The following is a 276,620-nucleotide window of genomic DNA, read 5'->3' on the forward strand; positions in this document are numbered from 1 at the left end:
TCATTTAGTTTAATGTTAGCCACTGGTTTGCTGTATATGGCTTTTAACTATGTTTAGGTATGGGCCTTGATTCCTATTCTTTCCAGGACTTTTTTATCAAGAAGGGTGTTGAATTTTTTCAAATGTTTTCAGCATCTAATGAAATGATCATGTGGTTTTGTTCTTTCAGTTTGTTTATATAATGGATCACGTTGATGGTTTTCCGTATATTAAACCATCCCTGCATGCCTGGGATGAAGCCTACTTGATCATGGTGGATGATTGTTTTGATGTGCTCTTTGATTCGGTTTGCCAGAATTTTGTTGAGTATTTTTGCGTCGATGTTCATAAGGGAAATTGGTCTGAAGTTCTCTTTCTTTGTTGGGTCTTTGTGTGGTTTAGGTATAAGAGTAATTGTGGCTTCATAGAAGGAGTTCGGTAGTGCTCCATCTGTTTCAATTTTGTGGAATAGTTTGGATAATATTGGTACGAGGTCTTCTATGAAGGTCTGATAGAATTCTGCACTAAACCCGTCTGGACCTGGGCTCTTTTTGGTTGGGAGACCTTTAATGACTTCTTCATTTCCTTAGGAGTTATGGGGTTGTTTAACTGGTTTATCTGTTCCTGATTTAACTTCGGGTACTTGGTATCTGTCTAGGAAATTGTCCATTTCCTGCAGATTTTCAAGTTTTGTTGAATATAGGCTTTTATAGTAAGATCTGATGATTTTTGAATTTCCTCTGAATCTGTAGTTATGTCTCCCTTTTCATTTCTGATTTTGTTAATTTGGACACACTCTCTGTGTCCTCTCGTTAGTCTGGCTAAGGGTTTATCTATCTTGTTGATTTTCTCAAAGAACCAACTTTTGGTTCTGTTGATTCTTTCTATGGTCCTTTTTGTTTCTACTTGGTTGATTTCAGCCTGAGTTTGATTATTTCCTGCCTTCTACTCCTCCTGGGTGTATTTGTTTTTTTGTTCTAGAGCTTTTTTAGGTGTGCTGTCAAGTTGCTGACATATGCTCTTTCCTGTTTCTTTCTGCAGGCACTCAGCGCTATGAGTTTTCCTCTTAGCACAGCTTTCATCGTGTCCCATAAGTTTGGGTATGTTGTATCTTCATTTTCATTAAATTCTAAAAAGTTTTTAATTTCTTTCTTTATTTCTTCCTTGACCAGGTTATCATTGAGTAGAGCATTGTTCAATTTCCACGATATGTGGGCATTCTTCCCTTATTGTTATTGAAGACCAGCTTTAGGTCCGGGTGGTCCGATAGCACGATGGGATTATTTCTATCTTTCTGTACCTGTTGAGGCCTGTTTTTGACCAATTATATGGTCAATTTTGGAGAAAGTACCATGAGGAGCTGAGAAGAAGGTATATCCTTTTGCATTAGGGTAGAACGCTCTATAAATATCCGTAAGTCCATTTGGCTCATGACTTCTCTTAGTCTGTCTACGCCTCTGTTTAATTTCTGTTTCATGATCTGTCCATTGATGAGAGGGGTGTTGAAATCTCCTACTATTATTGTGTGAGGTAATGTGTTTTTGAGCTTTAGTAAGGTTTTTTTACGTATGTAGGTGCCCTTGTATTTGGGGCATAGATATGTAGGATTGAGAATTCATCTTGCTGGATTTTTCCTTTGATAAATATAAAGTGTCCTTCCTTATCTTTTTTGATGACTTTTAGTTGAAAATTGATTTTATTTGATATTAGAATGGCTATTCCAGCTTGCTTCTTCCCACCATTTGCCTGAAAGTTGTTTTCCAGCCTTTCACTTGAGGTAGTGTCTGTCTTTTGTCTCTGAGGTGTGTTTCTGTAGGCAGAGAATGCAGGGTCCTCATGTGATCCAGTTTGTTAATCTATGTCTTTTTATTGGGAGTTGAGGCCATTGATGTTGAGAGATATTAAGGAATAGTGATTATTGCTTCCTGTTATATTCATATTTGGATGTGTTATGTTTGTGTGCTTTTCTTCTCTTTGTTTTGTTGCCAAAACGATTAGTTTCTTGCCTCTTCTTGGGTATAGCTTGCCTCCTTATGTTGGGCTTTACCATTTATTATCCTTTGTAGTGCTGGATTTGTAGAAAGATATTGTGTAAATTTGGTTTTGTCATGGAATATCTTGGTTTCTCCATCTATGTTAATTGAGAGTTTTGCAGATACAGTAGCCTGGGCTGGCATTTGTGTTCTCTTAGGTCTGTATGACATCAGTCCAGGATCTTCTGGCTTTCATAGTTTTGGCTAAAAAGTCTGGTGATTCTGATAGGTCTGCCTTTATATGTTACTTGACCTTTTTCCCTTACTGCTTTTAATATTCTTTCTTTATTTTGTGCGTTAGTGTTTTGACTATTATGTGACGGAGGTGTTTCTTTTCTGGTCCAATCTATTTGAGTTCTGTAGGCTTTTGTATGCCTATGGGTATCTCTTTTTTTAGGTTAGGGAAGTTTTCTTCTATGATTTTGTTGAAGATATTTACTGGTCCTTTGAGCTGGGAGTCTTCACTCTCTTCTATACCTATTATCCTTAGGTTTGATCTTCTCATTGAGTCCTGGATTTCCTGTATGTTTTGGACCAGTAGCTTTTTTCCGCTTTTTACATTATCTTTGACAGTTGAGTCAATGATTTCTATGGAATCTTCTGCCCTGAGATTCTCTCTTCCATCTCTTTGTATTCTGTTGGTAAAGCTTGTATCTACAGCTCCTTGTCTCTTCTTTTGGTTTTCTATATCCAGGGTTGTTTCCATGTGTTCTTTCTTGATTGCTTCTATTTCCATTTTTAATTCCTTCCACTGTTTGATTGTGTTTTCCTTTAATTCTTTCAGGGCTTTTTGTGTCTCCTCTCTATGGGCTTCTACTTGTTTATTTATGTTTTCCTGGAATTCTTTCATGCATTTTTGCGATTCCTATCTGTAGGCTTCTACTTGTTCTCTAAGGGAGTTCATCATGTCTTTCTTGAAGTTCTCCAGCATCATGATCAAATATGATTTTGAATCTAGATCTTGCTTTTCTGGTGTGTTTGGATATTCCATGTTTGTTTTGATGGGGAGAATTGGGCTCGATGGTGCCATGTAGTCTTGGTTTCTGTTGCTTGGGTTCCTGCGCTTGCCTCTCTCGCCATCAAATTATCTCTAGTGTTACTTTGTTCTGCTATTTCTGACAGTGGCTAAACTGTCCTATAGGCCTGTGTCAGGAGTGCTGTAGACCTGTTTTCTCTCTTTCAGTCAGTTATGGGGACAGAGTGTTCTGCTTTTCGGGCGTGTAGTTTTTTCTTTTTCACAGGTCTTCAGCTGTTCCTGTGGACCTGTGCCTTGAGTTCACCAGGCAGGTCACTTGCAGCAGAAAAGTTGGTCTTACCTGTGGCCCCAGGCTCAAGTTCGCTCAAGGGGTTCTGCCCACGGGCTCTCCGAGGTGGCAGCGACCAGGAAGATCTGGCGCAGCCTCTTCCAGGAGCCTCCGTGCACCAGGGTTCCAGATGGCCTCCGTGTTTTCCTCTGGAATCAGTAATGTGTGCAGAGAGCAGTCTCTTCTGGTTTCGCAGGCGTGTCTGCTGCCTCTCTGAAGGTTTAGCTCTCCTCCCATCGGATTTGGGGTGCAGAGAACTGTTTATCCGGGTCTGTTTCCTTCAGGTTCCGGTGTCTCAGGCAGGGTCCTGTCGCTCCTGGGCCCTCCCCCCACAGGAACCCAGAGGCCTTTGTACAGTTTCCTCTTGGGTCAGGGATGTGGGCAGGGGTGGGCAGTGTTGGTGGTCTCTTCCGCTCTGCAGCCTCAGGAGTGCCCACCTGACCAGGCAGGTGCGTATCTCTCCCACGGGTTCTGGGGCAGAGAGAGCTGCGGGCGGGATCCGCGGTGTGGGACTTCCGGTAAACACAGGACGTGCCTGGTCCTAGAGGGATTCTGCCTCTGTTGTCCCGGATTCCACCAGGCAAGTCACTTGCAGCAGATAAGTTAGTCTTACCTGTGGCCCCGAGGCTCGAGTTTCATGGGTTCTGCCCATCGGCTCCCAGTGGCAGCGACCAGGAAGATCTGCGCCGCCTCTTCCGGGAGCCTCCGTGCACCAGGGTTCCAGATGTCCTCCGGTGTTGTCCTCGGGAAACGGCATTGTGGCGAGACTGGAGTTTAGTCTTGTGCCCCTCCCATCTCTGCCTCTCTGAAGGTTTAGCTCTCCCCTCCCACGGGATTTGGGTGCAGAGAACTGTTACCGGTCTGTTTCCTTCAGGATCCGGCGGTGTGTCAGGCAGGGCGCCTGAATCACCTGAGCCTTCTTTCAAAGCAGAAGAGAGGATACGTAATATTGGCGTGAGGGGAGTGGAGACGTGTACTCGTCCGAACTGTTGGTGGTCTCTTCTGCTCTGCAGCCTCAGGAGTGCCCACCTGACCAAGCAGTGAGGTATCTCTCCCACGGGTTCTGGGAGCAGAGAGCTGCTGCGGGCCGGGATCCGCGGGTGTGGGACTTCCCCCCAACAGAGGTTCTGATTGTATTTGATTAAGAAGTTGCTCAGATGTCGAGACTTTTGAAAACTTCAGTGTAAGGCTGGGGTGATGGCCGAGTGGGTAAGTGGCCAAGAAAATGGGATCTGAATTCAAATCCCCAGAACCCACATAAAGCCAGGCATAGTTGTATGCATGTATAATCCCAGTGTCCCCATGGTGATAGAAATGGGGAGTGGACATCTGGGTGACTGTAATGTGCTGGCAGGATTGAGTAACAAACTTGCCCTGATTTGGTTATAGATTTGACACTGGCAATGCCATGATTTCATCTTAAGATAGCATTAGTAGTTCAAGAACTAAGGGAACTTTACTTGGACACAAGGGCATTACTTGTGTCCAAGAACTGACCATGTAGCTATATTTTCTTCTTAGGCTTTCAGAGTTGTTTGTCACCATTCAATCTCTACTTATAAAGGAGCCAAGATGTCTTTCTTACTTTCAGCTCTGCCAATTTAGATAATTCTTTCTGCCTGTAATTTTTGGCTTCTTTCTGTGTCTATACTGAAAGCCAAAAGACAAAGAAACCCATACTCCAAAGTGAGGTGCTGGGGTTTGTGGGTAAATCTTACAACACCAACTTGCCAATTCCAGTGACTCAACTATGAAGGACCCCTGCCCAAATCTCCTCAGAATCAGTTCTTCCTAATGCTCACTATCATCTACTCGTGGGTGATAGTTGGATCGCTTGATGAAAATGATCATTCTTTCTGAATCGGGCTCAGACTGTATTTTTCAGCTTTGGATGTAAATTGCTGGGGTGTTGTTTCTTTGCTTGCTTCCATTCTCTCTCTGCTTTGAGCATAGTAGTCTCTCAGCAGATTCAGGATATTCCATAGAACGTAAGATCTTATGTTTTTAAACAATGATCTTTTTAAGGAAAAGATTGAAGCCAATAGGTATGGGAGACCTAGATTCAAGGTACATTTAAAAGAACTTGGATAAACCTCTTTAAAAATAGACAGCTTTCTTTTAGGGACTAGAGATGGATCAGTAGTTAAAAGCACACACTCCTCTTGTAGATCATCTGAGTTCTCTTCCCAGCACCCTCACTTAGGTGCCTCATAAGTATTCTGTAACTCCAGATGCTGCCTTCTGGCCTCTAAGGGCACCTGCACTCACGTGCACATAGACCCTCTATAACCCCCTAATAAAAAATTAAAAAATAAATTATTTATCCTTATTTCATGTACATTGTTTCTTTGCTTGCAAATATGTCTATCTGAGAGTTTCAGATCCCTTGAAACTGGAGTTACAGACAGTTCTGAGCTACCATGTGGGTGCAGGGAATTGAACCCTGGTCCTCTGGACAAGCAGCCAGTGTTCACAATTGCTGAGCCATCTCACCAGCTTGAATGTTATCCCTATAACGTTTATTTAATTTAATGGGACGACACAGGTCATAGCACACAGGTATAAATCAGAGGACAACTTACTGGAGTCGGTTCCCTCCTTCCACCATGTAGGGATCCATGGGGATCAAACTCAAGTTGCCAGGTCTGGAGGCAAGTGCCTTTCCTTTGCTTCTTGAGATATCTTGCAGGCCCTGGATGCACTTCTTTAAGTGACTGTAAGAATTTGCAGTGAAGGTTAGAACTTATTGGATCAAAGCCTTCTTGTCTTCAGGGAAAAGTGAATTCTACACATCAGGTGGGATCTTTGTTTTGCTGTCTTATTGCTTTGTTGGTTTTTGTTTGTTCTGTTTTTATGGGTTTATATTTTTGTTTCATATGCATGTTTATGGGCCTGTATGTATGCCTGTATGTATGTATGTACATGACATGTGTGTAGGCCCGCTGAAGCTAGAAGAGGGTGTCAGATCTCTTGGAACTGGAGTTACAAGTAGTTATGAACCTAATATGGGTGCTGGGCGCAGAACCTCAGTCCTCTGCAAAAGCAGCAAGTTCTCTTAACTGCTGAGTCATCTCTTCAGTCCTCTGTTTGAGACAAGGTCATGAGTTACCCAGGTTAACCTTGAACTAGCTATGTAGCCATGGATGACCTTGGACTTCGGGTCTTCTCCCTTTCACCAAGTGCTGCAATTATATGCCTGCACGACCACGAGTTTACACAGCACTGGGAACGAATCCAGGCTCTGCAGCTCACACATTCTACGCAAGGACCAACTGAGCCGCATTGCCAGACCCTCATACTAGGTTTTCGAAAGTGTCCATTTTGTAGAGTTTGGAAATAGCTCTGCATCAGGGTTTTACTCCCAGAGACAGAGGCACTACTGTAACCCTCTCTCTGAAAAGGTTCTTGCCACAAAGTGCCCCACTTCCTTCACAAACTTACTCATCTTGCTCGTCAGCAACAAACTGAAAAGCATCTCCCCAACTCAGCAACTTAAGGTGCCTCTGTCACTTTGATTTATTCAAATGATTTGAAATGTCAAGCTATTGAAGATTGTAGGTAGGGGACTGTGGGCAGTGTCACCCACTGCACTGAAAAGCCAACGGATTTCAGTTCTCTGAACGGATGCCGGAGAAGGGAAGAGCGAACCTGTGGGATCTCTTCCTGCCATGTTTCTCAGTGGCATGATCCAGGGTCACTTGGACACACTCACAAGAGAGCCAGAGCTTCTGACAGTTTAAATGACACTATCTTAGAATAAAGGAGTCACGAAGGAGAGACTTTGCATCAACTGTGATTTCTTAGAGAGTCTTAGTAATTGTTAAATTCTTTATGAAGTAAAACTTTTGATCCCAGCCATAGCATGGCCTTACTAGATTGGCAATGGTCCCAGAAAACTGCTGATGTTAGTGAAGTCAAGGACTTTCTGTGAGGCTTCATTAGACTCTAAGGATAGTGTCATATTGTGCTGGGCACAGAGGTAGGAAGCATTCATTAACTATTGCTACTATTACTGAAAGGTCACTTCTAGAGAGTTCTATGAGTAGCCCTTGGGATTTGGCTTTAAATATAATCTTCCTGGTATTTTCTCTTTTGAGAGTAGGCTTGTCACTTCAGAGTAGTTAGTCTCATTATAAGAAACATTGGTATGGGGGCGGTGGCAGTGGTGCATAGTGTTTAAAGCCCCTTTGGCTGGTATTCAGGGTATTCTAATAGTTTCCAAAGCTTAGAAAAGACTTCTCTTGCTGCATGGCATTAGGTGGCATCAATATCAGGTCTGGCCAGGACTACTGGTGCAGACAGACTTGTAATCTCAGCTACTCAGGAGACAGAGGCAGAAGAATTCAAGTTCAAGATCTACCCAGGCTGAAGAGTGAGTCCAAGGGAACTTAGTAAGATCCTGCTTTTAAAAAACATGCTAAAAAGAGATCGGGGTGGTCTAGTTCACTGGAGAGTGCTTGTCTGGCATTCACAAAACTATTGGCTCTATACTCAACACTGCAATAAATAAATATATAGATTAAATAATCCTATCTATAATACCTTGCCTTGTTTTTTTTTCCAGAAAGAAAGCTGAAGACAACTCCATGGAAAGCTCATATTTGAAGAGGACCATATTAGCTCAACATGGAGGGAGTTGGTAGTAAAATGCTGTACATGTGTAATGGTGTTCTCACCTCAATCCTAGGTGAGGGTGATACAGCTTCCTCTATTGGATTTGCCAAGTGGTTCCTTTAGTTAAACAGTCTACTAAGTTTCTCCCCTCCCACCCCCCTCAACTCTTCAGAGTAAAGACAAAAGAATTGCTATGCCTGGATGCCTCCAGTGAACACCAGTAATGCCTCATCTGCTGGAAATGCAGTGAGAAACAAGCTGGTCCAGACTCAGTTCTCAAGCTCCCAGCATAGTCAGGGAGACAGACAGCAACATGCTGAAGCTAACTCCTTCTGACTTTTGAGAGCTTCAGAGATGAATAGAAACCTTATAGACCAGCTGTAAAATACACAATTAAAAGCAAGGAGTTATATAGCCAGCTCCATTAACTGCGGGTTCTACATTAAAAAAATGTTCTTCCAAATATACCTGTCTACATGAATTTCGCTTATCATTATTTCCTAAATAATGCAGTATTAACAGCTATCCACATACCATTTACATTATGTTGGGCATTCCAAGTAATCTGAGGCCTAGAGACAAATGGAGAATTACAATTGGAGAATTAAAGTAAATAGGATGATTTGTATGTTACAATATTTTATATAAAAAAATTTGAGCATCTTCATGTTTTGACATCCAGGGCAGTAGTTAGGACTACATGCACTGGATACTGGAGAATGACTACATAAACTTACAGCTGAACACAATACACTCAAAACAGAGGTCACAGATACTCAACCCAGGCACTGCTTACATTAACCGCATTTTCTCACCTTTGCCTTTGAAGTTGTTTGTATCTTTTGGACCAGGAGCATGGAATTTGTATATGAGACAATGGAGGGGTTCAGTCCATAGTAGGAGAGCATGTAACAGTGTTTTGAGAATTCTTAGGAACTGTGGGGACAGCTCAGTTAGGAAAGTGAAAGCATCCAAACCTGACTTCAGATCCCCAGCACCCACGTAACAGTCAAGGGCAGATATACATATCCCCTGTGCTGGGGCATGGTGGAGTGCTGTGGAAGCATGGTGGAGTGCTGTGGGAGCTGAGACAAACATATCCCTGAGGCTCAACGCCCAACCTGTCTGGCTGAATCAGTGAACTCCAAGGTCAGTGAGAGACATCACCTCAAAAAATAAGAGACTCTTGTCAACCTCTGGTCTCTACATGGTCATGCACAGGTATGTATGTATGTATGTATGTATGTATGTATGTATGTATGTATGTATGTATGTACATGTGCATGTGTGCCCACCCCCCCCCGACACACATAACCACAAAGCTTACATAGAATGTTGGTTGCTGGTTGGTTGGTTGGTTTGCTATTAGAAGTTATTTAGGGGCAATAAATCTGGTGATAAATATATAAATACATAAATATATAAATATATAAAAGGAAGTACAGAATGAAGTCCTCCTGGACCTTTGTAAGGATCCAGGAGCAAACTGTGCACTGTGCTGATGGCAGTACAGGAGGGTTTTCCAGAGGAGGTGTTGGGGTATCTTAGGATGATCTTAAAAAACAAACTAGAGAGCTAGGGTAAAGAATCAATTGTACAATATTTGTCTAGAATGCACAAATTCCATTTCTATGGTGAGTTTAAGACTTACTTGGGATATATGAAAATATAGGAAACCTTGTTGGAGATGGGGTGTGGGAAGAGGAGGAGGAGGAGGAAGAGGAGGGGGAGAAATGGGAGGGAGAAGCAACAAGAATTCTTCTTGGAAACAGGTTAAAAAGTAGAATCTTCTTACATATTAAAACATATCACCTACAGATTCAACATAAAAGAGTAATCGGTATTTTCAAGGTTAACTTTGTCCATGCGGTGGCCCTGTAATTGAGCCCTTTGGAAGCTGAAGCAAGATGGCCAAGAGTTTGAGGCAACCTGGGGACATGCAGTGAGTTCTAGGACAGCTTGGATTACAGGGTGAGACTCCATCTCAAAAATAAATAAGCAAGCAAGTAAATAAAGAAAGAAAATAATATTCTCAAGGCATTCCTCATTTTGTGAGTTTATATAATCCTAGAAGAGTATTGAGTGCATGTGCTCAATTCTGTACTAAATGAGACCAAGACTTTAATTTAGGGTCTAATAAATACATCATCTATTCAAAAGTCTGGTATTTGCTAAACCATTGGATTTAATGGACAAGGTATAAACCACATTGTTCTCTTCTCACTCAAAAACATATTTTTCAAGAAACATTGGCCATGAAAGAAGGATAGAATGCATTGGGTATCTGGGTGAAGAGCAGGGACCTTCAATAGTTCAAGGGTCCCATTTGCCAAGAATCTACGAAACAAAGTAGTATCACTTTGATAATAGCAGTAGGGGAAAATACCTACTTTCTCTTTGCATTTAACACCTTTTTGGAAAAAAGAACAAAACTTAAAGGTCATGTTAGCAACCTAAAAATGAAACTAGAATGAAGGGAAGGGAAGAGGGAGTGGCATGCTAGCTCATTAATCCAAACCTGGGGAGAAGTACCAGTGACTTTTCTAAGTTCCCAAGGCAGAAATCCAGGCCTTTAGTGTTATACGGACTCATTCCATTTGCAAGTAAACTCTTCAGAGGGGAAATTCCTGGACTGATCGCCAGTCCAGAACTAGCTTGCAAGACCCTTTACTGGAGACAGTGCACATAATTTGGATACAAGACACAGAAAAACTCAAGCTGGAACTGAACTGGAAGCTTCTTCCCTGTTCACTAACATTCATAGCGCCAGGCGATTCTATGCAAGACAATGGAGGAGAAAAGCCAACAGTGATGTAGCCCAGCCTTTGGTCTCTCATGCTATAATTCTGACTTGTCAGTTAAGGTAGACCTGAGAGTGCAATATTGGTATGGTTGTTTTTGGAGGCAATTGGTTGCTTCCTGATTGGATTTGAGGCCTGCTCCATGAGAGGAACCTTGTCAAAACTCTACAGTTAAGGAGGTCACAGTCTCCATGAGAGAATCCACTACCTAAGTTTTTCTAAATGGACATGTTTAATTGCCTTCTAAGGAATTATTCTCATACACATTGACTGATGCAATTCTTCAGCCTTGGTCAGCAAAGCCCCCTTTGGCACAAGTTACAGTCGAAGCAGAGATACCTAACTCATAAAAGTGCTGAGAATAATGGATTGCTGAGTGCTTGCCCTATTTCACCCACGCTAAGGTCCAGGGGGCATAATGCAAGGGGGAGTGGAAAGACTGTAAGACCCATATATATGATAGGGAAGAAAGAGTACTATCAAACACTGTCTACTGGGCTATGGCGTTGCTGTTGCAATCATAAATGGGAAGGAATTGTGACTATCTTCAAAAGACCTTCACACAAAAGGAGATACTTGGGGGAGGGAGGGTGACTAGTCAGGAAAAAGAGGTCAGTAGGTGTTGGAATAGAATAAGAGAAGGTAATGGGACAACAACATGTACTATACAAGCAAGAGGCAAAAGGGAAAGAAATAATGAAAAGGAAATGAAAAAGAAAGAAGGAAGGAAAGAAAGAGGAAGGAAGGAAAAAAGGAAGGAAAAGAAAAGAGGACAGGAAGGAATCTGGACTGAGCTTTTCTGAGACTTTGACTTTTCATTGAATTCTTTATATTCATGCTTGCAAAGAACAGAACCCCACTGAGTGAATTGAGATGAAGTGAGAATTACTTATATTCCCTTAATATCCTCTGCATGTCAGTTTTGAGCTAGGAGTCTGCTGGACAATGACAAAGAACTGTCTCCATTAGCAGGACAGTGGTGGTGCACACCTTTAATCCCAGGACTACAGAGGCAGAGGCAGGTGGCCCTTGGTGAGTTGAAGTCTAGGTTGCCTGGTCTACAGAGCAAGTTCCACAACAGCCAAGGTTACACAGAGAAACTGAGAAACCCTATCTCGAAAGACAAGATAAAAGTGGGTGGGTGCTGGAGAGACAGCTTAGTGGTTAAGAGCACCTGCTGCTCTTCCAGAAGACCAGGGTTGAATTCCCAGCACCCACATTGCAGCTCAGACCCGTCTGTAACTCCAGTTCAGAGCTTCTGATACTCTCACACAGACACACGCAGGCAAAACACCAATGAATATGAAATAAAAATGAATTGTATATTAAAAAGAAAGCCTCTGTTCTCATGGTGTGTGCCATCTAGCAGGAAAAAAATCAAATCACTGATCTAAGAAGCATTCAACTTGCTTAATTCTGTGAGCTTTGTGCTCTGAATGCTGAAGATTCTCCAGAGCCTTGCCTTGATTGTGCAGAAAGAAAGGCCAGATAAGACTTCCCTGGAAAAGAGAGAAAGTTCCCGAAGGTGACTTGCTGCAACCAGTAGACACAGCAGCTTGGCAGGACCTGATTTTTGCCTTGCTTGCCTGCGAGCACTCCCAGGGTAGCTGCTGGATACAGGAAGGTGCCTCTTTCCTTTTCACACCCACTGCTCTCCTCTGAGCTTAGGGCTCCAGCTCTGTGAGCACAGTTGTCTGGCCTCAGGAAGTAAACTGACCAAAGATTTGTGCAAAACTCAGCAGTTTCCATTTTGCAAACGTTGTTCTGAGGGAGTTGCTGATCACAGCCCTTCCCCCTTTAAAGTTCACTTTGAACTCTGCCTTTGACTGAACCCAAGCATCATCACGGAACTCAGTCAAAACCACAATGTGGACCCTGAATAAGTAAAGATGTATTTGAAACTTGAGGATTCTCTCAAAGGCTTTTGAAATGGAGCAGTCAGAAAGGACCAACATCACTTGCATTTACAATGAGTGAGGTCTTCAGGCATGTGCTCTAGAACTGGGTGGGAAAATGCTGCTCTTACTACTAGCAACAGTTAATAGACTCCACAGAGTTACTACATACTAGGAGGTAGCCTACTAAGCCTTCGTTTTATCTCATTGCCTCACTCTAGTAGCCTTGGGGTGTAGGTGCTATACAAAACCCACTTTACATGTGAGAAAATGAGGCTTATTCAAATTCTGTTGATACTGAATATTCACAGGGATGAAATGTCTATCCAATCTTGCCACATGTGAATATTTGTGTCACTGACCCCTCCCACAGTCAAGGTCAGTTGCAACATTACTACAAAACTTTCTTGTGTCCCTTTTAGAGTAACACCTAGCCCCTTTCCCCTGTTGCTGGCCACCACAATTCCCTGCCATCTATAGGTTTGCCATTCTGAGAGTGTTATGTCAATACACTCATATAAAATGCATCCTCTTGAGACTGCCTTTTTCTTCCCAACATAATTCCCTTGGGATACATGTCCATTGCTGCAAATAGCAATAGTTTCACCTCTTTATATTTGTTGAGCATTATCCCATGGTATGGCGATAACTCTCTTTAACCATCTAGCCTCTGAACACCACAGATGGTTTCCAGTTTGGGAATGTTACAACTGAAAGTGTTTTGAACATTTGTGTACATGTCCTTATATGCAAACTTATGAGCATCATTTTTGGAATGTGCCTTTATTATTGTTTTAGTCACTACGGGATCTGCTGTGCCTTCCTTATTCTATTGCTAACACTAATGATTTGTACCTTCGTTCTTTTTACCTTTACATTATCTGCTAGAGACTAGCCAATTGTATCAATCATTGTCAGAGCCAACATTTTGTTTGATGTTTGTTCTGTTCTCCATTTTTAATGTCGTTAGTTTGTGCTCTTGTATTATCTCCTTCCTTATGCTTTTACTTATTTTTTTTTTTTGAAACAGGAGCTCATGTGGTCCAGGGTGTTCTCCAACTCCCTACAAATCAAAGCTGGCTTTGAATTCCTGATCGTCCTTCCTCCACCTCCTGAGTGCTAGGTTGCAGATGCGCACCACAACACAGAGCTCTGTTTTCTTTCCAGTCTCTTAAGGTGTGAGCTTCGATTATTGATCTGCAGTTTTCCTCTTTCTCTGGTGTAAGCAATTATTACTATACATTTCTGTCTTGGCACTGCTAGCATGGACTCCTGTGTACTTCTGTGTACTCTTTCCATTTTTCACTCAGTCCATATTTTTAAATTTCTCTAGAAACTGCCTCTTTAACTTATAGCTTATTAGTTGCTCTGTTTGATTTCCAAGTGTTTGGAGATGACTTTGTTGCTATATTGCTGTTGATTCCTACTTCGGTTTCATCTTGGTCAAATAATACACCCAACATGATGCTCATTTTTTACTACTCATTAAGGCTTATCTTAGGATTCAGGCTATGCTTACCTTGGTGGGTGATCCCTGAGCATTTAAAAAAATTTGCATTCTTTTGTGCTTTAGCAAAAGGATTTATATGTGTCAATTAGATCTTGCTGGTTGAATGTATTTTCTTTTTTTTTTTTTTTTTTTTTTTTTTTGAGCTGGGGACTGAACTCAGGGCCTTGCCTTCCTAGGCAAGCCGCTCTACCACTGAGCTAAATCTAACCCCTTATGCTTATCTTTTTTTTTTTTGGTTCTTTTTTTCGGAGCTGGGGACCGAACCCAGGGCCTTGCGCTTCCTAGGCAAGTGCTCTACCACTGAGCTAAATCCCCAACCCCACACCAAGTTTTCTTTCTTTCTTTTTTTTATTTATTTATTTATTTATTTATTTATTTATTTATTTATTTATTTTATTTACTTATTAAGTATGCTATAGCTGTCTTCAGACACACCAGAAGAGGGCATCAGATGCCATTACAGATGGTTGTGAGCCTCCATCTGGTTGCTGGGATTTGAACTCAGGACCTCTGGAAGAGCAATCAGTGCTCCTAACCACCGAGCCATCTCTCCAGCCTGGTTGAATGTATTGATATCTTCATTTTAGTAATATTTTTTAACTTACTAATTTTCAATTAATTACTAAGAATAGAGTGATGAAAAGAACCTCTATTGTTTTGGATTTGTTTATTTCTTCTCTCAGCACTGTAGACCGTGCTTGTAGAATGCTGAGACACTAATGGAGTTTGTTCAGTAGCTCACCTAACCCTTTCCTGGCCCTGCAGCGTTCATCTTTGGTAAATTCCTTTGCTCCAAAACCTATTTTACTTGTCCTTAATAGTGTTGCTTCTGTTTCCTTTCTGTTCAGTTTGCATTATGTATTTTCCCATACTTTCAAACTATTCTGTGAGTTTGAAGAATATTGATTATGGCGGTAACAATACTTCAAAACCTACTTTACCAAGTCTTCATGATTGAAGCCTTCCATTTAACACTCATTTTATGTTTATCCCATACTTCTTATTGCTTCTTTTTTTCTTTTACTTTTATAGGTTACCTGAATTGATTTTTTAATTTCATTTTACTTATGTGTAATGATTTTGACTACATTATTTTGTATAGGTTCCTTAGTTGGTGTTATAATAATAAATATAATACCCATGTGTTCGAGATTCTTCCCCACTTTTTCTTCTATTAGTTTGAGTGTATCTGGTTTGACGTGGAGGTCCTTGATCCACTTGGACTTAAGCTTTGTACAGGGTGATAAGCATGGATTGATCTGCATTCTTCTACCTGCTGACCTCCAGTTGAACCAGCACCATTTCCTGAAAATGCTATCTTTTTTCCATTGGATGGTTTTGGCTCCTTAGTCAAAAATCAAGTGACCACAGGTGTGTGGGTTCATTTCTGGGTCTTCAATTCTATTCCACTGGTCTGTCTGTCTGTCTCTGTATCAATACCATGCAGTTTTTATCACGATTGCTCTGTAATACTGCTTGAGTTCAGGGATAGTGATTCCCCCGGAATACCTTTTATTGTTGAGGATAGTTTTAGCAATCCTGGGTTTTTTGTTATTCCAGATGAATTTGGAAATTGTTCTGTCTAACTCTCTGAAGAATTGGATTGGCAGTGGACGTGATTGTTGGGGGGAGGGTGGTAAAGTGGGGAGGAAGGGGAGGGGTAAGGGTTAGGGGGATGTTGGCCCGGAAACCGGGAAAGGGAATAACAATTGAAATGTAAATAAGAAATACCCAAGTTAATAAAGATTAAAAAAGAAAAACAATAAATATAATAGTAATAACACACATAAATCATCAAAGTATTGAGTATTAGTATTGACATTTTATAACTCTGATTGAGGGATGACTCCCGATTTCTTTTTTGTCACTTTACCATTCACATATTTAAATTTTTCATGGTACTTTATAATCACTGTGCCCCATACCAGCGGAGTCCTAAGACTCAACCTCAGTGTATAATTATAGAAAGTCACAAAATGAGAGTCTACTGTATTTGTTTCTGTTTTTCCTTACTGAAGTTTTATGCTTTCTTCTGTAAAATTGCTTTTGTCTTCAGAGAACTTCCTTCAGTCATTATGTCAGGGTTAGTTTGCTAGTAACACTGTTACTAATTGTCCTTCTTCTGAGGATTTACCTTTTTTATTCCCAAAGGATACCTTTGATGGATAAGAAAGTTACTTTGATGGATAAGAAAGCTACTTTTCTTGTTGCTGTGACAAAATCCCAGGTGAAGCAGCTTGCAGAAGGAAGCACTTGAGGGAATACAGTTCATCAAGGCTGGAAGACAGGACAATGCACGCAACTTTAGCTGTGGTGATGGAAGCAGGAGACGGCTGGTCATGTTGTATCCAGAGTCAAAAAGCATGGAAAGATGAGTGCTTGCACTCTTCACCCACCCCATTGTCCCATCAAATTTATGTTCTTTTTTAAAAAAACTCACCGTATCCACCCAGTATTGCAATGATATACACAGGTGTAGGACCATCAAGGAAAATATGCCTAGCTTCTCAGGGCTGTATTTGTGAAGAAAATGAACTACCCCTCCCCCAACATTTACCAATACCTTCTCAACTAGAAGTAGAATTTTCAGGAGCTGCTTCATGTTGAGTTTTTTTTTTCTGTTTTGATCTTGTGCAGGTCATTTACATACACTTACAGATGCCGTGAGTTCATGACTACAATGGCCCTCTCATGTCTAGCAAATATTGTTCCACTGAAAAGGTCCACCAGCAGCAGCTTCTACAATTTTCCTGCCTACTCTTGACAATAACTCCTGAACCCTAAAGGGAGAAGCATGAGAGATGCAATGTTTAAGATGAGTATTCGACAGTCTCTTAGTCTCTGTAGTTGACCACTTGTGGCTTTCTGTATTGTCACCTTTGCAAGAAGAAGAGGCTTTGATGTGGGTTGCACTAATTGGTGGTTATAAAACAGAGTTTAAATAGAGATATGTTATAAAATAAGGACAATGCCTTTCCCAGACACCATGGGCAATCAAATAAAAATCTCAGCACCAGGTATGGATTTTCTCTCTTTGAGTCAGTGGGGTCCCAAGCATTATAAGATCTTGCCACTGTTCTTGGTTACCCTCTGGAATTTGATGGTGTGATTTTGTTAATGAAAGCACCACATGCTTGAGTCATAGGATGCAGAGAAACTAAGCTGGTACCAACCTGGACATTTCATCCCTACTGGCTAGAATAATACTATATGGCTTTTTATTTCTCATTTTAATAAAATTATTCTTCTTAGCACTATAAACAACCTGATGAGTAGATATTTTGGCAGGGTAGTTGTTGAATGTCATCTCAAAGGAATGTGACATTTGAGTTGAGGTGAAAATGTAGCTAATACAGAGATACAATGAGAATCCAGCTACACAAGAAGGTGAGAGAAGCCTTTGGAGATGGATCAGCAGGTAAAAGTACTTGCTGCAGAAGCCAGAGGACCTGAGTTCAAGTCATGGAACCCACATAGAAAACTGGACGCAGTTACCCAGAAGCATGTGAGTCAGCTAATCTGGACTGTGCTACCTAGAAGTAGAAACAAGAAAGACAGCACTGCAACAAGGTGGAAGGAGAGAACCAACTCCCAAAAGTTGTCCCCAGACCTCCACAAGTATGGCATGGTAAGCACAATGTGCAGGGTAAGATTCATTAGAATGAGTATATACTGATGGCCTTCATACAATAGCATGATTTGAAGGCACACCTCTTATAGACTCTGTGAGGGTGCTTCCAGAGTGATTTAACTGAGAAGGGAAGACCTTCCCTGAATTCGGGTGATACTACCTCATGTGGTAGAATTAAAAGGGAAGAAAGGGAAAGGTAAGCTAAGTACCAACCTTCATCTATGTTTTCTGCCTCGGAATTCAATAGTACACACTGTTTCCCACTCCCAAGATTTTCTCACCATGATCTCCTATACCCTCCAATTATTTATGAAACATTTAATAAATCTTTTCTTCCTTACGTTGCTTTTGTAGACTTTTTTTTGTAACAACAAAAATGTATTGAACACAGCAGTTGCTCTTGTGATAGACTTTGAAGTCTGTAATTTGTGATGACTCTCCACCATTTGACAGCAAATGGCTATCCTCATCCCTTTTCTCCTCTTGACACACCAGGCTCAGCCCCAGCAGAGTTCTTTCTTCTCCTGAGATGCATCATGCTCATTCCCACTTCTGAGCCTTTGCACATGGATAGTCTCCCCTCTCATAATCCATTTCCTACCCCATCAACCCTGAGGTACGCCTTACATACTATTCACTGTTAGAGCTATTTTTTTGGGTTACTCATTTCAGATTACTCATTTTAAATTAGGTCACCACTAGATCTTCTGTAAACCCTTTTCCCTCCACCCCCGAGCATGGGCCATGCATTTTTGTGCCTGTTCCATCACCCTTCTCCTTCACTGAAGTGTAAGTGCTATGTGGACAGTTTCCAAGTTCCTTTCTTCATTACTTGTAGTCATTGGCTTTGGTTGCCATAACCATGAACTACAGAAGAGATGGTTAGAATAACAATAATATATTGCTTTACAGCTCTGAAGTCCAAAAGTCTACCTGGTACCTGTTCAATGTGCCAACAGTAAGTCCATCCCATTAATCTTCCCTCATCTCTAGGAGTTACCTGGCATTCTTGGGGATGTGTTGGTTTGTAGATGCCTAACCTTACTCAATGCCTTAGTGTTTTCAAGGAATGCTCTTTGCATCTGCTCCTTTTACTTTTATTTCTCTTTCTTAAAAGTTGTTTTTTTCTGCATATGTGTGGATCTGAGTGTGTGGGTACACAAGTACGTTTAAAGTAAGTTTATGCCTGCACATGCAGACCAAAGAACCACCTCAGGAACAATGGCCACCTACATCCTCTGAAGCAGAGTCTTTCATTGGCCCTTTAGAGACAGAGACAGGAGGATTGCTGTGATGTTGAAGGCATTCTGGCCTACACAGTGGGACCCTGTCTTAAAACAGAACAAATATCTCAAGTTCAGGAATAATCTTCTGATTCAAACTACGCAAACACTTTTTAGTGAGCTGAAGGGCGACCGGTCTCTCTAAACAGTACATGGCCGCACATGCTGGCTGATGATCTGCAAAGATACAGACGGAAGGAGGCTCAGACGCACCCAACCCCAAAACGTCTATATGTAAGGATCTCTGACCCCATAGCAACCTAACCTCCTTCTTTGCTTCTTACTGGGTTTTGGCATCTGTGCTGGAGGATGTTCTACCCTTGAACCCCATTCTGACTAGGACAGTGTTAGAAAAGGTACTTTCCAGAAGTTTACCATCCCAGGCAGACTCACAGCATCTGCCTTTGTCTTCTCAGCATTTCTGGCCTTCCCTCTGAACCCTGACTAATACTTGATAAATGTATTTCATCCTTTGATGAAAATGCCATGGCATGTATGTTAATTATCAAGTACTGGTATGAATAATTAAAATGGGATGAGTTTGTATTGCCTTGTCCTTGAATAACTTACATAAAATGAATGTTTCTTGCCAAACCACAGGCATATCTGAATTAGAGAAAAGAGATTGATAAAGTATATTTGGTTCCTTGGTCCTTCAGAGTCAACATAAAAAATATACGCTTTTCCAGAGTCTTTTGTTGTTACTAGGGCCTGTGCTCGGTTGGTCGGCTGGCTTCCATCAAAGATGATGAAGCCCTCTGTGCAGTGGCTTTCATCTAATGTTCTGTGTATTAAGAGAAACGCTCGCCTGGGAAATGGTCTTTCATCTTCTCCAAGCATGTTTTTAAATAGTGATTGCTATGTCTTTATGGAGCTCCGTTTCCTTGGATACCATGATTGGTAGATACTTGGGCACCTGATGCAAGCTGAGTCAATCAAAATTCTTCTGGGGACATTTGATACTCTGTATTAAAAAGTAGAAAGTTCTCTGTTGAAATAGCTCTTGGTAGCAGCAGTAGAGAAATGGCCAGCTGCTAGGAACCCAGTCCTGTGCAAAACATCCAAGAGAATCAAACAAGCATAGGAGGCAGGGGTAGGGGGAGTGGGAGGGAAGGAAGGCAACAGGAGGGAAAGGGTATGAGATGGAATGTGAGAGAAAATCCTGCCATTTGAATGTTTTGCTCTGATTGTCCTCACCCTTCTCGTGGTTAGCTTATATATCCACAAGTAGACACTACTTAGACATTCCTTATTTACCTGCTTTTTCTCCTACTGTCTGAAAACAGCAACAAAAACAAATATTTAAGAATTAACTTTTGAAAAGCACTTCAAGATTTTCATTGCAATTCAGGAAACCTTCTTATTACTTGGATGGATGGAGGATGTTTTCTTGAGACATTTTGCTTTATTCTGTTTTTGAATCAGGGTCTCATGGGACCCAGGCTGGGCTTGAGTTCACTATGTACCTAAGCCTAGCCTAGAACCCTTGATCTACTTGCCTCTTTATCCCGAGTTCTGAGATTATAGACTTGCACTATCAGTTCTAGCTATTTATTGGTTATTAGAGCAAGAGGATAGATGGTCTTCAGGAGTTACTCCTCCCCTTACTAATGTACTAGGTACTCCATTGTTAGGTACCTCAAGATTGGATTTAACTAATATTTTATCATTGAAAGCTAACTGCTAATATACTTCTCAATGAAAAAAAGGTCAAAATATTATAATGATTTCAATCATGTATTTGAAAGTTAGAGTCAAGTCAAATTTTTGTGCTGTGTTAACATACTTTAAAACTAGTTTTAAATTAAGTTTATGACTTCAAAAGAGACCATGATAGAGGACAGGTCCTAAGGAAGCCATGAGAATACATGTGACATGCAGGTAGCAAGATGGGGACCAGATGAAGGGAGGGACAGAGAAAAGGCAGAGGGGAGGAAGATCAATAAATATAACAACGCAGAGCCTGGAATTATGAAAAATGCACAATCAAATGCATTTCTTTATGTGCAAGATTTCTCTTTTTCTTGTGTATGAGCAAGTTTGTAAGTGTGGCATATGTCCATGCATGTGTGTGTACACTTTTCATACATGGAGGCCAGAAGAGGAAGTAGGTGTCCTCCATTCCCACTCTTGGCTTTTATAACTTTGAGGCAGGGGCTCTTACTGAATTTGGACTTTATGGTCTCCCACACACACACCATGAAGCTGGCAGCCAACTACCATTATCCATCCTCCTGTCTCAGCTTGTCTCAGTGAATGGGACTCAGCTTTCCTGAGTGCTAGTATGTGAACTCTTGTCCATCTCTGAGAAGCAAGAACTCTTAGCTGATCAATCATGTCTCCAGCTGCAAGCCCCCTCCTAGAAAAATAAAGCATTTTAAAGTCTACCCATACTTTTAAGTTTAAAATGATGGCACTAGAATTATGGAGGAAAGAGAGACTACCACTCACTGTCTGCCATGACAAGATCTCATTTAAGTCCCATAATTCCTGAACCATCCCCGTTCTGCAGAGCATTAAAGAACCTTAGAGAGGTGAGACAACTTTTCAGGCAGCATCTGGAAATGTAGTGATTCAAATCTGGAACTGAAAAACTCCAAACTCCATATTTACTCCAAATGTAGCCTTTGCACTGCAATCAACCAATGTTCCTGGGAGTCTCAGTTAGCTATTTTGTGTCATGGATCATCTGGCTTGATTTGGACTTCAAGTAATGAAGTACCAGGCTGCTCCCAGTTTAGCAATGCATGCATTTTCTTGTGTGTAAAATGTTTAGAGTAGGTAATTCTAGGGAAGAGATTTTGGCTCAAGCCCCAGTCCTGCCTTCCCAGTCTGCTAATAAGGAAATTAATATGCAAAGGACTGGATAAACAATCCACACATTTCTAGGTGCCTGCTCATGGGTGTTCTCACCTCCACATTTTCCTTGGTAGCATAGTCTTGACTATCTCCAGCCACTGCTGTTGGTAGTCCCCACTAAGCATAGTGTCACTGGTCCTCTCACGGTATTTCTAAGTGGTTTCGTGACTTCTTTAGGGCCACAAGTTCCCTCTAGGGGAAGTTACTGTAGATGGAAGGGTTTGTAACTGGGCTGGTTTTTACCTTTCTCCTTTAGTAATGTGAACTATGGGTATAGCAGAATATCTAGGAGTCAGTTTATTACTACATTCCTACTTCAGTACCTTTGTACTTTCCCCCTTCAGGACTACCTTTCATTTTCACAGAACCACGTGTCAAAGAGATTAACCTTTCTCCAACATATATTCTTGATGTCTTTGTTAAAAATAATTTGGGTAAAAATACACAAATTAATGGCTATATTTTATGTTTTATTTCATTGGTTTATGTGTCTGTTTTATGCCAGTAACATGCCATTTTGATTATGCCAGTAACAGTTTTGAAGTTATGGATTGTGATGGTTTTTACTTTGGTTATTACTGCCTTGGCCACTCTTTTTTTTTAATGGTTCAGTATGAACTCTGTGGTTGTTTATTTTAGTTACTAAAAGATTCTCCTTGGTATTTTAATTAGTACTTCTTAAATCAGCATATCACTTGGAATAATATGAACATTTAAATAATATTAATTAGGCCAATTCACGGGATGCCATTCCAATTCTGGGTTGTGATTCTCTCAGTGGTGTATTATAATTTTCAATGCAGATATCCTTTACTTCCTTTACTACACTTACTGCTAGGCACTTTTTGAAGGTATTATAAATGAGATGACCCTTAAATTTGCTTTTCATCCAGCTAGTTATTTGCACATTTTATCCAATAGAGGTCACTCTATGCCAAGAGGGTTACTTAGAGGGTAGGTATTGAGTACCATAGTTTGAAGAAGTAGTTCTATGTTCTATAGCATAAGGGGGCAACTATAATCTATAAATCAATTAAGCATGTCAAATAACTAAGGGAAAAGGCTTTGAGGCTTTTTGACATGCACAAGTGAAAATATTTGAGAAGTGAAGACTGCTAATTACACTGATTTAATCCTTACCTATTTTATACAAGCATTAAATTTAAATACCTTGCCTGCCTGACAAATAATTACAAGGGGTATATGTCTATTTAAAATAAATTTTAAAACAAAAATGTAGTCTGTGCATGAGCCACCTTTTGTAGGTAAGAGTGTCTACCAGTCCTCAGCCTTTAAAATATAGATTACAGATGGTGGGGGCTCATAAGTACTGAGTCTTTCTTGGCAAACTTCCCCACCACCTTCCCTCCCCCCAAATATGGTTATAACATTGGATCTGAATTCATACGGACCTATGAAGTGGCCTTGTCTCATGCTACTTATAGAAAGAAATAAGATTCAATGAAAAAAAAATCACCTGATGAAGGATAATACAAAGTGATTTTCTGTTTGACTTATAAAGGGAATTATTTTGCTCTCAAATCTACAACTGTCAGAAAATTTCCTGCCATGTTTTTTTATTGGATATTTTTATTTACATTTCAAATGTTATCCCCTTTCCTGGTTTCCCATCCATAAATCCCCTATCCCATCCCCTTCCCCATTGTTCTATGAGGGTGTTCCCCCACCCAACACCCACCCCTTCTGGCTTCCCCGAACAGACATTCCACTACATTGGGGGATTCAACCTTTGCAGGACCAAGGGCTTATCCTCTCATTGGTGCCCAACAAGGCCATCCTCTGCTACATATGCAGCTGGAGCCATGGGTCAGTCCATGTGTACTCTTTGGGTGGTGGTTTAGTCCCTAGGAGCTCTGGTTCGTTGGTATTGTGTTCTTCTTATGGGGCTGCAAATCCCTTTAGTTCCTTCAATCCTTTCTCTAACTCCTCCAATGGGAACTCCGTTCTCAGTGTTCAATGGTTGGCTACTAACATTCACTTCTGTATTTGTCATGCTCTGGCAGAGCCACTCAGGTTCCTATCAGCATGTACTTCTTGGCATCAGCAATATTGTCTTAAGAAGGACTGAAGCATCCATACTTCAGTCGTCCTTCTTCTTGAGCTTCATGTGGTCTGTGGATTGTAGCTTGGGTAATCAGAGCTTTTGGGCTAATATCCACTTATCAATGAGGAATACCATGTGTGTTTTTTCTTGTGATTGGGCTGCCTCACTCCAGGATGATTTTTCCAGTTCCATCCATTTGCCTATGAATTTCCTTGAAGTCATTGTTTTTATAGCTGAGTAGTACTCCATTGTGTGTAGATGTACCACATTTTCTGTATCCATTCCTCTGTTGAAGGCATCTAGGTTCTTTCCAGCTTCTGCTATTATAAATAAGGCTGCTGTGAACATAGAGGAGCGTGTGTCTTTGTTGTATGTTGGAGCACCTTTTGGGTGTGTTCCCAGGAGTGATATAGCTGTGTCCTCAAGTAGTACTATATTTTTTTCACAGATTCCCAAAAGGCACAAACTATCTTTACTGCCAATCAGTAAGTGGATTATTTCAAAGTTTTCCTCCTTCCTTCTAAATACTTTTTGAATCAGGCAGGGAAGTCTTGAGCACCTGACCCTTCTATGAAAATAGTAACTCCAGTTAGCTCCCTCAAGAATCATGAGGCAAGGAGGGAGGAATTATCTTGTGAGCCCAATCAATACTATTGACAGTCAGTCTAGAACACTTCATCTTAATTCAGGTCATGGAAAGGAAAAGCAAAGGCACCCAAATTATTAGGACTAATTGCTTCCTCTCTGGCCTTGATTTTGTCTTTTATTAAGTTTACATTCTCAGAAAGTAATTGTGTTCTTTCTATGTGACAGTTATTGACATCAACAGTTATTACAATAATAGCAATGACTTAGGCCCTAATGGGATGTCTATTATTGTTTTGCTAAATAGTCGTGTTATTAAACAGCCTTCTAAATACTCATGATTAAACCCAGAGATAGGATGCTCTTAATTTTAGTCAGAGGCTTCTTTTTGCAATGAGTAATGAATCATAACTCTTCAAAGTTAATGAGAATAAGTAACTGTGAGTACTCAACTCAAAATAAGACACCTAGATCAATGTCATCCCACACAACCAGTGCAAAGAACATCTGGGAGGGAGGGGCAGAAAGAATGGAAGAACCGAAGGATGGAAAGGAGCCCTGTGAAATGGTGTTCTCCAGATATGACTGAGATGTTGTACTCAAGAATTCACCGCAGTTGTGATCACCGGTACAAGATCAAGTCAGTCAACATTCCATGCCCCACCCGTAGCTATTGGCAGTTGTTGGCCATTGGGAAAAGGAGAGTCAGTTTTCTTTAGGGATGTGGCCTCTGGAAGATTACCCATGCTTTTGTGGCTATCTCACACCCATTAATTGGATTCAGTAGTTTGTTTTTGTTTTTTTCAAGAGACTGAGGAAGGTTAAATAATTTTTCAAACAGCTGGGTTTTGTGATTGCGTTGTTTGGTTGCTGTGACTGGAGCCTTCAGCTTCTTCAATGCTGCTTTATAAGCCAGTGGCTATTACTTCCTACTACTCCGTTTCTCAGCCCAGGGATCATGCAGCCAATCCTAGATATGTTCAAAAGCAGACGTCTTTGACTTCACAACCTTTGTAGCTCTCGTGAAATTAGCTGGATGAAAACTTATGACATATCCTGGATCTGAAATGTCAAAAAAAGCCTTGTCTTTATAGCTTTCAGAAAGCTCTTTTAGAACAGTGTCATCCTCGTGCTTGAAATAAAGATGATGAGAACAAAAGAACTATTTTAAAGCATGTGCTTGTTCTTAAAGAAGATACTCTATTACTGGTCCTTCTCATAAACTGGTTCCTCTCCTTATATGCTGGGAGACACTATTCATTCCATTGCGGTTGCCTTCTGGAAAATGGGTGAGGTGCCACAGGAGCAGCAGGACTCAAAGACAGCTGCATTACCAAAGCCCACCCCACCATGAATGGATGACAACGGAGGGTTAGCTGGAAGCCTGTAGTACAGTGCACAGCCTTCAGACAGCTCAGTGTGTCGGAGAGTATTTTTCCTAGGTGGCTCCCTTGGTTTCAGCTTCTTCCAGGCAGCTCTGCTGGTCTTTGGTTCTTCTAGGTAGTTCAGCTGCCCCCTGCTTCTTCCAGCAAGTGGGGCTTGGTGAATGATCTCTTTGCAGCTTGGCTTGCTTGAGAGTGACTCTTGGCAGTCTTTATTGATGTGCAACTTTCAAAGGAGGATCCTGGTGAAACTGCTCCACTTCAGGGACTTACTGAAGCTAGTCTGAGTTGTTTACTTCTTGCCTTACAGTGCTCTACTTCCGTGAAAGATAGAGTGTTTCACCTCCCAGTAGAACATCCTATACATTATGTGTGTTCCCCTCCAAGATGGACGGTTTTAGCCTCAGAGGAAATTACTATATTTATATTCTTTAAAGTTTGGTCTTCATGTTTTGGAGGCAGGTTTAAGCATTAGTTCTCTTATACCTTCTCTAAAATGTAATAAAGTGGAAGAAAATGCAACAGTAGACAATAGCCTTTCCTGAAGCCTGCAATCATGCTTTACTTTTTAGAAGAGTCACATTGTAAAATATTGAGGGCTGAGTCAATCCCGACAGAATGACTTCAAGAGCACACTGCGGTCCTAGCTACATAGAGACTTCTGTTTATTCTGACAGATGTACCAGGAAAATGTTCGCTCTATTGACGTTGCTCTACTTGTTTGTATTGTGTACATATCAAGATCTCATCATCATGAGACTATCATCCTCTACTTGAATGCCTTGAAAGAAGAGTTTCCATAAAATCATCAACAGAAACCCCAAAAGAAAATGGCTTAATGGAGGTCCTTAATGGAGAATGAATGTTTGAGCATAGAAGTATCACGAAATGGCTAATAGGGTAACTACAAGAATGGCATCAAGATAGTGTTGAAGTGCCTTAGTCCTATGACATGAATATCCAACCAGGTCTCATCTTATGCATTTGTTTCAATGAAGTCTGTCTTTGTCAAACTACCACAAACTGCATTACTCAAAACAATAGAGATTTTTTCTTTTATGGATTTGAAAATATGAACTCTGAAATCAAGGTATCAGTATGGTTCAATTATTTGGAGTCATTCACATACATCGCATACACACACACACACATACACACATACATGCACACACACACACACGAGGGGAGGGGAGGGAGAGAGAGAGAGAGAGAGAGAGAGAGAGAGAGAGAGAGAGAGAGAGAATAGATTTTTTAATAGCTATCATTGGTTTCAATTTACAGTCTACTTAAACCTAAAATGTCTTTATCTCAATTTTATCTACAAATACCCTATTCCCAAATACAATTATGTTCTGAGGTCCTAGGAGTACAAGCACCTTAAATTAGATAGAGAAGAATTATGACACTGTACAAAACAGATGCTAGCATTTCCTAGTATTTTCCATATTTAACATGTTTTTCTTCATTTCTTTCACAACAACAACAACAAACAACAAACAACAACAACAACAACAACAACAACAACAACAACAGAGACTTTTCACTTTGGGAATCCTGGAAAGAAGACTGAAGAGCATGGAAGTGAGCACTGAAATCCTTTACTTAGGTACTGCTGCAGAAATACAACCAAACCAAACCAAAGCTCAGTGCCTGGCTCCCACTGTCCGTGGGATCGTATCATCCTCCTTCATCAAGAGTTCTTTCATGTGTTTGCTGTATCCAAACATCCTTTCACCTGTGTCTGCTTCAGCAAAGCAGTCTTTCATGCATTTGCTTTGGCAAGACATCATTTTACCTGTGTGCCCCAAGCAAAACATCATTTGACTTAACTAACTTTCCAAAGAACTACAAGTTTCCACTTCAGTATTCTCTCTCTGTTCTGAGCAATGATGCAGTCTGCATTTTTGTAATAATGTGCAAGTGGGATAAAGTGAAAAAAAGGCATCTAGTGGAAATAAAAGATGAGTCCCCAGGCCTTACTCACATTGAGCTCCAATGTCTCACACCTCAAATGCCAGCATTCTTTCGGGCCATAGTGAGGGGAGTCAGTGAGGGCTGGTGTGGCTCTGCCCCTTTAATTTAACTGGACACAAGCATGTGCTTTTATTGCACAGGTAATCTTGGGCAATATTTTTCTCTCATTTTTCTAGATTCAGACTACATAGCTTCACACGAATCCATTTCATACAGTATGTGTGACATGGGAATGTCTGTCAATAGAGACCTGGAGAAGGAAGCTAGATGGTGTCCTTCCCCGAATTTCTACACAGCAATAGCAAGCATGAGTTAGACATGGATGTGTTCATGTGGAACGATCTCAGACTTTCTTGGCTTGGGTGAGTTGGGTTGGGTTTTTGGAGACAGGGTCTTACTATGTGGTCCTGGCCAGGTTGGCTCTCACTATGTAGATAGAGTAGGGTAGCCTGGAATTCACAGAGCTTCGTGTTTCTTCCTCCCAAATGCTGAGATTAAAGGTGTGCACCACCATGCCTGGCAAGGCACGGTTCCATTTTATATCTCTGCATGCTTGAGGTGGGTTTTTGTTGTTGTTGTTGTTGTTGTTGTTGTTGTTGCTGTTATTGTTTTAGCTGCTATTTATCTTTTCTTCAGTGACCTGGTGTTCTTTGTTTTGTTTTTATTGGATATTTTTATTTACATTTCAAATGTTATTCCCTTTCCAAGTTTCACAGATATAAGCCCCTTATCCTCTCCCTGTCCCCTTTTTCTACAAGGGTGTTCCCCTCCCCATCCACCTCCCTTTCCCGTCCCCCCCCAACATTCCCCTACACTGGGGGTCCAGCCTTGGCAGGACCAAGGGCTTCTCCTTCCATTGGTGTCCAACAAGGCTATTCACTGCTACATATGCAGCTGGAGCCATGGGTCAGTTCATGTATAGTCTTTGGGTAGTGGTTTAGTCCCTGGGAGCTCTCATTGGTTGGCATTGTTGTTCTTATGGGGTTGCAAGTCCCTTCAAGCTCTTCCAGTCCTTTCTCTGATTCCTTCAACGGGGGTCCCATTCTCAGTTCAGTGGTTTGCTGCTAGCATTCGCCTATGATTTGACATGCTCTGGCTGTGCCTCTCAGTTGACATCTATAATCAGTTCCTGCAGTGACCTGGTTTTATTTTTGTAAATTTGAAAGACATTTTAAAAACCAGGTATGGTGATACACATTATCTGTAATCTCAGTACTTGGGAGGCTGAGGCAGGACCATGAGTTCAAAGTCACCCTAAATTGCATGGGAGACTGTCACAATACATCAAAAGATATTCCAAATGCATATTGGTAATACTATGCAAGTAGAAAAAAAGGGGGGAAATTAAGTGGCTTACAAAACTTAAAGAAGTACCCCAGATAATCATGATGCAGGTGGTGCAACAAAGCCAGTTGTTTAATTTTATTTACGTTTCACTTAAAATTTAAAATTTGTAACATTTTTCCAGGCATAGTAGTGACTACCTTTAATCCCAGCCCTTGAAAGGCAAAGGCAGGATGATCTCTGAGAGTCTGAGGCAAGCCTGTTGCTCAGAATGAGTTCCAGGGACAATCTGAACTACAGAGTGATACGCTGTCTCCCCCCCAAAAAAAGAAATGACTTTGATACAATTATTCTATTTCTATGCATATCTCCCTTCTCTTTGCAGTAAATTCTGAAGTCCTTGAGAGTAACTTACAGAAATCTTAGCATCAGTCACATCTAACTACCTCATTCTGTATTACTTACCAAGGATATTTCCTGGCCATAGATTAAAGTCATTATCACTGCCAAGAAATTTAACATTGATGTAATAATTTAATAGTGAGAGTTCACATTTGCCAATATATCTCACAACACATTTTAAAAATCAAATTTTAAGGGGTTGGGGATTTAGCTCAGTGGTAGAGTGCTTGCTTAGCAAGTGCAGGGCCCTGGGTTCAGTCCTCAGCTCCAAAATAAATAAATAAATAAATAAATAAATAAATAAATAAATAAAAATCAAATTTTAGATAACATACAAAATACTGAGTTTAATGATGGCATTTACAAACACACATTGCAGTTCGCAGTCCTGTTCTTTTTTTCTTATAAAATGATGACTCTCCACTGCACTCCACTCCTGGCCCTTTAAGAACAATATTTTGGGAAGAACTGCTCTATGGCTGGATTTCTTGCTGTGCTTCCCCCTCCTTCTAGATTTTTTTGTCTTTTCCCGATGTTCACGGTGTCTCAGAGTTTCTACCATGATTCTCTCATGAACCCACTGCATCAAGGTTTCTCAGATATTCCCTATCAAGTTCACCAAGGGCATCCATCTTGCTCCAGTGCCCACCTCAGTTCCAAGTCCAATAGTCCATTTTTGAACATCCCCTTACTATTTGAGCCACCAGCAGCATTTGATACAGTGGACCCTTCTTTTCCAAGCCAATATCTCCTCCAAGTGTTTTTCCTATGTCATTGATCAAGATTTCGCATCCTTGACTGACTCCTCCTCAAAGAAGTGGCCTGGGCTGACACGTCCACATTCCATCTCTATTGCTTCTCTGCTTCTATTTGACTGTGCAACCTGTTCTTACCACAGCAGCCAGGGAGGTCCTTCAAAACATTCAGTTAGACCACGCCCCTCCTCTCCTCCATTCTGTGACTGCTATTGCTGGGTCTTTCCTCCATTGTTTCAATTATCATTACACCCAGAGGAGTTGTGTCTTCTTGCCCTTCAGTCTTATGCATACCCATGCTTTTGGAAGTACTTGATTCCCACGTGTGAGCAGCTGTGAGACCAAACAATGAGGCTGAGAACACAGGAGTATACTAAGTGAGGATTGTTTAGGGTCTACATACAGCGCCATGCTGTGGGTAACAGCAAGACAGGAGGTAACCCACCCTCCATGGATGGTCAGAAAGTATATAATATATTCCCTATATCAACTCCAATAAACTCCTCTATGAACTCTTCTGGTTTTCCCTGTCTACTCAGTCTACTTCAGTACTATAAGGTTCCTGATGGGTTTCAAGTTATGTTTCTACCAAAGGCCTTTGCAGTTGCCCTAGAGAGCAACATTAATTATTCCCTCACCTTTTGGGAATAATTAATGTGACTCTTTAGGGGTCTACTACAATGGCAACATCTCTTCTTTTAATCTATAAAATAGCAATCCTCTTTCTACTTTGCCAGCACTCCCCAGCTCTCTCTTATCATGTTGTATGTCTGTCCATTGTTGTCATCGTCGTTGTCGTCGTCATCATCATCATCATCATCATCATCATCATCATCGTCATCGTCATCATCATCATGCTATAAATTTCGGAGTCCTCTGTATTTTAAAATTTCTCTCCCCTTGCACTATGTTGTAAACTCAGAAAAGGAAGGAATGGTGTTTTGTTCATAGCTGTACCCCCACTAGCTGGCCAGAGGTTCCCCCACAAATGAGTGAATGACTGAAGAAGGGACCCCTATGTACTTATGCAAACAAGGATATTTATAAGGATATCCAGTAAACTTGCCACGGTGGGTACCACAGGAAGTTGAGATTTCAGGAAGAGCAGCACATTGATGTTTGATTTGATGGGCTTTTTGACTGCTTTCCTTTAAAAAAAAATCTATGCACATGTGTGCACGTGTGTGCATGTGAGCATACATATTTGTGTGCATATGGGTGCCAATGAAAAGATGTACGGAAGCCAGGGAACAACCTCAGTGTTACCCTCAGGAATGACATCATTTGAGATGGAGCCTCTTACTGACTCATTAATTGAGGGTGACTGGCTAGCATGCCTCCCTGACACTTGGACTTAGTTAGTGTGTGTTGGTCCCAGCGATTGAACACACACTCTCATGCTTGTGAAACAATGACTTTACCAACTGAGCTGTCTCTTCTGCCCATGCATTTTTATCTTATTTTTGTAAAGACAGAGTCTCAACCTCTCTGAATACCTGAGACTGGCCTGAACTCCTGACCTCATGCCTCCACCTTCCAAGTGTTGGGATTATGGAATGCACCACAATGTTTGATTCATTGTTTATGCTTTATAGCAAGACAGGTTACCTTTATAACTATAAAATAAAAACCAACAGAAGCATTTTGAAACAAAAGAGTTTGAAAAAGACCAAAAGATTAGGAAAGCATTTTGGGCAGCAGGTGGCAGGATTGTTTCAATGGTCTACTTCTCTCTGCCAGATTGGTGTTCATCAAGAGCCCACGGGCATGCTGGCCTGGCATGGATAGAAGGTCAGGAACACTAACACGAATCTGTTAAATAGGAAGAGCTCCAATTAACAGTACTATGTGACCAGCAGCTACTGATGGGTTCCTGGGTGTAGTATTACCATGGGTTTTTTAAGGTACTATGGTGAGTTATGGTGTGTGTGTGTGTGTGTGTGTGTGTGTGTGTGTGTGTGTGTGTGTGTGTGTGATATTCTCCATAGAGAGCACAGAGAACTGATGAGATGCAAGAAAAAATGTGTACAACTGTAATCTCAATACTGGGGATGCTGAAATAAGAGGGTTAAATAATCAATGTCAGACTGAGCTATACATAAATTTAAGTTTAACCTGAGTATGTAGTAAGACCCTGTCTCAAAATCCGAACCAAACCAAAAGTTATAATTTCATAAAGCTTTTCTATGTCTTTATTGAAGTATATTTGATTCACAAACATTTGTATTGATTTCATGTTTAAGTTTGGACAGATGATATCATATATCATGATATCACCACTACATCTAAATGGATGTCAAGTGCAGATCCCACAGGTAGGAGCCCACCAGTTGGCTAGATTATAGAGTTTATATTGCATTGCTTGCTCAAAAGAGTGTCAATTTGGGGATAGCATTATTACATACTCACATTTCCCATTGTCAGTGGGCTGCCAGGGTACCTTGATTTAGGACACTAACCATTGTCCAGGTATCCACCGAGACATATGAGAGCAATGTATTTGATGCCTTACAAGTTTCATGGCTCCAGTCTTCACATCTCTATAGATACATATATGAAGAAGAAAATTCTAGAAGTACAATTTTACAATACCCTATCCTTCCACCAAGCTTTTATTGTAACTTCCCTACAGCTGTTAACACGAGAGACATGTTGAAGCAGAATGACTTTGTTCTATGATGGTTTTGAAAGATGCAGTTCTAAGAATGAGCTTATTGACAGTTAAGCCCCACTATCCCTTACACTACTTTGTCATAAGAATCTACTGCCTATCCTGCCCAAGACTGGGATTTCTCTTCAAGTTTCTCCCCCTTGCCAACCCATTCCCTCTACATCAATATAGAGACACATACACATATGCCCATACCAGTTTGAATATACATCTGTCTCAGGGCAGGAAGCTCTCATAAAGCCTTTGCTACTTTGTACTTTACCTTGTCAGATACCAGCCACAATCTCCTTCCACCACCCCATGCTGAAAGATTGCCCCAGTGCTAAAGAGTCAATGCTCAACATCCTACTAAACATCTGCCATCCCAACTCTCCTCCACCACTCCACTCTAAACGCTCAACTTAGTATCTTTCGTACACATTCCTCCATTGGGGCCTCTTGGAATGCAAGAAACAAAGACCCAATAAAACTGGTTTGGTAAAAATATGTTAGAGCATCATGGAGATACAGACTACTGTAAGGAGATGAAGATCTCACCCTGTGGCATTTCTAAGCACCCAGAACAATACAGTTACCATTCCTGGCTCACTTGCTGGCTCTCCAGATGCCCAGATCTTTCCCTCCACCTCAGTTTCTTTCTGTATATCTATTTTACTATTTTCTTACTTATTAGATACCTTGGAACTTTTGCCCTTATTTACGTGGTCTCTAATATAACTTGATGCAAGCATGCCTTTTCATTTCAGGCAGATCTGGTGAATCTGAGGGTTCAGACTCATTTCCAATACCATACTCTCGGGAGAGAAACCTGATCATTTAAGATCACGATTTATTTTAAAACCAGGCTTCAAGAATTCTACATAGGGCATTAATCTACTTAAAGAAGGGGACATGATTGCACCCAATGCCTGTTAATTCTCCTGTCATCAGAAAGCACAGAGGAGGGGTTGGTATCCTAGAGACTTTTAGGGGCCCGAAGGCAATGGCAGGCAAATGATCAGCATCTCTAGAACACTAAGCCTGGAAGCTGGTCTGGTAACAACTCTTGCCCATCATCTGAGAAGCTTCTTTTTGCAACAAAGAATGGATAATAGTTTCATAACTGGCCAAAGAACAGATACTAGAGTGCACAGCTCCTCCCTGTCAAGACTCGGAGAACATCACAGAACCAGTAACAAAAAAACTGTATGAGCTAGAGGTTGGAAGGATTACTACATAATAGTGTCTTCTGCACATGACAGGATCCTTGCACACATGAACCCGCAATAGCTGTGTTTGCTTACACAAGACAGGGACAAGGTGAAGCCAGTCAACATTCCAGCATAAATAGGAAAGGGGCTCAAGAGGCCCCATCCATAGCTGAGGGGCAGCTGGCAGTTGATTGATACTGGGAGAGGGATAATGAGGTTTTTATGACTTGGGGGAGAGTTGTCATCAGGTACATTGGTCTAACTTCAGGGGGCAGCCCAACACCCATGGATGTATGGGTAGCACTAATTGTATTTAATAGTTTTCTTTTAAAGGGAAAAGATGTTTGGAGGAGGATGTGGGGGATATTCTGAGAGGAGGTATATTTAAGTGTGCTTAATATTTTATGAAATTACCACAGAGGAAAATAAGTTTGAGAAAACATTAACACCCATGCTTTATGCCAAAGGATCTATTTTACCTAAAAAGCCATGGTCATCCTACAAGGTTTCTGTAACCTGTCTTCAGGGCTTTGAGAATTTATCAGCAGGTCTTAAATCCAATCCCACCAGCCCACTGAAAACTGTCCTGGCTCCTGCTCACTACTCACCATAGGTGTTATTCAGTCCCTTTACTGAAATGATACATGGTATGTCCATACAATGGAATACCATTCACCCATAAAAAAGAATGCAGGACTGATTAGCTATTGTGGCATAGATGGGCCTTGCAACATTGTTAGAAAGCAACACAGCCAGATGCAACATCCTACATGTTATATGATTCTTCTCATATGAAAATTAAAGCTACAGAAATCTAGAGGCACAAGATTAGTTGTTTGTTTGGAAGATTTAGAGCAGGGTGACAGGAAAAGGGTCTATGGTTTCAAGAACATGTTGTAGAATTAATGATGGTGATGGTTGCACACATTTGTAACTACACCAAGATTCATGTCTTTAAAGATTTCAGTGAGACAGAACAGAAAGTAGCACATATTCCCCCTTGTCTAGCTGCATTTAATAATCAGTTGCACCGTCCTCTGAGCCTCATTTCCCCCGTCCTGGATTCCAGTGGTTATTCTTTTATTATCTACTTCTAGGAAATCAACATTTTAAGCTTACATCTAAAAGTAGTAGTAAACAAAAAAGGTCATGAATTTAAAGGAAAAATGGGAGGGGTATATGGGAGGGTTTGAAGGGAAAGGAGAAATGTCATTGTTGTATTATAATATCAAAAATATGAATGAAAAGGCGAAAATATAGACAGCATTTATCTTTCTGTGTCTGGCTTATTTTCTACAAAATATCCGTTAGCTCCATCTTTGTTGCCACATATAGCAAGATGCTTTTCTTCTCTAAGGCTCAATGATATTTCACTGTGTATATGTCCCACATGTTCTTTATCTGTTCATGCACTGATGGACCCCAGTGCTGATCCCATGTCTTGGCTATGATGAATGTGGGAAAGCCCTGTGTTTATGTTTACGTTTTCATTTTTGCTTTTTAGTTTCAATATAGGATTTTACTCTGTAGCCCGTGATGGCCTCTAATTCACACCAATCTTCATACCTCAGTCTCTTGACTCCTAGGATGAGAGGCATGAGACACCATGCCTAGCTTTGTGTTAGAAAAATCAGATATTACGGTGCATACCTATAAGGTAACACTGGGGAGGCTCTGGCAGGATGATCATGAGTTTGAGGCCAGCTTGTGCCACAACACGAAAACTTGTCTCAAAAATCCAAAGCCAAGTTTTTTTTATTGGATATATTTTTTATTGGATATATTTTATGTACATTTCAAATGCTATCCCCTTTCCCAGTTTCCTGTCCATAAACCCCCTATCCCAACCTCCCTTCCCCTTCTTCTATAAGGGTGTTCCCCCATCCAACCACCCATCCCTTCCTACCTCCCCGCCCTGACATTCTCCTACACTGGGGGGTCCAGCCTTGGCAGGATCAAGGGCTTCTCCTCCCATTGGTGCCCAACAAGGCCATCCTCTGCTACACATGCAGCTGGAGCCGTAGGTACTCGTTGTACTCTTTGGATGATAGTTTAGTTCCTGGGAGCTCTGGTTGTTCTTATGGGGTTGCAAACCCCTTCAGCTCCTTCAATCCTTTCTCTAAGTCCTCCAACAGGGACCCTGTTCTCAGTTCAATGGTTTGCTGCTGGCATTCAGATTTTGTATTTGTCACACTCTGGCTGAGACTCTCAGGAGACAGCTATATCAGGCTCCTGTCAGCATGCACTTCTTGGCATCAGCAATGTTGTCTGGGTTTGGTGGCTGTATATATATGGGCTGGATCCCCAAGTGGGGCAGGCTCCGAATGGCCTTTCCTTCAGTCTCTGCTCCAAACTTTGTCTCCATATCTCCTCCTATGAATATTTTTGTCGTCCCCCACCCCCTCGCCTTTTATGAAAGACTGAAGCATATGCACCTTAGTCTTCTTCTTAAGCTTCACGTGGTCTGTGGATTGTATCTTGGGTAATCTGAGCTTTTTGGGTGAATATCCACTTATCAGTGAGTGCATACCATGTGTGACTTTTTTTGTGACTGGGTTACCTGACTCAGGATATTTTCTAGTCCATCCATTTGCCTAAGAATTTCATGAAGTCATAGCTAAGTAGTACTCCATTGTGTAAATGTACCACATTTTCCTTTGTTGAAGGGCACCTGGGTTCTTTCCAGCTTCAAATAAGGCTGCTATGAACATAGTGGAGCACGTGTCCTTGTTATATGTTGGGGCATCTTTTGGGTATATGTCCAGAAGAGGTAGAGCTACTATGTCCAATTTTCTGAGGAACCTCCAGACTGATTTCCAGAGTGATTGTACCATCTTGTAATCCCACTACCAATGGAGGAGTGTTCCTCTTTCTCCACATCCTTGCCAGCATCTGCTGACACCTGATTTTTTGATTAGCCATTCTGACTGGTGTGAGGTGGAATCTCAGGGTTGTTTTGATTTGCATTTCCTTGATGACTAAGGATGTTGAACATTTCTTTAGGTGCTTCTCAGCCATTTAGTACTCCTCAGCTGAGAATTCTTTGTTTAGCTCTGTACCCCATTTTTAAAATAAGGTTATTTGATTCTCTGGAGTCTAACTTCTTGAGTTCTTTGTATATATTGAATATTAGTTCGCTATTGGATGTAGGATTGGTGAAGATCCTTTCCCAATCTGTTGGTTGCCATTTTGTCTTAATGTTGGTGTCCTTTGCCTTGATTATTAAATAATTTAAAAATCATAATCTATTGCTAGCATACCAACAGAAGCCCACAAGTAGCCCATCCAAATAATCCAAACCAAAAATGCTTTTCACAATTTGTTGTTAACTAAATGACTAAAATATGCTTTCCGTGCTGACTTTATCTTTATTACAGATTTTTCAAGGATACTGAAATAAGTTGAATATATAAAACATCATATACGCTTTAAATATATGTAATGAAAGCTAAAAATCCTGAATTGGGAAAGTATCTTCACAAAGTATTGTTTTCTAAAGTGAAATCATTTAAATTGACACTAAAAATCACGAAACAGAATAAGATAAGGGAATGTATATTTAAATTTTATATAAAGTATTATAAAACATCTAATCATGAGAACATCCTAGTGTTCTTTGTAAACCTTTCTCATAATACTTAACATTAGGCCTACTGCCCCATGACACCCATGACACCCATTCCAAGTTTAGTATCGTTTACTTATTGCTTTGCTTTTTCTTGCCTGGTGCTATGAAACTCCTGTGTCACAAGGCTCCGTATAGAAAACAGGACATGAACTGCACAATTTACATACTTATGAAGGCATAGGTCATGAATAATGTTGTATACTATAACTATTTCTCGTTACCATCTAGAAATGAGGCTGGCTGGCTGGTCCTAATTTTGGACTACATAGTAGGAGATCAGAGATGAGCAGCAGCCAGAGACACAATTGCACAATGCGCATCTGACTGAGGAGTGTGAGGGAGGAGCAAAACATCTTTCCCTGGTATTTTTGAAAGATCCTTGGAGTGGTGAGAAATCTTAGGTTGGACCATGGATTATGAAATTATCAGACCACTAATATAGGCCAACACTCAAAGAATTAGATCAATATCTTATCCACCCTCTTTTAAAAGTAAGCTTGCCACATTTTATCACTTGGAAAATATCAGAATATATCATTATAATTTTGTTCCTATTCAAGTAAGGGAAAACCAAAAACTACCAACCAGCCAAAAAACAAACAAACAAACAAACAAACAAACAAAAAACAAAAAACAAAAAAAAAAACAAAAAAAGACCAAAAAACAAATCCTCCAGTTCAGGAGAATAGAATCTCTGGCCAGGTTAAGGACCTAACATTCCATTGGCCAAGGGACCATCCCTAGGAAGTTAGGCTCACCTTAAACCATGCTAAAGAGATAGGCAGAATAATAGTCCTTTAGTGGGACATGGCATTTTTCCTTCCCAGAATTCCTATCCCTAGCACAGAAGCCCACTGAGCCACAACCATTAAGTCTGCCACAAGTCTGCCTGCTTTTCTGAAGAAAAGTGTAACTTCTTTTCATCTTACTTTTCTAAGTGAGTTTTCCTCAATATTGGGTTTTCCAGTGTTCGGGGTTTCCCTACTTTCCCTGAAACCTTCCTCCCCTCCACTTAGCTGCTTGTCAGCCATGTGTCTGACCCCGTGACAGCTTAAGTGGCTTTTTCCCCTTTTTCTCCTCCAACTCCCTTTTCCAGGTAGCTGCTGATTTCTACAGCTTGCCAACCCTGGGAATTTTCTTCCAAATGCTAGTAATTTGATGAGACTAAGATACTCAAGAGGTGACCCCAGTTTCCCCTGTCAATCCGATGATGATAACACCAGATAACACATATTCAGTTCGGATGGTTTGGGGTGAAGTATTCTAACAAAAGGCTAAGATATTAAAGGCAACACTCAGAGGAAGGGCTTTGGGACATGATCCGACCACAAGAGTCAGCCCTAACCAATATATTAAGCCTATATGATATTATGTTATTTTGTAGAGATTGTGATGGTTAATTTTGATCACCAACTTTATTGACATAAGACATGTATAGAGCTAGGCAGACAAGCTGCCCTAGCAGGCAACTAAAGGTACTTGGCTCCAAACTTAAAAATCTGAGTTCTATTCCAGGACTCCCACCTACTCCTACAAATTGTCTTCTGACCCCAAAGATGCAATGCGGCCTGCATGTGCCTGTCCACTTAATACACAAATGTAATAAAAAGATCATTTACAGGGAACATCTTTGGGCATATCTGTGAAGGCACTTACAGAGAAGACAGAGGAGAAAAGGCCCGCCATGATGTCAGTGGGACCCCTTCCCAGGCTTAGTGTTTCAAAAGGAGAAAGTAGGAAGTTGGCTGAGTGCTCAAGTTCCCCACTGTCTGCTTCCTGGTCACATCACAGACCTAGCTGTGTCTGCTTGCTATGCCATCTCTGCCAATCCTTTATAAGATAAAATAAACCCTTCTACCTAAGACAGCTTTTGGTCAGAGTGATTCAAAATTAATCAAGATGAGGGGATGAAAAGTTGGAAGATGGATGTGAGAGCAAATAGAGTTCCAGGGAAATGTCCTAGAGAAATATACCTTGTGGCCAGCCTCATCTTACCTCTTTTTGCCTCCTGTTTGGCCACAAGGTGAGTCACTCCACTTGATTATATGCTCTTGAAGCCATAGCGTCCTGTTTCATCTCAGACATAAAAGCAATAGAGTCAGACAACCATATCACTTAACATTTTTATTTAGATTTATGTATCACATTTTGTATTTGTGTTTTTCTTGCATGTACATATGTACAACAAATGCATACCTGGTAATCTTGGGAGTGCAAAAGAGGGCACTTAGGACTGCAGTCACAGATGTGGGTGCTGGGAATTGAACCCAGATCCTCTGCAGAAGCAGCTCTCTTGCCTCCTATGTCAATTTTTTCTTGTCATGGCTACAAAATGTTATGAAATATACCCAACTTAATATGTGCTAGGTGCTAGCCATATATAGTGGTGCATGCCTTTGATTCCAGCACTCCGAATGCAGAGGCAGGTGGATCTCTGTGATTTTGAGGACAGCCTGATCTACACAGTGAGTTCCAGGATAGTCAGAGCTGAGACTCTGTCTTGAAAGAAAAACAAAGAACAATACTGCTATCACAGCTCAAGCTCCGGGGGAACTGACACCCTTTTCTGGCCTCTGAGGGCACGTGTAATCATGGGCACATATGCCCGCACACAGCACATATACACATAATTAAAACTTTTGAAGTATGTGTAAGGCACAAATTGCGTGTGTGTGTGTGTGTGTGTGTGTGTGTGTGTGTGTGTGTGTGTGTGTGTGGTTACACAAATCTTCTGCAGTGCTGGAATGCCAGGCATGCCACTGCACCTAGAGTTTTATGTGGACACTGGGGATGCAGACTGAAGTTCTTTTTGCTTACACGGCAAGCACTTTACCAATTGAGTCATGCCCCCAGTCCCAGGCTATGCTGAGTAGTTTATCTAAATTCATGCTTCTATAACCTAGGTGTTAGGTAAAATCCTCTTACTGAGCATTTGAAGAAACCAAGACACAGAAAAGGTAATCTCTCTCTCTCTCTCTCTCTCTCTCTCTCTCTCTCTCTCTCTCTCTCTCTCTCTCTCACACACACACACACACACACACACACACACTCACACACCTCATATACACATACTCTTTCTTGCACGCACACCACACATCACACATACACTCCTTTGCACATTCTCTCTCTCTCTCTCTCTCTCTCACACACACACACACACACACACACTGTCTCTGTGTTAAATAGCACAAGTGAGTAAAGTCTAAAGGACGCCTACAGTTAAGTTCCAGCTCTCCCACCCTGCATTAGGGTACTGTGAGAGATCGCATAGTGTGGTGACAAATGCCTCTCACTATTTCATTTGAGTCCTAGCTATTCTACTAGAATCTGAGAACTCCTGGGGAGTTTTCCAGCCCTTCACATTGTCAGTTGCCTATAACGTGGGGATGATTCTGGTCTATCCTGCCTCCCAGACCTGCTGGGAGGATAAGAAGAGCTAATCCCCATAAAGTTCCTTGAACACAGTACATGCTCAGATGATGGAGACTGATTTCATCTTTCATCCTTTCAACTTCCTGGACTGCTCAAATGAAAGGGCTTTCTTTCCCTTTGTGCACAGTAAAAAGGGGCAGTCCAACACAAAGACTACTGTTGGAAACATGGCAGCCATAACTCATCAGACTTCACAGACTTCTCTATGCCTCAGCATATATTTACAGAGGAGCACAAGATGGCCAGTAAGTACTGTCGTAGATGATTCTACTGTACTTCATTGAAAACATGGGCTATTGCCTCACTGAAACCCAGGAAAGAATCCCTCTAAGTTCTCATCATTGAAAGCTTAGGTTGGGCTGGTAAAAAAGCACCAAGTACTCAAGCGAAGAAAAAAACACGAATAAATCGGAAAATGATGAAGCGATTCCTGTTTAAAGCAGACAAGAGATTTTGGGGATGGGTCTCTAGCAGTTAGGCAAATCCCCTTATCTCAATATAAGATTGTTTGCGGTCTACATCTACGGACACAAAGACAGTCTTTTAGTTTCCTCTTGATGAAGGCCAGGGACGCAGCTCAGGTAGTAGAGTACTTGCCTGGCATACGTGGAACCCTGAATTCCATCCCTACCAGCAAAATTTAAACCAGGTGTGTGCTACACTCCTGCAATCCCAGCACTCATGATATACAGGCAGGAGGGTCGAAAGTTCAAAGTCATCCTAAGCTACATATAATAGAATCGGAGGCCAGCCTAGAGTCTATGAGCATCTAATCTAAAAAAAATCCTTTTGCTATATCACTGTCATAGAAATGAGTATTAAAAGAATTTTAACAGAGAAGGTTGGCATAGAAAGAGAAAATATTGCCAGATGACCTAAATGACAGAAGGTATCTGTGGAAGAGCATGGACTACAAGTAAACCTGCATTGTTAGTAAGTTTTCTTCTATTGAAGTGCTGCTCCTCCTTGCTAATGCTGTGACCATCTAATGCAGTTCCTCATGTTGTAGTGACCCCTACCCACAGCATTATTTCTTGCTACTATAACTGCAATTTTGCATAGGAGATATAATCTTATATGCAGGATATCTGATATGTGACCCCTGTGAAAGGGTCATTTGATGCCCCCAAAGGGGTAACAACCCACAGGTTGAGAATCACAGTGGTTCTGTTGGCTGACATCTTGATGTTTACGTGCAGACTGTGGCAGAAATACAAGTTTAGGAGCTAGCTTCCTGAGAGCATTTTTTCCACTCCATTATACTACAAATGTTAGCTCCTGTTGCCACTTTGACCTGTTCCTGAAGGAATGGGAATGGCCCACTGCTCACAAGGCCCCTTTCAGCTCACACAGAGCACACACATAGTTATCATATACTGTCCCCGGCATCATGACTCTTAGTAAGAGCGCATCGCTCTGTGTGGCTAGGAGGTACAAGCCAGCCAGTTCATTGCTCTTCTGTGAGTCTCAGGAAGGAATTCTTGTTCTACGCAATAACAAACCTCTGGTTTCTTGTCTTAGTATTTAGTCTTATTTTTTGCTTTGGCTCCAAGTTTCTAAAAATAAAATCAGTCATTTCTTTTCGAAAAATAAAAATAAAATAGGGTACCTGTAGGCCTATCTCTTGTGCCTACAAGTCATACTTTCCAGAAAAATACTATGGTGCTTATTTGGGCTTCAGATCTTCATAGTCCTGATTCTCTGAGGAAAGAGCAGGTATGAAGAAACACTTGGGGGAAATGTGTGGGTGTGTAACAAATAATTATAAGCCAGCTGGTAGGTGTTTAATGAATTATAAGTCACCGCCTCCAATCTTTTCTGGAAATGGTTGGGAAGATGATACGTAGTACATTAAGCCATATATGGTGTGGCTGAGGCAGAGTACAGACAAACACACAAGAGCAGAAGGAAGCATTAAGAGCTACAGAAGCACATTCCTTAGAAACAGGCAAAAGCAGGCTACTATGATGGTTAAGAGATGCTCTTGGACTCTATACTCATCAGAGAAGTGCCTTTGTGTCTCTGATGATGGTAGTTAATAGACTCATAACTGGTCCAAGTGCAGAGGACAAGTGACAGTGGAGTGCACAGCCATAAGTGGGTCATCTATGTCATACCCTTTTCCCTGCAAGGCTAGTGACATTGCTGAAGACGGGGCTGAGAGATTGTAACAGAAAGCATAACTGCAAAATAGTGTCTTCTGGTCACCACAGGACCTTTGCACTTGCGAGTGCATAACAATTATGGTTGCCTGCACAAAACCAAACCAGTCAACATTCTAACTTGAAGGGGAAGGGAATTCTAAGTCCTGACTCATGATGAGCTATTGACATTTGATGTATGCTGGAGAAAGGAGTCTCAGGTTTCTCTAAGAGTCTGACCCCAATGATTGACCAAACTCCAGTGATTACATGAAAAGCAATAAACAGACTTAATAGGTTTTTTCAAAGAGGACATAGATTAGGGAAGGGAATGTGGACATGTGGGAATTCAAGAGTGTATGAAGAAGAGAGTATGATTAAAATATAGCATATACCTGTACGCAATTCTTAAAGAATTAATTTAAAATGTGTATGCATGCATGTGTGTATATGTATATGTGTATGAGTGTGTGTGTGTGTGTGTGTGTGTGTGTGTGTATGTATGTACAAGCTTGGAAAACGGTCTCTCTAGATCCTGTCCTCACCATCTATAGTAAGTCAAGTAACATAAGTATCCTTGGGACTCAGTTTCCTAATCTCTATAATGGGAATAATAATAATAATAATTTGATAGTTACCTTAAAGAGGTGTTGTGAGATTGAATGTATTCTTAGAAAGTGACCAAAACAGTGTTAAGGTACATGCAACACGCTATATATTGTTGTTAGATTCTAAATGTTTCCAGAATGTTAATCACAGCTTAGTGACAAAACAAAGGAAAGGTAGATAAGAGGAGACCGTCTGTGAGTAAAATTTCCCAGTTCAAGTCATTGACGACTACCTACAAACTCTATTGTTGAGTGATTTTTTGTTCTTGTTCTTCTACACACCCACATTTTGAGGGCAGGGGAGAGTAGTGCATGTTTCCGCATGGAAATTAAAGATTGAGATTGCTTATTTCGGGAAAGCACAAATAAACAACATGGAGGTACAAAGGGGACCGTCCCCACCTACTTCCTAGGCAGCTTCATAGGAAGCTGGCCTTGGCCCTTTGAGTAGTGTGGGGGGTCATCTGGGTCCCAGTCTGTCACACACCTACTCTTTTCTATTCCACCATGTAAGAAAGAACCAAGTCACCATTCTTTGGTTACCGATCACTTTGATGCGTGTAGCTCTTCATTTCCTAGTAACCGTTTCCTTCCGCATTACTAAGCCCTGCCAACCAAAGGCTCTGAGCTCTTCCATTCTGACTCAGAACAAGAGGCGCACAGCGTGGAAGGGCTCCGAGGCCATGAATCAGAGCTTTTCCAGTGTTTGTTGCTAGGAAGGGAAGAATGCAGGTATGGCAACTGTGATTATAAGATCTCTGGCTTTGGAAACCTCTCACACAGATTTCTAGTCACTCGTCATCTCCAGACTGTCCCTGAGGGGGTAAAGCACCTTGAGGAGAAGGCGGAAATGATGACAGAGAGGTGGCCAAGAGATCCACATCTACTTCACATCCTCACTTACCCACTGAGACCTTTGGCCTACATTAGGCTACATCCTTTTCGATAGGATGAGAACGATTTGACACAGAATTCACACTCAGGCACGGACATCGTAGAATGACCGCTTTCACTCAGATTTTAAATTTAAGGGAATCTCAGCTTGCGATGTTTCTAGAGGTGGAGCCCAAGCATGCTGACCTCTAGTCCCCAAGTCCCATGGTGAGATGAGTTGTTTTAAATGAGCTTTGCCTTCTTTCTTCTTTCGCTCCTAATTTATTTATTCGCTTTACAGCCTGATAGCAGCTCCCCCTCCTTCCAGTCCCACCCTTACACCCTACACCCATTACCCCATTTCTTTTCTCTCAGAGGAGAGCACCACCATGGGTACCAATCCACTCTGGGACATCACATCCCAGCAGGACTGAGTGCATCCTCTCCCACTGAAGCCAGACAAGACAGCCCATAGATGGGAAAGGGATCCAATAGCAGGCAACAGTCAGAGACAGCCCCCACCCTCATTGTTAGGGGACCCGTGTGAAGACCAAGCTGCTCATCTGCAACATCTGTGTAGGGGGCCTGGGTCCAGCCCATGCATGCTCTTTGGTTGATGGATTCAGTCTTTGTGAGCCCCCATAGAACTAGATTAGTTGTCTCTGTAGGTCGTCTTGTGGTGTCCTTGATCCTTCCAACTCCCTCAGTCATTCCCTCTACTCTTCCACAAGACTCTCTGAGCTCCAAATAATGTTTGGCTGTGGCTCTGCATCTGTTTCCATCAGCTGTTAGGTGGAACCTCTCAGAAGACAGTTAACAGAGTATCATTAATAGTGCCAGGAGTTGGCTCTCCCATGGGATGGGTCTCAAGTGAGCCATTCATTGGTTGGGTCTCAGTCCCTGCTCCATCTTTATCCCTGAACTTCTTGTAGACAGGACAAATTTTGGGTGGAAGGTTTTGTGGGTAGGTTAGTGTCCCCCTCCTTCCACTGGAAGTTCTGCCTGGCTACAGGAGTTGGCCTTTTCAGAATCCATGTCCTCTGCTGGCAGAAGTCTTAGCTAGAAACAACCCCATAGACTCTGGGGAGCCTCTCCAATCTTAGACATGCCCTCTACTGATTTCCATTCTCTCTCCTAACCTTTGCTCCAATTCCTGATCCCCACCCCTAATCCCATCCTTCTCCCTCTCCCACCCATCCCTTCCCTCCATCTACTTCCGGCATCTATTTCCCCCTTCTGAGTGAAATCCAAGCATCCTCCCTTGGGCCCTGCTTGCTGCTTAGCATCTTTGGGTCTGTGGATTGTAGCCTGTTTTCCTGTACTTGATGGCCAATGCCCGCTTATAAATGAGTACGTACCATGCATGTCTTTCTGGGTCTGGGTAATTGTGTCAGCTAAACCATCTTCCGATCCTGGTCATTTTTCAAATCAATTACCCCACTTCATTTTCTTCAGAATCCTTATTATTATTTGAAGTTATCTCTTGAATTTATCCATGTGATCGCCATTCTCCATTTTATCAAAAGTACAATGTGCACAAGGGTAGAGACTTTAGTTTGTTCACTAGAACAGTGTCTGGTACATAATAAGTGCTCATTAACGATATGGGAATGTATGGAAAGATACTTTTAAAGCAAGTTCTCCTGAAACTAAAGCAATCACACCTGAATACACACCCCTCACCACAGTTGCCTTTGACAATCCAGACCTCATTTTTGTTGCACAGGTCAAACAAGACTACCCTTCATTCTCCCTGTATGCAAAATAGGATGAAATGAGAGGGACCCAGAGTTATTCTGTCACAGTCACTCAGCAGACTGAGTGAGAATTAAGTTAGACAATAAGACAATGAGAGGCCAGAGTACAGCTCCCGCATCTGAAGGCACTGGATTGATGGCGGAAGAGAACTCAATTCTCACGTAATAGAAATGTCGAAATGGAGTTTAAAAGATGAAGATAACACGACAACCCCACAGCTCTGAAAGTTCAAAGGTTTCCACTTTGTTAGATGTACATCTTCTAATGATCCCCCACTCCCCTTGCCTTTGCCTACGAAAAGCCTCACTACAGCAGTAAGACATGTGGGTGGCAAGTATTATTAGGTCTGTGTGCAGGTGGAGAAAGTGAGGCACAGCCACAGCGGCGCAAACTGAATCAACAATCTGCCTTAGGACATACTGCAGTTGGCTGCCACCCATTCCGTGCCTACTTTGCACAAGAGCAGTGATATTTTTTCATGCAACTGCAATTGAGCAAAGCCAAGACGACTAGAATCCCTGAGAGGCTCCAGTGCTTAAGAGTGGTGGGTCCCCTTTATAAAGTGAAAGGGATCTCTTGATGGTGTTTATGATCACTCCCCGGGGGCCAAGACCTATGCTTTTCCTGCATTTCCTTACTGGGTCTCCATTACCCTTGAGGTAGCAAATACCTTAAAACCCTACTGACATGTGAAGAAATTAAAGTCCACTGATGTCTTCATGTCCATGAAGCCATTTGGGCATGAATTTCTTACCTCTGTCTGATTCTGTGTTTGCAGAGGCAAGCAGGCCACCAGGGATGCTGCAGCATTCGGTGGGGCATTGGGATGCTACTATGCCACAAAGAGAGTGAAGTTTATTTAGCTAGATACTTGTTGGTGTCCTCAAGAACGTTAATAGGCTACATTTGCCATAAATGTGGGATGAGTACACAGTGGTGCACATACGGAAGCCATGGAATCTTCAAGAAAAGGTGACCACACGCTTGGAGTCTTCTCTTGTGAAGTACCATTGCAAGAGGATTTCTGTCAACATCTCCTTTTCGTGCAGTCTCACGTGTATAGGCTAGCCCTTGGAGATAAGCTTCTCCAGAAGAGTCGTTTCCCTTAAAGGCTCTAGACAACAGTTTTGCTCACCTTCACTATCCTTCCTTCATGTGCCCTGACAGAGAAGTAATCAGTAGCAGTGATGGTACACATATGTCAGGTTGGGGCTCTAATCACCACTCTGCAACCTGTTAGCAATATAAACTTGGCCAAGATAATTCACACATGGGTAACTCCATTTCTTCATCTCGAGTGTAGACTGAGTAAGATGCTACTTGCATGGCAGTTACAACAGAACTTAGCAGACAATAAACATTACAGGAGGCATTGTGCTACTTCAAGTAAGGAATGATCTTGCCCTAGAGGCCTGTCCATGCATAGGCCATCAGCTAGACTAAGCAAAAGCTGAATATCTGGGGCCAGCCTGACAGATTAGAACTTCAGTGCAGCGAGTATTTCTCCACCCTCTTCTCTCTCTCTCTCTCTCTCTCTCTCTCTCTCTCTCTCTCTCTCTCTCTCTCTCTTTCTCTCTCTGTCTCTCTCTCTGTGTCTCTGTGTGTCTCTCTCTCTGTCTCTCTCTCTCTCTCTCTCTCTCTCTCTCTCTCTCTCTCTCTCTCTCTCTCTGGAATAGCTAGACTGTGGCCCACCAGAAGCCACATTCTGTGACCACCAAAACCTAGAGTTGCCCACCTTTGCCTTCTAGAAAGTCTGGGTGACTCAGCACTCACTTTCTAATTCCCCAAAAGTACTCTGAGGAGATGCTAACCTGCACTGCTGAAGTTGCCAGTCTTTTACCGTGGTCCCTTCTTCCCTCCGCATGCCTAACTTGTAAAGATGCTGCCATCAATTGTTAGCATGTGGCCACTGAGATTCTGATTGAGCAAAGGCTGTTCAAACAAGCAAAATTCCCATTCTAAACCAAATCACCGAGACTTAAAATAGCCTCCTAATCTCTGTTAGTGAAATGTCGAACCCATTCAAGAAAATACCACCACCACATTTGGCTTTTTCCATTCCCCTTGCAGTCTTTCCTCTTTTTAGCAGACTACCTTGTAGCTATGGTCCCCATTTTTTTTTTGAAGAAAGCCACAGCAAAGCACATTTCACTTAAGGAGTACCCAAATAAGAACCCTGTAATGTCTCTGCTTTATATTCTCAGCGGGGAAAGGTTTGATGAGGAATACCTTCTTATTCTCTTCAAGATTATATACTGCTTTTTCCCCCTTCACAGTTAAGAACCATGGGAACCTTTATATTACAAAGTTCAAGAAAATAAAAAAATCATAATTATCCTTTCTTCTTGATTCAGAAGAGCATATTTATAAGTAAAATGGAATGTTAATTCATGCATGTAGATAATTTTCACAACTTCATCTATTCTTATGAAATCTTGGATATAGTCCAAATAAAAATATGTGGCTCGTTATTTTACTATGGGGTCCAAGAATTTTTCTCTCTAGCATCTGAATTCCTTTACAAACTTTTCTCTTCACTAAGACGATGTTAATCTTATGTTTATTCCTAGTCTCCTGCCCTCTTGCCTCTACCTTCAATTACTCATCTCGGAAGTAAAGACAACATGTGATGGGTTGAATTGTGTTTTCCAACAACTCGTGCGTTGAATTCCTTACTCCAAGTACTTCTGAGTATGGTGCTGTTTGAGAATAGGGTTGCTGCATAGATAATTAGTTAAAAGAGTGTACTAAGATAGAGTGGAGTCTTTATCCAAAATGTTGATTACTTTTATAAAAGGGAAAATGGGCAGAAACCCAAACATATAGAACACCATGTTAACACAATGCCTGGGAATTGTGATTATAAGTCAGTAAACAAAGAACACCAACAATCGCCAACAAACCAGCAGAGGAACGGTACATACCCCTCAGCTGCATCTTTAAAAGGAATCAATCAGACCAGCATCTGAAGCTTTGAGTTCTCACCTCTTACAGTCGTATCACAATATATTTCTATTGTTTGAAATACTTGTCTGTCGTTAACAAACTAATAAACTATTTATATGGTCACTTAATTGATTATGTAAGGTGATCCAGTATCCAGATTTATAATGTTCTGTGTAGGTAAAGGAACTCAGACACCTAGGAAAAGTTCTGAACAAGACCACTCAATTTCAGGGCCCTAGGGGCCATATGTCAAATGGCCAGTTGGTAGAGCCAACAGTAATGACTATTTATGCTCATAGCACTACTCTGAAATGAGAACATCTGCAGTTCAGTCAGTTTATGAGTAACAATGAAATTAAGGGGGCTATATATGTTTTGTGGGATACTCCACCCATCCTAGCATAATTGAGTCACTCTGAAACTTGTGGTGAACAAACGTTCTGGCCCCATTTAACAGAAGCCTGACTTGACCATTGGCTTACACTCAGAGAACCCAAGGAAAATAACTCATTCTAGGACCTACACAGAGAGGGAAAGTCTCAGGGCTGAGAAACCAAGCCTTCAGAAGGTTACCATTACTGTCCTTAAGCAAATGCTATAACCTCCCCAGATGCCTTTTAAAGACTGTATAAAGTTAATGAGTTTTATCCTTGTCTGGGATCTAATCCCATATTCACTGGGTCAGAATCTCTACTGTTGTGTTCTTGGAATCTGCATTGTAACATGCTCTAAGAACACCATCAAGTTAACATTTCATGAATCTGTGTTCTATTGTCCCATTTCCAGTATTCTCGCCATCTATTTACACATAATAGCACTTTCACTTCTGACTTCTTACCATTTGTTGCTTGATTTCTAGTTATATAAAGCCGTACTTCTACTTCCAGCAAAAGATGATCCACAGCAAGGAGAAAAATCAAAAACAAGTGTTAGATGGGGAATAATTTTGAAACTGCCAGATTAACAAATTCTTGATATTGCCTGGCTTTTGATTTTCCAGAACTTGTTTGTCCTTCCTGAGCATGATCTGTAGGTAGTCACACTAAAAATTTCCTTGAACTGGTTCCTTTGACAAAATATGGGAGGGGTATAAGCTTTTGGGTCTTTAATTCCTCACAAGAATCACATATTAGTTAGCTTTGCATATCAGTTTATGGCCTTACCTGCTAAAGTTATTTCCTTGGGTTTGCAAACAGGAGTCTGAGAAGAGTCCTAGTGCTAACTGAAGTTTCTTGGTAATGTCACAACATTTCCAACCACAAACTTAGTCTCCATTTGAGTCAGGTCAATTAGAGGAAGTCTAATGGCTGTGTGGACAAGGTACTGATGTATTTACTGAGGATGCAAGGTAGGTCAGTAAAATTGGAACATGTCCTTGTGGAATTTGCATCATTTAGCAGGGAAATGCCCAGAAACCATTCTTACAGGAGACTATAAGAGTGTGCAAGATCCCCTCACAAATGGTAGGGAATGACATTGCAGACTTCACTGATCTCTTCTATACCACATTTTTTCACAATCTTTTTACAGTTCAAAATGTAAATTTTGATTTTCAGAGGATACGCCAATGCCCACATTCTAGTACCTGAGTTGATACCTTAGTATAAGACACATATTTCAAACAATCCAAGATATTATTGGACAAAGTCAATAATACACTTACAAAGATATGTTCTTGATTGCAGTATAAAAGCATACTGCTGCGTTCGCTAGGAAAACTAAGAAAAATAAATGTCATATATGGGACTTGGAGATGACTTCGTGATATCAAGAGTCACCATTCCCATTTATTCACATTATGAGCTTCTGTGCTTCTGTGTGACATCTTTAGTATCTCACCTCTTATGAGACCTTTTAAACCTGAGGAGCAGAGATCAGATCCTTGGAAAGCACAGAAACACTGCTTGGGTATGGTGGTTATTTATAACCTCAGGAATCAGGAGACAAAAACAGGAGGTCCCTGGATTAAGATGGGCTAGCAAGACTAGCCACTTAGCATGTTTTGAGTTCAATTGAGAGACTATGCCTCAATGAATAAGGTAGAGCGCTATTGAGAATGAGCTTCCAAGGTCAACCTTGGACCTCCCTATGCTCACACACATTTGTGCCCTCTCACATATCTGAACACATACATGTATATATCACACACATATACATAAACACACACCATACACACATACATGTGTAAAACACATTTTTTTCTTTTCTTTTTTTCGGAGCTGGGGATCGAACCCAGGGCCTTGCGCTTGCTAGGCAAGCACTCTACCACTGAGCTAAATCCCCAACCCCCGTAAAACACATTTTTTTTTCTTTTTTTTTTTTCGGAGCTGGGGACCGAACCCAGGGCCTTGTGCTTGCTAGGCAAGTGATCTACCGCTGAGCTAAATTCCCAACCCCGTAAAACACATTTTTAAACAAACAAAAACTCCAAAGCAAGTGTTGATTTTAGAGTTGATAGCTGCTTGAAGGTTAGGACAAAAATTAGCAGAGAGCTAAAAGTTATCAAATGATGTTCAATGGACCTTTACACTTGAGAACATATCAGTGCTGTGGTTTTCTTTTGTGGTCTTTAATAATTCTGAAGACTTCCTGGTACAAGGACACGCCTTCCTCCCGGAGTGTGGTGTACTAATGAGGATCCTGGGTAATAAAAGCTCATGGTGCATTGATTTGGGAAGGTGATGCCTATGCAAAGTAACCGATGGAAGTTCTAGGTTTCAGAAGCCCTAAGCATTTATTGGACTCTAGTTATATCCCATTCTGAAATCCTAGATCCCCTAGGTGAGAATCTCTCATGTTGGAAGATTGTGTTTCTCACCTTAGTATTTGGTGCCCTCCAAGGCACTAGAATCTTTTCATTTGGTTACCATGGGGGTGAGGTGTTAACCCACCAGAGTACACTCTCCAGCAAACCAACCAACAAGATTAAAGGGGTGCGAGGGAGAGTTCCACAATACTACCCCCACATCAAGGCCGCTGAGGTAGCACTTCAGTTAGTAGTTCATGGGTTCCAATACAAAATCTGAGTTTGAAGGTGACAGACTCAAATCGCTGAACGCTCACTCGATTGCGCCGATACAGACTCCATTACTTATGATCTGTTCAGGCACACCTCAACGTGATCCTGCTTGTGGATTCTGGCCTAACTCAAGGATTATAACCATCTTTGTTGGAGTTCTGTCTCAGGCCCAACACTCGTTACAGGAGAAATGTGGACTCATCACAGTTCTGTATCTCCTGCTCTAGAAAGAGCCTTCCTGGTGTGAAGGTTAAAAGCACAAACACGGGAAGCAGACACATATGGATTTTCCCCTCTGTGTTACATATGAGTTTGACCAGGAAATGGGACTCTTCACAGTTATAAGTTGTTGGAGGTACAATGACATACATCTTAGGTCATAAGCATAGACTGGGAATAGCCTGAGTACTGGATCTCTGTGAGTCCTATACTGTTTCCTTACCACTTCTAATCCACACTGGGAAGTACTGTGGTATTTTACACCAGAGGTCAAAAACAAAAGAGTGCAAAAAGAGTAAGATGAGGCAATGAATAGAGAAAGATAATGAATTACATTGCAGGGTGTGGCTCCAAAACCATCCACAGGACTCGAGCGTTTTTTCCAGAAGTAGTAAATTCCATCTGAGTGAGCAACCATGTGTTAAATGTCTTAACCTAATGCAAAGAAATAGGAAAAAACCCACAAGGTTACAATGATGTAATATCACTAAAAAAGAATATTCCTTGACACAGGGACATTGTTCAGTGGATAGTGCTTGCCATGCTAACCTGGTAACTTGAAGTCAATGGTAGGAAGAGGAAATTGACCCCAAAAGGTGGTCCTCTGACTCTCACATGTGTGCCATGGCATGTGTACACTTGCATTCACACATACACACACACATACATACATACATACATACATATATACATACATACAATGCACACATATACTATACACACATAAAATAATAAATTAAAACTTAAAATGAAAGTATGGAGCAATATTTTTCATTCCTAGTATGATCCTTACTAGGAAAACCTATAAATAAAGCAGAATACAGATATTATCTAAGTTTGTAATTACAAGTAGGAAAATCTAATATGAAGCAGAAAATGTAATGTGACAAAGAGCTGTGTTTTCAATTTTTCTGAGCTATTATATTCCCTTTCTCTTTCTTTGTTTGGCCATGGCATTAACTTCTTTCTAGCCATTTTCACAATTTTATGTAAAAGAATGGTTTCTGTGTGTGGTTATTGTAAAATTAAGGTTGAAAGCATGAGTTGATTTTTCCTCTAGTCTAACCCAATCTTCCAGAAACTGAGATTCTCCATGGGGTGAGCAATTTGTCATCTTAAAACGGTTGCCTGGGAGAAGGGCTTACCCAGTCCTGGCCTCTCGGTGACTATGCCCAGAGAGACTCTGAGTCACTCCCACAACAAGAACCACCAGCCTCGGTCCTTTTCTCCCTTTCAGTGAAGAGTCAGTGCAGCCCATTCTCCTGTGAGAGCTGAGCACCAAGGACAAGGGCAAGGACCTGCCTTCAGTCCTTCAGAGTGTGCTGGGTTGAATGATGGTGCCTGTATTTCCTGGGCAAAGAATGACAGGCAGCTAAAATCTTCTGCTTGGATGTCTCCTGCTCCCCAGATGACACCAACTGCGTTGTCAGGTTCACAAGGATGTTTTTATGGGGCCTTGCAGTTCACTGAAAAAAAAATCTCTCAAAGGTACTATTTGTTGAAAAATGAGGAAAAAAATGTATAGAGCCCCAGCAACAGCTTAGTACCGCCTTCTGCTTTGGCAATTCATAAGCTATTTATGGACACAAGAGACAGTGAGGTGTTGGAGCCTGGTGCTACAGAATTAAGTGCTTCGTGAATGCAAGAGAATTCCTTGGCTACCTTTCTGCAAAGGTCTCTGCTGCTGTGGAGTTTTGGTTCCCTTTTCTTTTGCCTATCAGGGTTAATATTGGAGGGTTCTAGAAAGTGCTTCTAAAAAACAAACCTGTGCTACTACTGATCGAGTTACCTGCAAAAACCCAGAAGCAAATAGAGGAATTCAAAGACAAGCCTAGTGTGAGGAGAAAGGAGTAATGTATACTGACAATGCATCTAAAGATGCCACAGTGAAACCCATTATTTAATACTTTATTATTTTATATGCCAGCCTAAAACATCAATGTTAAACAGGGTAACGCAGTATCTACACATATTCTGGCTTTGGTCTTGGTGATCTATGTATATATGTATTTATTTATTTACTTATTTATTATTTATATCTTGAGAGAGAGAGGGAGCAAGCAAGCCAACTAGTGAGTCTAGGAGGAAATACTCCAAAATGTTATCAGTGTTTATCTGCATTGTGGTCCGTTTGCTTCCTTCTCTATGTTTTTCTTCATTTTAAAGCTTCCCACAAAGAATGCTTATCATTTTTTGCATCAGAAAAGCAGAGCCCCAACAAGCATTGGTGAAGCACTCTCGAATGTAGAACTTTTCTCTGAAAATACTTGTATAACTTTAAGGACGATTTGAGAGAAAACCTCTGGCTAATTGCAAATGAGTTTGTAACTGAAGTTTGACCCCTTTGAGGTGAATATTTTTCCACTGAGACTTGGGAAGGCAGCCTCACTTTGCCCCCACATTTGCTGTAACCTGACAGATCACCTAAAACTGGAGTAATCAAGGACTTGATGCCTTTGGGATGTTCTTTGAGATATGAAGTATTAAAAGCTAGTGGGAGTCTCTGTGCAGCTCTGTCATAGGCCGGACAACCACCCACGAGTTACAGGAGAAATCTGAACTCATTGCAGCTCTATACCTCCTACTTATGTAGAAAGAGCCTTCACAGTATGAAGGTTAAAAACACAGAAAGCAGACACATGTGGGATTTTTCTCTGTTACATATGAACTTCACCAAGTAACTCCACTCTTCCTAGCTCTCACGTTGTTGCTGGAGCTGCTATGACATATAGCTTCTTAGGTCACATGCTGGACTGGGAATAGCATGAGTACTGGACCCATGTGAGTCCCGTACTGATTCCTTACCACCTCTCATCCACACTGGGAGATACTGTGGTATTTTGCCAGAGGCCAAACAGGAAAGAATGTAAAAACAGTAAGATGAGGCATTGGGTAGAGACAGAGAATCAATAGCATTGCAGGGTATGGCTCTAAAATCATCCACGAGAAATACAGATTTCCTATATATAAGGAAGATTCAAGTTGTGTGGTAGTTGTGTGGTTGCCAAAAGAGTTTAAATAAAGTAGGGAGCACATGGGGCTTCCTGGAGGAGGTATAGCTGAGGAGGTTCTAAATGGTGGGAAGCATTGCAGATAAGAACAAATCAAGGCATGATGGGAAGGGATAAGAATGCTGGGCTGTGGGCTGAGGACTGGAAGGATTGCTGAGAAGGTAAAGTGCTTGTTGTGAAACCCCCAGGATCTGTCCTCAGATCCCAGTCGATCACATAAAAGTCCCACATAGGTATACTTTGTAACCCCATGCTGAGGTAACAGAGAGGTGAGGAAGGGCTGAGGTAGCCAAGGATCTGTGAGCTTGCTGGATAGCCAGTCTAGCTGAAAAAGCTCTGCTCCATACTTGACAAATGAGTGAAGAAAACACCCAACATTAAATTCTTGCCCCCACACACACAAGCGCACAGGTATATTCTCTCTCTCTCTGTCTCTCTCTCTCTCTCTGTCTCTCTCTCTCTCTCTCTCTCTCTCTCTTCCTCTCCCTCCCCTCCCCCTCCCTCTCCCTCTCCGCTCCCCCCCCCTCACACACACACACACACACACACACACACACACACACAGACAAAGACAGAAACAGGGAGAGTTGGCCTGTTGAACTAAATTTTATCTTGTTTTCAGAGTGTTTTGTGGGTGGAACACAAGAATAACAAAGACTCCTCGATGGTCCAAACTCCTTCATTTTAGGTCTAATAAATAGAGATGCTGAAAGAGAGGTCTGTATCATTAGACATTTGGCCAAGAATGCACACAGACCCTCACCCTAGCCTTCAGATCTCCTTCCCTAGAAGTGTGTCACTAGGCTGGGAAAATTTGAGGAACAGAGATCTTGCTGCAATGAGAACTGAATGGCGAATGGGAAGGAAATGAGATGAACCTGATAAGGGGGACATGGTTTCTTTTGGGGTTGATAAAAATGTTCTGGAATTAGGCGACAACCATTATTGCACAATTATACATATGACAAGGATTATTGAAGTCTATACTTTAAGTGAGTGGTATGGAAATTATATGTCAATATAGGTGCCACAAAAATACTGACTGAATCCATTCTGAGTCATGTCTCAGAACAGGGGTGTGGGCACTAGAAGGAGAATGGAGCTAATGAATGCTGGATAGAATGATATTTGTAAAAGAATACATAACTACTCCAGCATTTCAAACATTCAAGCCAAAAACCAAACTAAAGCAAGACAAAAACAAAACACAGAAGAACTAACACCACCACCTTCGAAGTGAGGTATTCTATTCATCTTCTGAAGTCCTTACATTCAGCCTTAGATGCCGTTTCTTCAGCCCTCCACTTCCCTCACCCAGGATGCCCTTGATCTCTACATAAACAGTCGAGATCACATGGTGCCCAGGTGTTCGGTTCTGAGTATTTGCAAGGAGCTGGGGATGGGTGTGTGGAGACCCTGTGGTGAGAGATTGCCCGAATCAACAGAGGTGCCAGGCAACTCCTCAATTGCCCTTGGTAATGTGATAAGCACCACAGAGGGCTTTCAGACTAGATTCTCACCAAAGCATAAGTTTTATGACTTCTCAGGAAATTCCAAAGACTCTCTCACTTTTTTTTAGCATAAGGTAAGTTCTATGAATCAAAATAGACATATGCAAAGTGATTTTCTTCCTTAAAAATAAAATAAGTTTTTAAAAATTCATGCATCACTCCCTCCCCTTCATCTCTAACTCCTCCCAGGTCCTCCTCCAAAATTCATGATCTCTTCACTTGTGATTGTTACATGAATATACCTGTGTGTATGTATGTATGTTTGTGTGTGCATGCATGCGTGTGTGTGTGTGTGTGTGTGTGTGTGTGTGTGTGTATACACACCCATGAATATATATTCCGTTGAGTCCATTTCGGTTTGTTCACATGAGCACAGGTGCAGGGATGATCAATTAGGATTGGACAATCTCTTTGGAAATTTGTCCCTGAAGGACACTGATTTGCCCTCTCTCAGTGGCCATTGACCATCTGCAGCTGCAGCTCTCCATCTTGTCGACATTGACATGACAACTGGTGTTGTCAGTATATTGGCTTTACTGAGGCAACTGTACTGTTGTGAGCTCATGGGGGCCTTTCTGAAGTAGGTAATGGCGGAACCCCGGGAATCTGAGAGGAGAAACGGAAGCTACAAATGTGGAGGTGAGAGGGAGAGAGAAAGAAGAGGGAGGAGGAATAAATACACTGATGGTGTTTGAAAAAACATACAGGATCTTGTTATTTTGTTTACCTAGAATTACATATAGCATATATACACATATATGTATACTCATTCTTTTACTTTTATTCATTTCTTTATTATCTATTTATCAAGGGAGTAAGATTAATGACATAGATGTTATAGTAAGAACAACTCTAAAATAGACACTAAGATTCCTGCACAAGCACATCCATGTTCATGCATTACATAGCTCTGTCTTGTTGCCTACCTATAGGAAGTAACTAGTAATAGGATAATACTCTCATGATTAAGTTATATTGTAAAGCAAATGTGAAAAAAGTTACAGGTGTAATTAAGGTGCAAAATAGCTTTAAATTATTCAAAAGACAGTCAACCTATTTGGGTCAAACGCAATCGCAAAGGGTAACTCTAAGAGAAAAACTGAGACAAATGCTAAAGGAGTTGCATGGAGATCCATAGTGGGGACATTTGAAGTAATAATAGCTAGCACAATGAATCATGCTGTTTTCTAGAACTATTCTCAGAGCCTTGGTTAGACCTCACCATGAGTTGCTTCTGGAAAGTGCCTTCTTGCTGGACTCTGCTGATTTCTGAGGTGCTTGAGGGAACAGAGGTTTGGTCTGTTACTATACATTGTAATGCTAAGTGGGGCCCCAGGAACTGGTTGCCCCAGAGATAAGAGAGTCTGCATGTAGATTCAAGTGACCTTACCACCAAGTTATTTCTGATTGGTGAATAAAGATGCTCACAGCCTGTAGCTGGGAAGATTTGAGATAGATAGATGGGGCTCGATGTTCCTGGCTTTGGGGTTGAAAGAGAGCAGAGGTGTGGGGAGACTAGAGTAAAGAGAGATGAAAGTGTTAGGAGTCAAGAAAGGATGGCCTTAGGGTTAGCCAATTGGAGTTAAGAGCAGATAAAACATAGTGAAAAATAACTTGGGGTTATCGATAGGAAAGTAGATTTAATAGCATAGTGTGTAAATACCTGCCCAGCTCTAGTGCTGATTAAGGTTTATTGTAAATAAAAGTTGTGTGCCTTTTATGATCTGGGAAATGAATGATCAAAGGCAGGGTAGAAGCCCAGGACTGAGATTAAATATTTTCTACAACAATGGGGCACCCCATCAGTCTCTCCATTTCTTATATTACTACAGTCCCATTAAGGTAGGCCTCTACCTCATGGCTTCATGGAACTTTAACTATCCCTCAAATATTCCACCTCCAAATACCATGATGAAAGGCCAAGCCTCTCAATACCTCACAATGAAGATTGTCAACCAGAGTTATGGGCACATCGTTAAAACCGTGGAAGCTAGCAGAAGTTTTTTTCTAACTGGAGTCAAATTACTACATGGCTTTACAGTCCTATTTTTCCATCAAGGTAATCTGAGGAAACTCCTGAAGTGATTCTAGTGTGAAAATAGGGCCAGGAACCATTAAATTATCACAGTGAATGAACCCAATTAGTATAATGACACACTAAGAGGATCCAGGAATTAGCATGAGGTGGGCCCAATGTCTTACTCATCAGGAAGTATGTTACTAGGTTGATGGGACCACATATGAATAAACAAGCCATAGCAGTGGTGAAATTACTCTATGTCCACTGGTAAAATGGAAAGAAAATGGGAAATCAATGAAACGACAGTCTATCACCTCTCTTAATGTGCTCAGCAGTGTTAGTGAATGGTACATGGGTGAGAAAATAAAGTGGAAGAAGGAAAGGGAGTTGTGTGCCAGCACTTCCCACATAGTATGATTGAATTTGCATAGTTTGAATCCTAGTAATGTGATTAAACAGAGACTAAACCCAACATAGGAGAGGAAATGCTTTACTTCACCTTACAACTCCCAGTCACACTCCATCACTGAGGCAAGTCAGGACAGGAACTCAAGGCAGGAATCTGGATGCAGAGGACATGGCGGAACATTGTTTCCTGGCTTGTCCCCCATTACATTCTCAGCTTGCTTTCTTATACCCAGGACCACCTGCCTAAAGGTGGCATCCCACAGTGGACTGTACCGTCTTGTGTAGATCATTAGTTTTAAAAACTGGCCCCACAGACTTGCCTGTAGGCCAGTCTGAGGGAAGTATTTTCTCAATTGAGGCTCCCTCTTCCAAGATGACCCTAGTTTGTCTTAAGATGAAAAAACAAACAAATGAACAAGGAACAAAAATCCACCAACCAGCACACCTTACAATACCGAGATTGGTTTAGGAATGATGAACATCATATGTGTTCTGAAAGCATCATTGGAAATTGGTGTTCACTGTTAAGCTTTGTCAGCTTTTATCACAATAACGCCTTTTCTTTACTCTGTTAGTTAAATGAATTAGATTAATAGATTTTTAAATACTAAACAATTCTGGAATGATTTGAATGGTCTATCTTTCTGTAGGTGTAGGTGTAACTTTAATTTTTTTAATTTTATTTTTAGTAATGGTTCTTAAACACTTTAACCTCTTTTACAGCCCGCTACCCACAAGAAGTAATGAGAAAAAGATTCAGGGAAAGTGGAGCTATTTAGAAAGGTTCTTTGGAGAGTATCCGGTCTGTGTTGTCTGGAAATCAGCAATTCAGTTCACAGGTCAACAGCAGCCGCTTGATCCAGTCACAAACACTTCATGGATACGCCAGTAGTCCAGTTTGGTAGAGTCTGGATAGCAAGCAAGAATCAGCAGTGAAGCAAAGATTAGTGATTATTAAAGATGCAAAACCAATGCATTGTATAGCTAGCTCTATAAGCAAGCCTAGCTCGGTTCATCACTGTCCATCAAATTCTCTTTTTACTCCCTCCAAACACTATGTGTCTTCCACAGGTCTTGTTTCAGCACATGTGTCTGTCTCAGCTCACATCACTTTGCCAATCAGTCTGTGTCCAGGGAAGGAGCAAGAAACTGTAGCACACCACTAGAAGCTTTTTGGCCTGTTTCTCTGTATGGAGTCCCAAAAAATGGAGCTCAACTATGTGTAAGGTGGACTGATACATCTGTATCTTCAGGGAAGAATCCTTCACCACATGTCCTTTCATATGCTTGCTTTAGCACACCATTCTTTCCCCAGTGTCTGCTTCAGGTAAACGTTCCTTCACAAATCTGCCTCAGTCTGTCTGCCTTAGACTTTCACCTGTGTCTGCTTCAGGAAAACACTTCTTCATATTGCCTCAGCAAGACACCATTCAACACAATTGACTCTCCAAAGAACCCCTAAGTTTTTGCTTCATGTAGGAACATTCTATATTGTCAGATTCATAGTATTAATATTTTGCAATGTGATTTCCAATATATAATTATGTACGAGACTGACTGGGAGCTTCATTTTTATACCTGTTGATAGATTTTTGATATGTTATCCTTGCTTGGGAGGGGGAGGTGAGGAACAGAGGAATGGAGGGAAAGAAAGAGAGAACAGAAAAAAAAGAAAGAGGGAACAAAGAAGACAGTTGGAAGGCAGAGGCAGTCAGATCTCTGAGTTTGAGGGCAACCTGGTCTACAGAGTGAGTTCCAGGACAGATAAAGTTACACGGAGAAACTCTGTCTCAAAATGAGAGAGAGGAGAGAGAGGGGGAGAGAGAGAGAGAGGGAGAGAGAGAGAGAAAGAGAGAGAGAGAGAGAGAGAGAGAGAAGAAAATGAGATCTGAGAAAGAAAAACTAGAACAATTTCTCTTCTCCTCCCCCTCCCACCCTCCTCCTCCTCCTGCCCCCTTTGTCTGTTCTTGAACATTTAGAAAAGTATCAATGTTACCTGTTCCTTGAGAGTATGAAAGAATTCATGGCATGGTTATAAGAGACTATAATTGAGCCAGCTTTGACCAAGAATATCATATATCTACATCGATTTATATGTATACATGAAATTTGAAAGAATAAATGAAATGAGTTTAGGAAAACCAGTGTGAACCAGCATGCCCAGATATTTTGCATCCTTTATGCAAATGATAACATTCTTTCTGAGACATTGTATATGAGGTTTCTGTTTTGCACATAGGTATCCTGGTGTGACAGCTTATTTGCTCATTCATTAGAGTTTATTCTTTAAAGCTAAGTTACTTTCCAGAGAAATTAGACAGATACAATAGACAATTTCTGTATATTGCTTCTTTGCAGCCAAAAAGGAAATAACTTATTCATGAAATTCCTTGAGCCTGATGCTGTTCAGGGGACCTGGGTACTTAAGAATAATCCTAATGTAGTCCATGGAGCCTAAAGTAGCCCAAGAAATGCAGTGAAGAGCACTACTTTCATAATGCATATGTTGTACATTGAGTACATTTTCCTTCAAATCCTCCTAACCTCCCATTTTCATCCCTCACTCCCTTCTGATGTGCCTTTTTGTCCTCTAGACAGCATTACCTCTGCTTTCATGTTGCATATATGCCATGCTGTGCATCTAAATAACATTTTTATTCAGCTATATATGATCCAGGAACTACAACCAAGGGAGACATGGAGTTCTCTTTCTGGGGTTGGCTTAATTCGATTAGTGTGTTTACTTTTACTTGCATCCACTTTCCTGCAAATGGCCTAACTTCGTTCCTTGGTTCTTTCCTTAGCTAACTCATTTACTAGTGATAACCACAGTTGTCAAGGGATTTTCCCTTCCTTGCTGAAGCTTTGCTGCAACAGGTGAACAGCACAGACTGACCTGGAGAAAGGGCATCCTCATGTACTCATCTGCACATTTCTCCAGGAGCACCCAAAATATCAAATGCAAAAGGGAGCAGGTAGAACAGTTGGGGCTCAAATGCCTTCATAGGAAGAGAAGGACACAGGAGGATTGTGGACAATAGCTAGCTTTAAAAGGAATGACGTGTCCCATGTGAAGACTATAGTTTGTAAATAATCCTCTTTGGAAATGATTTGAACCAAAGAACAGACAATACAAAGTCTATCTAAACGTGGTGACTTTCTCCAGTCATTCATGCATTGAATTCAATGTGCTCTGGTGAATAAAATTTCAAAGGGGAGATTGGAAGGCAGTCACGTTCAGCCCCATTGGATCTCTTCTCTGAGAGGGTAATTAAATGTCAAGAAAACCCCCTTTCCATGCATCTGAGGGAAGGTAGAGAGAGGGAAGGTCAGGGGCATCTTGGTTGTAAAGCAGCATCTTCGCTATGAGTCAAAGAATCACGTGTCTGTGTGTGTCTGCAGCAAAGCACTCATTTCTATCTTCCCTCAATCTTCATTGCTTCTGAATCAGCACTGACTTCTTCTAGGACCATATCTTCATGCCTGGGACACCCAGGTGCAGTATCAGTACAGCTAGGTGCCCGGTATAGAGTCAGAGTTTTTTCAGGCAACTTTAGTGTTCAAAAAGTTCTGGACTACCTGAAATAGGCCTTTTTATTTCCTCTACTTTCTTCTTTCCTTGCTTTCCTACCCACATGCTAGGCTAGAGGTAGTATTTGAAGTGAGCAGGTAGGGGAGAGAGTGGAAACCTTATTGGGCATTAGATTTTCCCTCTTTGCCCCCCTCCTACCCAAAAAGGCCTACTGTTCTTCCGGGGCCATGGTTTGAGCCTGCTGCTCTAGAATGTTCCACGGTGCAACTATTTCTTTCCTGCAGAGGTCATGAAACATAGATTTCGTCTTTCCGGTCTTGCTCAAAGAGGTTCGTTTCAGTGAAATACCAATCCAGAAGCTACTTTGAAAAGTGTCATATGCTGTCTTCAGCCTTCGTTAAGGGATAACTTGTGCAAAAGCCACAAATGCTCCTCTTTACAAAACCTCTACTGTGGTTTGGCACATCACTGCTAACGAGTGCAGTCTTTCCTCTTTCTTACAGGAGTAAGAGAAAGTATTAGCACTAAGTCAGCTCTGTTCACATTTCCGGTTTCAGAAGCACTAACTCTGAAAATGCAGCACATAGCACTGTTCCCCAGCTCTCTGAGAGACATGCCCAAATTCCACACCACTGGAAAAATTCTTACGTACCCTAAACTGAAAAAAAAAAAAACGTAGACATTCTACTCTCAAATGAGAGCAGATTTTTAGACAGGCGTTTTGCTTAAGAAGCTAGTGGCCAAGGTTTATAAACCAAGATGTTTGGAAGCTGTGGGAGAAGCATTTGTGTGAATTCTAGGTTAGCTTGGATCACCATAGTAAGATGCTATCTCAGAAAGGTGAAGTGAAAGAAGGAGGAGCAAGCGGAGAGGGAGCTTATGGCAGAAGCTCTAAAAGACAGCGTGCATTAATTTGTAGGGATAGGCACTGGGTTGACATTCTAGATTGGCATTTTGAGTTGGTTTATGTCTTCTTTTAATTGGGTCGAATTCTCACTCTGTATCATGCAATGGCCTCAAATTTACTATTCTCTTGCCTCAGTCTCCCAGGTGCTGTGATATCAAGTATGTACCACCACATCTGGCCCGGATTCATGTTTTGTACCTAATGATTCTATAACAGAGCACCATATTTCTAGGGAAGATGCTTCTAATGGGATTAATTTCTTTCATTTCCCCCTTCTCAATCTGTTCCTCATCTACACAATGGAGTACTACTCAGCTATTAAAAACAGTGACTTCATGAAATTCATAGGCAAATGGATGGAACTAGAAAATATCCTGAGTGAGGTAACCCAATCACAAAAAACCACTCATGGTATGCACTCACTGATAAGTGGATATTAGCCCAAAAGCTCAGATTACCCAAGAAACAATCCACAAACCACATGAAGCTCAAGAAGGAAGACCAAAGTGCAGATACCTCAGTCCTCCTTTAAAGGGGGAACAAAAATATTCAGAAGAGGGGATATGGAGCAGAAACTGAAGAAATGGGCATTCAGAGACTGCCCCACCTGGGGATCCAGCCCATATACATAGAGCCACCAAACCCAGACAATGTTGCTGATGCCAAGAAGTGCATGCTGACAGAAGCCTGATATAGTTGTCTCCTGAGAGGCTCAGCCAGAGCATGACAAATACAGGGGCAAATGCTCACAGCCAGGCATTGGAGGAGTTAGAGAAAGGATTGAAGGAGCTGAAGGGGCTTGCAACCCCATAAGTTCAACAATACCAACCAACCAGAGCTCCCAGGGACTAAACCACCATCCAAAGAGTACACATGGACAGACCCATAGCTCCAGCTGCATATGTAGCAGAGGATGGCCTTGTTGGGCACCAATGGGAGGAGAAGCCTTGATCCTTCCAAGTCTGACACCCCAGTGTAGGGGAATGTCAGGGTGGGGATGGGGGAAGGAGTGGGTAGTTGGGTGGGGGAACAACTCACTGAAGAAGGGAGAGGGGGATGGGATAGGGGGTTTATGGACTGGAAACTGGGAAAGGGGATAACATTTGAAATGTAAATAAAAATATCCAATAAAAAAAGAGTTTAACCCCCTTCCCCCCCCAAATAAGAGCTCATTGAGGCATAGGGGCAGTGGGGGGATACAGGCAGAAAAATTGTAAGTTCAACTCCAGTCTAGTCTACAAAACCATACTGGGACATAGAGTGAGACGTTGTCTCAATCAAAACAAACAAACAAACAAATGAAAGAATACAACAACAAAAAACTTGAAACTGCTCCTTTCCTGCAGTACTGTAAAAGCTGCAGACAGACCTCTACAAGAAGGTCACCTTTCCTCAAATTATGTCAAAAGAAATGGAGATGCCCCAGGAACTGAGGTACAGATCTCGTGTAGATAGGATCCTTGCTATGGAATTTCCTGCCTGATACCCTTCCTTCTTTCCTTCCTTCTTTCCTTCCTTCTTTCCTTCCTTCTTTCCTTCCTTCTTTCCTTCCTTCCTTCCTTCCTTTCTTCCTTTCTTTCTCTCTCTTTCCTCTTTCTCTCTCCTCCTCTCCTTTCTTCTCTGTCTCTGTTTCTCTCCCTTTCCTTCTCTTATAAAGGCCGTACAGGATCCCAGCCGATAAGATAAGATGAGATCTGTGGCTTTTAAAAAATAAAGTTCCTCTGTCGCTCACTGTGAATAAACCTCATTCTGTCCACCACCTCCTGCTTCCTGAGTCTAAGACTTTGGGGAAGCAGCATGAACCGTTCATTTCTGTGAAATATACTAACTAGTGCAATGAGCCAAGAAATCTGGTAGCAGCAGTAAGCAATGGCAGAAAAGCAGAAAAACACTGTGAAGCCTCCTCTCATCTCAGGGATTCCCGCAGGTCATGGAAGACATCCTTTGCCAAAAGAGGTATGGCCTTACCTGAATTCAAAAATGTGAGCTCTCCTGAAATCTTTGACTCTTACAAAGAATCTCTAAGACTTGGTACCTTTTAAAGGCAACTTTGTTAAAATTGGTTGAGCCTTTTTACCCTCTTCAAACTTCCCTTCCCTGGTAGTTTTCCAAGAGGATTTACACTTGAATGGGACCTAGAGGCCAGGCCACAGCAGGGAGGACAATCTTTGGGGAGATTGCCTTTGGCTGAGAACTAGGGGAGGGCAAGCTTAGTATAAATTGTGGGCAAGTACAGATCTGACCTTCAGCCTGCAGCCCTCTATCTTCTACTTCCTGTTTGTTTCCCATTTAAAGCTTCCCAACTATTTCACCAGTCTTTCCTTCTGACTCTTTTCTTTGTTCACTCTTTCTGTTCCTAAACTATTCTAACCAGCTACACTCCTCCACCTGGTGTCTTCATCTCTATCATTGTTTCATTGACCCTGAAAGAAATTGCTGCATGAGTGACAGAGATCACACATCCACACAGAGCCTTCCTTCTCAGACCTATATTACACTGGGAGGTGCTGTGTTTGGACAGGAAACTTTTCCCATGCCACTCAATGCACATCATGCATTGTCAACATATGTAAGCCTCTTTGCAGGTTATATGAAAGGGTAGACAGGAGAATGAACCAAACTATCTCTTGTCTGGGGCAAAGGTCAGGGCATGAAAGGACAGACATTGGAAAGAGCACCAGCAGGACCCCCTCAGCAACCCTGCCCATCTTCTGCAGAATGCCACAGCCTGGTGAGAAGAAAACCAGGAGAAGCTTGCTTTCATTGCAGTATGATTATAGATTGATTCAAAGCACAATGTGCTGATCTTACTATATTCCAGGACTACTCTAAGTAATGAAGAAAAGCCCGTGAAGGGGAAGGACCAAAAGTGCTGCTTTTACATAGCTTACGTCTTCGATTAGTGGTTCTTAACCTTCCTAAATGTGGAGACCCTTTTAATACAGTTCCTCACATTGAGGTAACCCCCAAGCATAACATTAAACGGTAATTTTCTACTGTTATGAATCATAAATATCTGTTTTCTGATGGTCTTAGACAACCCACTTCCCTTCCCTCCCACCTCTCTATCTCCTCTCCTCTCTCTCTCTCTCTCTTTCTCTCTCTCTCTCTCTCTTTCTCGCACACACACACAGAGAGACAGAGAGACAGAGAGAGACAGAGAGACAGAGAGACAGAGAGAGACAGAGACAGAATGTCTAAATTGTCTTCTCTATTGCTTCTTCAAGTGCAAATTTGTCTCTTTAATAAGGATAACAGCCATTGAATTAAGCTCCCTCCCCTAGTAATCTTAATTTAATTAGTAACCTCTTCCAGGACTATTTCTCAATAAGATCACATAAACAGGTCCCGTATGGATTTGAATGTTGATGGGCACATTCAAACTTACAAAAGTGTCACTCCCACTACTTACTGAATGGGCTTCCATATAGTTGGTTACCCCATCTCAAGAAATAGCACTGTAGGCACTAGCAACCTAGTAACTATAAAGGTCATAGGAATGTTCTGCTCTCCTCAGACAGAAAATAACTTGATCTCCAAACCAGTGCCATTAAGTTGACTGAGTGTACTCAGGTGGGAACCCTTGAACACTGACACCCATATGGCACTGTGGATTGTCGGGCAGCGCAGCTGAGAGAAGTTCTTAAGTCCATTCATTCACAAAAGAACACCCATGACTCTACAGCTCTGAAAACACTTTGGCTTGTGGACCAAAAAAATGGCAGGGATAATTTCTAACTACCACTTGTAGATACTTCAGAGATACTCCCATGTTTTTACAAAAGTGGATCTATGGAAACGCCCTATTTTTGTCATGGTATTTTCAATATCCTGACCACCTCTAAGCTAGTAAAAATACTTCGTTGGCGTAATACATCTACTGGGTAACCCTACATCTTTTAATATAACACTTCCACGCACCTTCCCCCCTGCTGTAGCTTACACTGAGAGATTATCTGTCATGCTAACTTTACTATTTATTTGAATGCCTCCACCTCCTTTGCACCATTAACACCTCCTACCCAACTAGAAAAAAATGTTTCCTGTCTCCAATATTTCCTTAATCATCTAAAGACATGACTAGATGTCCTTTGCTTAGACAGCTGAGTCAGAAGCACGGACTGGCTAGCTCTGGTGGGTAGTAATGAAGTAGCACAGGCGGGAAGTGCTGAGAGAGATGGGCACACAGTGCAAGCAGTGGGTGGGAGCCTGCTGCCACAGTGAAGCCCTGATCCTTGAGAAAAAGAGCAAGAGGATGGAATCCAAGAGACTCAACTCAGGCTAGTCTCAGCCATGCGACTCCTTTGCTACCTGACTTGGTAAGTCGCTCCTTTTCTCTGAACCTCAGTTGTTCCCTTTTAGAAAGAAAATAAAGGGTTTGCCCTAGAAGATACTGGTGGTAGATCCTAATCGGGATCCCACAGGGAAGACAGGTTCCTCTGAGGACATCTTGAGGCTGAGTTGAGAGCAGAGAACACATTTCAGAAGCAATGCCCTCACCAGAAGTTGTCAGGAAGGGGCTACATAACTCAGAAAGGTCAGAGCTGAAGACAACCTTGTAAGTGATAGCAGAAACAGAGAGGAGAAGAGGGAGGGGAGGGATCTCTAACAAGTTAAACCAAGAGGATTAGGAGTAGGTAATAGAAACTCAGGGCAGGCAGGGAAAAGCTATGCAGAAAGACGTCTAGATATAGAAGCTATGCAATAGCCTAAGGGAGTTTTGGAGCCCGAAAGGAAGATGCATGAGGCAGCCTGAGCCTGATGCATATGGTAGATTTAAAAATTAAAAGGTGAGGACCCCAAGGCAAAGCTTTTGTCCCAAGAATACTGGACCATGTGGAGATAGAGCTCCTGACATTCAGTCTCTGGGTCCTTCCACATGCTACCCCTACCCGTGGCCCATTTTTTCACTGCATTCTTTTCTAGCCCAGAAAATTTCCTAGACTCTCTGATGTTACTTCTTTCAGGAAACCTTCCTTGACCCTCTCAAGTCTTCTTCCCCTCCTATCATAGGTAAGCCTGAGCCCATGCACCTTTATGAGTGTTTCGTTTCTGTTTCTAAGCACACCTCCGCCAGTATTTCTCCGCACTGTGGTTGATATTTTCTTTGCTTTTCTATCTTCATAGCTAGCAGTCCTTTCTTCCTTCACTTTGGATCTCCAGATCTCAAAGACTTGACAACAAAATATCTGTCATCATTAGCTTCCCTGGGTAGTCTTTCCATAGGAAACATCAATGGAGGAAACTTTTAAAATTATAGAGAAAGATGCTATGGCAGCAGTGTCTGTGTCAGATACACTAGCAGCAGATGTTAAAGCCCTAGAGAAAGAAGGTATAATGACTTCCAAAAGCTTTGTTATGGCTATACATTTTTTTCTAGGTTTCCTTTGGAGGAAGATATTCTTGTATAGAAGAGGATAAGAATATAGAATTGTATATAGAATTTTACCTATAAGACATGACTCTACCCCCGTTGAAGGAATCAGAGAAAGGACTGGAAGAGCTTGAAGGGGCTCAAGAACCCATATGAACAACAATGACAAGCAACCAGAGTATCCAGGGACTAAGCCATTATCCAAAGACTATACATGGACTGACCCTGGGCTCCAACCTCATAGGTAGCAATGAATAGCCTAGTAAGAGCACCAGTGGAAGGGAAGCCCTTGGTCCTGCCAAGACTGAACCCCCAGTGAACTAGACTGTTGGGGGGGAGGGCGGGGGGGAGGATGGGGAGGAACACTCATAAGAAGGGAGGGGAGGGCTAGGGGGATGTTGGCCTGAAAACCGGAAAGGGAATAACATTCAAATGTAAATAAGAAATACTCAAGTTAATAAAAAAAAAAAAAAGACATGCCTCTGAGGGCTTTTTCCTCATAAAGCCAGAGAAAGAGAAGTCACATTCTCCCCTAGATATAAGCCACTGACTACTCCAAGGACACCCTCTCTTCCTGACACTATCTTCAGGCTTTCCAAAAGGGACAGAAAGAGAACATTTATGAACATAAACAATGCCTTGCACACATCAGAGCCTTATATAATCTTCTCGTTTAGGACTAAGGCGGGGCTAGAGATACGGCTCAGCAGTTAAGAGCTCTAGTGCTGGGGGAGGGGATGTTTGCCCGGAAACCGGGAAAGGGAATAACACTCAAATGTATATAAGAAATACTCAAGTTAATAAAAAAAAGAGCTCTAGTGCTCTTCCAGAGGACTTGTGTTAATCCTCCAGTATCTGTGTTGGATGGCTCACAACCACTTATAATTCTAACTCCTTCTTCTGGTCTCCATGGGCACTTCAGTCACATATGCACATACGTATATATAGATCATACATATTTTTAAAATAAAAATTATAAATTCTTTACAAAGATTTAAATAAAATATACTCAGAAAAATTCCATGAAGACATGAATTGGAAAATACAAATGAAAGCTGAAATGAGATAATAATACTATGGAACTATAAGAATTACAATAAATTATGTGGATGATACCAAATGCTAGTAGGATAAGGAACTGGTAAACCCTCAGCCAATCAAGAGTAGCCTTTGGTCATAGAGGACACAACAGTGGTTATCACTGTGAGATATGAAAGTGGCTAGAAGGATGCTTCTGAGATAATAGTAGTACTAAAATCTGGGTGATGACCGCAATGAGTGTATCTACTTTATGAAAATTCACTTGGCTTATGATTTGTGTCCTTCAATACAAAGTTTATCAGAAATACCTTTTCATAAAGGTAAAATTGCTTGTTCAGTGGATATAGAGCAAAAAGTAAAAATTGTCCCTCTTTGAGCTACAACTTTTCTACTCAGTGGTAGCCATTGTTTCTTATCTAAGTACCTCAGTACATATAGGCTAATTTCTTATAAAAATTTACATACAGTAGAGATTTGACAGGACAGCTCACTAGGTGCTTGTCACCAAGTCTAAAGAGCTGAGTGTTATCCACTAGAATCTACATGTGGAAGTACAGAACTAATCCCCAAAATTGTTCTTTGACATCTACATCCTGGCATGACATGTATACCCACACACTAAAAGTTTTAAATGTTTTTAGAATTTAGCTGGGTGTCATATATGACAATAATCTCAACATTTAGGATGAGACAAGGGAATTGTGAGAGACCAGTCTGGGTTACATAGTGAGACCCTGTTTAAACCTACCGCCGAAATGAATGAACAGAAGTTCACCTTGGAGACCTTGGATGGAGGTAGGCAGCTGGTCGGTATTGATATTGAAGATTATGGTTGCACCACAGAAACTAATGCCTGAAATCAGGCCAACACTCCAAACACTCGCCTTCCTAACTCCCTGTGTCTATACTAGAGGTGATTTTCCCTAGTCCTTCCCTGGCTTACTCCTCCTGGACCCTTAGAATGTCAGAGTAAATAGAACCAACCAGAATATTCTGAAGAGTGGAAATGGGGACACGTTCCAGGTTATAAAAGCCAAGGGAAACATGAGCACTACATTCTAAGCTTTGTTACATATGATTCAACTTTCAAGTTCATCTCATTTTTTATCCCCAGGTCCAGCTCTGCACTTGGCCATAGTGTGTACTCAATGGACATTGACTCAACCTAATGAACTGATTCAAAGGAGTGACTTTTGAAATTGCCTGTTGCTAATGTAGCCAGGGAGTACAGTACCTTGGATGGAGATACCAAAGATCACATCATCTTTAGCTTTGGACTTCAGAGCTACATGGAGAATCTTATATGGTATTGCCTAAGTTCTTAAGCGATACAAAATTTTACATGGGAGGCTTAAAGTATGCTACATGAATTTGAAGAAAAAAAATATACAACACGTTTTTGCTATGTCTTGATCTAACTAATGAAAAATAATGGCTGAGTATGGTGTGTTTTAAGGGTATAGGTTGATTGTCTAATGTTAAGATAAACATAAATTTTGTTCTTCTGGAACTTATGGAAATGAAAAGTATTTAAATGAGTACTTAAGTACAGAGTTATTAGTTATGCCACAAATATACTATTAGAATAAAGAAATAAAAGTAAATATAACAAAAGAAAAAGAAATAGAACAGGAGTCAAACAGCCTCTGCAACTTAGCTTTCTTTATGTTTGGTTGGTATATGTGCAATCCCTATGGTGTGAGTAAAAATATGTTTTTTAAATTAAATGTATTTTCCATTTAAATAAATAAAATGTACACACACCACCACCACCACCACCATCAACAACAACAACAACAACAACAACAACAACAACAACAACAACAACAATAACAGCACAACCACTTCTAACCTTGGTGTCATTTAACCAAGAGCAAGTGCAGACTTGAATTTTGCACTTCATGTTCCCTATGTCTTCCCCGTCTGTACATGAGTCTGAATCACTGTCTGCCTGAGGGCTACCTTGTGAATCTGTTTGTCCCTGTGTCTGTCTTCTGTCTGTGTGTGACTGTTCCTAACAAAGAGCTTTGCTCTGTATTATTGAGCAGCACAAAATGCACCACATGGGGAAGGAATGGGATACTTGACAGAAATCTTTACCAGAGTTTTATAAGGATTAAGTCTCTGGCTTCAGCTGATCCTAACTAACCTGGATAACAAATGTCATTGTTTATCAACCAATATCCATAAATGAATGCTTTCAACATTTATAGGATATTTTTAAGAAGTTGCTTTCAATATCTGTATTTGTTGAAAAGCAGCAAATCATTTTTATATATTTATGTCAGTCAGAAGAATATTAAGTACATAATGTTAATGTATAGATTACAGCTATACATTAGCTAAGGTTATAAAAGTTGATTACTTGGGAAATGCAAGGCAAATAAAGTTGATTGTTGCATTGCTCTCTTAAAAGCAGGCTAAACCCACAGCAGGTATAATGTTAAGTTCTCTTAACATTAACTGTGAGGCCCAGCAAAAGTTCCAGTCTCCTAGAATGTGAGAGATATTTTCAGAATATTATATTATCATGATCCACAAAAATAATATATAGAATTTTGATTTGAATTTGTAATTAGTTATTTGAGAATTGTATAAAATTCATTTAATCATAATTGTCTTTCGTCCCTCAGCGCCTCCGAGAGCCATCATTTTTACTACTCAGCCAGCTTCACGTCTTCTTCCCACCAAGTCCAGTTTGTTCTGTTCATACGTTCTTATAAGTATGACCTTCCCCTGAAGCGTAGTCCACCTATTACGAGCCACATCATTAAATAAAACTGTCTCCAAGCAGTTATTAGTTTCCTCAGCTGAGGATGGGACCATGTGCCCACTTCCCCTCTCCATGCTGGGATTTGATCTGGTTTGGGCTTGCTCAGGTCTTGGGCATGCCACCAACAAATGCTGGCATGCATATGGGCAAAGGGGAATACCTATTTCCCACTGGTGAACGTGCAAGCTATTGTAGATACTATGGAAATCTGTGTAGAAGTTCCTTACAAACCTAGATAGAGATCTAACATATAATCTGACTATACCACTCTCAGGGATATTCCCAAAGGTTTCTATATCTTACTACAGAGCTACTTGTTCACCACATTCATTCATAATGGCCCGAGCCTGGAAACAGCCTAAATGTCCATCAGCATATATATGGATAATGAAAATGTGTTACATGTACACAGTGGAATGTCATTCAGCTGTGAATAAAAATGAAATTATGTAATTCACAGGTAAATGGATGGAACCAGAAACCATCATTCTAGGCAATGCATTCCAGAGCCAGAAAGAAAAATGTCCCATGTCTTTTCTCACTTATGGATATTAGCTTTAAATCTTTAGATATGTGTGTTTCATTCAGAATACCCTCAGAAGTCAGGGAATTAATAACAGGCCATTCAAGAGGGAGGGAATATAGAATGGAGGGATACATGGTAGGACAGTGTTTTTGAATATGAAAACAGAAAGGCTTAGATGGTGTGGGGGATGGGAAGTCATAGTAGAGAAGGGAGTTTGTGGAAAACTGAAGCTAAAACCTTCTGAATAAATCATGTTAAAAACCATTATGGTAGAAGCTTCCTACAATATAAACATAAAAAGAATGAAAATGGGTTGCCCTATAAAGGAGCAGTATGCAATGTCTCCTACTAGACACCACAGAACTAAACAAAAAGCCTCATGTCAGGAATGGGTTACCTCTTTTGGAATAATTGGTCATTGAGGTCCTACAACCCCACCTCTCAAGTATTTCAGGCTATTGCAATGTTCTTGGCAATGTGAACTTTGACAGAAGTCCCCCCAGCAACATTTTTAGAGCATCAGCTTTCAGCCTTTGCCCCTGGGCTAAAGTTGTCTAGAAAGAGATCAAGGTAGCATTCTGAGGATGGGAAGAAGAAACCAAAGGAAAACCAGCATCTATCAGTCAAGACTGATCGTCTCGAAACTCCACCTCCAGAAAACTCCACCTCCTTAGCTTATCAGTTGGAGAGGGTCCTTGGTTTTCCTGTCTCTCTACCCACAACCTAAAGGGAAGCCTGCTTATTGGCAGGTCACACACTTAAACAGAAGCCACATTCAGCCCTCTCACTGCAGAGCGATGTTTGTAGGGGAAACAGATCAACACAATTATAGAGGAAACCCATGCCTTCTTCTCATAAAAATCCACACAGGTGTCCACTCATAAATAAGGGCTGAACACTAGCAGGACATGGTGGCACACATTTACAAGTCCCAGCACTCATGGGGCAGCTCTACACAGCTAGTTTCGGGCCAACCATGACTACATGAGGAGACCTGGCCTTCGACCAAAGGACGTGAATGGACAGCTAATGATCACTAGACATTTTAGGAAAGCTGTGAAAAAGAAGGGACAAAACAAGCAAATGAAACTGACTCCAGACAGAAGAGAAATTTAAGTACTGGAATAAGTTTCAAAACAAATATATTCTGACTTGTATCACCAGCAAGGCTAGCCAGTACTCCTTCTCCTCCCCTCCCCTCCCTTCCCCTCCTCCTTCTCTTCTTCCTTCTCTTCCACCTCCTCCTCCTATTCTACTTTGTCTTAGATTTTCTAAAATGTGTTTGAGTATTTTGTGTTTTGCCTGCATGTATGTGTATGTACCATATGTATGCTTGTTGCACAAGGTCAGAAAAAGGAATGGATCCGCTGAAACTGCAGTTACAGATGCTTGTGAGCTACCATGTGTGGGCTGGGGATCAATCCCAGATCCAGTACAAGAGCAGTCAATGCTCTTAACTACTGAGCCATTTCCCCAGCCCCAGCCCACCCCAGAGGTATTCTTCCAGCTTAAAATGTTTTATACTTTCTCTTTCTACCCCAAAGACAGTTTAGTTATATTACTGTTAAGAAATTACAGTTACTAATTTCTTACAGTTCTTCAGATGTCAAGGACTCTGAAATTACCAAAACAAACATCCTGTTCTAGAAGCTAATGACAGAGATGTCAGACAATCAAATATGATAGGATGTGGCAAATATTACTATAGATAAAACACAGATGTGGGCACCTTGTAGGAGGGGGTATTGCACTTCAGACATTAATGTCAAGGGATAGGGAACCAGCCTGTACATAGGGAATAGTATGAAAAGGCACAGTACCTGAAGAGAAACAAAGCTCCTTAATATGTGATGAGCAGGGATAAGCACTAATGGTTTTGTGAAAGATGAGGGAAGAAATGTGGGCAGGGATTTGCTCATTTCTTGTGCTGAAAATCAAAAAACATATCCTCTAGTGGATAATCTTTCAGCATATTTAGGAAAAAAAAAGAACAGTCTCTGTGACACCCTTCATAAAACAAGCAGAATACTAATATAGTTAACTCTTTCATATACACTGGAAATAATTTTCCTTGCAGAAATTATGACTGTATTCTAGGTTATCTGTATAAGATCGCAACCACAAGTGTATTCATACCCAAAGCAAGTTTTTGAAGTATAATACACTGAAAGAATTTTTCCCTTTATAGTTATTGGTTACAGATCAGTTACCAGCTTGCAACAAAAAGGAGAGGCACAAAAATGAAGGAGACTTAAGAAGAGTCGATATCATCCTGAGTGAGCTAACCCAATCACAGAAAGACATACATGGTATGTACTCATTGATAAGTGGCTATTAGCCCAAATGCTTGAATTACCCTAGATGCCTAGAACAAATGAAACTCAAGACGGATGATCAAAATGTGAATGCAGATCGCTCATGAGAACACAGCCAGAATACAGCAAATACAGAGGCGTATGCCAGCAGGAAACCACTGAACTGAGAACAGGACCCCTGTTGAACAATCAGAGAAAGAACTGGAAGAGCTTGAAGGAGCTCGAGACCCCATATGTACAGCAATGCCAACCAACCAGAGTTTCCAGGGACTAAGCCACTACCCAAAGACTATACATGGACTGACCCTGGACTCTGACCTCGTAAGTTGCAATGAATATCCTAGTAAGAGCACCAGTGGAAGGGAAGCCCTGGGTCCTGCTAAGACTGAACCCCTAGTGAACTAGACTGTTGGGGAGAGGGGCAGCAATGGGGAGGGTGGGAGGGGGAACAATATAAGGAAGGGGAGGGGAGGGGATGTTTGCCGAAAGAGCAGGAAAGGGAATAACATTAAATGTATAAGAAATACTCAAGTTAATAATAAAAAAAAAAAAAAAAAGTCGATATCAGAACAACTGAAAAATGAGACATATCACATTGATTTAACTCTCCACAAACTGAAACAATGGTGGGCAACATTCAATTAGCAATCCAAGTGTATTCATGCATGCCATAAATCTCGTATTTCCTAGGAACAAAGTTCGAGAGTCACTTCTGGATGTAGGAAGTTGAAGGCTTTATTTTTTGTTTTAGGTGTTACAGTTTGTTTGGGTATAGAAGGGATCTGTGTAGATCAGGATAGCATCAGTCTCACTACACACTGGCCACAGGCTCCCAATTGCTAGGATTCCAAGGGCACTTCACTATCCTAGGCTTAGCTGTAGATTTCTCACAATAGCCAACCCTCTCAGCATTAAAGAGAGATAAGTGTAGGACATTCCAACAGGAAGGCCTTTTGACTCAGAGTCGCACATCAGAATAGAGCTAAAGTGTGGAAACTAGAAAGCTAGCCATTGTTGTCTTGTGCTAAAATACTATTCTGAAAAGGACAGGAAAAAGACAGCTCTGGTACTATAGTTCAGTGTAAAACACTTGCATTAAAAAAAAGAAAGAGGCCTTAGGGGCTGGAGTAGGGAAGAAGGAAGAGGAAATAGAAAGGAAAGAGGGGCGATATGGAAAGAGGAAGAAAGAGAGAGCAAGGGGGGACAGAGGAAGAGAAGAGGGAGGGAGGGAGAGAAGGAGGGAGAAATAGAAGGGATGAGTTAAAATACAAGCCCAGCATGGCATAGCCATGTTGACATGTCATTGCACTTCCTTGTGTCTGGAACAGTCTTGAGTCCAATCAAATTGGCTAATATGGTCACTTAAAATATTTTAATTTAATCTAATAGTGTGGAGGGCAGGAAAGCAAGCAAGCAAGGAGACAGTTTGGGGTACCCAGTTTAGTAAACCAAGAGAAGGAGCAGGCAGAGGCCTAGGTTTAGACATTGACAGGAGGATGAAATGTAGCAGTAGTCAAGAAGCTTGGGGAGAAAGAAGTGCACTGGAACTGGACAGCCATCTCGGTAAGACAAAGGAAAGGCTCATGAATAACTCTCAGGTCTCTGGCCTCTACAATTAGGTGTATGGTGGGACCAGTTCTGTCCCAGAGCTTGCTCTGTAGACAAGACTGACCTGGAGCTCATAGAGATCCACGTGCGTCTGACTGTTTAGTGCTCAATTAAAGATGTGTATGAGGAACAAAAAAGAAGATCAAATGAAGAATAGGAACCATTCTAAGAGGAAGCAGCCTTCTAGATCCGTGAATGGCCTGTGACTTGAGCAAGAGGAGCATGTAGTGTTAAGTGAGCCATATGAATTCCAAATAGTGGAAAACAGTTATGTTTGGTAGACACAAGGAGAGAAGCTCAAACAAGGAATGTCTGAGCAGGACATGTCACTGATAGGCTGTAAGATAACTGCTTCAAAACAACGTCAACCATTTCACAATGCATATAACATCGTGCTGGACACCTGACACTCATACAATTTGTATTAGCCAATTATCCTATGTAACTCTAGACAAGAAAATGGAGTAAGGGGCCTGGGTGTTACAGGATTGAAGGGTGGAGAGTACTCAGGAGGATGGTAGAAAAATAGGTCAGGGGAATAAGAACAGTAAAAATAAATGCTAAAAAGCATTCAGCCCAAACTCTAACTGAGCTCGTAGCTGAAGCACTAGTTTCAGTGGTATGTGGTGGACAAAAATCAGGCTTCAGAAGTTTGCAGGTGAAGAAGGAGGAGCAGGGAGGCTTCACAACTCTTAAAGTTGATCGTGCAAGCCAACCCTGACTGCCTGACCAACGTCCCTGTAGCAACCTTGCCCTTGAGCTTGACTGAGCCAAGGCGATCTTCACTGGGCCTTTGTAAATTGAACTTTCTATAATTATGGCAAGTTGGCCTGAGAGACAGCCTTGAGCCCAAGTATGATCACTTGTCTAAGAACCAATGCTTCTGACTTGACTGATCAAAGTTTATCATTTGCTTTGAAGCCACCTCCTTAGCAGATGTAGTGAAAAACTGCACAGGTTTGGGCCCAGGACAGGATGCCGAGGCGTGGGAGGGGAAAACAGCAGGTGCTAACTACACAGACAGTATCCCTAGCAGAGCAGTGTTTATATTTCCTATTTGTCTCTTGAAACAAGTTTGTAGGAATCACCAAAGCAATTTTATCAGTTTCTACACAGGGGGTTGGGATGTGGGAGAGAGATTTCCATAGTTGTATTTAGCTTGAAGGTTATCTGATATGACATCATAGTGGCCATTCATACATGTGTAATCCTGAACACAGCGTCACAACCTGAGGTGGTTTGGCCATTGTTAGTTTGTTCTCCATATAAACAGTTAGCAATCATTTGGAAAACTCATTTCTTAGGCTATGAAAACTATTAAAAATAGGGATAACTGTATATTGTATAAGATGCCTCCAAAGTCTTTTTCTTAAAATCTTTATTCTGTCTTCACCAAAACCAATGGGTTAGGCAAGACAGGTGGCTGCCCTTTGTGTAGGGGACCTAGAGAGGCAAAGCGAATCACTCAGGGTCCATAGGAACTTATTAGCACAGCAAGGACTAGAGTCCAGTTTCTCAGCCGAAGCCACACATCAGTAGCATATGACTGTGGAGACAGGGAATGCGGCCAAGTCAGGCTTATCATTCTCCTTTAGCTCCTCTCCCCAAGCTTTTGTCTCATTTCCCAAACACTGTAGCTAGATTTACTTTTCAGCAAAGTTTATTTTTTTTTGTCTGTTTTTTTTTACACAAATTCTCTTTCTAGCTACATCTTATTTAATAAATGCGGAGCCCTATGTTTTTTGCTTTATGATATGTAGTTTTGACTAGCAAAGCTAGGAAGATTTTATTGAGTTTAGAGATTAAAGAATCAAAGTCTTGAGAAGCAATTAACAGGCAGCACACCAGGTGTGAAATCAATCCTTATTTTTACTAACATCTGTCTGTTTCTTTACCTTTATACCAGGTTCCAGATTTATGTTAGTAAGATTGAAATTGAAATAAGTTTATTACTTGTGGACTCATTTGTCACTTTCCTTGAAACTGGTGAACCCCAACATTTAGACAGCAATAGGAAAATACTGCCATTGTCTTTAAAGAAGTCTGACATTTCAAGGCAAGAATGAATGTATGGAAGAAGAGACTCGTTTCTTCTTTACTAACAAAAGGGAAAGCCTGGAAGTGGATGATATGGGTGTAATTTTAAAAAAAGAAAAGAAAAAACCTTTACGTAACTTTTTTGCTGGGACAGAAGACTACGAAGCACATTTTCCAGGAAGTGTGGGTTGCGACGATTCTGCGCTCTTAACTAATCCTGAGTAAGGTGGCCACTTTGACAGTCTTCTCATGCTGCCTCTGCCACCTTCTTGGTCAGAAGACACCATTTCAGCTTTCAGCCAGCATGATAGAAACATACAGCCAACCTTCTCCCAGATCTGTGGCTACTGGGCTTCCAGCGAGCATGAAGATTTTTATGTATTTACTTACTGCTTTTCTTATCACCCAGATGATTGGGTCGGTGCTTTTTGCTGTGTATCTTCATAGAAGATTGGATAAGGTAAGGTGACCTACAAATCTGAATTAACTAAATTGGGGGGTTCTTACTAATCTGTGGATAGGTTGTGCTAAGTTCTACCCAAATGATGGAGAACAGTAAACCCTTTAAGTGGATTATATTCTTGTGGCATGTTACTTGCTGCCTAGATCTCAGAATCTGAAATCAGACAGCCTGGCTTCGAATTTTAGTTTGGCTTTTAACTGCATTGAGACTCTGGACATGTCACTTCATACTTCCATTGCTTTTTCTGTATCAGGGAAATAGAGGTAGACTTAGTACCCATGCCACAGAGCAAATGATTCTAGCCCTGAAAAGAATAGTGCCTGGCCCAGAGTAGTACATGCTGGACCACCAGCAGCAGTTAGTTCCTAAAAGGTGCTTCCTTAGTAAACTATTTTCTCCCACAAAGATAACTTTAAATGAGCCCCACGAAGACAACTTTTAAAAGTGAGCCAGAGAAAAAGAGCATTGATTTGATCTGAAATTCCACTGTGTTTTGAATTAATACAGACACGGACAATGCCCCCAATCTGCCAATTTTTAAAGTCAGAATGGTGCAGTCTGTCCCACTCTTCAATGCCAACTGCCATTGTAAACTGCTCTGTACTCCTCTGAGGTATTTTATGTGCTTAAATGATTGGATAGATAAAGACAAGAGAGGACAAGAAGGGTGCAGACAATTTAAGAAAAGTAACTTCGGGATTTACCCTGTTCCCTTGTGCTGGTTCATATCAACTGAGGGGCATATGGGTTATGTTATGAAATGCTAATCACAGATGACTAGGAGAAAAGCAACCAAGTATCTAGTTGTTCCTAAAAGTCTGGAAGTGACAGTGGCTAGGCACCAACAAATGGGTAGCAGTCTTCTCTCTGGGGCACTGGCTGCCCTTTTTTTGAGATGAGGGCCTAAATGAAGGTTCTAAAGTTTCTATCAATATAAGGAGAGGTAGCGACAGTAATGAGAGTGGAGATAATCTGCTTGCCTGCTCAACTGGATTTCACAGAGGAACAAAGAGACAAATTGGGTATCTGATTGTTTATTCATATGTGGCCTGGTGGGCTTCATCAAATGCCTGTATAGAGATAGGCCTTGAAGATAATGGGGAAGTTGTAGCCCACACAGACTCAAATGTGCTGTAATATTTAAGTGAACTTTAAATGACAGTTTCATGCTGTAGTTCAGAAGGGTCTGGAGCTCGGTACATATACCAGACTGGCTTTTAACTCACAGGGACACTCCTGCCTCATCCTACAAGTATAGAGTTTACGGACATGTTCTACTATACCCAGATTGGATCTTGTTTGGAAAATTAAGAATCTGCACTTAAGACACGAAGACGTTGTATGGAATTCGTTGACAACACGAGCTAACGGCATATATTAAATTACTCAAATATTTAAAAACAAAATATCGCATTCACTTTGTTGATGAGAGATAATTTTTTAAATGCAAATGCTTTCTACAAGTTCTGAAGAAATGAGAGGTGTAATTATAAATTCATGCTGTGAGTGAACTCCTTTGTAATGGGCCACTACCATGGAAAGGGAAAACTACTCAGCAACAAACTACTTTACGGCTGGCGGGGGAAATGACAGTTATAGGACATTGCTGTTGTGGTAGGTTGAGATGAAAAAGTCATTAGAATAGCTGTGATTTCTATCCAGACGCACAGGTAATATGACATCAGAATCACTGGCTTTTTAGCTGCTTAAATGGCAAGTACCGAACAGCAGGAATCCAGCACAATAACTTCTAATATTCCCCCATTCCCCCTCTGTCAGTGCTGTGGAAGCGAGTGTGAAGGCAGGCGTGATTAGCTGCATTCTTCTTCATTATAGTTCTCATCAGCCTTTCTTTCAAAACAGGTAGAGGAGGAAGCAAGCCTTCACGAGGATTTTGTATTCGTAAAAAAGCTAAAGAGGTGCAACAAAGGAGAAGGGTCCTTATCCTTGCTCAACTGTGAGGAGATGAGAAGGCAATTTGAAGACCTTGTCAAGGTAAGGCGCTCAGTGCCTGGCGGATTTCACTGGGAAGTTTTAGTACAGTTCCCAGTTGTGCAAACTGAGTTCTGACCCTGCAAAGGTTTAAACTGTAAGCCGGGATAGTGGTCACAGCTTCGATCTCAGTGCCCGAGAGGCCAAAGTCAAAGGAAAAACTTCGAGGCCAGCTTGGTCTACAGAGTGAGACATTATCAAAATGTGCTGTATATAAACATGCTTGTGCACATATATACATGCACACGCATATGTGTATTTGTGGAAATGTGTATATACAAAAAGAAAGAAACGAACACAAAGCCTTAGGCTAAAAAGCAGAGCAGGGCTGAGTTAGACATGTGCAACCAAAAAGGTTTTCATTCCATGTACAGAAAATGTATAATCAGTTAACAGAGCAAAGAGTTCAGGAGCTTACTTCGTCTGTAAATTCATGACACACATGGAAGTCACAGGACAGCTTGCGAGTCTCACATCTTTCCTTCCACTGTGTGAGTTCTGCAGGTTGAACTCACACCTTTAGGCTTGGCCTTTACCCGCCGAGCCACTTCATTGTCCTCTTCAGACCTTACTTATTTCGGAACTTAATATGCATTCTCCTGTATGGAAGAAGATTCTAAAAGCTCATTCCTAGGTCACTTACTGGGATCAGACTTCAGTTCAAATATGCCACTGGTTTTTAAGTTCTTTATATTAAGCTAGAATGTATTTATTTATTTTGTAAATTTTTGAGATAACGTTGAGTAGCCTAGGATGGTCTTCAACTTGTGGACTTGTATGTAGCTGAGGGCTTGCTCTCTGAATCCTCCTGCTTCTAACCTCAGGCATGTACCACTATGTCCAGTTTAATTTAGATTTTATTGTTTTACTTCTGTACAAGGATTAGTCCTTTGTACCTCGTGTGTATTAACCCCGTGTTCTATAATCTAGGATTTACATACAATTCTTAACACTTTATTTGCAAGACTGGTGAGTTTAGGGAATGTCTTAGGTTTCTCCGGTGCTTACATGTGGAGTCCTAGAGGCTGAGACTCTCTAGACGGACGCTACCAGCTCTGGCCTTCTCTCATTCTGAGATCAAACTTCAGTATCCTTGAATGGCAGTGAACATGGCTTGTTCTTTTTCCCCTTTTCTCTCTGTTAGCCAGAGGTTTTACAGGCGGCCTGCCAATTCCTTTTGTCCTCCTTCAGGTCAGATGTAGAAAGCTTCCAGAATCATCTACCTAGGATCGGAGTAAGGGAAAGGGTCTTTCCAGCTTACATGAAAAAAAAAAGTAGAACTTTTTAGGCATATCAGCCAAGGCTCTGGGAATGTACTGCTTACCTGTGAGCTGTAGAGCCCCAAGCAATGCCATCTTTACCTAAAATTCAAAGTTTTCCCATCAGTTAATCCTCCTGTATCTACTGCTCCCCCCTTTAGGTCACCATTTTCCTAGAGGTCTCACTCAGAAACAGGATTTGGAACTGTTGAGCCCATCAAGTCAACTATAGACTAATTCGAGATTACATTTGTGTTTTCTCAGCTTATGTTAATGGATTTCGGACCATGACCAGTCTGGCCTACAGTAACTTTGAAGTCACAGGGCCTGCTGGGGTCGCAGGAGCTCTCAATGTGGGAGGAAGATGGGAGTCAGGGCTTGAATTAGGGCAAGTGGAGGCGAGCACTTTGAACAGTGAAATTACATAGTAAAATCTACGTTGCTCCCTGTCTAATATGGCCAGTTTCATGGTTATCTGTCTACCAATGTCTGAGGTGTCTTTGATTGGCATTAAATCACTTTGATTTCAGGTTAAACAGCTCAATATAGCCTTCTCTGCCGTGTAGAATTTCCATGGAAAGAGAAATCAATAATCCAAGATTTTTTATTTTTTGAAATTTGACTTTAAAACCCCTTTCAATTGAAGTGAAGAGTGAAGCCACAAAAAAATTAAAAAAAGAAAGGCTCTGGGAGTGTGAGTGGGGGAAAGTTCACAAAAGTCAAGGCGGAGTGCAGAAACGACAAACTTTGCTGATTTCACGTTTTTCATCTGGGCCAGGCCCCAACACCACTGCAACCACCTAACGTAAAAGTATCTCGACTTCAATCATCACGCACTAGTGTTTGAAGAGACACCAAAGAGTCTTTGTTTACTTGTCAGCTCGCAAACATTTTCCTGTTGCTGCATTGTCAAGGTGCCCCCATCATAGTTCAAATGGAAAGTTAATCTGTGGGGCTCTCAGTGCCTTAAGCCCTCACTCACATCTGGTAACCAAGCTGAGCCCGTAGTTAAAATAGTCAAGAGTAACCACACAAATGCCTTCTTGAGGTAAGAAATGGGAAGGAAAGGCCCAGCAGGCATTAGGTTCCAGGAATGGCAAGGAGCATAGGACTATCAGATCTGTAAGCACTACTGTTTTCTTTTCCTGCCTGTTCAGAAGAAAGTCGTGGAACAGATTGAGCCAGGTCTGTGAGTGCGATCCTTCTTTCTGTACTTCATTTAAGTCTCAGGCCCTTGGTTGATCTCATACTTGCCAGGCCTTTGATTCCGTCTTCTTAAAATGGCGGCAACAGCCTTGATCATCTCTCAAAGCTCCGTAGGAGGAAGTCCCTGCTAGCTTCCTCAAGTATGTCCAGCATTCTTTCAAGTTATAAGTAAAAAAAATTTTCAGTGTTACATTTAGTAGGAATTGTGGTACATGCCTGCAATCAGCATTTGGGAGGCAGAGGCAGGAGGATCAGGAATTCAAGGTCATCCCCAGCTTCATAACACGTTCAAGATTAGCCTAGGCTTTGTGAGAGCCAGTCTTAAAAGTACAAAACAATGTGCATGGGATTTTCAAATAAAGGATAAAATACAAATAAGAAACTAAGTGTTCTGAACATCATCACTAGAATTAGAAGAAGGGCTATCTTTGCTGAATGTTGATTACTCAAAATAAGTGTAGGCAATACAGAATAACCACCCACAAAAACACATCCAAAGTGTGGATTTCTCTCCCCTGACCATATTCAAATCTTTTCTTAAGAGGTTTCAAACTAACCTTATGCTTAGAGACCTAAGCCCTGCATTTGTTTGATAATATTCCATATGCCAGTTTCAATGGTTGAATTATTACCCCATTCAGCATTATTTATCAATATCTGTCAAAAGGCAGGGAGGTCAGGGTCATAGAAAGGGTCAGAGTCACAACCTCTGATCTGGGGAGAGCACTGTAATGGGGATAATAAGGCCTGGATTTTGCTTTCAGGGTCTCCCCTGGGTTTTCTGGGCTGTCAGCTCATCTGTCAGAGCCAGGGACTTTCAGTTGCTATGGTGGAATTAATGGCAGCATCATAAGCTATATTATAATTGTCACCAGAAGCAGACAACACAGTACTGAGAATCGCCAAATAGATGATACCTTTAAATCTCCTAAAACAAGCTTCAGTCAACTGATGTTTTGCAATGATTCTTCTTTTAGGATATAACGTTAAACAAAGAAGAGAAAAAAGAAAAGAGCTTTGAAATGCAAAGAGGTAGGTTGCTGTTTACGGATTTCGATAAATGCTTTAAGAGTGAAAAGAAGCTTTAGATTGAGCACATGAAACAGGGAACATTTAGCCCTGCAAATAAAAATAAGACACTTTTTTAAACTGCTACGTTCTCAGGCCTCTGAGATATAAAGGCTTTTTATGTCCATGTCGAAGAGGAGATGTTCCTGTTAATATTGATAATAGTGAATAGGAAAACAAAACCCACATCCAATACCTTTATCCAAAGGACCACACAATTTGGCTCCATCTTCAGAGGACCAAATGATAAGAAAGTTATCATTTGGTAAAATTGGCATTCATCTTTTAGTGATAACTATTTTGTGGGAGGACAGTACCCAGTGGGTCTTCTGGGACCAATGAATACAGACCGCCTAAATTCTAATCTGTGTTTGTTCTTAAAGTGAGAGTGTCCTGGAAATTTGGAGGTCATGAAAGGAGCTTGATGGCTCCCAATTCTACTACAGTCCTGAGAATATGAATGAAGGCATTACTGAGCATATGGCCTCTGCTTAGATATGCCTAGAGATTGGATACTTTATACTCAATAAGACATCCTGGTCTATCTTTGAATAGCTCTAATAATCATATTAAGGCCCATATCTACTCAAAAAAGTCTTACCTCCCAATTGTGTTCCTCAAAAATTTCCTGGAATGTCCACTTATTGGGCACATTTCTGTTCTTTGGGGATGTACTGAGCAAAGAGTGATTACTTCTCTATATCACAGCTGTCTGCACACTGAGGACAGCATCCACTGCTCCAAGTTTCCTTATTTCCTTTTCTGAACACTAGCTTCTCCCATTCCCTTTAGACTATAACATCCTCAAACCTGTGCTATCTGGAGTGTCTTGAGTGGCAGAATAGGGAAAGGATACTGTTGCAGGAACTATAACATCACAAGGTTATTGAAACCAATGCTACAGCTACACAAATTTAATCCACAGGTAGAAATGCATATGTAGAAAGGTATAGATACTCTTCTTGGGGGAAGAGAGTGCTCAGAACCTATCATAACCACTGGTTTGGATTCTAATGATTCCTCTGATTCCCCTGAAGCTTTCATCATCACAATGACTGCAAGACGTAACCAGTGATACCATGTTCCCTGTTAATTTCATGAGATTTTGAGGAATCATCCTTCGAAACAGATGTTTCTCTTTAGAGAAATCAGAAAGTTGACTGAATTGAACTTTCAAGTCATGCAGGACAAAACATCTCCATAATATACCTACAAAATTCTCAGCACCAGTCTCATAACTGGAAAGAAAGTTACCACAGTTTCTACCTTTAGGAGATGGGCACTTTTAATTTGGAAGCAAGGCTCTTGCGTATGAAACAGAGCTAGATTTGAAAGTCTGGAAAGTCACTTGACCCAACCAGATACCATGATCATATCACTAGCTCAGTATGCAAGATTCAAGGCAGATTTAGTGAAGAACAACATTTTAGCCTGAGTCTATCTATGTTAAGAGGAATGGAGCATTGAATACCAAGCAGGAAAAAGACTCTATGGAAACAGCCAATTCAGTTTTTTGAAGTACTAGAAGCCTCCTTTTCCTTCAGTGGAAAAGATTCCAGACCAGTTCTCCTTCCCTTAACACAAACTACTCTAGCGCGATCAGTATTATGCAGTTACAGAACTTGACCCATGAATTCCATGAGCTGTTGTACATTTCTTTGGCCTGACAGTTTGCTTTTGGTTTCACTTCAGGTGATGAGGATCCTCAAATTGCAGCACATGTTGTAAGTGAGGCCAACAGTAACGCAGCATCTGGTAAGTCCCATAACATCAGAGTGAAAGCCACCCAAGTGTGTGAGTGCGTGTGTGTGAGTGTGTGTGTGTGTGTGTGTGTGAGTGTGTGTGTGAGTGTGTGTGTGTGTGTGTGTTGTGTGTGTGTGTGTGTGTGTGTGTGTGTGTGTGTGTGTGTGTGTGTGTGTGTGTGTGTGTGTGTGTGTGTGTGTGAGTGTGTGTGAGTGTGTGAGTGTGTGTGTGAGTGTGTGTGTGTGTGTGAGTGTGTGTGTGTGTGTGTGTGTGTGTGTGTGTGTGTGTGTGTGTGTGTGTGAGTGTGTGTGTGTGTGTGTGTGAGTGTGTGTGTGTGTGTGTGTGTGTGTGTGTGTGTGTGTGTGTGTCGGTACTCCAAAGCAATGTAGCCTAATCATTAGGCACTTTTCTTCCTCCAGGGACCAATTTACCAAGGTACCCATATAACTCTCCATACACTGTCCTTTGTTATCACAGTCAGTTCAAATGCACAGATGGGGCTTAGAGAGACAAAAGGAGGTGGGAAAGAGTCCCTATGTTCTCATTATGTTTTTTTCTCAGTGGCCGATTCTAAATGATGAATGACTGGGTGGAGAAACCATTATTTTGCAGGAATAAAAAGAGATGGCAGGTAGTGACCTCCTCACAGGGAACATCTCTCCTTCTAAAACCACTTCACTGTGTATAAATGGGCCACAGGAGGTCTTTTTTGTCATCTGTCAATCCCTGTATGATTAACCCCTGTCTCAGTGGGGCTGACCTCAGGGAAATTAAAGGTAAAAATCATTTTGTAAAGATCAATAGGCACTGAGACGTTAGATTTTTCAATGAAGTAACAACAGATGGCATACTGTGGTCTTTTGAGCACAAATGCTTTTATTTCCAGATGCATTCGGCCATCATCCAGCCCTTATTTTCCCCCAAATCTCTACCCTGTGATAGCTACTACTGCAAAATGAATCACATCTGTAGATGGATGGACACATGTATGCTAACATAAAATTCCCCATGTACATCCAGGCATGAGCGTGGGATCAGCCTTAGAAAGCTTCAGCAGAGGGCTCTACAATGGAGTTCTAAATCATGTGTGTGCATTTGTGCATATGTGTGTGTGTGTGTGTGTGTGCGTGTGTGAGTGTATAAGAGACAAAGCCACAGAGAAACAAAGGAAGACACTGCATTATGTTGTTTTCAAGGTGACTTAGCTCCCCTGTGACTATAACACAGAAGCACATGCATGATCTGTGGCTCACGGTATATAAGTAAGAGTACTGGCTAGGGAGTTTGTGAGCACCTGAGTTTAATAGCTAAGAACTTCTTGCTAAGTGACTTTAGGCAAATCCCATTCATTGGGTGGCAGTTTTCTTTTTCATCTACTTCACAGAGTAGTTTTGAATATCAAATCAACTAGTGTGGAAGAAAGTTATATTATTAAACTATGCTATACCTGAGTAATGTGCCAGAACTTAGCTTCCTTCACTGTGATATCAAGGGAATGACCTAACATTCTTCATGGATAACAGTTGTTCTCTTAATATTTAGTATTTTTGTCATATACTCTTCTCTCAAAAATATGCTTATGGGAAAACATCACAATTAGTGCTGTGACCAGAGAAGCCATTCACATAATCACTTTTGCAGTAGATTACAGCAACAGAGAAACCTCCTAGAATCACCTCCTACTAGTACTTGTCCACCTGCACCCAAATCTTTTGGTCCTTGGATATATTTAGTGGAATTTTGAATTCTTCAAAAGGTGTAGAACTGTTACTGCCTGCCTGTGAAATATGTCACAGTCTATATCACTGGAGATCTGTACAGGACAACATAGGAAAGACAGTATGGTGCACTGCCACCTCAAATTTCTCATTCCGTTCTGGACATGATGCTACAAACTTGACCTATATCCCCTGGTAAGAGCAAAAATGAAAGAAGCCATTAACAACGTGGCACATATTATTTGTAATCTCAGTGCTAGGGAGGAAGCGAAAAGGTTATATGTTTTAGATCATCCTAACTACAAAGTAAATTCCAGGACAACCTGGGGTCCATGAAACCTTGTCTTCCCTCAAAAGGGGACAAATTCAGGAGACAGAGGCAGGCAGATCTCTGTGAGTCTTAAGCTACCCTTGTCTGCACAGAAAGTTTGCAGGCCAGCCAAGAGTATCTAGTGAGATCCTGTCTCAGAAAAGGAAAAAATGTAAGTGGGTGATCTTTTTATTAAACAGAAGAGAATCTGGTCTTTTTTTCCTGAATCAAATGGTTCAAAAGTAAGAACATCACAAAACAAGCATCTTTTATAGAAAATTTGAGGTGCAATGTATCAGATGCAACAAGATGCCCTAATAAATGTAAGAAAATCAAATAATCGAAAAGCCTCAAGAAAGAATATATATTAATACTTTTACTTCTCCCTGTCCCCCACCCTCACCCCCATCAAATCTAGCTGTGGAAGCTGAGATTTGAAATCGGGTGCACACAGCACTTTGAACTCACTCAGCAGCTCGGCAGAGAAAAGGGCACACTGTTGGTGGGGACTCTGCCCTAGCCGCAAGAGTATAGGTACTTTCAAGTTGATGGCACCCACTACAATGGGAGATCAAAACACAGTTAAATGAACACATGGTTTATTTTCATACTTCCTTGCCTATTTTAGGCTTGGTCGTGGGAGGCAGGTCAGGTTTGCAGCAGTGTAAAGTAGAAGAAAGAAGTGGGGTCTTGACTCCGAGCTGAAGCTAATCTAGATAGACTGACAAGTCTAGCCTTGTAACTTTCGTGATAAGCTAACTGTTCCCACTCCCATTAGCAAGAATTTTATGACATGCATAAATCTCAAGTCGTTTGCACTTCATTTTAAAAACATGTATTTATTCATTCAGTTATGTGTGTGTATGTACGTATTTGTGAATGTGTACATATGTGAAGGGTAGGGGTGGCACACAAAGATCAAATGAAGGTGTCCTTGTCTTATCACTTTCCACCTAGTCTCCTGGATAGGGGCTTTCCTTGAACCTGGAACTCATTTTTTTCTCATGTAGGCTGGGTACCAGTGTGTCTCAGTGATCTTCTCTATGCCAGACCACCCTAGTCCCTTTTGTGTTGTTTTGAGACAAGGTCTCGCTTAGCTCAGATGGGTTTCAAAGTCAGTATGTGGCTAAGGATGACATTAACCTTGCACTCAAGATTCTCCTGCCTCAGTGTTGTCTGGGAATCCTAGGCACACATCACCAGGCCTGGTTGATCATTCGAACTTTCTTAAATCCAGGAGCAAAATGGTTTGGAGAAGTCCAAAGAGAGAAGTTGGCTGTTACCTACCACTTTATTTCGCCTCTTCAGGGCTCTGAAAAAAATGCTGTAATCCTGCCCCTGTTCTGTTGCTTCAAAGTTAGGGTCACGTTCCAATCTGGGGAGATCAAGTGACTTGCCCAAGCTTGAAGAAAACCCAGATTGGAACCTGACCGTAACTCTGAAGCCCATATAAACGTGGTATCAGTAATTCCTTGTGCCTCTGAGTGCCATAATGTGCCTTGAGAGTTCATTCTCATACAAAGTTGGCATCCGACCTTAAACCTTACTTCCTGTTAGAATATATACCGTGCTGTGCTTACACTCACCAGGGCTTCCTCTTCTTTCCTACAGTTCTTCAGTGGGCGAAGAAAGGATATTATACCATGAAAAGCAACTTGGTAGTGCTGGAAAATGGGAGACAGCTGACGGTTAAAAGAGAAGGACTCTATTATGTCTACACCCAAGTCACCTTCTGCTCTAATCGGGAACCTTTGAGTCAACGTCCATTCATCGTCAGCCTCTGGTTGAAGCCTAGCAGTGGGTCGGAGAGAATCTTACTCAGGGCAGCGAATACCCACAGTTCCTCCAAGCTTTGTGAGCAACAGTCCATTCACTTGGGCGGAGTATTTGAATTACAAGCAGGTGCTTCTGTGTTTGTCAACGTGACTGAAGCAAGCCAAGTGATCCACGGAATTGGCTTCTCATCTTTTGGCTTACTCAAACTCTGAACAGTATGCTGTCCTAGGCTGCAGCAGGGCCGATGCTGGCAGTCTTCCAGATACAGCACATCAGTTAGGACCTGCCCTGTGTTAAACCGCCTATTTATAACCCTAGGACCCTCCTCATGGAAAACTATTTATTATGTACCCCCAAGGCACATAGAGCTGGAATAACAGAATTACAGGACAGGCAAACTCCTAATGGACCCTGCTCCCTAACAACTTACAATCTGAAACAGCAACCCCACTGATTCAGACTACCAGAGAGCCCTAGGAAAAGACAAAGCCATAATGCACAGATGACAGAGCTCTGATGAAACAGCGGATAACTAACGGAGCTCAGTTTTGTTGTTTTATGGGTGTGTTGTTCAATGGACAGTGTACTTGACTTACCAGGAAAGATGCAGAAGGGCAACTGTGAGCCTTAGCTCACAATCTATTATGGTTGACTTGGGGTCCCTGTGGCCCTAGTAGGCCAGGTTCTAAAGTCTCCCACGGAGAACTGAGAAACTCTGCCTCCACCTTCCCCCCAATCCCCAACACTCAGTATTTCAATGTCTCCATTCTCTTTCCCTCCCTCCCCATCTCTCCCTCTCTCTGTCTTTTACAGACACACACACACACACACACACACACACACACACACACACACACACACACACACGAATCAGGCTGTTGTTCTCTTATTATCTACCTTGTATCTGTCTACAACACTGTCTGGTCACTGTAGACAACAGTTCCTGGCCTGCTAATTCCTCCTGATGGAATGACTATATTTAAAGGAATCTGTCGTAGCTCCCTGAAATCTCCATTGTTTCCATAGTGAATTTAATGATTATGTTATTTATTTTTTGATTAATAAAGATCCTCTAACATTATCGTTGTTGTATAGCTCTCGTTCAGGTTGTGGGGAGGAAGAGGAAGTAGTTGGAAGTAATTTTGCCAACTTTTTTGGAAGGGTTGGTGAAAAGCTGTTACCATAAACATAGTTCTTAAGCTGAGCATATTATACAAGTTATACCAGTAAGAGCATACTCTCTTCTAGTCTGCCATGGCTTTGATAGATGACGTGGAAGCCTGGTCACTGAGAAACACTCTCGTCCTCTGTTCCCATCTTGCTCTGGAAGGTAGAAGGAGACTAGAGAGAGAGCCCTCAATGAGAAGCAGGAGCCAACCTTTCTAACAGCTTGTCTAGGTGCTTGCGCTCTAAACAACAAGAAAATGGAGCTGAAGCATCCTGAGGGTGAGCCTTCCACTATTCTAACTCCTGATGGGGTCAGGGTGGTTCAGCTGTCGAGTGCTTTTTTAGCAAGTGTGAGGTTCTGAGGTCCATGGCCAGAACTGTGAAGGGGGAAAAAAGTACCAGCTGACAAAACTCAGTATAGTGCTTGAAGGAGTGAGGTAGCAGCCATGGCAGCCGAGTAGATTGTGGCCATGACACTCTTACAGTGTGGGCCTTCCTTAGGAAGGCCAGAATCCTATTCGTTCGTTAAGGAAGGCATTAGTTCATTCAAAAGAGAGGGCAACAACAACATATACATCATAATTCTCTCCTTACATCAGCTGAATGTCCATGTTGCCGCATAATCTTTCCTATGCAATTTGTCTGAGTTAGTGGGAATAGGATCGAGACATCGCGAGTTTAATAGTGTGTCACCTAGATAGATATATTTAATTTTACTTTTTATACATTTTAAATAAGATATAATATCGTTTCTTTCCCCCTTCCCTTTCCTACCTATAGACACGCCCAAGGCCCCCTCTCCAACCTCCTCCATGTCTCTCCACTTTCAAATTGATGGTAGTCTCTTTTTCTTTGATTATTAGTATTACATATATACATATGCATAAATACATAAATATAACCCACTGAGTGTATTTTTGTTGTTTACATGTGTGTGGTTTCAGAGCTGACCATTTTGTAAACAGTATCTCCTAGAAATGGATATACAAACAAGAAGAGAACACCCCAGTATATCTTCATATACTCATGCTCTTTTGATTTAAACACTGCCCCTGTGTTTCAGTGTACCTTCTTGTTCCTTGGGAACCATTATCTTGCAAATTTTTTCTACTTTTAGTAAGGAGTTTGTTCAAAACAGCTATATTCAGCTGTGTGTGGTGGGGTACACCCGAGACACCAACATAGTTTCGGAGAGATGAAGGAGAACTGCAGCAAATTCAAGACCAGCTTGTTTTACCTAGGGAGATCGAGGCTAGGCAGGCCTGCATACTGAACATCTTTAAATTAATTAATTAGTTAAATGATTGTAAACAGACTATCATTGATATAAAACGCTGCATTTTCTAGTCTACGTCCTCTTCTAGAATCTCTACTGCCCTCTAGAGCCGCTTCCCACAGCTCCATCCCAGACCTTTCTAAGCAGCCAAGGCCCCCCCAGTCTCTCACCTTGTTTCCTCACAAGCTCCCTTTGCTTGTTCAAAAGTGCAGCTCTTCACCATCTCCTTCTACCCATAGGATCTCTCTGCAAGAGCCCTGGTTTTAATAACCACTTTCAAGTTACTGATGAAATACTTTTGAGGTAGGGTTTGTTTGGAGTTTGATTTGTTTATTTTGGTATTTTTCTAGACAGGGCGCAGGCTGCCCTACATGTTCTTTGCAGGGCTCTAATCCATGATGATCTTCTTGCCTCCAATTCTCATCCTCCTGGGATAGCAGGAGTGGGTCACTCGGGGAATAGTTTGGGTTTTTATCTGTCCCCAAGAAGTCCCCTACCTCTCAGCAGTGGATTCTGGCCCTTAGATCCAATGCATGCAGATAAGACTTTGGATCTTGCTGCCCACGTGCCATCTTCTTCCACTGTTGCTTACTCCACTGATTGCTACCTCCCTCTACCCCACTGACTAAAGAAGCAACCTACCTTGACCAAGGATCCTCTCGCCTCCCACTCCCAGGTTCTGGACTTATGTCTATGTCACCGTGCCTGCTTTTTTCAGTATTAGGGGCTTAAATCCAAGGCTTTGAGCATGCTAAGAAAGCTGTCTGCTAGCTGAGCCACAGCCCCTAACCCATAGTGCCAACTTCATAACCCTGTTACTTCTACATTCCATGGGAAGATAGGGGAAGGAATTGAAATACACACTCATTTTTGTTTTGTTTCTAAACAGACAGAAAATGCACGCGGTATAAAATATTGCAGTCTTTGCTATTTGATAGGAAGTAAGGAACCACAAAATGCAAATGTGCACTGTGCCATGCTTTCAGAACAGAAGCACCCCACTTAAACAGAAGCAGGAGTACACTCCTGGGCTTCCAGTGGGAATGCATTTTGTGGTGTATTCGATCATTGCCACAGGACCAGAGCCCCTATGTGGAGAGCTTCTCTCTCTTTGAAGAGAGAACTTGGAACTGAGTATGATTGCTGTTCTGATCCTCTTGTAGTATAGTGGTTAGCTCTGGAGCTAGTCAGATAGAATTTAGTCCAGGCTTCACAATTTATCTGTTTTATAACCATGGACAAATTGTTTAACCTGTTGGTCAGTGTCCACATCTGAAAAGTTGGCATTTTTTTTTGACAGGGCACAGGTTGGCCTAGACCTATGTGTTCCTTGCAGGGTTTGAATCCATGATGATCTTCCTGCTTCCAATTCTCATCGTGAGGATATTATTTTTTTGCACAGTTGATGACTTTGGTGAGGGTCAGCAGAAAGTTCCAGTAGACTGCTCTCAGGCTCATCATCAAATGAAGCACACAGTGGAACCCAGAACAGTGGTTTGTACTCAGCACTGCAGTTGGGTGAGGGAAGGGGGCATCCTAAAGTAGTTGAAACTTTCGATGCTCAAAAATCTTATTTAGCAGCCCAGACATCCTGATAGCCCTGACCTGTAAATTGGAAGGAAGAAAGCACCGAGTGTGGAGTGAAGTGAAAGCAAAAAAATACAAAGAGGGAAGAAGACAGTGGGAGAAAGACAGACTTCTGTGAGGGAGGGAGAGGAAATGGAGGGGGGAGGAGGAGAAAGGGGAGGAGAGAGAGAGAGAGAGCACAAAAGGCCATGTGCAGCCCTGCACATCTGCAAATCTGTAACTCTAGCACTGGGAAGGCAGAAAACCAATGAGTTCAAGAGCAGCTTAAGATATACCCGACTTATTCAGACCAGTTTGAACTACATAGTGAGATACCTTCAAAACGAACAAACAAAAGACCACTGCAGTTGCAAAGAATAACATTTGAATACAACAGAGAAGCCATTGAAAAGCAATTCTCTAGATTTGGCAAGTGTTCACTGCTAGACTAGAGATGCAGTTCAATTCATAGTGCTTGCATATCATGCATGAGGCCCTGGGTTTAATACTCAGTACCTCATAATACCTTGATGGTAATGCATGTGTGTGTAATCCAAGAAATCAGAAGCAATGGCAGGAGAAATAGAAGTTCAAGGTCATCCTGGGTTATGTGGTATATCTGAGGCCAGCCCAGAGCACACAGGACCCTGTCTCAGACAAACAAAGAAAAGCAACAATCAACACCACACAGAACTCCTTGAGGATTTCTCAAGGGTTGACAGCTTGTGTAGAAGCAGCGTTTCATGAGTACAAAAGTCAGAAGAAGGATGTGGTATATGAAGCTCAATTCTAAGAGGTAGACCAGAATATAGGTTCAAATCCCACCTCCACTATGAAGTACCACATAATTCAATATCTCATGCTTTTACTCCCATGTAAGATGGAGACAGTGTTGCTCAGGGTTTGCAGAACCCTAAATATGTGAACTATTTAATATAGTGCTAGTATGATGGAGTGAAATTTAACTGTTCAAAGCAAGAAAGAATCAGTAAGGTAGCTCAGTCAGAAAGTTAATTTAGTATCAACAAAAACACAGGGACTAAGAAGTGAAAGGCAGTGGGATTCTGGTGAATTAACGGCTTCAAAATCATTCCATGGAAGTTGTGACCCAAATGTTAGGCAACTGCTGCTGTGACTACAGCCTGGTGCTGCTGCTGCTACAGTGTCAGCCACAAAGCTTGAGCAGAGACACTGCAATGTAGACTCCAGTTGCCACAATATGTTGGGAAAGTCCTACAGGCCACCAGAGGAAGTCAGACTGTGTAAATTAATGCTCCCCACTCTACCCCAAATATTAGCATAAATTTGAACCCTCATTGTATCCAGAACCCTTGCTGCAACTTAGGAAAATGTATGTTTGCTTTGACGTTTTCAGGAGAATCATGGGGATAGGAATAGACAGAATCTAGCTCAAATAAGTCATTCTCTCCGGCTCTGTCTCTGTGTGTGTGTGTGGGGGGGGAGAGCTGAGGTGTGTGTGTCTCCATATGAGAGAATAGGCATGTAAAAGGCATAGGTCAACATCAGGTCTTGTTGCACAGGAGTCATCTACCTTTTGGATTTTGGGACTTCATTTTACTATTATAACAGGTTTATGAGAGGTGAGGCAATGCACACACAGCATCCCATGTGGGGAGACAACTGAGGACAACTTTGTGGAGGTCGTTGTCTTCTTCCACCTTTATGACTGTTCTAGGGATTTAACTCAAGCTACCAAACCTTCAGGGCAAGCACCTTCACTCAGCCATCTCACCAGTTGCCCCTTGGTCTTTGTGATAGGGTCTCTCCCTAGCCTAGAAACTGATGAGCAGGCAAGGCTGGAGGGCCAGCAAGTCCCAGGAACCTACTTGTCTTTGCCATTTCTGTTCTGGGACTGTAGGTGCAAGCCACCTCAGCACTATTTTGACATGTATTCTGATGATGTACTATAGATCCTCCTGCTTTCATGGCAAGCACTTCACCAACTGAGTTATCTCCCCCAGTTCACAGCTCATGTAGTTTTCATCCTACCTGCTGACACCAGAGGTCCCAGTTGAAATATCACAGATTGACAAACTCTTGTAAAGTAAATATGGAGGAGCACTGGCATAGGAAAGGGAATGTATCTCTCCTAATGTTGGAAGGAAAATTGTGAGATGCACTTCAAGTAGTTTGTAAGTTGAAGCCAGAAGATGAAAGATAGTGCAGTTAAGGAAAGATCTATGTCACCAGTGGGTGACATTTGCTCACTACATTGCAGAGTATGATCACGCTATGAAATAGAACCTTAAGTGGAAAAGGTAGGTTTGGGGAAGGCTGATGCGAGTGGACTAGCTAAAATTTCCAACCTCAACCTACTTCTCAGTATTTCTAAAAGAAACACAATCTGAGCTATCTTTACACCCATGCTCATTGAAATATAAGGCAGTTCCTCAAGGTCTAAAATAACCTAAAGCTGGTCATGGTGATGAGCACACTTTGATCCCAGCACTGGAGAGCTAGAGGCAGGCAGGTCTCTGTGACTTGAAGTCTGGACTGGTATGCACAGTGAGTTTCAGGCTAGCCATAGCTACACTGTGAGACCTTGCTGATAGATATAGATAGATAGATAGATAGATAGATAGATAGATAGATAGATAATAGAAAAATACATACATAGAAAGATCATAGAAAGACAGATGGATATATACATATATACATAGAAAGATATATAGTTGATGGAATTATAGTCAGAATCTGTGAATAAATAGAGGGATAAAATTATGGTATATAAATAATGGAATGCTACTCAGCTTTTAAAAAGAAGAAAGTAATTTGTAACAGCATCAATGGGCCTGGAGGGCATTGTGCTGGGTGAAATAAGCCAGGCAGAGAAAGATAAATGCTGCATGCTCTCCTTCATTCCTCACATGTGGAATATAAAAACAGAAACTCATAGACATGGAAGGGGAAATAGGAGTTAATCGGGACATAAGTGGGGAAAGAGAGAAGGTAATATTTTGATCAAAGTATACAAAGTTTCAGTAAAATAGGAAAACTTTGTATGTGTATAATACAGTGACTATAGTTAATATTTTTGTCTATTTCAACAAAGTTAAAAGCAAAGATTTTCAAAGTCCTCACTACAGATATAGTAGTTGTGGCAATACACGATATGTTAAAATTAGCCTATGACCATGGCTACCATGATGTGTGCATGGAATGAAAGCTCACGCCATTGTCACCAACAATTCATATTTGTCAGCTGAAAATGACATTTAAAGAACAGCCAGCTTTCTTTAACATCAGTCAGCAAGAAAAAACAAAACAAAACAAAACTTTTATTTATAAAGCACTGTTTATTCTTGTTTATTGAAAATGTTCATTTAAAAGTCTTTAAAATAAAAAAACAAGTTTAGAAAAATCTGAGCTCCTATAAGAAGGACATAACAGAAGGAAACTGAAAGGCCCCTAAGGGCAGCAGTTTAATTAGAGTAAGGGAACCCATTTAGAAGTATTGTAAACAACACAACTATGGAGACATGACTTTGGGGCTAACATGGCTTCATTTCCTTTATATTATTTAGTCTGTAAGCATGGGCAGCCCACTGCACAAGTTTCATTATCCAGAGTACCAAGGGCTCTCCTTGGAAGGGCAAAGTCCCCAAGCATGCATATGTACACATCCTTTATGAGACCTTTCAATGTCTTAAGCGATGAACTAAATTATTTGTCGACCACAAAAGTGTTTTTCCTATGGACAAAATTTGCATACTGATTGCAAACTGTTGACTAAGCACAGACAGGACACATGTGAACATATGGGTTGTTGCTGTTATTCCTTTTGTAAAATACTTTTACATGAAAGATGTCTCATATAAATCTCTGGGCTTAGAAATAGGACAGCCACTCTTATAAACCTTTACCCTCTAAGTTGACAAAGATGGCTGTGTGCGATTGTCTGATGTTGGACTTCAGGAATATTCCATATCCTGTGGGTGCTATAATGTTGGCCATGTAACATGAGACAATAGCACTGTACCATGGAATAATGGAAACTGTGAGAGCCTCCATACCACAAAGAAAAAGAGCTCCTCAACAAACTTTTAGGTCTTGAGTTTGGTTTTGAAACAGCACTTACAGGCCCCAATCAAATGTATGTGTAAGCGTTTGGTTGGCATTCCACATCTCTTTCTAGTGACTCTGCCATCTGGCCAAGGTGTCCTGTCATCTAAGGAGGTAGGCAAGAGCTCTGCTCCTCCATCCTCGGCCTATTTTGACTTGTGTTGAATTTAGGTATACAGTGTTCTGGGCTCTCTTCAAAATCTGCTTTTTCCACAGGTCACTTTCCTGGACTACTAACAAAGTCAATGGTTGGACATTATAAACAACTTGAGCAAACCAGTTTCAAACAATCAGCTTCACTGACAACCTGGTCAGCTAGGAGGGGCCCTTTTACTGGGTGTATAATCTGTCTCATCATAGTAGGGGCCCATGATGAGTCTTCTCACAGCAGAAACCAGAACTTGGTAAGATGGGATGGAAGGTGTGTATTAGGGCACAATATCTTCTCACCCAGGTTGTTCAGAAAGGTGAAAAGGTTGTCATTAGAATATTCAAAGTGAAGTCACTGCTTATAGTAACTGTTTGACGAAATAAACAAAGCAAATCCATGATCGTTTACACAGCACTTTTTATGGCTGGCTAAAAGCACAGGGTTGGGGGGAGGTAGAAAACGTAGGCAGAGGCAGAAGGTTGGGCTGTAAAGCTACACTACACTAGGGATATCTGCTCCATCAAACGGCTCTGCCCTGCTGAGGAGGGACTGCCTGAAGCAATTTGCTGATAGACTTGCTGCCAGTGTGGACAGTTGGAGCTCCTACCACACTGACCTTAAATGGCCACCAGCACAAAGGGTATAAGGGCACTACACTGTTCTTGATCTTAACAGACAACATGGGCAATAAATTTTTACAGTACTGAAAGGGGCCGTATGACAGCCAGGGGAAGTGCAGCTGGGTCACTGGGCAAAGGTGTTCGTTTTCACCTACTCTAAACAAAGCCTGAGAAGCTTAGCCTCCAGCGGATTAGGTAGTAAAGGGCTGTTGGCAGAGCAAAATATTGGGGCCATTTTTACCACCACCTCAGGCTATTTCCCCTGTTAAAACAAGTGTCAATTAACTGATAACCAAGCAACAAACACTGAATCAAACAGCAGGGGTGGGAGGAGAGGGAGAGGGTAGGAGAGGAGGGAAGAAGAGAGAGAGAGAAAGAATCCCAACACCACAAAGCACAAAGCTTAAGTGTACAGTTATATCATTCAGCTGGCCATTTTAACGTGTGCTGAAGGCACTGTGCTCCCCTGCACAGTGATGGTTACTGAAGAATCGAGGTCTTGCTGCCGGACTCAGCTCGAATGCATTCATCAGTTTGCTTCAACAGCTTCCGGACCAGTTTTTCTAGGTCCTTCCTCGACTTCAATTCTTCTTCCAGACATTGCTTCATTTTTTTATTCTCCTAGAAGGGAAAAGAGTTATTAATCACTGAGCCAAGGCAGCCCTTCTCAGGGGTTCTCCCCCCCCTTCCCCCTCCCCTCCCCCCCCCCCTTCTCTTCATGGCATCCCTCACTCTGACTACATATTCTGAGAGCAGGCTGTCTCTTGGTTCTCTGCCTATGTGTAAGCAGCCTCCCACACTCTTCACTTTAATCCAAGTGTTCCCACAGTCTGAACCTGCCCCACAGACAGCTTGATCCACACTTTTTTATTTAGGATCCCTCCCCCTTTTTTTGATACAAGCATGTACTAAGAGGCTGCCAAATATCTCTAGTGCCAACTTCATCTTATGAGTATCAGATCCACAGGATCATGTCAGGGGGCAGGTCCATCTAGAGAGATGATTCCATTCTAAAGGGAACTTAGTATCACCTCCCCCATTGTCTGAAACCTCTTCCAGTGCTTCTGCATCGCTGAAAGTTTGCCCACCATAGTACATTAGATAACCATGGGGAGAAGCTTCTCTAATGTCTGTTCTCTCCGAATCCCAGCACTGCGCCATCATATGTCATAAGTTTCAACTCTGCAATGCCTCTACTCCTCCTGGCCTCACTGGCTGGCCTCAGCTCAGGACTAAACCAGGGCTCATCCAGAATTTGCTAAGCATTCCACAAGTGCTGCTGAAGGCTCTCAACTCCCCTCTCACTATGCGTCCCCTTCCTACAGGTACACTAAATCTTATCATATAGGGTGTGTGTATGTCATGGAGCATGGGACTACATTACCCATAAATTTATAAACCACCACAGACAATTCTCTTTTCTGTCTTTCCTTCCTATCTTCTTTCTTCCTCTTTTATCTCTCTTTCATTATTCCTTTTCGTTTGTTTTCATGACAAGGTCTTGCTACACCAGGCTAGCAAATACATGATACCCTTGCCTCAACCTTCCTAGTGGCTAGGATTGTAGACAGGCACTGCCATACCTGAGCTTGCTTACAGTTTTTTAAGATGTGAAGAAACAAGAAAGCAATATGTAAGTTTGGGACTCTGCTGCATATATATAAATAGAAAGGCTCAGAAATTCAAGGCCACGTGGTAAAAGAAATAAAACCTACCTGCTACTGCAAAGAAAATACTAACTCTCCCTTAGTACCTGCTCCCAGGCTCCTCCTGAAACCACCTCCCAGTGGCCAACAGGACAGAGCCGGTCTGTCATCTGAGAAGATAACTTTTGGTACTGCATTACCTGCTTCAATTCCTTGACCTCATCCTTCAAGGCATAGACAGTATCAACAAGGCTCCTAAAATATACAGAGAAAATTCAAAAATGAATGGTGGGTACTGAAGTGCTGATAAGTAAGCAACCTACAACTCTCTATAAATACAGAGATGCAAATATCTGTGGGGTTTCCACCTAATGACGAGTGTCCCTACTCCGGATGGTCCACGTTCTTTCTCTCCATAGGAACAAAGCTCTCATCACACATGCCCACGTCTATACCGTGTTACAGCCTCACTTCTATACCTGCTGCTCTTCACACGTCCAGTGTGTGTGGCCAGGAAACAACAGGTAAAAACCATTGTTTTTCAATTTGAGGATATAATTGACAAATTAAAAACTATTTAAGTTAGACAGCATGATGCTTCAATGTGTTTGTCCTATGAAATTATGCCATAAATAGAGTTATTTTCACAGCCATCACCACATGTAGTTGTAGTTACTATTTGGGAGTGTGTGCGAGTCTATTGAGAACACAGGAGGTCTATGTTCTCAGGAAATTTCAAGTATGAAAGATATTATTGACTATAGTCACTGTGCTGCATGTTAGACTTACCTATCATCTTATACAATTGGACATTATAGTTTTTTTTATCACCATCACCTGTTTCTTCTACCCCCTCCAAGCCTCTAGTAATCACTAGTCTACTAGTAGTCACTGCTCCTCTGAGTTCAACTGTTTAAGAGTCTCATTCTATGGTTTTATTGGTGCAGTTTTAGAGGAAGAGTAAACATTACTTACAATATAATAAAAGCTATCACAAAATCCTATGTATGCTACAATAGCCATGCTATGGTATTACCCTTTTCATTTAGCTAACTCACATAATAGAGAATCAGGACATTTTATTTTTTTAAAAATTATGATAAAGTTCCCTGGTTAATGGGCATTCGTTGCTTTTCAATTTTTTTTCAAATCAAGGAACTTACAGATCTGGATTTTAGTTGGGGATTGTTAAGATTAGTTTTTATGATTGATGTGTTTATGTGCATATGAATGGAGGTAATCAAGGAGGCCAGAAGAGGGCTCCAGAGTGTGACCTGAGAGTTGTAGGCTGAAATAAACAGTTTCCTCCTCCAACTTGTTCATGGTTATGGTATTGTATCACAACAACAGAACTCCTAAGAGAGCCTGACACACCTACTTTAGGCCCCAGACATGACAAGAAAGAGATACTCTCTACTCACTTCTCTTCAATGATGGTCTGCCCATTACTTCTAGTTTCTTCAATAATGAGTTTCTCTTCCTCAGGGAGTAGTACTTGTGGAACTGAATCTTTACGAGTACCTGTAAGTGACGATCATGAGAGAGGGGGTAGGGAGTTATTATCAGAGACTGGTCTAGGTCTTTGTCCCTTTCTATTGTAGTTACAGCAGCGACGTTCTTCATGCTCTTGTACTCAAAGGGCAAGCATGACACTTTTACATTTTCCTAATTGGGGGGGACATTATTTATTCTCCAAGAAGGAGAATTGATGTGTTAGGAGCCCCAGACTTTTCTGTTTTCCCTTTCCCAGAGCACAGAGCTCATCACTGCATGCCACTAAGAGTCATCCCACAATCATTGAAAATTCTTTAATTTCAGTAAAGATTGGGCTGAAAGCAGCACTGCTCTGGGGTAGAACATGCTGGAAGGGCTTCAGAAGCAGCACTCGTTCCTTCTGCAGTCCTCTAGGAAATGCAGAGTAGCCTAAAGGTATTTTGGTGATGGGTACAGTGGAGCTGGGAGATTATCATATCAGCAACAAAACTCAAGTGTCTTCACTGTCTCTACTGTCTCTTCAGTCTGGCAATCCAGATCCTTCCTCTCTGGCTTCAGGGATGGAACCTTTGGTCTGTCTAGGTCACTGTGTAGGTCAATGTTTCGGGAACAGCATCCTTCACAGTATACATTCACTGCTTTTACTTGACCACTCGCACATCCCCAGAGGTAAGATGTGTTTCCATGTTCAGAGAATAGCTCTTCATCAGTATGCAGAAGAGAAATGGATGGATAAAAAGAATGTATATAAAAATCCAAGAGCCTTCAGTTCTAGGGAAACAGGACATTAGACTGGGATGAGCTAGAGGGCCACATCTGAGTGTCAAGCAGGGCATCAGATACTTCTCACATGTACAAGGGAAGGTAAGACGGAGGAACAAAACTGGTCTTCCTTAGGGAAGATCACACGTCTGAGCTTGTTCCTCTGAGTGGAGAGAACATACAACTAGAGAAACAAGTGGTTCGAGGTGAGGTAGGGTCAGATTTGGTATGAAGGTTGTCTCCTCATCCCTATCTCTACCCTAGCTTTCACAATGAAAACTTCTCTCACTTTCCTCTCCCAGCTCATCAAAACTTGTTATTAGAACTGAGCATGCCAGAAGCCACAGCCAGGTTGCATCTGTGATGCAGTGTCACTGCTCACAGTGAAATGTATTGATTTCTACATCACATGCTTTCCTTTTGTAACACCCTGTGAGAGAAATCCCTCTCACATCAAGTAAGCAGCTGGTCAGCAGCTGTGAAAAATACAGCATTAGGGGACACTCATTTCCTATGCAGATGTGAGAAACTTTCTAAATGGGGCTATGTCAGTAATGACATAGAGTCTGTGATGAAAGAAAACAAAATATATAATCTATGTGGCCTGGACTAGGACAAGCACAAGGACTTTCCAGAAGGCATCATCTATCTTTCAAGGGTATGATGTGAAGGCTGTTTAAGCAAATGCCCTCACCTAAGAGCTCCTTGAAACATTTTCTACATTGTGAAGAGTCTCGGCTGTGCAGCTACATTTCCAGATTTTCAGAGCAACTTTGAAGCCTAAGTCTGATGAAGCATCACTCACTTCAACACATAGCTGATGAGAGATAGTATTCTGACTTCCTTTTCTATTCTGCCTATAAGACGAGATTAGCATCAGTTCGCAGACACAGGAACTCTCTGGGCTCTTTAATTCCTAACTAGTGCTGGTGGAGGTATCTGTGTAGATCAAAAGAGTGACTTTAAATTTTTTTCTCATTTCTATCACCTTCGACATTTTCCCTCTTGCATCTCTCTTTCTCTCTGGTGAAAAGCAACAGTTCACAAACAAACCACCCAGTAGCTAAAGCACCTTATCTGAAAGATTCAGTCCTGCACCTCTGTTCCGCATTGAGTCACATGCTTTCCACACCCTGCAAACCCAACCTGTATTGAAGGTTTTTTCCCTCTAAGAGACAGTGAGTACCAATGAGCAAACCCCATTCATTAGCAAAAGCAGTGTGGCAAATTCTAATTGAGCCATTACCTTGTTGAAAACTGGCGCTGGTGCAATAAGCTTCAATCACCTTAAGAATCTGAGCATCCTCTTCCAGGGCAGCAGTACCTGTCAAATTTAATCAGTAATAACTTCTGCTACATATATGACCCTGGACACTCAAAGTGATGATGTGCCCATCACTGCCAAGGGTTCTCAATGTTTCTGAAAGGCAGGCAAAAATTTGTTCAAGCCCCAGGAGGCAAAAGAATGACATCAAGAGTAACCCCGAGAGTTCTGGGGTCAGTACTCGGGGGAAGGGGTGCTGCTTCTGAAGTTCAGAAATCTAAAGTAGTAAGGGTTTTATTAATCATTTCTTGAAGGCTAAAGTTATGGCAATGGGCTTGGTGTTGTCTCCAACTCTCATTCAGCACACCAAAGTCGTTCTATCAGTTAAATTTCAAGACTTGCCTTTTTTAAGACCCTCTTTCTGTTGACCACACCCATCTTCTCAACCAGCCAGCATAACACTGATTCTCCCTCCTCATATCCCCAACTCAGTCTTTAAATACTCAGATGACAATGTTCCACTAAGAAGTTTAGGTGAGGGTGGGGTTGGGGCTTCAGGATTTGAAGTTCAGCAAAGATATAATTTTAATATATTAAATTATATTATAATGACAGAATCCCATGTAGCCCAGGAATTCATCTAACATGTATGATGAAGTTGAACTTCTGATCCTCCTATCTCCACCTCCCAAGCACAGATTAGAGGCCCATGCCACCATGCCTGGTTTCCATGGTGCTAGGGATCAAACTTTGGGCTTTGTGCTTGCTAGGCAAACACTCTATGAATTGAGCTATGTCTCTACCCACAGGGAAGATTGAACTAAACTATATTTGCAACTGATACATGCAGTGCTGCTACATCACTAATGTCTCCATAGATGTCCCAAAGTTCTCTTGTTCCCAATTTTAGAGTCAAATACAGGCATATCTCTTGACTGGCTGACTTTGTAGTCAGCTCCTAAATAGAGCACTGTTTCCTGATGTCAGCAGGCTGACTCCATGGGCAACTGAGAATACCCCTGAGCATTAGACTTCCAGAAGGATTTCTGTCCTCAGGTCCATTTGGTTTATTTGTTCAGAAAAATATTCCAGGCATCAGAAATCTAGAGGGAAAAATATGTCCATAGCAAATGGGCACCATTGGGGGACCTAAACCAGGTGGGGTGAAATGTTCTGCCGCATGAAAACGGTACAGATTGGTGTCTGTCAGAGGCAGCAGGAAGTGCAGCAGGAGGCAGCTTATTCAGAAGTCTCAGAAGTGACCAAATTTTCTGTGTATTTTTTCCAACAGATGATGCCAAGAACAAACTGCTCTAATTATCTGCTTTTTAAAACTTCTCATGTTCGTTCACCCATAAATAACTTTGCAAAAGTACAGAACACATACTTTTCCTAATCACGTATTCTTCCTCGGATGTCTTTCTCTCCGTCTTTCTTTTGTGAAGAAACTTCTTCATCGTTTTGGGGCTCTTAGTAGATTCCTGTAAGGGTAATAATTTCTCCATGAATTAATATTCTCTCCCAAGTACAAATGAAAATAAAGCAAATACAATGAATCGGAACACATCTCTCATCGCGATAGCATCCGTTAGAAAAGGATCAGACTTTTAGATCACACAGACTATAAATGGCTCTAGTAAACTCAAAGAGGTTCAACAAAGCACAGGCAGTGACATTCCACTTTCAGTTGCCACAGGAATAAGAATAAGAATGGAGAAGGATGCAGATTGTGCAGGAGGGTCAGTGCCTTTAGGGTACCATCTGCAGCAGAAGTAATGGGACTTCAACCTCAGAAGAGGAACGCCTGCATTCCTAACTTGCTTTCTAGTCACAGTGGATAGTTTGAAGGGAATTAAGTAAGTGAGGCAACTACTATTAGAAGTTCTAAGAGTTTAAAACTGCTTGAGTACATTTTACTGAGCATTAGCCCTACAGAGGAAATTATAATTCCTATCAGTGCAAGGGGAAATTCAGGTAGAGAGACAGTTATTTTCTCAGAGAGGAGGATTTCATGAAGAGTTTCCTGATAAATAAATTTGGGAGATATATCTAGAAATTTAGTGCACAATAGAGATGAAAATTGATGAATTTGTTTTCACCATATTTAAAAACCCTGTTCAATGTTAATATGCAAGTAAACAAATTAGAGTCACATTTAGAATCTCAATAAACTGGTTTGATATTCTATGTTGTCCAGAATCAATCTATCTATCTATCTATCTATCTATCTATCTATCTATCTATCTATCTATCTATCTATCTGATACAAGAGAAATAACTAGTACTTTAAAATATAGGGAACAAAGAATTTAATTGCCTTTGCTTAGCCACAATGACTCCACTTAAACTTAAAAGGAGGCAAACATTAAAACCACACGTGAAAAAATAAGAGGAAAAGCTAGCATTAAAAACATAGTAAGAATGAGCATTTTAAAGGCATGATATATAAAGTGACATTTTACAAGGACCAAACACAAGCCTGCTTTTGAGGAAAGTACTTACATGTCAGAATTGCATCTTCACATTTTAGCCACCAATTATAGCAAGGGACAAGACAAGCATAAAGGAAAGCTTCATTCACCAAAGGTTACAGCACAATGACATTCCGATGTCACTGTTCTACCCTTACCTTTAAGATATAAGACATCCTCTAAAATGAATATGTAAAGAAAGAGAAGATGAGCGTGAGAGGTCGATGGTTATAATGACCACATCCATTTATCAATAGTTCTAAAACAACATTTGAAATGTTAGTATTATCATCAATTACACAGAAAGAACACCGCCACATTTCCCACATTAGTCTCAGATGCGATACCCTCATGCAAAAGTCCAAAGAATCCAGTTCTCCACAGAATTAAAAATGCTGAAAAATCACCAAAATGGACAGAACATAGCAAGAACATATTAATAATTCTCTTTCCCCAGCAGAAACAAAGTGATCATGCCTTAGTTTTAATAGATTAGTTATGTGTAGGATTAAAGTCAACTTTGCCCTTCAGGGTTTGCCTTGGTATGAATTTAGTAATTGACAGTTGCAAAATGTCCCTTATTAAAAATGAGAATAAGGTACCATGAAGTGGCACATTGATTTAATAAAAAGAAAAGTAAATGGTTGCAGGCCAATTCCAAAGCAAAACTGCAGGACTACTTCCTGCCCAAATTCTAAATAGAGTTACATTAAAAAAAAAAAAAGTATGCTCAAGAATCATGTCTCTTATCACGCCAGTTGAATGGGTTAAAAAAAAATCACCCAGTGTCTATATATTGTTCTATTTTGCACTGAGAGACAGAGGCAACAATTAACTGGAGCAAAAGCATGGCTGCTCAAATGAAAATACACTCAAAACTGAGCAGTCTCCCATGTCAAAGCACACCAGAGAATTACACACTGTCTTTACATCCCGATCCCAAGGTTCATTTCATAACTGTCAGCAACTTACTCTTCATACAACAAGACCTAAAGAGTAGTTATTAATAAATGAGCATCTTTTCTGAAATATGAAATAAGTAGAAATAAGTAAAAGGGGGAAACCTCACTGGATGGAAAAGGTAATAACCACTGTGTTGCTAAGGGAGCCGGTGACTGATGTCCCTTGATTACACTTATAGAGCAGAGATCAGCCACGCTGGCCATGGCACGTCTTTGCAGCACTAAGGCAGATCCCAAATGCCCGTGCAGGAAGTTGCTACTGAGAAGCATCTCTAAAAACCCACTTCTCTCACTATCCTCTTCTATCCTTCCCACTCCAGCAAACACTTCTTTCACGGTTAAGACACATGCCTTGATCTCATGATGTTTTAGTGATTGGGCTTCATTGATCAACATGCTTCAAAATGCAGAACTGGATGTTTGATTAGAAATGCAACTTCCAATGAGGTGTTTCTTGTTTGAGAAGTGTGTACACAGTTAGTTCTAAAGAATCATTCTCTCTTCGTAGAGAGACAACAGAGACAGTTAAAGGAAAAAAAACTAAAGAAACAGGCAGTGTACTTGAACTGTTCACTTCCATCAATGTGTGCATGTATATGGAGAACAGGGAAATGCAAAATTAAAAAACAATCACTGAATCTAGCAATTCAAGACATATATTGTATCGTAAATTCTAGCAGATTCTCACTGAACTATTTGCAGTAAGCTCCAAAATTAGCTCGTCAGAAGCATTTTACACCATACGTAGCAAAATTACCTCTTTATAACCTAGTGCTGCTGATGGTCTAAGTGGAGGTGCAGGTCGTAGGCAACTTAAACTCCACGGTTTTATAATTTGAGGAGGCTCCAAGGGTCCTCGGGGCTGTCCGGTAGAGCTAAAAGACTGGGAAAATGTCTCATGAGATGCTGGCAATCTGCCATCTGAACCCGACCTGGTACCACACAGTGAGAAAGTGACAATAACTTCATTGGATCAGCGAAGACAGACATGAAACGGGGAACACAGAATAGTGAAAGTGTCCAGTTGGAAAACTGACAGTAGAAACTGTCATAAGGTTATAGGGTCTCTAAGGAACAGCACAAAATGATCCTGTCCTCTCTTTTCTGCAATTTCATTTAAGGTAGAAAATGTATCCCCTGTAAGGGAGGAAAGTGGAACAATGGAAACCATTCAAGGTTCAGCGATGTGTTTGGCACTCACTTAGAATCATAAATGGATTATTTCATCTGACTAAACTACGACAGACTCAGCGAAGTAAAGTAACTGGGTAGTAATTGGCAAAGACAAAGACTTGAACCCAAAGCCTGTGTTCTGCCACCACAACACACACAAAGCACCCAAAATAGGAAGGTTGGCATTGCAGGTTTGAGTGTTAACAGACAAAAGAGGAAAGTATCCATTTCCCCCAGCAAGTACAGTGATATCTCACTAATTCCAATTCCACAAGTTCTTGCTTTCCGAGAACTCAGAGGATGGCAATACTTAAAAGCTTTCCTTCTATGTAAGTTACTGAATAGATGTGAGACAATGACTGAGATTACATGGAGTCATCCAAGCACTCAGGGAAGTGAGTTCCCTGCTTTGACATAGCACATGATTACTGTGAGAATATCAGTTATAAAACAGATAAGTCTTATTTACAATTGAAACATTTTAGTAAGGGCCTTTGGTAGGAAACACTTGGCTAGTAGTTAGCTGGAGTGCTTTAGGATGGCGGACCAAAAGCACACACACTGAAGTGAAATGTTTTGTTAATTTCAGTGGCCCTCACAATGATGAGCAATGAGAATCAGTGAAGTTTAACTGTACTTCAGAATCTACACAGAGAGACCACCCAAAGTCAAACGGCATGCTTGCTGCTGATTTTTAGAAATCTTTAGTAGGCAAAGTCTGACAGGAAAAAACAAGAAACCTTCGATAATCCTAATACTCAAATAGTCCCAACAATCCCAATAGACTACTTACAGAATGAGTACTACATGATGATGAGGTCTTAGACAATGAACTGCAGGAGGCTGGCCCTTTGGTCAGTCTGTTCAGCTGCTCCATCCACTCCTGGAAGTCCTGGTTATTGTTGCAGTGGACCACAATTCTCTCTACCGTGCTACCTATATCACCAAAAATTGTGAGCATTTAGGAACAAAAGGCAAGGATCCGTCTCACAAACGTACTTTGCAGAATTTTAGACATACTAAAAAAACTAAATAATAAACACATCAGCAATCTGAAGCCTCACATGTACTGACTTGCTGTCCAGCCCAGTTTATTCTAAGAATACTATGCTGTTTTGCCCGTTGTCCAAGATGAAAAAAGAAAAAAAAAACATGTAATTGAAACCAATTGAAAAATCTTTACGCAAGTGCCAAATCTTAGGCTCCTTATTGGTAAGTACAGGTTTTGATAAGGCTGGGCATATTAGCCCCGTCTCTGATATCCATCTAGATGTACAGCCACTGCAGGTCAATCCCAGAGGCCTGGCAAAAGGGACAATATCAAGAAGAATTATGAAGGCTGGGCATTTTGCTCAATTTGTATAGAAAGTTGCTTGGATTCTTAGAACACAAGCAAGCCTTACTGGTTTATAGGTTGGCCATAAGATTGGCTAGAAGGCTGTGTCCCTTTGGCTTCTTGGATACCATGGAACATATGAAAGAGAAGGAGAAAGTCCGTGTCTTGTTATTCTCTGCTCTTACAAGGAGCTCTTAAGCAAGAGAAGATGGAAAGTAATGGCAAAAGCTGGGGCTATTAAATGACCAGGAGGCTTTGCGTTTTTATGGGTTTTCTCTAGTTATTCTGGGCAATGGAATGGGCTTTGCCATACCCCATCCAAACCTGCTGATGAACTACATAGGGGAAAATAATAGCACTTATTTGTTTAAACTCCACTTTACTCCAAAAAGCATTTGAAGTAGCTACATGAAAAGGAAAAAAATTACCCACCGGTGATTTCGAATGTACAGTCATTTCCTTCAATTTCATCCAATCTGGTCACGACCATCCCTGCTATTGGTACCTTTCCCTAGCAGAAAAAAAAAAAACTCCTCCTATTAATTCTATGACTGTACACATTTCTCTCTGACTTTTGATCCATTCAGGAATCAAATGGCAAGACATATTTCAATATGTCAATATATAAGGCTCCCCTAGTCTACATTTTAATCAGATAAGAAAGCAAGGGAGAAATGTGTCTGTGGCTAATACACCTTAAATCCTAAGCTCATGATTTACAAAACAGTTGACTTTTTAACTTATTTTCATATGGATTAAAAAGCAAAGGTTCACATTTTATGAAAGGGAGTAGTGGCTCTGATCACTAATAACAGAGATTCGTAGCATAATGCACTACATTCTGGGAACAGACTAAAGGAGGTGTCATTCCCTAAAACATTTAAGGACTGCCATGTTACAAACCCAAATCATGTAACATGGCGGCAATATTACAGTCACAGGATCAAATGCCAGCTTTGTATTTCTCAGTTGTAATATGAGTCTGAAACTCTTCCTGGTAAATTATCCAATTGTAGACTTAGCTTTCTATTTATATAACTGGGGACCTAGCTCATAAGTAGAACAGCAGATAGTCAGGGCAGGATTATACTAATACAAAGGTTTTTGATCTCAAGACCATCTGTTCTTACAAGCTGTTTCCCTATGATGAAGGGTCAAAACATTCTGCTTTTGGAGGCCTGAGCTTTTAATGGCATGGTGCATATATCACATCTGAGCAGAATCCTGTTCTCATCTGGCCTTTGATAATTTATTGGATATAGATCTACTCACCTGATACATAAAGCCACTCATCCGCGGACTTGCAGACAACATGATCAAGACACTTGAAAAGAGCAGAAAATATCGTTCCTCTTTTTCCTGAAGTAAAATAAAAATCATGAAAGGGGAACAGAAATTAGACTGCTTTTATTAAGACCATCTGAAATCCCTCCTTTGAAAACCAGAGTTGACATAATCATCAACCTGAGTATCAGCAATGAGTTGTAAAAGGACATCCAACTCAAGAGCACCAAATAGGTGTATATATTAGTCCCTGGGTGCATTCGTATAAGAACCCATACAGATTATACACCAGTATGACATGCTAGTCCTGGACACAAAGTAAGTCTCTCAAGGGTCACGAAACTAAAATATAACCTTGCATTGAATAGTAGCACAGTGAAACAACTTTCAACAGCTAAGAAATTTATGATCTGTTAATAGTCACAGTTATTGAATTATGTCTAATGTTGTTCAAGCATAAGGACCTAGGTTAGGATTGCTAGCATAGCTGAGAATAGCATCAAACATCTATTATCAAAATGCTGAATGGTGCAGGGTCGTAGGCAATTAGACCTAAGGAGCTCGCTGGCTAGCCAGTCTAGACAAAATCAGTAAGCTACAGATTCAATGAGAAACAAAATTGGAGTGTAACAGAGGAAGACATTTATTGTCTCTATGCAAATGAACATATATGGACAAATCCTACACACATACACATCAAAAGAGATAGTTTCTATACAGCATGCATGACAAATTTTACATTTAAAAAATGGTCTGGATTATTTGGTCTCGTGAATGATAATGGAAATCTAACCCATGGCCTCATGCATACTACATTCTACTGACTATTCACCCCCAACCCAACTCCATGAGTATTTGTATTGGTACATAAGATATTTGTATGCATTTATAAGAAATAATATTGCATTTCCATTTTTGTACACATTGTATAATGACCAAATCCAAGTTATTAACATATCTATTATCTTAAACTTTCATCATTTCTTCATGATGAATACATACAAAATTCTTTAGAGGGCCAGCAAGATGGCGTGCTGGGTAAAGACTTGTCTGCTAAGAGAATCTGATAGATGACCTGAAGAGCTGAGTTTGATGCCCAGGACCATGTGGTAGAGAAGAGAACCAACTCCTACCAGGTTTCTTCTCCTACCAGTTGTCTACTGACCGTCAAATGAGTGCTTTGGCACACAAATGTGCACACAAAATGGATAGATAGATAGATAGATAGATAGATAGATAGATAGATAGATAGATAGATAGATAGATAGATAGATACATAGATAGATAGATAGATAGATACATAGATACATAGATACATAGATACATAGATACACACACACACACACACACACACACACACGCACACATACATAGGTTTATAAACTGCTTTTAAATGAAAGGAAATCCTGTCTTCTACCTCTTAAGATATAATGCATTATTTGTCAACTACATTTTTTGATTGCACTAAAGTAAACTTAACACTTGAGAGCTGCTCTGATCCCCTTAACAGAGTCATAATTGGTAGACATGAAAATTCCATTCCACACAATTATCCTCATGGCTGTGTCCTCATTCTCCTCTCCACTTGAGGAAAGCTTCAGAGCTAACTGTTGGAGCAACCATTATTCTCTCAGACCTTTCTCTTGCCTAGTTTTCCATCCACAAACATTGCCCTTCTTCAGCAGCCTCTCCTGTTTTCCTAGGTCCTCCTCTTCTGCCTTTAACATATGCTTATCCCTTTCTTAAGGACCTAGCTCACCCCATGTGGTTCCTCACTTAGAATATCTCATTTCTTGACATTTTATTGCCAAATTACTCCCTGCCTTCATTTTCTCTCCATTGATCCCTCCCCTAACTGCACTCTCTCACTGTTTTCTCAAAGTCATCAATAACTGCCTTCTAGCAAAATCCAACGGATTCTTTTCGGTCCTCACATTCCTTGACCTCTGAACCGTCCATAGCATTCTGCATGCTGGCCACTTTCAAGTGTCCCTCCAGGAATTTCAATGATGCTATAACCCCCAATTCTTTTCTATTTTCCTATTTGTGTCTTGCACCCAGGCCCACAATGGTTCCTCCTCCTTTCAACCAAGGATTTTATCCCAATGATGTGAATGACTAATAGTTACCCTCACGGCTTTAACCTTCCCCAGGGTGTCTGCATTTTCAATGAGATTGCTTATTAACCTGTAGTAATGAATCTCTGCCACAAGCATGTCAGAGGGTATAGGAAGGTGTTATGGAAAAGGGAGACACTCTAACACCCAATAAATCAGACCAGGTGACATGATCAACCTTTGTCCCCTACCCTGGCCTCTTCCTAAAAGAAATAATCTGTCTTCAACCGCCATGCTTCTCTTTGGATATGTACTTCGTAGAAAGGTACATCTGTCAGAGACATTTAAATCTTTCTCACACTGACCTCTCACCTACATTTCCATAGCACATTAACAGTTGCTGACAGGACACCTCTGCATAGATACTTAGGGTCTTTTGAAAGTTAACAAATATAAAGTATATCTGCTATCTTCTGTATCCCAAACGCTCCCCTTTTCTGTTGCCATTACCATCGAAATGTGTCTCAAAGTTAGTCTTTTCCCATTCCTTCCCTCTGCCACTACCCTGGTTGATCTTGACCTAAGAACTAATAATGGAAGGGAAATAGGAAAGCTGGAAAAAGCAATGCTGAGGACTTACCTCACAGGCTCCATGCTGCATCACTACTTGTGACATAAAGATCACATTTCCCAAAGTCTTAATATCGTCTCCTTCCCATGCCTGAATAGGTTCCGAAAGGATCTGCAATTCCAGCTGCTTTCTCTTTCTCAGATCTTGGCACTGCCCCTGCAGATGCCAAACAGAGCATGACACAATGGGGATTTGTGCAAGATGAGGTCGGAAAAGTTCTCAGACCCAAAGCAAGTTCAAAACAAGCCACGGCTTTTGAGTCCTTGTTTCTCACTTTATCCTTTGCTCTTCTTCCTATGCTCACCTGTGCTCCTGCCGCACAAACCAATATACTACCTAGCCTTTAGCCTTTCAAAGTCATATTTTTTCTAAGAGGGTGCTCCCCCATCTACATACCACTTCCACTTCAACCCTCTAGCATTCCCCCTTCTGTGAGAGTGAGATATCAAGTTTCCACAGGACCAATTGCCCCCCTTCCCAGAGATGGCAGATGAGGCAGTTGTCTTCTCCATATGCTATCTATGTAGCAGAAACCATGGAAGAGGAGAGCATTTCCATTTTGCCAAAACATCAAGATCAAGTGGTAAAAAGGGCTTCATTTCACCGTCCCCATGAGGAGTCTGGAGAAACAAGCAGCAGAATCCTATCAACTAGAGCCAGAAAAGCAATTGGCCCTTCATTACCATAGGTAAATATGGCTGTAATTACAAAGCAACTTCATTTATATGATATATGCTCAACTCTCCAAAAAAAAGTAGCAACTTGATAAGAAAAACAAAATCACTCCCAGAGTTTTGAGATCAGAAAATGGCAAAAATTTTATTTATTTATTTATTTATTTATTTATTTATTTATTTATTTATTTGATGCCACAGTGAATCAAACTGAATTTTCCATGAAACACGAATGCAGTGTCCCAATTTTGCTTAGGGAGCAACAGGACATTATTGTAAAATATTCAGGTTACTTTTATTCCTACCTAAAAGGTTTAGGGACAATAGATACAAGTGGGTTTCATGATGATTAAGTTGGAAATTCAAATCAAGAAACAGTTTGCCAATAGTATATGGAGTATGCAAAATATGGAGAGACAGAAAACCTGTTTCGGAAGATAAAGCTATCTTGGAGTAATTTGGCAACACTTATTCCATAGTGAATACCAATCTAAGCAAATGAGTCATTTCATTACATTACTGTGTCCGAATGAATGCAGTGTAATTCCTTTGGGAAGTAAGGTTTTTCTTTTTCTTTTTTTTTTTTTTATAAAAGTCTGTTGCATAATTCAACTAAGCCTTTAAGAAATAAATACACTACAGATTTTTAAAGCACATGTATTTGCAGTAAATATATTACCACCATCAAAACAAGTTTTGACATGACAAAAAAGAGATATGTTTGCTTTTTGTTCAGGGTTGGTATTTTTGTTTGTTGTTATTGTTCAGATAGGGTCTTGTGTAGCCCAGGCTGGCCTCAAACTCTCTCTAACTGAGGCTCTGACTTTGAAGTGAAACTTCTGTCTCCGTCTCCCAAGTGGTGGTATTGCAGGCATACCCTAACATACCTGGCAGATACTTGAATTTGTTGTACTGTTTGCTTGCCTGGGTTTTTTTTTCCCAAAAGCCTTCTCTGGTCACTTATATAGAATGAATTCAAGAAATACCAGTTATAACAAATGTCATGCCATGGGTTTGAATGAGATATTCTATGAAACTGGGCCGGATGTAGATTGATCCTGAGAGACACAGCCAGAATACAGCAAATACAGAGGCAAATGCCAGCAGCAAACCACTGAACTGAGAACAGGAATCAAAGAAAGAACTGGAAAGCTTGAAGGGGCTCGAGACCCCATATGAACAACAATGCCAAGCAACCAGAGCTTCCAGGGACTAAGCCACTATCTAAAAGACTATACATGGACTGACCCTGGACTCTGACCTCATAGGTAGCAATGAATATCCTAGTAAGAGCACCAGTGGAAGGGAAGCCCTGGGTCCTAAGACTGAACCCCCAGTGAACTAGACTGTCGGGGGAGGGCGGCAATGGGGAGGGTGGGAGGTGAACACCCATAAGGAAGGGGAGGGGGAGGGGATATTTGCCCGGAAACCGGAAAGGGAATAACACTCGAAATGTATATAAGAAATACGCAAGATAATATAAATAAAAAAAAAAAAGCTAGCAGTTTTACTATTTTTTCCTAACAATGGGAGCAAATTTCTCATAATACCTTTCCTGCTCTTCAGCTTTCTCTTTAACAACCGACACATCAGCTACCTGTCTTCCAGAAGCAATAAACATGAAACAGTGGTGAATGGTAGGTCACCTTCCAGCAAGGATCAAAAGATGAACATTGGTCCAAACCCCACAGAATGCTTTAAAAATGTCAAATATATCGAAACTTAACCCATTACTCAAAATAAAGGGTTTTTTTTCCTTCTGAAATGGCATCAAAAGGTTTTACGTCAGTAGGTTCAAGGAGATAGCTTAACCTTGATGCTCAAGATGCAAGATTACAGCTATCTCTGGTAGCAGTCTATATTAAGCAACTTCATTTTAGTACACTGTGTTTTTCCTTTTAGGAAGGATTTCTTTCTCATCTGCAGAAAAAAAACAAGTTCACATCTTTTGGCACAAATAGTGAAATTCAGTATTGATGCCAATCAGTAAATGACAAGTTATACAGACATAGGTGAGCAATGGGGGTAAAAGCAAAAAAATTAAAAAAAAAGGAAATCCCCACCTACACATCAATGCTTAATGTGGCCAAGGCTTTCAACTGTGATTGCTTTATATCCTCAGCCTGGCAACCTTTCATACGTAAGCATGCTTTGCGGAGAACAAAACCAAATGCAACCAATCATGAGGCCACTATGCTCAGAGATTAGCGCTGGAAGATCTTTGCTTAAGGAAAGAAATGGAATATACACTCTTTCAGCAACAAGGTATGCAAAATGGAGAAGGACAATCTGAGAATGTCACTTACCATGAGGCTTTTGAATGCTATGATTGCTTTCAGAATATCCTGATGATCTGGATGAGTGTCCTGTCAAAGAAATATATATATATTACAAATAGTATGAGCATATGTATATACAACAATCAGTGAGAGCAGAGGCCATTAGAAGAAGAGAGCTAGAAGGGGTACGTGGAAGGGTTGAGAGGGAGGAAATGATGTAAGTATACTATAATCTCAAAAAAGTGTAAGGGGATGCTAGAGTGATGAGGCAGGAGTGGGTGGGTGGGTAGGGGAGTACCCTCATAGAGGCAAAGGGGAGGGGAGATGGGATGGGGGTTGTGGAGTGGAAACAGGGAAGGGGGATAACATTTGAAATGTAAATAAAAATCCCAATAAAAATAAAAATAATTTAAAACAGATAAATAATAAAACAGTATTAGAGGAGACTGGATACTGCCATGGATGGAGCAAGTTGAAAGTGTGGCCACAAAAGGATAATACAACAGTGGTGCATGTGTGTGTGTGTGTGTGTGTGTGTGTGTGTGTGTGTGTTTTGGGATTTTCTTACATCTTGATTTTGGTTGATTACATCAATCCACACCTGTATTAAAATTCAAGGAGGGGCTGGAGAGATAGCTCAGTGGTTAAGAGCACTGACTGCTCTTTCAGAGATCCTGAGTTCAATTCCCAGCAACCACATGGAGGTTCACAACCATCAGTAATGGGATGATATCCAACGCTTTCTTCTGGTGTGTCTCAAGGGAGCAACAGTGTACTCACGTACATAAACGTATATGTAGGTATGAGAAAGAGTGTATGTGTACCTGAGTGTAGATATTTGAGGAGACCAGAGGCTTTGAATCCCATTGGAGCTGACCACAGCTACAGGCAGTGGTGAGCAGGCTGTCTTGGGGATTGGGATCCTTTGCAAAAGTAGTATTCACTCTTAACTGCTGAGCTCTCTCTCCAGTCCCAGAAGATTTCTTAATCACATAATTACTGGAAGCACTGTTATCCTAAATTCTGGTCTGTTTTTGAATTCTTTAACGTATTATTATACAACTGATTGTTTTGCTCATAGTGTTAAAGTTCCCTGCTATTTTTTCTTGGTTGGTCGATAGTTATGGTGTATAATATATGTTTTAATGCATACATACACATATATACACTCACATTGTAGAATCCAGCCAAGCACAGTTGACTTTTATGACAGTTTATAACATACTATATATTTAGTATCAACATAATAGATCTCATTATTGAGATAAGACTTCCCATTTCTCTGACCAGCAACTAATGGATTCCACAGATTTTTGTATACTTTGATATGGTTACAGTGTGGTCTGTTTTTCTTTTCTTTTCATTTCTTTTGTTTTATTTTTGGGTGTTGTATTTTGTTGTCTAGGTTTTGTAGGGTTTGGGTTTGGTTTTTGAGAAAGAACTTGAAGCTGGGTGGGTAGGGAGGAAGACTTGGTGGACTTGGGGAAGAGGAGGAATATGATGAAATATAATTAAATTAAATTTTATTTCATTTAATAAAAATAGAATAAATATGTAATGTTTAATAGTAAATACCATTACTAAATAATTACTCAGAGGGACATCAGTGAGCCTGTAGTGTTCCTAATGTTGAGGTATATGGACATGGTAGGCATATCTCACCAAGGGTATATGTGCACTGACCCCATGGATTCAGCTGAGGAAGGGAGAAGGCCAATTCTGCTCATCCAGTCTCAGGTAGAAACCATGGTAGAACAGACTAGAGATCTGACTCAAGCCACAGGCAGGATTGTCCATGGAAGTTAGTGTGTATTCTTTCATGGTAAAACTTATTTTTACAAGTGATTAGAAATCTGGATGGGCCTGGCCCAGTGGTACACTCCCGGACAGGGGGATGTAGCATTTGATGGTCGCGATCTGAAGGAAGATTCAAAGCCAATGTGACCAAACAGAGGCTGGGCTAGAAACAGGTGAGGCAGGCAGGAGGAGCTTAACTGTATGTTCCTGGAGTTGTTCTACTGCAGCAGTGTGCTGTGGCACTGAGAAGTGACAAGCAGAGGCCACTAGCTTCTGAATGTTTGTGATAAGGGAGGAGGGGCAAACCTCAAACCATCTGGTGAACTGGTTTAGCATATGTAAAGGTATCCAGAAGCCAATGACCTCTAGAGCCCCAACTGAAATTTCAAACCTTTCCTCACCAGCTCCCCACTGCCTCCGACTGTTTTTTCACACAGAGACCAAGCTCTCAAGACTTACAAACGCTGACAAGCACAGTAGCATGTAACCTTTTTCTTTAAAGATAATCAACCCCTTTAAAACCTCAAAACCTTTCCCCAGACACAGGAAGAGCAACTATGGTAAACACAGTTGTTGCCACCCACGCCTCCACACCCTGCACCAGATCATGAAAGAGCTGCGTTTTAAAAATCACAGGATTTGGGTACTCAGGCTTGGTTATCAGACCTCACTGAAATTCCTAATATTTAGAGAAGATTATAGCTGCACTACAATATCACAAGTAAATATCAAGTTTCTAAACAAAAACATGAGTGTGCTTTGATGTGAACATACTGATGGACAGTGGATAGTGTATTAGATCCATTTATAATCTTTAAGGAGTGCAGAGTCAGAAAATCAAATGTCCCAAGTGTTCCCATCTGCAATGAACTTTTTTTTTTGTATTTTCTTCTACTTTTTTGGGTTTGGTCTTCTGTTTTCTGATATTGGTTGGCAAAACAATAGAGATTTGTACGTCTGATTACCACGAACTATAATCTACTATAGCCTTCCTAATGATGTAACCCTTTAATAAAGCCCCTCATGTTGTGGTTACCGCAACCATAAAATTATTTCATTGTTACTTCATAACTGTAACTTTGCTACTGTTATGAATTTTAATGTAAATATCTGATATGCAGGATATGTGACATGTGACCCCAGTGAAAGGGTCATTCATCTGTCAAAAGGGTTGCAACCCACAGTTTGGGAACCACTGACTTAAATCAATAAATGACCATAGCCTTGAGGGAAACAACAGGGCCAAGGCCTGGAGGAGGAAGTGAGGGGGGTGGATAATAACTGTGTAACAGGAAAAAAAAACTGCCTATCTTATTTGTTGCATAAAGAGGAATGCTGGAATCCCATCCAGGAAGAGGGAAGAGCAGATCAAGTGGAATTTGAAACCACAATGTTTTCTGGATTCGTAAAAACGTTAGTTTGGAGGCAGACCATCTGCTTTGTGCAGTGCTGAGGACACCAGTCGGTAGCGGACCTTGCTCAAGCTTGCCTTTCCTTACCTCCATATGCCGTTCCAGTTCTTGCAAGAGAGTAACATACTTTTCCAGTCGCATGAATGGTTTGCTGAGACTTGTTGTTAAAATGAGGATACCGGGGCTGGATGCACCTTGATTTTCCATGAATGGATTCTAATTCATCACTAGAGAAAACCATGAATATGCTTTTGAATACTCCTAAATATCTGATGTCAAGTATCAATTTACTGTGCTAGTTTGCTTTGCACAGTGAAATCAGCCATTGTTTACCTTTCTGATGCTATCAGTTCTGTGTCCAGCACAGGGGAGATGATGATGGGCCATGTTTAGCATCCCTGGTGCTATTAACACATTCAGAACTTACTGGGGGAAAGTCTCTGTCCTTGTGAACAAAAGTTCTCCACCTTTAAGGATTCTGGACCCAGGTGACAGGGTGAAGGTTTAATTAGATCACCTCACTCTCAGGTTAAAATAGCATGCTCTCTTGGTCAGTTCAAACATTCTACTTATTTGCTGGCCTGATGCTAAGATTAACAACTCAGTAAATTCTCCATCTCATTCTACTTTGCTCTACTAGAACCAAAAGCCATATTCTGACAGCAGGGTGTTGGTATGACTTAACCAAAGGGTCACTTTTCCTAAGACCTGAGAACAGTTCTCCAGGTTATCTGAACACTCCCATAAGGCAGCATCTTAGTGGAGATACAAGTACATTTCATGATCCTGGCCCTGTAAATGTATAAATATCACATGCTGCTTCCTCTTTCTGTACAATTCCAGATTGTCTTCATCTATGAGAGCTGGGACTGCAAGGTGATTCGATATACACTTTGAAAAATAGAGAGAGCCAGGTATGGTAGCAATTGTTGTCCTAGTCTGCCAGATATAGGAGAAACTCCAGGAATTTGTGGTCAGCCTGAGTGACATAATGACTTCTAGGGCACATTGGGAAAAAGTGCTGTATAAACTGATGAAATAAGAAAGAAAAAGGATGAGAAGGAACGAAGGAAGGAAAGGAAGGAAGGAAGGAAAGAAAGGAGGGAGGAAGAAAAAGGAAAATGTACAAGAAAGATGGAGAGGTGATGGGAGGAAGGAAATGGAAAAAAGACACAATTAGAGAGAGGAATCTACTTCCTGAGGACTAAATTGGAAACTTTTGCTTTCTCCCTGGACTGCTTAACTCCCTTGGTCATCTGTACATGTTCAGCCAGTTCCAGATTTCCTTGACTGTTTTTGTTCCTGTCCACCCAATTTCAACCATACAGGTCCAAACCTACAACAGATCCCATCTAGCAGACTTCAGTAGGGTCTCTGCCAGATTACTGTCTTTCCCTGTTCACCACCCTGCAATAGTACTATAGTGCCATAGCTTTTCTTATAAAGAACTTCCAAGTGTCTACAATGTTGTCTTAACTTTCAGACTCCTGCTGGACTCACCAACATTCCTAGTCACCCCAAGCAAGAATTTTCTACTAAAGAGTGGCCATTTTTTTAAATTGAACTACTTTACATAGTGGCCCTCAACTGTGGTGTTACCAAAGCTTGTGAAATGTGTTCAAAGAAATTCTATCAGTAATAGAGTACAAATTGGGGTTGGAAATGGATTAACTTGCAAGTTAGTATTATATACGAATACTTTCTCCTCAGGTTTCTAGGCTCAGTCAAGGATGCAGTTTCAGCAACCAGAACAGCGGCCCTAACTATGTAGTACCATATGCATACCAAGGGGGAAGGAATGATGGCCAATGCCTTAGGGGATGCTACATCACAACTGAACAGTCTCATCAAATCATTGCTGTTATCTGTTATGGCCCTTTTCACAGCCACATTCTAGAAGTGGCTGAGGGGAAGTGCTGGTCACAGCCTGAGCCTCAAGTAACCCATGCATAAAACAGAGGAAAGTTTTTTGGAGAAAACAGGAGCTGGAGAAAGACTTGGTGGTCAAAGCATATATACTGATGCTCTTGCAAGGAACCCGCCCACAACTGCCTCTAACTCCAGTTCCAGGGGATCTGACACCCTCTTCTGGATCCTATGGTCACCTTCACCCACATGTGCACATAACTCCACACTGAAACATAATATACATATGATAAAAAGTAAAATAAATCCTTTAAAGAACAGATAAAACCTACTTTCTAATTAAACTGTTCAGATTTAGCTAATGGGATTTGTAAGGTTACCATTTTATGCTAAGCATTTTGATATGAGTGTTTCCCCATTTTACAGATGAGACACCTGAGGCCCAGGAGGGCAAATGGGTGGTAAGTGGCTATGGTGGATGGAATATGTAGGTCTGAAGTCAACCCTGGGACCTGTTCACATCACCACCCTGCCTCTCTACAGAGAGGGATTTTTTTTGTCAACTTTATCCAACAGATGTATTATTATTACCTTTTCAAGACACATGCCTGGCTTGACTACTATCTTTAAAATCTCATAGTTCCCATGATTTGCAGCTTAATGGATAATCATCTGATGTTTAATTTCCAACCAAGAGATTAAAGAGGCATTAAAAGTCATCACTTATAAAATATAATTAAGAAAGTGCATTTGAGCAGACATGTAATCTGATGAAAATAGCTTTCCTAATTTCCTTTCGGTTTAGTAAATATGCTTTGTGTTCTCTTTCTATGACTAAATGACTGTCTCTCTTCCATATTCTGCTCTAATTGCTGTGAGAGTTGCAGCAATTAATAGCACTGGTTCATGGACACTGCGCTATTGCTTTCCAAGAAGTAGTCTAATTCCTAGGCTTGGTAAATATTATAAAGCTATTTAACTGTTTTTCAAAACAACATGAGACACCTGTCTTGGATTATAACAGATTATTGGGAAGAAAAGAAACTGTTACTAGTGAAATGAACCCAATTGTCCTATAGTGATATTGTCTGGCGTGATAAATGGATTCCAAAAGACATATTTAGCCAAATAAGTATAATATGGAAAGCAATATTATATGTAAATAAAAATATACAGATATATAATCATTATAGCAAAAACCAATCTGGCTTGAAATGGTTTTTACTTTTAAATAGCTTTAAAGAAAATCTTATTTTATGTATATAGCTGTGGTACCTGCATGTATTGTTTGGGTACCAGAGGCCAGAAGAAGGTGTTGAATTCCCTGGATATTCACATGGTTGTGGGCTAATATGTGAGTGCTAAGAATTGAACTCAGGTCCTCTGCAAGAGCAGTAATTGTTCTTAACTGCTGAGCCATCGCTCCAGCCTTCACCCCCCTTTTTAGCTATTTGAAAAAGTTCCTGTGTAGCTTAGGCTGACCTTTGCTGTATAGCAAAGGATGGCTTTGAATTTCCAATCTTATCGCCTCAGAGGGGATTACAAGTTTGTATTACCATACCAGGCTCAAGGCTTGCCTTTGAAGTGATTCAATGAATTTATAAATGCCATTTCAAATTCAGTATGCATTATTTTATAGAAAACATGGTGGATGAAGCTCTGCTATATTTTGGGTTGGGCTGAAAGAATGGAGGAAACCATGCTATGATATAATAACACTTGAGTGCTTAATTAATCTATAAAACAATGCTCCTGGGGCCATTGAAGTGGCTGAGTTGGTCAAAATGCTAGGAGTGGGAGTCTCTCAACTGATCTGAATTTAATTCCTCAGACCCAAACTGGAAGGAAAAACTAATTTCTGAAAGTTGTGCACTTGTGTTATTGTAATACACACCACACACCACCACCCCACAACACACACACTAAATTGATATGTCAAAAACTGTTCCTGTGGAATCTTTGTTCAGACTTGAATAAATACAGCCCTAACCTAGTAGAGGGTCAGTAATTCCTCCTCCCCAACTTATTCCCCAACAGCCTCTCTTTGGAATTGTGGTGTTCTGGTGCGAGGAAAGGAAAACTCTTGAGGTCTAGCTAATAGAAAAGACACAGGGGTGCAGCTTAGTCTGGGTTCGATAATCCCTAGTTTCCTTTTTTCTAGTGCCCAATGTTAGACTATTTGCTTCTGTTTATTTGTAAACAGTCTTTGATAGCCTTCTAAACCTAGAGTATATAGTATATGCTAGCTTCAGTTCCCGATTCTCCTGCCTTCAAGGCACAGCCATTATCACAACACATGATTCGTCTGTTGTTTTTTCCCTACCACTTTTTAACAGGACTAGATAGTCTCATTGCATTCCATGACTCCTCAAAGACACAAACAAAACATGATTAAAGCTTAGAATTATTACCTGTGTTCCTTGTCCACAGAGCAAATGGCTAGTTCTTTGGGGGTTTTCTCAAAGTCATCATTATGAGCAACCATGGTAAACAAAGGATGAGGACAATTAAGAAGGGAAAAAGTATGCAGGGTATCTGTGATAGTCACTACAATGGCGATGGAAATGAGGTTCAGATCTGTGGGTGCACACTCTCTCCTCTTCTCTCTCTTTTCAACCCTCTCCCTTGTGGAAAGGGTGGACAGGTGCTATACAAAAGCACGGGGAAGAAGTGGGTATTTCTGTAAGGGAGCAGTTATTCCCAAGAAGAGCCAGAAAGGTACCTTAACAAGTCAGCAGGGGAGAGGAAGGGGAAATCCCAGAAGACCTCACCCAGTGGATCACAGAAGACAGAAGCAGCCATTCAAATATATGTAAATATGGGGGCACAGCAAAGCTGGTGTCTGATTACATATTCAAATTCAGGCAAGACTTTTACACATTTTACACAAGGCGTCTGTATGTAATCATTCAATTTGAAGGCTGAATATGTTCTGATGGCCAACAGGTAGAAGTGAGCATTTCTGGTTTGATATTGCCACCTACAGACTCAAAGGCAGAAGTTCACCTGGGCAGGACAACTTGAGAAGGCAGAGAGAAATCCACTGAAGTTCTTATTTCAGTAGAAGCCTTCATCATAACACGACCTTAATCTGAATTTTCTGTGAATTTTATTCTACTATGTTTTGTATTTCATCCGTCATCAGTGATCCAGAGATCCGTGCAAAATAGCAGAAGTTACATCTCCATGGAAATAAGTCAGAAGACAAAAATTTAGTTCTTGAAAGACTCTAGTGAGTCTTCTATCACTTTAAGGTGCATCATAAAATGGTCACAAAGCACCACTAATTAATACTCAAGGAGGGCAACTGATATTTAGAAGTTATGTGAATCCTATCATGTAACACAGCTCCTAATTATAAAAGTAATTTCTTTAAAAAATTAGGATCAGATCAGGTAAGTGTATATATATACAAACATAAAAAATAAATTTGGGGGCTAAAGAGATGGCTCAGAGGTTAAGATTGTTTGCTCAAAAAAAATTAAAAAAAGATTGTTTGCTCCAAAATCATGAGTTCTATAGCAACATCAGTATGGGACTTGAGAATATCATCTTGAGTGAGGTAACCCAGATGCAAAGAGACATGCATGGCACGCACTCATTGGTGTGGATATTAGCCAAAAAGTACCGAATAGCCATGATACAACCCAGAGGCCCTAGGAAGTTAAACAATAGAAGGCCCAAGTGAGGATGCTTGGATCTCACTCAGAAGGGGGAATAAAATAGTTATAAGAGGCAGATGGAGGGACGGAAATAGGTTAGGTGGGAGAGTGGCTGGGGGAGTGAAATGGGGGATTTCAGGATCAGGTGTGGGGAAAGACAGGAGAGATAACCATGAGAATGAATGGAAATCTGCAGTTGATGGGGTTGGGGGTGGGGACATCTTGAGGATGTATCAGAGACTCGAAATAGGGGAGACTCCCAAGAATGAATAGGGGTGACCTTAGCTGAGACTCACAGCAGTAGGGATATGAAACCTGAAGAGGCCACCTCCTGTAGCCAGGTAGGAACCCTAATGGCACAAGAGAGACACTGGCCCACCCACAAAACTTTTGACCCCAAATTTATCTTGTCTATAAGAAATTCAAGGATGGAGGATAAAGCAGAGACAGAGGGAATGCCCAGCCAATGACAGTCCCAACTTGAGACCAATCCCATGCATAAGCACCAATCTGTGACATCACTAATGATATTCTATTATGTTTTTAGATGGAAGTCTAGTATGGCTATACTCTGAGAGGCTCTACCCAGCAGCTGACTCAGACAGATGCAGAAACCCACAGCCAAACAGTGAATGGCACTTGGGGACTCTTATGTAAGGGGTCTAGAAGGGGATAGGCCCTCCATAAGGAAGATCAACAGAGTCAACTAACCTGGACCCTTGAAGCCTCTCAGAGATTGAACCACCAACCAAAGAACATACAGGCTGGACCTACTCCTCATGTGCATAGCAGATGTGCAACTTGGTCTCATGTGGGTCCTGAACAATTGAAGCGGGGCTTCCCTAAAGCTGTTGCCTGTCTGTGGAATCTGTTCCCCTAACTTGCTGCCTTGTCTGACCTCAGTGGAGAAGTGCCTAGCCTTGCAGAGACTTGATGTGCTGGGGGTGAGGGAATCTCCAGGGAGAGGGCCTCTGTTTTCTCAGAGGAGAAGGGAAGGGGCATGGCAGAGAGACTATGGGAGTGGAGACTGGGAGGGGAGACCACAATCAGGATAGAAAGTGAATGATGAATAAATAAATAAACAAAACAAACAAACAAATAAAATGAGTGGTGAAAGAAAATAAGAAAATTAACTGTGGGGATAAAGAGATGGCTCAGTAATTAAGATTGTTTGCTACAAAATCATGAGTTCTATAGTTCAGATCCCAGCACTCAGCTACATGTCAAGAAAATGCCTGTAACTGAGCTCTGAGTGATCCAACATCCTTGTCTGGACTCTGTGCTACTTAGGTGCTCTCCCCTCTCTTCCCCGCTCTGACAGTCATAAAGAAACAAACCAATCAGGAAAACCAAGAAAGTGGTAGCAAGTTCTATTTTCTTCAGTGAGCCGTGCACAAGTAATTTAAATAATACAAGATCCATTCACAGTCTCTAGAAATTGCTCTAATGGGATATAACAACTATTTGCTCAGGAAGATGTGGAAATATGAAGGGTGCCAATCTACTGTATCCTTTTCTCTTTTCTTCACAGCTCGGCTTCACCGATACCATACTCCACCAAACAAACAGATCTCCAAACCCCTTAGCGCCTGGTCAACAGATATATTTCACCAAAATAGGCATGCCACCAACATATCATATCCTCTTCAATCTAAGTAAAAAGAACTGAATTTCAAGTAAGTAAGTCCAAGAGGTAGGACACACCCTTCCCCTAGACCTTGCACATAAAATGGAGGCTATACTCTGAGAGTAGAAGGTTGAAAATACTGGGGCTTCACAGGAAGGACAAAGGTGTCATGCTAGGTGAGGCTCAGGCGGATGGCAAAAGTTTTATTTGTTCTGGGTTGGAATGTTGATAGTGAGTTTTTATGAATGACTCAACAGCATAAACTAGCAACTGTAACTTCCTTCTTCTAATTGTAACCTGAGACTGCTCCCCTACAGAGACGTCCTATAAAGACCTCCTCCTGAGACTAGCTAATTTCTCCTCCTGTGCTGTACTTATTAAAGGTACTATGGCTCTGGGCTGCTACACTGTTGGTACTACTACATCAGAGTGCACATGACCTCTCTGGTCACAGTTTTTCTATACACATGTCTGCCTCTTCATTTCCTCATTGCCTTAATCAGGTCAATCTCTGAAGCCACACTGGCCTCAGCAAATGGGTAAGCTCCAGGTTTAGACCTTGTCTCAAAAACTAAGGTGAAAAGTATAAAGAATATACTGAACATTGGCTTCTGAGCTCTGTGTGCATGTGTATGTGTGCTCACGGGTGACTATGTACACACACAGGGGACAAAGCGAGGTCATGTCCCAGTCTCTTTAGCTCCTTATCTGGTGGTATGATTTCTCTTTGCCATGCTCCTGCCAAGATGATGTGAGCCTCGTCACCAAAGCCAAGAAAATGTCAGTGCCATGGCCACGAGCCATTTAGAATCACAAGCCTTATAAAGTTACCCAGATTCAAGTGTTTTGCTATGGAAATGAAAACCTACACTTATACATCCATTTTACGAAATTTTACCAATTCTTTTTTACTAACATTTCTAACAGTTCTTCTCAGGTATATCTTTCCAGTTACATAAAGATAAAGGAACCAAGTTTTCATGTAATCACAGCTAAGCCCCTGATGATCTTTGGTAGATAGTATTCCTTAAGAGACTAACAACTTAAATCACTGTCTCTAAAGCACTTATTGACCAGAAACTACTGATTGAAAAAATTCAGAAAATCTCCCACATCATCTAATAATAATATGCCGTGTATTACTCTAAATATAATCATCCCAACAATATTTTCCTTTTCCTTTGAATCTGGACTGGCTTTGCTGACTTTCTAGTAACAAAACACAGAAGAAACAATTCTTTGTGAATTTTAAGGTCGAATTGAAAAATCCACTTAGTTTCCAACCACCCAGTTTCTCCTATAACATTATCTCTCTTGTCAACCTGTCCTTAGATCCTCTCTCAATACAGTCATATTAAGATCCCAAGCCACATGAAGATCTGGTATTTGGGATCCAGTTGACAGACCCAGCTGAGCCCAATTTGTGAGTCATCCATTCTGAGTGCCAAAGCATGGGGCCACAAAAGGCCCTAACTTCACCCCTACTTTCTTCAAAGACACTCTCCAAAGGAACTTACAAGAAACTAAATTCTTGGAAGATTTAGAAAGGAGGGCCTGTTTTACACAATGGTAGAAGGCTTGGAAAATTGTCACCTATAGTAATATGGAAAATGTGAAATGCATTGATGAAGCTAAGGTTTCCAGGTAAAGCACATAAATTCTGCCTTCTCATAACTACATAATACACAAGCACAGAGTGAGTGCTAAAGAACTATGAGCATTTTTAAGAAGAGTTTTGAAGTATTTTAAAGGAGGTAGGACTTTCCTGGACAGAATGGTCTCAGTCTCTCTAGAAATTCAATGATTATTTACAATTTAAAAATTCATTTATTTCATGTGTATGGGTATCTTACTTGTAGGTTTGTCTCAGTCTCACATGCATGCCTGGTACCCATGGAGGTTAGATGAAGTTATGGGATCTCCCTGGGGCTGCAGTTACAGATGCTGTAAGCAATCATGGGTGCTAGGAAACGAACCTGTATCCTCTGCAAGAACAGCTAGCACTCTCAAGTGTTAAGTCATCCCTCCACCCCCAAATTAAAAGGGTTTTAAATTAGAATATGGCTTTAATGCAAATATAAAAAAAATCAAGAGTGGGATGTAAGATTGATATTAACCCTTTGTCCTTAGATGAAGAGCTCTGGAGGAAAAGAGGGTCACTTTTGTTTCTTAGGAGTGTGACCCATGTCTGGTTGATCATGATCTAGTGGAAATGGAAGATCTGGCTGCTCAAATGGGCTATCAAAAATAAAGGAGTCGATTAAGTTGAGGGTGGTTGTGAAAGGCAGATCTGGGAGGAGTTAAGGAAAACAGTGGAGGGTGAAAGTGATCAAAATGTATTGTACACATATATTAAGTCATTAAATGATTAATAAAACTATTACACACACACACACACACACACACACACACACACACACACACACACACACAGAAGATCAGTGTTAAGAACTCAGAAAGACCCAGCTAGATACAAATAGATTCTTAGAATCTTAAAAACGCTACTGAGTTTAATTAGAATCACTTGCTTGCATGGGAGTCATTTACTGGAGTATGAACAATTTACCCATGGCCTAGCCAGTGAAGAAAATGGATCCCATCCCTTAGCTACTCTTAACATGTTACCTTTTAACAGGTTGGCAGGAATCTCCCAGTACAAAAGGGCTTAATATAAGGATGTTTATGGCTTAAGTGTTTATCATATGGAGTAAATTCTCATTATAGCACACAATCCACAAAATTGGGAAGAGGTCTACACTGGTTTAAGAAGCTCTGGCTTGGGCTAAAGAGATGGCTCAGTGGTTAAGAGCACTGATTGCTCTTCCAGAGGTCCTGAGTTCAACTCCCAGCAACCACATGGTGGCTCACAACCATCTGTAATAGGATCTGATGCCCTCTTCTGGTGTGTCTGAAGACAGTGACAGTGTACTTATATATAGTAAATAAATAAATCTTTTAAAAAAGAGAAGCTCTGGCTCAAACTAAGGGGGCCAAAGATCTCACTAAATAAAGATGCACTAAATAGGGCTGGAGAGATGGCTCAGTGGTTAAGAGCACTGACTGCTCTTCCAGAGGTCATGAGTTCAATTCCCAGCAACCACATGGTGGCTCACAACCATCTGTAATGAGATCTGGTGCCCTCTTCTGGCCTGCAGTCACATATGCAGGCAGAATGCTGTATATAAAATAAATAAATAAATCTTTAAAAAAAAAAAAGATGCAGTAAATAAAGATGCTTGTATTCCCAAACAATTATGGCAGAAACCAGACTTAAAAAATGACTCATCAGCAAATGTAGAATAAATTTCACAGAAAAGCAACTCAAGGTAAAATTAAAAGAGCAACGTTAGAACCTACAGCTATTAAGAACTGACAGCAGAAAGTAGTACTAAGCCCAGTACTAAGTACAGCTGGCAGCTCTATTGAAAATTGCTGCAGATCAATGATAGCTATGTGACTCCCATTCCCTACTCCCCTGCCACTTTGCTGTTAGTTGATGAGTATTTGCTAAGTTTGTTTTTAAGTGACACATAAAAAGTATAAAAGTGTACATATAACACAAAAAATCTATAAATAAATAAAACTTGAAAACAAGGGCCTTGTGGCCCAAGCCAGTTGTGGAAGAGGATCACAAGTTCAGAACCTGTCTGGGCTTCCAGAGTGACTTCAAAGGCAGCCTGAGCAATTCAGTGAGACCTTGCCTCAAAATAAAAAATATAAACTAGGCCTGGGAGTACAGGCTAGTCGTAGAATGTTTGTGTATCATGCATGAGGTCCTAGGTTCAAGTTCCAGTATCAACAAAGGGGAAAAAAACAACTACATAAGTTCAAAATACTCTAATATCATAATCATGGCAGATAACACAATATATCCTACTATGAAGACTAAAAATGAAATTTAAAAATTAATACATTAATATATTATGAGTTAGACATTAGATTAACTAGAAAATAAGGCATTAAACTTAAAACTATGTAGAAGAATGAAATACAAGTATGTACTTTTATCAGTACATTTTCTCATTCTTTGGTATTTCTGTTTTCATTTTTATGAACATTTCAAAATAACTTCTCATCAAAATAGCTTTTGTAACATTCAAGGTAACCACAAAAAATCCTGTATAGTGGACAACCAAAAAAAAAAAAAAACATAAGCCAGGAATCAAAACATACCAATAGAGTAAATCACTTAACCACAAAGGAAGATTGTAAGACAGGGAGGCAAGAGGAAACTGCAATTGAACTTGAAAACAAATTACACATGGCTCTGGTTCTATTGACAGTTACCTGAATGTAAATAGAACTGAATGGATTAACAAAAGCAAGACTCAACTATATGTTATACAGAAGAAGCTCCACACATCTAAAATTAAAAATGAAGGTGGCTAAATGTTGTGGCTTGTATTTGTAATCCTAACACAAGAGTCAGGAAGATTATCACAAGTTCGAAGACAGTCTTGAGTTATAGAAAACGATTCTGTCACAAAGATGTTTCACACAAACGGAGTCCAAAAGAAAGCAGGAATACTCACAAAATAGACTTTAAATGTGAAGCAGCAAAACACTACTCAATAACAATAAAGGAGTCGATTCAGTAAGACAAAGCAACAATTCTATGTACTCAGTATATGAACCCATGCAAGTAAATATGTAAAACAAATTTTAATAAACCTGAAGGAAGAGATAAACTCCAACATAGACATAGTAACGACTGGAGACTCTAACACCTCTCCTTCGGCACTAGGAGACAAGCACAACAAAAGAACATTAGAATAAAACTGCTGACTAGACCAAATGGACCTCATAGACATGAAGAAAACATGCCAGACAGCAGCTGCAGACAGCTTATTCTTTTCAGCATCAAATAGAACGTTCTCTGGGATATGTCAGACAGCAGGCTGAAAACAAACCCAACAGGATATATTAATACTATAAGTCTATAAATAAGAAAAACTTCGGAAACTGCAGAATTCATGTAATTTAGGCAACTTTGTATTGAATAACCAGTGGCTAGAGGAAAGATAAAGAAAAAGATACTGAAAACTCTTTGAAACGAAAATTGAGACACAACATGCTGAAAATTCTGGTACACCAAAAAAAAAAAAAACACTAAAAAGGAATTTTCATTTCTTTTTTGAGACAGGTGACATCACAGAAGTAAACAAAGATATTTGGAACTTTGTATGAACATATGGTCTCAGGTTAGATAGAAGAAATGGGCAAATTCTCAGACATAATACATTATCAAAACTGAAACATGAAAAAATAGAGAACAAAAACAGACCAATAAAGTAATGACACTGAATCAGGAATAAGTCTTCCATCCAAGAAAAGTCCATACCAGTGGATTTTACTGCTAACTTATTGTTTTGCAAGAATAAATACCAGTTCTTCTTAAATTATTCCAAAACATAAAACAAGATGGGAAGTATTCAGTGGATTTGGTAAGGCCAGCATCATCCTAGTACAAAGGGCAGACAAGGAAATGTACAGAGCAGTATCGGTGAAGAATATGGATATAGAAACATCCAATACAAAATACTAGAAACTTGATTCAACAGCATATTTGGAAGATTATTCATCTTGCTCAGGTGAAGCTCATTCTAGAGGTAACAAGCACAGTTCAGAATTCACCAATTAATAAACACAGTTTACCATGTCAGTCCAATGAAGGGCAAAAACCATATTATTGTCTCATTGAATGCAGAAGAGAGTACTGGATAGACTTCAACATGCCTTAATGATAAAAGTACCGAACGAGTTAGCTATAGAGGGCAGGTGCCTCAACATAATAAAGGGTACATATCTAAGCAAACAGCTAGCATTATACACAATAGGAAAGATCTCGATTTTATTTCTCATAGATCTAAAACAAAACAAGGATGCTCACTTTCACCACTTTAATTCAACTTCAGTACAAAAGTCCTAGCCAAAGCAATGAGAAAGAAGGCCAAAGGGAAGATCATCCAAACTAGAAAGGAGGGAAACAGATTGCCAATGTTTACAAATGATATGATATGGTACAGGAAGAGCTCAAGACTCTAACAAGATATATAGAACTAATAAACAAACTCAGTGAGGTGGCAAGAGAGAAAACAATATGGTATCACAGTGTGCCAATGCGAAATTATCTAAAATACAAACCAAGAGACTAATCTCGATTATAGCAGCTATCAAAAAATGAACAAAATATCTAGGAATAAATTCAATCAGAGGTGAAAGATGCCTAAAGTGAGAATCATGAAACAGTGTTGAAAGAAATCAAAGAGAACCCATGGGCAGGGCTGGTGCGAAGTCTCAGTGGATAACAGCTTTTGCTGTGCTAACTTGGCAGCCTGAGTTTGATTTCATGACAGAAAAAGAGAACCAACTTCCAAAACTTGTCCTCTCTTTGCCACGTGGCAGCATGGTTATGCCTTTACTCACATTTATGTAACTCACAACTAAATTAGTGCTCTCCAAAGAAGACCAGACTCATTGTGATCCTTATCAAAATCGCAGTGATATTCTTCATAGAATTAGAAAAGGAATCTAAAATCTACACAGAACAACAACAAAAGGGAAAAACCCCACAGCAGTCTGAAGAAAAAGGCAGGTGGCATTACACTGATTTCAAAACATGCCACAATATTGCAGGGAGCAAACAGCATGGACTAGCCATATAAGGATGTGGAAAAACCAGAGCCCATGCACACTGTTGGCAGAATGTAAATTAGCCCAAGGAGCATGCCAGACATACAGTGTTTTGAAGTACAGTGGTTCCTCAAAAAATTAAAATAACAACTGCCACATGATATAGCAAACACACTATTGGGTATGTGTCCAAGGGAAACCAGATCAGTATGTTATACAAACATTGGATTCCCATGTTTACCACAACACTATTCACAATGTGCTACAGGTGAACAAAGAAACAGTATTCAAGCTATAAAAAAAGAACAAAATATCATCATCTATGACAACATAGATGGAACTGGAGATAATTATGCCAAGTGAAAAATAATCCAGGCACAGAAAGAAAAAAAATGTCATGATCTCCTCGTACATGGGAGTTTGGAAAGCTGGCCCATGGAAGTCGACAGTAGAATAGTGTTTGCATATGGCTGGAGAGAAAGATGGAGCTGGAGGGGGAAAAGCTTGAGCCAGGGTGTGAAGTTACCTAGAGGAGCAATCTGTTCTAGTGCACATGGAAATGACTCTTGTTAATAACAGTACATCTTAACAAAATAGAGGAAATTTTACAACTTTGCATCATAAAGAAATGCTAAATGTCTCAATATGTAGATGTGTTTAATATTATATAAATATCAGAGTGTGCGTGTGTGTGTGTGTGTGTGTGTGTGTGTGTGTGTGTGTGTGTGTGTCAAAACATTACATGGGGGCTGGAGAGATAGCTCAGCAGTTGAGAGCACTGGCTGCTCTTCCAGAGGTCCTGAGTTCAAATCCCAGCAACCACATGGTGGCTCACAATTATCTGTAATGGGATCTGATCCCCTTTTTCTGGTGTGTCTGAAGACAGCTACGGTGTACTCACATATATAAAATAAATTTGATAAAAATTTTTTAAAAAAAGTTACATGGTACCCTGTAACCTATGTATAACTCAAGTGTTTATCAGGTAAAAATAAAGCTCATAAAGAGAAAAATATGAAAATAAAAACAATATGGGACATCTATATAACAGAATTATTTTTCATTTACATGTATGTTTATGTATCTATATGAGCCCACGTTCATTACTGTAGGACCAGAAGAAGGCACTGGGCTCCTTTGAGCTAGAGTTACAGGTATTTGTAAGCCTTCTGGTTTGGGAGCAAACGCGGGCCTTCTGCAGAACCAATACACAATGACTCTGGACCATGATGCTGTCTCTCCAGCCCCCTAAGTATATATTTTTAAAATATGTGCTGATAAATTTATAGTGTATGGAAAGCTTTAAAACACACCAACACCAGGGAAATGGAAGCCGAAGCTACATGGAAATTCCATCCAATTCCACTAAGAAAAAAACAGGAAAATGGACACAAATAGAGATAATCATATTAAATGAATTAAGCCCTTCTCAGGAAGATAAGATCATTCTTCCCTCGTTTGTGGTCCTCAGATTCTAAAGAGATATATAGAATTGTATATATGCACATGAAAGTAGAAGTGAGACTGGCCTGAGAAATAATGGGGCTGAACAGGAGGACAGGGGTGAGAAAACGGGAGGGGGAAAAGTTATGAAGGAACATGCCAAATATTCAATATATACTTTGTAAATGGTTAAAAAACAAGCAAATGTAATTTTTAAAATATGGTCAGGCCAGATGGAGAGATGGCTCAGAATTTAAGAGCACTGGGTGCTTGTCCAGAGGTCCTGAGTTTAATTCCCAGCAAGCACATGGTGGCTCACAACCATCTTATTCAAAACAGCCAGGTAAATGGCAGCAGTCTAGAGGTTCATTAACAAAAGAATGGATAAAGAATCTATGATAGTTGTACACAGTGGGATTTTGTGCAGCCATAATGAAAGTGGGTGGAACTGAGGAGAATTGTTTAGTGAATTCAAGCTGTCCCTAGTTTCATTTCTGTTGATATAACAAAATACCCCAAATAAAAGCAACTTAGAGGAGAAGGACTGTTTAGCTTATAATTCCAGGTTATAGTCCATTACTGTAGAGAAGTCAAGGCAGGAATTTAGAGTAAAACCTCTATGGCCAAAAACAGAAAGAATAGGGGTTAGGGATTTGGCTCAGTGGTAGAGCGCTTGCCTAGCAAGCGCAAGGCCCTGGGTTCAGTCCCCAGCTCTGAAAAAAAAGAAAAAAGAAAAAAGAAAAAAAGCAGAAAGAATAAACACATGGATCCTTTCCTGTCCTCAGCTAGCTTTTTCTTCTCTTACACTGTTCAGAACCCCCTGTCTAGGGAATGGTACCACCCTTAGTGGCCTCCACCTTCCTACAACAATTAACAATGAAGACAATGACCAAAGGTCAATATGAACTAGATAAATCGTCCTAGGTAATTCTCAGTTGTGTCAAGTTAACAGTTAAAAGAACCAGAAAGACAAGGGTCACATTTTATTCATATGCAGAACACACACACACACACACACACACACACACACACACACACACACACACACACACACACAAATATAAATATATGTGTGTGAGAGACACAAAAGTAGCTTTGATTGCAGATGAAAAGGTGGGTTAAAAGGATAGCAAAGAAGAAAACACACACACAGTCATAGTAAAACCCATTATTGTGTTTGCTACGTAAAAATATAACTGAAAAGACAAAAATTCAAAATGTTTTGTGAAAGAAGTCAGATAGAAAAAAGCCCACATCACTTATGAGTCTACTATACCTAGTCAAGTATAGCCAAATGCTTAGTGGTGGAAGTAGCTTAGTATGGTGACCTTTGGTTAATTGGTATTAAAATATGTCAGGTGACTTTTAAAAGATACATTTGCTTGGGGGTGCTAAAAATATAACCTCGGCAATTGCACAATTCTGTGAATACAGGTAAGATCAAGTCATCATATCCTTTACTTTGGGATGAGAAGAACTGGAAGTTTTCAGCAGACTGTGACATGTTGATGGTGGTAGACTCCTGAATGCATATTTGATTATAGTTCTTCAAACCTGCACTTATATTATTATTTGTGGGTAAAATATCTATCTTATTATAAAACATCTTTAGAAACCTGGCTGATCTGACTTCTAACTCTATCACTTAACAGTTATGAGTTCCTGGGCACTCAGCCTAAGCCTGCCAGTGACTTAGCTGTAAGCAGGGATGGTAATAATAGTAACTTCCTCATAGCCTCTTACTACCACATGCCTGGTACATTTTCAGTGCTATTATTAGCTAACGTTTCCTTTAAGCAGTTGAGCCACTTGCATTATAATGTATATAATAATATTCACTCTTACAAAAATACATTTCTCTTTCTAACTTATGATGGTGATAGTGGTGGTAGTGGAGTGTGTGTGTGTGTGTGTGTGTGTGTGTGTGTGTGTGTGTGTCCCATTTCATGTTTGTACACATGTGCATTTGGTTTTGTGTGCATGTATACTTGTAGAAACCAGAGATAGGCATCGGATGCCTTCCTGAGTCACTCTCTTACCTTATCATTCAATCTGAGACTCCCTGTTCTGATGGATTAGCTAGCCAGTGAGCTCCAGGCTCTGCCTGTTTCTTCTCTCCCAGTACTGGCATTATAGACAGACACCTCCATGCCTGGCCTGGTTTTGTTTATGTGAATGCTATAGATCCCAACACAGGTATTTATATTTGTGTGGGAAACATTTGACCCATGAAGCCAGGTTCCCAGCCCTGTAAAGACTTACTTTTATTCTGGTTGGAGACATCATTCAATTTTTTTTTTTACAAACTCAAAGTCAATTGTACTAGAGCAAATGATTAAAGGAACTGTCACACAGATCACAGCAAGTGTTAAGTTCCTTACCCCACCTGTTGTTTACCCATTTGACTTCCTGAGACTTGTATCAGTCAGACCGTCAGAAGCAGCACAGTGTGGAAAGAATGTTAGTTAATTAAACAGAGTAGAAGAAAATTTTAAAGATCAGTGAAACAATGACTAAAGGAAACCGGTTAAAAACAACATGTCAAAGCATGGGACAATGTCCAGATCTTTCGTCCTACACAAAAAGAAATTAAAAAAGTGATCAAAGACCTCAATGTAAGACCAGAAACGTTGAAACTGCTAGGAGGAAACACGGAAATATAGGCACACACTTTCTAAGAAGAACTCCCATATGCCAAGAAATCAAGCAAGATGTGCCATATGCAACTACAGAGATGTTTTTTAAAGCAAGCAGCCTTCTATGCTGCAAAGTAAACAACTGCACAAAGAGGAGGCCTACAGAAGGGGAGAGCAGTCTCCACCAGATTGTCAAACAAATGCATTGGAAAACTCAGAAAGTGCAGTTGCTGCACAGCAACCCTGACACGCACTTTTCCTTTGTGTCTTTTTTTTCCCCAGATATTGGGCAGAGAGCCTGAGCATAGTTTCTCTGATACTTCAATTACTGTCACTCTTTCTCTGATGTTCCTGCTACGTGTCTGCTTCTTTAGCATCCAGCTGACCTCCATGCTGGTTTGGCTAAAAGGGCAATCTTTCTGTCCTCTCTCCCCTCCCTGTCCTCTCTCCCCTCTCCCCAACTCCTTCCCACCTGTGCTGGTGAGATTTACAGCTAGCCTTCCCTGGAATTTTTCTTTTTCATTCTACGTAGATTTTCTACAAGCTTCAAAAAAAAAAAAAAAAAAAAAAAAAACCAAACTCATTAAACTTAGCCGAAGAAGAAATAACGCAATAAACAAATGGACAAATTATCTGAGTAAACACTTCCCAGAAGGAGAAGCACAAATCTAAAATTTATGGGGAAAATTTAATATTTGGCCATTGAGGAGATGAAAATCAAAATTGTATTGGGATTCCCATCTCATCCTGAGTCAGATGGTTCTCATCAAGAAGGCAATAACTAAGGCCAGAAGATTCGGGGAAGAGAGACTGTGATATCCACAGCTTTGGGAGTAGACCTTAGTCTAGCCAGTATACAGTGAAACACTAAAATCAGACCTGTGCATACAACTGAAGACAAGAAAGCACGTCATGACAGAGATATCTGGACACCCATGGTTACTGAGCCTCAAGTTACAATAGCTAAGCAATGGACTCACCCTCCTCTGTGTGGGGAGTGTGCCTTTATAACTATTTATATTTATACATTTTTCTGTCTATCTATAATGAAATATTATTCAGCCACAAAGAAGTAAATGTTGTTTGTACTAAGCAGATGGAAATAAAGGTTATCATATTAAGACAAGTTTAATTCAGAAACACAAAAATCACACATTTTTCTCATATTCGGGAACTAAAATTAAAAAAAAAATATCAGGTGGTGTGTGTACTTGAGAGGATGTGGCAGAAAGATTGCCAAGAGCTTTATGCCAGTCTGAACTATGGACTGAGATCTGTTCCTAAAAAATATCAACCTGAATATAGTAAACCGAATACCTGTGACTCAAGGGGAGAGAAGAGAGTAGACTAAATCAAGATACGTGCATATGTGGAAATGCCACAGGGAAATTGTGCAATGATATGCACAATTAATATATATTAATTTCGGTATGAGCATAATAGTTTGTATTTGTAGTGTTAACTCACTAATGCAAAATCTTCCCTGATTTTTCCTCTACCCTTCACCCCACTAATTTGATATCACATTGCAAAATCTCCCAGTATCCTTTGACAAACCTTTTGCAATACATGTCCACAGTGTTTCACTTCATAATTGTACTTATCTCCCACAAGGAGTGGAACCCTCTTTTTCTTGATTGGTACTACTATGCTGATCAGTGTACACATAATCTTGCTTATAGTAGGAACTCAATAAATTATTTGGTGCAGTAGTGGATGACCAAGTCATGGAACAATGAATTCAGTCTTAGCCTATAGAAGAGAGATAACCTAGAGTTGATCTAGAGACCTTGGATTCCCAGATGACTGTCTGAGGAAGGCTCTCCCTGCAGAGCAGCTGTGCTGGGGGGAAGCCAGGACATTACCTATGCTGGGTGAGCACGTTGACAGCTGAAGGATGATTTGCACAGTAAGCCAGGTACATCGATTTAAAATGAGGCATGAGGTTCAGTAGGCAGCCTCCTACTTTGTGCTGGTTTTCTGGAGACCTGTAAGTAAAACATGCCAACTATAGAACATAAAGTACGAAGCAGAAAGGAAAGACATTTGCAGTTGAGACCAAAAGCAGGTAAATCTTTTGATCAATTACTAGAGGATCTATCTATCTATCTATCTATCTATCTATCTATCTATCTATCTATCTATCTATCTATCTATCTAGGTAGGCTGATAGCACTTTATCCCTGGGATGCAGTTTTTGGTGGTTGATTAAAAAATTCTAGCCACTGGCATAGAGAGATGGTCTGATGGTTGAGAGCACTGTCTATGCATCCAGAGAACTCAGGTTCTATTCCCAGCACTCACATGGTGGATCACAATGGTCTGTAACTCATGCATATGGTGCACAGGCATAAGCAGGAAGAACACCAACTCAGATTGATTAAATAAATGAATTAAATAAATTCTAGCCACCAAGTAAAACTTTGATGTACAAAAAAATCTTTGATGTACAAATTTTTCTTGACATACTAAGAATATTCAAATTCATACTGAGTTCAAGCACAGATGAAACTGATTGAATTTAATAGCATAACATACCTTAGAAAAAAGTTCACTGCATAAAGCCCAGAAAACAGCCAATTCCCCAACTTCCATAGACTGATGAAAGTTACCAGTTTTTACAAGATACAGTCTCTGGAAAATTAATTTTACATTAGAAATACACTGTCAGATGATGATTCCGGCGAACTTTGTAATGTAATGGTGACCAATTCAGCCATCAAATAGCCATCAAACCCATGCTGTGGGAGTCAGAGAGATGGCTCGTGGTTAAGATTACTGGCTTCTCTTCCAAAAGACCTGGGTTCAATTCCCAGCACCCTCACATATTGGTGGCTCACAATGCCTGTAATTAAAGTTTCAGGGCATCTTTCTGTCACTCTACTTCTACACATATATATGATATAAATAAATCTATTTTTTAAAAAAAAATCATGGTGTGGTTCACATAGGACATACATTTTTCCTTCTCAAATCCTGTATGTATTTCCAGTCAGAATAGAGCAGATGCAATACCCACAATGCAACAAAGAAATAAGTTGTGTATGGTGGTCAGTATTGGTAATAATACCAGAAGCAGAGGTAGAAATTTCAAGATCCACCTCAGCTACAGAGTGTGCTTGAGGCATGCCAGGACTGTAGAGATAGAGGTGGGATGGGGGGAGGGTGTGGGTGGGAGGGAAAATTGAGGGTCAGGGGTATAATTCAGTCCAACCTGCTTAGAGTATACAAGGCCCCAATCCAAGGAGCCAGAAAGGGGGGAAATGTCATGAAATGAATGATGTAAATGACTTTTTCAAGTAATCTGCAGCACATAAAATAAAAATGTCTTTTCAACATCAAAGCTATTATCATTGGTACTGGAGAGATGGTGGTTGGGTGTTTGCAGAGGACCAGAGTTCAGTTCCCATGGTGGCTCATGACCACCCATAATTCCAGCTCCTGGGGATTCAACCCCCTCTTCTGGGGTACAATATGTACATAAAGGCAAACACTCAAACAAATCAATAAGTGTGATTAAAAATTAGAATTAGAAACAGTTCACTAGATGTATGAACGGTGTATACTGTCTTTGTAGGCTTTTACATCCTCATGTTTTTACTTTGTTCTGGGACAATTTGTCGAAACCACAACAAGTACATGAATATAAAGTGCATCTGAGCCTGGTCTAAGCTTATAATTTGAATATGTTAGAAGTGGAAGCAAGAGCATCACAAGTTCAAGGTCAGCCTCTACTATATAACAAATTCAAAGCCAGTCTGGTCTACGTGATATACTGTCTCAAAAATCATTTAATCTTTAACTGTAGAGGAAACAGCAAAGCCATTGCCTTACTTACTTTGAGCATTCTTCCAGGGCTTGGCAGAGTGTCTGTTGAAATGTGCATACTTCTTCAAAGTTTCCCAATAAGCATGTAAACTCCACAGTACTCAGGCTGATTAAAAAAAAAAAAGACATAATGTTCCAGTTAATAGAATGGAAATTTGTGACAGTTAGAGCCCAGTTATTGATAGCTTGCTGATAGCTGGAAAGCATAAGGGAAGTCAAAGTATTTTCTGCTGCTTTGGCCGCTAACAAGTCTACTGTCTCTGGTCCCCCTTATTTAGCTTCCTTTCTTGGTTCATCTTTTCTAAAGTAAGAGCAATGATCCTCAAGAACACTGGTGGAAATCAGGGGCATGTTGGTACTCTGTTAAGCCACGAGGAAAATAAAACATGCTTAATATAAAAGTATAAAAATGGACTAAAAATACATCATGATTAGGAAGAAGTTAAACACCTGTGGTTTATCTCCTTTATAGAAAATGGGAACGTGATCAAAATATTTATGTTCAACGTGTACAGAAGGGAAAGTTTAGCAAAAATCAGCTTTCTCTGAAATGAAAATGTTTTAAATGACAAGTGAAAACATTCTTTATAAAAGAGAATAGAGGGGAGAAAAGAGAACTGAATTTTCTTATTACTATTTGTGGGGTGGAATGGAGTCAAACCGAGGCAAACTGAATGAGTTCATGCAGCGCCTCTGCATGAGGGATATTTCCGTTCATTTTTCCCTTAGCAAACAGTAAGTGACACTAGGAACAGGAGCCAACCTCCTAAGGTGTAGAGCACTCATGCCAACACTTTCCAAGTAGGAGCTTCAGTGACTTTGTGACCTGAGTGCCACAGCTGTCTACATTTTACAGCTGACAAAGCAGGCATGCAGAGGGTAGTCTGCAAATCACCTAACACGAGAACATAAGCAAAGACTGGGCATCCCAAGTGTTCTAAGCCTAGAGAGCAGACTCTTAAGTACTCTGGGGAAGAAATTTGTCTGAAGAGTCACTTAAGAGGTAGCTATGCTGCATATTCTCGCTCCTCGGAGTATGACAGCCAGGAGGAGGCTAGCAAGAGGACACGGACATTAGAGCTGCTCTTTCACAGGGCCCAAGTTCAGTCGCCATCATCCACAATGGAGCTGCTTACAACTACCTGTAATTCCAGCTCCAGGGACCTGATACCCTCTCCTGACCCTCTTCCAGCACCTGTGCCCACATGGCCTGCATCACATAGACAAAGATACATATACGTAATTAAAAATAAAATAGTCTTCTTAAGAAATGCAAGAGGGTGAGGGCAGGTCAGCCCCAAACACTTAGGAGGAACTCTAAATGGGTTCAGGGGACACGGAGGCATTGGAAAGGGGAGAGAGGGTGAAAACCTAGTATTGATGTTAGAGACCCTCACAAATGTAAAATAATTATATATTATTAGTAATTGTCCTAAAACAGGTATGGTAAGTCACACCTGTAATCCCAGCACTGAAAGTCAGATTTAAGAGGGTTAAGGATCTCAGCTCGAAGCTAGCCCTAAGCTACACAAGACACACTGTCTCAAAACAAATTTTAAAAGCATGTACATAGTTAATTCCTAGGGAATATTTGCAAAGGAGTTCTGCTGACTGGTCCAAGAGAGACGATCCCAGTAAACATTCCCAGTAACCCTTAGAACACATGAAATGCCCCAGTTCCTCTGCTGTTCTGCCCTCTTGAACTGGAAACTGGAAACCCCCACCTCTTGTTGTCTGAGGGGACTCTGGCAGCCAGCCAGTTTCTCTGGGTACTGCTTGGTCATAGCCACAGCAATCAGGGTCCCTGAACTTTTGCAGTCTGCCTGGGGACATTTCTAGCTTCCTAGCCACCAGACAGTAAACAGTCCGGCTTGCTCAAATCGCTGTGTGGTGAGAGGGTTGTCAGAATTGGAGGAAACACACTGACTCTGGTATGAGTATCAGCATGAGGATGAGGGTAGGTCTGATTTCACTCTCACAGCTCCTCTTTCAGGATTGTAAGTCAGCCACATCCTCATTTGGAATCTGACCATCTCCCCTCAAGGATGAGCCTTTCAGTGGCCTACTCTTTTGTATGTTACAGCCAGAAAACAGAAGGTACATTTCAAATAGTGAGTGGCGGGTGGGAGACATGGGAGAGCCAGTCTGGTCACTTGTTGGCTGTGTGACAAGCAAAGTGATGAGTCTGTCCAGACTTAAGTCTCTTATCTACTCAATGGAGACAGCCAAGTCTCCCAGGAAACTAGAAAGGGTGACGTGCTGTATTCCTGTATCATTCTGAGAACTGTGATTAACATAACACTTCACATTTCACATAATAAAACCAAATGCAGGAATCTAAAACCCTTCCGTGTGAAGAATGCTTCCCACACTGCCATGAGAGCAGATGAATCAAGATTCAGCATGACGTTTTGCCTAACCAACATAATTTGTGGAGAGGAAAAAAGGGAGAAAAGCAGTTAACCATATTATCCTCCCTTGTTTAAGCCTAAAGTCTGTAGTTTAAACAAACTCCCCCAAAAGTCAGCTTTTCCTGAGGTAAGAGGGGAGGATTTTGGCTTCCACTATGTGAGTTTAAGTTTCTATTTCACTTACCAGACCATGATCATTAGCAAAATTTAATCAATTAAAGTAACAAGTAAGGATGGTCATTTTTTGTTAAATATGCTATCCCTAAAGCATAAAAAAAAATCAATGGTCATTATTTTTAAAATGTTTTAATCAAAATATTATTTCATCATTTGTTCTTTCCCTGTCCTCCCTTCAGCTTGTCCCCCCACTCCCTCTCAAATTGATAGTCTCTTTTTCTTGGATTATTAAGTGTTAACATGTTTTGTTTTGCTTTTCATGAAAACCCAGTCTTCAGCTCATCCTTTAGAAAATCATTGCAGGTTTAGTCCATGCTGTACATTTTGCTTTCAGAAATGCTTTTCCATCTCATTATCATTCACATTTGCCTGAATGAAATGCTGCCTTGAATTGCTCTTCTAAACCTTTGCAAACTGCCACACTCTTTCCACTTTGGGAGCATGGGAAAGAGGTCTGCCCTTGGCAGGCAAAAGGTCAGAGCGAGCATGAGATTTCTGAGTGTGTGCTTTGAATAAAAAGCACTGAGGACTCCTTTCTTTATGGCACAACGAGACCCATCCCTTTAAAATGCACAGGAATGTGGAAGTTAAATAGGAGATCCCATACACCTGCACATGGATGTACATAACAGGGCTAGTGAAAGGACCCTTTGTGTAATATTACAGCCCCGCTCACAACAGCTAAGCAGTGGGACCCACCTAGGTGTCCAACCCTAAAAGGAAAGTGCAGGGGAAATTTATTATCTATATCCAAGAATATTTGTTTAGCTATAAAGAAGAATGAAGATATGTCATTTGTAAGAAATAGATAAGATTGGAAAAATAATATTAAACTAAGCCACCCTCAGGAAGGCAGATATTAGTGTTTCCTCTGACTTGTTTCATATAGATACAAAAAAATCGTGTGTGTTTGTGTGTGTGTGTGTGTGTGTGTGTGTGTGTGTGAGAGAGAGAGAGAGAGAGAGAGAATGTGTGTGTATGTGTATGTATATGTATTGAAAATAGATGAAAAACCATGTAGAAGTAACAAGGACAAGAAAGAAAAGATTAAAGGGATGGGAAAACATGCTTAATACATAAAGTATGTATTTGTATAAAAAAAATTTAACTAAAAATATTTTAAGTAAATAGTACAGAAATAGAGAGCAGCAGAGTGGTTAGATAAAGCCTGGGAAGATAAGGAGGATGCTAGGCTGGAGAAAAGGACAGTTAAGGGGTACAGGGGTATAGCTGGATATGAAATATAACATCTAAATGTTCTACAGCACAGTAGGGATTTTAAGGATGCCAAAAGGTTATTGTATATTTCAAAATATCTTATGAATATGACATTCACCCTAATCTGATCATTGCACATTGCAGAGGTGTATTAAAATATCATACTCCATTCTATGAGCATGTATAATTTTTGGTGCCAAATGTTGAAGATGTTTTTAATATTGCATAGAAAAGAAGCAAGAGAAAAACATCCAATATACAAATTGTCACAGGCAGAATCTCAGATTAGCTATTTCTTCTTCAGAAAACAAGCCAAGCTCTCCAAAAGCAACATCTTGCATAATTGCTGTTGTCCTGACCATATTCTTGGCAACCTGTGATCTGTGGAAATTATTTTAAAAGACAAAATCAATTATTCAGTGATATAGGAGCAATGCCTACAAGTGCTGACAGATCCTCTCGCTTTATTTCACTAAGGGTTTAAAACGTCTTACTTGTTATTAGACTGCAAAGGTCTTAGGTAAGTAACAAGAAGAGACTGAAGTTCTTTGGCATATTCTTTTCAGTGTCCAAAAGATGTTCTGTAACACCAGGAGAAACAAGAATTAAGCTCATAGCCATCAAACAAGTTCAAGGGTCAAACAGCTTTTAAATCTTTTTAAGTCAAAATCTTGTGTGTCCCCCAATTTAGGTTGGTGCCAGGTATAAAACAAACACAAATGTACTATTTCACACCAGAAAAATATTTTAAATTATCAGCTAGTTATATCAATAGAGCTCATATGAAGGAATAACTATCGTGACTTTTCCTTCTCTACTGGAAAAAGCCTTGCCATACATGATATCGGCCACATGGATGCTTTGTAAAATACCTATCACAAAAACATATCAAGGAAAGGGCAGGTTGACTAATAAAGTTCTCAATATACTCTTTTTTCAATAATAAAATTATAAAATAGAGATTCAAGACTAGGAGAATTCAAGAATAATTATAACACAAAAGGCCAAGGATTTTGTTTGTGTATTACTTCGGATAAGACAAATTCTTACCATATAGTACATTCTTAAGCAGTGTTAAAACTGGTCCTTCAATAAAAACCAAAGTTTTTTCATATAAACACTTCAAATGTGAAAAGGAGATAGTATTGTAAGGAATGTAATGAAGAGAACAATTTAATAAGTATCTGTTATCAATGACACAAAATTCTTTTTTGTTCTTTAAGACAAATTCTCACCTTAGTCCATTATGGCCTAGAATTCATTATGTAGCCCAAACAGGCCTCAAAACTCACCATAATCCACATGCCTCAGACTCTATAGTGCTGAAAGTACATTATCGGTGTAAGCCACCACAACTAGCTAATAATAAAGTATATAGGTTCAACAATCAGTGTATGACTCCACAAATTGTCCTTCCCAACCCCTTATAAGGCCTTGTCCCATTTCTCAGCCTGTTCTGAAAGCAGTAATAACTTTCATTTTGAGCAATTATATATGACCAAGTTAATATTTTGCTATATATTTTTCGCATCTTCTAATTCATTGAACATGTCTTCCCTATGCTAACATATATGCTGCTTACAGGTAAGAGCTTCCTTTATATCTGAAGATGGAGACATTAAGTAGGAACCTACAAGACAGAGCGAAACATATATGGCTAGGAGAAGCACATCAGTCAACCAAAATGGCAGAAAAACACAGCTGATACTGTGTGTCTGTGGCTTCTATATTAGATGGGTTCTATAGTACTTCAGTTCCACAGGATTCAGCTAATTTAAAATTGAAAATATTTTTAAATGTCACCTGAATTGAATAAATATGGACTTTTTCCCACTGTCATTATTCCTTAACTAATGTAGTATATATAGCTTAAACCTCCAATCCCAGCTACCCTTGGGGATGCAAGAGGACCGCAAGTTTAAAGCCACCAGCACAAATTAGTCAGATCCAGTCGCAAGATAAACAGTGTGTGGGTGTGCGTGGGGGGAGTTGAAGGTGTAGTACAGAAGTAGAGCACTTGCCCTAGCTTGTGTGTGACCTTAGGTTCAGGCTCCAGAATCACATGTAATTCTTAATATTGTACCAATTGTTCATATGGTACTCACACACAGGCAGACAGCCTAGAGATTATCTGAACTCCAGAGAGAAGATGTGAAAAGGTCATGTGCAAATGCTAGACCATTGTATATAAGAGACTTGGTGGGACTGGAGAGATGGCTCAGCGGTTAACAGCACCAGCTGCTTTTCCAGAGGTCCTGAGTTCAATTTCCAGCAACCACATGGTGGTGGCCCACAACCATCAGTAATGAGATCTGACGCCCTCTTCTGGCGTGCAGGTGTCCATGCAGATAAACTCACACATAAAGTACATGAATAAATCTTTTAAAAAGAGACTTGAATATCTATATCCAAGGAGGCCCCTAGAGCCAATCTTGTGGAAACCAAAGAGTGGATAGTACTACAAGACAAAGCACAGGGTGATGGAGTGGCTGAAGCAAGGAGGGGCCCAAGGAGTCACTGGCTTTCTGGTGAATAACTGACCCAGAGGATGGTGGTCCTAACTGTGCTAGTGGCCAGCAGGCTGCTTCAGTTTTAAGGCCATCACAACCTACCTCATCTCGGATTGTGACATTTCAGGGACCATTATGAAGCAGCAGTGAGATGCTGCACAGGTAGATACTGGCAAGTGAGAAACACTTGGACCAACTTAAGGGGTTAAATGCATCTCTCCCGATAATAATATCTATTGGCCTTTCAGAACAGAAGTCATTGTTGGGAGAGGAATACCCTGTGTCTTGTGGGAAGTTTAGTAGCATCCCTGACATCTAGCCATTAGAGTCTACAGTTATAACTCAAAAAGTATGCCCTGAAGGGTAATGTCACCTTAGTTGAATCAGTGATGTAGAAGGCCACAGGGTGGTTGCCAAAGCAAAGTTTAGAGGCACACACTTATCCCAATACCAAGTGAGGGAGCTGGGGCAGAAAGATTGTCTGAGGCCAGTTTAACGGCCTTATAACGGGGGTGAGGGAGGATTGGGAGAGACAGAGACAGACAGATGGAGACAGAGTCTGAGAACAGGGAAGGGTTAAATTATAGGCCCCACTGAGCCCCACTCTTTTCTATTTTCAGTTCCCATATTGTTCAGAAACTATTCTTTACAAATGTAAATTCAGAGGCCTGAAAGTACTGATGGTCTCTGAAATTAGTCCAATGGTAAAAGAGAAAAGTTTTCCCTCCAAAAAAAAAAAAAAAAAAAAAAAAAAAAAAAAAACATCCAGTTATTCTGAAGGCCACTGAAACTGCTTTGAGACGAATGAAAAGCAAACATAGCACACAAAAGCTGGGTTTGGAGAACAGTTGGTAGCAGGCTTTCCTAGTATGCATTAGGTCCTGAGTGGATCCCCAGCACCACATACACTGGGTATGGTGGTTCACAGTTATAATCCCAGTATTCTCGGGAAGTGGAGGCAGAAGGATCAGGAGTTTAAGGTCATCCTCATCTACAGAGGAAGTTCAAGGGCCACCTGGGACAGGCCACCTTCTCTTTAATAAAGCAAAAACTTATTTGTTTCAATTAAAGTGGTGCTTCAAGTAATTCTAGATGGAAATGCCAATATTAAGGAAAAAAATTAAATTTTAAAACAGACATGCTTACTGGAAGCACTAATTGGACTCAGTGGGTTAAAAAATAAAGGAGGACATGGAATTCTGAGGGAGACACAGAGGCAGTGAATATAGTCAAACTTTGTGCATGCATGAAGGAAATTCATCCAAGAATAAATAAATACTTTCAAAGGAGAGATGATTTCTAATTTTCCTTCTAGGATTCAAGGGGCAGAAAAATCATTGTTTCCTTCTAACATAGATTACATGGGCAAGTAAAAACATAAGCTAGGATCTGTGAGCAATGAGATCATAGATAAAATCTATCGCAAAGAGTGGGGAGACGAGCAGGTGCTGAGAACGACAACTCCTTAGCACAGGGATGTAGAGCAGAGACTATTCCACTCCTCGTATGTCAGTGAGGAACGTGAAAGAGCGAACAGGTACTGCGGGTACTCCAGTTACTTCTTTCCCCACCTTGTACCCATTCTTGTATCTCAGTTCGTGGCATGGTATCTCCAACATTTGCAGTGGGACTTTTCTTCATGGTTAATGCTCTTAGGAAACAGCCTCAGAGATACACACTGAGCTCTGTCTCCTAGGTGATTCTAAATCTAGTCATGCTAATGGTTCTGAAGATTATCCATCACATTTTGTCTCCAGAAGAAGATGATGATGAAGAGGAGTCAGAGGAGGAGGAGGAGAGGACAGAAGAGGTGACTCAGTGGGTTAGAGCACTTACGCACAAGCATGAGAATTTGATCAGATGCCAACACCCACATAAAAAGTCAGGCATGGCTACTTGGTAGTATCAACACTGTGTGGGGGTGGAGACAGGAGCTTGGCTGGCCAGCAGCCTAGCGCCAGGTTCACTAAGAAATCTTGGCTCAAAGGAATATATGACAGTGATAGAACAGAACACATGACATCTTTTTCTGATCTCTGTATATTCTCTGTACACATGCGCACACACACATATGCACACACATAACAGGGGCACACATGCACATGTATGCAACAGATATATTAAGAAGACAAATGTGATCATATAAAATACTCAGTTAAAACTACAAAAAGAAGAACAAAATAGAAAAAATAGAACAAAGAACCAGTGAGATGGCTCAGCCCGTTAAGGTACTGCCAAGCCTTATGACCTGAGCTAGATCCTAGGACCCACAAGGTAGAAAAAATGGACCAACTCCTGCAAGTTGTCCGATGACCTCCACCTGTGCACTGTGCTGCATGTGTACACAATAAGTAAATAAGTAGGTAGATAAAATATAGTAAAAACCTAATTCTGGGTGTTGAAAGGACAGTTTCCTCAATAAATGCTGTTAGAAAAATTAGATAAACACATGCAGAAGAATGAAGACAAACCCTTATGTTCAGGTGGTGCCCCTCCAGCCGAGCCAGATGCCCAAAGGAGAGAAGGCCAAGGGGAAGAAGGTGGCCCCAGCCTCTGCCATCGTCAAGAAACAGAAGGCCAAAAAGGTGGCCAATCCTTTGAGAAAAGGCCCAAAGAACTTCAGCATTGGGCAGGACATCCAGTCCAAAAGAGATCTCACACGCTTCGTCAAATGGCCTCACTACATCAGGCTGCAGTGGCAAAGAGCCATCCTCTATAAGCGGCTCAAAGTACCTCCTGCCATCAACCTGTTCACCCAGGCCCTGGACAGGCACACAGCAACTCAGCTGCTTAAGCTCGCCCACAAGTACAGGCCAGAGACAAAGCAGGAGAAGAAGCAGAGGCTGCTGGCCCGCGCTGAGAAGAAAACTGCTGGCAAAGGGGACGTCCCTTATTTAAGAGACCACCTGTCCTCTGAGCAGGGGTCAATACAGGCACCACCTTGGTGGAGAACAAGGCGGCTCAGCTGGTGGTGATTGCCCATGATGTAGACCCCATTAAGCTGGTGGTTTTCCTGCCTGCCCTGTGTTGAAATATAGGGGTGCCCTGCTGCATCATCAAGGGAAAAGCCAGGCTGGGGCGCCTGGTCCACAGGAAGACATGCACCACTGTTGCCTTCACACAGGTGAACTCGGAAGACAAGGGTGCTCTGGCTAAGCTGGTGGAAGCTATTAGGACCAATTATAATGACAGATGTGATGAGATCTGCTGCCACTGGGGAGGCAATGTCCTGGGTCCTAAGTCTGTGGTTCACATTGCCAAGCTGGAAAAGTCAAAGGCTAAAGAACTCGCCACCAAACTGGGTTAAATATATGCTAAATTTTCTGTACATAAATATAATTACAAAATTAAAAAGAAGATAAGGTTATGGTAAGGCAGAGTATCAGGCATGGTAGCACCACACACCATTAATCCCAGTGCCCAGGAAACAGAGCTCTGTGAGTTTTGTGAACTGAGTTCCAGACCAACTACATAGTGAGACCCTGACTTAATTAATTAATTAATTGGAGCCAAAGAGTAAGGCCCCCAATACTTTTTGTCTCCACATGTATATCTACATGCACAAACATACACACATGAACATATACATACACACAAAAAATGAACAGAATAAAGAGACAGCCTACAAAATGAGAGAAATATCTTTTCAAACTATTATCTACTAAGAGGTTCATATCCAAAATATATAAGGAAGTCAAAGAATTCAAAGGCAAAAGAACACCCCATACTTTTAAATGAGCAATAAAACCCCACAAAAATCTGAATATACACTTTTCAAAATAAAACAAGTGACTGGCATGTATATAATAATGCTCAATACCACCTATCCCGAAACACATATTAAACGGTTTTCACTTCATCCCTGTTAGGTTGATAATCATTGAAAATACAAAATATTAGTCTGGGGATGTGGCTCACTGGTAGGGCACATTTGCCTGACATGCTTGGAGCTCTGTGTTTGAGGCCCAGCCCCATAAAATGATAAAACAATTAATGTAGAAAAGGGGAACCTTTGCACACTGCTAAATGAATACAGTCATTTTGTAAAAATATATGTTCAATAAAAATGTTAAAAATCAAGTCGGGTGTGGTGATGTAATCCCAGGGTCTGGTAATCCCAGAATTTGGGGAGTGGTTATTGGCAAGAAGATCCAGGGTTCTGGACCAAATTCAGGTTATGTGAGACTTTCTCTCAAAACACAGCAAAAACAAATGGAAAAATAACAACAAAACCCAGCAATATGGCTCAGCAGGGAAAGGTGCTTGCCACATGACTTAGAACCCATGGAAAGATGGAAGGAGAAAACCGACTCCAACTTCCACAAGGTTGTCCTCCTATCTCCTCGCACATACTATGCCATACATGCTTCTGTCCAATACACACACACAGAGGCACACACACACACACACACCATACACACACACATACACACAGACACACACACAGAGGCACACACACACATAGACACATACACACACACAGACACACACACATACAGACACACACACAGACACACACACATAGACACACACACACACACAAAGACACACACACAGAGACACACAGACACACACACAGACACACACACAGGCACACACACACATAGACACAGACACACACATACAGACACACACAGAGACACAGACACACAGACACACACACACACACACAGACACAGACACACACAGACACACACACACAGACACAGACACACACACACACACACACACACAGACACACAGAGACACACATAGACACAGACACAGAGACACAGAGACACATACAGACACACACACACAGACACACACACACAGACACACACACAGACACACACACACACACACACAGACACACAGACACACACACACACATACACAGACACACAGACACACACAGACACACACAGACACAGACACACACACACACACACACACACACACACACAGCAAAGTTTTCTCATCACATTACTTCCTCCCAAACCCCAAGAGACTCGCCATACAAGACCCAGAGCTGCCCTTGCTGTGGCCGCAGCGGCAGCGCTGATCTTTGGGAATGCTGGGGATTCTTTCCTAAATTCACTCAGACTTTCCTTGCTTTTTTCAAACTCCAAAGAGCAGCTGATGAATGGAGCTCTCGCCCCACCCCCACGCCCCACTCCTTTCAGGGCACAGGGCATCTAATATGAAAGGATAAGGAGAGAAGCAGACAGAGGAGTCTATGTGTTCCGTAACAGAAGGCCTCAGTGGTGAGTCCGAAGGCAAGGAGCTTGGCAGACTAAAGAACTTCAGAGCAGTACAATTTGATCGGGATGAAATCTCTTCAAATTTACTAAGATAGGCTGTGTCCAGACACTGCCTGAGCCTCCGTGGTTCTGTCTTCATGAGGCCAAGTGAGGATCCATTTTCTGAACTAACCTTTCCCTGACTTCAGAATAGAACAGATGGCATGACCCCACAGGAAAAAAAAAAGAGAGAGATGACAATCTTTTGTATCTCTACTCTGTGCTATTATTTTCCCCTAAAATAAATTTCCTGCACTTCTTGGAAAGGCTTTGGAGTGAATACAGCTTTAGAACTAAGTTTTCTAAGGGGAAGGAGTCACATAAGTAGAAGGAAATTGTGAGCTATGGTAGTGCACAAAGGTAATTTCTGTATTCAGGAGCTTGAAGTGGGAGGGTCACAAGTTCAAAGCCAGCCTAGACTATATGGTGGATTTTAGGCCAGCTTAAGACACAGCAAGACATTGTCTCAAAAAATGAAAAATAATAAAATAAGAAGCTCAAATATATAAACAATATCTGAAAATAGAGGTATTCTCTGTAAAGGAAGACTACAGGAGCCTCAGAAAACCTTAAATCTAAGCAAGACTCCATTGTAGGAGTCTGAGGTAATTCTGCTGCCTGTAAAAATGACAGCATGTGGGAAATACTCTTTGAAAGCAAAAGGGACAGTATATTTCTATATTAATGTCATATTTGACTTCATGCCAGTAAAACTGCTTGCCCACCTTCAGGGTACTGACTGATTTCCCACCCCCGCAAGTTACTGGCTTTCAAAACACCAACCTCATTCACAATACCACAGACTTACTAGCTCCATCTAGCCCCATCACTTCTTCACCTCAAGCCCTCCAATGGAAGAGGTTAATAGAGGAGTAAGACAGAAGAACAAGGGTAAAAATTAATGAAGAATATGGAGAAGAGACTCAATGGAGATCTGTGTAAAGTCTATACCATGGGTTAGGAAAGCTGGTGAGGCTGGGTGTGGCAGTGTTCCTCTTTAATTCCAGCACTGGAGATAGGTAAAGTTCTATGAGTCTGGGGCTAGCCTAGTCTACATAGTGAGCTCCAAGTCAGTCAAAGGTACAGTATGACCCTGCCTCAACAGGGGGTGATGGGGAGGGAATAGTAAGGATCACTGAGATAGCTCAGCCCATGCCATAAAGCCAGACAACCTGAATTCTATTCCCAGAACCCACGTACAAGATCAAGCCAGATAAAACCTAACAGCGTAGATTTAGGAGGGGGACATGATGCCCCACACCCTAGTTGAATAGCTATTAGCAGTTGAGAACTATTGGGAGAAGTAGAGTCCTTTTCTTTCTGGAATATAGGCCCTGAGAGGTTACCCATGCTCCAGTAGATCATCCTTCAATCATGGGAATACAAGCAGCAGTAAATAAAGTCAGTGGGTTTATAAAAAGACCACATGAAAGTTATAAGGGAGACATACTGGGGCAGACGGGGAGGAACTGGAGAGAAGGAAGGAAAGAAAGATTTGATCAGAACATATATGCATGCTTGACATTCTCAAACAAAATGGTAGGAGAGAACTGAATCTACAAATTTGTCCTCTGACCCCCACATCTGTGTATGTGTGCGCATGTACACACACACACACACACACACACACACACACACACACACACACACACACACTGATTAAGCTCTCAAAGGACAGAGAAAATTCAAAGTGGGAATAAGTGAGTAGAAGAGACCAGTGCGCACAAATGAAATAAGCTTGTGGGAGGCCACAGCAAGGGTCCTAAGAGCTGTCATGGGTCTTTCGGTTTCCCACGTTATGGCCACAGTCTTAGAGGTGTTTGTTAGTGTGTGCCAGTTCTGTAAGCCATGCCATTTACATACTATGAGTATTAATCTTCACTGTTGACTTGAATTTATGTGCTCACCTTAGAGTCACCCCTAGGCCTGTCTGTGAGGATCTTTCCAGAGAGGTTTCACTGACCTCAGGCAAGACCCACCCTGAATATGGAATTTATCATTCCAGGAGGTGGAGACATTTTTACCCATCTCCTCATGTACACATAAAGTTATGGGCGATGGACAGATGTTTGTGAGACAAAACAACCCAGGTGTGGTGCTGCAGGATTTGGAAGGCAGGGGCAGGTGGATCTTTTCTAGTTAGAGGCCAGCCCAACTGATCTATATATCAAGTTCTAGGCCTATATAATGAGACACTGTCTCAAATATAAAAATGAAATGAAAAGCCATCACTCACTCTTTTATGCACATGGCTATCTCTCCTTTCTCCCTTTCCTCCAACCTTTCTTCCTCACCTCCTCTCTCCTTCCCCTGCTTCTCTGAAAAACTTGATTAATACACAGTACCAAAGTAAAGGGAGTTTGTATTAGCAAGGACTCACTGAATGGAAGACCTTAAGGAAAGCTCTAATGAGAGAAAAATACTTCGGAGTGTGTACATGAAGGAGAACAATGAAGAATACTTACATCTTATTTTGAAGTTAGAAACATATAGGCACACACACACACATACCACTAGCTACATATATGTAAATATATACATGTATATATTTTATGCACATATATATTTCTCAAGAAATGTTAGGTGTTCGTAGTGATCATTTCAAATTAGTGAAACTAAAGGTGGCATTTATTCTTTTTTATACTTTTTTCTAATTGTTTCGTTGTTATTTTATGAGTTATTTTAATAGAGTAAAAATCAGACATTATGACTAGTAAAGGATATCTAATAATTGTATTAACAGTGCTTCGATAGGAGAGTTGACATAAGATTAGATGGGAACATCTCTCATGTAGAATAACTTGATTTTCTGTCCTCTGAATAGGATAGTATTTTTCAGTTGTCTCAGATATCCACAGATAAGAAGGATACTCAGATCACTTGGGACATACTCTGAATTCATTGTCACATATTTTTCCTAAACATTTAGCTCCAAAGTACTGTGGATTAAAAAATAACTAAGTAACCTCCTCTCTCTCTCTCTCTCTCTCTCTCTCTCTCTATATATATATATATATATATATATATATATATCACTATATCTGTACTCAATAATAAAACAATAATAAGCCAGAGACAGTGACACATTCCTGTAATCCCATCACTTGGGAAGCAGATGCTAGAAGACTGTACATTCAAGGACAATCTGAGTTATGTGCTGAATTCCAAAGGCTAGCTTTAACAAAGTGAGACTGTCTTAAAATAGATGATGGATAGAATGAGATAAATAGATGAATGATATGATAGATGATAGATAGATAGATAGATAGATAGATAGATAGATAAACAAGCTGGGCTTATACTGCTCATACTGACTTAAGCTAGAAAGAATATATATGCTTTCCAATAGAGGCTGGGTCATACAAACTGCAGTCCATCCAGTGTTTGTGTATAATATCTGCATCTGAGAATCACAAGGGTTTCCTCTCTTGTATGTGCCACACAATACTACACCACTGAGCTACCTCAACCCCCACTCTCAACATTTTAAAGTGTCGCAATCAGAAAATAGTTATATGCACAGCAGAGTGCCAAATGCTGCAGGTCCACTGGGAGACATTATGGCACACTTTCAACTGTCATTCGACTCAGTCCTTAAAAATGAAATCAGTAGAGGATCATTTGGAAGAATGATTTGATGAGGACTGAAGGAAAATTGAAGGCTAACTCTGATGAATCATGCCTTTTCATCTAGAAACTAGAGGAGACACGTTGACAAACAATTCTCTGATCACTGCCCATGGCACCTCTGAAGCTCCTCCTTGATTCTTCATTAAGCACTTACTGTTTATGTCACCAGAATGGAACAAATTCACTGGATAGTGAAATATAATTTTTGAAGCCAAATTACATTAACATACCTGCATAGAGGTGATTAAAACCTCTTTTCCATGCACAAAATAAAATGAGTATGTAGTAAAAATGCATACTGAACACTGGGTAAATTCAGAAGCTGTATTGCAGTAGAGGTTTGGGGAGATTGTGAGGCTACCAGAAAAGGTAATTTAGCGGTAATGATGACTTGACCTTTTCATTAGTGACTGGGCCAAGTCTGGAAAGGAGACAAGAAGGAAAGCAGAGAGTAGATTAAGGAGAATGATGCAATTTCTTTTTTCAAACGGGAGCTTATTTTGAGCATTACACATACCCTATTTATAGCTAATATAGTTTGACATAGCTGTGTTTAAGCCAGAGCCATTTCACTCGTCCCTCTCTGTCAAAAGGAAGTCTTCCTTTCACGCTCTCCTCAAAAATAGAATTGAGACAATTCCAGCAGGTGTTACAGGTTGATTGACTCTCAAGTAAAATCACAGAACACAATCCCTTAAAACTCATTACATCTTAGAAACCTGGGGCCTTGATTTCTTTTAAATACACAGTTAGGTGATGTCACTGAATTTCAGCATGATACCTACATATTAATCATCTTCTCTTTCACCACTGTCAGTAGGCCTTGTTCTGAAGCACTAGTCAGTACTGTGGATGGAAAACCTCTAGATATCTGTCAGACTCACACATGTACATGAACACCACTGTCATGCAAAGAGCCTGGGAACCTCACAAAGCAACTTTTCCCCATCTTCCCTTTGTGTCACCTCCAAATTAGCAGTGGTTTGACAAGTGAAACATCTCCACAGAGAGTTAAAACATTTTCGCCCTCTGAACACTCACCACAGTGTAGTAATTCTTGGTAAGTGGAGCAGTGTCAAATCCTTTGACAGCCTTAGGGGACAGAGGTCTCTCTGTAAAAAAGACATGTAGATAATGTTAATATCATGCAATTGATAACTGAGGACAACTGACATACTATGAAGAGCTGAAGTGGGAAGAAAAGGGAAATGAACGTGGAAATAGCATTTAACTGCAGGTCAAAGTTCAATCTTCTTGTTCAGACCCCTCAAGTTCCAAGGGAGGACCAGTGCAGAGAGTTAATCCATAGCTCAGCAATGGCAGAGCCAGGGCAAGAGTGGCGCTCACAGCTTCGATTTATTTATAGAACTCAGGGTGTCCACTTACTTTATTCACAACAGGTGAGTGGAACCAAAGCAACCAGACATGTTTTGTAAATTTTGCAATTAACACAAACAGAAAGAACATAAATCAACCATGCCTTTCTTGGGGATGCCTACTGTGCCAACAATAAAATAATAAAAATCTCCAAGTCACTAAAAACTTCTGCAAGATTCTCCTCTGTTTTCTGTATCATTTTAATATTATTACATTATATTAGAAAATGCTGCCTTCAGTTTACAAAGTTAATCTTAGCTATTAAACTGTAAACACGGGATATGCTAGGACATTCTTCCATTTAAAACTTAACACAAGACACTCATATTTCTCTTTATGAGATAAGGCTTTGCCTTGTAACCCTAAACTACCCTTGAGCTCCGGATCCTCCTGTTTGGCCTCCCAAGTGCCAGGATCAGAGGTGCGCACCACCACTCCTGGCTCTAAATGCTTAGCAGCAGCAGGGTGTAGTATCGTTCCAGCCACTGCTGTCTCTTTTTCTTCATTTTGCTTTATAGTTCATTACCTTCCTATATTGCACACTGCTTTAAACTCTTTCTGAATCATGGTGGACTTCATGTGACCAAGTAAGAGTATGTCATCACACATTAACACTTCTTTTATAAATAATATTTTTCAAGTTATGAATCTTTTATAGGCCAACTCTAAAAAATAAAAATATAGAAACATAAATAAATCCTAATTATTTTGTCTTTTATTCTTTTCATGTATATTTAAGCATGCCCCCCACAAATACACACATCTTTTTCTATAGTCTTGTAATTCTATTACAATATTTTATGAATATTTCCCACACAATTTTAATTTTAATTCTAATTATGTTAAATTATTCCTAATATTTACTTGGGACTAAGTACCATTAAAGACATTTTGTTTATCCTTATAACACCTTGAAAAGTGAAGACCATCTTACTTTATAGAGGAGGGAAAACACTAAACCAGAGATGTGATGTCCTTGGCCTAAGGTCATGCAGATAGGAAATGGCAGAGTCAAGACCAAAGTTAAGGCATGGCTTGATAAAGAGGCTCTGCTCCTAGTCTGAGACAGAGCTACTAAAGGGCTTGGTGAAGAGTACTGGACAGAAGCTGATGCAGAATGGCGGTTATATCTGGGATGGCCACAGAAGGGCTTGGTCTGACTTCAGAGGCCTGTAGATAAGAAAGCAAAGCAATTTCTAGGTAGGGAAAACAGAGAAACAAACCATAATGCAGTATTCCAACAGCAGTGTTCAAAGGGGCTGTACGCCTGTAAAAGTAAATATCAGTTGGGCCGTGCTCTAAGGCCTAAAACCAGCAAAGAAAGCCAGCTTTGTTATTCTGGTAACAAATATTGTCCAGTTTCTGAAATCTATGCTACATAATTCATCCTGGTCCACTAGTGGCTTATTAAAACTTTATAGAGGACTAGAGATATGGCTTAGTGGTTAAGAACATTCTCTGCTACTCCCAAGGACCCTAGTTTGATTCCAAGCACCTGTGTCAGGTGGCTCTCAGAACTGCCTATAGCTGCAGTTCAAGGAGATCCTGATGCCTCTGACCTCTGCAGGCACCAGCGCTTGCTCACACAAATGCACACTCACGTATGCATGTACATGATGAAAAGTTTGAAAGAAAAAGGCTTTATGGGAAGAAAACTGAGTGGTGTAGAGCGACTGCACCTGGTCCTTGAGATTGTAAACCACAGTGAGGACCTGAAGCCAGGCATTGTAGTGATGTCCCCAGGTTCTTGCTTAGGCAGATTTAACATTCAGACTGCATTTGGAAGGAAAGAGGAGAGTCGGAGCTGTAAATTAGGCCCTCTTGGGAGGAAAGGAGAAGGGAAAAGTAGGAAAGAGAAGACTAGAGAAGAGAAGGAAGGGAGAAGAGGAAGAAGAGGGGGTGAAAGAGAAGTGAAAGCAGAAGCAATCGGGGGATGATGAAGACAGGGATGAAATAATGAGCAATTATCAAAGTTTTATCGGGCGCATTTCCTACAATTTATAGAGATTTTAATTAGAACTTAAGTTTTTTCAGTTATTATTCAAGCTGATCTTAATCAAAATAAAACTTTTGAGCCTTTTGCAGTGTATCACATTCATAATTCCAGTATTAAGGAGGCTGAGGCAGGAGGACTGTCATAACTTTTAGACTAGCTAACAAATACCTAGAGAGTTGCAGGTCAACTGAGCTATGTAACAAGACTGTCTCAAAAAAAAAAAATGAAAATCACTTTTTAGGTGTACAAGCAAGGTCTATAACCACAGTGCATGGACCATGCCCCATCTCCTTTGTCTCAGAAACTAAGTAAGGTCAAGTCCCGTTAGTATGTGGATAGAAGATACCAGCAAGATGTGGTCACCAATCAGAGGCAAGGCCTCAAAGAGTGCATTCCACTTATGGAGAGCCTGCTAAGACACAGCCAAGGGCAGGAAAGGCTGAAGGAACGCATAACACAATTGAAACACAATGTTCACTATGCAAAGGAGAATGAAGGACAATCATATGCTAGAGAGGTAGGCACTGTAGAGGTCCCTTGATGACTAGGAAAAAGAGTTAGTGCTTTGAAAACATATGAGGGTAAAGGCAGGAGAAATCACAGTGCATCATAAACATGTGAAATTGACAAAGAGCAAACCTAATAAAAGGTTTACATTGTTTTAAAAAGAACAATGAAATCATCAAAAGCTCTAATAAGACTGTGAGAGGAGTGACACAGAAAGAGAAAGGGAGAACAAATTATTATTAAGGGCTATGAGATGGCTCAGTGAATAAAGGCCCTTTCCAAGAAGGCTGACCACCTGAGTTTGATCCTTATGAAGGAGAGAACTCACTCTCAAAAGTTGTCCATGTAGCCTCTGCTTACACAAACACATACATAAACACACACACACACACACAGAGAGAGAGAGAGAGAGAGAGAGAGAGAGAGATTTAATTGTAATTTTTTAAAAAAATAAATTACCAGCCAAGCAGTAGTGGGACACACCTTTAATCCCAGCACTTGGGAGGCAGAGATAGGCAGATATCTGTGAGTTCAAGGCTAGCCTGATCTACAGAGCAAGTTCCAGGATAGCCAGGGCTACACAGAGAAATCCTGTCTTGAAAAAACAATACTACTACTATTAGAAGTAGTACCAACATCAGGGAAGAAACAGGTTATTATTACTCCAAATTCTGGGAAATAGGGAATATTTTTATTTAGTTTTGAAATACGGTTTCACCTATTCCTGGCTGGCCTCTAACTCGTTATGTTGGAGAGGACGACCTGGACCTCCTGATTTTCCAGTATCCACTGCCTGAGTGCTGAGATTATAGGTGTGCACCATAGTGCTTTACTCTGTGTTACAGATTGAACCCAGGGCTTCCTCCATACTAGGCAAGCACTTTACCACCTGCGCCACAACCCCAGGCCCAGTTTCTGGTATTTTGTTCTTTTGCTCTACACTCCTGCCTTAAATTATCACCCTGTGAAGCTCTCTCTAAATTCCACACTCAGCAGCATTCAGATAAGAAATAAATATGTGGAAGGGCTGAGGGCTAGTTCAAAGTGGCCTAATCAGAAGCATGAATGCATAGACATTTGGTAACATTTCTAAGGCACTGGTAGAACAAAGCTGGTCAGTTCCACTCAATTAATGACAAAGAATCAGTAAACATCTTTTAAAATGGATTTTTCGGCATGAGAGAACAGACAGTAATGTCACACGTGCACAGGAATAAGAAACTCCCCATTCTTACTGCAAAGACTCCTTTACAATTCATTTTGTAAGCTTCCCTTGTTTTTGCTGATGTCCAAATTTCTATTGCCTGTTGCAGGCGACAAAAATAAATCTAGGGAGCATTTTTCTGGACATGAAGCATGTATGTGAGACAGCTGGTGGATTAAAACAGGAAGTCCAAATCTAAAGCTCGACCCTAGCTTTGGTTTACAATTATGAGGAAGAGTAGTTTCCTAACGGGCCTTAATCCAAACCTAGTTAACCATGGACGCAATCATCCTTCCTGACTGATTTAACGACCCCTTAACAGAATCAGTTGCTGAAAAGGAAATTTGTTTAAAATCCCTTCATCTAATCATGCTTGTTTCAACATGTTGCTGACATGGAAATTTTCCCACTGGAAAATAGAGCGTCTTTCCTTTTGTCTCTTTCTTCGGCCTTTTTCTTCCTTTTCCTTTCTTTCTTCCAGGTTTGTTTTATGATAAGGTTTTGCCAGTAGCCAGGCTGGCTGGAAATACATGGTCATTATCCTTAACATGCTGAGCACTGGGATTACAGGTGGAACCCACAATGCCTGGCTTGGGGAAAAGTGAATGGAAAACCCTCACAAAGCCTTAGCTTTCAGGGTTCAGAGGGTAAAGATGTTCGCTGTTTGCTGCCAAACCTGATGGCCCCAGTGGGATCCCCTAGTAGGAGCGAACTTCCTCTTTCCCACAGAACCAATTACAACAGAACCAGCAGAATTAACACTCACAATCTGTTCTCTGGCCTCCACACCCATGCTCTGGCATGTCATAGCTATACATCTACACACACGAATGGATAAGTACATCAACAATATAAGAATTTCAAGACTGGGCTTTTCGATAACAAAGAAAACAATGACAAAGCAAGAGAATGAATCACTAATAGTTTGGGACTTGCTTGGTCAAGATAGCCTAGGCTATATACTGAGGACCCCACTGTAACTCCCCTCTTCCTTTTTGTAAATGAATGAATATTATAGCTATATTCTCATAATGCATTTGGAGGAATGCTTTTGCTATATTAACAACTTGTTCATTTATAGGTTATCACTGATTTATAAAAAGAGAACTTAAGGTATACAGATGACTAGTTTTTTTTACTTATATCTAGCTCAAATGTAATAAAAAAAAGTCAGGATTCTGTGACCAAATTCATATTATATGTATTTTTATACAAAGGCCAGTACAAAACAGTTGTTAACATCCATGCAGGTATTGGGAATTGAACCCGGATCCTGTGAAAGAGCAGTAAGTAGTTTTAACTACTGAGCCTTCTCTCTAGCCCACTGGTAGCTTCTTGATGTCACCACTGTTCAATCATCTTAGTGAGAGATTTTTATCATCGTGGTTATAAGAGAATGTACTCTCTCCTCTCTCACACCTGTGTGTGTGTGTGTGTGTGTGTGTGTGTGTGTGAGAGAGAGAGAGAGAGAGAGAGAGAGAGAGAGAAAGAGAGAGACAGACAGACAGACAGACAGAAATACAGACACACAGAGACACAGAAAAAGACACAAAGAGAGACAGAGAGACACACAGAGAGCGTGAGCTACTCTATTTCCTGCCTTTCTATAATATTTTGTGTGTTGCTCTTTATATGCTGCACTTCTCTGGAATCCCTCTCCTCTCAAAGAGCGGGGGCAAGGCTGCCTCTATGCTTCTGGTCACAGTAATCTCTTCACAAGATGTACAGTGGAATTGAAAACTTAATATGCCACTCCCTGAGGACAAATTTACCCCAGCACTAAGAATTCTTCTGAATGACAGTCTCAAGAGGTGGAAACTACATGACACTCCCCTGGCACAGCACTCTGCTGGGGGTGGGGGTAGGTTATATGGTTCTGGGCTTGCTCTGTCATTACCTTATATTACATGGGATTACAAAAACACTCTTCACATTAGTTTGAATGTGTCACCCACCCTCAGGCTAGGTGTGTGAATTTGTCAGAATTACTGACTGTCCATGTGACCATATGACCATGCCTTTGACGCAATAACAGAGAGATAGAGATCACTCAAGTTTTTCAGTTCCATTCCTGAATCAGCTTCATGAATGGTTGATGAGGTCATACAGCAGTGAGGTTTAAAATGCTAAAGTGACGGGTCGTGTCTGTGGAGTATACATTTCATTTATGAACCACCTTCAACCCCCCTGAAGACTAGTCTTATTTTCTAAGCTTACATATCAGCACATTTATGGAAAAAATTATAAAAACATAGCCATTCACAATCATTGAATACAATGAACAAAAAGTGTTCTTTGGTAACTTTTTGGTAGATTTAGGCTAGTTCACTATTTTGTAGAGCCAGCAAAAGTTGGGATGGGAATGAATTCAAGTCAAGAAAGCCTTAGTGTTCACCCAGCTTTTCAAAATAAAAATATCCTCATTTATACCAAGGTAACCTTCGATACTTGTTCAAAGCTCACCCTACTCAGTCTGACCACAGAAGTTCACCAGTTTTCCATGACCAAGTCCTAGGACATACCTTATCCTTGCTTCCCTTCTGGACCCATCTGTAGGTTCCCTGTCTTTAGCATCCAGCTCAAGCATTACCTCCCCCATTAAGTTTCCCACAAATTCTTCACTCTTACTACACTCTCTGCCTCTGAATATTGCCGGTCTGCACTATATTTCCTACTCTACCATCCTCTGCCCTATATTGCCACTTATGTATTTCATCGTCAAGTTTTCTCATTGCTTTCCTCCGTATTCTGCAGTTGTCAAACAGGTCATCATCTTCAGTACCAACACTTTCCAACCCCCAGAACACACATATCTCCCCCTCACCCTTCTATCTTCTTTCTGAATGGAGTCCTGTACTTTATGAATCCATCCTCTATTACTTAAACAAAATATTTATAGCCAGGTACTCATGAATATAGGCCTGTTTATCTCTTAATTCTAGAAGTTGAATGCCTAGAATTGGGTAGCCTTATTTATTTGGCCTCTGGTAAGGGCCTCTTTGACTAGATTGCAATATGGAAGAAAACAGGAAGAGAATCATCCCCATACAGAAGAGGAGATTGCACAGTAGGACAGGAGACCACAGAGAATCAGAAGTCCAGTTTACTCTCCTTATAACAAACACAGAGAAACTATTCAAAGTGCCTGAAGAACTACATTAATCTTCCAAATGTGCTGTCTCTAAAGTCCTACCTTGTACTAGATTCCACCACACCACCACCACCACACTGGGAGCCAAGCTTCCAGCAAGTGAACTTTTGAGGGGACACACTCAAAACATTTTGAACCTGTAGCAAGCACAGGTCAAACATCTCATTTGTCTGAAGCAGTGTGCTAGGCATGATGGAAAAGGAAAGACATAGAAAGATGAGAAGACGAGTCAGGCATGGTGGTGCAAACCTGCAACTCTAGCACATGTGATGTGTAGGCAGAAGAATCAATAAACCAATGTCATTCTCATTTATATAGTGAGTTTGAGGTCAGCCTGGAAAAGCTAAAGAAGGCCCTGTCTCAAAAAGTAAAAACAAGGAGAAAGAGGGGGATAGTAAAAAGAAGGGATGGGAAGGAACAGGGAAAGAAAAAAGAGGAGAAGGGAGGAAAAAGGAAGGGATGGAGGTAAAGGAAGGAAAGAAGAAAGGAAAGAAGAGAAAAGAAAAAGAAAGAATAAACAAAAATGAGTAATCTTTCCCGTTACTCCCATCTGTATGGGATCCTTAATGCTCTCCATAACATCTTCAGCTACATCACTAAACATACTGTATTGTAATATTGCCCTCTCCCACTGCAAGCCAATGATACAAGAGTCATTCTTAAGCTTTTCTGTCCCACCAGTGTCCAGGACAATAATATGCTAATCATGATGATAACATACACCCTTAAGGAGTTCATCAAGGTGAACCTCTAGATTTGAAGATCTCTTCATCTCTTCTTTTGTCCACTGGTCCTATTTCAGCAATGTCTTCTACATGTATCCACTTTTCTTTCTCTCCACTATCGTTCACTATCTATATGGCCCAGGCCACAGTAGAAGCTTGAAATATCACTTTTGGGAAACTCAGCTATCTTTCCAAACCATATATTATCCTCTATTTTAAAAAGGTTTGTTCAGACATAAAGAAGAACCCACTTGGGTCTTAGAATGTAGCTCACTTGGTAGAGTGTTTGCATAGTACATATGATACCTTGGGTTCCATTCCTAGCACCAAATAAATACAGTGTGGAACAAACCCTGCAACCTCTGAACTTAAGAGATAAAGGCAGAAGGATCAGAAGCTCTGAATTATCATCTTCTACATAGTGAAATCAAGGCTAGCTTGGGCTTTGTCAGACTCTACCTCTCTATGTGAGACTCTATCTCTAAAAGAAAAAGTATAATAAAATAGTTATTTTCAGAAAAATGTGTAGATCTGTAGGTCATAATGTTAAGGAAAATAAGCTAGACTCAGAAAGACAAATAGTACATGTTTTCTTATCATACACAGAATCTAGATTATATATGTAGGACATTAAAGTAGAAAGATAACTATGAGGGGAGGGAACAGTCTTAAGAGAGATATTGTGGTTCAAATAAGAATGTCTGCCCATAGGCTCCTATTTGAATGCTTAGTCAACAGGAAGTGGAACTCTTTAATAGGATTAGAAGGATTAGGAAGTGTGTCCCTGTTGGGTTAGGTGTGGCCTTGTTGGAGGAAATAGGCCACTGAAGGTGGGCTTTAAGGTTTCAAAAACCCATGACAGACCCAGTTTCTCTGTCTGCCTAGGGATCAGATGTAGTTCTCAGAGCCTTCCTGCATACCACCATGCTCTCCACCATGATAAGAATTGGACTAAACTTCTGAAACTATAAGCAAGCACCGAATGAAACACTTTTCTTTCTTAAGAGTTGCCTTGGTAATGGTGTCTCTTCACAGTAATAGAACAGTGACTAAGACAAGACAGGAGAGGTGAAAATAAGGGTGATGTGTGGGAGAAAGAAAATATGGCATATTTTCTCTTATGTAGAATCTATAGAATATGTATACACACATATAATGACATTAAAGCAGAAGTGGGGTTATTCACGGGAGGAGAGGGAATCGCAGGAGATGGAGAGGAAAGCTGGCACAGGGAAGTGGAGAATATGGCAGTATAATAATGAAGCTCGTTATCTTGAATATTGCCTTTAAAAATTAATGTTTAAAATGTTAATAAAAATAAAAAGCAACGTAAAATAGCCACACCTCCCTACGTGGAGCTCTAGCTCAAGGGCCTAGCCTCCTTACGTGTACTCATTCTCAAGGAAAAGCCTCCTGATTGCTGCCCTATGTCTTCTTATAAACATTCTTTAACTCACTCTCTCTACCCTTCCACCAGTCAGAACCATTTTCAAATCTTCACAACCAAGTTCAAGGGCTTCCCCTCAACTTAGGAGACTGCTAATCAAATTGTTTCTTCACTGTTCCAATTGCCTCTGCTTAGACCTTGATCTGTATTACCGGCTCGGCCTCATGCACTTACTATAGGTTAAGCACATGAGCCTAAGAAGGTCCCGGGGGCAGAGTCTGTGAGCAACATTGTTACAAACACCCTAAGTGGTTAGCAGATACTCAATGGACAAGATGAATGCAATTTTAACACGTACTTCACAAAATTTATTTATTTTACAATATGGTCTTTTTCTTTTTCAGAGTCTGAAGTTTTTTCTGGTATCAACCCATTACATACAGGATGATGTGGCATATATACAATTTTTCAAGTAAATCATATATTTTGACCATATTCACCTAACACAAGAGTTTGTATGGTTTTTTTTTTTTTTTTGCCTTAATTTTTTTAAACAAGATCTCACTTTTTAGCCCAGGCTGGCTTTGAGCCCATGGGCAATCCCCTGTCTTTCTTTTTGAAGTGCCAGAAATTACAGGCATGAGCCATCACCCCAGACATTTAATAATATTTACCAAGCACAGACAAAAGCAGCAGAGCATATCTGTTCTCGTAGTACTTACACTTGAAAGGTTCGATGTGGGCAGTAAATGAAAAGAAGAAATAAACCTGTTGGCTATTAGGGGAAGGAAGGGTTGAAGCAGGACAGAGAGATGGATAGAAGCAGCAGGGAGAGAATTCAGCTCTGTCCTGGGTGACTCAGGAAGGTGCTGGCTACAGTGTGAGCAGACCTGAAGATCACAAGGCAAGCAGCAGTGCTGAACTCCGAGGAGAGCATTGTCGATGACTGGGCAGCCAGGTAGGCCAAGAGGCCAGTGTACATAAGGTGGAATGACTGATGGGGAATGAAGTCATTAAGGACAAGGTTGGGTAGCACTACTCTGGTGGCATTGACTTTTATGCTTTCTGGGAGGAGCCATGATTTGAGTTTCATTCTTAATGAATCTCTCCGATTTCTTAGTTTAGACTAGATTACAGAAGTGACAAGGACAGCAACAGGGAAGATGAGGACCCAATGACGGTGAGCTACATGAGAGATGCTCATGTATGACCCACATACATCAGACCCTAGGCTTTTATTACATCATGAGCTTCTTAGATTCTGAAGCCTGACCTACCCTCAATAGCAGGATGTTTCTAAGGATCCCCTAAGTGCTCAAAGCAGGCCCAGAGCTTTCTACTCTGGGTCTTAAACCAGACTATCCTAAAAAAAAGCCTGAAGGGAAGGGGACCAAGGCCTAGAGTAGTACATAAAAGATGAGACGCATTGCTGTAAGACATCACAGGGAGAGACATGCTGTTTATTTCCAATGCCCTGCAAGCTATGCTTGGAATTTTCAGGCGAGGCAGCAAAAGCTGTTGCTTTTAGTTTTGCAGATGAGGACTGTACCAGGGAACATCAGTGCAAATCTAGAAAATGGGTTAGGGATCCTGACAAACAGATATGTCAAAGCAAAGATATGGCAGGAGGTAAAGGTCAGCTGTAAAAATAATCAGAACCAAGGAGATTCCAGGCACGGTCTGTGAAAAGACTTCAGAGCTTAAAAACAAATGTCTCAATTCCAGTAAATAAAAATGTTGAGATCTGGGACTCTGGATCAGAGGTAAATCACTTGCCCAACATGTATTAGGTAGGACCATGCCCAAGCATGACAAAAACTGATGAGAAATCCATGCAAACAAAAATGTATAAATCCTTCACAAACACAAACACATTCCATTAAATGAGACGCTCCCATCCCCTATCCTAGAACACAGAAAGTGGCACGGCTAAATTACAACTTAAGTTCTTGAAGGAATATCTTAAAGTGATAGTTACCTGAAAATAGCTGCGGAAGGAGAAGGAATTTTCAGCAACTATACTATACTTATGGAATATTTTATTTAGAGTGAGTCTATATTTTCATTAATTAAAAGTATCATCGTGAAAAGATATTCTGTGTATATGTGAGCATGATGTGTGTAGGGGAAGGGTGCTCCAGCCATGCCGAGGTCAAGAAGCGGCTTCTCTAGGCAGTTGCTTCTCTCCTTCCACGTTTCCATGGGTTCTAGGATCAGACTAGGGCCAGGCTGTACAGCAAGCACTTTCACCCACGGGGCAGCTCACTGGCCCACACAATATTGGTTTTTATTTTTTAATTAAAATTATTTGTTTGCTTTAGGAGGATGCACTCTGCTGTATATCTTGGGGTTGGAGAATAACCCCTGGGAGTTGTTTATTGCCTTCTACTCTGTGGGTCTTGGGGGTTGAACTCAGATAGACACACTTGACTGGAAGCACCTTAATCCACTAGACCCACCAGTTTGGAAGCACTAAAATAAAAACGAGTACATACAAAAGAAGTAAGACACTGGGAATCAAGCCGCTGAAAGGAGCCCTTGGGTAAATATTTTTTTTTTTTAGAAAAGAAGAGCTATAATAACAGCACTTTTATCTGTCTATGTATTATCATAAACTGGTTCTGGAAGGGTTCTGTCTATTTCTGTCATTGGTTGGTTTGAGACAAAGTCTGAAGTAGTCCAAGCTAAAACTTCTTTTATAGGAAAGGATAACCTTAAACTCTTAACCCGCATGCTTCTACTTCCCCAGGGCTAGGATACCAGATATACACCACAAGACTGCTAATTTCTGCTTATTATTCTAAGAAGAATCTTCCTTCTTTTTTAAGAAGGACAAATAAGTTACCAAAAGCCTCTGAAAGAGACTTCTCAAGAGCAATTGGAGTCTATTTTGTGTTCATTGTTCAAGAAAGGGAAAAGTAGCTCGTGATTTACAATAAGCTAAGGGCAACCTTGTTCTCAAAGTGGTCAGACAGCTTTCTGCAGGGAGACTGTTATCTCTCTCACACATCTCTCAGGCAGTCTTAACAGTCTTGACGCCTGCTGAAATGCTGGGGAGCTAAAAAGGGAAGTCAGCTCTCAGCTTCTCTTGTTATTGTCCTCTGCCATGGTGATTCTGAGAGGAGCAGGAAGGACTCTGGGCTAGACTCAGTGGGCAGAGAGGCTCGTGCTTACAGTCGAGCAGTTGCCTGAACATTGGATTCCTTTGCTTATTTAGCTTTCCCATAATCTAAATACAGCTTTGTTTCAACATATCTAATTATTCCCAGTTCTAGTCTAGTCTTATTTTGGACATACATGTATCAACTGTGTTAAACAATTTAAAATAAAACATTTTTAATAACAATGCCAAGAAAGAACGAGTTTTAAGACTTTAAAAGCTTTACTTACCACTGGGTTTAATTTCTCGAACATAATTACTAGGGAACCATCCGGTTCTCCCATTTAATGTGCCTTCCCACCAGCCTCCTTCTTCAACTCGAGTGACATAAATGATGTCCCCTTTACACACTGACAATTCATCTTCATTGGTCTGCTTGAAGTTGAATCTTGCCTTTACTATCAACTGGTGACTTCCATTTTCCGTCATCTCCTAGAGAAACAAAAGCCACATCAGATTAACTGTCTAGCTAATGGATACATGCATAGACATTATGCATATGTAGACAAAGTGGAGTGATGAAAATTATAACCCCAGGAATCTGTTCAGCAGTTAACAATACTGGTTCCTCTTAAGGACCTAGGTTGGATTCCCAGTATCCACATGGTAGCTCACAAACATCTGTAATCCCAGTTCCAGGGAATCTGATGCCTTTTTCTGGCCTTTTTGGGCACTTTTGTAAGTGGTGAACAGACATAATGCAGGTAAAACACCTATACCCACATTTTTTTTCAATTTAAAAAAGAATAAAACTCCAAGCTCATTTCATTTGATTACTTTATTTTTGTGTTTTTTTTGACAATGTCTCATATTAGCTCAGGCTGACCAGGGCTTCATTTCTGTACACTGGGCAGGCTTCACAGCAGTTCTCCTGCCTTTCAGCCTCCCAGAATCTAGGATTGCAGGCATATGACACTCTGCCTAGCCTAGCCTCAGCTTTGAATCTAGGAGTCTAAGAATAGGTTCAGGGGAATTTACCAAGCCCTTCGTATCCATATGCAAATGTTTTCAGGGAGATGATGACCTGGGTTCCCTTCCTTGGAGCCCATGGTGGAAGGAAGGAAGGAAGGAAGGAAGGAAGGAAGGAAGGAAGGAAGGAAAGAAGGAAGGAAGGAAGGAAGGAAGAAGGAGAGAGGGAGGGAGGGAGGGAGGGAGGGAGGGAGGGAGGGAGGGAGAAAGAAGGAAGAACTTGACTCCTAAAAGGTGTTCCCTGATCTTCACGTGCATCTGCATTCATACACAGATAAAACACACAAACAACAACAACCATTCTCCTCTTCATTTTCTAAACCTGGCTACTTAGCTGAACAAGCTACTAAAGTAAACTAATACACTATTCCATCTTGCTTCTCTCCAGCATAAAACTTGGTGTAAATATTAGCTACTAACCGACTCTTGGAAAAATCACTCCCACCTTGCAGTTACTAACAAATCTGAACTAGGCCAGCGCCCCGTCATAAGTAAAGATCAGTTAGGCTGTGATCAATGTTAGGCTGGATAGGTGAAGGTACACATGCATGATCTGAACACTTAGGATTTGAAGGGGAAAAGATAAGGAGTTCTCGGGTATCCTCCACTACACAGAGAGTTCACGGTCAGCCTGGGCTCTATGATACTACCTCATAACAGTCACAATTATGTAAGTCAGAAGTTCTGGGTTTAACATCTCAAAGTCATAGATCCTTATGAGACTCTCATAAACCCGGTGTAGCTTTCTTTGCTCATATTAGGTTACCCACATGAGCTTTTATACACAGTTTAAGAGAGGGCAAAGAATATGGTGTCATAGCATTCAACAGCTTTTCTTTCGGGGCTGCTTGGCAGTAACATTGTTGGCCGAGTGCTTATCTAGCATTCAAGAAGCCTGCTTAGATCCCCAGCATTGTGCAAACCAAGTACAATTGCACACACCTGTAATCCTAGTACTTAGCCGGCGGAGGCAGGAGGATCAGAAGTTCAAGGTCATTCTCCCCCCAACCTTCCCCAGGACATAGCAAGTTTTATGCCCTGCTGGGTTATGTGAGAGCCTATCTGAAAAGAATGAGAAGGAAGAGGTGACCTCGAAAGGACAAGAAGCACCTGTTTAGACGCTCTGGAAAGAACAAGTTGTGGTGGCCTACAGTAAGCCAATATCTTTGACAAGAGTGAAAGAATAGAAAATGGCATTTCCTCCAAAATCAAAGTTTCTAAGATTGTGGTTCTTAAGCTGTGGGTGGAGACCCCTTTGGAGGTTGAAAACCCCTCACAGGGGCTGCATAAGACCATAAGAAAACACAGATATTTCCATTATGATTCATAACAGGAGCAAACTTACAGTTATGAAGTAGCAGTGAAAATGATCTTATTTATGTTGGGGGTCACCAAATCATGAGGTACTGTATTGAAGAGTCACAGCTTTAGGAAGGTGAGAACCATAGGTCTAAGAGCAGATTTGAGGACAACTAGGAGACCCAGTATAGAGATGTATCATGGGCTCATATTTAAAAGTGGTTCTTCTTTTACACGCCAAACTTGAATGTACAATATAGCCCAGGTTAACCTCAAACTAGTGATGTTCCTGCCTCAGTTTCCAAAGAGCTGGGAATGCAGGTTTGTGCCACCACATCCAGCTAAGCTTCCTTCTTGCTCAATAGGAATACAAGGAAACAAAAGAAACTGCAATCAAGACCAGAACAATAATGAGTATTTATTGATTGCCTGTGAGTGTCAGGTAATAATTCATTCTAATTAGCTCTTGGGGTAGGGTAAATGACAGCAAAGGACCATCAGGAGCACTCATAATGACTGACATTTGCATAGCATTCCCAGTTAAGTGACTAGCTAAATTCTAGTAAACAACAGAGCTTCAGCCCTGAGGAGCTCCCCTACCTGCTTTCTCCCAGTATTCCAGCTTGAACAGAAGTTCACTCTGTACCTCATACTCTGGTGAAACCCCAAACAGACAGAATATCTACCTCAGTGCACATGGAAATACATGGGAGATGTTCATCCCACTTGAGAGATTTTTAAAACAAAGTGGAGTAGGGAATGGGGACAGATGCTACTTACCGCTGCCTTTTCCTCGCTTTGCTGCTCTGGAGTTGTGCTGGGAACGGCTGTCTGTGGGTTTGTCTGAGAGCTGGTCGTAGCACTAAGAGAAGAGGACCGTCCACATGGTCTTTCTGATAGCTGATCTGTGAAGAGAGGAAAACAAACAAATAAATAAAACTCGCAGCAGGAAACCACCTACAGTACAGGACGCTCTAGCCCAGGACATTGCCAAAGCCATCCTAGTGGCTTCTGGGACACTATCACTCTGAACAGGCTGTGTTTTTTAGGCTTCCCCCTCCCTTTTTTCTTTTCAATGGCCAACTTTTTTCTTCTTAGCCTTACTGGCCACTGCTGTCCAGTATAATGAAAAACAGCGGCAGAACCACATTTTCTCCTAACCCATTTCCCTACAACTCTCCCTTACGGAACCAGTTGCCACAGTATGTATGCCGTGTTACCCAAGGCAGACCTATATCGGGTATCAAACAGCTGTTTGTGGCTCTTAATACTTTGGAAATATTTCAAATTTCTCTCTTTGTTTGTTGGCTCATAACTTCGGGTTCTTGACACATGTCAAAATATGTGGCCCACATAACACAAAGTCTCCCCTGGTGTTTTAGGGTGGGGTGGAGAATCAGAATGAGGGAGAGGGTGTGTTTGAGACAGATGCAATCTTGGTGTTAGAATCATTTTGTAAAATCAAACACTGGAGCTTTCTCTTGCTTGATTCTTTGTGAAATTTGATCGGGCCTGGGCTGAGCTGGGTGTTCTCAGCACGCTGAGAGTGTACTGAAGGGAGAGGCTGGCTTCTTGACAAATTCAAATGAGGCTTCTTTCTTTTCCACTTATTTTTAAAAGATATAAACTGCAAAAGTCTAAAGCCCAAACATTCCCTAGGCGACAGGCTCAGCATCGAGTAATCTCCTTGAGGCCGTGGGTTTTTACTTTCACCTCCTTGTATTTTTATAAATATCTGTGGTGAGCGAAGAGACTGTAAAACTTGCTAGAAGAGTTTGGCAAAGAAACGTATAATTTGTGTGGCATAATGTTAGAATTATACCATCCTCCCTTCCCAGAACTGGATACTTGTCATGTGCGTTAAATATAGCTACTTGAATTAGCTGTACTCTCTGCTATACGCCTTGCAATAGCTCAAAAACCATTTTTTTTCCAAATAGCAAAAGAACAACTTCAGAGAAGTATTTTTCCACATCTTGCCATTATCTACAGCTCTTTAGGGTAAAACTATAATTACTTGATGGCTTCCCAGATTCTCCGTCCTACTCGGCACTTGATTACATTGTCTGCTCCGCTCTCTAATTGGTTCACGTGGGTAAGTTGAGTCTCCATAAATAGATGGTAATTTTTTCAAGGGCAGGGCCAGATCTTCTACTTCCTCCTTGGCACCTGGCAATACTGAGCACAGTCGTGTGGCTCTTAAACCAATCAAGCAGCAGGATTCATGTTTATCATAAAAACTCTGGACAGTTTTATGTGGGTTTGAATCCTAGCTTAGCCATCCAGTTTCTAGTTGGGTAACTGTGGGCCGGGCATTCCTTATCTCTAATGTGGACTTTCCCGTCCCTGTATCCACCAGTGGTGTTTGACTGATTCAGTGAGACCACTTGGGAGCTACTGAGACAGCCAAGACCGATGGAAAGTGCTCAAAGCATTTGAACTCACGATGACTACGACTGATATATTTAAGACATGATGTCACAGAATAAACAGCTTTCTAGTACAGTTTTATCAGTTTCCTCTTTACTCGGATTATACCTAATAATCTGTAATACAGTGGATATGAAATGTTTACATAAGCTACTCTCTATATTCATTGGGGAATCTGAGGTTTCATTCCAAGAGCAAAGCTACTGAAAAGCTCTGCTTTGCGACCTATGGAAAACTACAAGAAAAATATCTCTGGTGGAGAAAGGGAAGTGATAGCTGTTTTTTGTAAACCTTATTTTTTAAGGAGGAACTGGTCTTTCCCTTTTTTGTCTGTCTTGTTATACTCAATTGGCAATCCCAAAGCTTTGCATGAAATCACTTTTGGTTTTTATTGTTATGTTAAGATTATTAGAATTTGATATGTGTGCATTTTTCCTTGTTATTCTGTGATGGGTACATTTGAGTTATACAAATTAAGTATTTTATATTTTTTATAAATTTATTTGGGGGAGGGAAGAAATTTGCACCATTTGAACAGCTGTGGCCATAGCTAGCTTCTAGAAATATGGATCATAAATCACCAGCATGCCTTACCTTCTGTTGCTTTGTTGACAGCTAGAAGGGTATTCAGAACCTTGGAGAAATTGGCCCCAGAATAGAGGTCATCGGGCTCAAACACCTATTAGAAAGGAAATGTGAAACTGTAAGACACTGTAAGTAATCAACTCAACAAATGAAACTGTGAAAAGGCCCCTTGCTTTAGTATTCAAGAGGGGGAAATGTACAAGACAAGATGCAAACCTCTGCATACCTTCTGGAGAAACTAGAGCAGCAGCTGAGCTGCCTAATGGCATGTGGCAGCCATCAGTGACTCAGAACAAAACAGCACTGGGATATGAAAGGCAAGCTGAGAAGGTAGCACCCACCAGGAAATTTAAAGCGCATGCTCAGACCCAGTCTCCTGACCTGAACTCCTGACTCTTCAGCCAGTTACACAAAGCCTGTGTGCAGGGGTTCCTGTTACTGCCCAACACCTCTCCAAGGGCCTCAGAAGCCTACAAATACAGAGGCTTTCTGCTTTACTTTTTATTAATTCTCCTTGCCGGTGGTACTGTCACAAGTGCCTGTCTCTCCTCCCCTTCCTCCCTGCTGCTGCCCAACTGCTTAGGATCCCAATGCCACATTGCAGAACTGCTGTCCCAACCTGCCTTTTGCTCGAAGCCTCACTTCCTGTTTTCTGCTGATTGATCTTGCCCTTCTCATCTGTGAACTGCAAGAATCTGACTCTCCATCTGCCTGAGCTTGTGAGTTCTTCCTGGCTTTGAGACCTTCCTAGATATGATGCCAGGCCTTTGGCCAGGCATGGTGGGTCACATCTGTAGTCTTTGCAATTGGGAGGCTGAGGCAGGAGGATTGCCAAAATGTAGGATAGCCTGGCCTACAGAGGGGTTCCAGGTCAGCCTAGGCTAGAGGAGACCTGAGTAAAAAATAACATCCTCATGACCTTTTTTTTTTTTTTTTGCAATCTGATGAGGAACTGTTCCTACAGAAAGTGCCAATTACCTACTGATATATTCTCTACCTTTCTCTGTCATCACTTTCAGTCTCTGTCTCTCTCTCTCTCTCTCCTGTGTGTGTGTATTGTGTGTGTGTGTGTGTGTGTGTGTGTGTGTGTGTGTGTGTGTGTGAGAGAGAGAGAGAGAGAGAGAGAAAGAGAGAGAGAGAGAGAGAGAGAGAGAGAGAGAGAGTTTAAACGCATGGGAGGACAAATTTGAGAAAGAATCAGTTCACCCCCACCATTCCATATGCATCCCTGGACATTAACTCTGGTTGTCAAGGACTTGGCTGCAAGTACCTCTAATCACCAAGCCATTTCACCAGCACCACTGTTCTCAATGTAATATAAAATGTTGGTTTTAAAATATATCCCATGCATTAAGATATGTTGTGGCTTCTTACAGTCTCTGACATGTATATTGAGACTAGTATGAAACACAGGCACAATCAAAAGTAGGCGCTCAATACTGTAGGTATTAACCAGGCATGGTGACTCACACTAGCAATCCTATCACTCGGCAATTTGATTCAGGAGGATCACCAAAGATTCAAGACCTGCTTAGTCTAGATAGCAAGTCTAACTACCTGAGTTTGAGTCCCAGAATTCACATGTGGAAGTAAAAGGTTAGCTCCTTAAGTTGTCCTTTGGCCTCTATAATCATATTTAATGGAGTGGACATGGGAACACACATACAGAGAGGGGGGAGTGAGAGAGAGAGAGAGAGTGAAGGCAAAATAAACAAGAAGCACAAGTAGGCTTTTTAGTAAAAGGGTACCATTAATATTTCTGAAGTGCTGAATGGGACTACATTCCAAATGTTTAAAAAGCACATTTCCAGAAATGAACTGAGAGGAGTTCTATTTTAGTTTGCCAAAGCCAAGGTGAACACAATACAATAGATGGTGGCGAGAGCATCGTGAACCCCAGAGGATGACATAATCAATCTCCAGAACTGACACAGTGGGACAGAGTTCATGACATCTATGCCAAAATGGTCACCAGGCAGTCTCCATGTTTCCTTTGTGTTAAATGTGTTCCTTTGACAATTTCACACACACACACACACACACACACACACACACCACAAATGCATTTTCATCCTCTCTAACAGTCCTCCCATACCCCTATTATCCACCCCATGTCTCTTCCCTTTATTTATGTTTTCTTTTGCTTTGTAACCCCCTGAGTCTAACTAGGGCTATCTGTGAAGTTGGTTTGTGTTTAATCCTAAAATTCCCAGTGGGATTGTATTTATATGTATGTCTGTGGATATACGTGTTAGATATGGAAGAGGTGGGCAGACTCTACAATAATAAGAAAAATGCAACGCTAAAACAGACATGAGAATAAAACCTGGGATGAAAATCTCCACCCGTGTTTTACTTGTGTGGTTGTTCCTTACCCAGCTTGATGGCTTACATATGGTAACAGAGGTAATCTTAAACTATCTGGGTATTGAGTTTTAGAGCACATGAGTTGACCATAAAATAAAACATGTATGAACAAGAGTCACTGCTCAAAAGAGGAAGTTGCCTGGACTGTACCCAGTTCCCTTTTGAGAAAACCCAAATATACTTGAGATTATCCACAGATGCTCAACTTCTCATAGCTAGCCTGTTCTACAGAGCAGCAGGAACGATACAGGAAGGCATTACACATGGCCTTACAGACTAGTAGAGAAACAATGCACAGCGACTACTGTTTTAGAGCATTTGGGGGACCAGATACACCTACAGATAGACTTCACTATACCATAAATTCCTAAGCTCTAATCTAATTTTTTGAGACAGCATTCCATGTAGCACAGGCTAGCTTTGAACATACTTTGCAATCAAGGATGACCTTGAAATTTTGAGCCTCCTGCTTCTACCTCTTAGGTTCTGGGATCAGAGGTGTGCAGCACCAAGCCCTGTTCCTGAGGATTAAACCGAGAGTTTTGTGCATGTTGAATAAGTACTCAACCAGTGAGCTATATCCTCAGCTTCTCCAAAGCAAGTATTGAAAGCTCTACTCTAGATCTTTCTTCTGTGAACTTGACCTGGGTCCCCTTCAGAGAAGGAAATATCACTTGGAGAGAGCCATGGAGACCATAATGCAAAGGAGAAATGTGAGATTGAATTTACAGATGAGGATGTCCAGAAAGACCAAGTGTACTCACTGATGGCCAACTGGAAAAACATGGAGGAGAATCCATTAAGGTGGAGTGAGATAAAAACAAGGAGAAATGAGGTACCTTACAGGTCACTCAAGTAGGAAGAACACATCTTTTGTTGTTTGTTTGTTCTTGTTTTTTGAGATAGCTACATAGCTCTGGCTATCCTGGAGCACACAGCTATTCCCTTGTCTCCGCCTCTGGAGTGTTAGCATTACAGGATTGAGCTACCACACCCAGCCCTAATGTCTCAAAATGGAGAACTAATCTGTCTTTCCATCTGCAAACCCTGGGACTTGTGGGAAGGTAAAGTATATAATTATCCAAAGTGCTTTTCAAAGTCAATCATGACAGAGTTTTAATATCATCAATTCAGTGTCCACTATATGATCAAGATTCTGATTAGCTGAAGTTTCTTTATTCCTAATTTGGTCTAGAAATAAACCATGCGTGGTTCATTTAGATCTATGAAGGTCAGAAAAACAGCAGTACTACTACCCTCCATTCATTTCATGGCAATATTGCTAGAGAACCCGAAGGTGCCAGCAATTGGATGGATAGGGCTCAAGTTCATAAACAACAGAAACTCAACTCTGGATAATCAACAGATAAGACAGTCATTAAACCTCATTAGGGATTCTTTTCTGAACAGTAGTCATATATAGCCAGGCAAAGTCCTCTCCAGCATCAGCAGATGACATGAGATAACACACATAGTTTTGACAAGTTTTTCCATTCTGGAAATATGCAATGACATCAAACCCGTTTTCCATCCTCTAAATGGCACTTGTGTATTCTGAGATCTTGGGGATCTACCAGGGTAAATTATGCAAAAGTTATTATTTTTATGACTTTACAAATATATCCTTCTGGAGTCATTCTCCGTTTCAACATATAAGACAAGAAAACAGTGTAGAAATCACTCCTCAACTTCCTGGTCCATTTTCTCTTATCTTCCCCTTTTGGACAAGATCTCATGGAGCTCAGTCTAGACCTCAAACTCCAGAGCACGGGGCTTAAAGACATGGGCCACCACAGCAATCTCTACATGGTGCTGGGGAAAGAACCCAGGGTTTCATGCATGCTAGCCAGGCACTCTACTCACTGAGCACCTCCATTTCATCCCTCAATAATCATATAATTATGCTCAGGATTTGTTAGGCCCCTGCTATCTGCCTGGCATGATGCTTAGAGAATAAATATGTATGGCAATGATTTGGGTGTTTATGTCACTAAAATTTACAGTGAAACTTAATCTTTGAGGTGATACTATTTGGAAGTGGTAACACTGGGAAATTATTAGGTCCAAGCATTGATACCTTATAAATAGGATTAGTCATCTTTTTAAATACATAAAAATGGGACTGTGGCTCAGGAATTGGGAGTACTAGTTGCTTATCCCAGAGGACCAGAGTTAAATTCACAGCATCCGCATAACAGCTCATAATTGTTTTCAACTCCAGATCCAGGGACTAGGACACCTTCTTCGAACTTGTGCTGGTATCAGGCAAACATGTGGTGCAAGGACATACATGCAGGCAAAAACTCACACACATAATACGAAATCAATTTTCACATGAATAAATAGAAGGACCCTAAACAACTGTTTTTCCCTTTCTACCATATGAGGACACTGTGGTCCTGTGTTTACCAGCTACTGGACTTTCCAACTTCCAGGGTCATGAAGAACACAATACATTTCTGTTCTCAAAAGGTTATGATATTTTGACATCATCATAGACTAAGATTAAACTTTTTCATTTTATGTGTTTCTTCTAGCAAGCTTGCATTATGGGAACGATTGCTGATTTCCTTAAATGAGTAAACTAAGACTCAGAGTAGTTGTCACAGACCAAGAAAGTGATGGACCAATACAAGTATACACAAGTAAGGAACTGTTGGTAGAATGTCTGGCTAGCTTGCAAGAAGCCCTGGATTGGCCTCCTAGCACTCAGTAAATCAAGGGTGTTGAAGCATCACTGTAATCTCAACAGTGAGGGGGCGAAGCAGGAGGACCTGAAGGCCATAGCAAGCTTGAGGCCAGCCTGAGCTATATGAAGCCTTCCATCAAATAAAAACACTTACAAGTGGGTGCTCTGAGGGGCATTGTGGCCTTGCGCATGTGCATGGTGTTTCCATGAGACATAGGACAACACAGAAAAGTCATCTGTGGGTTTGCACAGGAAGAAATTCCTTGCTACTTCAGTCCAAGTAGCATCTGTCGCATCTGCAGTTTGCTAGAGTCCCCAAAATGACTAATTCTACTAATGTGGCCATGAGAAACTCCCCCATACTAGAGGCCCTCTCCCAAGAGGCCCTGCCTAATTCCTGGGCTGTCTTTCCATTTCCCAACACAACTCATTTGCCAGAGTCAGGAGGGGGAGTTCACATTCTGTAAGGCATTAGTCAGATGGGGGTTGTGGTTACAAAGAGGAGCTAAAGCACCTCCTGGCTGCCTCATTATCGTGCCTTACACACCTGAGTTAAGCAGTCACAGCTGCCAGCCACATCCTAGTTAAGAAAGGAATCCACCCCCCATTATACTTTGGAACCAGCAACTCCTTAATGCCACTGTGCCTTTAGTAGTAGCCAGTCAACTCCCATTTCAGGTTAGAAGTTCAGATTTACATTGATCACAATTGGCTCCGTCACTCTTTTATTTTTAAATCTAATCAAGTGAAATCCAAGTGGTCCCATGGAACCACAAGGATATGCAGCTTCTCTTTCCAGCCTGTTTAAAGATGCCAAATATTTAAGGACATTCCAGTGCTTCCCTGTTCATCTCGCTCTTATGAAAAAGAAAATCTTAAATTAACTGAGCTCATCTTGAATCACATTCTCTAATTCTCACAGCTGAACACACTGCCTCTGCTAACCCCTGAACTTTGAAGGAAATGTCATTACACGGTACAGCTGAGGAAGCCGATCTGAGCTGCTTAGTCATATCTCACTGGTGCCGTTGCTTCTGGCTCTATAACCTGTGAGGCTTCCACCAAGCTCCTGCTAAAAGCACTCACAAAATCTGCAACAAATAATGCTCTTAGGTCTGAAATTGGACTCATTACCCACTAGCATTCCACTTACTACAATACAGTGATGGTATTTGTACCCGTGCTTGTTTGTCTACTGATGGGGAGCAAACTTAAAAGAGCAAACCCTGAATTCACTGGACTTTGATTCCCTCCATTTCTCTGCATTTCAGCAATTTAGGAAATGGGGTCCGACTTGTGCCTGTAGTCACAGCAACATGAGATGTTTTGAGAAGAGCTCTGGCATGGGGGTCCAGAGACCTAGACTCTAATCCTAACATTGTAAACAGTTTTGAGGATCTTAGGAAAGCAACATTTTTCTCCCAGGGCTTTTATAACCAGAAAGACTTTGACCAATGCAGGCTAAGGAGAAGTCTGGTGATCCATTTTCTGAATCGGGAATCTCCAAGGCAACATCTTAGCAAGATCTCTGAGGTCTCAAATCTGGTTCAGTTCTTAAAGCTATAGAAAATGGACACACAGTAGCCAACTTCACCAAAGGCCTAGCTCGTCTAACTGCGTAAACTCAAATGTCAAATTCTTAATGTTTGCTAAAACATACTGCTAAGTGGATATCAGGATTTCACTTCCTTAAACTATGCACAGTGAACTGAATCCGGTGAAGCAGGCTGTAATCCTGAGTACTGTGAGTCTCTGGTGGGAAAAACACTAGTTCAAGGACTGTTTGGGCTATAGAATTACTTCAAGGCCAGCCTAAGCAACTTAATAAGACACTGCCTTAAAACAGAAAGTGAAAAGGGTTGGGGATGTAGTTTAATGGTGGACTGCTTGCCTAGAAAGTGTGTTAAGTATATAGAGCAAGGGAGTCAATGGTGCTGTGATTTCATAAGTTAATTATTTTTCCAGAATGTCACTTTAAATGACCTATACAAATTCAAATTCTATCTCTATCATCCTACTTACTAAACATGTGGATGGTGATTTGACTACAGAGCACTTTTATTTAACACACGTGATACCCTCTCCTGTGGGGGATTTGCTCTGTAGTCACTTTACTTATTTCTTACAGGCTCCTAGATGTCTAAACCTCCCAGACTCCTGAGCTGGGAACCCTCAGCCTCCCTGGAAAGAACTAGAGTTAAGCTTCCATTCCCCACCATTCACATTCTCCATTCACCAAATCGACTTCCCAAGGGTCAGTGCGCCACAGCCCAGGATGTTACTCTTCTGTGTTACACCTTTAGGGAAAATTCCAGAGCAAACATTTATTTTCAACTGAGGGTTCAGTGTTCGAGAAAGAGAAGAGCAAAGAGCTGATAGAAGCATCTGGAGTGGGAAGGCAGCCATTGGATTTTAAAATGACTTTGCAATAGAGACTAAGCAGCAGAGAGAACGGCCTTGTAGGACAGAGGGAACTGAAATGCTCTTGTAGCTCCCCATCACCTCACTCCTGTGTCACTGCAGCCTTTTCAGAATCACATTGGCTGCCAGTTTTCAGGAGGGAATGGGGTGATGGCCTCAGCCACTGGGGTGTCTTTATGTCAGAACCTGGGTTGGCCTCCCCAGCCCCCACCACCACCAGTTTAAGAAGAGGGACTGACTTCTAAGTGTTCTAAATCGGAATGAAGAACACATTTTCCTGGAGGCCTGGCATTGCACCTGCTGCATAGTCTCTGTGTGTTTTTATAGTTTAGCCACATAAAGTATGAAACAAGCTTTTGTGGGCCAGCCAGAAAACATAATCACCATGTAAAGCTTTATTTCTATGGGGAAATGTTTGTGTTAGCAACAACCACTCACAAGTGAATATTTGGAAAATCGTCTATTTTTGTATTTTAAGAACACATTCCATTTAACCATATATTCCTGCTTATATTTTACATTTCATCCATTCACTCTGCATGGAGAACACTGAGGGCATATGTAGCTCAGAGGACAACCTGTACGAGTCAGTTCTTTCCTTCCACCTTGTGGGGACTGAACACAGGATATTAGGCTTTGAACCCAGTGGTTCTATCCACTGAGCCATCTTATCCTCCTCTATAACACATCTCAACTCTTCACTGTCACTAGTCATGTACCCCCAAATCAACTTCTAACACCAACAAGGCTTTCCCCCTCTTTTCTAGGATGGACAAGGGGCCATGGTGGTTTGAGGACCATGGTAAGTACATAAAGACTGAGAATCTCTCCAGTAGTGTCAGTATTAATGTTGTATCAATCTGGACAGTTGAGGAGGACAGTTTGAAGCCTCTGCTTTCACAGGGGTCTCCAATAACTTGGCTGGAGCCTTAAAATATAGGGAAAGCAATCATTCCCCTACACATTCTTGGTACAGGACATATGGCTAGTAATGAGGTCTGTCCAAAGCAGAGAGACAAAATTCATGAACACAGCGACAGCTGCAGATTACTGTAACATCAGTTCCTCTGTTAGTTTCCATGAAGTCCTCCAAGGACCGACCTTCATGTTTCTCCTGAAAGAAGTTCTGGAGTATGTGATGCTGTAGAGCAGGGCCCTCAGTGGTCTACCAGCTCGTCATGATCTACATCTCTCTTTTTTCCCTTGGAGTACAGAGATTACTAACGGGTTTCCAATTGGATGGTGGAGTCTTTGAAGTCCAAATTGACCTACTGCTCTGCCAACATGTGGGAAATCCATGATGAATAACAGTACCTCACTGGTTGACTGACACGATGCTCTATCAGCGAGACTTACGTGAAGACAGACTACTTCTACAATGTGAGTCATGTAACACCAGTGTAATCTTTTCATTCTACCTTCCATGTCCAGAAGTGTTCCTGTTACACAGTTAGGATTGCAATAGATATTTGAATACATACCTAATGTTCCAATGTTCTCATCAATAGATAATTAATAATGACCAAAGAAAAGGCATTGCTAAAAGTACAATAAATACAGGAAGAGCTAGGGTTGTAGCTCAGTGTTACAAGTTTCCCAACATGTGCAAGGCCAAGGTTCAACCTCTAACGGCACAAAATAAAACTCAGAATAATACCACGTAAGAAACAACAAAAAGAAAATCAATCACTGTTCAGCTTTGCAGTAGACAAGAAAAAATAAGAAATTAGTCCCTGTGACTAGGAGGTGACCAGAAGCACTTCAAACTCTATTGCTGTGTATCTTTTGAATTATGTACCAAATATGGCCCCAGCCCATTAAATCCAATCATAAACACCATGATCTAAGTATTCTAGAGAACAGAAGCATGAAGGATTTGTAGGCTTTCATTGCCTTGCTGAAATGGACTATATTTTACTTATTGTAATATATAGCAGCAAAATGGCAAAGAATACAAGCTGTACCCATTTGTTCATACACATGTTCTAAAACCAGCTTCAATTCATGTACAGAGGATATGGTCAAATAACTCCTCAGAAAAAGGAAGAGGTAACTTTCAATTTGAAAGACTCTAATCTACACACCCGAAGTTCTTCCAACAGTAGCTTATCTGAGTGGGAAGGATGTTTCATCATCAAAATTAACTATCGTTTTCTTTCTTTTATAAACAAGGTTTCATGTAGCCCAGGCTGGCCTGGACCTCACTATGTTAGGTCTGACCCTTGAAATTCTGACCCTCCTTCTTTCATCTCCCCAGTGCTGGGATTATAGGTATGTATTGCCATGCTGGTTTATACAGTTCTGGGAACAAACTCTAGGGTTTCCTGGATGCTAGGAAATCACTCTACCAACTAAGCTACATCCCCACCAGCTTTTTATTTAGAGATCGCGTTTAGCAATTCTTCTTTCACTTCATGTTTCCTTCTTGGTGTAACTTTCTTTAAAAACTCATTTCCACAGAAAGCAATAATTAATGGGCATTAATTAATTCAGTTTATTAGCTGGTTAATTAATCAATCAATTTTATAACATTTCATTCAAAACACCATTTTTACCTTGGAAGCAATCCAAGCACTGTGACTTGGGCATTCAGGACCTCAGGTATCAGAGACATTGGTTACAGGCTTGAATTAGCATCCATAGGTCAATGAATGGCAACCCAACAAAGACCCAACCTAAACTGCCTGCAGGATCACATTCATAAGCCAGGCATGGAAACTACAACTTGTAATCCCAGCACTCAGAAGAAAAGGGCAGGAAGATCACCACAGGTTCAAGGTCCATTTGATTGGGCTACACAGTAACATGCATGACAGCATGAGCTAGAGTGTGGCCCCGAGGGACTAAAATGATGGTCCAATAGCTAAAAGCACTTGATGCTCTTGCACTGGTCCTGGGGTCAGTTCCCAACACTCTCATGACAGTTTACAAAGTGTCCCCAACTCCAGTTTGAAGTGATCCAACATGCTCTTTTGGTCTCCATGGGCATTGCACCCACATGGAGCATCTACATATATGCAGGCAAAACACTCATACACATAAAATAAAAAACTAAATATGTATTCATAACAACAAAGAAAACAAGAAAGCATGTTCAGCTTTCTCAGGGAGTAGCACGCATAACTATTCTCAAGATGACCCTACTAAACAAATCCAACCTTTCTTACTACCTCAGTCTATCAATGTGCACCCCATGGGCTCTTCTTTCTTCATCCTGCCTCTTTTGCATTTATTCTTCTCCTTTATAAAAGGCTACATAGCACCCGAACCCCAGATCTCCATCTTGGCTCATTCACAAGTTTTATTTCAAGCACTACTGTCCATTACCCAGTGAAATTCCCTATTTCTGAACTTGTCTTGCATTTGGCCTCTAGACTCTGGAACCACTACCTTGGATACCTAGCCATATGCAACAGAACAGCAAGAAATACAGTAGCTTATAACTTTCTTGTAAGATAATAAAGGGATGCTATATGAAATTTAGTAAATGGGATGGAGAGATAGTTTCATCAGTGAAGACCTGAGTTTAGCTCCTCAGCACTGACATAAAAACCAGAAGACTTCTATAATCACACAGCTAGACAGTAAGATATGGGTGATCCTTGGGCCTACTGGCTAGGCCTTCTAGCAGAATTGATGGGCTGGAGGCACAGTTGGAGCTCATGTCTGAATAAAAAGGTGGAGGGCTGGAGAGATTGCTCCGTGGTCAAGGCCACTTGCTGAAGCTTATAGATGCCTGTAACTCCAGCTCCAGGGACTCTGGTGCCTTCTCCCTGCCTCCTTGAGTACCTACATACACATGGCATAAATTCACAGATACATATATATTAATTGTACAGCCTTCTCAGTCTGTGTATGTATATATGTGCAAATGTGTATATATGTATATGATGATTTCAGGGCTGATCACTTGGTATTGAATAGTTATATAAACACTAATATTCTAAAAATTAGGGGGAGGATAATTGAGGAAAGCACCTAACATTGACTTCTGACCTTTTTATACACATGCATCTACACAAACAAGTACATACACATATACATACATAAAGATGAAAAACTTTAGAAAACGAAGAAGTCACCACCACTTACATTAAGTTCCTATTGGGGGGGTACTTTTACTTTTTTTGAGACAGTGTCCCATGAAGTTGAGAATGGTTTTGAACTCCTGATCCTCTTGCTTCTACCTCCAAAGTATATACATTCTGTGTATACATCACTAAGCTTTCCATTCTGCTGTCTTCCCTTGGAGGTAATCTTTTAAATTCCACATTGAGATGTACACCAATATATAACATTCCCAGGCACCAGCTGCCTTCAGAAAATGCAAACGGTTTAAGTTACCACCTCTCTTATAAATGTCAGAGAAGCTACATCTACAGAAATCTGCCAGCATAGATGCCTAAACAAGACCTAAACAAGGATGACATGAATAGACAGGCTAACATGAAATGGGGACAATCTCATGAAGCCTGGACCCTAGATATAAAACTCCAGGCAACGTAGAATACCAAGAAAGGTAGAAATAGTCTTCCCTAGGAAGAGCCCCAAAGTGGTCAGCCCTGAAATTATGCACACACACACACACACACACACACACACACACACACACAGAGAGAGAGAGAGAGAGAGAGAGAGAGAGAGAGAGAGAGAGAGAGAGAGAGAGACTGAGAAGGCTGTATTTATATTTAGGAGTGTGTGTGTGTATGTGTAATACTACTTAAAGAAAAAGGATTTGAATTTGTGAGAGAACAAGGAAAGTGCATGGAAAGGGTTGGAAAGAGGAAAAGTAATGGAAAATGTAATTTATTTTAAGCCCAAAACTAATAAATTCAAAGAAAATGTTTATTTGCAGTATATTTCATAAAAAGTTAAATTAATTTTATATGTGTGAGTGTTCTGACTGCATGTACATCTGCATACCACATGCATGTGTTGTGCCCATAGAGGCCAGAAAATCATTAGATCCCCTTGGACTGGAGTTTTAGACAATTTGTGACCTGTCACATAAGTGCTGGAAATCAAACTTGTGTCCTCTGGAAAAATATCCAGTAGTCTCAACCACTGAGCCATCTCTTCAGGCTTCTCAAATGTTCATTTTGAGATGGGTTCTTGCTGTATGCCTAAGATAGACCTGGAAACCATTATATAGCACAAGTTGGTCCTAAACTCGTGACCCTCTTACCTCAACTTCCTTACGTGCTTAGATGTATGTGCTTCCATGTTTGGTTATAAATGTATTTTGTTAGCAAAATATATCATCCCTTTGATTTACATATATTTCCCTAAAATTATTGAGAGGATAATCTCACTTTTACTATAGATCTAGTTTTGAAGAACACACAAATTATAAAAGAAATATTTCTTCGTATTTAGGGCTGTTTTGCAGGCATAGTTCTTCATAAAAGATGTTAGGAACTTGACACCTTAAAGCTTCCTCTTAAAATAAAGTCAACACTTCCACAGAGTAGAAAAATGTCTTGTTATTGTGTCTAGAGTGAGAGCAGTCCTTAATCATGGCTTTACTTGCCACTCTGAAAGCTGCTGCATTTTGTCTCACCTTGACTTAATTCTTTCTTTTCCCTCTTGTCCTATTCAATCCCTCAACTGACATGTCTGATCTCTCTAATAATATTCAAGTCCCTAAGAATGAATAAAGCTGGCATTTTACTCTATTTGTCTAAGTGGAACTTAATTAGAAAGGTAAATCTTCTGTCAGGAGCCAAACAGAAGTGATGTGTGACTATCTACTCTAGGGAGTCATCACCACACTCGAAAGGCCATCATCAGAGAGGCACATCTCTAACCTGGTCATGGCACTGAACACCTGTAACCTCAGTACTTTTGAGGGGAAGGCAGGAAAATCAGGAGAGTTCAATGTCATCTTCAGCTACACAATGATAGAAGTTGGAGGCCAGACTGAGCTACATGAAACTCTATTGTAAAATCAATAGGAAAAGATCCATTTTTTTCTGATTCTCTGAATCAGGCTGTTTCTGACCAGGATGGGCAATCATGCTTTATAAAATGCTAGTAAGTAAGGGCCTTAAGCTACCACTCAGTGCCTTCACACTTTTCTCATTTGAAACTCAAAAAGCTCAATCCCTCAACCCATATGGTGGGAGGAAAGAACTGAGTCTTGAAAACTTTCAAGTCCTCTAACCTCCACATGTGTGCCATTAGCACATTTACACACACAGAGAGGCGGAGGGTAATAGTGAACAATAATTTTTTGAAGCACATCGTGATCCTGCCAGGCATCATAATGGTATTGCTGGGGAGTCACAAGCAAGAGGATCCTAAGTTGGAGGCCAGCTATGGCTACCTGGTGAGACTCTTTCTGAAGGAGATAAACAGCTGGGGAGAAGCATGCTGCCTGTAATCCTTGCACTTGGGAAGGAGAAGTAGGAAGATCACTCTAAGTCCAATGCTACCCTGGGCTAAATATCCAGTGAGGGCCACACAGTGTGACACTGTGCCTTGAGAAAACAAGCACAACAGAAAAGTTCAGGGTGCCTTTGTGACTTGTACTAATTCCGATGTCATCACTAATTGTGGTGCACACCTTACGCTGTGTGCTCAACCCAGCGTCAGCTCTCACCCAGATCCTAAAGGAGTGCTGCAGGATGCATGCATGTAAGAAAGTTAGAATGAGCTCCAGTTGCAGATAGCTGGACAAGACTACATGGTTTGAATAAAGAGGCATATTGTACTCAGTTGCCCTGAGGAATAGTCTGGATCAGAGTCAACATTAAAACCAAATTAGTGTGAGGGAGATTGTTAAAAAGAGAATTTACATTTCCAGTCAGGGAGATTGCAGTGATCCAATTCGTTAACAAACTGCATTCCTTTTCATAGATAGTGGGTACATACCCCTAAACTCAGAAACAATGGACTCCCTTTTTATGTATTACATATTTTATTTTAAAAAAAAATAGAGGCTATTGATTCTGATCTCTCTGACTACGCTCAATCGCACAGGTTTATTACTTATTTCCAGGGTGCAGGGGTGAGGGGGTGTTTTACAGTCATTGCAAAAAATTAAAGATCATTCACTGACTCGTTTGATTTAACCTAAACAATGTGCATCTTTCTCTAGGTCAGATATTATACATTTTCAGAATATTTTAATAGCACAATAAACATGTTCATTTAAGAACACATGAATGAAGCCCCATTCAATGGAGGCAAACACAAGAAAGTGAAATATTCCTTCCTCATATTTGTCTAGTTGGTGTGTAGAATAGAAAATGGGTAGCTAACGTGAGTTAATTCTAAGAAGAATCTATCCAAGTTGTTTCTAGTATTAGAGCATAAAATGTCATCTAAAGAAGTTACAGTGGTTAACAAGTAAATGGTTCAGTATCCTCTTTACAACTGGATTCCCCAAGCATATTTCTAGGCCTGGCTCACTGTAAAGAAAGCCATATACCAGTTGTTCTTATCAGTTAAAAAAATCTGGCCAGGTATGGTTGGCACAGACCTTTTAGTTCAAGCACTTGAGAGGCAGAGGCAGGTAGATTTCTGTGAGTTTGAGGCAAGCCTGGTTTGCAGTCCACTCTAGACCATATATACAAATGCACACGCACACACACACACACACACACACACGCACACACACACACACACACACACACACACACACACACACACACACACACACGAAACTATAAGGTAGAGAAAGAATGAGAACTGTTGCAAGAAGCCATTCTTAAAACTTGTATGATTGTCTGAAACTACAGTTACGAATTCCAATCTGTGTTCGATGGGTTACGATGACCTACAGTATCAATGAAATATGAACTGTTTATAGTCTCCCAAAGCAAATTGCTATTTCAATTACTTTAAACACATTGCACCTTATTCTAAACTGCAGGGACTGACTTTGGGGAGAATTTCAATTTCGGGGGGAAAGGCTGACTCTTCAGGCGCTCAGCAGGTTCAATTTTGCAGTTAATTGTGGAACCCGAGCCAACCTTGCCAGCACACTTCATCTAAAAAGCCCAGACACATTTGACTTTGTTTTGCTTTCTGAAAAAGGCATGTGTTAAGTATTGCAAATAATGTGAGACTTTTGCCTTTGGCTTTAATATCTAAACAGTTTTCCCAAACCAGGCAGTCTCTACCAAATAGAACATGGAAGTAGGACATAACATGGCTGGATGGGTTTGCTTTCCAGTTTCAGTTTCATCCATGCCTAACTTCCCAGCATAGCAAATATAAACACAGAGAAGACTGGGAGAACCCATATAGTCTATCCTTGCTCTATATCTAATTTGTTAAAATGTTAAGATTGCAAGAGATTATCTGGCTCACTTATCAAATAGGATTACTCCTCAACATAACTAAACCAAGGGAGCTGCTGTCTTTATAATGCAGATCCATTTATCAATAAGTCTACTAGAAGGCATCGAAGTTCCATTTGAGAAAAAGAGCTTTCAGGGCTGGAGTAGAGCTCATTTTGTAGCATACTTTCCTTGAGTGCACAAAGCCCTGGGCACAATCCCCAGAATTACATAAACCAGGCCTGGTGGCATGTACCTGTAATCCCAGCACCCAGGAGATAGAGGCAAGCGGGTTGGAAGTTCAAGGTCTGTCCTCTACCGTGTAAAGAATTTGAGGGAAATCTGGCTTATGGAAGACCCCACTGGAAAGAAAGAAAAAGAAGAGAAAAAGAGAGAAGAGGAGAGGAGAGGAGAGATATGGCAGAGGAAAGGAGCTAGCATTCATTGAATCAATACTTGGTGTCAGGCACTATGCAAACTGCTTTTAGTGCTGTTTGACACTAACACTATGGGTACTATATACCTTATTAGTACTCCTCTGTATCATTACCACATTCAAGACTGGCTATAGATAATTAGTATCCAACCCAGGCAAAACCAAGTTCAAAGTTGAGCTGAAGCTCTTACCCACTGTGCTACTGTACTGTACACACACACACACACACACACACACACACACACACACACACACACACACGCCATCTGCATCATGTCAAATCTGCAGTAGCCCCTCTTTTCCCTTTATCCCAGATTTCTATTCAGATACTGTGTCCCAGTTTGCAAAGTGCTTCCACATACATTTCCTCATTATGCCTCATCTACTCCTTCTAATCAGTTTGGGGTGATCAGCCAGGTTACCCTTAATGCTCACATGCTTAGATAAGTAAAACTAACTTGCTTCTGAGTGTGAGCAGAGACAATGTCCTAAGATCAAAACACGTAAGTCTCGATGCAATATTGGATCACCTCCTTAACTAAGGTCTCTGAATATTCAGCCTTTCTACCAATTATGTACTGAATCTTAGTGCTCTGAACTTTGTTCCATCCCAAGGACTAGAGTTATAAGGTTGAAGAATCTTTGGTCTCCACCTTTAAGGACTTCTAAGACAAGCCTACAGATATACTAAAACATAACCAGTGAGTCCTGACAGTCATCCTCAAACCTCCATACATGTGCTATGGCATTTGTGCATGTACACATATATTACACACAGTAATAATTACAATAACAGAAAAAATTCTAAAATAATCTGTGTAAAGGATTATAGTGAAATGGGTATAAATTACCTAATACAGCAGTTCCCTCTCCCTCTCTGTAGCCCAGTCTTGCCTAAAACTTGATGTAGCTCAGGCTTCCCTCCAACCCGACAACCCTTGTGCTCCAGCCTCCCAAGTGCTGAGATTACAGGCTTGTGCCACTACACTGTTTAGTATGTCTTTCATCATGGTCTCAGCAAATGCTTGGAATGTCTACATTGCTACGATGTGAATAAACTAGAGAAGTGCTTCTCAACCCTAGATGTACACCAGAAGCACTTGCATAGTTTTCAAAGCACATATTCTTAATGCTGTGTCCTTTAGTGACCTTTCTGGAGGTACTTCCTAAAGCCACATATATACATACTTTATGACCTAGTGACTTTATTGCTATACATAAGTTCAACAGAAGTGTTCTTCAAGAGATACCCACAAAGATATTCATAGCAAAATTGTTTATTGAAACAACAACAACAACAACAACAACAACAACAACAACACACACACACACACACACACACACACACACACACACACCCCTCTGGAAATACACTTTAAATGTCCATCAATGAGTAAATAGAAAAATCAAAGTTTGGCATATGGCATATCTATACTATGGAATACTAATTAGCAATAAAAAATAAAACAGTACCTACAACATGCTAGTTATTCAAATATTATGCTTAGTGCATGTAGTTTATGAAAACAAGCACACACTTTACTATCCAACTCAACAACAGGCAACCCCCCACAACACTCTGTTCTCTTAGGAGTCATTGCTCCTTGAGAAGCAACCCTGACTGAGAAAGCACAAAAGGCACTCAACAAAAAGCTCTCAAGTAACAGCTTTAATAATGTCCTGTTCCTTAATCCAAATGAAAAGTATATCGGGTGTATCCATTTGCAGGGATTTGTCAACATAAACATTTAGGATATTTTCAATTTTTAAAAAGTAATGTTACTAAACTGACTTAAACATTTAAAAAATACCAATGCAAAAGTCTCACTATAGAACAATTAAGTCAGGCTCTCTGGTCAATAAGACTCTAATACTTGTGGTTTTAAAAGCACCCCAAATATTTCTAATGTGTAGTCATGTCTGAAAACCAAGGATTCTGATGTTTCTGTAAGCTATCAGTGACTCCCTGGTGGCCACAACATGGCTCATGGCAGGAAATGAGGTCTAGCTGACTACTCTGTGTCTGCTTTGCACTGCCAGGGTATGGTACTAGTATGGATCTTGCCTAAACCTCAGTTTCCACCATTGTGGAATGGGCGCAATGCCACCTGCCTCTCAAGGTTATTGTGAGAATTAAATGAGATAATATACTTAAAACATCCATCCCAAGGTCTAGAACATAGAAGGTGCTGGAGAGGTGGTATTCAATTACGTTTTCACCTTTGCATCTAAGCCCCTCAGAACAGTGATGCACATGTTGCAGTGAATGAACCAAACATATGCCCTCTCATTTTGCCCCCTGCATAAATTTCTAGAGACTGAAGTAATACTCTATGAATGGTATCAAATAAGTAGTGGAAATTTCTAGGTCCTGGTGGCTACCTCTAGCCATCCCTTGCTGCTCCTGAAGATGATGGGAAAGGTGGTAGACCAGAGGGGTGAACAAAAGCACCAAACCCTGACCTCACCCCTAACTACAGAACAGAGGCTACGTGAGCAGAAAAGGCCAAAGGAGAGCTAACAAATAGTTCAGAGGCCACGGCCATGCACACAAGGTTTTGAATGAAACCTTTGTACAAAGTATCACCTTTTAGAGAAACAAACAAAACCTGGTCCCAAGTAGAGCTCCGAGTTAGTCTCAGTTTGCTCTTTGGCTCCACTACTAGAAGCGACTCTGCACAACCAAACTTTTCTATTTCTTTGAACATTGGAAGAAATGCCTGCTCTCAGACACAGTGAGTTGGAGTTTGGGTTAAGTGGAAAGGGTTCCAAAAGAAGAAGAGGAGGGAGAGGGGGAGGAGGAGGAAGGGGAGGAGGGGGAGGAGAAGGAGGAAGAAGGAGGAGGAGGAGGAAAGGAAGAAGGAAAAGAAATGAAACGTAAATTAAGCAGCAAAGACGCACAAGGTGAGATTTCTAGCTGCCAATTTACTGTATTCAAAACTTGAGCCATCCCTCAGTGAGTCGCACGGAAGCAGCCCCTCTCTCGTTTTAACTGCTGCTCCAAGCATACCCTGCACCACACGGGCCTGGAGCTTGCTTATGTAAGAAGGGACTGCAGCATTGCCTGGCAATGTAGCATAATATTTTGCTTAAGAGAAATCTGCTCAAGTCCAAGGGCAGGCCCAGGCCTTACAGTTTTGGACAGAGGTTCTCTCAGTGGTGGAACGCTGAACTGTGGCTGGAGCAAATGATGTCATCAGAGATCCTCTTACCATGGTCAATGTCAAAATTAAGATAGGAAGTTCAAGGACAAACTGGATTTTTCCAGGCAAATACAAGTTAGAAGAGCAGCCTGACCTTAGAATCTTAGCTTAAAATTCAATACCTTAAAAACTTAAACGTCTACCAAAATTTATCCTGTCCGATGTGGCTTTTTGGTTTATGGGAAGCATTTAATGAAAAAAAAAACATATAGTTTCAAAGCAAAGTATATTCTTTTAGTATATTTTTACTCCCATTACACATTAAGAAAAGGAGGGGGGTATATGAGTCACTCCTACATTCAAATACAATAACAAACCCAAACTAAAAATATAAGGTATTGAGAAGAAATATATTTGAGGAGACAGAGATAAACTCGAGGGTTCTCTACTTCAGAGCTAAGAAATGAAATAGCTGGAATACCTGTTGGGTCCTTCAATGAATAGAAAATGAAGACTCTAAATCAACTACAACCACACTGAATACCAGGCAGAGTCTATCCGAAAAGGACTCCTATGACAGACTTGTGTCAAACATTCCCCAATGCAAGGATTGCTCCAGCTTGGGAGAGCATCAAATTAATATCAGAAACAGTACCGTTGACTTCTTGTTCTTGGTTCGCGGAGGGGAGAAGACAGAACCAGTCTGCTACAAACCTTGCGGCTGAAGCTGGACAGCTGCCCTTAAGTTTGGCGCGTCCTCCCCTGAGCCCTGGCCCCCGCCCCCGCTCTGGGTACGCAGACTCGGCACCAAGGAGAGGCCCTGGCAAAGAACAGACTGGCGGCTCAGGCTGCAGACCAAGGCGGTCAATCCTGGAAGAAGGGCGGCTCCTCCTTTGGCTCCACCAGCCCCCCAGCATCAGGCCCTTGTAGTTCCCCTCCCCCTGACCCCTTGCCCCCCAGGCAGGTCACCTGGCTTGGCTTGATTGTCCTCCTGCTGCTCGTTCCCTCCAGCCTCCTCCTCGGAAGTGGCTCGCCCTTCAGAGTCACGGGGCTGCCGAGCGCCGCCAGCCCGTGCCAAGGCTGCGGGAAGCGCTGTCCCCAGATGGAGCTGGGACCCTGCCCCGCGCGGCTGCCACCAGGGCGAAACTGGAGAGCCCGCTGGTATGGCCGGCGGGGAGGGGCGGCTGCAACTTTGCTCCTGGACGCGTGAGAAGGGGGAGCCCGTCTCCAAACTCCTTTCTGTGCCTCCAAGCTCTCCAGGCAAGGGATTTTATGTATTTATGTATTTATTTATGTATTTATTTTAATAAAGAGGGAAGTCAGATTCTTGCCCTCAAGTTCTCTCTCTAGAGCACAGAACAAGGGCTGCGGGAGGCGTGCCCCGGCAGGGTGGCCACAGGAGGGGAGTGGGTGGCCAGTGGGAGCCTGGACCCAGGGTTCCTCCAGACCCAGCTCTGCTGTCCAGAGCCAGAACCCGGGAGGGAAAGCAGCCTTGAGAGACCGGGCCAGCAGAGGGGAAGCTATGACCCGGACCTGGATCGCAGAAGTAGGAACTGGAAGTGAAAGCGGCGCAGGGCAGAGCAGCAGCAGCAGCAACAGCAGCGGCAGTGGTGGTGGCGGTGGTGGCAGCAGTCTCAGCACCCCAGTAGCCAGGGATGGAGCAAAAGCCGAGGTATAAGGGCTGCAGCTACACTGCGCATGCTGCTGCCACCCAATTCCAGGGTTACCAGTGCCTGGGCTGCCTAGGGCCTTTGCCAAAACCCTAATGGGAATGCTAGAGTCAAGGACTAGCTATTTAGTAGACTGCTTTCCTCTCCTACTCTTGGGATGAAACTCTCATGTTCTGTGAGCTGTAGAGTGTCCCACTGAGACATCCTCCCACCCCCTTCCCCAAAGCAGAGAAGTGCTCAGTATCCCTTCACACCCATCTCTTCCCTCAATAGACCCCAAATCGCATAGTCCTTTCCAAGGAGCACAAACTAGGCAACTGTTCTATCCCCCAACTTTATCCCAGGCTCCTTTTACTTTTAGAGGAATGGTCTCTATATAACCCAGATTGGCCTGGATCTCACATCCTCCTGTCTCAGCCTATGGAGTAGCTGAGAACACTGTGTACTACCGTGTATGTCTTGAAGCACAATCTTTGTAGACGTGCAACACAGTACAAGATTAGGACAGCCAGAGTAATGGGAATATCACATTGGCTCAGCTAGTGTGAGAGGAATTCTGACTTCACACAAGTACCCGTGCTGGGGTTTGAAGAGCTAGAGTAGGACAGTGACAGGTTTAACTTTGACTCATGAATGTGGGTAAAGCGGCCTTACTTCTAGGAGTTCCTCGCTACAGAACAGGCTGTGGGAAATGGCAACTGGTCCATCCTACAGCCTCACTTTAGGGAGAGTACCTGTGCTGTTGCTGTGACAAGGCACATGGTGTGACTCAGGAAGTGAGGAGAGAATGAGAGGGTAGGGCAGAGAAAAACCGTGCTGCTACAGGCTGGTGTAGAAAGGAAGGGAGGAAGAAAGGGATGGAGGGAAGAAGGGAGGGGGGAGAAGCACTATTTGAATACATATTCATCCAATGACCCCTTCATGAACTTTTTTTGAATGTTGTAAACTGAGTCTAGAAGCAGAGGACATGTCTATTTCTGCACACTGATGAGAGAAGAGCCTAGGCAGGGCACTAGGAGATGATGAAGGAACAGTATACACTAGGAATGAAAGGAAAATCCCTGGGCTGAGCGTCCATAGACCCCTATTCCCATGGCTATTGCCAAACAGTACAGCCAGATAAGCACCAATCAGACACTCAGGACACACCCAACTGATCAGAGCCTGTGATTTGTAAACCTCATGTTGTGGAGACTTCCTGGTCACATTAGTGAGTTAACCTAAAATAAGGATCATATGCATATTTATATATACACACATATATATATATATATGTATACACACACACACACACACATACACACACACACAGAGTTTTGACTTGGCTGAATATATCCAACACCACTACCTCCTCCCTCCACGCTTTGAGAAAAAAGGAAAAGGAAAGATGTATTTGATTTACAAGAAGAAATACAAATGGACTATAAAGTAGTGACAATATATCCAAATTCATTTGGAATCCTGAAAAACAAATTATAGCAAAAAAAAAAAAAGAAGAAAGGAAAAGCAATACTGCTTCATCCATCACTTTGGCAAACTTTAAAGATAAATAACGTGCAGTGTTGACAGGGACACAGAAAACACGTTCCATGCTTTTGGTAAAAATGTAACTTGGTAGAGCAATTTCATAGGCGAATTTGACAATATCTATTAAAATTTGACAGAGTAATTCCATTTCTATGATGAAAGATTCTTCAAGAATAATCACAAATGCACACAAAATTATATGTACATATGCAACATAACTCACTAGGATTTATGACAGGGATGAAGGATCAAAGTAACATGAATATCAGTCAATGTAGCAGCATAATAAAAAGCTTAAGTAAGTGATCATCTCAACAGAAGCATAAAATGCACAAAGAAAACTGCGGGTGGGGCATGTCACTTCAGTGGGAAAAATGCCTGCCACACAAACATGAGGACCTGGGTTCAGATCCCCCAAATTTATGTAAAGCCAAGCACAGCAACACGGATTTGTAATCTCAGTGCTTCTATGGCAAGATGGGAAGTGGAAACAGAAGAATTATTCCTGGAAATTTCACATGTAGCTGCCCTGTAAAATGCAGCATTGAATAAAAAAGAAACTCAAAATAACAAGGAATAATCGAGGAGCAGCACCCAAGGTTTTCTTCTGACCTCTGCATGCAAATTTAGACTCACATACACACATGTGGCACATAAATGCATCTGAGGATGACCCTGAACTCTGGAAACTCCTACCTCTACATCCCAAGGTCAACTGATCTAGAGTTTGGTAAAGTGCATCATCTTTAAAAAAAAAAAAAAAAAAGATTTATTTATTATCCATAAGTACACTGTAGCTGTATTCAGACTCACCACAAGAGGGCATCAGATCTCATTACAGATGGTTGTGAGCCACCATGTGCTTGCTGGGATTTGAACTCAGGACCTCTGGAAGAGCAGTCAGTGCTCTTAACCGCTGAGTCATCTGTCTAGCCTAAAGTACATCATCTTTTGTAACATCAACAAAAATACCCAACAAACTAATATTATAGGAAATTTCCTCAGTACTAAGATCCATTATGAAAAATACACATCTATCATCATACCTAGTAGGGAAAGACTAACAATTTCTCCTGAAAATCAAAACCCAAACAAGGAATTTGCTTCTACTTTAGCCTAGAAAGTAGCAATCAAAAAATAAATAAAATTGTTCAAACCTAAAAGAATGAAGTACAAGTATCCCCTAGTCATAGAAAACATAAACTTGTACAATAAAAATCATCAGAACTCCACAAAGAAACTATTAGAACTCATAAGCAAAATGTGAAAAGTTGAAAGATATAACAAGACTGAACCCCCAGTGAACGTGATTGTTGGTGGGAGGGTGGTAATGGGGGAGGATGGGGAGGGAACACTCATATAGAAGGGATGGGGAGGTTAGGGAATGTTTGCCCAGAAACCGGGAAAGGGAATAACAATTGAAAGGTAAATAAGAAATACCCAAGTTAATATGTGAAAAAAGATAAATATTAAAAATTAACTGTTTTTCCATGCATCAGCAAGGAAAGCTCCAATGTCAAATTAAGAAGAGCATTCTGACCCCGTGATGGTGGTGCAGACGTTTAATCCCAGCACTCAGGAGACCGAGGCAGGAACATCTCTGTGAGTTCAAGGCCAGCCTAGTCTAGAGAGAGAGAGAGAGAGAGAGAGAGAGAGAGAGAGAGAGAGAGAGAGAGAGAGAGAGAGAGATCCAAACCCTATGTCAAAAAAAAGAAAGAAAAATATAATTTTGAGTTGGGTGTGCATTACCATGATTGGCATAAATATTTTTTTAAAAAAACATACCACACGTATTAGGAACCAAAAGTATATCCTAGCACTTCAAGGCAGAAGCAGGAGGTTCCACAGTTTGCTCATCCTTAGAAATGCAGCTACAATATTTAAGGCCAGACCTGGTTACATGAGATCTTATTTCACACACACACACACACACACACACACACACACACACACACACACACACACACACACACACACAGTATAAAATGGGGGGAAAAAGTTGAACCAAAACAGTGTAAGACACATTTATCCTAAAACCTGTAAATAAAAAAATAGAAGGAAAGTAAAAATGTCAGTTCCGTAAGATAAGCAATTTCAAAGATTCAAGACTTAGTACTCCTCAAAGCGATCTGTAAGGTCAACATAGTCCTATGAAGATCTTAGCTGGCTGGTCTTCTTTAAGAAATAGAGATAGACATAGGGGTGCACATTTATTAATGCCAGCAGTCAAGAGCCAGAGGCAGGATTGTTACAAGTTCAAGGCCAGCCTGCTCTACATAGGAAGGTCCAGGCTAGTCAGGACTTTACAATGAAAGCCTGCCTCAAAAATCAGAAAGAAACAGAGAGAAGGAGAGGCAGACAGAGAGAGAGAGAGAGAGAGAGAGAGAGAGAGAGAGAGAGAGAGAGAGAGAGAGAGAGAAAAGAGAAATGAAAGGCAGGCAGGCAGATGATATAAAACTCAACTGTAATTCAATGATTTAGAATATCCCAAAATGGTTTTGAAACTAAGAACAGTTTGGAGAACTCACACTTTCTGTCTTTCAAAGTCACTACAAAGTTATATTAATCAGCCAAAGGGGAAGAAAGTAGTCTCTTCAACAAATGTTGATTAGAAAACTGCATGTCAACATCCAGAAGAATTTACTGGGGCAAATAGTGAAATGGAGCCATGAGTAAAGGCACTTGCTGCCAAACCTGATGACCTGAGTGCAAGGCCCCAATACCCATGTAGTAGAAGGAAAGAACCTCTATTTGTAATCTATGGCATGTATAGCTTTGAAAAAAAAGAATTAATTTGGACTCTGTCCATACATGTAGTATGGTATATACCATATGCAAAAATTAACCTAAAGTGTATCAAAGGCTCTAATGTGGGAGCCAAATGAGGAAAAACACAAGTACTCATGACTTTTGATTGTACAAGCATTTCTCAGTTGACACCAAAAGTCAATGTAAAAAAAGCAGTTGAGAATTGGGGTGATTACTCAGTGGGCAAAACTGCATTCGCTGCTATTGTGGAGGACCTGGATTCAGTTTCCTGTACTTACATGGTGGCTCACAGCCATCTGTATTCCTGTAAAGGAATCTGACACCTCCTTTTATAGTCCATGGGCACCAAGCATGCGCGTGGTGTACAAGCATACATGCAGGTATGTGGTTACTCATACATGAGAAATACATTTTCAATTTTTAAAAAAGCTAGATGCTTTGGTGCACATCTGTAATCCCATCACCCTTATGGTGAGATGAGAAGCAGATGGGAAAGTTGCTGGCACACTATTAGACCAGCTAGAGGACACACCAGCACAACAGAAATAAGATAGGCCCTGCCTTACTTAGCAAGGCAGAAGAAGGTGAGAAGTAACTACTGAAAATTGTTCTCTGACCTCCACACCCTGGGGCAGAAACGCAGGCACATGCACGAAAATAAAATAAGACAAAATAAAATAAAAACAAATATGACCTTATCAAAATCTCTTTTGAAAAAAAATATTTCAAAGGATAGTATGAAGGTTGGAAAGGTGTTGCTCTCCAGATTTATCTGCTGTTAGCTGTATGGACCACTAGAGACCCCTAAACTGTCATACCCAGGGACAACAAAAAGATAAAGGGCATCTGGAGGGGCCAAGTGATAGAGTGTGGTTTTCCTCCTCTGAACTACAAGCTCAGTCAGCACCTGTCTGACTCAGTGGTTCTATCTTCCAAAACAACTGATTCAAACTGGCAGCCTTTCTTTAGCTAAATAATAGTGTGCCCTGGGAAGGAGGCAAGCCCTAGTCTTGCTTTTCATACACTCAGATCTTTACAAAGTTAACTGAGCTCCACCAAGCATGTCCTATGCTACACACTGTTCTACGGCTTGTGCCTGGTGCCTGAGCTCTCTCCCATGACCTTGAGAATACTTCCGCATAGGTCTGTTTTTCAGCTACCTGGAAACTTTGAGACTGGACAGGCCACATACTTGGCTGCTCCGTGCTTTCCGGCTCATCTTTCAGTCTCATTCCTTCTGGGGTGATTCTATGCGCCTTGCTTGAGGGCTCTGTGAGTGACTCATTGTGGCTCAGGCCTTTTTTTCACAACAGTACAAAGAGCACCTAGTCATGAGGTAACAGCAGTGGGACTCATGCTTAGGTGCGCTGATACTTAAGAGCTGTAGATGAATTCTTTTGCCCGACCCATAAAATAGCTCTCTGTAATGATACCCACCACATTGAATGCTACCATTTGAAATTAATTTCAATATATTCTGCTGTTGGGCTGGAGAGATGGCTCAGCAGTTAAGAGCAATGGCTGCTCTAGCAGAGAATCCAGGTTCAATTCCCAGCAACCACATGGAAGCTCACACTCCTCCACAACTGCAGTTCTGTGGTGATGCGGTCTTCTAGCCTCTATAGGCATGAGGCATATATGTGGTACGCAGACATATTTCACACTCGTGCAAATGCACACATTAAAGTATAAAGTCCCCTGTAGTAAATCTTGTTAGTCCCGATCACACACATGAGGAAGCGATGCCAAGTAACTTTATGAAGAGTAGACTGAAGATGGCTCGGCGGGTAAAGTTGAGCATGTCAGCAACTGCCTGTAATCCATGCTGGGTAGGTGAGGTGCTTGCTGACAAAAAGAGCAAGCTTCAAGTTCAGTGAGATGTTTTAGGAAAGAGAGAGAAAGAGAGAGACAGAGGAAGGAAGGAAGGAAAATAAATCATAAGAAATGAACAAGGGGGTTGGGGATTTAGCTCAGTGGTAGAGCGCTTGCTTGCCTAGGAAGCGCAAGGCCCTGGGTTCGGTCCCCAGCTCCGAAAAAAAGAACCAAAAAAAAAAAAAGAAAGAAATGAACAAGATGATTCTAAAACTCACCTGTACATATAAGAGATCTAGACTATTTAAAAATACTTTAGGTAACCTGAAGAGTATAGAAGAAACCAGCATTGACTTCTAGCCTACACATGTACCAACAAAGTGTATATACATCACACACACACACACACACACACACACACACACACACACACACACACACACACACGGACACACACGGACACAAACATGGACACAGGCACGGATTGACTCTAACACATATCTGTGAAGCTACACAAGGAATGTGATACGTATAAATATCACATATTCTTTGATTACAATGTTCATCTCTTCCTAGTCTGATATACTTTTTAGTAAAATTTCTACGCAAAGTGGAAAGAACTTTTTCCGATTAAAAAATAAGTATTTTAAGTATTTGTGCTTAAAGGAATCATCTTTGTTATCAGAAAAGCCCAGCAGTGACAGCAGCAGGAGGTGTCTCTGTGTCATCTTAGAACTGCAAAGAAGCACAGTACACCTTCCGCCTGCTCCAGCACAGAAATCACTGGCAACTCACCGTGTTTTTTATTCGAAAAATTAAACATGAAAATGTCATGGTCTGTTCCGCAGTAGACAGCATCCTCTAAGGGATAGCACATACTCTGAAGCCAAGGGGGTGATGGAGCCCCCAAACAGGGACGATTAGAATAAGATATTCTGACACAGATGTAACTTTAGATTAGGGTTGGCCTCAAGAAAAAAAGACAGACAACAGACAGACAAACAAATGAAAAAACAAAAGGTCAGTTTTAAGACAAGGTCTTACGTTGTAGTCCTGGCTGGCCCGGAACTATCTCTGTAGACCAAGATGGCCTGAAGCTCACAGAGACCCACCTGCCTCTGCCTCCCAATGCTGAGATTAGAGTTTTGAACCACCATAGCCAGCTAGGTTTAAGAAAGCTTTTGAAGGAAACAAAGCTTAGCTGAGACAACAGTTAGTGATGAAAACGATGATGGTGGTGGTGGTGGTGATGATGGTGGTGGTGGTGGTGGTGATGACAGTGGTGAGGATGATGATAAAAGCTCCTCAAGAAAAATATGGCCCAGGCCTCTTCCCAGGGTTTTACATACATTAATTCATTGAAATGTCTGATTAATATCAATAGACATGCAGGTACCACTAGTATTCCTATTTTACAGGTGGAGAAGTCAAGGTATAGAAGCATTGTAAAATAACAGATGCAGAGGTCACAGTGTCAGCAGGAACTGAGACTTAAACCCAAGAAGTCTAGCACCAAAGTCTATGCTCAAACCTCTACCTGACAATATTTGTTTGCTGACGTAAAACACCTCTGACCTGGCCCTGAGCTGAAAATAATACACAAATTATCACAAACATTTTAGGAGGTTGACTTTCTTAAGACTCCAGAATGAAGCAATATCTCATTTGGCCCTGAAAGGCCGTCATGTTGTGGTTAGTACTGTGTCTCTTTCAAAGGCTTAGGAGAGGGCAGGAAGGTGTGGCACATGTATAAGGAGGATCCATTCCCTTACTACAAAAACCAACATGGAAGCACAAACAGTAACTCAACACACACGAAAGGCCTGCCCTCTTTCTCACTAATATGATTTTTGCGTGCACATATGATACAACATAGTTTAATGTGGCTTGCATTTTGATTTGGATGTTTGTTGTTTTTGCTCTGGGTGGGGGATTGAACCTGGGGCCTTATGCACTGCAAGCAAACATGATCTGCAGCTCCCACTCTGCTTAAGAACAGCATTCACCTGAAGGCCAGGCTTCTGTAGTTTTTCAAGGCCTTCCTTTGTTCAGAAGTGTTAATGGACTTAAAAAGGCCATTTCTTCTTTTTGTTTCTTTCTCATTATTGTTATTACAACATTTCTCCCTTTCTTTTTCTCCCTCCAAATGCTCCTGCATACCTCTTTCTACTCTCCTTCAAATTTATGGCCTCTTTTCCCATTAATTGCTACACACACACACACACACACACACACACACACACACACTCACACACACGCAAACACACACTCAAACACATATATATGCATGCACATATATGTTCTTAAATATAATCTCCTCAGTCCATATAGTGTTCTGTATGTATATTTCAGGGCTGCTCATTTGGGCCATATCTTCTTGGAAGTTTACTTTTCCTGCTGTTGCCAGTGACTCCCTTCTCCCCCATTAACAAGGAAAGAAAGCTTGACCGCCTAGAAAGAAGTTGCATTTAAAAGCCATCAATTTTGCATTTTGTTGTATTTTCTTTTTCTCCTCCCCACTCCTCTCTCTCTCTGAGAAAAACTTTCATGTAGTCCAGACTGGCCCAAAACTTAAATGTATAACCAAGGATGACCCTGACCGTCTGATCTCCCTGCCTCCATCACCTGAGTATTGCAGAGTATAGGTGTGAACCAACATGCCCAGTCAGTAGTTTTGCTTTGTTTAGAATTAGGTTCTGAAAGACACCATTGGACATCACCAGTCCTAACTGGGGATTCTCTAAAGGGATTCTATATCTCTGTTTACTCTGTGGCTACTGGCAGCGAAAATCAATCACATACATTTGCAGACTTTTTAATTAACACAGCAGAAAATAATGGCAAAGTGAAAGGCGAGACAAGTAAGCTTACTTCCACTTGAAGGGTTGCACATCCTTTCAGGAAGTCATTGATGTTGTCGATGCAGTCGGCCTCAGTTTGGGGTTCCTGACAATACTAGACAAAGAGTCAAATGTCACTTAGAGATTGCTAAGGCATGACAATCACCATCATTTGCTGATAACTAGACACAGTTGGCTTTGGAAGGCAGAGGGCAGCCCCGCTCTCCATCCAGGAAGAGAACTAACCACTGAAGGAAGTGATGCAAACAGCTGAACGGTTGCTTTTTGTTTCAAATGTCTCCAAGTCGTTTCTATTTAAGAAGGTTTTCTCGTACCTTCGACTCAACTGTGGTGCTAGCAAATCCGAGAAACTAAGACACACATATATACACATGCACATGTGTGTGTGTGTGTGTGTGTGTATGTGTGTAGATATTTATAGTTTAGATCCTACCTTTGCCCAAGAAGGCTACCTTGATTACCCCCTCTACTCCTCATGATAATTTGTTGATATTTCACTATGACTGGGCACCACATTTTTTTTATCATGTCTGTCTATATCTTATCAGTTTAATCACCATTTTTCATGTTTAAGAAATTATAAATAAATCTACTTGTTCCATAAAAAAATAGAACTGATTCCAAAGAGGCAAAAAGACCCCTATTTAAGTTATGTACACAGTGACCTTAAGAAAAGTACTCTACTCTACTTACAATAAGTACCCTACCTTTAATGCCACAAAGCACCTACTTTAGAAGCCGTCCACTGTCACAACATAGGCTTCTAACCTCAAAATCTTAAATTTTTTTTAAAGCAAGGTTTAGTTTCACTTTGAATGCCATTGCCTTCAATGCATATAGTTGGTTTCTCTTTGGTTTGGGGGAGTTTTACATAACATTGACACTTGTTAATAGACTTTCCTTCAATGATCTTTTTTTTTTTAACAAGGACGTCTCTATCTATTTTTTAGATAAACTCTCAAATACCAGAAAGATCAACTACAAATGATTCCATTATTCCACAGGCTCATGTACTAGAAGTTCAAAACATGCCTCAAGTGCACAGAGAAGTTTAATGTGCATCACCACAAACAGCAATCTTGCGCATAATAAGGTTGTCCTCCCTTTCCCGATAGGCAGTCCTGTAGCAGGGTGTTAGTAGGGTAACATTAGGGGGGCAATTACTGAAGGATAACATTTCATTTTCTGACTTTTTCAAAGTATAAGGACAGTAAATAAAAATGCCTAACTTTTAGAAAGATATTGAAGAAGGGATTCCCATGACCCGGCAATAGAAAAATCTCAAGAATGATATTATTGCTGCTCTGTGGTGGAAAGCACTCCCAAAGACACAGCAAAATGACCTTACCTTCTCCACCGAGCCAGGCAGAAGTCTGTTTATGAGTTTGCACAACACTACCCCATTTTTCAGCGAGGACTTCAAGAACTCTTCTGGATCACAGATGGTCTTTTTGGGGGACTCTAGAACTCCCGAAGATATAAGCCAGGTCACAACGCGTTCTTCTGAATTCATGACTGAGGCTCTCGTACGCTCTGAACAGCTCTCGGGGCAGCTGTGAGGACTAAGCCACATCCGTGATTGCATCTGCTGCTGTCTTCCTTTTTATGAGCACTCTTCTGGTGCTTGCAGGGCAAAGGTTTAAGGCAACTTTTCTCTGACAACAGTGGAACGTGGGATTTCTAAACCACAGAGATCGTACCTAAAGATATGGAAAGGAATGATAAGGAATGGACAAACTCCTGGGAGAACATCACCGGTTCTTTTTCGAAACTTGAAAAACAAACTCATTAGGTTTTTTTTTTTTTTTTTTTTTTTTTTTTAAGGGGGGAACACGTACAACAGTGCAAGAAGCTGTAAGGAAAGGAAGTGAGGAGGATGCTGGGGAGGCAGAAAAGTCAGCAAGTGCTCGTGGAAACCGGAGTGAGCCAGCACTTTACAGAGCTTTGGAAATGAGACACGCATGGGGCAGACTGGGAAAATACTGTCAATACAGTCTAGCCTCAGTGAAAAAATCTGGCTTCTGTCAGGAGAAGGATGCCAACTGGCTCTTAGGTCAGACAGATCTGAGCCTGGTGGAGAGCTGTGTTAGTAAAAGAGAGCTCAAACAAAGACTTAGGTGGATTGAGAAAATTCCTCCCACAAATGGCCGGATGTCCCCAGACAATCTTACAGAGACAGCGTGTGTCACGATCATGCCTTCCTCACAAAACACGTGGAGCTGCATGGTGACAACGTGCCAAGCAAATGAAAATTGTCCCTGCTGTGAGCCATCGCTGCATATAAGCAGAAGCTGGAAGAATGGCATTTTACTTTGTAGCCAAAAAAGCTATGTTTAGGGAAATAGGCTAAGGATAACATCTGACATCCTGTTTACTTGCATTCTTTAGCAATTCTTTTTCTGGACCTGGTTCCACTCCACAGCCCAGCTGCAGTACCCTTAGCAAAGACTTAGAAACAGTCACAGAAAATGAGCGAAATATGCTTGGAGACAGAGCACTCGAGAACAAAAGAGCACTTGTCCTCTCTGTCTGCACTACAGACTGAAAGATTCACTTCTTGTCATCAACAAACACTATGTGTTTCAAACAGCGATCTGCAAAGCAGCCTCGCTCACGAATCCAGAGAGGTCTGTTATTGTCAGACATTTTTAGCACCAGGTAAAGTAGTCATACTACAGAGAAATTTATGACAAAGCAAAGTTTAGCTGTACAGCTCTATGTTGGCAAATGCAGGCCTGCGCCACTTCTCCACACTTGTGTGAGGCAGCCAGTTAATTACAGCTGTTTCCTGCTAAGTCTCACAATCCTGCTCTCATTGTTCCCCACCTCCCTGCTTTTTTGATGGTGATAGTGATAGGGACAGTTTCTTGTACCTGAGGCTAGCTTTGAGCTCCTGATCCTTCTGTCTCCACCTCCCAGGTGCTAGGATTAGAGGCATGTAGAACCACACCCAACCTATGAGGTGTTTGGGATCGATCCTAAGATGTTTTATATGCCAGACAAGCACTCTACCAACTGAGCCCTATCCCAGGCCAACTGAATAATTTTGACATTTACAGGCTATTTTGTTCCAATCACACAGTCTAGATCAGTGCAGGTCTCAACCTGTGGGTCTCAACCCCTTTGGGTATTAAAGGACCCCTTCGGGAGGATCACAGCCCATATATTTCACAAGTCAGATGTTTCCATTATGATACAGAACAGTAGCAAAATTACACTGATGAAGTAGTAACAAAATTATTTTATGCTGTATGTGTGGGGGTTCACCATAATGTGAGGAACTCTACTAAAGGGTCATAGCATTAGGAAAGTTGAGAACCACTGATCCAGAAGAACTTTTTCTATCAGTCTCAAAAGTGTACATGTGCACCCCTAATCCAGAAGCTATCCCTAATAACAGTCAGAAATGAAAAATTAATTTTTTCCAACAGAATCTCATGGAATACACAAACCACTCTTAAGGGCAGGCCCCATTCCTAGCAGTAGATGGCCAACTCGAAATAAACTCAGTGGCGACTCTGGGTGTTCTTTGTCTCATCATGCATTGTCACTGTATGCTTTGTTTTTGCTTTATTTTTTAAACCTTATAGGTCCTTTGTGTTTATATTGTGGCTTGGTTCTGTGTGTTTTTGTGTGTGTGTGTGTGTGTGTGTGTGTATGTGTGTGAGAGAGAGAGGGGGGAGAGGGAAATAATGCAAATAGAGTATATTTTATAAAATGCTATTTTCAAAAAATCAAAATTTGAAAGAAAAAAAATGTGCCCTTTCAACTCCTTCATTCATCCCTCTCCTCTCCCCAGATCATAGGCAACTGCCCATATGCTCTCAAGCCTTTGATGCTAGCGTGTATTTTCAAGGATCTTGCATAAAGGGAGTATACAGTGTGGTAGTGTTACTGGTGGTCACAATCTGGACCAGGTTTTTCCAGGTTCTTGGTTTCTCAAAGAACTGAAATAAGGGCTCCCACATATTGTGAAAGTAGCAATGAAACTTTATTCAAGGTGAAGCAACAGTGCAGATCAAAGGGAGCACACTATCAAGATTGATAGCAGCCACATGACAATTCGCACTCAAGGGCACAACATTATCAAAATAGTGCTAATGAGAATACCATATGTCCCCTGTTTAAAGCAGGTATATGTGCAGCCTAAAGCAGATGTATGTGGGGATTCCAGCTTGCCAACATGTTGCTAGAAGCATTATTAGCAAAGGGAGGTACCTGAACATAGCCCAAGCCAAGTAGAGTCTCAAATTTCTAAGCTATTCCTATGCTTGCCTGTCTCAGTACTTTGTTTCTGGGTTTTAACACCAACATTTTAAGATTCGGCGATTGGGGTTGGGGATTTAGCTCAGTGGTAGAGCGCTTGCCTAGGAAGCGCAAGGCCCTGGGTTTGGTCCCCAGCTCCGAAAAAAAAAAAAAAAAAAGAATAAGATTTGGCGTTGTAGTTGGGTCTGTCCATAGTTCTGTAAAATGAAGAGTTTACCTCTGTGGTTTTGGCTTGCTGTACTTACAAGTAAAATAAATATAGTCGATCAAAAGTTTAATTGGATTTGAGCCATGACCAAATCTAAGTAATAGAAATAAACAGAATCCAATTGTTGATAAATTTACTTCCTTGGTGTGACCTATTTCAACACAGTTTTATATGTCATTTGGACAACACCACAATTGCTCAGGCAAATTTTACTCTACAGGCAAACAAAAGCTGGCAGTATTGTTGAGGTACTACATATATTTCATGACGACAAGCCAAGTCTGAATCACTTCAGGAATATAGTTTAGCCCAAAATAGGCCCATGGCCAGTATCCACTGGGTAAAAATCTGCCTTGTTTTGGTTTTGTTGTTTTGTTTTGTTTTGTTTTGTTTTGTTTTGTGGAGACAAGGTTTTACTGTATGGCCCTGGTTAGCCTGGGACTCAATAATGTTGATCAGATGGGCTTCAAACTCATGGCGATCCTCCTGCCCCAGTCTCTTTAGTGGAGGATAAATGTGTCTCATCACTTCCACCTTCCTCTTTCAGTTTTAACATTTAGCAAATTGCTATAACAAAGGAAAGCTGGAGAGGGCCACAGACCAGCACAGCGACATTGAAACGTGAAAAAGCTCCATTTGTTACAGAGCAATGTCAGGGCAGGCCACCTTCTACGTGACGGGACTAACGACAGAACACAGGCTGCGTTGGGAAGCTAATAATGGAGCTGATGACTGGGAATGAAGGTGAAAACAGATACTGGAGGTCACAAGAACAGAGCAAGCTTCCCAGAAGGGCCTGAGGAAACAGAACAAAAGTCTAGCTTCACACCACTGAATCTACCCGCTTAAAGGTTTGCCTACTTCCTCCTATTCTAAGGAATACTCGAGAAGACCCTAGGTAGCTAGTTTCTTTCTGTTTTGTTGTGTTTTTTTTTTTTCTAATTTCTGGTGACATATCTTTTTTAAAAAGGAGCTGGACAAGCTTGTCATCCCTGCACTTGGGAGGCAGAAGCAGGAGATCAGGAATTCAAGGCCATTCCTGCCTGCTTGGTAAGTTTGAGGCCAGCATGGGTTATGTGAAACCCCTACTTTAAAAAAGATAAAGCCCTTCAAAGGTTTTTTCATTGCCTAAACCAGTGATTGACGACCAAGAACGCGCACAATGCTAACCTCCTGATTGCAACAGAGAAAAAGGAATGAGCATAGAATTTGAGTTGAAATGAGTAGCATTTTGTTAGAAATAAAAAAAAATCCTAAAAGAAATAAGGCATATTTGGACATATATTAACCTGGCTGATGGGACCTGGTATACTATTTTCTTGACTTTTATACATTTGAAATGTTCACATTTATTTCTTCAATTGGCACTTGTGGAAACAAAGTTCTGGGGTGGGGGGAATATATCCAGCTATTATTCTAGTTCAGAAGACCTGTATCGGAGTCCTCCACTTGACTAAGATGCAGACAGATGCTTAAAGAAACAGCTTGACTCCTGAGTTTCTACTCCACTCCAACCCCTTGTAATATCTGACTGGTTTCAATGTCCACGGGAACAGTTCAACACCATGTCCACTCAGTTCCTCAGTTCTCATCGTTTCTCTGACTGGGATTGATACAGTGCCACTCTGATTGCCTGGAGACCTGTTCCCTTTCAAAATGGACCTGGGATTTTCAAATACCTTTTGCCTTGCCGTCTGACATACTATCAGTTCCTATCACCGAGTGACAAGGGACAAATAGGGCAGATTACTTCCTGTTTCCTCAGGCTACAGGCTCTGGCTGAGTCCCCAGCTTCCTTCACACTCGCCTTCTTTAAGCTGTGACTTCCCTGATGTAGGGTGTGGTGGGGAGCACTTTTCTTTATCATTACTTCTGAGTGGTTTTGTAGTATAGTGCCCTGGTGAGACACCTCCCATGTGAACAAGCACCCTAGAGTAGCATGGATTCAGGAGAATTGCAGACAGCTGATGTCCACCTAGCTGCACTGACTCACTATAGCGCATGGTCTCTGACAAGGCCTGGTGCTACGGGTTAAGTGTTAGTTATCACAGTCTGGGGGCTCTGAATGTAGAATATTCTATTTATCATATCTACTATTCTATATTACTCTACCAGTCCTACATTTTTTAGAGTTCCTTTTACTTCTTTTGTACACTGTATGAATTTTACTTCTAGCCAGTCTTTTTTTTTTTGGAGCTGAGGACCGAACCCAGGGCCTTGCGCTTGCTAGGCAAGGGCTCTACCACTGAGCTAAATCCCCAACCCCATAGCCAGTCTTTCAACACCCCAATTCTCAACTCTTTTGTTACTGTTAGTCTCTTATATTTGGAGCCTAGGGCTAGTTTCAGGCTTTGCAAAATGAATCTATTGAAGCTCAGTCAGGATGAGGAAACCTTACAGTAATTTGAAAAGGAAAAATTTAACAATCAAAACCAGGCATGGTAGACATGTCTTTAATCCCAACACTTAGGAGGCAGAGGCAGATTGATCTCTGTGAGTTCAAGGCCAGCTTGGTCTACAGAGTGAGTTTCACGATAACCAAAGCTATCCAATCTCCAAATTTAAAAAAGAAAAGGAAAGAAGGAAGGGTGGAAAAGAAAAGAAGGAAAAGAAAGGGCAGCTAGAGGAGCTGAGGAGATGGCTTAGTGGGTGCTTGCTGTACAGATATGAGGACCTGAGTTCTCAGTGCTGGGACTGTAGAGGGTAACCACCATACCTACCCTTAGTATTTTGCCTTTTGAGACAAGATCTCATGCAGTCAGGCTGGTGTTAAAATTTCTCTCCTGGTCCTGGGATTGCAGGAGGTATGCACCACACCTGGCCCTTCATTCTTTTATGCACGTGTGTGTGCACATAAGTGGGCAGATGTGCGTTCCTACACATATACTTGTGGAGGTGAAAGGTTGACTTCAAATAGCAATCTCTACTGACCTCCACATTATTTTTGAGACAAAAGCTCTTACTCTTACTGAACCCGGAACCCCTTGTTTTGACTAAACCAGCTAGCTAGTGAGACCCAGAAACTCCGTGTCTCCAATTCCCAGGAGCTAGGGGTTCAGGCTGTCCTACTTTGGTTCTCTGTTGCTTTGATAAAGTCATGACCAAAAGCAGTAGAGAGTGAAGAAAGGTTTATTACATATTATGGAGGTTAATTATATATCATGAGTTTGACTCCATCATGAAAGAAAGGCAAAGCAGAAACTCAAGTAGAAACTGTAGCAAAGACCATAGAGGAACAATGCATTGGCCAATTTGCTTATTCATAAAACCCAAGACCACCTTCGTGAATCATGACTTGAAGCAGATTTTTTCATCTCTTCCATATAATTCCAAGACTTTGCAGAGACCTACAAATTATTTACCAAAATCATTGTATAAGTTTTGCATTCCCACAACAACATTCTGATTTCCTATGATCACTTGATAGTTCCTGTTTCTAAAATTTTACTTATACCCATACCCACAAACGAGAGAGAGGAGAGAAGAAAAGAGGAGAGGGAGAGAGAGAGAGAGAGAGAGAGAGAGAGAGAGAGAGAGAGAGAGAGAGAGAGAGAAATAAAATTCGGTCCGTAGGGAGCAGGTTCAAAGTGGAGTTGGGGTAGAGAAAGTACAAGCAAAACATAGTGTAAGAAAAGGAAATTTTAAAGACCATCCAGGTATCATGACTCACACCTTTAATTCATGCAGCTAGAGGGCTGAGCTAGGGCCATAATCTGGATTCAATCCCAGCCTAGACTAAATAAGAGACTACACTGAAGACCAGCCAGGGCCATGTAAGGAAACAAGATTTGAAAACAAAATAGAGGGAACACAACCAAGCATGGCAGTTGACACCTATAATATCCTTCCACCCCTAACGCCTGGAAAGTAGATGGATCATCACAAGTTTGAGGCTAACCTGGTTTCCATAATGAGTTCTAGACTCTCCTAGACTAAAAAAACAAATGAGACTTTGTCTCAAAGTGGGGATTTATTACCTTAAAATTACAATTTACAAAAGATCATAGGCCTCATCTAAATCAAGAAGGCTCACTCTACAAAATCTCACTTTAGGAAAATGAAAAGTCACAACTAAGGAGAAAATATGGAAAGTCACATATCTGATGATGTCTTACTACCGAAAAGAGATTTGTAAATTCTTACAACTCCTTTAATTGGGGGTGGGGCATAATTCACTTGTTCACAGAGGCTTGCTCTTATTATCTCAGCACTGAGGAGACCAGGGCAGGAAGATTGCCACGAGTTCAAGGCCACCCTGAGTTGCATAGTAAATTCTAGGCTAGACTGAACTATAGTAGTGAAACTTATCTCAACCTATCCCCTACCACAATCCAACAGAAAATGCACAAAATACCTGAATAGACCTTTCATGAAATGGAATATTTGGAAATAAAGTAAGTACATGAAAAGATGCATAGCTTTAATTAACTAATCACTGGAGAAAGGACAAATGTTTATCTGATACTTGATATATAACTAGACAGAATAAGGGCTAAAATAAAAGAATGGTGATGCCACAATATGCTGGTGACAATACAGAAAAGCTGGACTTGAATATCGCTGGTGGCACAAAAGTGCTACAGCTGTGTTGAAAACAGCTTGCAGTTTCTTGGGGGAGAAAAACTAAACAAGCACTTACCATATAATTACATTTGTGAGCATTTCCCTCAGAAATGAATCCACAGGAACCAATATATGGATGTTCTTGCATCTTTATTTGTAACAGCCCCAAAGTAGAAACAATTTAACTCAAAATATTTTTTGAGACAGGACTTTACTGTATAACCCAAGCTGGTCTGGAACTCACCTTGTGACTGAAGCTGGCTGCAAAAAGAATTTCTCCTGCTCCTGCTTCTTGAGTGCTGTAATTAAAAGCATAAGATACCACACCTATCTGATTAAAATGCTCTTCTATAGGCAAATGCCTAATACTGCTCTATATCCATAATGTAGGATACCACTTAATAATAAAACTAAATTAATGATTAATATATACAACTTGGATGGAACAGTAATCATATGGAAGAAAAGGCAATTTCAAAATTTGCATACTGTAGCACTCATTAATACGATTTTGAAACAGGGTCTCATGTATCCCAGGCTGGTTTTGGACTCAAATATGTAGCCCAGGCTGGACTTGAGCTCCTGGTTTTCTTGCCTCTACCTCCAAAGTCCTGGTAATATGTGTGTGATCATCCAGTTTATTAATAATCTTGAAATAATAGATGCTCAGAGCTTTCTCAATATCAGAGGTATAACATCAATAAAAAATATTGGGAACTAGAGAAATGTCTTGACAGTTAAAAGTTGTTGTTACTTTTACAGAGGGTTTGAGTTCAGTTCTAAGCATTCATGTTACATGGCCAGGTGGCTAAACTCCAGCTCTGATGGATCTGACACCTCTGTCCTCCATGGAAACCCACTGTTCTCGTGTTCTCTCTCTCTCTCTCTCTCTCTCTCTCTCTCTCTCACACACACACACACACACACACACACACACACACACACACACACACACCCCATAGTGGAGTGGGGGGGGCAATCATGGAAGAGGAGGTAAGCATTGGCTGAAAAGATTTGAGGAAGATGCTAGTGAACCAGAGGGTTTGAAGGTCAAGCCCTGTAATGTACCTTAAAGCTTTAGAATGCAACAAAGCAGCTGTAGCCAATCATGAAGGGAAGCTGGGATAAGACTTCAAGACAGGAGCCTAGAGGCAGGAACTGAAGCAGGGGCAATGGACAGACCCTGCTTGTTGGCTTACTTTCAAGCTTATGTTCAGAACTAGCTTTTTAATACCCCTCAGGCCCACCTGCCCAAAGGTAGCTTTACTCATAGTGAGCTGGTTTTTCCCACATCAATCAACAATCAAGAAAATGCTATGCAGGTGTATCTACCGGCCCATCTGATCAGAGGCATTTCTTCAACTGAGGTTCCTCTAAGTGACTCTGATTTGTGTCTAGTTGACAAAAAGTAACTGGCATAATATAAGTATGTAAATGTATCATTGAAATTCATTATATATTAATACATGCTAATAAAAACTTTAAATACTGTGCCACCGACATACCATACAAAGGCATATATTGTACCTCTGCTTTCCCATGGCAAGGTGAGGTCTCTCAACCTACCAGGGTTTATTAATGAGGGTTCTCTAGAGGAACACAAGGGGATTTATTGCAACAGGATTTAGTTAGGAATTCTGCTGGTTTAATAAAATGTAGTTCCAGATTTTCCTCCAAGATCCATGACTTCACCACCCTTGGATACCTGGTTAGGCTTCCAATACAAGGCATGATTTGTCTCTTGTTGAGTGGGTCTTAGGCCTAATTAGAGATCCATTGGTTACTGTCAAGTCATGCATACCACTGCTGTACCTTTAATGTTATTGTACCATGTTGCACGTCATTGTTGTAGCTCATAGATATCATGACTGAGTAGGATTATGGGTTGCTTCCATCCTTTGAAAGCTTACAGAGTACCTTTTGGTACGGTGAAAGCTAGCCCTCAGAGATGAGACCGTCAAAAGTGTTCCAGCTCAGGGGCCTCTGGGCTCTATGTCTGAAGTACATGTTGTCTTCTGTCTTCTTCCACATCTCCTCATATCCACAGGGAAATGCAGTCCTCTCTCCTGAAAGAAATTGCTCATTATAGCATAGACAATTACAGAAAATCATAGCCAATGAAATTCATACATGTAGATCCCAGTCCCAAGAGATGTGTGTATAATGCAGCCTCTGCACCTAAGGCTCAGGGGGCAATGCAGAGGACAGAACAGAGGGATTGTAAGAGCCAGCGGATCAGGGCGTTTGCTCTGAAGGTTTGTGTCTCCTAGTAATGTCAGAACCTTCACCCATAAAGTCTCACTGATAGGACAACCGAAGAATAAGCAGAAACAAGGACACCAATAGATATGCTAACATGTACAGGGCAAAGCCCACAAAGGAGAGAGAGAGAGAGAGAGAGAGAGAGAGAGAGAGAGAGAGAGAGAGAGAGAGAGAGAAGAAACAGTTAAAGGCAGGAGAAATAGCCTTTCCCAGAGAAGTAACATACAGAACAGTCAGCTGTATTTATATGTTCAAGCACACATGTGTATATGTATACACACACACACACACACACACACACACACACACACACACATACAGACGGCAACAATTAATGAAAAGGAGGTCATGAATTTGAAAGAGAGCAAGGAGGAGTGTATAAGAGGATTTGGAGGGGGAAATGATGTGATCATATTATAATCTAAAGAAAATAAAATAATTTTTAAATGGGCATTAAATGGAGTGGCTTACACAGTATGATCTGTGTAGTCTAACAGTGACTTTTTCATATTGGAGTGCGGGAGAACTCGGTAGTTTCTCAGTCCATGAGACTGGAGGATCTCTACAGTCCCAATGTGAAGGGACTAGAGGATTCATTAAAAGGTACTGATCTTAAGTCCCACCTGAAAACCTGAAATAGCTGGTTCCTAAAAACCAAGCAAGGAATCACCAGGGTCCACACTGGCAGCCCAAAGAAGCTGGTTCTGTATCAATAAAGAATCAGAAGAGGCAGCAGCAGGGCTGGTGAGCACATCAGCAACCGTGAACACTAGCCAACAGGAAGAGCAAGACACTTGCCTCCTTCCATGTCCTTTTGTGTTGGTTTCTCCCAGAAGGTTCTGCCCACATTCACCATGGATCTCCACACATCAACTAAGGCACTCAAAGTAATCTCCCACATATATACCCACAGGCCACGCCAATCTCACAAAGGTTCTCTTCCCAGGTGAGTCTAGGTTGTGTCAAGTTTACAGGTAATGCTAATAATTACAAAGGGTAACTTGGAAGAAAACATCATGCCTATCTTTAATGAAACCATTCATCCTGCCATTATGGTTAAGCAGGGTCCTATGGGGGAGTGTATATCACATAATTTTAGAAGTAGTTCGCTAACAATCTAGCCCTGCTCTCAGATCAAAAATTGTTTTCAACTTTCTATTTATAGATTTTGCCAAAACCAATACAGCAACTAATATTGGGAAATGAAAGAAAAGTGAAGGGCCTAAAACATCAGGTGCAAATCAGCAAACCTGGATCGTTGTGAGGCTACCCCTCAGTCTCATGGCAGGTTAGGATGTAGCCTGCTAACAAAAGAGCCAGTATCACATGGAATGAAAACTTCATATACAGTGGCCTGGAAATTTTAGGAACTAATCTAGAAAAGCTTTTCTAGAAAGATTTATTATGGGAAGGCCTGGGAAGCACTTGGGAGTCAGAGGAAAATGGATCTCGGTGAGTTTGAGGCCAGCCTGGTCTAGTTCTAGGTCAGTTAAAGCTAGGTCTCTGCCACAAAAATTAGAAAAGGATTTATTTATTAGAGATAGAGTAAGCGATTGAAATAGAGAGAGACATAGAGACAGAGAGAGACTATGTGTCTGTGTGTTCCCCCCTTAGAGGCAATCAGATCCCCAGAAGCTAGAATTACAGACTAATTTGAGCTTCTCAACATGGATTCTGGGAATCAAACTTAGGGCCTTTGGAGATCATCAAGCATCCTTAACTTCTGAACTTTGAAGCCATCCCAGCCCTAAATAGAGAAAGGCTTTTTGTCACGGGCCTAGGTGGAGCTGAACACTATGGCTCAGAAAGCTGAGGCAGGAGCATTTCCACAAATATGAGGCCATCATCAGTTACATAGTGAGCTCCAGGTCCCCTTAGGCTACAGTGTGAGATCTTGACTCGAGTAAGAAAGAGTTCCTATGGCTCTGTTCTCAAAGGCAGTGGTAAAGCACCGACTCCGTACAACACACTGCAACACATTGATAAGGGCAACCTAACTGCAATCTTACTGAAAATGCAAGACAAGAGAACCGTGAGGGGTTGGGGATTTGGCTCAGTGGTAGAGCGCTTGCCTAGGAATTGCAAGGTCCTGGGTTGGGTCCCCAGCCCTGGAAAAAAAAAAAAAAAAAAAAAAAAAAAAAAAAAAAAGAACCCTGAGACCATAAACCACATTTATTCTTATCAAGCACCAAGGCTATTCTAAAGAAATGTCACGGGGTTGGGGATTTAGCTCAGTGGTAGAGCGCTTGCTTAGCAAGCACAAGGCCCTGGGTTCGGTCCCAGCTCAAAAAAAGAAAAGAAAAAAAAAAAAAAAAAAAATGTCACTAAGTAGACATCATCTCTTCTATAAGACACAGGGCGCTTTTGTATGTATCACTTTATTTTGTTACATTTTTCTAGTGTGTGAATAAGATATGTATGAGGGAGTGCACGCCAAGACACACCTGTAGCAGTCAGGACAAGAGTGAGCACTCTTCTTCCACCTTGTGGGGTCCAGGGATTGAAGTCATGTCAGCCAGCATGGCAGCAAATGCCTATATCCACTAAGCATTGCGCCAACCAATATATCTTGGTTTTCAAATGGGGGGGTTATATCACACAGGCTGTCCCAGAACTCCACTCCTCTTCCTCCATGTTCTGGGATTATAGGAAAGAGGCTCCACAACTGTATTTATATCGTTAGATAATCACTTGTACTCCTACCCAGCTGGGCCTCTACGGTTCAGTATTTTACTTATTTCCCCCACAAATTCCTTCACATCTTTTTGCTCTACTTCCTTCCATCGCAATGTGAGAAACAATGCCTCACTTCGTAATACAAGTACTGGAGACAGAAGAACTGTAGCAGAAGTGAGAGTTTATTATTTTATGACTTTACAAGCCAGGCATCAGCCTAGAATGACAGGCAGGTACTGTAATTGAGTGCGGAGAACAGCGTATCAACCTTATGGCTTGACTATTCTTCCCTTTCCTCTTACTAAATTAACCATGGGGGTAAAATCTTACACATCAACTAGGCTTTACCTTTCTCTCTGCTGCTGATATCTATTTCTCAATAAAACCATGCATGGTTCATCTCTGTGTGCATGGATTCATCTCTGCATTTTACATTGTTTTTATGTTAAAAGTTTTCAGGCTCATGGGGTTGCAGACAATCTTAGCCATTAGCAAGTTTCAACTCCAAATTTCTAGTTTGGGTGGGAAATTGGCTTTACATAGTCTTGAAGGTGGGGCTAGCTAAATGAGAAAGCGTCACTAAGAGTCTGGTGCTTTTTCTTTATCTGTATTTGGATCTAAATTGGCTGGAGACAATTTTGAAAATGAACCATCAAATTTTATTTCTTCTATCTTTTAAGAATGCAAGCCTGGCTAACCTCAACTTTTCACTAGGATGTTGTCACTGCCCTACAATCTTCATACACTTCTTGGGTTCACTTACATACCTTTGATGGCTCATAAACAACAGAAATTTCTTACAGCCCCAGAGGCTAGGAATTTTGATACCAAGTTGCCAATATATTTGGTGTATATTGATAGCCCGCTCTCTGAGGAGTGTCCTTTGCTGTCATCATATAGTGGAAAGAGACAGAGATCTCTCTTCAGCCTCCATCATCCAGGCACTAACCCCATTCAGGAGGGATTCTCTGTGTGACTGCTGAAGGTCATGATGGTGTCTGTAGTCTGTGCTATGGCCAAGGGCCATGTTTATGTCTGTGGTCTTTACTGCCACCAGAGACCATGCTGAGGTCCTTTGTCCCTTCTGATGTGGGAGGCCAAGTAGATAGATGTCTGTGTCACCAGAAACTATGTGGAATTCCATGATCCATGCTGCTGCTCATTGTAAAGGGCAAAGAAGCTTCCCCCCACCCCATTGGAATGGATCCCGGTAGATTCATAGTTGAGAATGAGAAACATAGAAGGCGTCTGTGACAACCTCTTTCCCCAACCCCCCTGCAAAAAACAAACAGCACAGACAGGAAACCATTAAAGAGCACTCTTTTTCCTTCTTCTTTTTATTGGATTATTTATTTATTTATTTACATTCCATATGTTATCCTCTTTCCCATGTTCCCATTCATAAGCCCTATTCCATGCTCCTTCCCCCTTCTTTATGAGGGTGCTCCCCTACCCATCCACCTACCCCTTCCCATCTCCCCACCCTGACATTCCCCTACACTGAGGCATCAAGCTTCGGCAGAACCAAGGGCTTCCCGCCCCCCATTGGTGCCCAACAAGGCCGTCCTCTGCTACCTATGCGGCTGGAGCCATGGGTCTGTCCATGTGTACTCTTTGGGTGGTGGTCTAGTCCCTGGGAGCTCTGGTTGGTTGGTCTTGTTTGAAGAGAACTCTTCGGAATTGTGAGGAGATGCTGAAGTGCAGGTCTTCACAATGACAGCTTCTGGTGAGGGTGCAGGCAGGGAAAGAGCTAGTTCTCTTTAAAAAGCTGGCCACCGGGAGTGTGACCATGGCCCAGTGAGTATATGGGCAACACAAATTGGAGTTGGTATTTTGGTCCCCTCCTCCTCCTTTTCCTCATTTTTTGGGGGGGAGGTCTCAAGGGTGGTGGGGTGGACCTGGAGGGACTGGGAAGTGAGTGTGATCAGAGTACATGATGTGAAATTTCCAAATAATCAATAAAAATAGTACATTGGCAAAAACGATTTTTAAACTGACTTTAGCAGAAGAGATTTTTCCTTCTTTATTTTAATTTATTTTTATCTTTATTTTTATTTGTTTGTTTGTTTGTTGCCAGACAGGGGATTCCTATGTATCCATGGCTGCAACTTGCTTTGCAGATGAGGTTGGCTTCACATTCTCAGACAGAATCCGACTTCTGCCTCCCAGGTTCTAGGATTGTAGGTATGTGCTACCACACCTGTTCAAAGGTGATTTAACTTTTGGTATTTAAAAGAAAACAGCACGCACCTATCAGAAGACCATTTAAAACATTCCTTTCTTGTCACATCTGAAATTCCTTGCCTATCTCCCCTACTTAGTTGAAGGTCATGTTTGTATTTAACTGAGGAAGCAGTAATTCATCTATCACGCAGGCTACCTGCATCACACTATGGGCTCTGTCCTCCCTCCCTCCCACTATAGCATGCTAACTGCTAGTGTGCCTCAGTAATCTGGGTCTTATACACTTGAACACTCGGGTCCAGCAGTTATGTCCATGTCACCTCCCACGCCTCTATGCTACCTTGCTGAGGACATCATGACAAGATACCATGGACTGGGTGACCTAAAACATCAAAGATAATTTTTCTCACAGCTGAACATTAAATGTCTACCATCAAGATGTCAGTCAGAGAGTGAAGGAGGGGACTCAGGGGCCCTGTGAAGAGCTACTCTAGTTAATAGTTGCTGGGAGGAAGGGAAGACATTTTGTTTAGAGGTGTAACCACTAGTAAATTGCCTGTGCTCTAGTAAATAATCCCCCACCCATGCTCCTGTAAGTAATCATAAACTCGTTGAGTCACCAAAAAAAAAAAAAAAAAAAAAGAAGAAGAAGAAGAAGAAAAGAAACAAAACGAAAAAAGGAAGGAAAGAAGACCCCCCCCTCCCAAAAAAAGCCATGACAATAGAGACCTTGGGATATCACTGAGTTGATAGAATGTTTGCCTGACAGACACAAAACCCTACTTTTAATCCCCAGTTCTGCATAAACCAGGTCCCATGGTACACATTTGTAACCCCAGCAAGTGGGGAGGTAGAGGCCGAAGCATCAGCAACTCAAGGTCATCATTAACAACATAGGAAAGTTGGAGGCCAGTCTGGACTGAATGTGACCCCGTTCTCAAAACAAACAGCCAAGTATGTTCACAAGACAGTCTCTTTGTGCAGGTGTCAGATGTCTGTCTACATGCCATTTTATAAACACACCAGTCATGGTAGATTAAGGACCACTACAAAGGTTTCATTTAAGTTAATTGTCTCTTTAAAGATCCTATTACAAAATCAGGCACAGTAATGTATGCCTGTAACATAGCACTTCTGGGATAGAAAAGTATTCCTATTCCTTCAAGTTCAAGACCGGCCAGGGTCACACAGTGAGATCTTTTCTCAAAATAACAAAATAAACTTCAACAAAAAATAGAACTAAACAAACCTTATCCCCAAATATGATTATATTATGAGGTTCTGGAGATTCACTCTTGAACATAAATTTTCTTCCTTTTCTTCCCTCTTCCTCCTCTTCTCCACCCCTGCCCCTTGCACTAGACAGGGTTTCACTCAGTAGCTCAGGCTAGCCTGAAACTGACTACAGAGCTCAGGATAGGCTTGAACTCTTGGCAAGGTTTTCCCTTTAGCCTCTGTGGTACTGGAGTTAGAAGCACCAATCAGTATACACAGCCAACCTATAGATTTTGAGGTGAGACAATTGAGCCGTATTACCCAGTAACCAATTGTGAAGCCCCTCACTGGGCTTCTCAGCAGCGTTTACAATGCTCACTCACTATACACTGGAAATCCATGTTGCTCCATAAGGAAGTCCAGTGCTCAAATCCTAACAGCTACGGGAGTGAGTTGTATACATCTTAAAAGATGGGTAATTTTTAAGTATGCACCTGTGTGAACAAGGAGTTCACTTGCCCTTAGAAGCCCAAGGTATCAGATCCCCTGGAGCTGAAGTTACAGATAGCTGTAAGCTGACCCTCATGGGTGCTAGGAATCATACTCCGTGGCTCTTCAAGAGCACTGTGCTCCTGATAGCCAAGCCATTCATAGACTTCTTCAATATTCAGATTTTTTAAATTTTTTTTTAGGTCAAGGACTCTTGGTTTCAAAGCTGAGGGTTTTGTTATTTTAAATCCAGTCTTTTGTTTTTTGGGTTTTTTTTTTGTTTGGTTGGTTTTTGTTTGTTTGTTTCTGTGACAGGGCTTCTCTTTGTATAGAGCTAGCTGCCCTGGAACTTGCTTTGGAGAGGAGGCTGGCCTCGAACTCACAGAAATTCATCTGCCTCTGCCTCCCAGAGCTAAAATTAAAGGTGTGTGCCATCACTGCCCAGCTTCAATACAGTCAGTCTTTTAAAAAGTAATCAAAATAGTATCGCCACACATTCATGAAACTAGGGACATAAAAAATTAAGATATATATTATACCAGTCTCTTCCACCCCATATGAAAAATGAAGACAGTTGGAAAATATCAATGGGAGATACTTTATTTCATGTTTATTGGTGAGTTTTTATGTTAACTCCAACTTTCCTGAAGGCTACATCACAGAAGTGCTTTAAAATTGTCTTAATGATATTTAAGTGTTAATATCCTCTTTTGTGGATTCCTTTCACACAGTATGAATTTAACTTATCTACTATGGAAAAGTCAAACATTCGAGAATATATATTTTTAATTCTGGGGTGTGAGATTCTGAGAAATTTAGACTAGTGATTTGAATGTGCTATACACAGTCAACTGACCCCTCCCCGCTCTCCTCCCGTTTCCTCCATTTCTCGAGGAGAAGAAGGCTTTAGATTTCATCAGCTTTGCTCACTTTGGAAAGTCATGAGTACTAGAAACCCTCCTGGACCCTCCAAGCACATGTGCTCTGGAAGGTACTGAATAGTGTTAGAAATTAATCATCAAAAAAAAAAAAAAACCCAATGAACAATGGTGTGCAAGAAAAATCTATTAATGGTGCTAAATGAATTTACTGTCTCTAAATTGACACCTACTGGCTAGAGATACAATTCAGTTGATTATTTGCCAACTTTCATGAAGCCCTGGGTTCAATCCCTGGCACCATGTAAAGTAACTAGTTAATTATTTTTATTTAATAAAGAGACAGGGCTTTTTTCCTTCTGTTTCTACAAAGGAATTTCATAGCCCCATAGTAACTCTTCTGGAAACACCTTTTACCGTGCTTCTATGACCTCAGTTTCTTCTGACCTCATTAGCTTACGTACATCCCTTCCCCTGGTTGCTCCACTTCTCCCAGATTGGGATCGGAGGTCCCTGGAGCTCAGGCCTTGGGCATCTTCTTTCTTCTAGCTATACTCATTTCCTGGATGATTTCATAACTATAAATGGCCAGTCCTGATCTGTGCCTTGAACTCGGGACTCATATTCAACTGTCTACTCACCTTTCCCACGTGAATGATCTAATCTGGAAGGCAGTGTGAGTCAGATCCCATGGCTCAGTACACCAGGCCTGTCTTTCCTAAGGAACTAGAAGAAGAGGGGGAGTTAGATAGACCATATGTGTGGGTTCTGAAATGGAGGTCGAAAAGCCTTGGAATCATACTTCATGGTCTCTTAAGCAACTAGCAATGCTGTCCATCCTCTACCAGTTTAGAAGCCATCCCCCTAAACTTCGTTCTACTGCTGTCATGGTGGTCTAGGATATTTTGCTTCTCACCTGTATCTCAGCTAATAGCACTTCTCCATAGGCCTGCTACCTGTCTTCTTGCCTTAGAATGCTGAGGACATTTTCTACACATAAACATAGGGAGACAGGAGAGCATTTAAATTTTTATTAATTTTTAAGAAAGTGTGTGTGTCAGAAGGAACACCCATTCAGAGCCTGCCATACATGTGGCCCATACATACAGCCATCCAATTAGACAAGATGGATGAAGCAAAGAAGGGGGGCAGGCCGACAGGAACCGATGTAGATCGCTCCTGAGAGACACAGCCAGAATACAGCAAATACAGAGGCGAATGCCAGCAGCAAACCACTGAACTGAGAACAGGACCCCCGTTGAAGGAATCAGAGAAAGAACTGGAAGAGCTTGAAGGGCTGAGACCCCATATGTACAACAATGCCAAGCAACCAGAGCTTCCAGGGACTAAGCCACTACCAAAGACTATACATGGACTGACCCTGGACTCTGACCTCATAGGTAGCAATGAATATCCTAGTAAGAGCACCAGTGGAAGGGGAAGCCCTGGGTCCTGCTAAGACTGAACCCCAGTGAACTAGATTGTTGGGGAGAGGGAAGCAATGGGGGGAGGATGGGGAGGGGAACACCCATAAAAAAAGGGAGGGGGAGGATTAGGGGATGTTTGCCCGGAAACTGGGAAGGGAATAACACTAAAATGTATAAGAAATACTCAAGTTAATAAAAAAAAAAAAAAAAAAAAAAAAAGTGTGTGTGTGTGTGTGTGTGTGTGTGTGTGTGTGTGTGTGTGTGTGTGGTTTTGTGCACATTAATGCAAGTGTCCATGGAAGCCAGGGGTGTCAGATCGTCTGATGCTAAGGTTACAGGCAGTTGTAAACTAACTGACATGGGTGCTGAGAAGGAAACTCAGGTCCTCTACAAGAGCAGAAAATGGTTTTAACCTTAGCCATGTTTTCAGCCTCAGAATAATATTTGTTTAGACAAGATATCACGCAGCTCTTGAAACGACTGTTTCTTCTGCCTCCATCTCCCATGTGTAGCTACAGATAAGGGCTACCATGCCCAGGTTTATTCCATACCGGGCATGCCACACAATGTTGCATGCATGCTAAGCAGGAGCTTTACCAACAGACTTATATTCCCACCCCTCAGAAAAAATTGTTCTAAAACACAAATGAGCTGGATGTGGTGGTTTTGTCTCAATAACCAACAAGAAAGAATCCTTTTTCTTGCGTGCTCACTTTTCCAATGGGGTTTTCAACATATTTGGAATAAAAATCCAAAAGACTGACCTTGGACAACTGGGCCTGCATGATTTGGCCTCTGCCGATTTTAAATTATCAGTACTTCTTGTGTGGTCTGCTGCCATGGATTCTTTGCACACCAAGTAAGTCTCAACCACGGGGCCTTTGCATTTGCCTTTATCTCATCTACTAAAATACCACTCCTTTAGCCAGGGATAGTAGTATGAACCCATAATCCCAGTAATTTGCAGGCTGAGGCACGACAATCCCAAGTGTGAAGCCACATTAGGATACAACATAAAACACCTATTGTCAAAAGCAAGAAACAAGGACTCCATGCCCACCTCCCCCTACCACAGTGGGATTTTGTCCGGCTTGAGTTTACACAGGACTCGACAGCACAATTGTTGTGAGTTAATCTGTGTAACTGTCCCTTTGTTTTTCCACACTGGGAGAGGAACAGCCAGTTTCATTCCAGGGTGTGATCCCTAGTAGGTTGACCACATTCAGGGAGTATTTACCCAAGAGTATTTGGGTTGCACACATTGTTTCAAAACAAAAAAGGACCAGAAGTAAGTAAGGAGGTATGGGTGGGCCTGGGAGGAGTTGGGAGAAAGGGTAAGTATGATCAAAATTCATTCAGTGAAATTCTCAAGAATTAGTAAAACACTTAAAAAAAAAAAAAACAAAAAACAAAGCTAGAGCTGGAGCTCCACTAGCAAAGTATGTGCTTAGCAGGTGTGAAGGCCTGGATTCTACCTCTCACACTGCAGAATCTGGGTGTGCTGTTGATCCCGGCTCCTGGGAGGCTAAAACACGAGGATCAGGGGTTTTAAGGTTATCATCAAACCCATTTAAGTTCTATGCCCGCCTCTAATATGTGAGACCCCCCCATCTCAAAACCAACCAAAGAAAAGCAAAAAATCTTCCTGTATAAGATTTTGAAAAGACTGTTGAAACCCTATCACTTTTGTTTTCCTATTCTGCATTTCTTTGTATTACATCACTCACTCAGCATATTGAATATTTATTAGCAACTCCCACCACAAACTAAGTTCCACGATGTCAGCAACATTTTGTTTAGGACTACATGTATGCCTGCTGTCAAACAAAGTTATCCAGCACATAGAAAGACACGCAACATATGACTGTCGAGTCAACAGATATATAAATAGCAGTCAAAAGTTCTGTGGAAGGGGTTGGGGATTTAGCTCAGTGGTAGAGCGCTTGCCTAGCAAGCGCAAGGCCCTGGGTTCGGTCCCCAGCTCCAAAAAAAAGAAAAAAAAGTTCCGTGGAGGTCAGGTATGGTGCCACAAATCTGTAACCCCACAAATTAGGAGTCTGAGATAGGAACATCACATAAACTCAAGGCTAGCCTGAAATGTGGGTTCAAACCCTTGTCTGAAAACAAACACACACACACACACACACACACACACACAAAAAAAAAAAAAAAAAAAAACAACGTAGTAGGCTGAGGATGTAGCTTAATGGTAGAAACCTGTCCAACAAGGCCCTGAGTTCTTTCTCAGCACACTGAAGACAGAAAAAAAGTACAATGACATTCTCAAAGTAAAGGCTCTCTTGAGTGTTTGGGAAGAGGCTAGGAGACTGAGGACTTATGACTAATGAATACAGTTGTAGAAAATTGAATTCAGAAAATGGCTGCTTTGACAAGAGATCACATCCAAAGACCTTCCCTGTCTTTGTGACCTGACTGGACTACACCTTTAATCCCAGAAGACACAGGCAAGCAGATCTCTGTGTTCAAGGTCAGCCGGATATAGAGTAAGTTTCAGCTAAAGAAGAGTTTAAGTCCAGGCATGGTGGTCCATTCCTTTAATTCCAGCTTCAGGAGACAGAGGCAGGCAGACCTCTGAGTTCTAGTCAGTTCTATTCAGGGAGTTCAGTTGAGTCAGTGACTAGAGAGACAGTGGAGTGGAGTGGAGTTCGTGGCAGTTCAGTTTGTGAAATTCAGAGGTAGTTTTACGGGGTGTTTTACAGACACAGGTTGAAGAAAGAACACTTTAGACACAGGTGAAGACAGAATGATCCAGAGAATGAGGAGCCAAAAGATTAGAACAGATTGTTCGAGTTAGTTTGAGGCCAAGTGGAGCACTTCAGTCAGTGAGAGAAGTCAGTTTGAATCAATCAGTTTGGAGAAGAGTTTGAGTCAGAACACCTGAGTTGAATCAGCCAACAAGAATTCAGAAAGAGCTAGAAACATTCCAGGCCTAGATTAGATTGTTCAGAGACTAGAAGCTTCCAGGACTAGACCTAGGTTAGCAGATGGAGGCAGTAAGTCTCTGAGATGACAATTATATATATGGAATAAAAGTGACATTTACATACAGTATGTATATTATATTATGTTATACAATAAGTATACATTACTTTTGAAACCAGAACAAAACAATTTGCAGATTATAGAGATATGTACTGTCACAAGAATGAGAAAAAATAATTCATATGATGTCACAGTTGTAGCTTTATCTGAGTATACATAGATAAAACGGAGAGAACAGATATCAGAATGTAAGAAGTTATTACAAATACATACATATAGTAATCTCACAGAAGGACTTTTTAATATTTTGATTTTATTTTTAATATGTATGTACATGTCTGTATGCTGGTATGTACACACAAGTGCACTGTTCTCAGAGACCAGGAGGTGTCAGATTCCCTAAACCTGGAATTAGTAAACCTGGAATTAGTAGATTGTATGAGTGCTGAGAAGTAAATTCTGACTCCCTATTTCCCTCAGGTTTTTATTTTATGTGTATGGGTGTTTTTGCCTGCACACCTGGATGTGCACCATGTGCTTGCCTGGTTCCATAGATGCCGAGAGGAGGTTGAATTCCCTAGGACCCAAGTTACTGATGGTTATTAAGCCACCCCATGAATGCTGTGAATCAATCTCAGGTCCTCTGAAGGAGTGCCCAATGCTCTTAGCTCCCCAATCCCCACAGACAGAACTTTTGTTTTGAGAATAGTCTCACCATGTAGCTCTGGCTGGTCTGGAACTCACTATGTAGACCTGGTTGGCGTCAAACTCATAGAGATCCACCCGTCTCTTCCTCCTGTGTACTGGGATTAAAGGTGTGCACCACAACACCTTTCCCTCCTCCCCTGGGCTTGTGACAGTGGTACTAGAGTATGAACCAAGGACTTCCTAAATGCTGGAAAGCACTCTGTCACTATATTACTTCCCTGCCCCAGAATTACGGAAAATAGCAGATGAATTGCTATGTGGTGCCCCATGCCTGTATTCTCATTACTCCGTAGGTAGAAGCACGAGGATCAGGAGTTCAAGGTCATCCCCTACTACATAGAGAGAGACAGAAGCTAGCTTCTAAGACAGTATAAATTCAATTGGTACTTTTATAAGCAAGGGAAGGTAATGTTACATTGTGTGTAAAACAGCGAAGTCCTTTGCTGACTCAGAGATAGGGAACTTTAACTTGTAATGCCCTGGGGAAAAGATGTGAATCCAATCGATATTCTGAGGAGAAAAAGAGACCAACACACTGCTTTGCCAGCCATCTGGGAGGGCCTGAGGATCCAGGCTAAAGCTGTAGAACAGAAGTGAGGAAACAGTCCAAGGAGATGAAGTAGAGGGGATGAAAATGGATGCTGTCAGTGAATGGATGTTGAAGGGAGGACAGAAGGAGTCTAGACGATTCTTTCCTTTCCCAATGTACTGAACAGGGTCCAGAGCTATGATCATTCTCTAGGCCCGGAAACGATGCGGGGAGGGGCATCTAGAGAACGACTGTGGGTATTCCTTCTAGCATGTCATTTCTCTGTGCCTCTGGGCTACTGAGCTGAAGATGCCCAGAAAAATACATGGCACCTATTTAAATCGTGAATTCAAGGTAAGCAAGCAGATGTGTTGAGAATCATTCCTCTGTAAGATTGAGATCATGCTGTGGATGACCTTGCTTGTCCTTTAATGATGTCAAATTCTAAAGGGCATCAGAAACACCTTGGTCGCCCCAACAGTCCTGTGAGACAAAGAGCCCAGAAGATTCTAATAGTTCACCACACTTTACGCAAAACTGGTATCCAATGAAAAAAGACAAGAGCTACAGAGATGTTAAAGACCAGTAAGGATAAGCTTGAGGGAAACGAGCCAGAAGACGTCACAGGGGACTCAGATGGAACAATAAGAAACACATGTAGGAAAAATAAAGTTATGATGGGAGATGAAGCTTGGTGCTAGATGCTTACTACAGACACCGCCCCGGGCTCAACCCTCGTGCTATGAAGAAAAGCTAATGTAACTTTATGGGCTGGAGACAGGTCAGTACCCACATGGCACAGCTGACAACTGCCTGTAACCCTAGCTTCACTTGTTCACCTCCACTGGCACGCACTCACACCCACAGGGCATTATTCACACACACTTGCACGTTAAATGTTTCTTAAATGGGACTGGGAGAATGGCTCAAAAGGTGAAGTGTCTGCTACTAAGCTAACAACGAGAGTGGAAATGCGCACAGCCACAGGGCGGAGAGCTACCTATGTGGTAGAGAACCAAATCTCACAGACTGTCCTGATATACACGCACACGCACATGCACATGCACAGGCACATGCACACGCACACAAAAGGACTTGTGAGGCTGGGTGGGTCAGGAGGATTGTCATGGACTCATAGTTAGATTGGGTTGCATAGCAAGATCCTGTCTCCAAGACTCTAGAACATATTCATGCTCTCCGTCTCTCCAGTCCGTCCTTCCTTCTCCCATCTCCTCCTCTGCTCCTCTTGTTATCATGATCTGCTCGCTATCACAAGAGGTCATTTTACACTTCCATAATACCCACTAAGTGTGAATTTACATTATGTGTTTTTAAAATCTGGACTTTTCCACTTAGGATGTTTTTGACGTTCATCCATGCTGCATGGGTTACTCCCCAACCCCACCCTGCTACAGTAACCCCTTGAATTTGGGGAACGGGGTCTTACTATGTGTCTCTCGATGGCCTAGAACTCAATGTGTAAATCAGGCTGTCCTCAAAGAGCTCCTGCTTCTCCCTCCTTACTGTGCTGACTACAAGCAAGTATGCATATCAAATCTTGCATTAGTAGCGATTGTTGAGCAATATTAATTGTATGACTATATTGTAGTTTATCTATTCTTCTGAAGATGGACTACTGGCCAATTTCTAGTTTGAGACTACATACATAGAGCTGCTATGATCTTAATATAAGACTTCGAATATTTAAGCCACATTCACGCTTTGCTTTCGTTAAATGGTCTTATCAAGCTGTCCCCTAAGTTCATGTTTACATTCATGTTTATAGCCATACATTTATGCTGTGCCCAGCTGTTTTCGGAGATTCTGTTTATCGCACTGGATGGCAGTTAATGCAGAAATCCATAACTGTCCCAAGTGCTGAGAATATGTGATCACGGAATGGCTGGCCTTCAATGGAAAAGCCGGGTCATCTTTACCAAGGCTTGGAGAACATTTTGGAAGAGGGAGTGGGAAGAAATGTAAGCGCCAGAAGAGCCAGACTACACCTGGATAAGATGAAGCAATCAGACTCGGACTCACTGCAGCTGCGACTTCTCCACAGCAAACACATGACCCCTCAGCGGTGCATCATAGGCGGGGAAGGGTCCCGGAGACTCAACTTGGTCCTGATGGACTATTAGCAGTTAAAGGTCATTTGGGGGGGTAGATGTCATTTTCTTCATTGAGTGGCCAATGCTAAATTCTCCTCTTCAGGAAATAATCCCCCAGCCACACTCAGGGACAAATTCTAACTAAACTTAGAGGGCCACACACAAAAAGACTCAAAATTAGGAGGGCAACTTGTCAGGAAATAGAGGAAGGGAATGAGAGGCAAATGAGGGTTGAAAATGGCTAGATTTTATCAAAGAATTAAAAGTTTTAAACTAACCAAAATAACAATAGAGTATTCCTATGGTTTCCAAAGTTGTTACATTGGTTTACACACATGATAGCATCTGCGAGGATCCAGCTGCCACACATCTTTCTCAACATTGGCTGGGACTGTTTCAGTTAGGGACTTTTTACAAGATTTATTTTATGGTCTTGTAAGATGGCTGGACCAGTAAAGGAGCTTGCTGCTAGGCTTGAGGACCTACGTTTGATTCCTGGGACCTAAGTTGTCCACACGCATGCATGTGTGTATGCATTTGATTCCTACGTACTCACAGGTGCACTTTCTCTCGCTCCCTGTCTCCCATTCACTTACATTCTATAAAACTAAGTACATTTTTAAAACAATCACTTTGCATGTATGTGTATGTCTGTTTGACTGTAGGCACACATGTATGCTCATGGTTGCATCCCTAAGTATCAAAAGAGGGTGATGGATCTCTCAGAGGGGGAGTTATAGGCATTGCTACATGAGTTCTGGGATCCAAACTCATGGATCCAGTTCTCACAGATTTCTTAACTACTGAGTCATCTCTCCATCCCAATTTAGCTCTTTGTGCAAATATGCAGTTGTATCTCATAGTAATTTTACTCTGATGATAAACAATGTTGAACAATTTTTCAGGTATTTTGGCTATATATATTTTTTTCAGAGTATTAACATTTTTGGTTAGTTTCAGATTTTGTTAATGAGTTATAGATGTTATTATTGTATATATTTTACCACAAATCCTTTGTTTGACATATTACAGAGTGTTAGTCACTTTTTTTTTATCGTTGAGACTCATTAGCTGAGAGAAATTAAAAGGAGAAATGTTGAATTTTTTCTTCCTTCCATTTTTTTTTTTATCTGTCTATCTGCTTGTTTTAAAACGGAATCTCAAGCAGCCCAGGCTGGTCTCCAATTCTATTCCCAGGGCTGGACTTGAACTCTTGGTCTTCCTGTCTTCCTGTCTTAAGTACTAGGACTACAATCGCCCCCTTTGTTACTAAGTAGTATTCTGTCCTATGGAATATTAAATCATCACTTAATCTAGCCCCTAATTTTTAAAAAGTATTTTCCTGGTTTGTAGGTTGCCATTTTCTTTTCTTCATACAGGATTTTGCTGAATAAAAGCTTGAATTTTCATGTAGGCAAAGCTAGCCTCAAACTTGCTTACATATAGCCAGGGATGACCTTGAACTCCTGTTCTTCCTGTCTCTACCTCCCATGTTCTAAGTTTCAAGGGCATACCACCATGTGGAATTAAAAGTTTTAATTTGATGAACTCCAATTTGCCAGTTTTTCCTTCTATGAAGCACACATTTGGTGCCAAGTCTAAGTGATATAAGCAAAACAAAGTTTTTTCAATGTTAATAATATGCCACCCATTTCGACAGGTAGGGATACTCTTTCATTGTTTTCTGGCTCTAAAAATAAAATAAAATAAAAATAAAATAAAAACATTTTTCTTTTGAGACAGCGTCTCACTATATAATCCTGGCTGCCTCTGAACTCCAGGAGATCTGCCTGCCTCCTTGACTATCATGAATTGTAAAATATAATCATTTAAGATTCCCAACACTTCAAATATTTTGATTCCATTAATCAACAAAAAAAGGGTAGAAAAAGAAAAAGCGTCCTTCTACCATCAGTGACTGAGAATATGCCAGCAACTTTCACGAGCTCTTTCATGGTGCAAAATGTATGTTGCCCTAGCACTCAAAGAAGTAGGGGCATTCGCTGTGAATGAGCTGTGTGGGCCAAAGGAGTAAGGGATGTCAATATACCCATGTGTCTGTGTGTGGTTATCCAGAAAATGTAAAGTGGGTCATGATTCCTAAAACAAGCACTGTATTTTGGTAATATATGTTCTTATCACTGTCTTCAAACCCTACAGTCCACATGGATGAGAGCGAAGCACATTCAGATAATTTTGTGAGACTTAAGAAAAAAAAAAGAATTCTGGGGCTGGGGAGATACCTCAGTCAGTAAAGGGCCTGCTTCCCAATCATAAAAACATAGACTTCATCCTCCCTCTCAGTCTCCCAAGTGCGGCACTAAGGGCATTTGTCATATCTGACTTCTGATTTTGCTTCATTCAGGTGATTTGGTTTGGTGTTTGTTTGCTTGTTTACTTGAAACAGTCTTACTATATAGCCCTGGATGATTTGAAACTCATAGTGTACATCAGGCTGCCTTGGAACTCATAGGAACTCTCTTGTCTCTACTTCCCAAGGATGTAGCTTCTTCCTTGTTTCATTTTGATTTGATTTGATTTTGTTCTGTATGGCTGAGGATAAATATCATGGCCTCAGGCTAGTTCCCTACCACCAAGCGACACTGCTACCTCACACCCTCAACTTCTAATAACATAATGGAAATTGGGATTCAACACATACACCAACATATAGACCACATACTACTATTTTTTTTTTTAGCATGTCATTTGATCTACAAAACAGGACAGCTCCCAGACTGCAACTTTCCATCAGTTTCCATTCCATTTTTGGTGTCTGGGACTCTGAGCAAGTGGAAAAAGTATAGATGCCTCTGGTAAACTGAATTCTTTAAGCATTTACACAGGACAGAGTTTCAAAACTCCTAAGACATTCTTTGCTTGAGTTCTGCATAAGCAGAAACAAACAAGAACCGGACTTTGTCCACTAGAAGAAAACAAAGAGAACTGGCAGTGGACACGGGTAAAGTGTAAGGAAGGGGAGAGAGAGCTAGCAGCAGAGGTTAGGGAAGTCAGGGCAGGGGCAGGGGGAATGGAAGAGGAGCTTCACTGTCTCACTCTACCTAAATCATTTTGAAGTTCACTTAGAACAATTTTTAACCCATAAGTACTAGCAACTCATTCACTTGGAGTAACACCTTTCCAAAAAGCTCCACCAATGTGGTAATCTATCCAAAGCAGAGTAATTGTCCTCCCAGAGCATAATGGTGTACATCTGTAATCCCAGCACTCACACTCACAAGTTTGAGACCAAACTAGGATACATGGTGAGTTTAAGGCTATCAAAGGATACATAATGAACCAAGAGATTCCTCTCATAGGTCACTGAATGTCAGGCATACCTTGTTTGTGCCCATATAAGGCAGCAACCCTTCCACCTCATGATGATCAAACCATGTGACCTCGTCGGGTGTCAGGATTCCTAAGTAGTCTAAGGCTCCAGACTGAAGATCTGCTTCTCGAAACTCATGTGGTAAACTATTTGTCCCCAATACAATATTTTAGAGCTGAGGTTTTAGTAAGGCATTTGGATCATGAAGCATGTGTCAGTGGATTAATTCACTGATGGGGGTTATAATATGACATTATTGGGAGGGGTGAAGGGCTTAGTAAGAAGAAGTAGGTCCCTGGGCCTGCCTCTGGGGAGAATACCTTGTCCTACTGCTTGTCTATCTGCCTGTCAGCACCACATGCTTCTGCTATGATGACTTATGACACATGGGTCAGGAAGCAATACGACCAGGAGACTAGGGACTGAAACCATGAGCTAAACTAAACCTTCTTCCTTTTAAGTTGTTAGCCCAAGAGACAAATTATAGACCTTCGTGGGACAGTATACATAAAAGAGCTCTCAGAAATCGTCAGAGGTAGCTGGGCTAGGCGGCTCATACCTATAATCTCAGCACTATTCAGGAGGCTGAGACAGGAAGAACACAGTTGAGACCAGCCTGGGGGAAAGGTAGAATGACCACAAAATGAACCAGCAGACTCAAAAGACATACGGACAGAACAATATTAACAAAATCTTGAAATTCACAATTAGTTTTTTTACAGCTCCATACATATTTTATATATCATTTAATGTATCCTGTTGAGTACCAGGATTAAAGGTGAACGCCACCATGTCTAATCATGATAGAGGTCTGCCAAGCTCAGTCTTGTGGAGGCACTATGCAAGTACTCACAGCCCCTGCGGGGTCAAGAGTGCAATAGCCATGAAGTCATTCCTGGAGTCAGCATTCTATACTGTTCCCACCTTTCTTCCAGCTGACATTTTTTTCTGCCTCTTGTTCTGTAACATTTTTTATTAAATTATTTTATTTATTTACATTCCAAGTTGTTCCCCTTCCCATCTCCCCTTCACGAGTTCTTCACCCCACCCCCCTCTTCCCCTGTCATACTCTAAGGGGGTGCTCCCCCACTTGCCCCCACCCCAACTCACCACCACTAGCATCCCTCCTCCCTGGGGCATCAAGTTTCCACAGGATTAAATGCATCCTCTTCCACTGAGGCATACAAGTCAGTCCTCTGCTACACATGTGCCCAGGGGCACAAACCAGCCCATGTGTGCTCTTTGGTTTTTGGCTTAGTCTTTAGGGAGCTCTGAGAGATCCAGGTTAGTTGACAGTTGTGCTTCCTATGGGCTTGTAATTTACCTCAGCTCTGTCGGTCCTTCCTCTACTTCCATATTGATCCCTGACCTCAATTCAATGGTTGGCTGTGAGTATCTGCATCTGTCTCAGTCAGGTGCTGCTAGAACCTCTCAGGACGGCAATGTCAGGCTACTGTCTGCACGAACAATATGGCCTCAGTAATAGTGTCAGGATTTGGTGTGCTCATGAGATAGACCACAAGATGGGCCAGTCACTGGGTGGCCTTTCCTTCAGTCTCTGGTCCATTTTTGTCCCTGCATTTCCTTTAGACAGGAACAATTTCGGGTTAAACATTTTGAAGATGGGTGGGTGTTCCCCTGCCTCAACTGTGGGCCACATCTATCTACTGGAGGTGGCCTCTTCCAGTTGCATATTGTTGGGCATTTCAGCCAATGTCATCCCCATTGAGTCCTGGTAGCCTCTCACATCCCAGGTCTCTGGGACTTTCTAGACGTTCTCCATGCTCCCTAATCCCCACTGCTGCATATTACCATTCATTCTTGTGACCCTCTTGGCATCTCTCCGCATACTTGATCCTGCCTCTCCTTCCCCTTCCTCCTACCCAGTAGGTCTGTGACTTTTTTTAAAAAGATAAGACCAAATTATATAACTATCAAGATGAATCTGTTTCGGGGTTGGGGATTTAGCTCAGTGGCAGAGCGCTTGCCTAGGAAGCGCAAGGCCCTGGGTTCGGTCCCCAGCTCCGGAAAAAAAAAAAAAAAACAAAAACCAAGAAGATGAATCTGTTTTAGGTAATTTATTTAGATCCTATTTATTTTAAATCTCCTTTCTTGTCACAAGGCTCCTGTAATCACTATCTCTATGAATTTGCTTATTATAAACTTTTCATATAAATAGACGTGTATAACATGTGATCTTTGGTGTCTGATTTCAAATATCACGTTTTCAAGGTTCATCTAAGTTGTAGTACATGTCAGGACATATCTTTTATGGCTTAATGATATTCTACCCTCTATTCCTACATGTGCAGTAACCAGTGGATGAACATTTGGACTGTTCCATTTTGCTAGCATAAGTAATCCAGCTAGGAAAATTCTTGTATTAGTCTTTGCGCATTCATCCTTATCCATTCCTCCTTGGGCATATATCTTGGAGGAACATCACTGGGAATATTATAAACTTAAACTCTGCATATTAAGAAACTGCCAATCTGTATCCCAAAGTGAACACACCATGCCTTTCATATCAGCAAGTTTTCTCTCCACATCTTCCAGAATTTATTACTCTCTAACCTCCTTACCCTTTCCAGCAGGCATATAATGCTCTACCATTGTGAGCTTATTTTATTTATTTTTATTTTAAAAAATTCTGGATCCCATTAGGGATGAACATGTCGTCTTGCATGTACTAAGCAAAGCACTCTCCGGGAGCCATCTCCCAAACCTATCTGACTTTTCCCTTCCTTGTGCAGTGCTAGAGACTGAACCTAGGACCTGGAATGTAGCATGTGGATGCTGTGCAGCTGAGCTCTATCCCAGTCTTCATTTTCCTTGTTTAGTATTGCATTTTTCATCATTTAAAATAAAGTTCAAGGGCTGGAGAGATGGCTCAGAGGTTAAGAGCACTGACTGCTCTTCCAGAGGTCCTGAGTTCAAATCCCAGTAACCACATGGTGACTCACAACCATCTGTAATGAGATCAGATGCCCTCTTCTGGTGAGTCTGAAGACAGCTACAGTGTGCTTATATATAATAAATAAATACATCTTTTAAAATAAAGTTCAAATTCAAATGTGATCATATTCTTCCCCTCCCCAAATTCTCCCCAGATCCTCTCTCCCTCCCTTCCTACTCAACTTTAAGTTCTTTCTCAAAAAAGAAACAAAACCCACTACAACCAGCCCCTCAACACCAGGAAAATAACAGAACCATACCCAAAAAGAAAAATAAATTAGTGTGTCACCTTTTTCCACTCTAGAAGAGTCTCACTAATTTGTCCAAGCTGATCTTGAACTTGTGCTCCTTCTGCCCTAACCTTTCTAGTATCTGTGATTTCAGACATGCACTACCATGCCAGCTCCTAATCTGTTTTGTAATTCACAGATATCTCTAAATACATATGGAGTACAACATGAAACCTTGAGATTAAATAAGGATAATTAGCATATCCATAACCTTTACAATAAGAGTATTCCCAACCTTCTAGCTACTTTGGAATATGTACTGCATTGCTGTTTACTAGGTACCCTGTTGTGCAATGGTATGCCAGAACTTACTCCTACTGTTTAACTACAACAGCATACCTATTACCCAACGTCTCCCACCGGCCCTCCCAAGTGTCTTGTGACTGCGCATAGGCAAATATGCAAGAAGTCAATCTTTAAACATAACAACTGTAGACAGGACATTCCTTCATTACTGCAATGCCCACTGTACCCTTACTAAATAATATATTTGCTTTCAAAATTTCCATGAATGAATCATTTGGTATTTTTATTTCTCTGACATGTCATTTAACATAAATGTCTACCAGTCTCATCCATATTGTTGAAAGATTGTTGAAAGGGACAGAATTTTACCCAGTTAATGGATGAATAGTCTCTCTCTCTCTCTCTCACATACATACATACATACATACATACATTCATACACACACACATAGACACACACACAGAGGGAGGGGGAGGCTGACTCATTTATTGGACACTGAAGTTGATTACTTATATTGGCCATTGTAAATTGTTTCATAACACAGAGTAGGAATATAGATATGAAAAAGGCAGGCAGGGTTGCTCAGTGGGTAGAACTTGCCACCCAACCAGGTAACCTGAGTTCGATTCCTCAGACCCAAGTGATGGAAGGAGAGAACCAGTTCCCTCTAGCTGTCCTGACTTCTACACTGGGGAGGAGCAGGAACGGTTAAGTGCTGAGCTATCTATCTAGCACATCTGTTTGTTTTCTGAGAAAGGGCCCACTCTATGCTCTTGTTAGTCAAGTATTAACTATGTAGGCCAGGCTGGCCTTTAATTTGTGGCAATCCTCCTGTCTCTCTGCTTTCTAAATTCTGGCTTAAAGAGTCACCATTTGCTTCAGCTCAGGGTAAGGTTTTTAGAATGTGTTGTCTTGGCAAGAATGAACTCAGCCCAATTAACTCATTGGGTCAGGGGAGTGGAGCAGGAGTGAAATCCCGAGTCAACTGTGGCTGACACAGGCAGTGCATGGCTCCAAACCTATGCACATATAGGCAGCACTAACTGGACTTTATTTTTAGAAAGACAAAGTTGGAAGGGGGCATATTGGGGGTTTAGAGGAAGAAAATGGGGAGTGGGACTTTTTCATTGTACATATGCTAGAAATTCTCAAAAAAAAGGGGGGGGGGAACGTAAAACCAAAGAACTCACAGTCACAGACCAGCTACCTAATTCTTATACTGGCACACCATAGTGGCCTAAGGACCTCCTCCTAAGCTCCAGCCCTTAAGGTTCCATAACATAAACCTCTCTGGAGACTAAGCCCTGGTAAACTCCTATGGTACAAATGACAAAGCACAGCAGAGGTAAAAAGAAAATCATCTCTCCATAGAAATGAATAAAATATTTATGAAAGAAATTGAAAGTGATACACTGCAATAAAGATAACTCATGGCATGAATTGACAGAATTGATATTTCAAAATAGTCCTTATACCCAACGTAATTAACAAATTCAAAGCAACTATCAAAATTCCAATTACATTGTTTAACAGAAATAGAAAAAGTATCCTAAAACTGGTAAGAACTACAAAAAATGCTAAATAGTCGAAGGGGCACATGACAGCATTTTTTTTTTCTTTTCTTTTTTTTCGGAGCTGGGGACCGAACCCAGGGCCTTGCTAGGGCCTTGCTCTTGCTAGGCAAGCACTCTACCACTGAGCTAAATCCCCAACCCCATGACAGCATTTTATTAAGATATTTGGCTTGCTTTAAAGTTGGGTTATTTTCAGGTGCTGATTTTAAACAAAGGAGTCAATATAAAATGAGCAAGTGACAGTCCTTTCAATAAGCGGTGCTAGGAAAGCTAGATATTCGCAACAGAAAATTCCCAGCAGATTCCTATTTTTTGTCAGTTATAAAAATCAACTCAGGCTGACTGATGGTGGTGGTGGGCACCTTTAATCCCAGTACTCAGGAGACACATGTAGACAGATCTCTGGGAGTTCAGACCAGCCTGGTCTGTAGAGTTAGTTCCAGGATAGCCAGGCATGCACAGAAAAAACCCTGTCTCTAACTACCACAACCAATAAAAAAGAACAACAACAAAAACAAATATAAAATAAAAATCAACGCAAAACAGATCAAACACTTAAATATAAGGCCATACATGCTCATCACGGCACTGACGAAAACACTGGAAAGAGACACAAACAATAAACAAGGAGGATTACATCAAAACAAAATGCAAAGGAAACAGTCAACAGAGGAAAAGTCTGTATATCTGACAACCCAGTTTTTAAAGTGAGCCAAATAGCAATAAAATTCTGTAACTTCTTTGTTTCTGTTAATTTTTAAGACAGGGTCTCCCTATGTAGGCCAGGATGACCTTTCCCTCAATCTCCTGACTCTGCTTTGTGAGTAATTAGACGCCACGCCACACTGAGCTCTAAACAAACATTTCTTGAGACGCACAGAGCCAGTGAAGTGGCACATCCCTAACTCTATTCCAGGCACTCAGGAAAACACAATATCAATTATAATTTGAGACCCTGTTTCAAAACAGAAAATAAAACAGAAAAGGAAGGAAGGAAGGAAGGAAGGAAGGAAGGAAAGGGAAGGGAAGGGAAGGAAAAAAGGAAGGATGATTCACAGATCTAGGGGAAAATGTTCTGCGTCACTCTTACGGAGATAGAAATCAAACCACGTTGAAATGTCACCTTGACCCAGGTGGAATGGCTGTTGTGAAAAACATAAAATAAGAAGTGAGGCCATGAAGAATCGGGGGAGCCTTGCACACAGACATTAGGGAAGAGAATAGTAAGAGTTGGGGACTTAGCTCAGTGGTAGAGCGCTTGCCTAGCAAGCGCAAGGCCCTGGGTTCGGTCCCCAGCTCCGAAAAAAAAAGAAAAGAAAAAAAAAAGTTACAAAACAGTGGCTCCTCGAAAACTAATACACAAGAGCACATACCAAACCAGAAAATCCAGCAATCTGGTTTCTGGGATATCAAAAGAAAACAAACTGATTTTGGTCTTAGACTGTATCCCCATAAGTACCAGCAACATTTATCACACTTTCACATTCAACAGATGTTTGTAAAAAAAAATAGCTTTATTGAGGTGTCATTTAGAAAACACAGAATTCAGTTATAATTTTAACAGATTACTTTTGGCAAGTTTACAGAGCTGTATGACCATCTTCAAAATCCAATGATTTTTGGAGTAGATGAAATTTGGATATGAAGAATTTCCCTTGATGTACAGCTAATCTTTACTTTCTTAAGCCTAAGAGAATTGTCTCTATAAATGCATCATTCCTGAATATTTATCATAAATGGAATAGACCACATGGTTCTTTGTAGCTGTTGAGTACTTGTATTTACATGTATGCAAGATGTGCATACAGTGCCCACAGAGGACAGGAGAGGGTGCAAGACCCCCCGGAACTGGAGCTAAACACCCTCGTGGGTGCTAGTAATGAGCCACCTCGTCAGCCTCTCCTTTGTCCTTTTCGAAGTTTTGTATGTTGCATTCATATCACTCATATGTTCCTTTTATTGCTAAACAGTATGCCGCCAAATGATTATATGACCTTTTGTTTATTCAGTCACCACTCTATAAACATTTCAATCATTTCTGATTACTGGCCAATTTTTATGTAGGTTTTCTTTCAGATGGGACTTCACTCTGTAGTTTGGGCTAGCCTTAAATTCATGGTGATGCTCCTGCCCCAGCCTTCCAAGTCCTAGGACAACAAGAGAGATCCACCATGTCTGACCCTAGTTGTTAGAAATTATAACTAAAGCTGCCATGAGTATATGTTTTACCTTTCTTCTAAACTGCAAGTACCTGAGAATATTAGCATATTGCTTATGAGCCTGCAATGAGGTCGCATAGCATGGCTGTCGCACATGGCAAAACTATTCACCCAATGCCTGATACACAAAGGCTGGGCACTGGAGTCCCACTATCTCTCTCAACAACGTTCATCCTAAAGCCAGATGAACTTAAATTTAGTTTTTAGTTCCATCTTGTAAAATTTCTACCATGGACCAGCAATTCTGAGACAAACACTTTTAACACTCGTACTTCTAGCTTCTTCAGTACTTCTTCTTTTTTTTTTTTTTTTTTTTTGGAGCTGGGGACCGAACCCCGGCCCTTGCGCCTGCTAGGCAAGCGCTCTACCACTGAGCCTAAATCCCCAACCCCGTACTTCTAGGTTCTATAGCAAAGAGCTGTGAGCATTATTAAAATCCAATAGGAAATTTCCATCTAAGATTCTTTAAGTCTAAGCTACAATGGATCTGTTTTCTTTCTCTATAAATTCTCTCATATGTGCCAGGCTGGCCTTAAATTAAATGGCAGTATTTTGATTTCTTTGAATGGTTGTGCTGGGTATGTTGAACTTACTGAAAGAGGCTGCGCCATTTTACATTTCTATCAATAATGTACAAGGGCTTCAACTTCTCCCATTTTTATTTGTAACTTGCTATCTGTCGTTTTTAGAAGATAGGGTCTCATAAATCCCAAGCTGGTCTTAAATTCTCTATGTAGCTAAAACTGGCCCAGAACTCCTGATTCTTCTGCTTCTGCCCAAATTTGTTGATCCTTGTACTCAAGTCTAAGGCCAGCCAGGTCTACACAATGAGTGCAGACCATCCAGAGCTATAAGGTGAAACCTTGCTTCAAATAATAAAAACAAAACCACTGAAATGAAGGAAGGAAGGAAGGAAGGAGGAGGGAGGGAAGAAAGAAAGAAGAGAGAGGAGGAGGGAGGGAGGGAGAGGTGAGGAGGGAGAGGGGAGAGGAGGTTCAAAGCTAGGGTCTGTTTAATGATAGCCTGAGCTACATGAGAGACCCTGTCTCAAAAAACATTTTTAAAAAGGAGAGCACTGTTTTGAGCTACAGTGAATTTCCTTGTTCCTGGTGAAGCACAATTTAGGCTTTGTTAAGCCTCTGTACAGAGAATTGTCCTTACTCAGGGAGAGGTTCTCAAGTGTAGCTTTTCAACTGAATGTCTGGGTGTTAAGCTGACTCCACTCTGGCTGGTCAGAGTCCCAAGAGCTTCAACACTATGTGACCTCTAGTATTTCTGTTTTTTCAACTCCACGGCAGCTAGAATTGTTTCTAGACCTGGAAAAGTGTCACACTGAATGTTCAGGTCAGTTGTTAATGAATGACCCACAAGGAAAGCTCCGAGTGGCATCTTAGGGACCCTGTGCTTTTCTTCCTCTCTGAAACTCCAATTCTAACCTCTGTCCCATGTCCAGTAACACATACTGTGCTCAGACTACTTCCCTGTGCGATGCTATCAGAAAATTTGCCCCTAGGCAGCAGTAAACACAGGGCTCCTCTCACATGGTTCCCTTCTCACAGAATGTCCTGGGAATACGTGCATGCATACATGCGCCATTATAAAGTTTCAAAAGAGATGTAAATGTTTAAGTATGCATTATTATGTTGAGTATATTCTCACCAAACAGCTTCACTTCTATAGTCATGTAACATAGAATGAATGATTCTGTTTATCCACATAAAATTTAGAAACAAAAAATGACACGTTAAAAAATGTTAAAAATGTCTTCTTAGTTCCCTTAATGATTATTTCCAGGTGTATCCATTTTCCTATAAACAACGTGATTGTACATGTAGCACAGAGTCTTTATCTATTCCTCTCTAGACAACTAGGCTCGTTCTATAACTTATTTATGGTCAATAGTATACATCGATGCAGAAATCTAATAGTGGATTTGATCTCCTTTGGGTAAATACCCAGGTATGGTATAGCTTGGCTTATATCCAAGGTATATTTTTATTTTTAAGAAACCCCATATTGGCTTCTATTATGGCTGTCCAAGCTGACATGCACACAAGCAGTAAATAAGGGTTCCCCTTTCTCCACATCCTTGCCAATATTCACTGTTATGGAATCATAACAATTTTGATTTGCATTTTCTAATGAGGATGAACATCTATCTATCTTTTCCTGTTTATTGGCCAAGGGAAGAGAGAGATGACTCAGCAGTTAAGAGCACTGGCTGTTCTCCAAGAAGACCCACCATATGGCAGTTCTTGGCCATCTATAAGGTGATCCAACACCCTCTTCCCCAAGCACCAGGATAAGTTCTCTCATGAGAGAGATCCTGTCTCAAAAAAAGTTAAGCATGGTATGGTAACTAAAGCCAATAATCCTAGCGTGTCGGAGGCAAAAGCAGGAAGGTCACCAAGAGCTTGAGGCCAAGCTGGTCTACGATAGAATATTCTAGGCCAGACTGGTCTACTTAGACAAACTGTGTCAAAATAGTTTATCTAACTAAATCAAGGAATAGACTGAAGATATAACTCAGTCGTAGAATGAACAAGGTTATAAGTCAATCATACAATAAAACACCACATAGGTAAAATGCAAAAGGCCCAGCCCACAAAGTAAGTAGATCTCAACTACACTACTAAATAAAATGCTACCGTTCCTTAAAAATCAAGAAACTATGAAATGGATACAGCCTGATCTTCTAGTTTCTATATTACAAATGCTATGATTAAGCTGGCCTCAAACTAGCTGGGATTAAGTTATAGGATTTAAAAACTGTGTAATCACCATGCCAGGTATTACATCTTCAGGGACTTTTTTTTTAATTACAAAGGAGAAACATTTCCTAATTCAGTTTAAGTGATGATCAGTACCCTTTTAACTGCCTCAGATTCCAAATTCATTCTGTCTCTATGAAAACAAAATTCTGACCCTTAGCCAGCTGGCGCACTTGGTGGTCTTGTCAGTGAAGTATTATTAAGCCACCACAGGACTTGGTTTTGTTTCCGGGCTTCACAGCACAGACATCTCTAGCCTGAGGAGCCTGTCTGGGTTACGCTCCTTCAGGGCACATATGTTCTGGACTCTGTAACAGAGTCTCCAGAAACACCCATAGGCTCTTTTTACAGTTGAGTACATTTGGTAAGACACTTCCCTATGTAGTCCCTTCAGCAGCTAGACAGCAGATTTCTAGTAGGTTCTACTAGTGTGTTACCAGTATTCCTTCAACATTTAACAAGTCCCAACCATACTTCTCCATGTTTTGATTAAGTAGGTGGTGAGGCTCTTGATCGTCCAAAACAGCCCTACAATAAATTTTAAAGACTAGAAAGGCATGTGTGTGGGGTCTCCCTTGGGTACTCTAATCTCAACCATACTAGAGTAATGTAATCCTTATTATTTTATCTGGTGTTCCTGTACTCTTTAATTTCCTTTACTTTCATTACTTTCAGCCAACAAGAAATTCTTCATACCAAATTTTCCTTGTTCAGAATACTATGTTCTCTCTCTCCCTTTAATCCAGTCTGATACTGAATTAGCATCAAGAAGATCCCAGTGAGGCAAGTCCAAAGGTAAACCCACAGTATGGCAGAGGAAATCAAGTCACCTTTTGTGATTCATAAAGTACCAACTGAAATCCCAAGTGCACCAAGGGAGCAGTTGGGATGACCTTCAAACAGACTGCGTGAAGTCTTGACTTTTGCTCGTGCTTACATAGAAAATTGCAAGCTCAGGTGTATTAAGTTTCAGCACAACTTTCTCTGAGAATCAGAAATTTCTAATAGCTTATTTCTTATAATCTTCTGATGGATACTGCTGAATATCAGCTATAAAGAACTCAGAATGTGATAAATGAATCTTAGCAAGTCTCTCATGTGACAGAACATTGATACTTGGACTTCTCCCAGCTTAAGCTAAAGCACTTTGCCCTGTAGACTGTAGAAATAAGCCTTCCTCTGCTTAAAAAAAATAAATCAGACAATTTGCCTGGGACAATTTGAAAGGTTCTATCTTACTCTACATTTACCAAAACCATATTCAACCAGCAGTTGAATAGCCAGGGCCAAAAGTCAGAATGATCTGAGCAGGCAGGGACACACAACCTAAGGGCATATGAATCAAGCTGTGAAGAATGCACAGGCAAAATATGGGTGGAGTGTCAGCATGGAATAAAGGCTATGCTATAATCAGAAGCAATGGGCTAACATCAATATAGGGCTGGGGATATAACTTGGCAGAGTGCTTGCCTAGCATGAACAGAAGCCCTGAGTCCTATTCCTAGCACCTTAAAAACTCAGTGTGCTGTACCATCAACCTAACATACTACAGAAGTAGGGAAGTCAGCAGTTCAAGGTCAGTCTATGCTTTAAGACAAGGACCTTGTCTTAAAGATATTAATAGAAGGCTCGGAGTGATGGTGACACCTTTAATCCCAGCACTCAGCAGGCAGAAGGTGGTAAACCTCTGTGACTTTAAGGCCAGCCTGGTTTATATGAGTTCCAGGACAGCCAGACTATGTAGAGAGACCCTTATCAAAACAATATCCTGATATATATTTAATTAATAAGATCTTATGTAAAAGGACATTGAAGGTATTAAAATAGTTGCTAATCGTGGAGTGTGGATGGAGGAAAGTAAAAACAGATTGAGAACATTGGGGACTAATTGTATGTACTTTAAAAATTGAATGACTAACCTAGGAGAAAAAAATCAGCTTGAAAGAATTTTCAGTCCCTGACAAAAGGGGAAACTAACAGAAGGTATTGGGTTCTGAAGCCCAGCCCTGAAGATAACACAAGAGGAAACTGATGGAAAATAATATTTAATAATTACGTAGCTTTTACTGTATGAGTCAGGTTCATGAACTAAATCTCTTCCACCTCTGGGATACATATTATCAACCTTCTTTACAGGTGAGAGATCAACTACAGGTTAATTTCTCCAAAGTTAATTTCTCCACAAGTGTTAATGCCGAAACTAGAATTTCAACTCACTGGAAAACCATTACTTCAACCTACATAGAAAACTGAACTAGCAAGAAACAGCAGTTCTGAAGGCCAGCTGGATCAGAGAGGATCCATGTTACATGGGTAGTCCTAGAGGTCACACTGAAAAAACTCAATCTTAGACGCTGAGTCACTGGGTATACCCATCAAGGTCAGGGTCTGCTGGGAGCCTTCCTTGGGGAAATCTAACTAAAAAGGGAAAAAATGTTTCCAAGATATGCAAGAAATCAAGGAAGATGCATAGGAAAGCATTGGTATATGAGTCTTTACTTCTTAGGTGTGATAGCTTTCATTTCATTTTTAGGTTAAGGATTAAGGAAAACACCTGAATTACCATGTTTACCTAAGGTTTTAACTTGTCATAGTAGAGGAAGGCCAGTGGTCACATATCTCAGGGACTCTGTACATAAATACCAACAGTGCCCCAGAACTGAAGTTTGGGGAGGAAAATTAGGTGGAAAAAACCCTGAAAAGCCAAAAATGAATTTCTAACTTACAAAAAGGGCTTAAAAAAGAACCCAACACCACAAAGATACATGTTCAAGTTTTATTGGGTTTCAGTACAAAACATTCCAAAAAATGATCTATATTCCCTATGTTCTACATCCAGCTACCACATAAACCACAACACTTTCTGGATTACTCAAATTCTTCTACAACAAGAGTTTAGCCAAAAGAATCAAGGCTTTAAGTTTTGTAATTGCGGATTTAGGCCTGCTGGTTCTCTATTCTACCATTTGTCAAAAGGTCTCAAATTTTTCTCCCTACTTCCTACTTTGAATTTAACATTCATATTTATCTAGTATTGCCCATGACAAACTATTTTTAAAAAAATTACATAAAATGTCAAGAGAACCCACTCCAGGCCTGATGAGAGTATGGAAGGTTTGAAATTTCCTCAACTATAACAGTATTGGAACAAATTCATAAGAAAAATCGCAGAGGTTGAGTTAAATTCTTTGACCTGCTTCTGTTGAGAATATCTGCATTTACATTACTGGCTCTTAGTTTCCAAAGCAGTAAACTATCATGATTAGTTTCCGAGATGGAGACCTGAGGGTAAAGTACCTTTATAAAAACGACAGCGACCTAGTGACCTATTTTTGTTTCCAATGTGCTCTCCACTGGCCTAATAATGTTTCTAGTTTTTACTTTCATTTCCTAGCATTGCTCTTCCCCTAAGTTTTACAGGACAAGTAATAATATTTCTTCCTTATGAGGCAATTCAAATGGGTTCCTTGCTGAAAATCAGACATCAGTGAATAAAGTTACCACTGAGGTCTAATTTTTCTGATTGAAATGTGTCTGTGTGCTGCCAGGGGTTGAACTCTAGGCAAGCACTCCACCATGGAGTTACAGTCCCAGCTAATTCAATTTTCTAGTCATTGATCAGTCTAAATTGCCCAGCTGCCCCATCAGTTTGTCCGAACTACTGAACTGTCTACAAAAAGTCACCAGAACGTCTTGGACAGGTACTTCCACTTACCAACTAGTCTCCCTTTTCTAATGGGTTAATTTTTAAGTGATCGCCACTCCCCAATTAAGGTTTAACCAGCCTCCCTCCCTTGAAGACAAAAAAAATCTATTGCCTGTACCAAACCAATTCTGATGAGTACTGGGTCAGTAAGTGCTGTGGCTTAGTCTCAGCATTCCTCTGCTTCAAACAACTCTGTAAGAAAAAAGGCATGGGATCAAGTTACAGAGGATTTCACAATGTAAAGTACCTCAGTCTCAGTTTTTCCTAAGTATTTGCTCTAAAGTGCCAGCTTCCAAAGGTGGCCATATTCATTACAAGTACTACTGTAAGCATTAGCTTTGTCGCATTAAAAGCAGATACCCTGCCTGCCACCTTGTGCCCATGAAATTTGGAAGGCCGTGCCCCTAACTAGTCAATTGAAAATAAGCAAGTCCCAACTGCGTGCAACTCATAGAACATTGATCACACAGCAAACCATTAACTAAATAGGCTCTTTTAAGAACTCCTGCAGGGGGGTTGGGGATTTAGCTCAGTGGTAGAGCGCTTGCCTAGCAAGCACAAGGCCCTGGGTTCCATCCCCAGCTCCGGAAAAAAAGAAAAAGAAAAAAAAAAAAAAAGAACTCCTGCAGGCAAGAGCTATTAGTAACTTTTCAGAAACAGCCAGTTTCTACCTTACTACTGATACTCTAAATGAAAATACATCTATATGTATTCACTCAAAATGGATGGGCTAGGCGTTCCATGACAAAACAACTTCACCCCCATGTCCAGAGCTGAGCATTAGCCCCAGTTCACAGATGAATTAGAGGTCAGAATAGAAATGCAAATGCAAACAACAATTCTAGGAAATATGGAGCACACCTTGAATTCAGGAGACAAAATCAGGTGGATCCCTGAGTTGGAGGCCAGCTAGGTCTACATAATGAGATCAACACCACAGCCACATGACGACAAAGCTACAGGATTTAAACCTTCAAAGAACACTGCTTTCAACACTTACCTGATCATTTGACTGTCTCTTACTGCCAGCTTTATCTACTGTGAATCAATCAGCACTCTATGACTGTATGACCATTAGATTCAACCTGCAAAAATTACATAAAAGAAAACTAGTTATTTCTCTCAAGGAAGTTCTTGAACACTTGCCTATAACTGCCCGCCCCTTCCATAAAGATCAGGCTAGTTCAGACTTGCAGCTTAAATGCATATTTCATGTTCTACTACTTCTCTTAATTGGTGGAAGGTTCACTGGCTTGGGATGGACTGGAATGGCTTAAATGGTTAAGTTGCATGGCTTATGGATTCTCATTCTTTTCCAATGGAGCACTGCCACGTTAAATCCATAAGTTGAACCGACAAAACATTTGAAGGAATAAGTGCAGTCTAAGGATTTTTAGTTGGAGGTCTTCAAGTTTACTATATTCAAGAGCATCGTTTTCAACTTCATGGCTGGACCTGGGTCATGCTGCCTCAGGTTTTTGCTTTTTTAAAGACCACTTGCAATAGATTTTTTTCTCCATACAGTGTAGTTTCATAGAACTAAAACAATCAGGCATCCAACTAAAGGTCAAGTTTGCAATGGCTTATAGGGGTCAGACAGGGGGACCCCAATCCTAAGCCATTTCTTATATTGACTAAAGACTAATTTGAAAAAAAAGTCCAAACATGAAAAATGTTTACAGGTCTTCATCAAAAATATGTAAGAAAAAAGTCACCCCCTCCCAATTCCCAGATTGCTATTGATAAACAAAATGGTTGCATTAACGCCTCTAAGTGTCATACATGCGTTAAAAAATTCCAAGTGTTGAATTTGGAGGACTTCTAATATGCTATTGAACATTTGTGAGTTTTTTCCAAGTTTTTTTAATCTAGAAGGCATTTCCATTGCCATGAAGTACAGTAGGCTTCACTGTACTATGAGGAAGGTAAGTGCTCAATTTCGACTTAGACGGAAAAACTAGTTTGCTTTGCTTACCATCTTTGCTGTTTCACAGGCATTTGGTGCTTTAAATCTGATGTGGAATGCTGATAGATTCACTTTTTAGAAGTCATAAGCCTTTAGGAAGTTGGAGATAACTTCATTGCTTATCTATTTTCTCCTTTGCAATCAAGCTGTTCCTTTAAAAGTGAGACACTACAGAGTTGCAAACATTTGAAACAGTAAGAGCAAGCATCGTTTTTGCAGCTTCATGGTTGATTTTGGCCAAACTTTTTATTTAGTATTTTGTAGTTGTTTAACACACACTTAAATGGTCTTACTCGGGGAGGGGGAAGGGAGGTTCTTGTAGATTCCCAAGGAAATGTCAGAAAAGCAAAATATGGCCAGCATCCATTTGCTTTTTTTTTTTTTTTTGGGGGGGGGTTACTGGGTAAATAGTACATGCCTAGGCATCTGATCTCAGGTTGGTTGGTTTGTTTGAATATATATATATACTGCGAACATTGAGATTTCAGTTGGAAGACACCCTGAAATCCTCACACCCCACCAACCCTCTCTAATGGCTAGCTTGTCTGCACAGGCAGGGTGATTCAACTCTCAATAGAGACCAAAGGACATCTAGATGGCTAAATGTTTGTGGAAGATCTTGGGATTGCTTGCCTCATTTGCTGGGAAAAATCAGGAAGTGGCCTTCAGGGACACTTTTACTTGGAAAATTACAACACTAGTAACAAGTCACGGCTTACACATCTAACATTTGCTTGTTGAAAGCAACTCATAATAGCAAATAAAATTAAACATGTCTTACTTTTTCCCTCACAAGAACATAAAAATTATTAAGGGGAACAGGAAATTTTAAAAAGGTAACACAATTTTTCCTTTAGTAGTCCTTGGGTAGTTTATGACAGAAAGTTTCCATTTTTTTGTTTGTTTCTTTGAATGGGGATTTTTGGTCCAAAAGTTTTGTTTGTTCCTAGTATCTGCTTCTGCCCCCTCTATCAGATCGGCTTCCTCCACGGCCACCACCTCTTGGTGCTCCGCGGCTTGAACTGCTGTAGGAATCACGTGGAGGAGGGTACCCCCTTTCCATAGAAGGGGGAAGCCCTCGTTCTTGTCTGCCCACGCGATCACGACCACTTGAGTAGAGATCACTTCGGCTGCTTGTGTAACTGTCTCGACTTCCACCATATCCGTCACGTGAGCTGCTGTAATCATCATAGCGACTGCTTCCACCATAAGATGGCGGGGGCCCTCGTGTAGGTGGAGCACTACGTGAGTTACCTGCAGGGTCAACGGTCAGGTAATATGGCAACACTATAAATTGTATATATACAACATTTAAATCTGAATTTACAGAATTCTTTGTATTAAAAGTTTACTTTCTCAACTGGGAAGTTTTAAACTCTACCATTGCTGGCCATAAGAGGGAATTGCTCATCTGCTGAGGTACGGAAACGGATTGATTTTAACGTTTGTTTGAAAAGACCGAAGACGTTGTGTATTTCAAGAGGACATTCCAGACAGCTTGTTATTTTAGAGTAGACACTCAGCCACTTGCCAGTGATAAGTTGCAATTTTTTTGAACTGTTGAGTTTCCTTCATATTGCAATGGTAAATATTTGATCTGGTTAATAAAAATTTTTAAATTGTATTTTCACTGTTGGGGGAAAACACATAAGGCTGCCAATTTAAGCAAGCAAAATCCCCTCCAAAGCAAGCGAACAGCCTCAAAAGAAAAAAACAAACAAAAATAACAAACAAACGAAATAAGGAAAGAACCAAAACACCCTTCACAAAACTAGGAGAAGCCCAGCTGATAAAGTTACCCCTTGAAAGCAAGCAAATGTCCCTTTAAAAGCAAGCACCACGCAGCCTAGTAATCCAGCTCATGAACCTAAAACCTCAAGCTGGTGACCGTTAAGATCCTTAACCGGTATCTTACCATAACTCTCATACGAATCTCTGTAGGAACCTCCACTTGGATGATCCGAATAGTCGCGCTCCCGACCATATCCATCTCTATCACTACAGAAAAAGCAACTTTTGATTAAAATGTACATCACTTTCCTGTCTCATGTTATTTCCTAATACATCCTAAAAATAACCCCTCCTAAACAAACAAAACAACAAAAAACCAGTGCTTTCAAGGTCTCAAATCTCTTACTACTTTGTTTTGGTTTTAGCTGCCCAATGTAACAATATGTATGAGGGGAAATGAGCATGCCGCGGTGATCCTGTAGGTCAAAGGACAACTTTGCACACAGAATCTCTTCTCTCCCTTTCACCTTGACACAGCTTTCAAAGATGGAACTTGGGTAGCTGGAAATATTAGTAAAGTGCTTCGATATTTCTCAAGCCCCCAAGGCATGACGTGTTACAGAAAATTCTTATAAGCAAACCACTCACCTATAGCCTCTTGATGGATAGTCATCTCGTGAACTGGAATGACCATAATCACGGTAAGTATAATCTCTTGGTGGTGGTGCATAATCTCGTGTATCTCGAGAAGTTGGATAGTCTCTGCTTGAATAGCTACAAAAAAAAAAATGGTGTATGCTTCTGGTGCCTTTCTTTCAACATGATTCTTCTTTTTATTGGATTTATTTTTATTTATATTTCAGATGCTATCCCCTTCCCTGGTTTCTCCATCCAAAAGTCCCCTATCTTATCCCCCATCCCCTTCTTGTATGAGAGTGTTTCCACACTCATCATCCACCCACCCCTTCCCACCTGCCAGCCCTGACATTCCCCTATGCTGGTGGGTCCAGCCTTGGCAGGACCAAAGGCTCCTCCTTCCATTGGTACCCAACAAGGCCATCCTCTGCTACATATGCAGCTAGAGCCATGGGTCTGTCCATGTGTACTCTTTGGATAGTGGTTTAGTCCCAGGGAGCTCTGGTTGGTTGGTATTGTTTCAATGTGATTCTTAATAAAACGAAGCGCACTTTTCTCTTACCTGTCTTTAGTGGAATATCCATCATCTCTCGGGGACAAATAAACATCTCTCTGAGAAGGCAGGGGCTCTCTTATGGCGGCCTCCATAACCATCTCTTCCACGTGACACAGGAGCTTCAAGAAAAATAATCATTAAAATCTAGCCATCGCAAGCTACACTGCAGTCATACACAGTATAAAAAACAGTAATTTAATCAAATATGCTATGTACCTAAGACAGGAAGCTTCCCAGTCACATGATTTCAGTGCTCACTAATTATAAATGAGATTAATTGGAATCCCTCAATCTTAAGAGTAAGCATTTAAACAACATTGCTGTACGTTTATGGTGGGGCACATGCCTGTAGTGGTGAAAATGCAGATCAGAGAACCATTCTGTAGTCAATGCTTTTTCCATTTGAGCGTGAATGGGGATTGGATCCAAGTCCTTGTGCTTTAATAGCAAAAAGTTTTACCCACTGAGGCATCTCAGTGGCCAAACATTTTAAAAAATAATAAGAAAGGTAGGTCTTGAACTCATGTAGATCCTCCTACACCATCCCCCCACCCCCCAGTACTGGGATTGGACTTGCACCTCCATGCCTGGCTTCAACAGAGCTGCCCAGATTTGAATGCATGGCACAATCACCTCTTCCTCCCATTCCACTGCTGCTGCGAACTGGTCCTGAAGGTGCTGATCTTTTAGGAGGAGGACCTCCACTTCTTGGTGGTGGTCCTCTTTTTACTGGAAGAGGTCCTCTGGAAGAACTCAAAGTAAAATTCATGGAGTAGCCACCATCATCTACATTAGAACAGAAAAAAATTAACACAATAATTAAGAAAAATAACGCCCAAGAAAAAAAAAAACTAAGAACTATTTGCCTCAAGGGGAAAAACAGAATTATGTGCATGTGTGTCACAACATTATCTTTTAATTATCCTGCGTAACAACATTATCTTTTCTGCTTAGTTGGGGAGGCTGTGCTTGTTTTCCATTGAGCAAGAGAAAGCATGACAAGAGTTCAGGACCAGCCTCAATTAACAAGAGAGACTTTGTTTCAGAAATCCAGACCTCCTGTAGACTAGGAAAATAAAGGAATGGCCTGGATACACCCCAATCCTGCCCTTCATTTTTTTCTTTTTACTTTGGTAAGACTATGTGGTCCATAATTTTAACACTAATTTGGGCTTTCCACATTTTCCTTTCAGGTCATGAAAAGCTTTAGCCTTTAAAAAGGAATGCACCCGGAAGTTTAGATCAATAGCTTAACTTAAAACACCAAGCCCAGGTTCTAATCATTACCCATGTGTCCTCCCCGTGATGGGGGTCCTCTGGTTCCTCCACTTCCCCCTCTTCCTCCTCGAAGACCTCTGGGGGGACCTCTGCTTCTTGAAGGTGGAGGTAGTCCACGTCTGCCACTTTCAAATGATGGTTTGGTGGCTTGCTCCACCTTGATGGCTTTTCCATCTAAGGACTTCAGAGAGAAAAAAAAATAATTAAATTGTATCAAGGTTTAAAAAAAATAACCTTAAAAGATACACTATGCCCTGTGACTCCAATAGGCTTTTTAAAATAGTTTTATCTGACAGGTATCATAGGAAAAATTGATGGAAATACTATTTCTATAGATGTTTCCATTTAAAATTTCTACTAGATGCAAGAGATTCACTATACTACTCCTTAAGAAAAATCTAAGTAGGTGTTCAAGTTTTACCAAAACAAAGAGCTAAGTTATCAAATTATGGTTTATGGGTTCTAAAATATACACAGTATCACATAACACCATTATATGCTGCTCTGAATTAACTCTTGTTAGGCATATAACCCTTAGCATCAGCAACAAAATTTGGTTTTTTGGGCATGGTCTTTTATTTCTAGTAGAACTGTGAGTTTGAGGTCAGGCTGATCTATATAGTCAAGACTACAAAAGACTATATACACTGAGCCAAGAATGACTCAAAAACCAATACAATAACATGAAATTCAGGATAGTAGTGGCTGTGATCAGAAGTCTTGGACATATAAGAATTCCAGAGCTGCTCTAGACTGAGGGTTGGATAACACTTTTTTATTTTTGTCACCAAGAAACACCTTTTTATTAAGCAGACAATCATACCTTTCCATTCATGTCTCTGGCAGCATCCTTTGCATCTGCTGGGCTTTCAAATGTGACAAAAGCAAATCCTCTTGACTTATTGGTTTCTCGGTCCTTCATCAAAAGCACTAAAAACAGTTATGGGGGTTACTTTCATTCAAACAAAGATAACCAGAGCACATTTGCAAAAAGCAAGCTCAGAACTTCTAGGGACAAAATGCATTTATCATGTCAGATGATCAGTGGATTCAAATTCATCACAGCTTGCCTTTTATTAATATTAATTTAGCATATAATTTTAGATAACTCACCTTCCACTATTCGTCCATATTTGCCAAACACTGCCTCCAGGGCTTTCTCATTTGTTTCTGTATTAAGCCCACCAATAAAGAGCTTTCCTGGGCGATCTGCTTCAACCATCTTTCCTCTCAACCGATGGGGGTCTGCTGAACAATTATATTATTACCTCTCTGGAGAAAGTCCCCAAAGTTTATCGAACATCTTAATTATGGCTCATGTTTTACTAAAATCTTTATTCTTTAGTAACTAAAGACACCGATAAACCTCAAGTACAGTAAAAACCAATTGAGGGGCTGGGGATTTAGCTCAGTGGTAGAGCGCTTACCTTGGAAGCGCAAGGCCCTGGGTTCGGTCCCCAGCTCCAAAAAAAAAAAACCAATTGAAATACTTTGGCTAACAGTGCAGTGCAATTTTCATTAACGGGGTTTAAAGGACCTGCCTAATTTACCATCTCATCTGCCCTGTTTTTAGTCAATGAATAGCTACTTACACTTGAAAAGGCCACTTTTACTTTTAAATGTATTTTACCTTTAAATACAAGGTTGCAGCCTTAGAGTGCAGGAATTAACAGAGGGGGCCACCACACCTGGCTGTGGTATTGATGTCTTATCTTTAAAACATTGTTACTTATCACCCAATTTGCTACCCGCGCCCCCGCCCCCAACCCGCGGCGAAAGGTATAAAAGACTTCCTATTCATTCAAGGTCAACAGCCAGACGCACCAAGAGCAAGCCCTTTCCACATTTAGATTTCCTAGTTAAGTTTAGGCACAAATCTCTAACTTAGGACAAAGTCACTGCATCTAGCCCAACGAAAGATTGGATAAAAGTGCCAGAGTCGGAAAATAACGGAACTCGGAATCACACACTCTTAACACTCCTTTCCAGTCCTGGCACCTAATTAAGACTCATTAAAAACCGCGTGTTAAAGACAAAATGGCGACACTTGGAACCAACCCAGAACCACCAACAACCTCCAGGCGAACTAACTTTGGCATTGACACTGGCAACGAAAACTCAGAAGGCTTCCACTCCTTACCACCAAGGACCCGAGGAACCCGCAGACAAGTCCACCAGCCCGTCATTAGCACCGACGCTATTCAGTGTTACTCCCGCTGTCCCTGCATGTCCCGCCCCACCTACAAAGCTTCACCCTCCCCCCTCCGGTGACAGGAGACAGCCAAACCTCTGGGAGGCTCACACAAAATAATGGACCCTTAGTGTGCTGCTTCCACCCCTTCTGCTTTAAATAGGTTGACACCTTTGGGTGTCTTAAAATGGCGCCCGCCGCCACTATCTCCAGGGAAACAAATGATATCCAACCCTTACGTGACAAGTCTGTACGGAGAAAGGGTCAAGGAAAGGAAGGTCCTACCGGAGGGGATGGCGACAGTCTCAAGCTCCTTTGAGCTCGCCGACGGGGCCTTCTGAGCAGCGCCGCACCAGTGACAGCTACCGATTTTCAGTACGGAACAGAAATGACGCTAGGACGACTGCGCAACGAGGGCGAACAAAGGAGACAGCAATCTTTATACTACCCGGGAACGAGGCTGAAGAACCCGGATGGAAATTAAGCTTAGAATTTGAAGCACGAAGGGAGGGAAGGGAGTGGTTCCCAGACTCTTCATTGGCTGTCCCCTTTGTCACTCACTAGTTACTCCGCCTCTTTCCTGTGTCTCTTAAAGTTCTGGCCGGTGCCAGATTGTAACCGTTTGCCCTGCCCCCATCCATTCTACTCCAAGGCGCCTTTTAGTTTTATGCTAAAACAGTGTACGGGATTTATTGATTAGAGAAATAAATTTATTGAGCGACCTAGTAGGTCAAGCAAGGCGTAAAACGTTTACTTTTGCATGAAAATCCTAATTCCAAAAGCAAGGTGGAAACGGTAGCTAGTACAATGTACAATGCCAACATTGTAGAAATAGGAAACAAAGAAGTTTCACTGCTACTCTATAACTGGCCAAATTTTCTTGAGCAATAAATAATACTTTGGAAGAATCTGTTAAGTAAGTGTTAAGTGAAAACAGAACTTGATTGCCTCACAAAAATATCCATATAGAACGATTGCTGAATACCTACTAGATTCGTGTACAAGTGAGACCACCAGTGTCAGGTGACTCAGGATTAAGACAGCCAAATAAAACTCCCTGACAATAGTTGAAGCGCTTACCTACACATCTCATCCCAGTATTTGAGACGCTGAAGTAGGGCAGTTAGGAGTTCCAGAACAGTCTGGCTCTGTTAGAGTGGGTCTCAAAAACCAAACCAAACAAAAACAGGAAAAAAAATGCTACGAGGTATGCTTGAACTTCAAGTGAGCATTCATAATTTGTTTTGTGTTTCGGGACAGTATCAATCAAGCTGAGGGTGATCTTGGGATTCACAGCTATCCTCCTGCCCCAAATTTCCAAGTACTGGGATTGTAGGCACGAGCTACCATACCAGGTTCTGCATACTAAATTTTTATCTGCCTTGTGGAGGGAAAATTACAATTTAACTTGAGGGGATTTTCTTCTTTTCTCTCTTTTCTTTTCTTTTCCTTTCCTTTTCCTTTTCCTTTTCCATTCCCTTTCCCTTCCCCTTTCCTTTTCCTTTTCCTTTTCTTTTTTTTTCCCGAGACAGGAGTTTCTCTGACTGTCCTAGAACTTCTCTATCATTCAATCTAAAAGATCTCCCTGTCTTTGCCTCCCAAGTGTTGGAATTAAAGATGTGTGCGACCATCCCCTACTGGGCAGGCTTTTAATTGTCTTAAAAAAAAAAAAAAAAAATCTAGCCCAATGTGGTGGCACACATCTTTAATCCCACAATCACAGTTTGGCAGGTAGAGGCATGTATCTGAGATGAAGCCAGCCTGGTTCAGTGGCAACTAGAGCTACAAAGTGAGACCCCTGATTTAGAACAAACCAAACAAAATCACTTAACAAAACAGAACAAATCACTACATATTTTAATGAGTGCTCAGGAGAACAATATTAAGGGAGGAGAAATTTGACCAACACATATAAAACAGCAGGTTGTAGTGGCTCGGGTCTGTCATGCCAGCACTCAGTAGACTGAGGTAAGGGCATGACTACCACCAATAAGGCTTCCTAGTGACTGCTGACTGCCTCTTTAAAAAAAAGAAAAGAAACAAATTCGGGAGGATATACAGGAAGATAATAGCTGACTGAAGGACAGATTTAAAAAAAAAAAACAAGCCACAAGAGCTGGGGAGGGGAGCTTGGTATGCTTGTTTTATTTTTTTTTATTTAATTTTCTTTCTATTTTCCCTACAGATCTTGTGTGTGTGTGTGTGTGTGTGTGTGTGTGTGTATCATGGCTTCCTGTTTAGTGTTTTTATGGGATTCCTGAGTGTGAGAGCCCATGAGCTTCTTTCTTGTGTCTTCTCTTGGGCTCTTTATACTTCTGCTTGTTTGTTTTGATTTATCCTGATGTGTTTATGTTTTATCTTATTATATTTTATTATTATCCTTTAGAGTCTGGTTTATAATCTAATGAGAAGCAGAAGAGGTGGATCCAGATGGGAGAGGAGGGGGAGGAACTGGGAGGAATGGGGGTGGAAACCATAATGTGAATATATTACATGAGAAAGCATCTATTTTCAATGAAAGGGGGAAAATTAAACGAAGAAAGTAAAAGCTACAAGTGGTATCTACTAAACTTCTTTCTTGCCTTCTCTTCCTCTCTCTCTCTCTCCCTTTCTCAACCTCGCTCTACTAAATTTCTAGTTGTTCATTCTGGAAAAGTGTCTAACAGGTCAAATGTATAATACATAAAATAATTTTTTCATAGAATTCTTAGTGATCAAAGAGAAAAACATACAATTTAAAGGACTAGAAATACATCTGGGTATGGTGTCTCACGTCTGTAATCCCAACAACATTTAAGAAGTGGATGATAAGAAATTCAAGGCCATCCTTGGTTACAAAATAAGTTCAAGGCCAGACCGAGAGACATGAGGACCTGTCTTAGAAAGAGAGGGGGGAGGGAGTGGGAGAGGGAGAGGGGGAGGGAGAAATAGTGAAGTAAGATAGGATGAGCTACTTCCAAAGAATGTGTATTTATTTATTATGTGCATGTGCGTATGCCTGCACAAGTTTATGTATGCCATATGCATGCAGGTGCCCTGGAACTGGAACTACAAGCAGTTTTGAGGTGCCTGACATGCATTCTGGGAACTGAACTGAGGTCCTCTGCAAGAGGAGTACGTGCTCTTTAGCCCATGATATGCTAATTTAATATTACATCTTAAAATAATTAAGTAGTCCATTCTATGTCATGCTAGACCAAAAAATAAATGAATAACGCAAGTATATATACCACTGTGTACATATGTGTGTATAAATAAAAAGGCAGGAAAAACACAACAGCCTTGTAACAAAGCTTATTTGGAAGATGGGAGAGAAACTCAGTTATCAAAGGGAATTTTCATCTTCTCAGTAATCATTTATTTTGTTTTGAGACAAGGTCTCTTTATGTATCCCTTGCTGTTTTCGAGTTGGGGCAATGCAGACCAGTGACTAAAGGTGTGCCTCACTGGTATGTATGATTTTTAAAGTGGGTTATATAGTATTCTTGTCCTTCTGTAACTTAAACTTCTGTAACCAAATCAAATGAGCTATCCACATCAAGTAACTCCATTTTATTACCTCTTACTCAACTCTGAACTCACAACTGGCTTTTATCTTGATAATTATCTCCAATAGTTAGCTTTCTCTCCCACTCTCAATCCCTCCCTCCCTCTGTCCCTCCCTTTCTCCCTCCCTCCTTCCCTCCCTCCCTCTTTTTCCCTCCCAGAACAGAGTCTCTCTCTCCCTCCCTCCCTCCCTCCCTCCCTCCCTCCCTCCCTTTCTCCCTCCCTCCCTCGCTTGCTCCCTCTCTCCCTCTCTCCTCTTTCTTTCTTTTTGACAGGGTCTCCTATATCCCAATCTGGCCTTGAATTCCCTATGTAGCCAGGCAACCTCACACTCTCAATCTTCTTTTCTCCTACATTCTGCACCTAGTGCTGGAATTGCTTGTGTGGTCCAGCACACCCAGCTCCAAGAGGGTATTTTCTTTTTATTCATGATACCTATGTTACCAAACCAAAAAGAAAATCTTCTATTTAATGCCCACTTCTCTCTGGCCCACTTTCTCCTTAAAACACTCTTCCCTGGTAAGCAAATTCTCCTTTTATTATGACATCAGGTCCTGCAGGGTTTGCACCCAGATCTCTTTCCGCCGCTTCACCAAATCTGCAACTCATCGCCTGTCACCGAAGTTTTCAAAGATTGGTCTTACATCATCTTCTCATTCTGCACTCTCTCTTCTCTCATTCATAAACCATCAACTCCAACACTTAAAATCAACATTCTAGATCATATATTTATCTGTGACTTTACTCTGTCTGCTTGTGCTTCTCAGAGTACACCATGTTTAAATCCAAACTCTCAATATAAAACCAGTTCCTCTTTCCATACACCTTGCCATCAAATACCACAACTGCTGAAAACTCGGTTGTTTGTTTGCTTGAAAACAGGACCATACATCCAGTGCTGACCTGAAACTTACTATGTAGATAAAGCCACTCTTGAGCTCCTAATCCCTTTGCCTCTAATCCCCAGTGCTAACATTGCAAACATGCTACAACTTTACCTAGCTCAAATTCTCTCATATGTTTTCTGTATATATAATTGCATTTACATTTCTTCATATCACATTTATTTACTTTATATGTATGTGGGTATACAAGTGCCAGGTTGCATGTGTGGAGGCCAGACAGCAACTTTAAGGAATTAGTTTTCTCCTTCTTCGATGTAGGGGGATCAAACTCAAGCTATCAGGCTTAACAGAAAGACCCATTACCCATGAGCTATCTTCCAACCCCATTGATTTGTTTGTTTGAAAGTTTGGTTTGTTTTTGTTTTCTTAAGACAGGGTTTCTCTATGTAGCCCTGGCTGTCCTGGAACTCACAGAGATCTGCCTACCTCTGCCTCTCGAGGCCTGGGTTTAAAGGTGTGAGCCGAAGGGTTTCTTTGGGGTGGCTATCCATGGGGTCCCTGATCTCCTGCCTCTCAAGATCTAGGATTAGTGTGTGCTGCTATTCACTATGCTTGTTGGACTTCTTTCTCTCTGTCCTTTCTCTCCCTCCCTCCCTGCCCCCCACTCTCCCTCCATCCCTCCCTCTTTCCCCCAATCTCCCTCTTCTTTTTGATTTTTTAGAACATAGTTTTCTTTGTGTATAACTGGCTATCTGCGGAACTCCCTCCCTAGACCGGGCTGGCCTCGAACTCACTCAGATATCCTCCTGTCTCTGTTTCCCTGAGTGCTGGGATCAAAGACATGCACCATCACTGCCTGGCTTGACAGTCCTTTTCTATGATTTTAATTAATTTATTTACATTTTATTTTTATTTCTTAATCTTATCTCACCAATATACCAAGGCAAGCACTCATCACTTTATTCCTTACCCATAGCCTCCACATAGCTAGTCAACAGACTTGGAGCTCCTTTGTACACATCCCTTCTCTCTTCTTTCCCATTTCCTTTTTCTCCCTAATCATTTCTTCCTTTTGAAACAATGTCTCTTGCAGCCTAGTCTGGCCTCAGACTTGATACATAGCTGAGGATGACTGGGCTCACTAAATTTTGTGTTCACTTGACACAAGGTAGAGTCACCTGAGAGGAGGCATTGAGAAAATGCCTCCATAAGATTGCCCTGTAGGCAAGCCTGTAGGATATTTTCTTAATTAGTGACTGACAGAAAAGGGCCCAGCCCTTTTAAGGGTGGGGCCACACCTGGGCTGGTTGTCCTGGGATCTATAAGAAATCAGGTTGATTTGTCCTATTGACAGTATCCTTTGCCTTACAGAAGCTTTGCAATTTTATGGGGTCCCATTTGTCTATTGTTGATCTTAGACCGTAAGCCATTGGTGTTCTGTTCAGGAAAATTTCCCCTGTGCCTATGTGTTCAAGGCTCTTCCCCACTTTCTCTTCTATTAGTTTCAGATAGGACAAAATGGCAACCAACAGATTGGAAAAAGATCTTTACCAATCCTACATCTGATACAGGGCTAATATCCAATATATACAAAGGACTCAAGAAGTTAGACTCTAGAGAATCAAATAACCCTCTTAAAAATGGGGTACAGAGCTAAAGAAAGAATTCTCAGCTGAGGAATATCGAATGGCTGAGAAGCACCTAAAGAAATGTTCAACATCCTTAGTCATCAGGGAAATGCAAATTAAAACAATCCTGAGATTCTACCTCACAACAGTCAGAATGGCAAAGATCAAAAATTCAGGTGACAGCAGATCCTGGCAAGGATGTGAAGAAAGAGGAATACTCCTCCATTGTTGATGGGATTTCAGACTGGTACAACCATTCTGGAAATCGGTCTGGAGGTTCCTTAGAAAATTGGACATCGAACTACCTGAGGACCCAGCTATACCTCTCCTGGGAATATACCCAAAAGATGCTCCAACATATAACAAAGACACATGCTCCACTGTGCTCATAGCAGCCTTATTTATAGTAAGCAGAAGCTCGAAAGAACCCAGATGCCATTCAACAGAGGAATGGATACAGAAAATGTGGTACATCTACACAATGGAATATTACTCAGCTATCAAAAACAATGACTTTATGAAATTCATAGGCAAATGGATGGACCTGGAAAATATCATCTTGAGTGATGTAACCCAGTCACAAAAGAACACACATGGTATGCACTCACTGATAAAAAAAAGCTTGAAATACCCAAGATACAATTCACAGATCACATGAAACTCAAGAAGAAGGAAAACCAACATGTTGATGCTTCAGTCCTTCTTAGAAGGGGAAACAAAATACTCAAGGGAGGAAATACAGAGACAAATTGTGGAGCAGAGACCGAAGGAAATGGCACCCAGAGACTTCCCCACCTGGGAATCCATCCCATATACAGTCACCAATCCCAGACACTATTGAAGATGCTAAGAAATGCATGGTGATAGGAGTCTGATATATCTGTCTCCTGAGAGGCTATCCTAGAGCCTGATGAACACAGAAGTGGATACTCTCAGGCAACTTCTGGACTGAGAGCAGGTTCCCTAGTGGAGAAAAGACTGAAGGCGCTGAAGGGTTTTGCAACCCCATAGAAAGAACAATAATATCCACCAACTAGAGTTCCCAGAGGTCCAGGGACTAAACCATCAACCAAAGAATAAACATGGACAGATCCGTGGGTCCATCTGCATATGCAGCAGAGGATGGCATTGTCTGGCATCAATGGAAGGAGAGGCCCTTGGTCCTGTGAAGGCTAGATGTCCCAGTGTAGGGGAATGCCTGGGCAGGGAGGTGGGAGGCAGTGGGTGGGTAGGGAGCATCCTCATAGAAGCAGGGGGAGGGAGATGGGATAGGGGTTTTCCAGAGGGGAAACCTGGAAAGGGGATAAAATTTGAAATGTAAATAAAGAAAATATCCAATAAAAGAAAGGAAAAAAGAAAGAAAGAAAGCAGGTTGAACTAGCCATGAGGAAAAAGCCAGTAAGCAGCACCTCTCCATGGCCTCTGCATCAGCTCCTGCCTCCAGGTTCCTGCCCTGTGTGAATTCCTGTCCTGACTTCCTTCAGAGATGAAAAGCAAAGTGGAAGTGGAAGTTGAATCAACCTTTTCTGCTCTATCTTACTTGCTGGTCATGGTATTTCATTATAGCAATAGTAACCTAAATCATGCTTCCCTCTCTAGGTCCATTTTGCTAAAATTACTAAAGTGTACCACTGTGCTTGAGTCTATTTGCATAATTATAGCTTTTGGTATGCAACCAAGTCACACACTGATAAAGACAAAATTAACTTTACAAATGACATATATTGTAAGGGTCAGTGATTCGCTGAAAAATGGTACCCAGGACTCAAAAAGTAGGTAAACTCAGAAGAGTGTTTTATTCTGCAGAAGTCCAGCATGCTGAGGTCTACTATCTACAAAGATGGAGAGACCCCAAAGTGAGCCCCAGGCCCGATTTAAAGCATATTAGTAGAATTCCGAGGAGGGGTAGATGACCTCTATCTTTATCTGTTCGCTCTATCTCTAGGGTCCTTCCAGAACCATTGATGGGACATGGCATACTGGAAACTGTTGCAGGAAGAGTGGAAACTATTCTTGTGGAAGTCTGGAAACTGCTGCTGACCAATTGTCCTTTCGTCAGGTCAGGTGACAGGCAGCTTCTGAGGCCTGGACTTGACTGAACTTGCCCAGTTTTTAGAAAAAGATTTAGGCCTAGTTTCCTGAACTGCCAATTTGATTCCTGTTATGGAGCCGTCTAGCCTTCTGTTTGGTATTTTACCCATTAAAGAAAATATTCATCTTACTTTTGTGTGTGTGTGTGTGTGTGTGTGTGTGTGTGTGTGTGAGAGAGAGAGAGAGAGAGAGAGAGAGAGAGAGAGAGAGAGAGAGAGGCTTCTCTGTGGGGATGCTGAGATCTGAACACTGGTGAACCATTTTTTCCAGCCCCTTATCCACAAAGTATTTACTTAACCCAAATTTTCAAAGTGTTTCTCTGTGCTTTATTTTTAATGTTTCATTGTTTTAACCCTGAAACTTTGCTCGTTTTCTATTTTGAGTTAATTTGTATGTATACTATAAAATGTGCATCTTTTAGAAGAGCTATTTTGTATTATCCTTACACTGGTAGATTGCCTCAGTACACACACACACACACACACACACACACACACACACTTTTTGAAATAAGATTATCAGCCAGATGTAGTGGCATATAAACCCTTAATTCCAGCACGTGGAAGGCAGATGAAGGAGGATCTCTGAGTTTTAGGCTAGTCAAGTCTACAGAACTAATGCTAGGACAGCCTGGACTACATGGAGAGACACTGTCTTAAATAAACAAACAAACAACAAGAAGAAAGAAAGAAAAAAGACACAAGGAAAGAAAAAAGAAACAAAGAAAGAAAAACTTATTTGGGTTTTTTTTGGCAATAAACAGGTTCTTGTTTTATGTTTATTGTTTGCTGATTGTGTGTCTGTGTATTTGTTTTTGCGTATCTGTGAGAATGTTGATGGAAGACAGAAGTATTATTTGACTTGATGGACTTGAAGAAGAATCAGGTAGCTGTCATCCAGTTATTGACGGCCAAAATTGAACAACAACAAAAAGAAATACAGAAGAAAATCCACTGTGCGTTGATGTCTGCATGCAGGTGAGAGCAGGCATAAGATAAGGCAAGACCTGTGATTGGGCAGTGAAAAAGGAAGGTGGTATGAGAATTTTAGAGATAGGACAGAGAGTATGGAGAAGGGAGAAGAAAGGAAGATTGAGGAAGAGAAGGATGACCTAGATTCCGTGTTGCTTTAAATAGTCACATGTGGCTATGAATACCTTAGTAAGGGATGGACAATTTGTCTTATCTAGGCGGATGATTTATATCAATATCAATTGGCTCTGAGTTCTTTGGGCATTTTGTGGGGTAAGAATTTACTGATATAAATCTGACTGATAAATTACAAGCCTTTAGAGTTTTGATTTTACCAGGTTACAGGGATTTGTGACAGCTAACTGTGAGATGGGTGGTCGCTGCATGGAGCTGGCGTGACAGCAACCTGCTATAGGAACTTAGTGAGATGGGAGGTCCCTGCTGGGGCTAGCAATGGAGGCAGTGAGATGGCTGGGGCCAATTTACAAGTCTTTGGCCTCTGATGGGATTCTTTCACTGGCTTTACTAGCTCAAAGGACTGCATGGAGCAGACAGCCTTCTAGGCTTCTACAATTGAATAAACAAATTCCTACAGTAAATCTCCCAACCTACCTATCTATCTATCTATCTATCTATCTATCTATCTATCTATCTATCTATCTATCTATCTATCATCTATCCCTCCATTGATTTGTTTTGTTTCTCTGGAAAACACACAATGTTTTTATAATTTTAATAAAAATTTCTATTTCAAGTACATTTACTAGTCTTTATTCAATATAGACAGGCATTTTAAACAAATTATTAAATCATTTTTTAAAAAAACTTTGGAGCTATTATTACACTCATTCCATGCTAACAATTTTCTATGACTTTTCAGTTTCTTGATTTTTGTTTGTTTGTTTTTGTTTTTCCCTTGGGGTCAGTGTCAAGGCCATGGTAATAGGGACCACAAAATTCCTCAATTCCTTGAATCCAAGAATGAAGTGATAAGCAGAAGATGTCAAGGTCTCAGGAGCCTTTCCGAGGGCTCTGCTTGCCTGACTTCCTTCTACTAGGCCTCAGTGAATAATGATTACAGAGTAGCCCAGTGCTCTTCAGGGCAAAGGCTGCTAGGTAAGCAGCTGTCGGCAGGCACTGAGGTACATCCTGGATATATGGCCACGCACAGGTGAGTTACACACAGATACATAGAGGCAGGCTGGTGAAGATGGAGGAGAAAGCCCAAAGCTATATTTATGTAGAATCATATAAAAGGGACATTCTGCCAAAAAATTATATAACATAACTTTACTATTTACTTTGGGGTCCCAGGACATCGGGTGGCAGCCATATGTTACCTGGCTCATGTTGGATATCATCATTGGTGGCATGGTGTCTAAACATAAACTGGCCCTTAAGGCCTTCTCTTCTCTACAGCCCACCCATTTTAGATAATTGGTGTTTTATCATGGCAGGCCCAGTCTTTGTCTAGGTTTCATTTGGTTTCTATACTGACCACACGAGGGCAGTGTAGGGCTATGTGTTGCCCATATTTTACCGATGTGCCGTGCAGGCAACAGGTTCTGGTGGACTCTGATCATTGCTCTCTCAATGTTAGCAGCCCTTGAGGAAGTAGCCCCTTGCCATTGTCGTCATATTCTTCATTTGCAGTTAGAACTCCTGGGTGGTTTCTTCAAGGGGTTGCTGTCCCTAGGGTGTGTTCAGCCAAAGAGAAGCATAAATTGTTTATGGCTAGGAGTCAAATGACTGATAGCAAAGTCAGCCACGGGTTTTGACTTGACCATATGACCACCATACTTGCTTACGTATGTGGCTGGCCAGAGAAAGCAGTGTAGATTGGCATGGACAAAGTACAGTCAGTGTCAGTTTCCACAATGGCTAACACTCTGCACATTTGTGGAAGACAAATGAATAATGAGCTAACATGTCTCTGGTCTTCCAGCATCTGTCCTAGCCAGGTGTCTTAGCTCCATTCCTAGGGTATATTTATCCCCAGAGAGATGCTCATTCTTCCTGAGTCTATGGCTCATGATCTCTAGGCACTGCCATAAAGAGACGTGGGCAGCAATAGAGGCTCCACCTCCTTCCCCTTCAGCAGGACACTATCTGCCTGCCCCCCTGTCTCACTAAAGTAGAAGTCAGTGCACCCAGGTTATGAATATACTTTCACTTTGACTCTATATCTATATCTATATCTATATCTATATCTATATCTATATCTATATCTATATCTATATCTATATCTATCTACCTATACCTGTATCTGTATCTACACACACACACACACACACACACACACACACACACACACACAAACACACACGTCACTGGATTTGACTTGACCATATGGCCATCATACCTGCTCATGTATGTATGTATGTATGTATGTATGTATGAGCATATGCTACACACATACACACACACACACACACACACACACACACACACACACAAACACACATGTCACTGGATTTGACTTGACCATATGGCCACCATACCTGCTTATGTGTGTATGTATGTATATATGTATGTATGTATGTATGTATGTATGTATGTATGTATGTATGTATGTAAGAGTGTATGCTCCAAATCACAAAGGGGAGCTGATCTTTCAGTTTCTCTCCTGGCTACTAACCTACACACCTTTTTTTCAGCAGTCAAAACAGCCAGTTCTCTATTGTCTTCTACTTCTGCTTTCACTGACTCCTCTTGGCAATGTCAGCCAGGACCTGAGAAGATTCCACAGAGATGTAGGGCTTCAGTCCCCCTCCTTCATGGTCTTTTTCTTTCTTTGCCCTGAAGCAGCTGCATCCTGCCAGCTACACCAGGTGTGAGGCCCAGCACAGGAGAAGAGGAAGATCATGGGAGGATGGGAGGCTGAAGATATTGTTAGGATTCACAGGCAGATAGGACATACTTTCCTCTTTCTACACAAAGGATGTTTGGCAGGCAGTTGTCAGCAGGCACCCAGGCACACACTGCCATGCCCAGTCAGGTGGCACATGGGCTATATGTTGACAGACTCACAGGTCTACAGACAGACACACAGAAGCAGCCTGGAGAAAGAAGGTGGGGGCAAATCTTAGGCCTCTGGCCCCAAGACTGTATTTACACAAAAATCACACAAAAAAGTGGCACTTTGCCAAAAACAGTTATTTAACAGATGATTTTACTGTTGTTTACTTTGGGCGCCCAGGACATCGGGTACTCAGCCATAGATTAGCTGACTCTTTGGATATTCTTAGTGGTGCCATTTGTCTAAACGTAAACTGGCCTTTAAGACCTTCCTTTCCCTATACCATCCATGATAGTGCTGTTATTAAAACAGGGTCTAAGTGTGTAGCCCTGGCTGCCCTTGAACTCCAAAAATCCATGTGCCTCTGCCTCCCAAGTGCTGGGCTTAGAGTGTGTCACCATGCTCTACTGCTTTTTCACAGTTTTATGAAAGGGTGTCTCTCTTTGGTCTGGAGCTTACACTTACTAACGTCTAGTCAGTGATTCAGGACTCTGTCTGATGGCTCAGCCTCCCCAGCTCTGGGACCACAAAGCACAATGTCCAGCCTTTTCATGTGACTTTTAGAGATGCACTTCAGACCCTTATGTTTACCTGGCAAGCTCTCTACTGATAAAGCTATTTTTTCAGCTAGTGTCTTAAAGTTTCGCTGCTGTGAACAGACAACAAGGCACCTTTTAGAAGGATGACATTTAATTGGGGCTGGCTTACAGGTTCAGAGGTTCAGTCCATTGTCATCAAGGTGGGAATATGGGAGCATCCAGGCAGGCATGGTGCAGGAGGAGCTGAAAGTTCTTCATCTTCATCTGAAGGCTGCTAGCAGAATACTGGCTTCCAGGCAGCTAGGAAAAGGGTCTCACTCTAGCAGTCACACACCTACTCCAACAGGGCCAAACCTTTCAGTAGTGCCACTCCTTGGGCCAAGCATATACAAACCATCAGAGTTAGCCTCACATCTTTTTCTATGATGATGGTGATGATGGTGATGGTGTTGATGATGATGATGATTAGCAGGACAAAGAATCAAACAGGATTTACACCTGCTAGTCAAGCATTCTATCATTGACCTCTCTTTCCAGCACCCTTTTCTATTCCCTCCTTTTTATTACAGGATCTGGGTTGCCCAGGCTTCCTCAAACACCCTCTGTAGCTTAGAAAAACCTTGATTTTGTATCCTCCCGAGTCAGCATTTGTGTGTAGCTGTTCTTGCAGGCTAGTATCACAAGGTCTGGTCAGCAGATTGTTTTAAAGAGGAGTAAACCATGATCAGATTTGTGTTATCAGTTTAGAAGAAATCTAATTACATCTGGAGAAACGAGAAACTGGGAAGAAAAAGCCAAGGCAGGAAGCCCTGGAGATATTCTAGTCTGGCTTATATACACGCCATGACAGATATAGTATGTCCTCTGGGACTGGTACTTGATATACTATGGCATACATGTTCCTTTTTGACCCTTTTCAGTGCTGGTTTAAGAACATGCCTTTATTATAGTAAGATTCCATGGCATCATAATATTTCTTTGTCTCAATGTTTAAAATCGGTGTGTACACAATGAACTGTTGTGTTGATTGCTGTCTGTAAGCAGGTGAGGGTAGGTGAAAGCCAAAGCTAGAGCCTGTGATTGGACAGTAGAAAAGGTAGCAGGTTGAGAGTTTTTGAGAGTCAGGAGAGATAGGAGGGAGGAAAGAAGGAAGGAAGATGGAGGAAGAGAAGGACGACCCAGATTTGTGTGGCTTTATTTATTTATTTATTTTTTGGTTCTTTTTTTTGGAGCTGGGGGACCGAACCCAGGGCCTTGCACTTCCTAGGCAAGCGGCTCTACCACTGAGCTAAATCCCCAACCCTTGTGTGGCTTTAAATAGCCACAGGTAGCTATAAATATCATTTGAGGGATAGATTATTATAGGAAAATTTGTCCAATCTAAGTGGGCTCTGAATTCTTTGGTGTTTTGTGTGTTTTACTGATATAAATCTGGCTGATAAATTACAAGTCTCCAAAGTTTTGATTTTGCCGGGTTACAGGGATTTGTGACAGTTAACTGCAAGATGAACGATCGCTCATGGGGGGTGAGACCACTGGGGCTAGAGAGTAGCCAGCGCTAGCATGGGATGGCATCCTTTTCTATTATTTAATAAAACACTGTTGGATACATAGAATCTTATGTAGTGGTTTGAATAGGTTTGGCACTCATAGACCTGTGTTTGAATATTTGGACCACAAGTAATGGCACTATTAGGAGGTGTGGTCTTGGAGGAAGTGTGTCACTTTGGGGGCCTCCTGTGCTTAAGCTATGCCCAGTCTCATCCTGCTTGCCTGCAGAAGACAGTGTCCTTCTGGCTGCCTTCGGGTAAAGATGTAAAGCTCTCCGCTACTTCTCTAGCGCCATGTCTGCCTGAATATTGTCACGTTTTCCATCAGGATGAAACTGGACTGGACCTCTGAACCTGTAAGCCACCCCCAATTAAATGTTTTCCTTTATAAGAGTTGCCTTCGTCATGGTGTCTCTTCACAGCAGTAAAACCCTAAGACACCTTACATCCTTACATGGTTAGAAACTTAGAAAATTAACCGTTTGAGATCTAGTTGTTACATGAATATATTTATATATTTTCTTTAATATGACCAGAACAGTCTTGTTTGCTATCACCATATATCACAAATATCATGTTTTAATTTCTACTTTTTAGGAGTATGGATGTTTTGTCTGCATGTATGTGTGAGTACCATCTGTGTGCATGATGCCTATGGAGGCTAGAAGAAGCATTAAATCTGGAACTGGAATCTGATAGGTTGTGAATTGCTGAGAACTGAACCCATGTACTTTGGAAGAGTAACCGTCTTAGTCATCCCAGGCAGATCTCTGTTCCAGGCCAGAAAAGAATAGAGAAAAAGAGCCAATATTTGCATACAGCATACAGTATAAGCCAGGGTGAGTTGCACAGAAATGTAATCTGTGTTAGGAGGCTGAGGAAAGGGGACTGCAATTTCAATGTCTACATTCAAGTCAATTCAAGGTCAACCTGGTCAAGTTATCTAGTCCTTGTTTCAAAATAAAAAATAATTAGGGCTTCTGTTGAACTTCCATAGTAAACACCCTGGGAAAATGTATAGTGGAGTTAGGAAGATTTCTCTCAATTTGATATCAACTTGGTCTATGTAGTAAGTTAACCAGGACTACATAGTGAAATTGTCTCTTAAAAAAGAGAGAGAGGAAAGGGAGAAAAGGAGGGGAAGGGAGGGAGGAAGAGAAGGGGAGAGGAGAAAAGGAAAGGAGGAAGGAAGGAAGGAGAAAAAAATCTTTCGAAGCAGGGGAACAATGGCCTCGAATAAGATCTCTGTGAGTTCAAGGTCAGTGTGGTTTATGGAGTAAGCTGCAGGCCAGCCATGACTACAGAGTGAGACCCTGTCTAACGCAAAACAAAACAAAACAAAGTGAAATGAAATAAAATCAAAATCCCCCCAAATATGGTAGATGTATTTTAAAACAAAGAGGTAAAATAATTTTAAGAAAAAGAAAATAAAAATGTTACATTGTTTTATTACCTCATTACAAAGACAACTATTTAAAATTAAAGGACTTGATTAATTGTCTCCATTTAAAACATTATTTATTTTATTTATCATTATTTTTAAGTATTCACTTTACATCCTGCTTACTGCCACTGGGCCTCTTCTGGTCACCCCTTCCCACAATCCTTCCCCCCCCTCCCTTTTTCCTCTGAGTGAGTGGGGGCCTCCCTGTATAGAGACGTGATATACCCCCTTTTTTTGACACATGGTTTCATTGTGTAGTTCTGGATGGCCTGGAATTAACTACCTAGTCCCAGCTGCCTTCAAAGTTCCAGAGATCCACCTGCCTCGGTCATTAGAATTCTGGGATTAAAGATGTTCATTGATGCATGGCCATGAAATCCTTGTACCCACCCTTACCCTTTCTTCCAGTATATCTCACGAGCTCTGTTTCCAGAAAAGACAGGGGTGGGCTGATAATAACTGTTAAGCATATTTTCTTTTACATTTTAATTGCATTTATTTATTTGATTTGGTGGGGGACATATGCCATGTTAAGGCGAACTTGTCGGGGTCAAAGAACTTGAGCGTGATGAGGGGAGTGAATTCTCTTCTTCCCCTCTGCAGGTTTCCGGGCATCAAACTGTGGTTCTCAGACTTCACAGCAAACACTTTTACTCACTGAGCCTCACCCCACCCTGCACCATTAGTCTTAGAAAAAAAATTCCCAAAAGTAAGACTTCATGTGGTTGAAACCACTAACACAATCTCCCCTCCCCCACACTCTCACCATGCCCCTGTGAGGCAGTTTGACTCCTGGCTAAAATAGCGGGAACAATGGGCTTGTTACTGGGCAAGGGTCATGAGGTACATGAAATGCAGGCATGAGCACTTGACCTGCTCACTCACTTCCGCTACCGGGTGTCCTAGCAACAGGGTCTTGCGCCAAAGGCTCTTGAGCCACAGGTTAGCAAACCCTCTAATGGTTCTTGTAGAAAGTTCTTATTCCCACTCACTCATGGGGTGGGAATCCTTCTTCCACCCGTGAACAGGGCAGGAATCCTTCTTCTGCCCAGACAGTGCACCAAGACCATAAACCGGTACCGAAAACCACAGACTACAAGACTTAATTCACACACACTCACACACACAGCGGCCGCTTTCCAGCACTCACACTAACGTACCTCCAAGTGGCATTTGGGGTTCCGTGGGGTCACACTCCGATCCCGGACGAGCCTCCATGAAAGAGCATACCCCAAACGGGGGCGTGTCTCTCGCTCAATTGTGGGGTGGGGTGCCCCCCCCCAGAATCACGAGGCTGGTCTTGGTGTAAAAGCAAGAGGTAGTGTTTATTAACTAGATCCCGGACCGACCGCGTATCTCACAGGAGACAGAGGGAATCGGGCCCCGAGCCCCACTCTTCAGGCAGGGGTTTATATAAGGAGAAGCTAGGGGGTTTAACGTGGTTATCAGCAAGGGAAATGGGTACAAGGTCTCATCTGCAAAGCAATGCATTAATGGGCTGGGGTGTTCTCAATATGGGAGAACGTCTTATCTTTATTCTGTAGAGCAGGAGTCATCCGTCCGGATGGCCCCTTCCTGGAACAATCCCTTGACCTTGTTTTTTAGGCTTGGTCGGGCACATCTCAGGGCCAGCTCTGTCCTGCCCCCTTATCTGCTGTTCTTTTGCAGTTTTATGAAGTTTTATTTTAACTCTTTAGCTCAAATGGTCCGGCAAACCTATAGTCTCCCCCTCAGGTAGTCGGACCTTGTTTACTCAAACCTTTTGGAATTTAATTCTTCA

At 41.2% G+C, this 276,620-nt stretch overlaps 3 protein-coding genes and 1 non-coding gene across 4 annotated transcripts; 1 reads left to right on the forward strand and 3 right to left on the reverse strand.

Annotated features, from left to right (window-relative positions):
• The first annotated feature begins 80,208 nt into the window (after positions 1-80,208).
• Positions 80,209-91,651, forward strand: Cd40lg (CD40 ligand). The gene is made up of 5 exons (XM_032890109.1): positions 80,209-80,364; positions 82,231-82,362; positions 85,802-85,856; positions 87,585-87,647; positions 91,275-91,651. Exons 1-5 carry the CDS (start codon positions 80,209-80,211, stop codon positions 91,649-91,651), a joined length of 783 nt encoding a protein of 260 aa, XP_032746000.1.
• Positions 91,652-98,745: 7,094 nt separating this feature from the next.
• Positions 98,746-216,545, reverse strand: Arhgef6 (Rac/Cdc42 guanine nucleotide exchange factor 6). The gene is given in 25 exon segments (XM_032890111.1): positions 98,746-100,923; positions 102,149-102,203; positions 103,370-103,469; positions 105,451-105,528; positions 106,856-106,949; positions 108,098-108,118; positions 109,659-109,784; positions 110,868-111,010; positions 111,843-111,921; positions 112,683-112,769; positions 115,392-115,538; positions 118,363-118,422; positions 121,632-121,760; positions 122,230-122,239; positions 141,277-141,399; positions 143,250-143,345; positions 147,540-147,598; positions 147,600-147,635; positions 159,509-159,579; positions 172,205-172,406; positions 175,023-175,147; positions 177,267-177,351; positions 207,248-207,331; positions 208,586-208,937; positions 216,519-216,545. Coding segments are annotated over 24 exon segments (2,388 nt in total). The 5' UTR covers positions 208,823-208,937; positions 216,519-216,545; the 3' UTR covers positions 98,746-100,782.
• Positions 216,546-253,035: 36,490 nt separating this feature from the next.
• Positions 253,036-259,665, reverse strand: Rbmx (RNA binding motif protein X-linked). Its single transcript, XM_032890108.1, is given in 10 exon segments — positions 253,036-254,069; positions 254,731-254,813; positions 255,195-255,320; positions 255,745-255,822; positions 255,824-255,857; positions 256,372-256,524; positions 257,026-257,197; positions 257,840-257,946; positions 258,130-258,248; positions 259,493-259,665. Coding segments are annotated over 9 exon segments (1,170 nt in total). The 5' UTR covers positions 258,239-258,248; positions 259,493-259,665; the 3' UTR covers positions 253,036-253,761.
• LOC116889472 lies at positions 258,012-258,082 on the reverse strand. The gene has a single exon (XR_004386424.1). It is a non-coding gene; the product is annotated as a small nucleolar RNA SNORD61 (small nucleolar RNA).
• Positions 259,666-276,620: the final 16,955 nt, after the last annotated feature.

The sequence above is a fragment of the Rattus rattus genome, chromosome X (assembly GCF_011064425.1).
Source record: "Rattus rattus isolate New Zealand chromosome X, Rrattus_CSIRO_v1, whole genome shotgun sequence".
Taxonomy (NCBI): Eukaryota; Metazoa; Chordata; class Mammalia; order Rodentia; family Muridae; genus Rattus; species Rattus rattus.

Coding starts and splice junctions, on each gene's coding strand:
- Cd40lg (XM_032890109.1), top strand. CDS start 80,209: ATGATAGAAACATACAGCCAACCTTCTCCCAGATCTGTGGCTACTGGG. Junction 82,363..85,801: donor AATTTGAAGACCTTGTCAAG/GTAAGGCGCTCA, acceptor TTCTTCTTTTAG/GATATAACGTTAAACAAAGA. Junction 85,857..87,584: donor GAGCTTTGAAATGCAAAGAG/GTAGGTTGCTGT, acceptor GTTTCACTTCAG/GTGATGAGGATCCTCAAATT.